Genomic DNA, 288,358 nt, shown 5'->3' with positions numbered 1-288,358 from the left:
AATGTATGCTACTTGAAAATTGGTACAGTTTCAAGCCACATAAATTTGCATGCAAAATTGCATACAAATATTTTTAGGCTGGTGCCACTAAAATCTCCCACCACCACTAGGTTGGGAGATGCAGGCCTACAGCTTTGGGGGCTTATGTGAACCTATTGTCTTGCCAAACAGCCACAGCTGTCAAATCCACTTTGGTTTTGGACACACTGATATCTATTAGACATTATGGATAGTCAATGAGATGTAAATATTGTAAAGTTGATGCTAGATTATGAAAATGGACCAATCACATTCTGCCTCAATCTGGATTTGACTGGTCCATTTTAAATCTGCATATATTTGCATACAATTTGTATAATCTTGCATTATTTGCATCTCATTTACCATCTGTGACGGTTTAGTGCCACAACTCAGATGTCTGATTATTGGTGATCTGCGGAATCACCAACAATGGAGACGCTATACCTGATTATGTGTGATCCGCAGAATCACCAATAATACCAGTATAGCAAGACCAAGAGCAGAGTGTGTAGTGTTTGGTGCAACCGTAACTTTGATGGTTATACAGGACCTCACCAGAGGAGTTGGTAAGGAACAATCTGTATACAAACAAGACAGACTAGACAAAAGGCTCCCCAGTGGGGCTGGGAAGGATACAGACAGAGAATACGGAGGTAGTATAGCTGGTCTCTGCCAGGGATGCCGACGAGAGACAAGAACCAATCCGACAGATACTAATAGACATTCACCAGATAGCAGGTTAGTCCTTTTAGAGGAGCTGGCAAGGAGCTAGCTTAACTGGCAGCCAGAAGGTACCCTAGGCCTTACTAAATACGGCCAGACCTCCGGGGCCCTCAGAGAACATACTAGCAGATATGATAACAGTATAATTTGGCAAGACCTCGCCAGAGATGCTGGTGAGGTACTAAAGATACACAGGCCGTCCGTATAAAAAAGTACAAACCCCAGCAAGCTGGGGAAACTGAACCTGGGATTGAATCTCCCGAGGAGCGGGTGATTCAGACTACACCGCAGCCTAGGAACAGGAGATACAAATACCGGTAATACTGCACTAGCAGGTGATTCAGACTGTACTGCAGCCTAAGCGTAGAAAACGCAAACAGTACTGCACTAAAGAACAACTTCACCAGCGGAGCTGGTGAAGCTAGCACCTCACCAGTGGTGAGGGCCCACTGGTGAGTAGAATGGTCTGACAGGCAAGGTTCGGCAACAGAGAGGTAAGTATCGGTACAGAATCGTGAGACAAGAGAGCAATCGGTAATCAGGCAGAGGTACAGCAACTAGCAAGGCAGATAGGCGAAAGTACAGGATCAGAAAGCAGGAACAGGGTCAGAGTATTAGCTAAGAGTCATACACAGAAGATCAATACAATAAGCAATATCCTAGTCTAGGTGTGAAGTCCTTGGCATCAACACCCGGGAACTAGTCTAACAAATAAACAGTAGCAATATCCTAGACTAGGTGTGAAATCCTTAGCATCAACACCTGGGAACTAGTCTAACAAATAAACAGTAGCAATGTAGCAATATCTTAGACTAGGTGTGAAATCCTTAGCATCAACACCTGGGAACTAGTCTAACAATTAAACAGTAACAATGTAGCAATATCCTAGACTAGGTGTGAAATCCTTAGCATCAACACCTGGGAACTAGTCTAAGGTCTGAGCGCTAACACGCAAGTATTCACGACAACAGACAAGGACAGAGTAACAACTCCAGGTTTAAATACTGAAGGCAGATTCAAGCAGCCCCGCCCGAGGGGCTGGACCAACCTGCAAGGTAGATTGACAGGTAGAAGTCAGCTGACCACAATGTCAGCTGATCTGTCTCCTACGCCCATAAAGGTCCTTTTGCTTCATGCGCAGGCATGTGAACCTAAGCTGCTGTGCAACAGAAACCCCTGTCCCACCTGAGTCGGGAAGCGACACCCGGGATGGCGTGGCCGCAGAGGTGACATCAGGTGTGAAAGCAGCTGCGCTGCTTTCCACCACAGAGGTAACATCTTTGATCGTTACACCATCCCTATTTGACATCCATGAAGAGATGGCAGACATGCAACGTGATACTTTTTCAGGGGTTGAAGTAGACAAGTTTATTGGTGATAATAAACTTCTTTTATATCAAATTACAGTGTATACTAATAATATTGTTTTGCAGTTTATTAACTGGCTTAGATTAGTTAGAGTATTGTGATAGAGGCATGTGGTCTGTAACATGCAAACCAAGTATGCAACAGGCAGTATAGTTGCTCCCCTGCTCTTTATCTGACCAGTCTTATACTCTTTGGGATATATCTCATTCTTTTGTGTAGTGTTGTAGTTATGCAGTAGTTATGCAGGGACCCTGGTCAAGAGTGCTCTGTGCTCTATAATCTGTTTGTTTTTTACTTTGTTTTGTTTTGGGTTTGTTTTTTTGTACATTTAATTAAATTAGAGGTTTTATAGTCCTTAGAAGTGTTCTTATTTATCATTTATTGGTGAAAGAACAAATTGAATATCTGTTGAGGTAGAGAGAGAGTGGCCCAGTGCTTTGTGCTAACAGTATTCTTGACATTAATATTATTTAGTATTTATATAGTACCGACATCTTCCACAGCGTTTTATATATAGTATATAGTCTTGTCACGAACTGTCCCTCAGAGGAGCTCACAATGTGAATGTGATCTGTGTAATTTGGGTCATGACAAGTATTTGGTGTTAACTGCAAGTTGGAGGAAGCCCTTATACAAGAGTGCTTTTACTCGCAATTCCGACTGTTCTTGAATAAATGGCTAATGGCAAACCTAAGTTATATTTGCATAACATTAACATCAAAGTTACATCAACTCAAAATGTATTAGCATCTCAATGACCACTTCTACTACCAAGATCTGAGATGTTAGTTTTGTGTATTTTTACTTATTTGTTGCAACCTAATTATCCTATGAATCACACCATGGAATGAGGATATTTTAAGATTTTACATTTCCTTTGTTGCTATTACTGTATATGAAGTTTCTATATAGATATCACAATTAGCGCTAGATGATATATCTAATAAGCTGCACGTTATGTGAGGGAATCCCTTTAACCCCCAAAAATTTTAAATCATAAACCGTAAAATCAATAACATGCGCTGAGGAGCAAAAAAAGTTTCACTATTTATTCAAATTATAAAATCTTTAAAATACAAAACACCAATTCTAGCTAGCTGTGCATATACAACACTCTTTCCATCCAAACATTCACACCATAGAAGGGCCCCTCTATCCGATCTTATTCCCCCAATACTGTAGCCTTCTTAAAAAATTCAAAAATCCCAAAAATGGGGACAAATGTTCCATAAATCCCGTCTCACTAAGTCTGATCAAAATAGTTTCCTTAAAAGTTCCTTTTACAATAAGCACCGTGGTATTCACTTAAGGATCCACTTTTTTATCACATAAAGACTCACGTGTCCCTTAATATCAATGGTCAGTGTCCGTCTCTCATGAGGGTGTAGTCCTCATGAGAGGAATCGGAATGATATTTCGGAATAGTTTTCGCGGTCAGCGCACAAGATGCGCACTGACACAGCGAAAACCCTCCACAAACGTATAATTGGGTGAATCCAGGCTAGGTGCAATGCACCAGCAGAGGGCAATTCCCACCGGCAGATGGCGCTGTGGAGTGCAGACGAGCACAGCCTCTGCAAGGCCACAAATGCCAGATGGGAATTGTACAGATCTAAGACAGTGCGGGGCTGAAAAGCCCTTAAAGAGAAGAATAGGCTAAATGTGTGTTCCCCAATCTAGTCGCCACCCAGCGACGGTGAACACACATTCGCAGAAACAAAGTATGAACGCTATCGCAAGAGTGACACAAGACTGACCAGAATAGAACACAAGAGTAGCAAAGGCACAGCAAACGACAATGAGAAAATAACGAAAATAACAAACGCTAACTAAACGCGAACACCGCACTCATTCGCAACAGCGAATGCCCTTGCAGCGCGATCTCCGCACGTTAAGCGCAACAGAGACAAGCACGCCTAACTAACCACCGACAGACAAACACGAAACAAAGAACGCGAGCACTTGCTTAACGGTTACCTCACCGAGCCTACAGCAAGCGTTCGTATCAGACAAGACAGACAAACGGAAAACAGGAATACGAGAGGAAAGATCCACTGCTCTTCCCGTCAGAGCGAGTGCGATCCGAGTTCAGGAACAGGCTAGGGAAGATCCACTGCTCTTTCCGCCAGAGCGAGTGCGATCCGGGTACAGGGACAAGAAAGCAGATCAGAAGGATCCACAGCCGCTACCGCTAGGGGCCAGTGCGATCCAAGCACGACAGACAGATGAGATAGCAGGGAGCAACCACTGCTCCAGCTATACTCCAAGAACAAAGATCAGAAGGATTCACAGCTGCTACCGCTAGAGGCTAGTGCAATCCAAACAAGACAGACAGATTAACAGAAAGGGCTACCAGTAACGACCGCTGCTCTGGTTAGTACCCCAGACAGGCAGAATGAGTTCCTGACAACCACCGTTGGTGACAGGACAATCGCAACAGAGAGGCAGTACAGACAACACAGATAACAATCTAACTGCACTAGGGAAACTGCCTAGTGCAGTCCCAAGAATTACTCTAAGATAACTTTGACAAGAAACAGCATGGCAGACACTGTAGGAGTGTTTCAACAAACCCTGAAGGGATGACCAGCAAAGGACTCTGGGACTCTGGGAAACATAGCTCTTTATACTGCCAGCCTACAAAGGAGTTAGCTGGGTGATTTGCATAACCAATGTATGCAAATTCCTCAGCAGCAGAGCAGATCAGAAACTTGCAAAGGAAAGACAGGTCTCTCTTCCAGAGACCTGCAGCTCACAGACTAGAGGAATGGTCAAACAGCTGTCTGCCTGTGCAGCCAGCTGAGCAGATCATTACAGATATGATTTTATTATCTAGCAAGTTAAAACAAAAGTACTAATAATTCAGTAGAAAAACTGAACTTCAGTAAACTTGGGGTAACCTGCTTGAGATCATCTTCATACAACTATGGGTAGTTAGGGTATGAGGTTAGGATTAGGCTTTAGGTGTGTGTGTGTGTGTGTGGGGGGGGGGGGGGGGGGCTGGGGTTAGGTACCTACAGGGGGAGGTTAGGCATTTGGTGGGGGTGTTGGGGTTAGACATTAGGTGAGGGTTAGGTTTAGAGTGGTATATAGTAAAATATTGGTACCTTCAATTTACCAATATTTTACTATTTGCGACTCTTCCCTCCCTGATGCAGTGCCTCCAGAATGCGTACTCCTAGCTAGCCAATATTTGGATGGAAGTCTTGGAATCTGTTATGACAAGCTCATTTTATCTTTTAAATCCTAGGAAGCTGACATATGAGGTTTAAGGCAAATAAAAAGTAAGCCAGTCAGTTTTCAGTTGTAATTTTCCAGTGCTGGCTATTGAGGTAAAAAATGCATGAGGGCCCGTTTCCACTTGCGCGGTTTCCGCGGCGAATCCGCAGAGTTTCCCTACAGGCAATGATACAACAAATGAGCCACCTAAATAACATTTGCCTAGGATGTATATAGAACTAATACATCAACGAAGAAAAGCCATCCATATAGCAAAGCAAATAATAAATAAATAAAGCAAAAAACTCAATATGAATATCAATGCATTTAATAATGAAGAACAACCATAAAAACAATTAAAACCAAAGTACAGCGCATGTGGACGTTATAAGTGAACCATAAGGGGTAAACAACAATCTCCTAGTACCCAATAAAAATAATAATAATAAATCCGGAGTCTGTCGGTAAGACAGGTATCACTATGACCATCTGTACCTCACCACCAAAATCTCACATAAGGACCTGCTGAGTTATGGTCATATAATGTATACATATATAAATGAAAAATACAAACACAGCGTGTGAGCAAGCGGAGTGGACACAGAAACCTCTATAAACAAGTGGAAAATAGAAAAATGTCTCACCAAGAGATGCCCCAGATGTAAGAACGTCTGCTGCGCTGTCCCTGTTATATAATATTGGTACCTTCAATTTACCAATATTTTACTATTTGCGACTCTTCCCTCCCTGATGCAGTGCCTCCAGAATGCGTACTCCTAGCTAGCCAATATTTGGATGGAAGTCTTGGAATCTGTTATGACAAGCTCATTTTATCTTTTAAATCCTAGGAAGCTGACATATGAGGTTTAAGGCAAATAAAAAGTAAGCCAGTCAGTTTTCAGTTGTAATTTTCCAGTGCTGGCTATTGAGGTAAAAAATGCATGAGGGCCCGTTTCCACTTGCGCGGTTTCCTGCGGCGAATCCGCAGAGTTTCCCTACAGGCAAATCGTGAGGTGAAACTCTGCCATAGGGAGTGATTGAGCCACCGGCCAAATCACTTGCGCTAACAATTAGGCTGACTTTTCCATCCAAAGTTGTGCGGGAGGCTGCGAATCCCACAGCCATGCATGGCACGGCTGATGGGATTCGTCTGCGTACCCGCAGACCCGGAAGTGCCACCGCGCGTCTTGCAGACGCGTGCGGCACAAGTGGAAACGGGCCCTTACTGTCCTTTTAGTCAGTAGCTTTAGTGCTATGAGACCCTGTCAGTTTTGTAGAGAGGCATGCAGCTGGTACCAGTACTGTATCTTGGGTAAGATATATCCATTTAACAGTTGTCAAGGTATAATGTCACTTATAGAATGGGACAATATTGTGTTTATAGGAGCCTGGCTGATATTCAGTAGCTTAAAAATAGAAATGGTTCATATATTGAAATTTTGATTACATTTTTGTATGTGTTCTCTCCTGTGTGACATGATTTGCTTCTATAGCAATCCACAAAACAAGTAATAGAAAAAAAGGTCAGAAATCGAGGTGGGGCAATAGCTGTGAAGTGGTTTAAAGAGGAACTCCAGTGAAAATAATTTAATATAAAAAGGTGCTTAATTTTTACAATAATTATGTATACATGATTTAGTCAGAGTTTGCTCATTGTAAAATCTTTCCTCTCCCAGATTCACATTCTGACATGTATTACATGGTGACATTGTTACTGTGGGCAGATTATGTAGCTGTTCTGGCTTTAACAGACAGCTATAAACAGCCATTTCCTGTGTGTGTCATTGTTACATTGTGGCAGTTTGCCCAGAGTACCGTACGGTACCAGAGCCTCTTGTGGGAGGGGTTTCAGCACAAAATCAGTCATACAGCGCCCCCTGATGGTCTGTTTGTGAAAATCATTATATTTTTCATGTAAAAGTGGGTATCAGCTACTGATTGGGATAAAGTTCAATTCTTGGTCGGAGTTTCTCTTTAAGTGCAATTTTCAGTATAATTGAGAGGTGAACTAAAAGCCAGTGAAATAGGTCTCCAATAATAACAAGAATATATCTACTTTATAACGAGGAACGTTACTGAATCTAAATTGATGAATACATTAGCTTATTCCTTACAATATTAACTTTAAAATTATTTAACCACTTCCCCTCCCCCGGGACGAGTAACTACGTCCCAGCAAATTCCCACTTCCCCTCGCAGGTACGTAGCTACTGCGTCCCTTGCCGACGCGCACTCCCGCTCGCTCCTCCCCTGCGCTCTCCCGCGCTCGTTATCACCGCTGATCGTTAGATGGGAGATGAATGCATTGGAACACAGATCCCATTAATTAACCTTTTCGGGACCGGCCACCTACCCCCCCTTAAGGACCAGGCATTTTGCGCGGGAAGGGGGTGCGCGCGTTTGGGGGGGTCAGGCGGCCGGATCCCATCTGTGGCTGCCTGGATTTGTGTCCCCCCATGGTGGCCTGGGCCCCACCTTCTGCCAGCAGCCTTCACTTACCTTCCAGGCTCCAGCGATGAGCCGCACGGGACCCTCTTCTCCAGCCGGCATCTCCGTTCTGTCTGACAATCAGTTCCGGGTCGCGGCTTGATGACATCATCAAGCCGGGACCCGGCGCTGACGTCAGGCGGAGCGGATATGCCGGCCAGAGCGGAGGGGGGCGCCGATCGTCGCTGGAACGGCAGGGAGGTGAGTGGATCCTCTTCTTTCCCCCCCTGCCGCCGCAGCTGTCAAACTGATCACTACGATCCGACGGCGATCGTAGTGATCATGTGATCAGCAGCCATACGCGATGGCTGCTGATCACTCGGGGGAGATGTCGGCTGTCATATGACAGCTTAATCTCCCCCTCCGGGTGCGCACGATCGCGTCGTGAGCTGAAACTGCGGGCCGGCGTAGATCCTACGCCGTATCAGGCTAGAACAGCCACAAGTGCGGCGTAGGATCTCATAGAGGCGGTCCCGAAAAGGTTAATCTCTGTCCTTGTGTAAATGATCGCAAGCATCAAAGAGATGCTGCTATCATTTTTTTTACTTCCAACGGAACCCATGTACGCATTACTTCCTATTTAGCATACTATAGTGACACAATAGGAAGTCATGTGCGAGGACATCTTGTGGCCAAATAGTAAACTTACACCTACACACATATTTTTTTAAAAACCGACAAATACATTTAAAATTAACACTTTACCTCCCATACTATCCCAAATTTTTTTTTTTTGCTATTTTTTTGTAATTACAAATTAAAAAAATATATAAATAGTTACCTGAACTTTTTAATATGTTTGTCAATAAATTATTATTACTGTTAATATTTAAACTACGGGCTTGTAAATAGTGAAGGATGAAAAACTGAAAAAATGCACCTTTATTTCCAAATAAAATATTGGCGCCCTACATTGTACTAGGGAAATATTTTAAATGTTGCAATAACTGGGACAAATGGCCAAATTAAATGTGTGGGATTTAATTATGGTAGCATGTATTATTTTAAAACTATAATGGCCGAAACCGGGAAATAATTATTTTTTCATTTTTTTCTTATTTTTCCTGTTAAAATGCAATTAGAGTAAAATATTTCTTAGCAAAAAGTACCCCCCAAAGAAAGGCTAATTGGTGGTGACAAAAACAAGTGGTGGTAAAGTTATAAGAGAATGAATGGAAGGAGCGCTGGCAGGTGAAAATTGCTCTGGTTTTTAAGGGGAAAAACCCTTGGAGGTGAAGTGGTTAAGCAGTATTTTTTCATTGTAAAATATTTCCTCTCCTAGATTTGCATTCTTAAATATATCACTGGTGGTGGCATATTTACTGCTGGCAGGAAGCATCACTGTGGAAAGTTTGTTTGTTTGTTGGATGTTCCGAAGTCATTAGAAACAACACCTGTTCCCCAGAGTGCAGTGGCAGGAGAAGGCTGCATAACTAAATAGCGTGGGCTAAACATCACTAAGATGGCAGCGTTACTTACCAATAAGCAGCAATATGTAGATATATGGGAATTAACATAAAGTGGGCATCCTGAGTAATTTACTACATTCTACTATGTTGATATGATGCTGCTTTAAGTTTTAAAACCTTTTCAATGTACAGTTTATCATAGTACAGTATACACTGCAGATAAATAAATTATGCCATTCAAATATTATTGTTTTTTTATTTATTTTTTTAAGGAAAATTGATGGAAGTAACATTGAAGAAGACAACATAGAGCTGAATGAGGATGGGCAGCCAGTACAAGCCCCTTCTCACACTCTACCCAAATTTGACTGCCATTGCTGTGGACTTCCCAAGCGATATATTATTGCCATCATGAGTGGCTTGGGTTTCTGTATTTCCTTTGGCATTAGGTGTAATCTAGGTGTGGCCATTGTAGAAATGGTGAATAACAACACTATTTATGTTGATGGGAAGCCAGAAATTCAGGTAAGTGTTGCATGATTTAAATGATAGTGAATATGTTGACAATTCTCCCACATCTACAGTTGTTTATGTAAGAAGAATAAGGTAATTTTGTCTTAAAATAATGCTCAGAAATGTCACTTACAGGCTAGGTTCACAGTGGTCACTTGCAGAACACACACTTTATAATGTGATATAATGAGTGTGAACTGCAATGGAGACTGGACATAGACTTTATTCGGCATGCTAATTTAGAATAATGCGACCAGTTACAACGCAGTACTGTGGACAGCCCCATAGAGTTATATGGGCAGTGAGTTGACATGCAGACTTATTCTGCAACATAACTGACCACTGTGAACAGGGCTTTAACATCTGTCACAGCCCTCATTTCCCCAAAATATTGGGATGCTATAAAAGGTGTAGATGAAGACAGAATGTGACAATTTGCAAGTCCCTTTCAAACAGTAAATTCAGCTAAAAATAGCACAAAGACAACAATTTTGATGTTGAAGTTGATAAATTGTATTGTTTTGTAAAAGATACCTGCTTATTTTTAATTTAATAGCAAGAACACATTTCAAAAAGTTAGGACAGACATCAAAAGACTAAAAAACCTGTTTTTGCTAAAAAAAAAAAAATAGTGCTAGAATTTAATAACATTATTTCTCAATTGAAAATCCCAAAGAATTTGGGGATTTCTGATGTAGGAAACAACTAAAAGTCACACATTCACCCCATACCTTTCTCTCCAGTGTATCTTGAACTCTGCCCTAAACAACACCTGAAGAGAGAGCGATATGGGAACTGCTTTCCCATTCATTGATCTCCCCTCTAACAGGCGCCAACGAGTACCCACATGGGAGCAAGCGACGGCTGTTCGTGGCAATAGACCTATATCTACACCCCTGAGCAGGAACTGAAGGGCGGAGATACACTGCTGCGAATGGCATAAGTGGTTAAACAATACTAGAAGCCTGGCATCCTGCTGATCTTTCATGCAACAGCAGTGTCTGAAACACACACCTGACACAAGCATGCGGAAATCATGACAGACTTCAGTCCAACATCTGATCTGCATGCTTGTTTAGGTTCTATGGCTTACCTTAAAGTATTAGAGACAGAGGATCAGCAGGACAGCCAGGCAATTTGCATTGTTGAAAAGGAAACAAATATGGCAGCCTCCATATCCCTCTCTCTTCAGATGTACTTTAATCTTTTATCTCTGTAAGTCTGTGCAGTGGTTGCCCATCAAACAAGGGATACAGTTGAATCATCTGAGTCTTACCTGCAAAGCCTTCTACAATCAGGCTGGGATGGTTAATGAGATGATAATTATCTGCATTTGCATGTAAAACTTATGGAATTTGTATGCAGCTTTTAATTAGGTCAATATAAATCTGCAGCTCATCCATTTGATTGGCCTAATGTGAAGCTTTATGCAATGTGCATTTAATTTGCATGCAAGTTGGTAAACACTATTGTCTTATTCATCAGCTCTGATCATCACTCTCAATTCCACATATCATCCTACGTGCAGCCTGCGTTCCGCTAATGGTAACCTTTCCTTACCTCACCCCATCTCTTCTTATTTCTGCATACAGAAGTCCTCCCGTATCCTCCCAGATACCTATTTATCTCTCTCCCCGAAGAAGTGCAAAACTTCACAATAATGGGAATGTATGTTTGCAACCTATAAAGTCAGATTATCTGATCTAGGCCATTTTACCTGGCTACTGAACTACCATTGCTTTTAACTAAGCTATGCATATGTAGTTTTAATCTTATAAACAGCTTGCTGCACACCCTTTCCAACCCCCCATCCACTTTTATGCACTCCTTATCTCTAAGGGCTCATTCATATTATGCATTTATAACTTGCACATTATTCACTGGATTACGGTGTGTGTGCATTCTTCTTCACACATTATGCCATAAGTACAACCTGTAATCCCCTGATTTTTTATAAACCCTTTAGCAGACAATATAGTAAGCGTGCTCCAGGCCAATTTATTGCAAGTGCTCCATCCCAATTTATTTTAGCACATTTTTTTTAATTAGTTATATTTCCCTACTTCTAATTATTATTGCTGTAATGTGTATTTATGGCCACTTATCACTAGGGGGCAGTGTGAGACATTCCAAGAATTTAAAGCGCAATGAGTACTGCCGACTGATGTCAAAAGCAGTGCACCTATCTCAAACGAGATAACTATTTTGAAGCTGCTACTGGGTTAAGAATTTTCCCCTTCTCGCCCCTCTGCGCCTACAGAGCTTTTCTTTTCCTCCTGCTACGAGCACAGTAGGCGGCATTTGTAATATGTGCGCGCAGCTCTGAGTCTACCCCATGCATATTACAACTGCCTTTTAGTTATAAAGATCACTTTTAGTATAATGCGTACAGTGCACAAAGCATGCACACAGCAGTGTATTAGAATTAAGCATACCACATACATAATGAGAATGGAAACACTCAAAGCTATGGAAAGTGTGCTGCTATGCATTAATATATGCATAAAAACAAAATCTTCTTTTGCAGAAGATAAGAGCTATCTCAGAAGACGGTTTGCCTAAATTTATGAAAACTTGGAAATATGGTGTTCACGCTTCTGGCCTGTAGATGGCACTGTGATATTACTATATACTGAGCACGCCCAAGCTGGGCTGCAGCTCTCTCAAGCTGCTCCACATCTTGTCTTTAAATTTGACTATTTAAATACATTTGGGCATGGACAGGACCCAAAATACAATGGAATCCTATTCATCACCTCTCTGGCAACAACTACAGCTCATCAGAAATTATGGATCACTTTGGATGGCTGAGATTTAAACTGGAATAAAATTGGACTTGGACTGAAAATGCCTAGCCTGCTAGAAGCTGACCTCAAACTTTGAAATTCTTCAACTTTCCTCAACCCTCAGCTCCTGACCCTTCTGTAAGTAACGGAAATGGCAAAAAACACCTTGTGAGCTTTCTATGTTATATGATTATCCCTATTTCTACATTTATTCCAAACTTTTTAAATTGAAACAAGGAACTGTTTTAATTTTTTTTCATCTGGAGCATCTTCTTTTTTCTGAGAAGTACAGCTTGCAAAATACCCCTTCCCTTTGATCTCAGCAGGATGTCTATCAGCTGTCCAAATGTCACCATTAAAATACTCAGCTGAGATGCCTATCTATATTGCAACCTCTGTTCCCAAGAAACTCTTATAAATAGATTCTGCTTTGATTACCCCTCTAAAATCCCTTGGGATTCTCAAGAAAACAAGGCGGGGGAAGAGGGGAAGACGTGCAGGCACCCATAAATCAAAGCCAAAGCAATCCTCACATATCTATAAATCAACTGTATCAGTAAAGGACCCAGATAACAGAGACAGCTGCCACACTCCTGATTACAACCCCAAGCCAGGAGCTAGGAACACAGGGCTCAAAGTTAAGGCAAACAACCTTAAAACAGTACTCTGCAATGCCAGGTCCATAAACAACAAAACAGCTGTTATTCATGATCTAATAGAGGCTTCAGATCTAGCTTTAATTACAGAGACATGGTTGGATCAGAACTCAGGACCCACTCCCGCGGCTGTGGTACCAGACAATTACTCAGTTTTACACTGTGAAAGGCAAAACCGCAAGGGAGGAGGATTAGCTCTGTGTTTCAAATCCAGTTTGAATATTAAACCCCTTGCTGTAGCCCCCACCCACTCTTTTGAATGTCTGGCAGCCCAGCTCTCAGCTGGAAAAAAAATAAACATACTGCTTGTCTACCGACCCCCTGATGCTGGCTCAGCTTTTCTCAAGGAAATAGCAGAACTTGTATCTTGCATAACACTGAAACACCCTAGGTGGATAATTCTGGGAGACTTTAATGCATGGGTCGATACACACTTTTCCCAATTTGGAACTGAGCTACTTCTCTCCATGAATGAACTGGGCTTCTCTCAAGCCGTCAACCTCCCTACCCACAAAAAAGGACACACTTTGGACCTCATTTTCCATTCAGAACTCCTAATATCCAATGTGGAAATTGATCCAGTAGTTTGGTCAGACCACCACACTGTCCACTTCTCCTTTACAGCACCGGCTACAAAACACCAAGTGAAAGAACTAATAAAGTATCGTTCCTTGAAAGGTTTGACACCCCAACACCTTCATAACAGCCTCAATCTAGGCGGACTGGCAGATCACAACTTAGGCCTTGAATCTATGGTCCTTAAATATAACCACGATGTCTCAGCCGCTTTTGACGCCATAGCTCCCCTAAAGATTAAACGTTCCGCACCATTACATCACGCTCGCTGGTTTGACAACTCTATAAAGGAACTAAAGAAACAGGGATGCAGACTGGAACGAAGGTGGCGCAAACATCAGTCTCCTGATGACAAACTTTCCCTAATTGCTCACTTGAAAAAATATCAAACGATGATTAACAAAAAGAAGTCCTTATTCCTGTCTCACGAAATTGCAAATGCAGCCAACAGACCTGCCCAACTCTTCCGCACGGTTGACAGTCTCTGCAATCCATCTTGCAGGAAATCCAGCATCAGACCTTTACAGGAACTGTGCGAGAAATTTGCCCACTTCTTCTCAGACAAAGTCTCCTCCATATGATCTGCCATTCAATTCACAGCCCCAGAAACCCATGCAGACTCATATAACAGGTGCAAAAATAGCCTACCACCATGGTCTGATTTTAAGATAATCACTGAAAAAGACATCTTGAATATCCTCTCAAACCTTCGCCAGACTACCTGCGATCTGGACCCTGGCCCCACTAAGTTCATGTTGAAATGCCCTGAACTATTTACACCGGCATTCCACAAAATATCAATGGCTCCTTACAAGAAGGGTGGTTTCCCTCTACTCTGAAAGAAGCAATCGTCAGGCCACTACTCAAGAAACCATCCTTAAACCCAGATGCTCTAAACAGCTACAGACCTGTCTCAAACCTCCCCTTTCTGGGAAAAGCTATTGAAAAGGCTGTCTACCTCCAACTTGAAGCCAGGCTCTCCAGAAACAACATCCTTGACCCTCTTCAATCTGGCTTCAGGAAATATCACAGCTGTGAAACAGCCCTTACCTAGATTCGCAATGATCTGCTCATTGCAAGAGACAAGGGGCAATGTTCCATCCTGATTTTGCTCGACCTCTCAGCGGCTTTTGACACAGTCGATCATGAAATCTTGCTCAACAGGCTACAAGAGTACTGTGGCATAGATGGCATTGTTCTCCGGTGGTTCAACTCCTTCCTGGCTGGCAGAACACAAAGGGTAGCCTTAGGGCCCTTCCTCTCCAACCCTGTACCACTAAAATACGGTGTACCTTAGGGCGCAATATTATCCCCTTTACTTTTTTCACCATATACATGCTGCTACTTTGAGAAATCATACAAAACATGGCCTGACATATTGCTATGCTGATAACACCCAGCTATATTTGTCATTCAAACCTGACGTCACAGACCCTACTCCACAAATAAAGGCATGCTTAGCTGAGCTTCATGAGTGGATGAATAATAATTGGCTAAAACTTAATGCTGACAAAACTGAGGTTTTTGTTATCGAGGGCCAGGGCTCAACAGCAAAGCAGTCCCAGTCTCAACCAACACCGCTAAGGATAGGGAGCTCAGACCTGAACAACTCAGACTGTGTGCGCAGCCTGGGAGTACTGATTGATGGGAAATTAAGCTTCAGGAATCAAATCTCAGCTGTTGTGAAACATTCCTTCTTTCACCTAAGAAATATTGCAAGGATTAAACACCTAATTCCTTCAGAGGATCTTCCAACCCTAGTTCATGCCTTCGTCACATCAAGGTTAGACTACTGCAACGTCCTCTACACCGGCCTGCATAAGAAAGACTTACGCCGCCTGCAATTAGTACAGAATGCCGCCGCAAGGCTGTTAATGAGCCAACCCCGCCATTGCCACATAACACCAACCCTGTGCTCACTCCACTGGCTACCGATAAAATGGAGAATTCTGTTTAAGATTGGCTTACTGACATTCAAATCCTTGCACAATCTGGGCCCTGGATACCTGAAGGACTTGTTGCAACTGCATCACACCCCCCACAATCTTAGATCAAAAGGACGTAACACCTTGGTCATCCCCAGAGTTCACCTCAAAACCTTTGGAGACAGAGCCTTTTGTCATGCTGCCCCTACACTTTGGAACTCCCTGCCACACCCAATCAGGACAGCTCCATCCCTGGAAGCATTTAAGTCTAAACTGAAAACCTACCTCTTCAGTCTGGCATTCAGGAACATCCGACTATCTCCTCTGTAACACAACCCAGCCTGCAACCCTGTATTGATCTGAGACACAACTATGCGCTTTGAGTCCTATGGGAGAAAAGCGCTTTACAAATGTTATTGTATTGTATTATTGTACTATGACACTGCTGGGATACTGCATAATTGCTTGGGATCGATCTATGCTGTTCAAGACTTGTTCATTCTGGTCCTGCTTGTCTGTGTAAGCTGGATATGAAAAGCAAAACATGGCTTGGTGTAATGAGGTGCAGTAACTTGTAAATAAACCTAGTTCCTGTTATCTTGCATCACTGAACACCATACAAAATAGTTAACTAAGCTCAGATGTGGCCACTGTTTTTGGTACAATATAGTAGGCAAGATTAGATCTGACATGAACCATGCAAGAGTTGTTCTGGCCTTGGCTTCAGCCCTCATGTGATTCCTCTACAGCAATACTGAGGAGAACCTCTTCCATATTTTGTTTGTGCCCATAATTCCTTCTTACTTATTCCATCTGTCCTGCTTTCTCTTCTACACCCTTGCACATTTGGGTCCCTATCCTATATTTTTAACATGAAACAATACTTCTTTACTGATCGCTTCCCCCCTCTCGGACCTCAGTCTGTCTGGCCCTAATGGAATGGACTCGAGGGAGGACAATTGCCAATATGATATAAACCCACTCTATTATTATTATTATTATTGATTTATGAAGTGCCAACATATTCCATAGATCCCTTTCTCCCTCCCCTCCTTTACCCTTCTTTTCCTTCCCTCTCCCTTATCCCTTATTCTCCCCCTTCTTTCCCCTTGTCTAAAAATTAAGGATGTGTTTAATTACTTTTATTTCTCTACTTCTATTCAATGTTGTCAAAATTGCATTGTAAATTATCTGTTATATTTTCTGTGTTAACTTTGATAAGCCCCTGAGTGGCGTACATGTTGGATTTATTTCTGTTCTAAGTTTTCTATGTGAACTTGTACATCTTTAATAAACACCCTTGAAACATATTCCATAGCGCTGTACTAAGTAGGAAAACTACCCCCCCCTCCCCCCCCCCCCATTCCCTTTAGATTGTAAGCTCGCAAGGGCAGGGCTCTTTCCCCCTTTTGTGTCTTGGTAACCATTATACATTTTATTCACCATGTTTATTTTATCACTGTCATTACCAATTCGATAATTTGTATTTTGTATCATTCTTTGTATTTTGTCACTAATTATGTATCTTGTATATTGGTGTACACCATTGTCTGTATTATTATGTACCCCATGTTTGTTTCTTACTTTGTACAGCGCCACGGAATATGTTGGCGCTTTATAAATCAATAATAATAATAATAATGCAGACTTTGCATTAAAGCCTACATCCAGTCTCCACTGCAGTGGTCACTCATTATAACGCATGCGCTATGCAACTGACCACTGTGAACCTATCCTGAGAGTGAAAACAAAATGTGCATAGTGTGAAGAATCTTGAATGAGCGTGGCTTTCTCTCCTATTGTGTATTGGTTTTGCTGAATTTGCAGATTGTCCCAATTACTGTATACATACTCAGGGCCCTTTTCCACTGGCTGCGACAAGCTTCAAAAAGCAGATCGCAGTCATTTTGCTGATCGGTAGAGCACCACGATTTACATGTAAATCGTGATGCTTATTTCCCACTAGTGCACATTGCTTTTTCACCGCGCGCGATCGCAAGCTTGGGTGATTTTCGCCATGATCCATTCATGACGCTATATGTCACAATCGCAGCTAGTGGAAATTACTGCTTGCGCGGTCTCACACTGTGTGATTGCGCGTAGCAGTGGAAAAGGACCCTGAGTGCAAGAGGTGCTATACAAATCCCTATTGCTCTTGTTTGTCCATGTAACTAGTTTGTCCAATACTTGGTTATGGAATATGTTGGCACTATATAACCCAACTATATACATAATAGTAATGAAATGTCATCCAGATAATGTGTTTTTGTTTTTTTTAGGTAAGGCCTTGTTTATGTTGACAAGTCAGTGCTGAACCTCATTCTACATGTTACAACAGTAATGCTTGGGCGCCACCATAGGCCATAATGCTAATTATGGCTATAGCGGAGCAGGGGGAATTTACCTGAAATCACTGTAATTCGGGTTCCGGTAACAGCCAAATTACATGTGCAAAAGGACAAATTAAGTAATTAGTAGGGGAATATATGTTATATTCCCCTAGATTACCTAGCACAGGAAGAGCCATCTTTGGTTTTTCCCTGCACCCAAACTACAGCTCATGGAACCAAAAGGACGTGATGTCACACAGGTAAAAATCCTCCTGTCCCAACATTTTAATATGTACAAGGGGAGCAGTAGGCTGGTCTTTTGAGGTAGTGAGGATGAAAAAAACAATATTCATCAGAGGATGAAGAGGCTGTATAAACCTTCTGTGCCACTCATAAACCTGAGACACACCGGATTCCCTATACAGCATCTTCATCTTTCAATGTATGCCTGTTGGTTTGTCACCGTCATAATCCAAAAACTACTTAACAGCTGGCTACTTTTTTCCCATCAAGCCATGGGGGCTGGTACTTAAAAACTAATAGTACATGTACTGTATATCTTATTCACTGTATGTATGATGTACAATGGACTACTAGATTATTCCGTTTTGGTTTTTCTTTGTTTTGTTTTGTTCAGATTTTTTTTAACTCTTACAAAACATACTTTTTGATTTGTATATTCTAAACTCAATGAATAAGTAAAAAAATAATCCAACTCGTTTTTTATGAAAGTTGCTGGGCTTCACCATATTTATATTCTTATACTGGCCCGTGGTCACAAATTGCCCCAAAACACCATTGTTTACAATATACGGTACTTAGACATTTTTTTTCTTTTTAACAGAAAGCTCAATTCAGCTGGGATCCAGAAACAGTTGGCTTGATTCATGGGTCATTTTTCTGGGGATATATTGTGACTCAGATTCCTGGAGGGTTTATTGCTAACAAGCTTTCTGCCAACAGGTAACTAAAGCAGGATTTTTATTTTGGAAAAATGTCTCAAGTGGAAACAATGTATTCATAATCTAGTGTGGATGACTGTGGTTGAGTTCTGAATACGTTTATACAGCAAGGTGTACATGTTAAGTCCAGTTCTGACAGCTCAGTCCTGTTGATTTTTAGCATCAAAGCTATTGTACTGAGCAATGCAGTCAATGCTAGTAAAAGCTGACAATGCATTTTACCCTCTCTAAAGTTTCCTCTCCTAATATAAAAATGACTAGTAGACCCAAGCCCGTTTAAAAGGTTTTTTTCTACCGCCAGTGCACATGCACTCGCTCGCCCGCACCCGCCCACCTCGCTCGCCCACACACCCCCACCTCGCTCTCCTGCGCCCGCCCACCTCGCTCGCCCGCACGCCCCCACCTCGCTCGTCCTCTCAGCTCCCTGGTCGCAGCTGTCCGTTACTGCGCACATGCACAGTAACAAAATACCTGGGACACAGAGACAGCTGGCTGCTGGACGCAGTGACAGTTAGGTAGGATTAGGTAGGATTCTGTTATTACCTCCCCTAAACTCAGCTTTACAGCTAAAGGTAAAACACTATAACCTCTTTAAGCTGAATATACACTCTGATTGGAACTTTGCCATTGTGGACAATAAAGACCACCTGGGCTGAGAAATGGGAGTCAAACCAGCATGTGTACAACTGCAGCACAACGTCTGCTAAAGATCTGGCATACCAGATAATTGGTAAACCCTGAAGCCTGAGCACCACTCAATCGCATTGTTCTTCTCTCCCCCCCCCCCCCCCCATGCCAGCTGGAATCCGCTCTATCGTACACTACTTGTTCTACCTGCATAGCATCAGACACATCGCTAGCCTGGAGGCTAACGACGTGTCTGCTCTCTGGACAGATTATATATGCCAGTCAGAGATCCCCTGGTGTTTACAGGTCTTTAAAATCTAGCCACCTTCCATAGTTGACTTTCCCAATAGAAAAACGATTTCCTTCCTTAAACTCAGCTTCACACCTAAAGGCAATACTGTATAATACAATTCATTTGCAATCTATTCACAACCTACCGGTATAGCCCTAATGTAAAATAATATACAAAATATCTCCCTTGGCTTTAACCTGCTCCTCCTCAGTTAAAATACCACTGTTTTGGTGTAAGTGTGGCTCGGGGTGGCTAGGGGGTGTAGTGGGTTCTTGGGTTAGTAGGGGATTCAGGGTTATTGTATGAAAAGGATTCATGTTCACATAAAATGTTTTTGATACAGGTTAACCTTACCATTTTTATTGTAGGCTAGAACTATTCTAGGGCAATTGGTTAAAGTTCTAAGACCATATTTGCTATGAGCCAAGTTCTTTGGATTAAAAAAATAGACACAAGCAACAAATTAATAACACAAACTGTGGGAACTTCACATAAGTTTAGATTTAGCACTGCCTAAATGTTGTTTTTGTTTTTTTCCACAGGGTATTTGGTGCTGCTATTTTCTTAACCTCTGTTCTAAATATGCTGATTCCATCTGCAGCTAACGTACATTATGGCTGTGTCATATCTGTACGGGTACTGCAAGGTCTAGTTGAGGTACGTTTAATGACTATTCCAACCCTCATTTATTTCTCAGTGTTGTCTGTTCCAAACAGTTTGATTTTTTATATATATATACAATACGGTGGAACCTTGGTTTGCAAACAATAATTTGTTCCAGAAACAAGCTTGTAATCCAAAGCACTCTTATACCAAAATAAATTTCACCAAAAGGATTAATGGAAACTCAGATGATTTGTTCCACAATCCAAAAACCTTTTTTAGAAAATATTTAATAAAATGTACTGTACTCTATACAGTAAAAATGTGAAAAAAAAAAACTTTTTGCTAAAACTGAATCTTTGCTGTCTGTTGGCTCACCCCTTTTTTTCTATTTGTCTGGCTTCAACAAGGAACTTATCCAATGACAGTTACTTTTGAGGACTCCACGGAAATGTGACTTTGTGCAGTTTCTTAAATCAGATGAAGTGCAATCCTGCAGCGTCAAAGAAAGAAGATCCATCCTTGTTATACACTGTTGCTTGTATATCAAGACATTGCTTGCATATTAAAGAGAACCTGAGGTGGGTTTTAAGAATGTTATTAGGACACAGAGGCTGGTTGTGCCTACTATCACCAGCCTCTGTTACTATACCGTGCCTCCCTCAGTCCCCCCCCCCGCGCTCTGCTGCCCCCCCCCCCCAATACAAACCGCCGTGCTAGTGACATGCAGGGTGTCGCTAGCAGGCTCTTTACATCCAGGATGTCACTCTCCACCGCTCCCCCGCCTCTTCTATAGCGCCACTCCCCGCCTGCGTCCCTTCCCTCCAATCAGCTTACAGAGGCGGGAAGGGAAGGAACTCAGGCGGGAAGCGGCGCTATAGAGGAGGTGGGGGAGTGGCGTAGAGTGACATCCTGGATGTAAACAGACTGCTAGTGACACGCTGCATGTCGCTGCCTGGGGGAGGCACGGTATAGTAACAGAGGCTGTGGATAGTATGCACAACCAGCCTCTGTGTCCTAATAGCATTCTTAAAACCCACCTCGGGTTCTCTTTAACCACTTGAGGACCGTCTACAGCCGATGGGCGGCGGCAAAGGCTGAGCCTTAACGACCGCAATACGCCCATCGGTGGCGAGTCCTCAAGTGGCTGCTGGCCAGGGATCGCGCGCTGTTATGCGCACACATCCTCCGGCAATAGACTCCGCCCACCCGCGTCGTCAACCCGCCGGCCAATCGGAAGCGCCGGCGGGTTGTTAACCTGACGATCGCTGCATAGGAAGCGTATAATACTCTTTGTAATGTATACAAAGTGTATTATACAGGCTGCCTCCTGCCCTGGTGGTCCCAGTGTCCGAGGGACCACCAGGGCAGGCAGCAGCCACCCTAGTCTGCACCCAAACACTCTGATTTCCTGCCCCCTGATCGCCCACAGCACCCCTCAGACCCCCCCCCTGCCCACCCCCCCAGACCACTGTTTGCACCCAATCACCCCCCTAATCACCCATCAATCACTCCCTGTCACTATCTGTCAACGCTATTTTTTTTTATTCCCTAAACTGCCCCCTGGGGACTCCTGATCACCCCCACCCCTCAGATTCTCCCCAGACCCCCCCCCCTGTGTACTGTATGCATCTATCCCCCCTGATCACCTATCAAATCACCTGTCAATCACCTGTCAATCACCCATCAATCACCCCGTCACTGCCACCCATCAATCAGCCCCTAACCTGCCCCTTGCGGGCAATCCGATCACCCACCCACACCATCAGATCGCCTGCAGACCCGCCGTCAGATCACCTCCCAAGTGCATTGTTTACATCTGTTCTCTCCTCTAAATCACCTCCTATCACCACCTGTCACTGTAACCCATCAGATTAGACCCTAATCTGCCCCTAGGGCACCCAATCACCCGCCCACATGCTCAGATTGCCCTCAAACCCCCCCTTATCAATTCGCCTGTGCATTATTTACATCTGTTCTTCCCTGTAATAACCCACTGATCACCTGTCAATCACCTATCAATCACCCATCAATCACCCCCTGTCACTGCCACCCATCAATCACCCCCTGTCACTGCCACCCATCAATCAGCCCTAACCTGCCCCTTGCGGGCAATCTGATCACCCACCCACACCATCAGATCGCCTGCAGACCTGCTGTCAGATCACCTCCCAAGTGCATTGTTTACATCTGTCCTCTCCTCTAAACACCCACTAATTACCCATCAATCACCCCCTGTCACCACCTGTCACTGCTACCCATCAGATTAGACCATAATCTGCCCCTTGCGGGCACCCAATCACCCGCCCACACTCTCAGATTGCCCTCAGACCCCCCCTTATCAATTCGCCAGTGCATTATTTACTTCTGTTCTTCCCTGTAATAACCCACTGAACACCTGTCAATCACCTGTCAATCACCCATCAATCACCCCCTGTCACTGCCACCCATCAATCAGCCCCTGTCACTGCCACCCATCAATCAGCCCCTAACCTGCCCCTTGCAGGCAATCTGATCACCCACCCACACCATCAGATCGCCTGCAGACCCACCGTCAGATCACCTCCCAAGTGCATTGTTTACTTCTGTTCTCTCCTCTAAACACCCACTAATTACCCATCAATCACCACCTGTCACTGCTACCCATCAGATTAGACCCTAATCTGCCCCTTGCGGGCACCCAATCACCCGCCCACACGCTCAGATTGCCCTCAGACCCCCCCCCTTATCAATTCGCCAGTGCATTATTTACATCTATTTACATCTGTTCTTCCCTGTAATAACCCACTGATCACCTGTCAATCACCCATCAATCACCCCCTGTCACTGCCACCCATCAATCAGCCCCTGTCACTGCCACGCATCAATCAGCCCCTAACCTGCCCCTTGCAGGCAATCTGATCCCCCACCCACACCATCAGATCGCCTGCAGACCCACCGTCAGATCACCTCCCAAGTGCATTGTTTACTTCTGTTCTCTCCTCTAAACACCCACTAATTACCCATCAATCACCCCCTGTCACCACCTGTCACTGCTACCCATCAGATTAGACCCTAATCTCCCCCTTGCGGGCACCCAATCACCCGCCCACACGCTCAGATTGCCCTCAGACCCCCCCCCCCTTATCAATTCGCCAGTGCATTATTTACATCTATTTACATCTGTTCTTCCCTGTAATAACCCACTGATCACCTGTCAATCACCCATCAATCACCCCCTGCCACTGCCACCCATCAATCAGCCCCTAACCTGCCCCTTGCGGGCAATCTGATCACCCACCCACACCATCAGATCGCCTGCAGACCCACCGTTAGATCACCTCCCAAGTGCATTGTTTACATGTGTTCTCTCCTCTAAATACCCACTAATTACCCATCAATCACCCCCTGTCGCCGCTACCCATCAGATTAGACCCCTGTCTGCCCCTAGGGCACCCAATCACCCGCCCACACCCTCAGAATGCCCTCCGACCCCAGCCCTGATCACCTCGCCAGTGCATTGCTTGCATCTATTCCCCCCTCTAATCGCACCTTGAGACACTCATCAATCACCTCCTGTCACCCCCTAGCACACCTACCCATCAGATCAGGCCCTAATTTGCCCTGTGTGGGCTCCTGATCACTCGGCCAAACCCTCATATCCCCCTCAGACCCCCTTCCGATCACCTCCCCAGTGCATTGATTGCATCTATTTTCTCCTCCAAACACCCCCTGAGACACCCATCAATCACCTCCTGTCACCCCCCTAGCACTCCTATCCATCAGATCAGGCTCAATACAACCTGTCATCTAAAAGGCCACCCTGCTTATGACCGGTTCCACAAAATTCGCCCCCTCATAGACCACCTGTCATCAAAATTTGCAGATGCTTATACCCCTGAACAGTCATTTTGAGACATTTGGTTTCCAGACTACTCACGGTTTTGGGCCCGTAAAATGCCAGGGCAGTATAGGAACCCCACAAGTGACCCCATTTTAGAAAAGACACCCCAAGGTATTGTGTTAGGTGTATGACGAGTTCATAGAAGAATTTATTTTTTCTTAAAAGTTAGCGGAAATGGATTTTTATTGTTTTTTTCACAAAGTGTCATTTTTCACTAACTCGTGACAAAAAATAAATTCTTCTATGAACTCACCATACACCTAACGGAATACCTTGGGGTGTCTTCTTTCTAAAATGGGGTCACTTGTGGGGTTCCTATACTGCCCTGGTATTTTAGGGGCCCTAAACCGTGAGGAGTAGTCTAGAAAACAAATGCCTCAAAATGACCTGTGAATAGGACGTTGGGCCCCTTAGCGCACCTAAGCTGCAAAAAAGTGTCACACATGTCGTATCGCCGTACTCAGGAGAAGTAGTATAATGTGTTTTGGGGTGTATCTTTACACATACCCATGCTGGGTGGTAGAAATATCTCTGTAAATGGACAATTGTGTGTAAAAGAAATCAAAAATTTGTCATTTACAGAGATATTTCTCCCACCCAGCATGGGTATATGTAAAAATACACCACAAAACACATTATACTACTTCTTCTGAGAACGGCAGTACCACATGTAGAGGCTCCCTTAGCTTACTATTTCAATTGGCCTGGCACTGCTATTGGCCTGAGGAAGTGGGCTCAGACCCGTGAAACGCGTTGCCTGTGCTACCAATAAAATCTTTTGTCCCTACAAAGATTTGTCATCCCTGAGGTAAGCAACCTCAAACCTTTATCGGTTTTAAAACTGCTTTTAAACGCTTTTATATACCACCAGGGCGCCTATTTTAACCATTTAGTGCATCCCCAACCCCCATACGATACCCGTGTGAGGGGTGAAGGCAGAACATTTGTGGTTTACACCACGGTGGACATCTGCCTCCCTTCTTTTTTCCAAGGAGAGCGACCGCATCCAGGTCCTTAGTGACCTCCCTGAGTGGAGTCGGGTTAATTGTCTCCACCTGCTTCCTGTGGTCGGTTGCCCCTCTGCAACCCACTCTTGTGAGTAGATTCCTATCTTCTACATTGGCAATTTTGACTAAACATATTACACTATTGGGCTCCCGTGTTTTTTGTTTCCTGTGTCTTTTCCCCAGAAGGTGTCCTGACACCAATCATCCACTACTATTCCGTTAGGAGTATGGTGAGTTCATAGAAGATTTTATTTTTTGTCACAAGTTAGCGGAAAATGACACTTTGTGAAAAAAAAACAATTAAAATCAATTTCCGCTTACTTGTGACAAAAAATAAAATCTTCTATGAACTCACCATACACCTAACGGAATACCTTGGGGTGTCTTCTTTCTAAAATGGGGTCATTTGTGGGGTTCCTATACTGCCCTGGCATTTTAGGGGCCCTAAACCGTGAGGAGTAGTCTTGAAACCAAATGTCGCAAAATGACCTGTGAAATCCTAAAGGTACTCATTGGACTTTGGGTCCCTTAGCGCAGTTAGGGTGCAAAAAAGTGCCACACATGTGGTATCACCGTACTCAGGAGAAGTAGTATAATGTGTTTTGAGGTGTATTTTTACACATACCCATGCTGAGTGGGAGAAATATCTCTGTAAATGGACAATTGTGTATAAAAAAATCAAAAAATTTTCATTTACAGAGATATTTCTCCCACCCGGCATGGGTATGTGTAAAAATACACCCCAAAACGCATCATACTACTTCTCCTGAGTACGGCAATACCACATTTTTGGCACTTTTTTGCAGCCTAACTGCACTAAGGGGCCCAAAGTCTAATGAGCACCTTTAGTCTTTACAGGGGTGCTTACAATTAGGCACCCCCCAAAATGCCAGGACAGTAAACACACCCCACAAATGACCCCATTTTGGAAAGTAGACACTTCAAGGTATTCAGAGAGGAGCATAGTGAGTCCATGGCAGATTTCATTTTTTTTGTCGCAAGTTAGAAGAAATGGAAACTTTTTTTTTTCTTTTGTCACAAAGTGTCATTTTCCGCTAACTTGTGACAAAAAATAAAATCTTCTATAAACTCACCATGCCTCTCAGTGAATACTTTGGGATGTCTTCTTTCCAAAATGGGGTCATTTGGGGGTATTTATACTATTCTGGAATTTTAGCACCTCATGAAACATGACAGGTGGTCAGAAAAGTCAGAGATGCTTGAAAATGGGAAAATTCACTTTTGGCACCATAGTTTGTAAACGCTATAACTTTTACCCAAACCAATAAATATACACTGAATGGATTTTTTTTTTATCAAAGACATGTAGCACAATAAATTTGTACAAAAATGTATACAGAAATTTTACTTTATTTGAAAAATGTCAGCACAGAAATTTTAAAAAATCATTTTTTTGACAAAATTCATGTCTTTTTTGATGAATATAATAAAAACTAAAACTCGCAGCTGCAATCAAATAGCACCAAAAGAAAGCTGTATTAGTGACAGAAAAAGGAAATAAAATTCATTTAGGTGGAAGGTTGTATGACCGAGCAATAAACCGTGAAAGCTGCAGTGGTCTGAATGGAGAAAAAGGCTCTGGTCCTTAACCTCCTCGGCGTTCTATTGAGATCGCCAGGGAGGCTGCGGGAGGGTTTTTTTTTAATTAAAAAAAAACTATTTCATGCAGCCAACTGAAAGTTGGCTGCATGAAAGCCCACTAGAGGGCGCTCCGGAGGCGTTCTTCCGATCGCCTCCGGCGCCCATAATAAACAAGGAAGGCCGCAATGAGCGGCCTTCCTTGTTTTGCTTAGATCGTCGCCATGGCGACGAGCGGAGTGACGTCATGGACGTCAGCCGACGTCCTGACGTCAGCCGCCTCCGATCCAGCCCTTAGCGCTGGCCGGAACTTTTTGTTCCGGCTGCGCAGGGCTCAGGCGGCTAGGGGGGCCCTCTTTCGCCGCTGCTCGCGGCGAATCGCCGCAGAGCGGCGGCGATCAGGCAGCACACGCGGCTGGCAAAGTGCCGGCTGCGTGTGCTGCACTTTATTTGATAAAAATCGGCCCAGCAGGGCCTGAGCGGCAGCCTCCGGCGGTGATGGACGAGCTGAGCTCGTCCATACCGCTCAGGAGGTTAAGGGGCGAAAAGACTGTGGTCCTCAAGTGGTTAAGTAAAAAATGTATAAAGATTTTGCTTGTCTTGCAAAGTACTCTTAAACCAAGTTACTTGCAAGCCAAGGTTTTACTGTATATACATTTACCTATTACAATCAAATTATCTGGGACTATTAATAATTAAGATATTTATTGGGATTATCCTTCATGCAAAACAAAGTCCTCATAAATTACATAAGGTTAATGTGCGGTGATCTATCACTGCACATAGACATCCTTCCTTTTTAGTGAAAATTAACCATTACAGCAAGCTAATGGCTTGTACTGTACATGTAACAAAATGAGGAGGAGAAACTGAACATAATATGAGAAAAAAAATCTAAATTAAATCTATATATAAAAGCAATCATGATGAAGGCTGCTGAGCCTAAGTTCAGTTTAACCCTCCTGGCGGTTTGCAAAAATCCGCCAGGGGGCAGCAAATGCGTTTAAAAAAAAAATTTTTTGTCATGTAGCGAGACGAGGTCTCGCTACATGATAGCCGCTGCTCAGCGGCATCCCCCCAGCCCCTCCGATCGCCTCCGGCGATCGGAGATCAGGAGATCCCGCTCAAAGAACGGGATCTCGTGGAGGGCTTCCCCTGTCGCCATGGCGACGGGGCGGGATGACGTCACCGACGTCATCGACGTCGTGACGTCAAGGGGGACTCCGATCCACCCCACAGCGCTGCCTGGCACTGGTGGGCCAGGCAGCGCACGGGGTCTGGGGGGCGGCTGCGGCGCGACGGTTAGCGGCGGATCGGCGGGTAGCGGCGGCGATCGGGCACTGCACGCAGCTAGCAAAGTGCTAGCTGCGTGCAGCAAAAAAAAAATTATGCAAATCGGCCCAGCGGGGCCTGAGCGGTGCCTCCCGGAGGTTAAAATGTGTATATATATATATATATATATATATATATATATATACACATTTAATAACTCTATATTTAAATTAATTATGTATTAAAACATTCTATACAAATGGTGGATGTTTCAAGTGGAAGAACTTCAAAGGTGGGCCCCCAGTCTGAAAGAAAAAAGAGAAAAGAAAAACACCATGAATGCCTATGTATTGCAGTAGTTAAAGAGAGTCTGAAGCCCAAAAAAATACCTTTTTTGACTGGCCAGTCCTCTTCAGCAATAGGATTATAGCTGAAACAGTGCATTCCCACGGCAGAACAATCTATTTCTATTCCCGAAATCCCCGGGACAAAATTCGGGGCTCATTCCGGCTAGAGGCAGATCTTTGTGCAGTAGCTCTGCCTCTGCTCTCGTCAATCTCCGTCGATCTCCACCTCTCCCCGCCCCTCTCAGTCTTCTTTCACTGAGAGGGGCGGGGAGAGGCAGAGATCGGCGGAGATTGACGCGAGCAGAGGCAGAGCTACAGCGCAAAGCTCTGCCTGCCCTGGGGAGCAAAGTCCACAACCTGGAAAGTCATGGAATTTTACCTCGGGATTTTGGTGGTATAAATAGATTGTTCTGCCGTGGGAATGCAGTGTTTCAGCTATGATTTTATTGCTGAAGAGGACTGTCAAAAGAGGTATTCTTTTTGGCTTCAGACTCTCTTTAAAGCACTGAGATATTGATTATAGAGAGTGCTACTTACAAAGGTGGGTTTGCTGGATAGCATATGCCATATACAGCATGTGGAGAATTATGTCTCTATGCAGATTCAATCAGGAATCATCCTCAGAGCATTGTCAGTTGCTCTCCAGAAAAAGTAAAGCAAAAATCAAGGCCACTGGATCTAAATTCCGGGGGGGACCCCTAATTATACGGGGAGACTAAGATGAGTGGGAGGATGCACTCCAGGGATGTAAATGTTAAATGGATAAAATAAACAATCTTACTGTAGAACAAGGAATAAGAGATACAAATAGTTATTGGACACAAAGATGATTCGTTTTGCGGGTCCTACTCACTTCCTCATGTCAAAAGTATAATGTCTTTGCAGACAATTTTCAAGAGTTGGAGCGCCTGTTTAAGAAAATCATCTGCAACGACACTATTCTTTACAAAGGTTACAGCTTTGCCAAAGGAAAAAAAATAACTTTATAGATACTTGTGTCCTCCTCAACAATCTTCAGCTGCCTACTCAGCTCCCCTCTCCAGTCAGACTGAAGCTATTCCTCCCCACCAGAGACTGGTGACTGGCCATGGTAGGCTATGAATCAGAAAGGAGGTGTGATCTCCACCAATAGAACAGACATGCCCCGTTCTTCAAACCTAGGTAATTAAAGGGGAATATTTCAGCCTGACTGGGAGTGAGCAGGAAGTAGCAGGTCGCTGGGGATCTATAAACTGGTAGAGTAGGTGTTTTTTTTTCTTTTCTTTTTTTTTAACTCGCTAAAAGTGTTTGTTTAAAAAAAAAAATCATACATAATGAAAGTTTAAGTGAATGGAACACTTCTACAATGATTATTGTTAAATTACTTTGTTAGACATACAGTATATGATTTCTTCTGCATCGTTATTTTTCAGGAAATACACAGCCACATTAACTTTCTGTCAAATATTTTCAGGGCGTGACATACCCAGCATGCCACGGCTTGTGGAGCAAGTGGGCGCCCCCACTAGAGAGAAGCAGACTAGTAACCACTTCTTTCTGTGGTAATTCAGCTCTATAAATCCTTTACCTTATCATTGTGAAAGTCATTGTCTACTGTATGTCTCATTTCTATTACCTGGATGCTTGTTCTTTTGCAAAACGCTGCTGAGGAATACTGTTGTCACATACTGTATACTCCTTTTGTTTTGCAAAGGGCAGACTGCATATGAGCAGTGGAAGGTAGCTTCCAATGTCTCATAGAAAATTAACCGATAAGCTGGTAAAGTACAGAGAACTTTCAGTTCAAGTACAGAGTATGAAACACATATAGGACTGGGGTCTGAGGTAAGAAAGGTGTGAATTATAAAGAGGATGAAGGAATAATACATGTAGGTCACACAGAGGACTCTGCTATGGAATGGACTGAGTGGCAATGACACATGAGTACAGAAAAGTATGAGGTATAATGAGCTGGGAGGTTCAAAGAATATAGAGGTATTATGAGGTATGATATTTAGTAAATACTGGGGTAAAAATGAAGACTGAGGTACATAGAGGACTAAGGTAGAATGAAGAATGAAGCACAAAGATGACTAAGGAATATTAAACATGTACAGCATAGAGAGGACTGAGAGATGAGGCACGAGGACCAGATGGGAATGAGGTATACGCTATACGTGTTTGAAATTTAAAGAAGACTGGGATCTTATGAGGTATGAGTCAGAGAAGAATAATGTATAATTAAGTGAGAGGTATAATAAGGCATGATGCACAAAAGAGGACTCATGTACAGGGTGGGCTATTTATATGGATACACCTAATATGGCCATTTATATGGATACACCATTTTATGTGAATGGTGAAATTAACAAACAAAACCACCGCTATTGGTCTGACACTAACCCACATTGGATAGATCCCTCCAAGACTGTTGGAACAAAAACATTGACGGTATGGTGTGGTATATGGGGTGTATCCATAGATAAGGTGTATCCATATAAATGGCCCACCCTGTATAATGACAAATGGAGCAAACAGAATAGGTGCAATGAGGTATAAAATACAGAGGGGACATAGAGCTTGATTAAAGGAATTCTATCAAAGATTACATTTTTGAGGAAACATCTTTAATCAATGTAAAATAAATGTAAATAAAGAAATCAGCATATATTTTTTCTGTGCTGTCATTTTTTTTCAACATGTGTGTGTAACAGTGTGCCCTGAGGACACACTGACGGCGACGGGGTACTGGAACAGTCCATGGTGACAGGTGACGCCAGGTGTATAACAGCATTGCAGGCTATTCCCTGGCTCCCCCACCCGTGGCCGCCGCAGTAACAGGCCATCCGTTCTGCTAAGTTATACCCGCACAATATTATTATGAGGTCGCACTTCCATATGCACACAGTGTCCCGGCGAGTCAGTGGATGATGTTTGCTATCGAGGCAAAGGAGGGCGGAAGTGTTCCGTTCTGACAGAGCGCTGTATTATGTCGCCGGGACACTGTGTGAGGGACCACCAGGGCAGGCTGCAGCCACCCTATCTTGCACCCAATCACACTGATCCCCCCCCCCTTGCCTCTGATCGCCCACAGCACCCCTCAGACCCCCTCCCTGCCCACCCCCAGACCCATGTTTACACCCAATCACCCCCCTAATCACCCATCAATCACCTCCTGTCACTATCTGTCAGCGCTATTTTTTTTATTAGGTCCCTAACTGCACCCTGGGGGCTCCTGATCACCCCCCCCCACACATCCTCAGATCCTCCCCAGACCTCCCCCCCCTGTGTACTGTATACATCTATTCTCCCCACCAATCACCTGTCAATCAACCGTCAATTACCTGTCAATCACCCGTCAATCACCCCCTGTCACTAATACTCCCCCCTGGGGGCTCCTGATCACCCCCCCACACTCTCAGATCCTCCCCAGACCCCCTCCCTGTGTACTGTATACATCTATTCTCCCCATTAATCACCTGTCAATCATCCATCAATCACCCCCTGTCACTAACACTGCCCCCTGGGGGCTCCTGATCACCCCCCCCCCACACTTTCAGATCCTCCGCAGACCCCCCCCAGACCCCCTCCCTGTGTACTGTATACATCTATTCTCCCCACTAATCACCAGTCAATCACCCCCTGTCACTAATACTGATCACCCCCCACACTCTCAGATCCTCCCCAGACACCCCCCCCCTGTGTACTGTATCCATCTATTCTCTCCACTAATCACCTGTCAATCACCCATCAATCACCTGTCAATCACCCATCAATCACCCCCTGTCACTAACACTGCCCCCTGGGGGCTTCTGATCACCCCCCCACACTTTTAGATCCTCCGAAGACCCCCCCCCCCCCCTGTGTACTGTATACATCTATTCTTCCCTCTAATCACCCGTCAATCACCAGTCAATCACCAGTCAATCACCCATCAATCACCCCCTGTCACTAACACTGCCCCCGGGGGCTCCTGATCACCCCCCCACACTCTCAGATCCTCCCCAGACCCCCCCCCCCCCCGTGTACTGTATACATCTATTCTCCCCACTAATCACCTGTCAATCACCTGTCAATCACCCATCAATCACCCCCTGTCACTAACACTGCCCCCGGGGGCTCCTGATCACCCCCCCACACTCTCAGATCCTCTGCAGACCCCCCCCCCCCTTCGCGTGTACTGTATACATCTATTCTCCCCACTAATCACCTGTCAATCACCCGCCAATCACCCCCTGTCACTAACACTGCCCCCTGGGGGCTCCTGATCACCCCCCCCACACTCTCAGATCCTCCGCAGACCCCCCCCTTCGCGTGTACTGTATACATCTATTCTCCCCACTAATCACCTGTCAATCACCCGCCAATCACCCCCTGTCACTAACACTGCCCCCTGGGGGCTCCTGATCACTCCCCCCCCCACACTCTCAGATCCTCCGCAGACCCCCCCTGTGTACTGTATACATCTATTCTCCCCACTAATCACCTGTCAATCACCCGTCAATCACCCATCAATCACCCCCTGTCACTAACACTGCCCCCGGGGGCTCCTGATCACCCCCCCCCCCCACACTCTCAGATACTCCCCAGACCCCCCCCCCCCCCGTGTACTGTATACATCTATCCTCCCCTGTAATCACCCGTCAATCACCCATCAATCACCCCCTGTCACTGCTACCCATCAGATCAGACCCCTATCTGCCCCTAGGACACCCAATCACCCGCCCACACCCTCAGAACGCACTCAGACCCCAGCCCTGATCACCTCGCCAGTGCATTGCTTGCATCTATTCCCCCTTCTAATCACACCTTGAGACACCCATCAATCACCTCCTGTCACCCCCTGTCACCCCCTAGCACACCTACCCATCAGATCAGGCCCTAATTTGCCCCGTGTGGGCTCCTGCTCACTCGGCCAAACCCTCAGATCCCCCTCAGACCCCCTTCCGATCACCTCCCCAGTGCACTGATTGCATTTATTTTCCCCTCTAATCACCCCCTGAGACACCCATCAATCACCTCCTGTCATTCCCCCAGCACTCCTATCCATCAGATCATGCCCAATACAATCTGTCATCTAAGAGGCCACCCTGCTTATGACTGGTTCCACAAAATTCGCCCCCTCATAGTCCACCTGTCATCAAAATTTGCAGATGCTTATACCCCTGAACAGTCATTTTGAGGCATTTGGTTTCCATAATACTCCTCACGGTTTTGGGCCCCTAAAATGCCAGGGCAGTATAGGAACCCCACAAGTGACCCCATTTTAGAAAAAAAAAACACCCTAAGGTATTCCATTAGGTGTATGACGAGTTCATAGAAGATTTTACTTTTTGTCAAAAGTTAGCAGAAATTGATTTTTATTGTTTTTTTCACAAAGTGTCACTTTTCACTAACTTGTGACAAAAAATAAAATCTTCTATGAACTCACCATACACCTAACGGAATATCTTGGGGTGTCTTCTTTCTAAAATGGGGTCACTTGTGGGGTTCCTATACTGCCCTGGCATTTTAGGGGCCCTAAACCGTGAGGAGTAGTCTAGATACCAAATGCCTCAAAATGACCTGTGAATAGGACGTTGGGCCCCTTAGCGCACCTAGGCTGCAAAAAAGTGTCACACATGTGGTATCGCCGTACTCAGGAGAAGTAGTATAATGTGTTTTGGGGTGTATTTTTACACATACTCATGCTGGGTGGGAGAAATATCTCTGTAATTGACAATTTTTTTGATTATCTTTTACACACAATTGTCCATTTACAGAGATATTTCTTCCACCCAGCATGGGTATGTGTAAAAATACACTCCAAAACACACTATACTACTTCTCCTGAGTACGGCAATACCACATGTGTGACACTTTTTTGCAGCCTAGGTGCGCTAAGGGGCCCAACGTCCTATTCACAGGTCATTTTGAGGCATTTGGTATCTAGACTACTCATCGCGGTTTAGGGCCCCTAAAATGCCAGGGCAGTATAGGAACCCCACAAGTGACCCCATTTTAGAAAGAAGACACCCCAAGGTATTCCGTTAGTAGTATGGCGATTTCATAGAAGTTTTTATTTTATTGTCACAAGTTAGTGGAAAATGACACTTTGTGAAAAAAAAAATCAATTTCCGCTAACTTGTGACAAAAAGTAAAATCTTCTATGAACTCACCATACTACTAACGGAATACCTTGGGGTGTCTTCTTTCTAAAATGGGGTCACTTGTGGGGTTCCTATACTGCCCTGGCATTTTAGGGGCCCTAAACCGTGAGGAGTAGTCTAGAAACCAAAAGCCTCAAAATGACCTGTGAAATCCTAAAGGTACTCATAGGAAGTTGGGCCCCTTAGCGCAGTTAGGGTGCAAAAAAGTGCCACACATGTGGTATCGCCGTACTCAGGAAAAGTAATATAATGTGTTTTGTGGTGTATTTTTACTCATACCCATGCTGGGTGGGAGAAATATCTCTGTAAATAGACAATTGTGTGTAAAAAAAAAATAAAATTGTCATTTACAGAGATATTTCTCCCACCCAGCATGGGTATGTGTAAAAATACACCACAAAACACATTATACTACTTCTCCTGAGTACGGGGATACCATGTGTGGCACTTTTTTGCACCCTAAGGGCGCTAAGAGGCCCAAAGTCCACTGAGTACCTTTAGGATTTCACAGGTCATTTTGCGACATTTGGTTTCAAGACTACTCCTCACAGTTTAGGGTTTCTAAAATGTCAGGGCAGTATAGGAACCCCACAAATGACCCCATTTTAGAAAGAAGACACCCAAAGGTATTCCGTTAGGAGTATGGTGAGTTCATAGAAGATTTTATTTTTTTGTCACAAGTTAGCGGAAAACGACACTTTGTCAAAAAAAAAAAAACCAATTAAAATCAATTTCTGCTAACTTGTGACAAAAAATAAAATCTTCTATGAACTTACCATACTCCTAACGGAATACCTTGGGGTGTCTTCTTTCTAAAATAGGGTCATTAGTGGGGTTCCTATACTGCCCTGGCATTTTACGGGCCCTAAACCATGAGGAGTAGTCTTGAAACCAAATGTCGCAAAATGACCTGACCTGTGAAATCCTAAAGGTACTCATTGGACTTTGGGACCCTTAGCGCAGTTAGGGTGCAAAAAAGTGCCACACATGTGGTATCGCCGTACTCAGGAGAAGTAGTATAATGTGTTTTGGGGTGTATTTTTACACATACCCATGCTGGGTGGGAGAAATATCTCTGTAAATGGACAATTGTGTGTAAAAGAAATAAAAAAATTGTCATTTACAGAGATATTTCTCCCACCCAGCATAGGTATGTGTAAAAATACACCCCAAAACACATTATACTACTTCTCCTAAGTACGGCAATACCATATGTGTGGCACTTTTTTGCAGCCTAACTGCGCTAAGGGGCCCAAAGTCCAATGAGCACCTTTAGTCTTTACAGGGGTGCTTACAATTAGGCACCCCCCAAAATGCCAGGACAGTAAACCCACTCCACAAATGACCCCATTTTGGAAAGTAGACACTTCAAGGTATTCAGAGAGGGGCATGGTGAGTCCATGGCAGATTTTCATTTTTTTTTTTTGTCACAAGTTAGCAGAAATGGAAACTTTTTTTTTTTGTCTCAAAGTGTCATTTTCCGCTAACTTGTGACAAAAAATAAAATCTTCTATGAACTCACCATGCCTCTCAGTGAATACTTTGGGATGTCTTCTTTCCAAAATGGGGTCATTTGGGGGGTATTTATACTATCCTGGAATTTTAGCACCTCATGAAACATGACAGGTGGTCAGAATAGTCAGAGATGCTTCTAAATGGGAAAATTCACTTTTTGCACCATAGTTGTAAACGTTATAACTTTTACCCAAACCAATAAATATACACTGAATTGGTTTTTTTTCATCAAAGACATGTAGCACAATAAATTTGGACAAAAATGTATACAGAAGTTTTACTTTATTTGAAAAATGTCAGCACAGAAAGTAAAAAAAATCATTTTTTTGACAAAATTCATGTCTTTTTTGATGAATATAATAAAAACTAAAAATCGCAGCAGCAATCAAATAGCACCAAAAGAAAGCTGTATTAGTGACAAGAAAAGGAGGGAAAATTCATTTAGATAGTAGGTTGTATGACCAAGCAATAAACCATGAAAGCTGCACTGGTCTGAATGGAAAAAAAGTCTCTAGTCCTTAAGGGGCGAAAAGACTGTGGTCCTCAAGTGGTTAAGGGTCATGCACCATCATAGCGAATTAAGTGTTAGGCACTACAAGGGGAAGGTTCTGTGTGAGAGTAGAGAAAAGTTAGGTAATGGTTTATGAGGAGCGCCTGCTATTTGCAGCCAGTTCACGTAGCGCACAGGACTCCGGAAACCACCTGCACCCTTTTCAACAGCTCTGCTGCATGTAGCTGCTATCAGCAATGGCTCGAGAGTGAGGCACCAAAGTTTTGTAGCACAGTGAGCAGTACAGAACTTTTTCTTCTGGAAAGGTGATATTAGATCGGATCTTTGCTGCTGAGACAGAGATGGGCACTATGGCAAGATGGCAAATCAACAATCCCAAGCTGTGATGCATAGCATATGCCCCTATTACTTAATACATAACATAATATTTTTCAGAAATAGTGGTAAAATAACTTTTTTAACTGGTTGCTGTGTTTTCTAAGACTGGAGGAGGGGCGTCATGTTTCAGGTTAAAGAAACAGCTCCTCTGTAACTTCTTTGCCCTGTGAGGGATAGTGTGTCTTGGTGCGGCCTGTCTCCTAAAATCGGGGACTGAATAGAATAGAGGCTTAGGGGTGTTTGTCAAGAACCGGCCCGCGGCACGCCTGCGTATACGGTTCCCGACTGCGGGTTTGACCAGATTAAGCGGGGAACAGCCTTATTTAAGCTACAAACAAGGCTGGAACCCCTCAAAACACCTCTCACTGCCACCACTAGCGTTGCTAGACACTTCCACTCTGCTGTCGAGTCCTCAGCGCGCACTCCGCGTTTTCGTATTTGGGTCAGCTTTGCGCTTAGGCCAAATACGGGAACGCCACGCACCCACACACACACACAGTTGCAATCTTACACTGTCGTGAAGCAAAGACCCACTGACAGTCGTTCCGAACGATACTGTTAGCTACTCGCACTGGCGTTGTTCGTACGTTGGGTCAGCTGCGCGCTTAGGCCAACGTATGACAAACGCCCCCACACACAATGCAATTACAATTTCCTACGGTAGTGTTGCTCAAGCGTACAATTAGGCATGAACTTATACACGGTTACACTTCAGTCTCTTCTAGGCTATGAGTGTTAGTTTAGTACGGCAGAAGTCAAACTTATTAAATAATAATTTAATATTCCAGAAAAAACATAGAACAGTGCAGAACTGAATATATACAAAAAGATTACAAAAAACAAAGTAAAAATAGTTACAAGATAAAAGTTACAAAGATAACACACAAAGCGATTTTGCTTACCAAAATAAACGGGAAATAAACGTGCCAGCGTATCGATCTGGTGTTGTTGCGGGGGGTTCGCACTTCTGGTCAGGAACCAGGTTAGTTCTAGCTGTGTGAGCTACCTCCAAGAACTACAAGTTGTGGCTATCCTAGCTGCGGTTTTATACTATGAAATACGCCTGGAGGCTGTAAGCGTGTGTGGACGGGAGGAAGCTAGATTTAATTACATCCTCAGTCATAATTGGATCTCCAGATATCTAACATCCACCTGCGAAAAATGTACAATAGCCCACATACATGAAAAGATTTCCCTAGTCCACGTTACAGGTGACAACCCCATTGTTGACAGTACTTCCTAGCTGATCAAAGATAAGGAGGTTGCACCTCCACCAATAATTCAATTTCCTCACAATGAAATAGTGTTTAACACACATGCAAACTTTTGGTGAAGCTACTCTTCCTGACTTAGCCTACAGTTCTTCACTTCCTCAACAGAAGTGTAAATGTTACAAGTGTCAAGGACTTCAACACTTCACTTCTGCCATTGTCTTATTACCCCAAGCATTATTCACTGAAGTCCTCTTTAGATGCAAATGTAGGTCTTTGAAGTTACCTGACTATGTCCTGATTGGTATAATGGGACAATAGGGCTTCTAATTAGCTCCCTGCTCTCCTAGGAACTGAGGGTAATTGTATTCCACACTGTCACACAGACAAGTACAGCTTCCCCCAAAGCCAGATGATGACCCATACATACGCATCTGAAGTACAGTACATAGCAGTCAGACAGGCAAATGAAAATATTATCCTTACGTCATAAGCACCCCAGTATTTTCCTGACACGCCCCCCTCTTCCAAATGGCGCCGGCAGATGATTCTAACGAATCGTCCTGCCAAAGCCGACACTGACGGCCGGGCCTGGGGGGGGGTAATTCCTTAGCTCCAAGCTACAGGACTGGAACGCTAGGTCAGGTTGCTGCAATGTGTCATTGCCCCTGACAACCTGACGTAAGCAACCAGGGGAATGAGGGTCAGTGACAACCGTGAAGTCGCGACCATAGAGACAGTGCTGCAGCTGGGGGAGGGTTCCAACCGTCGCTACACGCACTTTCTCTATAGTGGCAGGAGCTATCTCTCGGTCCCTTTGGGGAACGATTCCCTGCCGGGCTGCCTCCTCCACTTCGGACAGCTCCGAGGGAATAACTTCCCAGAACCCTCTCAGCCCGCCCCTCCCAGCTGGTGACCTGCTGGCTAGCCCCCTGAGCTCTTCCAGGGTGCTGTCAAATCGAACAGCCCCAGAGAGCTCAGTGCTGCCTGTCACACATTCCAGGAAGGCTGCAGACGGAGAGGCTCCTGGGCCCTCAGGGCCAGGTTCCGAAATGGATGTGGCTGACCCAGCAACATTTGTCACTTCAGTGGACAGTCCCTCTGCTGTAGACCCGCTAGCGCTGCGGGTTACCACGGCAGCCGAGGGAGCGCCCACCTTACACATATCATGAACCACCTCACCTTTGGTCTTGAAACCATCTGAAGGGGAAGGATCTGGCCTGGTGCCATCTGCCCCTTCAGTGGACAGTCCACCTGCTGCAGCCCAGCGAGCGCCGCGGGTTCCTCCTGCAGCTGACGGAGTGTCCACATGACACACAGCATTACGTAGCACAACACACATGACATCAGCATTATCAGCCCTACATATATTGTCATTTGGGACATCACATAAAACATCAACATTATCTGTATCTTTACACACATTGCTACTCAGCACTTCACAAGTATCATCAACAGTTCTTGCCTCGATCGCCTCCATAGTCCGTGCGTCATAAATGACATTATCCATTTCTGCATTCTTTGTATCAACATGTCCCACTTCAGGCCTAGGCACTGGAGACTCACTAGGGCTGGCTCCTAGCACACAGTCCATAGCCCCTGGGGCCTCACCAGCACTCCCCATTTGCACAGCATTATCAGACAGTACCTTGCAAGAGTCCTGAACTTCTGCTGGGGATGCAGGCTCCACGGGGTTTGGAGTAGGCTCATACCGGGCCACTAACCGTCCCAGGTCAGTACCCAGCAACACGTTGGTGGGGATTTTGTCGGTTACCCCAACTTCTTTCAATCCGCTGCCGGCCCCCCAGTCCAGGTGGACCAAGGCGGTGGGTATGGCGGGGGTGACACCCCCAATTCCTCTGACAGCAATCATTTTCCCAGGTATGTACTGCTCTGGGTTCACAAGCTGGGGATGTATGAGAGTCACTTCTGCTCCAGTGTCTCTCAGCCCAGTGGCAACTGTACCCCCAACCGAGACAAGCTGCAGATTCTCTGCATAGCCAGTGGCATTCCTGGTAGCACACAATGCCGTTGGGACTTCACTGGCGTTTGAGGCCTCACTGGATTTTGGGGCCTCCCTCTTCCTCTCTGGGCAAGTCGTGCTGATATGACCCACCCTGTCACATACAAAGCATTTCCGAGTGTCAGTGGTTGGTTGCCTGACTCCAGGAGACAGCGGTGCTTGCCTCCTCTGGGTGCTGGGTGACACCGGTTTAGCCATCTGTTCTCCTCTCCAGCTGGGTGTAGTAGTCCTCCGGGACTCAGGTGCTCTATGGGCGGTGTAGGCATCGGCCATTTCCGCAGCCTCATCCACTGTCTTTGGTTCTCGATCCAGCACAAACAGCCGGACCTCAACAGGACAGGTGTGTAGGAACTGGTCTTTTATCATCAGCTCCTTCAGGGCATCCAAGGTTTCAACTGACAGTCCTTTTAGCCACTGCTGGAAGGCAGTGCGCAGGTTGCACGCGTGATCCAGGTAACTGTCATTAGGACCTCGCTGCACTGTCCTGAAACGTTTTCGATACACCTCTGGCGTGAGGTGGTATCGTGCAATGATGGCTTTCTTAATTGCCTCAAAGTCTGTTTCTTCCTCCTGGGGGAGACTCACAAACGCCTCCAGGGCCTTGCCTCTCAGCCCTGGGGTGAGGTATCTTGCCCACTGCTCACGGGGCACCCCATACTGCCGACAAGTCCTTTCATACCCCTGTAGGAAAGTGTCTATGTCAGAGTCCTTGTCCATAGCGGGGAACTTATCCAGGGGGATTCTGTGGACTCGCTCACCTTCGCGTTCTGCGGGTCCAGCAGATCGGTTCTGTTGCTGAAGTTTAGCCAGCTCCAGCTGGTGTTGCCGTTCAGCTCTTCCCTCCTCTGCTCGGAGTCTGTCCCTTTCGGCCTGGAGTCGCTGGGCAGCTTGTTCCCTCTGGGCTTGTCGTATTTCCCTCTCTGCTTGCCGATGTTCCAGAATCAGCTTTAGGCGCAGTTCGGGCTCAGCCGAACCTAGTAGCTGTAGGTCGGCTTCCAGAGATGTCATCTCCAAGTTCGGTGGATCTTCCAGGACATCGTCTCCACTCGCATTCTGTGGCAGGAGCGATTCCTCCTCTGTCGTGTCGTGAGCTGCATCCGCTGACGTTGAAGCACGGGCTTGCTCTGCCGCATCATGCTCCTCGAGCGCACGAACTAACTGCTCCTTAGTCTGGCCGCTCACCGTCTCGATGCCTTTGTGCTCACACAGGTTGAGTAGTATCTCCTTGTTTTGCCTTGCATAGCTGGATGCTTTCTGAGCCATCGTGTTGCAAAAAATAAAAAGAAAAAAGGGGGGAAGGGAAAGCAAACACCAAGTGTGTATCTTTGAACCAAAAAAAAAAGTATATAGATTCTGCACTGAGTAGACTTCTGTAGGCTAGTTGCTTCTAGCAAGCTTCCAGCCTTTAGTACTCAGAATAGCGAGCTAAACTGCGTACTAATGTACTAAACGATCCCACCACTGCCAGCCAATTATGTCAAGAACCGGCCCGCGGCACGCCTGCGTATACGGTTCCCGACTGCGGGTTTGACCAGATTAAGCGGGGAACAGCCTTATTTAAGCTACAAACAAGGCTGGAACTCCTCAAAACACCTCTCACTGCCACCACTAGCGTTGCTAGACACTTCCACTCTGCTGTCGAGTCCTCAGCGCGCACTCCGCGTTTTCGTATTTGGGTCAGCTTTGCGCTTAGGCCAAATACGGGAACGCCACGCACCCACACACACACACAGTTGCAATCTTACACTGTCGTGAAGCAAAGACCCACTAACAGTCGTTCCGAACGATACTGTTAGCTACTCGCACTGGCGTTGTTCGTACGTTGGGTCAGCTGCGCGCTTAGGCCAACGTATGACAAACGCCCCCACACACAATGCAATTACAATTTCCTACGGTAGTGTTGCTCAAGCGTACAATTAGGCATGAACTTATACACGGTTACACTTCAGTCTCTTCTAGGCTATGAGTGTTAGTTTAGTACGGCAGAAGTCAAACTTATTAAATAATAATTTAATATTCCAGAAAAAACATAGAACAGTGCAGAACTGAATATATACAAAAAGATTACAAAAAACAAAGTAAAAATAGTTACAAGATAAAAGTTACAAAGATAACACACAAAGCGATTTTGCTTACCAAAATAAACGGGAAATAAACGTGCCAGCGTATCGATCTGGTGTTGTTGCGGGGGGTTCGCACTTCTGGTCAGGAACCAGGTTAGTTCTAGCTGTGTGAGCTACCTCCAAGAACTACAAGTTGTGGCTATCCTAGCTGCGGTTTTATACTATGAAATACGCCTGGAGGCTGTAAGCCTGTGTGGACGGGAGGAAGCTAGATTTAATTACATCCTCAGTCATAATTGGATCTCCAGATATCTAACATCCACCTGCGAAAAATGTACAATAGCCCACATACATGAAAAGATTTCCCTAGTCCACGTTACAGGTGACAACCCCATTGTTGACAGTACTTCCTAGCTGATCAAAGATAAGGAGGTTGCACCTCCACCAATAATTCAATTTCCTCACAATGAAATAGTGTTTAACACACATGCCAACTTTTGGTGAAGCTACTCTTCCTGACTTAGCCTACAGTTCTTCACTTCCTCAACAGAAGTGTAAATGTTACAAGTGTCAAGGACTTCAACACTTCACTTCTGCCATTGTCTTATTACCCCAAGCATTATTCACTGAAGTCCTCTTTAGATGCAAATGTAGGTCTTTGAAGTTACCTGACTATGTCCTGATTGGTATAATGGGACAATAGGGCTTCTAATTAGCTCCCTGCTCTCCTAGGAACTGAGGGTAATTGTATTCCACACTGTCACACAGACAAGTACAGCTTCCCCCAAAGCCAGATGATGACCCATACATACGCATCTGAAGTACAGTACATAGCAGTCAGACAGGCAAATGAAAATATTATCCTTACGTCATAAGCACCCCAGTATTTTCCTGACAGTGTTGACTTCCATTTTACAACCATAATTAACACATTTCAGGCATGATCAGGGGCGGCTCTAGGCTTGTGGTGGCCCTGGACAGAGAAAGAATCTGTGGCCACTTCGCCTGCCAATGTCAATATGGTATCTTATGCATGCTAAATGGCCACATGCGGTGTGGACACTGCATAGCCATGTTGTGCTCATGTCACAACAAATGTTTAACCTTTGCTGAAATTTGCCACTACATGCTGACTCCACACTCACTGTCTCAGCATGTGGGGTCCTTTCTATAGCTGCTGGGGCTGATGGGGAGAACCTTTCCGGTGATTAGGCTGCAGACGGTGCCTTTACTAGTGATGCACGCATGTGCTCGTGCTGTCACTGTGACCTGCTGTGCTGCAGTGAAATGAGGCACTGGCACTGAAGTGTGCAGTTAAAGTGACCAGGTCAATCACTTGGTGAGCATATGTGGTAGCCCCCCAGCAAAGGTGGCCCTGTGCACTTGCACAGGAGGCACATGACTTAAGCCGTCCCTAGCGTGATGCACGAATGGCTGATAAATTTACTGTGCGCAGGTAGCACTGGCCAGGAGAACAGAGCTGTTATATCCTAGCAATGTGCATGGAGCTAATAGTGTAACGGATGATGCTCACGTGGCCTTAGTACCGGTACAATTCCCATAAGCTCCCTGCACACAGCAAATTTACCAGCCTTTCATGCACCAGGCCCTTTGACTTTTTCATTTTTTTGTACCACTTTATGTTGTACAAGTATGTGTGTGCCACCAACTTTTAACCTGTTTTGCATTGTAGGATCCTATGCTGGTGCTGTTATTGCTATGCCATTAGCGGGGATACTAGTACAGTATATTGGCTGGCCATCTGTCTTTTATATTTACGGTAAGTTTTTTTTATTTTCTATTATTGTGCCATATCAAGTGCCATAAAGTTAGCTGTGGTGGTGGTTTGGCTGATTCTTGCAACAGTTTCTGCTAAAATCGGATAAAAATCTAGTGATGCAAGACAGTAACATGATCGCTATGTATTGTCGGAAATACGGATTTCTGATTCCAAGAAAATGCAGGCTACTAATACCGTAATATTTCACCAGATTTACAATTTTGAAAATACTCGGCAGTACCAATCAGTGAATACAAAATTAAACTTCAGAAATTGGAAAACCACTGAAATTTTACACCAATTAAAAGACTTGGAAAAACTTGGTAGTATCCGAGTCTTGTGATTGGTCTAAAATTAATGCAGCAATCTGAATTCCAGGGAGACATTCTGCATTCTCTGATCGGTCCAATGCTTCTGAGTTCTGTGATTGGCCTAAAATTTTCAAGTTGTGGTAATGTGGCATTCCGACATTTCTGAGTGCAGATCTCTGATTTCTCACGCCAAAGGCCAATTTCTGATCCGAAAATTCAGAAAATTTGCTGGAATATTCCAACCATCTCTAATGATCACTACTCTGCATTTGATTTCCGATCAAGATCAGGAAAATACAGTAATGATCACATAGTGTATGCCTGACATTAGCATCCTATTTTTGTCTGAGATTTTGAAGCAGAGAGAGCTGCTATTATACAAATTATATGTCCCTTTAAGTCATAAAACAGGGATTATTTTTGACTAGCACAGACCTTGTTTTAAAGTGTCCTCAGTTACATGGGAAAAATAAACAAATTGCACCGCCAAGATGTCAAGAAACATTCCTATGTGCATAATTGTCCTTTGCTCTGTGTCTCTCACATGACTTATACTTTTAGTGCAGGAAGTTGTAACTGGGTGTGGCAGCACATGACCTGTGATCAGATATTTAGAGCACTGACTACCTTGCAACTGTGATCAGTCCAGCACACGTGAACGAAAGGGGAAAGTAGATGCCAAAATTAAGATTTGGAGAGTTGTCCACCAAACAGTGAACTGTCACCGTGGCTGCAAAGAAGCATAATAGAGCAAACCTAAATGTAGGCATTTTTATAACTTACTAAATATAAAGTGCCAACATATTAATTATACATCTCTATGTACATTAAATAAGGGTGCATATGATAAACCTGCTCAGTAGGGGTGTTGGTCAGACCCCAAATGATCTGGGGTTGCCTTTGAACACCACTGGAGGTGTATTGTGTGGCATGCAAAAGTGGTCATGATCATGTGAACATAGTAGTAATAGTAGGGGTGTCACTAGGAAGCAGTGGCACCTTACTCTATAAAAACTTTGAACAAAGCCCCCTCTCCTCAAAGAGAATTAGGCCTTAAGTACTATAGAAACAGCCATATTAGACATAATAGACAATATAGGTAATGTTTTACACAATTACCACTTACTTGTTAGGACAATGAGAAAATAGAGGTATGTATGCTGTGATGTATGCTTGGCAATTTTGGTACTTGCTCATGGTATGCTGAGATGTGGCCTTGTATTGTATTTTTTATTTTTCATTTTTCTGAAAATAAGAATTTAGGATGTGAATAAACAATAAACACTTATTAAAAAGACTCAGCTAGAGAAGACATGTATTTTACATATTGTTTAGGAAGGAAGGATATGTAGGCATTTGTTGCCAGATTTTAAGTGTGATATTTCTGGTTTAAATATCCATATTTCTGGTTTAAATATCCAGTCTCAATATCCCTTAAAATTGCCTGCCCCAACGTATCTGCCCTAACCTTAAAAGGAACCTTTAACCTAAAAAAAAGTTAGATACTTCCCTCCGTAGGGGAAAACCTCTGAATGTTCCAGGGCCTTCCCAAAGTTCCCACGCACCTCCTGCACTGTACTGGGACCCTCTAACCAATCTTTGAGATTAAAGTAAAAGATTTGCAATTTCTGCATGCAGCATTTGGGGGGGGGGGGGGGGCGATTGGGGTTATATTCTCATTCTCTTGAACAGGAGTCAAATTCATGGCAAAATCTCAGAATTTTGTGCCACAAAACCACAAATGCGATTCGTGATTTTGTTCTCCAAGTGTGAACCAGCCCTGAAGGACAGTCAGTGACAACAAGACTATATATACTCTGTTAAAGAGACACTGAAGCGAAAAAAAAATATGATATAATGAATTGCTTGTGTACTATGAATAATTACTAGAAGATTAGCAGCAAAGAAAATATTCTCATATTTTTATTTTCAGGTATATAGTGAGTTTTCTAACATTGCATCATTCTCTGATATGTGCAGATTACACAACACTCAGCATTTAAAATGATTCTTTCAGAGCAGTCTGTGAACTAATGACCTCTCCTCTGGCAGAGAAAAAGACATTTGTTTACTTACAGTTGAGATAATAAAAGTCAGAAGACAGCCCTCTCCAGGACTTTGAAAGTCGTAGAGCTTAATGGCTTTTTTGCATCGAGATAACAACTGGAGTTTCTTAACTCTTCCTGTGCTGGAAACAATTAGACTAATGTATCTGATCTTAATGTTTTATTTCTTAGCTGTACTACACATACAAATCATAATATCATAATTTTTTTTAGCTTTAGTGTCTCTTTAAGCACTGAGGAAGATGTTGGCGCTATATAAATACTAAATAAATAAGTTCTAAATTGTCACTGTTTAAAGGACACCTGAGCTGACACTACATATATGCTAGTGTGTCTAGTATTGGGTCCTTCTACTTACCAATTCTCCACTTTGGATGAGCAGTGCATGCTCTGGCCACTCATGCTCCCTGTAATTTTTTGCTCCTGCCATACTTGACAAGTACTGCTCATACATGAGGGTCAGTTCTGAAGAATGCATGCACAGAACACTATTGGCTGCTTTGCACATCCAGGCAGAAGTGCAAAATTACAGGGAGCGTGATTGGACAGAGTATGCACTGCTTCTTTGTTGAATGGGAGGCAGAGCAGCAAAATTGAGGGGAGCCCAATCAAACCGGCCCTGGCGATGTTCACTTGAGGTAAGTGAATGAGAAAGTTTATAGATGTATTAGACTATTGCATAACCAAGGGTCAAAGCACTATCTGTCTAACTTGAATATGTTGATACTGTATGTGGATCATGAAGTATTTTTCTCTATACAGGGATGTTTGGCATGATCTGGTACGTGTTCTGGTTACTGCATGCCACTGAGAGCCCAGCTAAGCATCCCTTCATTACCCCCGAGGAAAGAGCATACATTGAGTCAAGCATAGGAGAAGGCACCTGTTTCGTAACAACTGGTGTAAGTGTCTTTGGGGTAAAATGACTTTTATGATTTACTGCAGACATCAGACCACCAAATGTTGATTTGGGTAATACCTTTAATGAGTAAATGTACATGGTTAATTGCAAGCATTCCAAAACTTTGTTTCTTCTTCAGGCATTATACAGAACTAAATCAGAACCATACAACAGTGAATGTAACATATAGAGACTTATGTATGATTTTGTAGGCTTAACCTCTTGAGGACTGCAGGGCTAAACCTCCCTAGTGACCAGGCCATTTTTAGTAAAATTGACCACTGCAGCTTTAAGGCCAAGCTGCAGGGCCGCACAACACAGCACACAAGTGAATTCCCCCCCCCCTTTTCTCCCCACCAACAGAGCTCTCTGTTGGTGGGGTCTGATTGCTCCCCCCCATGTTTATTTTTTTTTTAATAAATATTGTTGTTAGTGTTTTTAATGAAAAAAACACTGTTTCTTTAACTAACTTCCCTCCCTTCCTCCCCACAGCCAACCAATTACGGCGATCGGCTGTCATAGGCTTCTGCCTATGTGAGCCGATCGCTCTCTTGTCCCCCAGGGGGACAGCTGTGTGACACGGCTGTTCCCAGTACAGCGCTGCTGCCGATCGCATCGCTGTACGTGTAAATAGACGGCGATCACGCCATCTAACAGTCATTGCCGGAGACTGAAGGCTGGGCGGAGCTCCGCCCCCCAAGCAGGAGATGCACGCGCAGCCTGCGCGCAATCTCCTGCAAAACAGAGCCCAAGGACTTTACGCCAATCGGCGTTAGGCGGTCCTGGGGCTGCCGCCGCGGCCACGCCCGTCGGCGTGACGCGGTCGGCAAGAGGTTAATCTGACGTGTCACACAGTTTAACCTCCTTTGAAATGTAAAAAGAAACTTATCAGTGCTCAAATCTATTGAACCCTGGCAGCATTGGTCAATACAAGTAAACACAAACAATTAACTTCGTTCTCAGCCAGAGAACAGCACCAAAGCTAAAAGTAGCCACACACTGGTCGATAGCCACCTGATCGACCAAAAGATAGATCCTTCTCTAATTGAATCTGACCAGAGAGGGATCCATTGGCTGCCCATACACTGCACACAGATTTTGAATCGATTTCAGCAGGAAATCGATTCAAAACCTGTGGAGCCCCCACCCTCAGGCTTCCCCCTATTCGGGTTCCCCTGGCCAGCAGCAATAACGTTACCTGTCCGCTGGCAAGAGTCCGCGAGGTCCGTGCTGTCGCATGTTCCGCTGTTCTCTTCACTTTCCTGTGGCAAGCCAAAGTTTAAACAGTAGAGGGTGCTCTAAATCAGGATGTTTAAAACTGGAAATGGAAGGGTCTTCCTATCTTGTTTTATGAAACCATATCTTCAAATTTCAGTTAAAGCAAACCTGATCTGAAAACGTCAAAATAAACAAACTTGTCATACTTACCTCCGATGTAGTCTGCTTATCAATCTTTCTCTTCTCCTGCATCATGTTTGTCCGCTGTGATCAATGGAATTATCTGCGCTCCATTTTAAAAATGGTGATGACCCTGTAACAGCTTCCGGGTCAGCACTCCGTTAATCAGTAATATCGCTTGAGCTATAGGGAAAAATGGACATTACCCTGCACATGAAATGCTATAGTTAAAAGGGCTCTAAAGTTGGCCACACACCATACAATAAAAAATATCAAATTTTTCACCAATTCGATAATTTAGACCGGTTGTCCTGAAAAATCTAGAGCTTTTCTTTGTTTTCGATCGATAAATCCAATTGAATTTCCCTTTTTTCTTATTTTTGGAGATTTTATCACTTTATCAAGAATTGTATGGTTTGTGATGGATTGACTATTACTTGATGTACCATTCCAATCAGTTCCATAATTTCTGAGCTTTTAGTTATTTTATTTATGATTGGGGAAAAATTTAACATAGCTGTGGGGTACATTGGTCAGATTTTTGAATTGTTACAATCGGTCAGAAAATTGATTATTTTTGAACTGAACAGATATTTAAAAAAATTGGATACTTTTCCGTTAGGCGGGCGCATCCGATAGGTGGCGCTAATTACATTAGAAGTCACGTAACAAAAGTAAAATGTAACCGATTCTATTGTGTTTTTTACTGGCCGTCTCGCTGCGGACAAATGTATTATCAAAAGTGAGTTAATTAAATTCAATTAAGCCAGCGGCAATGTAACAGATGAAGCCGCTGGCTTTGGCTCTGCCTGCTCTCCTCCCCCTCCCTCTCTCCTATAGAACACTGGCAGCCGGGGGACACACGCATCTCCCCGAGAGTCATTCATCGCAAGAAAACAAGCAGAGCGGGGAGGCTGCAGACATTGCTTCTGCCAGCACCCGCTCTGCAAGAACGGACGACTCTGGGGGGACACGCATGTCCCCGCCGGCTGCCAGTATTGTATAGGAGAGAGGCAGGGGGAGGAGAGTGAGCCCAAAACGGCGGCTTCATCTGTTACATTGCAGCCAGCTTAATTGAATTTAATTAACTCACGTTTGATAATACATTTGGCCGCAGTGAGACAGCCAGTAAAAAACACAATAGAATCGGTTACATTACACTTTTCTTACGTGACTATTAATGTAATTAGCGCCACCTATCGGATGCGCCCGGCTAACGTAAAAGTACCAAAAATTCTATGGTGTGTGGCCACTTTAAGGCTTTCAGCTTTCTGAGAGAAAAGTCTGACAAGATCTTGTCAGACCTGAAAGGAATTGTTGCTAAAAGAAAATGATGAGCTTCTGAGAGGAACTGATGGCAAGGTAAGTATGTAATATTTGTTTACAGGTACATCAACTGTTTAGCCTCTATAATAAAACCCCTGTCCCTGCGTCCTACTGTGTCTGTGCGTCCGGTCCTGACCGTTTGCTGTTTGTCAGCTTTTTCCAACTGACAAGCAAGAAATCTGAAGCAACTGAAAATCAAGAAATCCCTCTGTGCATAAAAATGAACATTCCGTACAGATTGCATGGCAGAACTAAAGATGTCACTACCAGTGATAAATTTCAGAATGTAAATCAGGGAGAGGGAATATTTTACAAAGGGAAAACACCGAGGAAATGCTATATAATACAAACCCTGTCCCTGCATTGCCTTGTGTATGTGCGTCCGTTGTGCATGGTATGCGGGTGGATTTTAGACAGCGGTCAGGGACAGGTGCACGACGGTCACGTCCCTGTGTGTTGGGGGGGTTAGGGGGAGGTTGCAGCCGTGGCCTAGCACCTGCTTTTTAAAGGGCAGGGATTTTTACTAGTTTTAAATAATTGTGCTGGTTTAGGTTCACTTTAAATACTCCAATACTCCAAAAATAATGGCAATATTGCATAAGTCAGCTACTGGTTCTGTGTACAAGTCCATGTACCAGAAAGATGCAATAGCATAGAGGAGCGCTCCACACCTAGATCTGACTCTGCTAGTCTGACATACTGTGATAAACATGGCTTCTTTAGATGTTTCCTGGCCTTGGGTTTGGATGAGTCATCAGTAAAATACCTTCTTATGTGTTTTTCCTAGAAATTCAAGACCCCTTGGAGGAAGTTCTTTACCTCAATGCCAGTCTATGCAATCATAGTAGCTAATTTTTGCAGAAGTTGGACATTTTATTTATTGCTCATTAGCCAGCCTGCTTACTTTGAAGAAGTTTTTGGATTTCCCATCAGCAAGGTATTTAGACTTCATGTATAAGCCTATATTGTTCAGCTCTAGAAATAAGATCCACCTTTATCTATAACTCATATGCCACATACTGTGTGTCCATAGCACATACAAGATATAACCTACTCTAATATGCTTTCCAATCAGGTTGGTCTCCTTTCAGCAGTTCCTCACATGGTAATGACCATTATTGTACCCATCGGAGGGCAACTGGCCGATTTCTTAAGGAGCAGACAAATATTGACTACCACAACTGTAAGGAAAATCATGAACTGTGGAGGTACTGAATTGCTCTTACTCAGTGTTCTTGTGTCAGTACTTACAGGGCCTCATTTACCATTCTGGGCCAGTGCCGTAGAACCCCACTCTTTTGTTTATTTTGTTTCTCACCTACCTGCACTTGCTAGAGACCCTTTTAATGGGGAAGATTGTTTGTAGTCATGAAGTTCAAAAACATTTTAGGTGCCCTGAAATTTGTGCTAATTAGACCAGCTTCACAGAAAGGCCATGTATTCGCATTGCTGACGTCAGCATCTTGGCTATTTATAAGAACGGCTCCAGTGATCTCAGTTTTAAGGAGATATGAGAGACTGTCCAACTCTTTGTAAACTCTAATAATACATACTACTTACGATGATTTAAAATGCATCACATTCCAAAACAAACAAACACACACAGCTTACAAAACTCCATAGAACGTTATAAGCCTGTCAGTTTCCTATTTTACCTGCTGGGGGCACTATGTTTAAGTACTGTAATGCATGGCATTTCTCTGGCCACCAGCAGGTGTCTCACTACAGTTTCTGGCTTCTCCCTGTTTTGCATACTGTTAATTAGCTAGCATTTGTTTTCTATTGTGAAGTATATCAATTGCCAAGTAACACCCTTCCCAGATTGTTTCCGCATGAAACTCATTTCCAAGTCTGCTTGTTTGAATTACTTGTGGTTGGCCCTGGCCCCTTGGATTGTTGAATCATTGCTTTTACGTGCTCTGCCCTGCACTGACTTGATCTTGATGCATATATTGTGTATTATTTGAGGTACAGGGTTAATGTATGTTTTGTGTAAATTCTTGCATTATTTTCAAGACTGGTAATCTAAGTGATGTTGATGGCAAAGGTATATCATATCATATCACTAAACAGTTTATGCATGGCAGGTAGATGCTATTGTGTCTACATAGATTCAGCTCTAGTGGTGACTAGATATAATATGTCTCTTCACAAGAGAGCTATTGTCCTTTTCCTGGCCTTGTAACTTTGGGTTATTAACCATTTCCTAACAATTGTGTGTGTAGGTTTTGGGATGGAGGCCACACTTCTGCTGGTGGTTGGCTATTCTCACAGGAAGGCCATTGCAATTTCCTTCCTTGTTCTTGCTGTTGGCTTCAGCGGATTTGCTATATCAGGTAAGAAATCTGTGGAGAAAAAGTCACCAAATTATCTGCTTACCATTTTTATCCTTGGTAACAATTAAACTCTGACAGGATTTTGTTGCAATCTGTGTCATCAATTAGTACACAACCACGTGCTACCTGTTACACTGCTGAAGCAATAGGAAGCTCCGTTATTTATACCTGTCTGCTCCAGCGTCAACCATAAATGTCTGGCATTCATTCCATTTCCTGTTCCTGTATCAGCTGTCACGGGACAGAAGGTCAGATTAAATATCTCCTATTGCTGGCAGCTGAATATGACATGGCACCAGCTGTGTAATTATGGTGCACGGTACTTAGCGGCGGTAGTGGTGGATTTATCAGTGGACCGAATTAGCACTTTCAATTGGTGGCACTAAGGGGAATGTTAATGTCAACCATTGGTAGTGGGTTTAGTGTTATGCATAGGTAGGGGAGGGTTAATGTGATGAGAGTAGGGTCATGACAGGCGATAGTAGAATATACAAAATTATTGCGCTGATTGCACTTCCTGAATGAGAAATATATGTATAAATTTTTTTTTTATCATAATACTTTTATTTGAGTAAAAGCAGTTAAACATTAAAGAACAACAATTAAGCAATAGAGATGCATTAAAGTTTAGGCGGATAACAAGAAAGTACCATCATGTTATATCAAAACTAATACAAATGACACTCCTACTTAAGCAGTCTTTAACTGTTTGTTTTAACTAAACCTATACTGGGTAACAACTGGTATACAAGTCCCTAATGAAATGTATCAAAACAGTGGGCGACAGAGTGCCCTTGATACATCTAACTGAAAAGAGGTAATTTAGGAGTACTTTAAGAGAGTAAAGGCTGCATTATAACCTGAGAGCAATCTTTCAATAACATCCAAGAGGAACTGTCTATCCAGTACGTAGAGTAATCTATTAATTATAGAGTGAGCCGTTTATTATAATAAACCAGGTAACCCAGGATGAGAAAAATTCTAGCTAGAGAAATTAAACCAGGAGGTAGGAAGGGAAAAGGCCTTATGATCCCCTAAGGACCTAAGCCTGATCTTGTGTTCCAGGAAGAGGTTTCTGTTTACTATAGATAGTAATTGGTTAATAGAAAGTGCATCTGCCGATTTCCAGTTGCTTGTAATTAGTGAAAGAGCGGCCAATACAATATGCATTACCTGAGGCTGAATATTTATTGGTAGCTCATCCAACCCCACTAAAAGTAAAGCTAGTTTAGAGGAAATGCGGAAGTTTGATTAAAACAATCTTCTGATTAAATGTTCGACTTGGTGAAAAGTTGGGTGTGGGGAAAGTGGAATTCTTTAAGTTTAGAGCCTAGGAAGAGCTGATTAAGTGTATTAATGATAGCTTTAGACCAGGAGGTGAGCTTTAAATGAGGGGTAAGAATGGAGAGAGCAGTCAGAGGTATGAGAGGACTATGGGCAAGAGAGGAGTTAGGTGGACATTTAATAAAGTGCTCCCAAGCAAGAAGCAGGGCCCTTATAGTTAGATATTGGGAAGGAGGGATATTTGCCCCTAATAGAGTAGCTTCAAGCACTTGTCTGGGGTGTTTTTTTAAGAAAATATTGTTCAATTTTGACCCATGGTTCAATAATAGGGACAGACCACCAGTTTTTGACCATGTCCAGCAGTGTAGAAAAATAATACACCTCTAAAGATGGCAACACTGCCACTGCTGGACATATGTTGCACTACCAAGTAGACTCTTTATGTACACAGGTTTGCTTGCACTAACTGCATACTCATATAAACTGTTTAGGAGTTGGAAATTTCCTGCTGATAATCATTGACACTTACCATGTTTACTGCACTTTTTCTTATGTTCTGCCTGTCTGCAAACATCTACAAGTTGCATTGCAATATGCATCCTCACAGTGTACCTCACTCCATATTCATTTCATCTGCTCTGCTCTGCTCACCTTACTCAGCTTCTCGTGAACTGTTAGCTCTCCTGAAATCTCTCTCTCCCTCCAGCAGCTCAAAAACCTTTAAATCCCATTCACATTTGCTTACTCTCTCCCTCCTACTCTTACTTGCTGCTGGTGATATATATCGCCTAGCCCTGGGCCACAGCCTGCTGCCAGACAAGCATCCCCTGCTGACCCGCTTCACAGCTCTCTGTCCACAAATAACTTCAACACCCATCCTCGCCCCAACCTCATTTCCATCCATCCCACTCACAAGCACATGCTCCCCCTACCCTGCGGTCTCTGGAATGCCAGATCCGTCCGCAATAAACTTACAGAGGTCCACAACCTCTTCCTCTCCAAATCCCTCACCATCCTCGCACTCACTGAGACATGGCTCCCCCCTCTGACTCTGCCGCAGAGGCTGCCCTCTCATACGGGGGGCTTCACCTCAGTCACACCCCCAGACCAGACAACAGGACCGGGGGAGGGGTAGGTCTGCTCCTCTCCCCATCCTGCACATTCCGTGTCCTCACTCCACCTTCCTCCCTACAATTCACATCATTTGAGGCCCACACTATCCGCCTCTACAATCCCCTCCCAGCCATTGTTGCAGTCTTATACCGCCCTCCGGGCTCCACACGACAATTTCTCGACAACCTTGCCTCCTGGCTCCCACACATCCTCTCCTCTGACCTCCCCACCATCATCCTCGGGGATTTCAATATACCCATCAATAAACCCAAGAACTCTGTTGCGACCCGGCTACTCACCATAGCCAACTCACATGGCCTAGTACAACACACCAACGCCCCCACTCACACTGCACGTCACACTCTCGACCTTATATTCACTAAATCCACCACCATTGCAGACCTCTACATCGCACCATTTCCACCCTCAGACCATTACCTTCTCGCCTTCAACCTCCTCACGGAAGGCACCTCCAAACTACCCGCCCACCCACCTGGTCGATGGCAGCAAGACCTACGCAAGCTCAACCCTGGCGTCCTTGCTGACTCCCTCCATGGCCTATCCTCCACTCTCCCCAGCCTAACCTGTCCTAATCTTGCTGCAGCTCAGTATCACCAAATTCTCTCATCAGCCCTAGAGAAAGCTGCTCCACCAATATTCCGCCGCAACCGACCCCCTAACCCCCAGCCCTGGCGCACTACCCATACTCGCAACCTCCAGAGGGAAACGCGCCACTGAACGAAAATGGCGGAAAACTCGACTAAACCAGGATTTCCTACAGTACAAGACTAACCTGCAGCAGTTCCACACTGCCCTTGCTCATGCGAAGCAGGAATACTTTACCAAGCTCATCGGAGCACAAGCTTCCAATCCCCGGCGTCTTTTTAGCACCTTCAACTCCCTGCTTAAACCCACCCCCCCACCTTCTGTTTCCTCCCTCTCTGCCACAGATTTAGCCACCCACTTCACCAACAAAATAGTCTCCATCCGTCAGGAAATATCCAATCTTCAATCTTCACCTCCCACCTGCTCACAACCTACTCCTTCTCCACCCTATCCTCCCCTCACCTCCTTCACTCCTACTACCACTGAGGAGGTCAACCACCTACTGCAGACTTCCCATACCACTACCTCCCCCCTTGACCCTATCCCTTCTGATCTACTTCAGCCTCACTTCACGGATCTGGCCCCAGTCCTCACTACCATGTTTAACCTCTCCCTATCCACAGGCACCTTCCCCTCAGACTTCAAGCAGGCCACTGTACTGCCTCTGCTCAAGAAACCCTCCCTCGACCCCTCGCTACCCTCCAACTACCGCCCGATCTCCCTCCTCCCCTTCGCCTCAAAACTCCTTGAGGGTCTGGTTCACAAACGCCTGACCTAGTACCTCAATGCCAACTCACTACTAGACCCACTGCAATCTGGATTTCGGCCTGCCCACTCAACCGAAACGGCTCTCACCAAAGTGGTCAATGACCTTGCCTTAGCTAAAGCTGAAGGTAAATACACCATTCTCCTCCTCCTTGACCTTTCAGCAGCTTTTGATACAGTAGATCATCCCCTACTCCTCCAGTCCCTCCAATCCATGGGCATTCACGATCTCGCCCTGACCTGGCTTTCATCCTACCTCTCCAACCGCTCCTTCACGACCTCCTTCAATGAGTCCTCGTCCACCCCCAACCACCTCTCAGTGGGAGTCCCCCAAGGCTCGGTCCTTGGCCCCCTACTGTTCTCCCTATACATATCCTCCATTGGCAAGGTTATCTCCTCCATGGGTTTTAACTATCATCTGTATGCAGATGACACCCAAATCTATCTCCACACCCCTGACATATCCACCACTACCATGGACAAGGTCTCCTCCTGCCTATCTGCCATCTCCTCCTGGATGTCCGCTAGGTTCCTAAAACTAAATCTAGACAAAACGGAATTTATGATCTTCCCACCCCGGTCATCCCTGGACCTCCCAGATGTGCAGGTCACTGTTAACCACACTACTATTCACCCTACCTCTCAAGCCCGCTGTCTGGGTGTCACCCTGGACTCCGCACTCTCCTTCACTCCCCACATCCAAAACCTCACAAAGTCCTGCAACTTCCACCTTCGTAACATCTGTAAGATTCGCCCTTTCCTGACCCCTGCCACCACCAAACTCCTCATCCATTCCCTCATAATTTCCCGCCTCGACTACTGCAATGCCCTTCTGTCTGGACTCCCTAAGACCCGAATAGCCCCACTGCAGTCCATCATGAATGCGGCTGCCAGAATTATCCACTCCTCCCATCGCTCCACCAGGGCGGCTCCCCTCCGTGAATCCCTCCACTGGCTTCCTATCCAGTCCAGAATCAGATTCAAGATATTGTGTCTGACCTACAAATCCATCCACAAAACCTGTCCAACCTACATTTCTGATCTTACTCAGAGATACACACCAAGCCGCTCACTCCGCTCCTCCAATGAACTTCGCCTGACCGTCCCCCGCATCACCCAGTCCCATGCACGCCTCCAAGACTTCTCAAGAGCTGCTCCGACACTATGGAACTCCCTACCTCCACCCATTAGGGCAGCCCCCTCCTTCAACACCTTCAAGAAGGCCCTCAAAACTCACCTTTTCACTCTTGCCTACCACCCCTCACAATTGCTCTAAACCCACAGCCGAACTCTGGTCCCCTACCTCTCGTGTCCCTACCTCTCCCTCTAGATTGTAAGCCTTTGGGCAGGGTCCTCACTCCTTTTGTGTCCTACCTGATTATGCTCCTCTATTACTGTGCACCCATGCTATGCATTTGAGTGAACCTAACTTGCCTAACTCCATGCTCCCATCCAGTGACTGACTAAGCATTACCTTGTACTCATACTGTGCTGTGTGATCTGGTTTTCTTGTATTCCTGTATTGTCATATTGCTGTTTGTCACCCCTAAATATTGTCTGTAACCTAAATTAATGTCCAGCGCTGCGTAATATGTTGGCGCTTTATAAATACAACAAATAAATAAATAATAAATAAACACCATACCCCCATTTTTGGGGGGGAGAATCATAATGTTGTAAGGGACCCTTACCTTCTTTACCATGCACACAAAATGGTTGATACATTTCTTTAGGTCAATTATAAAAGCTCTGCGTAACGGAATATTCACAGTTCTAAAGATATACAACATCTTTGGTAAGGTAAAAATATTTGAAGGCCGCTATGCAGCCTGACCATGAGAGCCTGTCTTTAGACATTTCTTTACCTTCCTGTCTGATCGAATTTAACAGAGGAATATAGTTGCTATCAAATAATCTCTCCGATTTTGCTGTTAACTTAATACCCAGATAAGTCACTTCATTTTATATGTATACATATACAGCAGTTTTCAGAACTTACTGATTATATATTGCTGCCATCATTGTATGAATTATATTGAACTGGGCACATAGCATTTTTTACTTGTTTGTTTTCCCCTATAATCATGGTTGTAGGATTTATATTTGATTCAATCATGCTGTAATCAGTTGTATACAAATCAGCTGGCTTTTGGGTGGAGTCCCCCTGCTGGGGTATCCAACATCTTTTAATTGTTTTTAATTGTTTTTATTCATGTTATATTCTTAAAGTTTGATTCCGCATCGATATTAGTGGCAACTTTCTTTCTTTGAGAGGGGTTTTCTTGATAGGACCTTTTCTTGTTTTTCTTTAAAAAGTAACACAGAAGCTAGCGATATTTCTGTTACTGTGGAGGGTGAGAAGGGATGATGTGCAGCACAAAAAAGAACAGCTACTGGCAGGCAAAGGGAAGCATACGCTTGGGTTACGGGTGGTTTATCAGATCTTTAGGTAATGTCAGGGATGCGCCATACACTCAGATTCATGCCCAGGTGGTCCACCACCTTGGCCAAGTTTAATCCAGCATGTGTACTTAGTCTTAGACATAAAACTAACAGTACACACAATTACATATGATATTTTTGAACGGCAAAACAAATCAAACCAAGGATAAATTACCAATGTTAATCATAGTTTTCTGAAATATGTCTTTAAATGGCAACAGTGAAACACAGGCTTTCTGAGCAGAGGCTTAACTAGAGGGGAGCAGCCCCTGCAGGGGGTTCAGATCTTTGGGGGCCCGACTACTAACCTCCCCCACTCCTATACAGGGGGCTATACTTCAGATGTGGTGTTTTTGTGGCTTCACTTGTATTGCTGAGAATATCATGATGGCCACACTTGTTTTATGACCAGTGTGAGATGGGCCCCAAGGTCGTGAAGGGCACCAAAGAGAGGCGAGGGAAGGGGTGTGACCACTGGGGAGGCCCCATCAAAGGTTCTCTGGGGTGCCCCATGAGTTGTAGTTACGCTTCTGAGTGAGAGCGTACAATACAAATCTGTGTGTTCAGCAAACTGTAAAATATGGAACTCTTATAAAAATAAGTAGAGTAAACGCTATCGCTTTTTTTCACATTGAAAACTTCCTGTTCTTTCCTTTAAATATGTCTGCCACCAGCAGTGTTCCTGGTAGTATCACTCATGCTCCTCTTGATTTTGTAATGCTTCAAGAGTATCCTGTATCTCAGAAGAATATATGCCACATAATGGGCTAATATTCCAAAACATTATCATTTTTTTAATTAACCTTTGTCTCTAGTGCCGCTGATACTTAACTACGATCGATACTTGATTAAACATTTTTTTGTGCTTCCTCATTTTTTAATTTCATCAAACAACAATGCTAGTGTTTGAATGCTCCTCTAATTACTGCTGAGACTGCGGTCTGATACTATCTGGGTAAGCTCTGTTTGCCAGATGGAGCATTTGCTATATTAGAATGCAAATGATATTTGTGTTCCACTGTTTTCTTTTATTTTTGTTTTATTACTACTTCACAGTCTTCTAGAGCTAATTAGCTAATCACTGACAAGGATGCCAGAGGCTGCTGACTATGTGAATAACTAGATGACTCTATCTTATCATATAAAAATAAGTCATTGTGAAATAAAAAGTTACAATAAACAAATTCATGTAAAGTCCAAATCCTCCTTTATTTATTTACACGTTTCTCACTGTACAGCATAGCTGCCAGAGCCAGATGTGTACGTTTTTACTGCCCAAGGCCCACTATTATCAGCTGCCCCTCGACCATCAGTATCCTAACCTCCCCAACATGGCAGTGATTGGATTGTAAGCTCCTCTGTGAGTGGTGAATTCAGTGATTGACAGGCAGCTCTGAGATCACTGTAAGTGCCACTTCATTGCCAATTCATCTGCAAAGTATAAAAGTAGCCGGGTCTCCACCTGGATTTGCAATTTTAGCTTAGTTTATTGCATGATATAGCCACAACACAGCATAACGTTTCGGCATGCAGGCCTTTGCCTCCTGGAGTAAGCATTTGACAAAGGCCTGTGTGTCGATTCATTATGCTGTTTTGTGGCTATGATACCATGGAATAAATTAAGCTACAATTGCAAATTCAGGTGGAGACCCGGCTACCTTTATTCTTTGCAAGTGTGTTTGCACCCTTTGGGAATCAGAGTGTTTCTGGTTGACTCCCTGGTTTCTGTAATTGTTTTGTGTGGCTTGGCAGTGGACATCTCTTTCTATGTTGCCAATTCATCCTTAAAGTGCCAGATCTGGCTGTTGGTAGCCACCCACTGCCATATGTAAACTCTGTGAAGCAGTACAAAAAAGGACTGGGACTGGCTGCTAATGTGTGCAGAGTGCAGCACAGCCGGCACCAGGAATAGTGCGGTTGGGTGCTCACCCAACCACTGCAAATGTTTGGCAGGTTAACTGTTACTGCCAGCCTACTGCACCAACAGCCTGCCCCTCATTTTCAGGGTGCACTGGGCCATGGCCTTTGTGGCCTTGCCTGAAATCCGGCCATGATAGCTGCAAAAGAAGCCACCCCCCAAGAAAGTCACCATTGTAAACTTTTCATTATTTTGATGTAACTGCCCTGACAAAAAGTTGTTTTCTAAGAACTTGCGCTTGTTATTCAAATTGGCCAGTGCCAGTCTGAACAGTAAGTCCCCATTCATAACAAATTACTAATTAATCTGATATATTTTGGTGAAAAATCTATAGTGTGTAGAAGCACCCTTCAACATCCCATTAAAGAATGTCATTGATATGTGAAATAGTCTGTCTTGTGTGCAAATTTAGTTTCAAAGATTTTTTTTTATTGAAAGATTGCAGAGATAAAACATTATTGTGTTAAGAAGAGTATTTGTACAGTATCAACAATATAACAATCATTTATAAAATGCAGACAATAGCAGCTTTTACATGTCTAGTGTGCAAATTTAAGGCAAATAGTACCATGCTTGAAATCAGGCTAATCATATGCACTCCCTACTGATTTTGATTGGCCCAATTCCAAACTTCATACAATTTTTAATTTAATTTGCTTACAAGTCAAAATTGTTAGCATCTCATTGACCACCTGTACTGCGTAGAACAGACTGCTACTGTTCCTGTGGGACATGCACAGTTGATATCGTCACCTCCCACGTCGCTGTGCGTCCCTGCACACAGGATGATTCTCATTGGTCCACCTAGTGGATGAATGGGTAGCCTCAGCGGGAAATTAAAAGATGCTTCTGCTGGGGCTCTTCTGAAGATGGAGTAGAAGATGGCAATGGTGGCTTTCCCAGTGGGCCCCACTTGGCACACAGCCACCAAGAGGAGACTATGAAGTCAGACAAGTACTGGGCCCCTGTTGACTTTTTTGCGGTGGGTTGTCAGGTGACACTGACTATTGTGCACACATCTCCAGGGCAACGAGGCAGCAGTGCCGTGGTGCTGAAGCACAGCTCCATGGCACAAATTCTTTGCTCCACATTGCTCGGCATCACTTGGGATAGCTAGTATTCAGAGTTATGCTCCCAGTGCTTGGACATCGCTCAGGTGAAGAAGTCGGCAATTTAATTTTTCAGTAAATCCTGAGCGATGTGAGGTGATAAGAAACTCAGACGTTTTGAGCTTCTTATCACCACGAATTGCATATGGCCCTGAGTCTTTCATAGCAGTCACTCTTCTGCTTCAGGTAGGAGTCTCTTAGTTGGACTTGCAGAAAGTGGAATACCTGAGTAGAGCAGCAACTCAGTCTTGGCTGTAGGCAGATATTGTCCTGCTTCACTGTACCTGGCAGAAAGCACAGGAGTAGCCTGGATTTACCCAGCAGCCCACTTTCCTTATTTCCCCTTAGCTAGTACAGAAAGTTATGTGATATAAATTTAGAATATAAATGTAATTTCTGTGTATTTATTTTTCCTAGGGTTTAATGTGAATCACTTGGACATTGCTCCACGCTACGCCAGTATTCTTATGGGCATCTCAAATGGTGTTGGAACCTTATCTGGAATGGTGTGTCCACTCATTGTTGGTGCTATGACAAGGCACAAGGTAAGTTATGTAACTGGGCTCCTTATAACAAGTGATTGTTTTAAAATAAGTACTAAATCTAGCAGCATGTATGTGGTCATATAAACTGCTACCATATTGCACCACTTTGCTGGCTCCATACTGGAGATACAGTACCTAAACAATGTAAGGAAAACCCCTATTTCAATAGTTGGATTGGTAATTTAACTGATTTAATTCAGTAGTATTGTTACCAGTGTAGTATTGTTAAAAGAACGCTATCAAACCAAGTGTTCTAAAATTACAATGTACAAATAATGTCTAAGTAGCTGTGTAAACTTTTTCCTACTTTTCATGTTAAATATCAGAGGCAAAAGCTTTATGTCATTGTGTGCAGGATTTAGTTCTATTGGAACAAATCATTCTCAAATTGGTGTCTGCTTCAATGCACAGCCAGTGTTATTTTTTTGCATATCAGACTACAGAGTATTTATTTTTCTCTGAAAGCAAAAAAAGTATGAAAAGCTGTGGTATCACGGACAATTACAAATGTTTATAACAAGCTACATTGTCTCTGCTCTCTTCAGAGACACAGGCAGCTGCAGCTGCTGAGAGCTTTCTCTCACACACAGGGTTAACAGATACACTGTGAAGGAATACCCCCTCCCCTCATGGTTCACTCGGCCGTCAGATTTAAGCAGACTTGCCATCAATTAAGAGTGAAAAGAATTTGATACAGTAAACAAGAAATAAGCAAGTGAATTGTATACATTATTATTTACTAGAGATGGCCCGAACGGTTCGCCGGTGAACGGTTCCAGGCAAACTTTGGGTGGTTCGCGATCGCATGCGAACGCGAACTTTCCCGGAAGTTCGGTTCAGCCCCATAGTGCACCATTGGGGTCAACATTGACCCTCTACATCACAGTCAGCGGGCCCATTGTAGCCAATCAGGCTACACTATCTCCTGGAGCCACTCCACCCCTTATAACGTATAAGGCAGGCAGCGCCGGCCTACACTCACTCGTGTCGCTGCAGTAATTGGTGAAGGGAAAGCTGCTGGCAGACTCTCATAGGGAAAGATTAGTTAGGCTCTTGTAAGCTTGTTAGCTTGCTCCTCGCTGATTCTTATTCCTAAAATAGCACCCTCCACAGAGACTGTGCACACAGTTGTTGCTAAACGATTTTATGTGGATACATGTTTGTCTTGTGGAGGGAGGAAAAAAGTCTGCTCCAAGAAGTTTAACGCCACTTTAAACAAAACCTGTATATATCAAATTTCTACATATATTTCTATGATCCATTCATGATGACAAAGGCCAGAAAGAAGTAAGCAAAGGAGTGCCCATTTTTCCGTACGGCTAAGCGGTCTCACTCACTTTTTCCTACAACAAAGCATCTGCTGTACAGCAGCAGAGTGGCACAGCGGAAGCGTGCTGAGCCCATAACCCAGAGGTCGATGGATCGAAACCATCCTCTGCTAGATGTACTTTACTTTTTACACCTTGCTTTACCACATGGGCCAATCAGTGGCCATAGCCCCGTAAGAGAAAGTGTCATTAGGGCCTTGCTGTAACATAGATAGTAGTGTCACTTTTAGTAGCAAACCTAACGGTAGTGTAATTTTACATGTATCAAAGGAAAGAACAATGCATTTTCTGACGGGGCTTCCAGGGTGTCCATACGCAGCCACAGTGCTTTGGCCAGGGATTGCTATACAGCCGCAATATGGCTGTATGAAGATCCCTGGCATTTTTTCCTATTTTCCCAATTTTTTTTTTTTGGGGGGGGGGGGGGAGTGTGGGAATTTAAAAAAAAAATGATGTGGGGTCCCCCCTCCTGAAACTTTTTAACTCCTTGCCCCCCATGCAGGCTGGGATAACCAGAATGTGGAGCTCCGACTGATTGGGGCTTCATACCCTGACTATACCAGCTGCAAACAGGTCCCTTAATGCCGATTTTTGTTCCTGGGTATATGTTGGGGGGGGGGGGGGGCAGGTTTATTTTGCCCTGGGTCCCCATTGTTGCTAAAATCGGCCCTGAGGGTAGCTAAGAGTACTGGTGAGCCTTTCTTGTAGTTGAAGAGATGAGTGAACTGTGACACCACATTTAAAAAAAATTTAAAAAAAGCAAACAGCGAAGCTTCCCCATATTGGAGCATTGGATTTGGTAAAGTCTCAAGCCAATGTGTTGTAAGACACAAGTAAGCTTTAAGTTAGCAGGAATGGTTGCATGGCCACCTAGCTTTTCATCCTTCCCACACTTGCCCTGGAATCTTCCAGACTTCAAATTGCTGTCCTTTGCTGTGTGTGTTACACCAGCATCATCCAGGGGGGCACATGATCTTTCTGAAGTCTTGAATTGAAGCCTGTAAGTATCACCATGTGTCCCACTGCTTTCATCTAGTAAATTAGGCAAATAGGCAAGCTCATTTTTCTCTTGGGTATATCACAATGGTACATGCTAGGCTGGCTTCAGCATGTAGTGTTGGTGGTGTAGTGGTGAGCATAGCTGCCTTCCAAGCAGTTGACCTGAGTTCGATTCCTGGCCAATGTATGTAAGCTGGCTTTTGACATCCTACAAATCCCTGGAAGACAAGACAGGAGGAGGAGGGAGGAAGGAATTACACTCCCTGATTGATGTATACACATGCAAGATGTTATAAAGCTGTTTAGACCTGCAATTTAGCATTCAATGTGATTTCTGCCCTTAAAACGTATTAGACCCCTTGAAACCTCTTTTCCATCACTTTTCTGGCCAGCATAATTTTCTCAAATTTTCCAAGTTCGCCACCCCATTGAAGTCTATTGCGGTTCGCGAAAGTTCGCGCAAACCGAACTTTCCCGGTAGGTTTGCGAACCTAAAATCGGAGGTTCGGGCCATCGCTATTATTTACCAGCACTTCAGGAACTCTCTCAATCCCAGGTTAAAAAAACATGGTATATCTAAGCAATATATATTGGGTGAGGTATTATGGTGTACATTTTATTCTACGCATGCCTGTTTTGTAAAGAGAACCAATTTCTAATGGATTGATCCCCTTGCCAATATACAGATAAGCTCCAGTGGATCTATATGCAAGTACCTAGAAAGTTGTTTTTTATGTATAAGAAATTCTTTAATAATGTACATGTTGGAATCTCAAACACATCACCAGGGATTTTGATATTTTGATTTTACAGGTGAATGAAGCTCCTTTATTTAATATGTAAAAATATTCCATGAAATGAGATGTATAGCTCTGAGGCTGGCTGTAAGATAACTGTTATAATATGTATCACATGTAACAAAGACTCGGATATTTTCTTCTTCTTTTCTTCTTTCATCTCTGCTTCCTCTGGTGTCCTCACTTGAGGGGAGCCTCTACTCTCTTTCTACTCTTTCCTTCTTAGGAGTGTACTGACTTACCAATAAGTTTGTGTTTTGATATGTTGAAATGTTCGTTTTTATGTTGTATTTTGTATGCAAACAAAAAATACAATAAAATTTACCTGTTAAAAAAAACATGGTAATCGAAGTAAAATTGTCCAGTAATTGGCCACTAAAAATTGGATGTGAGTACTAGGCTTTACACTGGCTCACCTAGTAGCATTAGAAGCAGGGAGAGGTTTCTATTCCATTCCATTTGTGTCATTCCACTTTTATTGAAACAAACTCAGTTCTCAGCAATAAAGGTTTACACATTAGGCCTGACCCATAAAACAAAGTGACCAGTCTGCTTTTTGTCCTAGAATCAGACATACGGTATTTAGAGTGAAACCAGACAGAATGAAACCTGTTATTTCATGATTTTGACCTGCTTTAAGAATTTCAGCACACTTTGTTGCCGACAGTCAGCTGTTTCTGCCATACAGATGGAGAAGCAGGTGACTGCTGTAAGTTCTAGCAAATACTGAGGTTAGGTTCTTACTAGACCTTAAAGAGAACCTGAGGTGGCTTGTACGAATCCTATCAGCACACAGAGGCTGGGTCTGTATATAATGCCCAGCCTCTGTTGCTATACTGTTTCCCCCCGTGCTAGCGACATGCAGCTTGTCACCAGCAGGCTGTTTACAGCTGTACTGTCAGTCTCACTGCTCCCCTTCCCTCCCCACTGGAAGGGACACGGCGACATAGAGGAGGCGGGGGAGTGGTGAGACTGACAGTACAGCTGTAAACAGCCTGCTGGTGACAAGATGCATGTCGCTAGCATGGCTGTGTGATTTATGGGGCACAGCAGAGCGCAGGAGGGGGGGGGGCCTGGGGGGAAGCAGTATAGCAATAGAGGCTGGGCATTATATGCAGACCCAGCCTCTGTGTGCTATTAGGATTTGTACAAGCCGCCTTGGGTTCTCTTTAATCAGTGTTGACTGATTTAATGTCATTTATAGCATCTGTTCAGACTAAAGATTGATTAAGATGTAATGGGCCCTAGGCAAGGTAGTAGATTTGGGGCCCCCTTGTGGTCTTTTTGGTAATCTGAAGTGTAGAGAGGTCAGAGAAGGTGGCTGGCGGGCCCCTTGATACTCACTAGGCCCCAGGCACCTGCGTAGGTTGCCTGGTGGATGATCCTGCTCTGGTTCAGACATGTCCATTTTGAGCTTATCTGTCCCCATTGTGGAAAGAGGAATGCAAAGTCCCATCTTGTAGAACTTTTCCAGACACCACATATACTACGTTTTCGGACGGACACAATGAAAGTTTATAGACACAGACTACATCTATTATCTCTAGTGCTTTCAACGGAAGTTGGACATGAGAAATTTCCTGTTTGGGTGCTATAAACTCTTCCTGGTCCTCGCCATCATGAATATAAAATCCATTTAGGTGACAGAATAAAAAAAAATGTACAAAGGTATATTAACAGGTCAGAGATGGGTTCAGGTGTAATGGGTACTAGGCAAGGTAGTAGATTTGGGGCCACCTTTGGGTCCCTTTGATAAGCTGAAGTGGAGAAAGGTCAGAGAAGGTGGCAGGTGGGTCTCTTGACACCCACTAGGCCTAAAGCACCTGCCCTAGGTTACCTGGTAAATGCATCGGTCCTCTGTGACCAAACAGGTTGCCAATCTGAAATAGTGTGGGTCTAGCCTGACAACAAAGTGTTGCTTTGGGAAGTAGAACTTCGATTTATGGCTGGGCTGAAATGGAACGCAGGTCTCTTTTGAAACAAAAGCGCAGTTGTCTATTAAATTTTTCATATATTTATTCTAGACACGTGAAGAATGGCAGAATGTGTTTCTGATTGCCGCGATAGTGCATTACAGCGGCGTTCTCTTCTATGGCATCTTCGCTTCGGGTGAGCAGCAGGATTGGGCAGATCCGGAGAGCCTGAGTGAAGATAAGTGTGGCATTATTGAGAACGATGAGCTGGCAGAGGAAACCGAGCTGAACAATGAATTCACCAGTCCCAGTAAAAAGACGAGTTATGGCGCCACTATTCAGAGTAATGAGGTGCGCAGGACAGGATGGAGGAAGCAGAAGGGAACGACACAAGACTTGGATGAACAAACTTCCTATCAATATGAAAATGGCAACTTTCAGGACTCCTAATTGTGGGAGCCCAAAGAGTGGTGTTTACATGAGCACAATGTATGTGTCTGCAGATTGCTGCTTAACCCTGAGCATACAAGAGATAAGCGTCATTAGCAATGATATTGATTGGCCATTATTACATGTAAATGAGCTGGAAGAAATGTCGCATTAAGATAATCCACGGAACATATTGATTTCTTAGACCTGAATGTGCTATACAGGCATTCCCATTTTTCATGCTATGCAACATTAACATGCATGTGTCAGTGATGACTTGTTGACAAGTCGCTGTTGATTAATATACTTGCATTTTAATTAATACCGATTTGTTATAAGAACTTACATTCAACACTTTCTCCCTTAGGTTAAATGTCCTATGGTCTTTTTTTTTTTTTTTTTTTTAATACCCCAGTGCTTAGTGTTGTTGGTTTACATCCTTTCTTAAGAAAAGCAATTCTGAACACCTTCTGTTACATTCGTCTACAGTATATACTCATGCCAGGGTCACACTATGTATAGTGGTGCTGTATTTATCCTGACATATGTGCGGTACCATTGACAGGATCTGTTGCAGGATCCACAATCACTCTGGAGCAGTCTGCTCTTTCTCTTAAAAAAGGATGGAAAGAAATTGAGAGTTGCTCCTTGTTTCTCTGCGCACTTATAGTTGATACTCACTAATTTTTTCAAAGTAGACCTCAGACAGTCTTGTTTCAGGCTGTGGAAAAATTCCAGTTAAAGACAAGGGATGGTTGAGATGGTCATTCAGCAAAGCTCCAGACATTGGTGCATGTCGGTCAGCGTTGTGTATACACCGATGGCACCATGCCACATACATGGGGATGGAGCTGGGCACTGTGCCGACCTGCAGGTCTAGAGCTTTGCTGAATGTCCAATAAATGCACTTTGCTAACGGATGGTGCCCGCTTCCTCTTTCTTCCTGTGTCACTGGAATTGCAACTTCCATTTCCACTTCCTCCTTATATACAGCTGGAGCACATCGTTGTGGACAAATGGCATAGACAGAGCCTACACATGGCACGGTGAGATCCTTCAATTAATTTCCCACTGCATTTTAAGTGCTGCACACACCTAGCCTATTTGTATATTGATCCTGATGGTTACTGAGATGCTAATTTTTCCAACTTGGTGGAAACTTTATTGCTGGTTGAAATTGGACCAAAGTTAACCCAATTCTAATCTGCAGCTTTACAATCTAAGGGTGTAGTGCACAACTTCACCACTAGCTGACCCAAAAGGCACATGACTAGGCGACCTGTAGCTAGAAACAGCTCTACTCTTTCTCTTACTGAAGTCCACAATTGACAGCAAAGGAAGAGTGGCATTTTTATTATGTTTTCCCTATGTAACAAGAGGTCCACTTTAAATGTAAATATTCTAGCTACTTCTCAGGGCTGCATACGTTCTTCACAGCGGATATCTGCTGAAAGATATTGGACCTATGTTACTAAGGCATCTCAAGGGAGTCCTAAGAGATCCAGCAAATCTCTCCTACAGTTTATCTATTTATTGGCTATTATGTGGTAAAAGTTTGCATCAATTGCCTAGGTTATATTAAATTGTAGTTCTGTATTTGCAATCACCCAATGATGCTCACAATGGGAATATCCTGAATATATATAAGTTCTTGCAGTGGATGCAGCATGCACTAGTAATCAGTGGCATAGCTAAGGAGCTATGGGCCCCGGTACTAGTTTTGCATTGGGGTCCCCCAAGCATGCTAGACATGACAATTTATATGGTTCATCTAAACCAGTGCAGTTTCTAGGCTAAAATGCACCCAGGGCGAAGGTGTAAAAATTGCGCCCCCCCCCCCGGACCCCTCCCCCCGGAGCAAGGTATGGGTGCCCGCAGTATAGGTTTGCCAGGTCTAGTTGCATTTAGTATAGGTCCCCCCAGTATAGGTAGCCAAGAATAGGTACCCCAGTATAGGTAGCCAGCTATAGGTCCCCCCAGTATAGATAGCCAGGCATAGGTGAGCCAGTATAGTTGCCCCCGCTATAGGTTAGCCAGGTAGGTGCCTCCAGTATAGGTAGCCAGTATAGTTGCCCCAGTATAGGTTAGATAGGCAGGCGCCCTCGGTATAAGTTAGATAGGTAGGTTCCCCAGTACAGGTTAGCTAGGTGGGTGCCTCTAATATAGGTAGCCAGAATAGTTGCCCCCAGCATAGGTTAGATAGGTAGGTGCCCCCAGTATAGGTTATTTAGGTAGGTGTCTCCAATATAGGTAGCCAGTATAGTTGCCACCTGTATAGGCTAGCTAGGTAGGTATGTGCCCCCAATACAGGTTAGATAAGTGCCCCCAGTATAGGTTAGATAGGTAGCTGCCCCCCCAGTATAGGTTAGATAGGTAGGTGCCCCTCAGTATAGGTTAGATAGGTAGCTCCCCCCAGTATAGGCTAGATTGGACAGGTGCCCCCCAGTATAGGTTAGATAGGTAGCTGCCCCCCAGTATAGGTTAGATTAGGTAGCTGCCCCCCAGTATAGGTTAGATTAGGTAGGTAGCTGTCCCCCAGTGTAGGTTAGATAGGTAGCTGCCCCCCAGTGTAGGTTAGATAGGTAGGTGCCCCCCAGTATAGGTTAGATTAGGAAGCTCCCCCCCAGTATAGGCTAGATTAGACAGGTGCCCCCCAGTATAGGTTAGATAGGTAGCTGCCCCCCAGTATAGGTTAGATTAGGTAGCTGCCCCCCAGTATAGGTTAGATAGGTAGCTGCCCCCCAGTATAGGTTAGATTAGGTAGCTGCCCCCCAGTATAGGTTAGATAGGTAGCTGCCCCCCAGTATAGGTTAGATTAGGTAGCTGCCCCCCAGTATAGGTTAGATTAGGTAGATAGCTGCCCCCCCCCGTGTAGGTTAGATAGGTAGCTGCCCCCCAGTATAGGTTAGATAGGTAGCTGCCCCACAGTGTTGGTTAGATAGGTAGCTGCCCCCCAGTGTCGTTTAGATTAGGTAGGTGCCCCCCAGAGTAGGTTAGATTAGGTAGCTGCCCCCCAGTATAGGTTAGATTAGGTATCTGCCCCCCAGCGTAGGTTAGATTAGGTAGGTGCTCCCCCAGTATAGGTTAGATAGGTAGCTGCCCCCCAGTGTAGGTTAGATTAGGTAGGTGCCCCCCCAGTATAGGTTAGATTAGGTAGCTGCCCCCCAGCGTAGGTTAGATTAGGTAGGTGCCCCCCAGCGTAGGTTAGATAGGTAGCTGTCCCCCATAATGGAGGGGGGAGCCGGAGCCGCAGGGAGGGCAGCCCGACCTTTCCCTCCCTCTCCTGGGCCGCCCTCCGTGCTCCCCCCTCAGACGCATACTCAGGCAGGAAGCGCCGCTGTTTACAACTCACCTCCCTGGCTCCAAGCGCTGCTCGTCTCTCGCCGCCGGTCTTTTCCTCTCTGCCTACACGCTGATAAACACGCTGCTTCCGGCAGCGGGTGTATCAGCGTGTATACACAGAGGAGACCTGCGGCGAGAGAGCAGCGCTTGGAGCCAGGGAGGTGAGTTGTAAACAGCGGCACTTCCTGCCTGAGTATGCGTCTGAGGGGGGAGCATGGAGGGCGGCCCAGGAGAGGGAGGGAGAGGGAGGGCTGCCCTCCCCGCTGCTCTAGCGCCCCCCTCCCAACAGCGCCCCGGGCGGCCCAAGAAACAGGCATGATCTAAACCAATACAGGTCAACTACAGTGTCAGAGGTGCAAGAAGGGGATGGGGAACAGCTTGTTTATGATTATTACTATTCAAAGCATCTATAGAAGTGAATATTATCAGCACAGGAAAAATAAATAGCTAATACTGTGGTTAAGGGGTGGGCCCCACGGGGCCCCTCTAGGCCAAGGGTCCTCATGTGCTCGCTACCTCTGCACCCCCTATTGCTACACCACTGCTTGCAATCTTACAACCACAAATTTCAAAGCCTCTCAAAAACCCTCATTATGGTCTAATAGGTCCCTAGCAAGGGCTGCAGTTTTAACTTAACCTGCCTGGCGTTCTATTAAGATCGCCAGGGAGGCTGCGGGAGGGTTTTTTTTTAATAAAAAAAAAAATATTTCATGCAGCCAACTGAAAGTTGGCTGCATGAAAGCCCACTAGAGGGCGCTCCGGAGGCGTTCTTCTGATCGCCTCCGGCGGCCAGAAGTAACACGGAAGGCCGCAATGAGCGGCCTTCCGTGTTTCGCTTACCTCGTCGCCATGGCGACGAGCGGAGTAACGTCATGGACGTCAGCCGACGTCCTGACGTCAGCCGCCTCCGATCCAGCCCTTAGCGCTGGCCGGAACTTTTTGTTCTGGCTACGCTGGGCTCAGGCGGCTGGGGGGACCCTCTTTCGCCACTGCATGCGGCGGATCGCCGCACTGCAGCGGCGATCAGGCAGCACACGCGGCTGGCAAAGTGCCGGCTGTGTGTGCTGCTTTTTATTTGAGCCAAATCGGCCCAGCAGGGCCTGAGCGGCAGGCTCCGGCGGTACTGGACGAGCTGAGCTCGTCCAGACCGCTCAGCAGGTTAATAGCAGACAATGTTAATTAGTGCAGTTCAAGTATTGTGGATTATTTAGAGTCAGATCACACTGGTTCTGCTGCATTGTGGTATTCCACAGCAGACATGTGGAATGGAAATGATCCATGCTTACTCATGTGTCTATTAAAGAAATATAAAAAAAGTAAAAAAATTATTTTAACTGGCCTGGGGCTTTTTGCAGCCCCATGGAGTCATCCTATGCCCATGACGTCCTTCTGATTCCTTCCAGCCAGCAGCGGCGACCCCGCAAGGCTGTCGCTGGCTACTGGGCATGGGTGGCCCTGAGCTGCATGCACCCTGATTGTGCAGTTGTGAGTTCCATGTATTGTGCATGCGCAGAATGCTCCCGCTGTGGGATTGCCATCGGGGTGCGCACGGCTCGGGGCCAGGCATGCACAGTAGCTGGCGATTTGACTAGCTTTTCCAGGGTCGTCGCTGCTGGCTGGAGAGAATCGGGACGAGACCGTGGGCACAGGACAACTCCAGGGGCTGCAAGAAGCCCCAAGTAAGTTAAAATCTTTTTTTTTTTGCTTCAAGAGAATCTGTATTGTTAAAATCGCACAAAAGTAAACATACCAGTGTGTTAGATAAGAGAGCAGAGAAAAGCTGGCTAATATAAATAACACACACACACGGGAGTGTGCATAGAGGGTCCTGGAGGGGGCGTGCATAGCAGATCAACACTGAAGAGTTCGCAGCCTTCCAGACACAGGGCGACAAATCCGACAGGGGAAAGATAAGCTGATTTATTACAGAGACGGTGATAGTAGAAAGTGCTGCAGTAAGCCAGAGCACATTAGAATAGGTTTAGGAACTTGTAGGATGGTAGAAAACAGGATGACATTTTGGTTACAGGGTCTCTTTAAATATTCCTTTAAGGTTCTGTGACACAATGCAACCCAGAACATTTTTATGATCAGCAGAAAGCATTGCTGTGCATTGTGGTATGGCAGCTCTACACAGGTCCATAATGGAGTGAAGAACAGAGAGACCCATACATCGCGCTGACCCTAGATATGTGAGCTAACCTTTATGGTATCCCCACTTGAGATGCTTGGAGAATTTCAGAGTAAATCAGGTCCTTTGTGTGTTCACACCTCCAAGATATGTCTAGGTAGAGTATGTTTGTGTTTTAAAATTCTATTTTCATATGCTGTATGTATTAGTTATTACTTGTGGTCATTTTTAATAAACACTTCCTGTTTAATGTCTAAGTAGAATCAAGTATTGTGAGTATTATGTTGGCTATGTACAGGCTATTCTTTCATCTTATATAAAGAGGTCAGTAATGTCTGAACTCTTAACAGTCATTACATGAATAGTGTATTATTAAAAAGGAATACAGTTTACGTTGAGCATCACATCTCTGTAGTCATTCTTAATGTCTGGCAGAATTCTGTGAAATAATGGTTTGGTCACGAGATAATGGATTTGGGAGGAGATATGCTGGCCACATATGGTATTAGGAGGCGAAGATATGCTGGCCACATTTGTTATGGGGTAGGGGAATGGTGGCTGCACCGTTATTCAGTGTGTATGTGTGGTTGAGGAGAGACAAATTAATAATTGTTCCACTCCTAGGTCGACTTTGTTTTGGCTCCCATTCCATGTGCAGCCCACAACCCACTCTTCTGTGTATAACTTTTATCTACCCCTCCCTTGGGCAGCAGCTCCCTTCTTCCATGTGTTTCAATTAATTTACAGCCATCTTTGTTATATGCAGATACCCCTCTTCCATGTTTATCTGTCTGTAAGGGCTGCCTCAAACCTACCCCTGGGCCTCTATGGTCTTTCCAGAAATCCAGCCCTGGCCATATTTGCGGCAGGTTGAGGTTATGGTGGCCACACTTGTTATGGAGTGTGGTATAAGGTGAAAATGGTGGCTATTCTTGATATGGGGAGGGAAGGGAGGTGGTCAAGGTGGCCATATTTGTTATGGGAGGGGGAGGGGATGATGGCCACACTTGTCATAGTGAGAAGGGGAAATATAATGGCTGCAATTGTTGTATGACTCCAGTGGCCACCACTGTGGGGAAGGGGGAGGAGTTACTGGAATGTAGGGGCTCCATAATTTGTAGTTATGTCCCTGGAACAAGGTTAGTAGGGACATCATTTATTGGTTAAGGCTGGTATTAGACTTGGTTAAAGTAAACCTATGCTGGGAAATTATAAAAAAATGTACAGTTCACGTCAATGTACAGTTGACATCAATCCCAGAAAATGCTATTTCCTTGGCCATCTTTTGAGCTCAACACTTTATGAATCTGACATCAGCAGAGGCGGGACAAGGTCCTCCAGCACCCAAAGCTGAGACACCAAAGTGCGCCCCTCTATCCCTCCCACCCCAGCCGTCACACACTGATTGCTATTAGACTAAGAGGCCCCCCAGGGCCCACAACCTCCCCAACACCTTAGTATCTAGTTATCTGGCTTGCAGTCACTGCCATGTATCCCCTTTTCTTATTTCTTTCTGCTTCACACACAATTAGGAATGACAGCTGAATAAATTGTGCGCCCCCTCCTACACTGCGCCCTGAGGCTGGAGCCTCTCCAGCCTATGCCTCGGCCCGGCCCTGGGTGCTGCTGCTCCTCCTGCAGGGGACATAGTGCAACCTTGAAGGAAAGTTGACCGGTCATGGATTTTTTTTCCCGCAGCGACTGCGCAGTAACATAAGAACGCCACGTGCACCCGATGGAAAATATTTTTTTTTCTTTTCTTCCCCAAGTTCTCTGTTTTTTATATCCAGGAGAAATATGGACTCAATAAATGACACAGATACTGAAAAAAGAAAAAAAAAAAAAAAAAGCAGACAACTTGAAACAATGTTTTTCTTATATTGTCAGTTGGGAGAGGTTTACAACTCTATCCTGCACCCAGGAGTAGCAGCACCCTCCCTGTTCCAAAAATCCATTTAATATATGGTCCCCAGATAGGGGACGTATCAGATATTAAACTGATAAGAACAGATACTACACTCGATCTTAAAGCCAATGGGTACCGGTTTTAAAAACAAAAAGTCAGATACTCACCTAAGGAGAGGGAAGGCTCGGTCCTAATGAGCCTTCCCTCTTCTCTCCCGGTGCCCTCGGTGCTGCGCTGGCTCCCGGTTTGCGTCCGCCGCCGCAGGGACTTCGGAGGTCTTCGGGAGCACTCGGGCTTCCGAAGACGGGCCCCTCCATACTACGTATGCGCGAGCGCGTCATAGAGGGCGCTCGCGCATGCGTAGTATGGAGCGGCCGCGTCATCGGGAGCCCGAGTGCTCCCGAAGCCTTCCGAAAGCTCCCTTCGGCATGCGGAAGTGGCAGTATTTGACCGAACTGGTCGAATACTGCCACGGAGGATCCTGCGTGGGACCGGGAAGCGGGAGAGGAGAGGGAAGGCTCATTAGGACCGAGCCTTCCCTCTCCTTAGGTGAGTATCTGACTTTTTGTTTTTAAAACCGGTAAACATTTACTTTAAGGTGGCCATACACTGGTCGATTTGCCATCAGATTCAACTAACAGATAGATCCCTCTCTGCACGTATCTGATCAGAGAGGGATCGTATGGCTACCTTTACTGCAAACAGATTGTGAACCGATTTCAGCCTGAAACCGTTCACAATCTGTGGTGGTCACTGTGATCGAAACGGCTGTATATCGGCAGTAAAATCGTTAGGTGTATGGGCCCCCTTAGCCAAAAGGCCGAGAAGCGATAACCCATTTATTGTCCAAAGCGAAAGCACCCTCCAGTGGATTTCAGGCAAAATACCTTCTAAATGCAGCAGCTGCCGGATAACTAAAACCCCGGGGCTACCAGCTGCCGGGGGGGCCTCCCCCGCTACCTCTGCTGGCCTGCCGGGCCACCGGGATGGGCGCACCTGTGCTGCACGCAGAGGCGAAGGCCAGGCTCAGCTTCCGCCTGATTACATTTGCATGGCCCCGCCCACCACCGCAACCCCTCTGCTGCCATGCCTCCACGCCGCAAACAAAATTAAAGTAGGCTTACGGCACCCTGCATTCCGGCACCAGGCTAGGAGAGAGTGTGGAGGATAGAGGTAGTCAAGTCTCTAGCCTGGCAGGCTTGCTCTGGCTGTTTGAAAACACAGTGCGTCATCGTTCATCCTCTTTTTTTAATCGCTCTGTCTGGAGGACGGGTTGTGTGCCACAACAGGGAGCCACAGGCCGTGTAGTGGAAAGCCAAAACAGTAGATGCTTGCCTAGTTGCCTGGCCTGCTACACACAATCACAGCCCTGCACTGATGGAGGCACCTGACCTGTGCATGCGCTGTAGGGGTCACAGGCAGTCAACCGATGATGATGTCACAATGCCCTCCATCTGTGCATGCGGGCGCACCTGACCTGTGCATGCGGGCACACCTGACCTGTGCATGCGCGCACACCTGACCAGGGCCGGCCCGCCCATGAGGCGGGGTGAAACGTTTGCCTCAGGCGGCACTTCTGGGGGGGCGGCCGAGCTGGAGGGGATAGCGGGCAGGAAGGGGGTATTGGGCCTAGCGGCGGGGAGGGGGGTCGGACCCCCCCTCCCTCGCCTGGGTCCCCAGTCCTCCGCTCCCCTCCAGCTTGTTACGTTGCTGGCTGCAGCTATAAGAGGCAACGGGCGGGGATCACTCACCTCTTCCTCGTTCCAGCGTGCGCTCCACTGACGTCACTTCCTGCGGCGTAGCAGGAAGTGACGTCAGTGGAGCGCAGGCTGGAACAAGGAAGAGGTGAGTGATCCCCGTCCGTTGCCTCTGCCAGCCAGTGACGTAACAAGCTGGAGGGGAGCGGAGGACGGGGGACCCAGGCGAGGGAGGGGGGGGTCCGACCCCCCTCCCCGCCGCTAGGCCCAATACCCCCTTCCTGCCCGCTATCCCCTCCAGCTCGGGCGGCCCCCCCACACCCACGGCTTGGGGGGGGGGGGGGGCGCGGCGATTTCTTTAAAGTTTGCCTCAGGCGGCAAATGGTCTAGGGCCGGGCCTGCACCTGACCAATAAATGATGTCATAATGCCCTGGGCAGAGACTATATAAGCAGCTGCAGCCATGGCACTGCCTGCCAGTCCGCTGGCAGCTCTGGAGGGGGAAGGTCACATCAGCAACAAGCATGCAGCCAGCTGCGTTGACTTGCACACTTGTTATGTGTGAGAGACTAAGGTAAAACTGACCAAAGTTTAAAAGTAATAAAGTAGTATTTGCAGGGCCAGATTTGTGGCCTTGCCTCAAAGCCAGCCATGAGTATTTGGTTAGCAAAATGCATTTACTTTAGTGCTGAAAAAAACCCTTTAGACAATTACCTATCTGATTTCCATTGAGGTTAAGTTTATACCTACATTAATTTTTGGTGTATAAATTTTACTGTTTATATTATAACAAATACAGAATGTGAATTAAAACCTCATGTTAAGCAATGAACAATACAAGATTTGTACTACACAAAACCGTTATACAACATTGCGTTAGGAGCATTTGACATAAGATATGCATTTATTAGTGCAAGAAGTAAATAAACCCATGAGAAATGACGCTGAAAGTAGTGTACCCCCATTGACCTGGACACTCTCTGTTGGGTTGGTACTACATACATCTCAAATGTTATGACTACCTTTATGTGTGAATGGCAGACAATATAGACAGACAGACACAACATTTATTTAGCGCTTTTCTCCTGGCGGACTCAAAGCACCAATATAGACTTACACAAGTACAAAAAGAAGTGAGATATGAGACACTTAACTCATTTGTAAATGTTTATGCTATCTGGGTACAGATATATAAAAACTAGTTTCCAACTAAATGATGTGCACATTATCACCCTGTGAACATTAGTCCTCTTACTACACTAGGAAGGTGATTGAGGACAGTATTGAGAGCATGTATGACCACTTGATACTATGTTAAAAGTAACCACAGGATTGTTAGCTCCAGCTCCTCTTCTCTCACTTATAGCGCACCTGAACTCAGAACTCCTCTCTGCTCTAAAAGATACACAACAACATAATAACCTTTAAGCAAAGAACATTTCTTTGTTACAGCTGATACAAATCCTGCAATAAATCTGTAGTTTCTACATCCTGATGCATGGAAGCAGATATATTGTCTACAGCCTGTACTTTCAAATGGTCTAATCTGCCACAGGCAGTCATATGACATGGGGGGGAGGTCAAATTACAACTAGGGATTAGACACAAATGATGGGGAATTAAAGGCTAAACTCTTTAAATACATACAGTGTGCATTTCTGTTATGTTTTCCTTGTGTCCTGTGCAAGAGTTCAGGTAAACTTTGATGTTTCCTTTGAAAAGTACTGTATAGATGCACACAAGCTGCACTGCTGAATACAGGAGTAAATATGAAATGCATACAGCACCATCTAGTGACTAGTTGCAATTCTGTTAAAATAGTTAGTACATATGAATGCGGTGTAAGTGCAATATCAATAATCTCCTGGTGCCTCTCAGTGGAATTATAAATGTAGGTTTCACCTCTTAAGCTTTATTGGACCACTTAATATATAAAAGCTTAGTAGCCTAAGTGGTTGGATCCAGGTTCCACTGGACTCAGGAAGCCAAGGACCATTCGCTATGTAGGTAAAAATTAAGTACAACGGTAGGTAGTCAATGATGAATAGGTCTTAGAAATAGCAGTATTGCAAGAAAACGTCAAAAACATTAGGATGAAGGAAAACCAGACAAAAAGTTTAGGAGTAAGAAGAGATCCCATTTTGTGAAGAAGTTCCTACATGGAGGCCTGACCTTGTGAACTGCTTTAAGAGACTACTGCACCAGGGAATTAGCAACCCAGTGGATGCCCATTAAGCCACTGCCCAGAATGAGCATGCAGATCAGATGCTTCGACTCTGGTCTGACGCCACTGCTGCAATGTATGCGACCCAAAAACAACTGAAGCCAAATGGTCAGCATGGCGGCACACTGGCATAGTTTATAAGAGAATGAAGATGGCAGCCTCCGTATTCCTATCACTTCATGTTCACTTTAACCTCCCTGGCGGTAAGCCCGAGCTGAGGTCGGGCTATGCTGCCGGGAGGCACCGCTCAGGCCCCGCTGGGCCGATTTGCATAATTTTTTTTGTTACACGCAGCTAGCACTTTGCTAGCTGCGTGTAACCTCCGATCGCCGCCGCTACCCGCCGATCCGCCGTTATCCGTCGCGCCGCAGCCGCCCCCCCCAGACCCCGTGCGCTGCCTGGCCAATCAGTGCCAGGCAGCGCTGTGGGGTGGATCGGATTCCCCTTTGACGTCACGACATCGATGACGTCATCCCGCCCCATCGCCATGGCGACGGGGGAAGCCCTCCAAGAGATCCCGTTCTTTGAACGGGATCTCTTGATCTCCGATCGCTGAAGGCGATCGGAGGGGCTGGGGGGATGCCGCCGAGCAGCGGCTATCATGTAGCGAGACGTTGTCTCGCTACATGAAAAATTTTTTTTTTTTAAAAAACGTATTTGCTGCCCCCTGGCGGATTTTAATAAACCGCCAGGGAGGTTAAGAATGAATCTGGCCTAAAGGTATAAATGTTCCCTTTACCACTAGCTTACCTAGTTAACGGTCTGCCCAGTGGGATGGATCAGTCTATTTCCTGCCTGATCAGTACAATCCCTATAAGGCCTCTTGCACACTGCAAGCGATTCCGATTTCGCTTTTTAATCATTTTTTACATCCGAATCAGATTCCGATGTGTGCAGGGAGCAAACTGCAAATCGGAATCGGATGTAAAAACCGATTAAAAAGCGGAATCGGAATCGCTTGCAGCGTGCAAGAGGCCTAAGGGCTCTTTTCCACTATGAAATGCAATCGCAATTGAGATCGCAATCGTGTTTTAATTTCAACCATGCGATTGCAATTGAGTAGAGCTCAATTGCATCCAAAATGCGTGAGGACGACGATTGCACTTGGACCAACATCGCATCGCAATCGGATCGCACTAATGAAAATTGCTGCTGCTGTTTCCATTAGTTTAATGTACCTTGCTTTTTGCGATTGGAATCAAATCGCAGGGTAGTGGAAAAAGGCCCTAAAGGACCGACATACGTGTTGGGGATTCCCATAAACATGAGCCTGGTGCCGATTTCAACCTAATCCGGCGATTGCTATCTCATGATTATGGTTACCTTTACTCCAAAACCTACAACTAAAAATAAAGAACCACTTTTTGGGTTAGGGCCAATTATATCCACAATGTGCCGTCCTTGCTTATCGAAGACTGATAACCAGCTAATCCTGGCAGATGAAATGGATAAGATAAGATCTTGGTTTTGAAATCAGATTAGAAATATCTTTCCAGCACATATAATCAGGTAATTATCACTGATTTGGACTCTGACCACCTTCACATTTTACAGTTATGGTGCAATTTATGAATTCATGATAAAATATTTTCTAGATGTATTTATATGCACCTGAAGTTCTCAGTATTCACAGCATATTTATTGGAGGAATAGCATAGCAGAACCTACAGGAATAATCTAATTGCCCTCAGTCACAACTCTCATGACTAAATTAAGTTCCATGTAGTCCGTGGCACCAAGTATCACCGACAGGGAGTGTATCAGCAGGAAAGAAAGGAGATATGGCTGCTGGTGAATAACTCAGAAGGCTCAATGTACAAGTGAGAAACGAGTATCACATTACTAGGAGACAAGATTATTTCTATAGACACTAATATGTTTGGCATTAGTAGCCGATGGTATAATATCGGTGGTAATTTAAAATTACAGACATTAATACTATTAATAAAATAATGTTTGCGCTAAACTCGTCCCCCTTTGGGGGCAACTATACTATCTATACTGGGGGCAATTATTCTAGCTACCTATACTACCTCTACTGCAGCAACTATACTATCTACAGTGGGTTGCAAAAGTATTCGGCCCCCTTGAAGTTTTCCACATTTTGTCATATTACTGCCACAAACATGCATCAATTTTATTGGAATTCCACATGAAAGACCAATACAAAGTGGTGTACACATGAGAAGTAGAACGAAAATCATACATGATTCCAAACATTTTTTACAAATAAATAACTGCAAAGTGGTGTGTGCATAATTATTCGGCCCCCTTTGATCTGAGTGCAGTCAGTTGCCTATAGACATTGCCTGATGAGTGCTAATGACTAAATAGAGTGCACCTGTGTGTAATCTAATGTCAGTACAAATACAGCTGCTCTGTGAGGGCCTCAGAGGTTGGCTAAGAGAATATTGGGAGCAACAACACCGTGAAGTCCAAAGAACACACAAGACAGGTCCAAGATCTGCCATCTGGAGTCGGAAGGGAATTTTTCCCTTTTGGGGCTAATTGGACCATGCCTTGTAAGGGTTTTTTTGCCTTCCTCTGGATCAACAGGGATATGTGAGGGAGCAGGCTGGAGTTGTACTTTGTACTGGTTGAACTCGTTGGACGTATGTCTTATTTCAACCATAATAACTATGTAACTATGTAAGACAGGTCAGGGATCAAGTTATTGAGAAATTTAAAGCAGGCTTAGGCTACAAAAAGATTTCCAAAGCCTTGAACAACCCAAGGAGCACTGTTCAAGCGATCATTCAGAAATGGAAGGAGTATGGCACAACTGTAAACCTACCAAGACAAGGCCATCCACCTAAACTCACAGGCCGAACAAGGAGAGCGCTGATTAGAAATGCAGTCAAGAGGCCCATGGTGACTCTGGACGAGCTGCAGAGATCTACAGCTCAGGTGGGAGACTCTGTTTATGGGACAACTATTAGTCATGCACTGTACAAAGTTGGCCTTTATGGAAGAGTGGCAAGAAGCAAGGCATTGTTAACAGAAAGCGTAAGAAGTCCCGTTTGCAGTTTGCCACAAGCCATGTGGGGGACACAGCAACCATGTGGAAGAAGGTGCTCTGGTCAGATGAGACCAAAATGAAACTTTTTGGCCACTAGTGCAGTCTACACATTTCCCCGCCTCCTCCGGGTATTCTCTGATCAGCACCGACCGGCAGCGTCATGACGTTAATGACGTCATCAGCGTCATGACGCAGCCGCTCAGTCCCAATCAGAGGAGGGAACCCGGAAGGCCAGAAATGTATACAGCGGCGATCACTGCTGTACAATTGCACAGACCCTGGGGCCCTGTAGTAAATACGAAGGAGGCACTCAAGGAAGTATGTATTTATTCACTGTGTGCCATTCAATGTATGTACACCTGATGAAGGGGATATGCCCCGAAACATGTCGTGTATTACTGGGATTTGATAAAACGCAAGTTTGAAGCCAATTGAGTGCCTCCTTCGTATTTACTACATTGAACCGTGTGTGGAGTGGTGACCCACAGAGGGATTGTGCACCGGCAACATAGACCTGACTAGGCCTATTCCACAGGGACTCGCTGCAGTTTGCTTGTTGTGGACCCTGGGGCCCTTCCGGGATTTCAAGGTAGCTACACCTAGCAATGCCAGCACCTGCATCGGGGTGGTGGGAGTCATGGGTGGGAGACAATTGCTGGCTAGAAAATACTGTGGGGGGGACAGCAGCACAGTGCTAAGGCTCAGTCAGGAAGTTAATGCCTGGGGCCTCTGGGCTGCGGGCCCTCCGGCAGCCCCGGGCCCGTCACTGAAGTGACAGTTGCACCCCCCTGATGGCGGGGCTGACATCACCTAATATGCTTAATTGGCAGTAGGGGCTTTCGAGCCTATACAGCTTGGAGTAAGACAACATGCATAAAGAGGATGATGTGGTCAAAATACTAATTTGCCTAATAATTCTGCACTCCCTGTAGGTGTAGTGGGAGTAGGAGGGTTAATGTGAGAGCAGGGCCGGTTCTAGACTTTTTGCTGCCTGGGGCAAACTTGTGAGGATAACACCCCCCCCCCCCCCCAATTTGGATTGATTGCACTGCAACAGAACATTTTCACCCACAGTATAGGTAGGTAGCCAGGTATAGGTGCCCCCAGTATTTCTGCCTAAGTATATGTAGCTATTATAGTTATACAGTGGGTTGCAAAAGTATTTGGCCCCCTTGAAGTTTTCCACATTTTGTCACATTACTGCCACAAACATGCATCAATTTTATTGGAATTCCACATGAAAGACCAATACAAAGTGGTGTACATGTCAGAAGTGGAACGGAAATCATTCCAAACATTTTTTACAAATAAATAACTGCAAAGTGGGGTGTGCGTAACTATTCAGCCCCCTGAGTCAATACTTCGTAGAACCACCTTTTGCTGCAATTACAGCTGCCAGTCTTTTAGGGTATGTCTCTACCAGCTTTGCACATCTAGAGACTGAAATCCTTGCCCATTCTTCTTTGCAAAACAGCTCCAGCTCAGTCAGATTAGATGGACAGTGTTTGTGAACAGCAGTTTTCAGATCTTGCCACAGATTCTCGATTGGATTTAGATCTGGACTTTGACTGGGCCATTCTAACACATAGATATGTTTTGTTTTAAACCATTTCATTGTTGCCCTGACTTTATGTTTAGGGCAATTGTCCTGCTGGAAGGTGAACCTCCGCCCCAGTCTCAAGTCTTTTGCAGTCACCAAGAGGTTTTCTTCCAAGTTTGCCCTGTATTTGGCTCCATACATCTTCCCATCAACTCTGACCAACTTCCCTGTCCCTGCTGAAGAGATGCACCCCCCAAGCATGATGCTGCCACCACCATATTTGACAGTGGGGATGGTGTGTTCAGAGTGATGTGCAGTGTTAGTTTTCCGCCACACATAGCGTTTTGCATTTTGGCCCAAAAGTTCCATTTTGGTCTCATCTGACCAGAGCACCTTCTTCCACATGGTTGCTATGTCCCCCACATGGCTTGTGGCAAACTGCAAACGGGACTTCTTACGCTTTCTGTTAACAATGCCTTGCTTTTTGCCACTCTTCCATAAAGGCCAACCTTGTACAGTGCATGACTAATAGTTGTCCTATGGACAGAGTCTCCCACCTGAGGTGTAGATCTCTGCAGCTCTCGTCCAGAGTCACCATGGGCCTCTTGACTGCATTTCTGATCAGCGCTCTCCTTGTTCGGCCTGTGAGTTTAGGTGGATGGCCTTGTCTTGATAGGTTTACAGTTGTGCCATACTCCTTCCATTTCTGAATGATCGCTTGAACAGTGCTCCGTGGGATGTTCAAGGCTTTGGAAATCTTTTTGTAGCCTTTTCGGGTTGAGGATGGAGTCAAGCTCAACTCCCAGTCCTACTGCCAGTTTCTGGAAGACACCTTCTTCAAGCAGTGGTACAGGAAGAAGTCTGCATCCTTCAAGAAAAACATGATTTTCATGCAGGACAATGCTCCATCACACGCGTCCAAGTACCCCACAGCGTGGCTGGCAAGAAAGGGTATAAAAGAAGAAAAACTAATGGCATGGCCTCCTGGTCCATCATAAAATGTGAGATTTACAAGGAGGGAAAACAGTACACCTCTCTGAACAGTGTCTAAGAGGCTGTGGTTGCTGCTGCATGCAATGTTGATGGTGAACAGATCAAAACACTGACAGAATCCATGGCTTTTGAGTGCCCTTGCAAAGAAAGGTGGCTATATTGGTCACTGATTTGTTTTTGTTTTGTTTTTGAATGTCAGAAATGTATATTTGTGAATGTTGAGATGTTATATTGGTTTCACTGGTAAAAATAAATAATTGAAATGGGTATATATTTGTTTTTTGTTAAGTTGCCTAATAATTATGCACAGTAATAGTCACCTGCACACACAGATATCCCCCTAAAATAGCTAAAACTAAAAACAAACTAAATACTAAAAACTAACTAAATATTCAGCTTTGATATTAATGAGTATTTTGGGTTCATTGAGAACATGGTTGTTGTTCAATAATAAAATTATTCCTCAAAAATACAACTTGCCTAATAATTCTGCACTCCCTGTATCTCTCCTACTACCGATATGCCTAATACTTTCCCCCTTACTACCCCACCCTCTGCCACTACACAAACCTCACTGCCACTACTTCTAAATCTAGTCTTCCTCTTCCTACATCCTTACTTACTGATGAACTATGTCCGCTTGCTGATCAAATTGTCCTCACGTCCTAATCGTAAAACTGTTTTGCTGCATCTCGACAAATTTATTACCAACTGGGGCAAATGGCGCACCATAGCCACAATTAGGCCTCTTTTCCACGGATTGTTTATAGGCAGTGAAATGCCTCTCAAACTCTCACAACTGCTCACTGCTGCCTAGTTACTGCTTGCTGCTGCCTGGTAACTGCTCACTGTTGCCTGGCAACTGCTTGCTGAGCACACAGCTCAACAGTTCGTGGAAAAGAGGCCTTAAAGAGAAACTCCGAACAAAAATTAAACTTTATCCCAATCAGTAGCTGATACCCCCTTTTACATGAGAAATCTATTCCTTTTCACAAACAGACCATCAGGGGGCGCTGTATGACTGATATTGTGGTGAAACCCCTCCCACAAGTAACCCCTCCCACAAGAAAAGTTCGAACTTTTGTGGGGAATAGCTGTTTACAGCTGTGTCCAACTGCCAAAAACCATGCAGCAGCTACATCACCTGCCAACAGTAAAATCTTCACTGGAGTTCCTCTTTAACATTGCAGGCTATGGTACTGCTGAAGCCACCGCCTGAGCCAAAAGTAAGGCTTCTTTTCCTCGGACTGTTGAACTGAGTGCTCCGCAAGCAGTTGCCAGGCAGCAACAAGCAGTTACCAGGCAGCAGCAAGCAGTTGTGAGAGTTTGAGAGGCATTTCAATGCCTATCAACTGTCTGTGGAAAAGAGGCCTCAGTGTTTCATACTTTACCCCGAAACACCTGGAGCCATCATTGCCTCTGATGTATCTCTTCCTGTCTTTAGCAGTGGAGCCTTTAAAGTTTTATACACACCTTAAGTGACACTGCAGCACAAAAAAACCTTATGCTATAATAAATTGTATGTGTAGTACAGATAATTAATAGAACATTAGTAGCAAAGAAGTGTCTTCTTTTTATTTTCAGTCATATAGTTTTTTGATGACATTGCATCATTCTGTCATATTTGCATATTTCAAATTACACGCATTATACACACATTATAATGTGTTTTGGGGTGTATTTTTACACATACCCATGCTGGGTGGGAGAAATATCTCTGTAAATGGACAATTGTGTGTAAAAAAATAAAAAAATTGTAGTTTACAGAGAAATTTCTCCCACCCAGCATGGGTATGTGTAAAAATACACCACAAAAAAACATTATACTACTTCTACTGAGTACGACGATACCACATGTGTGGCACTTTTTTGCACCCTAACTGTGCTAAGGGGCCCGACGTCCTATGAGTACCTTTAGGATTTTACAGGCCATTTTGAGACATTTGATTTCAAGACTACTCCTCGCGGTTTAGGGCCCCTAAAATGCCAGGGCAGTATAGGAAGCCCACAAATGACCCCATTTTAGAAAGAAGACACCCCAAGGTATTCCGTTAGGGGTATGGTGAGCTCATAGAAGATTTTATTTTTTGTCACAAGCTAGCAGAAAATGACACTTTGTGAAAAAAAAACAGTAAAAATCTATTTCTGCTAACTTGTGACATGTAGAAGACATGTAGCAGAATAAATTTGGACAAAAATGTATATAGAAATTTTACTTTATTTGAAAACTGTCAGCACAGAAAGTTAAAAAAATCATTTTTTTTGACAAAATTCATATCTTTTTTGATGAATATAATAAAAACTAAAAATCACAGCAGCAATCAAATAGCACCAAAAGGAAGCTGTATTAGTGACAAGAAGAGGAGGGAAAATTCATTTAGATGGTAGGTTGTATGACCAAGCAATAAACCGTGAAACCGGCAGTGGTTGGAATGGAAAAAAAGGCTCTGGTCCTTAAGGGGTAGAAAGACCGTGGTCCTCAAGTAGTTAAGATTATTCTTATAGGGATGGTCAATGAGGTAAATAATTCTGAGTTGCTGCAGGATTATGCAAATACGATAGATCCGGTCTGCCAAATCATCTTTGCTGAGCACAGCTGACACTTTGGTTCTCATTCTCAGGGCCTGTTAAGGCTAAAATGGGTCTCGTCAGACCTTTTGATCTCAGAGGCACCCCGTATTCCAGATCAGCTTCTTCACTTTCAGGAAGTGACTTCCCGTGATAGGCAGTTGATGGAGTGGCCCGTTTCAGTGGAGAAAAAATGAGCAGCTGCATCAACAGCCTATCGTGGTAAGTGACTTTCTGATAGTGAATGAAGGAGCTGCTCCAGGATGCCGGATGCTGAGCTCAAAAGGTCTGACAAAAAGGCAATTACTGCTCACTAACTTTTCTCCTGGGTTAGCTGATGTTGGGTGGCAGCAGAGATGTAAGGTCTGTTGGGCCAGAATGCTGCAGGGACATTTTTTACCATGGAGACACCACACCTGGGGGCCCGGCAGCGCTTGCGGCCTTTGTCTCTGTGGTAGCGCTGGCTCTGCTCCTTCCTTACCACTTCCTTGCCATTGTGCATCATCCACTTTTCCATATAGTAACAGAACACATCGCTCGCCAGTAGGCCAGCGACGCGTCTGTACGGCATTAGACCCTGAACTGTTGTTAACCTCCTTGGCGGTAATCCCGAGCTAGGGTCGGGGCGGAAAACCGCAGCTAAGAGTGGTAATCCCGACCTCTGCTCAGGGTAGCTGCCGGAGGCTCTATGCAGAGAAATGCGCGCAGCAGGAGCGTTTCTGCATACCTCCCAGGGATCCCGACGTCGGCCGCCATTTTTCTTCCTTTCCCTCGGGGCTCTACTTCCTCCTGGTGAGATAACCGGCTGTCATCATAACGACAGCTGGCAATCTCACTTTAGAGTTGCAGCGCCACTCGGAGGATGGAGGCATAACTGCAGTGCAGGAGCCCAGGGAGGTGAGTGATTGCTGGGGCTGGCAGATGTCCCAGGCAGCACAATTTTTTCCAGGTTTTATGCTGCGTACACACTGGCGACTATGGTCGTTTGAAACAGCTCATTAACGATCGTTCCACCGACAATCGGGGAAAAAACTTTACCCAACGATCATTAACACGAACGACAAAAGAACGACATCGGGAAGATGGAAATATCCAACCTGACGGATCATATCTACCGACAATCGTTACAAAACTATAGTGTGTACAGACATCGGCCGAGAATGATCGTTACAAGGGCCAATGCGCAGCTTCAGTACTTCCTTTGTAGCGCGGCCGTAAAGATTGTTACATTGCTCATTTTAATTAAACTTTGTTTTCAAGTTAACAATCATATATTTGTATCTATTGTAACTCCATGTCAGTGGTTTTTTATTTTATTTTATATAAATATGTACGCAACATTTCCTTCTGATCGTTCTTTTCTGTGAGAACTATCGTTAAAATGTGTATGATGATCGCTGCATCCCATCGTTGCATACCAATATTTCCAATATCGTTCGTCTGGTAACTATCGTTCTTTGCAAACGATAGTTATCGCAAGTGTGTACGAAGCATTAGGGTCTGAAAGGGTGCAAAATTTTTTTACTGCTTTTAGACCCTAAAATCCGGAAAGAATCATACCGCCAAGGGGGTTAAAGAGATTGAGCCCCGATCCCTGCAGGCTTTATCTGAAATGTGTACTTAACTACAGTGTTAGTCCAAATCTTCTGCAGGTTGATATTAAAGCTGCACTCAGAACTTCCTGTCTGCTGCCAATTCATAGTGATAGCAATTTGCAAAATATGCACATTCCAGTTTCACAGGAATTGGAATTTGCACACCAGACCTTTGTTGCAGACTAATCCATTTTAGAAATAGGGATGTCAATGAGATGCAAATTGTTCCAAGTTCAGCGCTAGTCTAGTTTAGGGGACCCAGCAGGAAACCACATAGGGAAAAGTTCTCCAATCACAGCACCCTCAACAGCAGAGTTTCTCAACTCAGTCCTCAAGTACTCCCAACAGTGCAAAACCACAGAGGTAGTTGATGAGTTCTGCTGAAACACTAATTTTCTCACCTGTCAGGGCTCGCCCACAAAACGCTTGTGCAATGAATCTCTATGAGAAGGTTTATATCAGCGCGGTTCGTGCACTGTGCGTTCAGCAAAGCGGTGCCTGTACCATTCTTGGGGCATTTTTACTATAATGGCCTCTATTCATAAAACTTTTCCGCAAGTTTACCGCTCAAAACAGCTGACTTTCCCGACCATTTAGCAAAGTGTGCATTGATAAGGGCCTGTTTCCACTCTCGCGGAAACGGCCGCAAATCCGCAGGGTTTTCGCGCAGGGAAACTCTGCCATAGGGGATAACGGCGCCGCCGGCCGAATCACTTGCAGTAGCGATTCGGCCGGAACCCCCTACAGAATTCGTGGCGGAGGCTGCGATTCCCATAGCCGTGCATGGCACGGCTCTTGGGATTGGCCTGCGATCCCGCCCACACCGCACTAGTGGAAACGAGCCCTAAAAGCTGTTTCCGCATGAAAAGTTACAATTCCCCAGCAGCGTGATACATTTCCGCCTTGTGCTGTGATTTTCTAGCTTTATCTAGAAAAAGTAACAAAATGTCTATTCATAAAGATTAGAGGAAGCGGTATGCGGACGGGAAATACCGCTTCCTCGGATGTAGCGAGAAGCGTGCGGAATACATGCAAGTGAATGGGACAGACCTCCCAAGCAGCAGCAGAGAGAGCAGCGCACGGAGGGACTCTGCCAGCTTGTGTGTTTTCGCAAGCCTGCCGACAGCCTACCGCCAGCCTACAGCAGGAAATCTCCGCACTGCTATCGCAGCTGGAAACATTTTTATGAATGACCACCGAGAAGTCTAAAATACCGATGCGGTATTTTACCTACACTAATTTTTTCTCCCCAAATGTTTTATGAATAGAGGCCAATGGAAGGTATAGGAAGAGCGCTAAATGCTCACAAAACCACTTTATGCAGCGATTGTGTTAACGTTTTTTTTAGAATAAATACATTGTATTTTTTCTTTACTCTGGGTCAAAGAGTTCATTTCCTGATTTGGGTCAGGGAGTGAATGACAAAGGTGCTTAGAAAATCGTTTTTTACCAAAAACGCAGCGCACAGGGTAGCGCCAGGAGGGGGAAAAAAAAGCACACAAAAACGCAAAACACTTGCGTTTTTGTTTTTAGGTGTGAATGAGGCCTGAATGATTGTGTTTTTCTGCAAAACATGCACTGTTGGGGGTACTTGAGGACAGGGTTGAGAAACACTGCTCTACAGCAGAAAGTGTTGTAATTGGCCAAATAGTGTGGGATAGTTTACTACAACCTATGTGAAACCTAGCAGTTCAAGAGGGTGCTGTACAAACCAATTACGTTAGCAGAGTTTCCCTATGAGGTTTCTTGGTTGGTCCTCTCAACTAGTCTAGCACCCCAAATTCATACAGGATGATGCAAATTTTGGGTGCAAATATATGCAGCTTGAAAATGGACCAATCAAATCCCAGCAAGGGAAAATATATGCAGCTTGAAAATGGACCAATCAAATCCCAGCAAGGTAGCATTCAATCTCTCCATTTCAAGCTGCATATATTTGCATACAAAATTTGCATAATCCTGTATGAACGCTGATTTATTTGCATCTCATTGACCATCCCTATTTACGCCTCTTTTCCATGGACAGTTGAGCTGTGTGCTCAGCAAGCAGTTACCAGGCAGCAGTGAGCAGTTATCAGGCAGCAGTGAGCAGTTGCGAGACTTTGAGAGGCTTTTTACTGCCTATCAACAGTTCGTGGAAAAGAGGCCTTAGGAACTGCCCTGGCAGCTGCTAGTTCATTGATTTGCTGCTCCTAACTAGACATAATCAGTGTGATGCAAATAATGACTGCTTGTATGGAAATTTAATACAAATTGTAAGCTCAAATGCCCTTTCAGACAATTTTGATTGGACCAATTCCAAACTGCATAAAGTTTGAATTAAATTTGCTTGTAAACTGGAATTATTTCTATATTATATTATCTCATTGACCTTCTCTACTTCCATGGGCTCATTTCCACAGGCAGTTGAACTGTATGCTCAGCAAGCAGTAGCCAGGCAGCAGTGAGCAGTTGCCAGGCAGCAGTAAGCAGTTACCAGGCAGCAGCAAGCAGTTGTGAGTTTGAGAGGCATTTCACTGCCTATCAACTGCCTGCGGAGAAGGCCTGAATCTGATTATGAATCTGCAAAATGTTAGTTCTACCAATACAAATAATTCCTGTTTAACCATAATTGTTATATTTGTTGGACTTTTTGATCTTCACTGCTAATTGCCTTCATTTTAGTGATAAACTTGAATTCTGACTTTTTATGCTTAACAGGAAGCAGAATTATCTTCGGCTTAGACGGTACTTTATATGAGGCTTATCGGATTCAGACTCTAACAACTGATAAATTAATTAAGCTGCCAGGTATCAAACATTAACTTTCCAAATCTGTTCATTCCTGTATAAAGTTCAGGTTCAGCCCAGGTGAGTTTCTGCCTATTGAAGAGCAACATGAAATGCAGTGTCAGAATTCAGAGAGCATCTCTAATCCTTTGTAGGAGAGCTCAAAACACCTGGTAAACTAGACTCCCTCATCGTAGATCTCTAGCCAGAGTCTCTGTATGGCCTGGTGCACACCAGAGGAGTTTTTCAGAGCGTTTTGTGTTTCTAAATCTGCTGCTAATGTTATCCTATGTGTCTGTGCACACTGGAGCAATGAGGTTTTGTAAAAAGCCCATAGCATTACATTGGGAAGAGCTTTTAGAGGTTTCAAAAGCTCTTTCCAATGTAATGCTATGGGGTTTTTTACAAAACCTCATTGCTCCAGTGTGCATAGACACATAGGATAACATTAGCAGCAGATTTAGAAACACAAAACGCTCTGAAAAACTCCTCTGGTGTGCACCAGGCCTATGTATGTGAAACCTGCCAGTTCTGATCCTGTATGAGGCCTGAAACCTACTAGGTCCTTCTGCATGCCACCATTCCAGTACGGGGACCTTTTCCAGAGCTAATATGGTTGAGGTGTGGTGTAACTGCCACTTTGTAACACGGCTAACCACACTGCAATGCACCACCTATGCAACTTTCATAGTGCGGCGGTAGCGTTGCGGTATAACAAGTTTCTGCATGGTAATGCACTGCAGGCATTGTAACGCATACACATGTGTTAACGGTTACAGTGAAGCATAGTTTTCATTGACTGTATGCTTCACTGAAAGCAACACAATGCACGAGTAGTGTGCGGTGCAGCTTTCCTGATCTGTTGTGTTCCTGCTGTCACAGGGGATGCAACATTCACTGAACGTGGCCTTAGCAGCAAATAATGTCTGAAGGGCAAAAATTAATAAATAACACTACACTTACACTTGATCTTAGCCAGAAGCCATACATTAAAAATGACTAACCCAACAACACTGCACACTGTTCACCTAAAAATAAGTCCTATTTATTGTTAAAAAAAAAAAAAAAAGTCCTAAGATAAATTTGTTACTAAGTAGATAATGTGATTTTTATACAGTGCCCCCCAAAAATGTACTGCACAAAATGCCTGTAAAATCTGTATCCATTTACACATCTAAAAATACTTTTCAGAAATGTGAAATCTGATGCGCTTCTGTTGTGTTATCTGAGAAGAGGCGGCCAGAGTAAATCGTGTTTGATAAGATTGCACAGAGTCTGCAATAAATATGAAGATATGCAGAAGAGAATGCTGCTGAGATCAATACTACACCGGTTACATAATAGATAATCTGCAGATAATCTTCACAATTAATATTATCTGAATGAACTGAAAACAATAAGGCTCACTTCACACTCTGTACATGTTGTGCTGTGTTACCGCATGTGAACACACTGCCCATACAATTCTATGGTCATGTTCACATATCTGTGTTGTAACGGTTTACGCTATTGAGTGAATAAACTGAATGGATAATTTAGGCAGTTTTCTTATAGTACATACAAATGGTAAAATTGGATGAAAAAAATTGGATCAGCGGTGGCCACCATTAGGGCCCTTTTCCACTACCTGATCTGATTCTGATCACCGATGGATCGAAAAACGCAGGATACAGAAAAACTAATGGAAACGGCAGCTGGCATTTCCATTAGTGAGATCCGATTGCATTGCAATTTTGTCCTGAGCACAATCGTTGTCCTGCCGGGTTTTGGATGCGATTGAGCTCTCTATACTGAGTGCAGTAGCAAAATAGCAATCGCATTAGTGGAAATTGGTTTGAAGCACCATCGCATCGCGATGGTGATTGCAATCATGTTTCATAGTGGAAAAGAGCCCTAAGAATGAACCCGGGGTGAGAGTGATATGGAGGCTGCCATATTTATTTCCTTTTAAACAATACTAGTTGCCTGGCAGTCCTGCTGATCTATTTGGCTGCAGTAGTGAACTGAATTACACCAGAAACAAGCATGCAGCTAATCTTGTCAGTTCTGACAATATTGTCAGAAACCCCCAACCTGCTACATGCTTGTTCAGGTCTATAGTTGAAAGTATTAGAGGCAGAGGACCAGCAGGGACAACCAGGCAACTGGTATTGCTTAAAAGGAAATAAATATGGCAGCCTCCATATTATTCTCACCTCGGGTTCCCTTTAGGGCTGGAGGTCGGCTGATGCTAGGTATCACTTGTGTCATAATTGAGATGAATGTAAATGTTTGCACTTATTATTATTTAGTGTTTATATAGCACGACATCTTCCACAACATTGTACAGAGTATATTGTCTTGTCACTAACTGTCCCTCAGAGGGGCTCACAATCTAGTCCCTACCATAGTCATGTGTCTATATGTGTATCGTGTAGTATACAGTATGTATCGTAGTCTAGGGCAGGGGTCCCCAACCACCAGGCCGTGGCCCACTGCCAGTCCGTTGGCAGTTTTCCACCGGGCCGCGGCAGGTCTGGCCTCTCGCCCTTCCCCCCGCGGCCGCCGCTTCTGTTACCTTATGAGAGGGCAGCCACTTCCTTTCTTATATTCCCCCAGGCGCCGATCTCCTCGTATCAGCATCTCCTATTACAGCAGCACGTTTTGCGGCTGCTGTAAGGAGGGAAGGAAGCAGGGCAGCGGCTTCCTGTAGCGGCGATCGCTGTTACCATGGGAACCGCCGTCCTTCCTTCCCTCCTTACAGCAGCCGCAAGACGCGCTGCTGTAATAGGAGATGCTGATAAGAGGAGAGCGGCGCCTGGGGGAATATAAGAAAGGAAGCGCTCATAAGGTAACAGGAGCGGCGGCCACTTTGGGGGGGGGCACTTTACTAGCTATACTGGGCACTATACTAGCTATACTGGGCACTATACTAGCTATACTGGCCATACTGGGCACTATACTAGCCATACTGGGCACTTTACTAGCTATACTGGGCACTATACTAGCTATACTGGGCACTATACTAGCCATACTGGGCACTATACTAGCTATACTGGGCACTTTACTAGCTATACTGGGGCACTAACTACCCATACTGGGACTATACTAGCTATACTGTACTGGTCACTATACTAGCTATTCTGGGGTAACTATACTAGCCATACCGGGGCAACTAAACTCCCTATACTGGGGCAACTATGCTAGCTATGCCGCCGCACCCCAACCCCCCCTCCCACCCTGTAACCCGCTGCGCACGACACTGTCCACTAGGTCGCGTGGTCTAGGGCCAATTTTAAGGGAAAGCCAAGTAACTTATCTGTATGTTTTTGGGATGTGGGAGGAAACTGGAGTGCCCGAAGGAAACCCAGGCAGAAACGGGGAGAGCATACAAACTCTGTGCAGATAGTGCCCTGGCTGGGATTCGAACCAGGGACCCAGCGCTGCAAGGTGAGAGTGGTAACCACTGCGCCACCATGCTGCACTTGCACTTACATTCTATCCCCCTATGGCTCTAATTGCGATGAGAAACGACAACAAGCGATGTCAAATGGTTTTCTGACCAGTAGCAGGAAAGCGTTTGGCTGTGATGAAACGAGCCTCCGGGAACGTCATCTGTCTGAACCAGCCATTAAAGTACCTATGTTACATAGCAATTGCTCATTACATGAACATAACGTGTAGTTTGTGCTTCATTCAAAATGCAAGGCACATGGCACTTACTAATTTCACTTTGGCTAGGGTCACAGTAGAATATTGCATTGCATTCCCTGTGTTACAGGTACGCAACACAACGGAACAAAAAAGTAGTACCAGTAAGCCACGTTACACCGGACTGGAACGCATAACTGTGAATGAGGCCTTTTTCTCCTAGGGGATATTTTCACACCTTATCAATAAAATGCCTTTTTAGCCACCAGCAGCAAGCAAGTAAATACTCAGAATCAATTTTGACAACCTTAATGCTATAAAAGTGTATGCTCTATTTTTCATACTTACAATACTTTGTTCTGCTCACGCACAGCGTATAGAGTAACAAAATATGTAGGAAAGAAAAACTATGCTCTTATCTGTTTAAATATTAACTACCATTCTGGGTTTTTCCTAATAGAAAATAGCCAGTGATCAATAATATTTACCGCATTATTGATTTTTCAATAGCAGAAAGAAAAGCCAAACTACACATTGCTCCAATTCAAAACTGAGGAGTGTTGAAGTCAATCTAGCAGGAGAGAGACCACTCTGTCATATTGGCGAAGAACAGTCCAAACAATCACAGTCCATGACCTTGTTGCCTTATGAAAGAAACCAGAGGGTCTGCTTCTGCACTGAACAATCAGAGAAACTGTACCAAACAGCTGCTGTACCAGACATTGGCCCTTATTAAATTCAAGTTTTCTCCTAGATCATTTTTCATCTTCTGTTTAAAGTAACTTTTCCGCACTCTGCAATTGAGAAAGTACAAACAAGTAGATGAATAGGTACTGTCAAAAATTATCTTGAGTATTTTTCTATGATGGGGGTCAGGAGTAGGGATGATCAATGAGATGCAAATATTTCTGAGTTTATGCAAATGTATGTGCATTTTTATGCTAATATATGGAGATTGAAAATGGACCAATCAATTTAAACCTGGGTGGGACTTGATTGGTCCAGTTTCAAGCTGCATATATTTGCATAAAAATTTGCATAATTTTGTATAAACGCCAGAATATTTGCATCTCATTGATCATCCCTAGTCAGGAGTACCTGTGGTTCTTCCAAGGGGAGATAAAAGACACACAGAAGAGAACTTGGAGCCCCTTGTGGTGTAGTATGTAAAGTAATGCAGAAAGGCATGAAAACAAATGCAGTACTTACAAAACCAGGCTGCAAAGATGGATTTTCACTTGAAGGTGGTATCGCCGACCACCAAGAGAGGGTTGGCTACTCAAAAAAAGGGATGGTAGATGAAAGAATGTAAAAAAATAATTGGCCAAACTAAAAACCGCCCCCATAGGGGTTCAGAAGGAGGCACCTCAAAGAATGTGTGAAATGATTAAAAACTGTTTTAAAGGCAAGAAAAACTTACCTAAAGAGGATAAATTATGTAGGATACAAAAATAGTTTATTCAAAAACACCAGACAATGCATTTTGCCGGCATCCACCTATTTTCTCAGGTCAATAAAACAGTGTTTCAAGATAAGAGTGAATTAGCCCGGAGCACCTATCTTGCAAGTTTTGCCCCTTCCCAGTAATGCTGCCGCTTCAGTACTTCCTTCCTTCCCAGACTACTGTAAACCATAGCATTTTGGTCCATATCCTATTAACTTTACTTTATTTTCAACCCTTACCAATAAAACACCTTCAAAGCTCCCAACATGAAATGACCCACAATAAAATTAATATTACTTTTTTTTATTTTTTTTTCCAATGATTTAATGCTGAAAATGGATCATTATCTTCTTTGAGAAAACCTAGGGCAAAAGTTAAGTGGATAAGAGCCTATGTGTTCTTCAGAGAATGAGAATCATAAATAAAAGTGTAACCTGCTGCCCCACTGTAGTTGGATCTCGGCCAAAGTGGGCCAGAATCTAGCATGTGTACAGTGGCTCTGATACATTGCCAAGAGATCCAAAGTACTGGATCATCTCAGGTAAATGCAGGCTGAGAACATTGTTCTCCACCTTACCATTCCCACTCCAAGCTCTTCTTGTGTGGTTGTCTCTCCGCCCCCTTCCATAGCAACATGATGTGTTTCTAAGCAGTAGCACCATATAGACTGCTGACAAGCAATGACAATCTGTACTATTAATCACAAGCCATTCCCCCCTCCTCAATTTAAACAGTCGAATTAACCATTTGTCTGCTTATTGTGCAGTCAGAGAGGGTCCATGCTATTAAAAAAAATATGCATATCAAATGATCATTGATGCATGTTGGTTGACTCGGTTAATGTCACCCGAACAGGGCCGGAGCTACCATAGGAAAAATGGGCAATTGCCCCAGGGCCCCAGAGCCTGTAAGGGCCCCCAAGGTGTCCCTCCCCCATCTTAACTGTTGCTCCCCAGGGACTCTGCAGAGTCTGTTAAGTTTGGAGTTGATTGGGGGAGGGTCAGTAGCCAGCTCAGGGGCCCAGGAGGGAAATTTGGCTGCAACAAAGGGACGCTTTTTGGTCTGGGGGGTGTCTGTTAGGGGGCCCCCAGGCTAATTTTTCCCTAGGGCCCAATTGTTACTTGAACCGGCCCTGCACCCGAAGGTGAGAAAACTTCAATCTCTCACCCCAGACTCTTTCATACAAGCTTTTGGGGAATGAAGGTCGAATGATAAATTATTGTCTATGACGCTAGATAATATTGTGCACAGAATTAAAAGATCAGCCTATACCCTTATTACTAACAGCACAGTGGCAGCCAGGAATGCTGCTGCACAGAACAAGATGATGAAACCACACCATAGGTGGTAGAAGCCTGGAAGGAATTTAATTCAAATGCATGTATACTATGAGGCTCCTCCCCCTTTCAATAGACAAATAAATCAATTGTTTGATTGCACAAAAGCTGTGTTCCAGAGTCAAGAGGTTTATATAGAACTCTTCCCACTACAACATAGACATAGAGGATTTTTTGCATTCTTTTTCCTTTTTTGGCAACTCCCTCATTAAATCACTTAACATTTTTCAGAATAACTTAAAATCTCTCCTCTAATCTTACCTATCCCATTTTAACCAGTTAGAGACCTATCATTTTTTGCTTCTAACCTATTCAGTACATCACACAAAGCTTTATCTTCCATACCGATCACCAATTCGCGTCTATTTAATTTCGGCGCGGGTTAATTGGACACAGGTGAGCCGAATGAGGGAACATCCTGCTACCGCTAAAATTCCTGGGAGCATTACATACTCTTCCCCCTCTGATTCTTAGCAACTCAGATGGAGAAGGAATACAGTGGCCTCAATTCACTTAGCTTATCTCCTGTCTTTAATAATAATTTCTAGAGTTGTTACCATGGTGATAAGGCATGTAGTATTCAGGCAACATTTTACCTCAGGCAAACCTAGTTAACTCTTCTGTCCTTAAGTTAACTCTCCAATCCTTAAAATAACTCCAGAGTTAAAGACAGGCTGTTAATTAACTGCGTGTGAAAATAACTACAGAAGAGGTAAATTAACTACAAAGGAGGTAAATTAACTACAGAGGAGGTAACGTAAGGAATGAAGAGATAAGATAAGTCTCTCACTGTGTGGAGGTAAGTTTTCTCTTGCCTTATTATCTCCAGCATGATCTTAGTGAATTGAGGCCAGTGTCTGGCGATTGCCGGATCCCCAAATTACCCGTGCGGGGTCGCGTGTCATAGCATTGCTGCTATAGCCACACCAATCTCAAGCGCTACTCATCCGGCACTGTGCGCTGAGAACAGGCATCCCACAACAACTCACCTTACCCCTCGCATCAGTATTAAAGCCCTACAGAACGTATGCCCAAATGGGCAGGGTTCTCTTTCCTGTTGTGTCTTCCCATTGCTGTATTATCATGCATGTTCAGTATATAATACAAGAATGCACTGAATTATGATTAGCTTACTAATGGTTGGCTAAATTATATTATGAGAGTAGTGGTTATATAAGATAATGGCCTCAATTCACTAAGATCATGCTAGAGATAATAAGGCAAGAGAAAACTTACCTCCACACGTGAGAGAGTTATCTTACCTCTTCATTCCTTAAGTTACCTCTCCTGTAGTTAATTTACCTCCTCTGTAGTTAATTTACCTCCTCTGTAGTTATTTTCACATGCAGCTAATTAACAGCCTGTCTTTAACTCTGGAGTTATTTTAAGGATTGGAGAGTTAGAGAGTTAATTTAAAGACAGAAGAGTTAACTTTAGGCTTGCCTGAGGTAAAATGTTTCCTGAATACTACATGCCTTATCACCATGGTAACAACTCTAGAAGAGTTATTAAAGACAGGAGATAAGTTTAGTGAATTGAGGCCAATGTGATTTAATATAAAAATAATTATATTAATGACAAGAATATTTAAAGTTGAATGCTGAACTAATATACAAACTGCCCAGGCTGTAAGTGGTTAAACCATAACTGCGGACAATAAATTGTTTAGACGTTTGTTGGAGAACTGTTAAATATACAGATTTCACGTTGGCACCTGGCCCAGGACCGTATTCTTTCGGAGAATTCCAAATCTGTTTATACAAAGTAAAGACACCAGTTAATGAGTAATCCGTGTATCTGCGGGACACAACCAGTCTTATGTGGCTGTCGGCAAAGCTACAACCTCATTTCTACACACAGGATTCTCAACTTCACTGGCAAAACATTTATCCAGAAAATATTTGCGACAGCATGGAAAATATGAACATGTGCTGAAAACTACTAAAGGTAGATAACAGGATCTTTATCTGTTCTATTTCTGGAATGCCAATATATGCATACATGTATACACATACAGTATTTGAATGATATATTTTAATTTGCAGGAAAGACCAGACAAATATTTTCTCAAGATCAGCTCTTATACATTATTAATACATCTTAAACCAATCTTTGGTGTTTATTGCAGTTTAAATAAAGCATTGTTTTTTTTGTTCAGTTTTCTTGGTTAAGCCAAGACTTTATGCTGTTTATTCAGTATGCATTGTACAGGGAGCCTTCAGTTTATGCCAGAACTGTATTCTGGGATATTGTGTGAAATGCAAATTTGCATTACTACCTTAAAGGGAACCCGAGGTGAGAGGTATATGGAGGCTGGCATGTTTGATTCCTTTTAATAATGTACATTGCCTGGCTGTCCTGCTGATCCTCTGCCTCTAATACTTTAATCCATAGACCCTGAACAAGCATGCAGATCAGGTGAGAAATCTGACAAGATTAGCTGCATGCTTTTTTCAGGTGTGTAATTTAGACCCTACTGACCAGAAAGATCAGCAGGATAGCCAGACAACGGTATTGTTTAAAAGGAAATAATTATGGCAGCTTCCATAGATCTCACACCTCGGGCTCCTTTGAAGAGCAATCCCAAATGACCATGGGCACCATTTCTCCTTTCGATGTTAGCACCCCAAAGCTAAGTCTATCAAGAATGATATCTTCACTTTTCACGACCCCTACTGAGTAGTATGTTTATGGTTATATATGTTACCTGCATATTTTTTGATGATTTCTCTTTGTTGTTTGCAGCCATAACTGTTTGTATTATGCTAGGACATTTCAGCATGTCCTATTTGTTTATGCTTAAATAAATAAAAAAAAATAATTGTTACAAAAAAATTTCAAATTTGCAGAAAGGAAGGATGGGACCTGCAATAACAATTTCACCTGGTCCCATCACAGGTCAGATTGTTTTAAAAATCTTTAATAATGTGCTAAACTGGTGATATATTTGCAAAGTACTAAAAAAAATCTCTGTAGTGTCCCAATACTACATGTGTAGAATAAAGCAGAGTACTGGGGATGTGTTTGGGAGACAGAACCTTCACAACTTTCCCTTACTATGTCACCCCCACAATGTGGAATGCTCAGTTCACTTGCTTTTACCTATATCATTCTAAGCAGCTCATACATTTCAAGGAAAAGTTGCGTACATAGGCTTGAGGGCTCTCGGCCACAGTGGTCAGAGTCATCTTTGCCTAAATATCTAGCATGCATACGGAGCACCGGATGCATTGCTAAGAGATTCTGAGTGGCAGATCATCTCCACCGAGCACATTCTTGTGTTCCCAACCCCTCCCATTTGAAGCCTCTGCCATCGTTGCTCCTCCCCACTCCATAGTAACAGAACACGTCACTAGCCTGTAGGCTAGTGTTTGTATTACACTCAGCCTGAACTGTCACAGCCTAAGGGGTTAAGTACCCATCTATGCAGGTGACATTTTTGTGCATGTGCACCTCAGTAGCTGATCAGATTACTTTAAATTTGTGTAATACAAACACATGTAGTATGTGAACTCCCTGTAATATATATATTTGAATGCTATTTATTTTCAAGGCCTCTTTCATAGTGCGACGTTAAAGTCGCACATTAGAAAATGTTTCAACGCAGACTAACACACAGCAATACTAAGTATGTGCGACATTCACAGTGCACATGTTATTAGCTGCGTTGGACTGTTTGCACATGCTCAGTAATGACTTGGAAGCAAACTTTTTATTCCCTGTATGCTCTACTGTATATGACGATAATGGGTCATTAAGCTGCGTTGTGACTTTTTTGGTGAGTTGCATTGTAATTTGTGTTGTGACTTTAACGTCGCATCAAAAAGCAACTTCCTACTGTGAAAGAGGACTAAGAAATAGAAAGCTTGTTTTCACAGACTGAAAAATTTATATATTTACACATTTATTAATACTTTATCTAAAAGTTTGCTAAGGCTTTCTGTGGTAGCAGATCTGGTAAGTGATTGTGAAATCTGAAATTTCAGCCTGATTGCAATATGCTGAATACTCACTGTTACAGATCCTGTGATTTCTAGCTGGTACATGCTGAGTAAAGGATGACTAATATCCTTCTTAGAAGGAATAGTGATACATCACATGCACGGTTGTGCTGGTGCTACTGATGATGTCTTAGTTAATCCCAACATGACATTTTATTAACTGCAAGAGATTATAATTGGCTTTTTACTGTAAAATGTGATGTAAACCTAAAGTGAAAATAAAAGTATAAGAAGGCAAGGGCCTTGCTGAGCTGACAAACAAACAGAAGTAATATAACCCTTTGAACTTTCCAGAGAAAAACCTTATCAGAAGCCTTTTTATGAGACATACAACTGTTTGGCTTCTATTTACTTTGCTGGAAACAAACTTAATTTGACAAGATGTTGGACAAGCTCATTTTTCAGAAATTTCAACTGTAATTTTTAACTATTGATGCACTGGAAAACTGAAAGGGACTTCAAACATTGTTTTAGTAGGGCTAGTTCTATACAGTGCTATGTTTATCTCATCATGTCACATGCCACTTCAGGTGTGCTCTAAGAAAAAAGATTCCATTCTACCTTCTGCTGAGTTGTGGCCTACATTTTGTTTTCACCAAGACTTTTTCCCTAATGATTCATGTGCTGTTCAGAGATTGTGTCAGCCATCTGGCAAATAAAAATGCTTAGGGTGGGCAGTGGAAATAGAGGTAACTGAAGCAAACCCCAATATTAGGAATCCCACAGCGAGGCAGATTTCTGCTTCATGCAGATGTTCTGGTTTGGTTGAGGGAACATAAGAAGTGAGGAATACACTTCAAGATGTTTGGCTCAGTATTCCTCTCACTTGTTTAATTACTTTAAGTGAACGTATAATGATTATAAAAGCTGCCATTGTTGCACCCTAGCTGCCATGGTGACAGTTTGTCTAGTAGATTCTGGTGCAACATGTGTACATCTATCTTCTTGGGAAGATAAACATTCTTTGCAAAGTAAGTGGTTAAAGAGGGCTTCCAGAGTAAAAACAAAAATCCAGCAGCCTGCAAGTAAAAGAAAGTTATATTTACCCGAGAAGCCTTGTCCTGCGATGCCGTCCTGAAGTCCCAGCATCGCCCAACTTCCGGCGCCTGCCCCCGCCTCCTCTCTCTCCCTGGAGAAAAACGCCAATCTATTTACTGTAGTAAATAGTTTGACGTTTTTCTCTGTGGGTGATGCAGGGACTTCGGGACGGCATCGCGGGACAAGACTTCTCGGGTAAATATAACTTTCTTTTAATTGCAGGCTGCCAGATTTTCATTTTTACTCTGGAGGTCCTCTTTATTAAGGGACTTGGGGCTCTCAATCTCTGAGGAACAGTGGCAAAAGCATCCTAGATGTCAAAGGTTCATCGAATGTGAACATACAGGAAATGGGTACAAGAGAAGATTGGAGGAGGCAGTATTTTGACTGCTTATGACCGCACCGACTGCAGTACATCACAACTTAGGCTGTCTAAGCAGATTATAATTTTGCATGGAGTATGTACAGTAGATATAATAGGGTCCCTAGGTAGGTATATATATATATATATAATATATATATATTTGTTTAGGAATCGTCCTTTTTCTACTTGCCTCCGGCCCCTTCTCTTTTTCCATTCTACCTCTTTCCTTTTTACCATAACAGTTTGAAGGTTTTCAAATAGATTTGGCACAGATCTGGTTATTTTGTTAAATCCATTGTTTCATTGTATGGTCATACAATAATGATAATTTAAATCAACAATAGGTTACTGCCCTTTTTCTGCCTCACAATGCACGGTGAGCTGCTTACCTGGACCATAGGACTGATGAAAAGGGAAAGAAGCTACTTGCTTTATTTGTATTTTAAGTATTTTTAAAGTGAATGGGAGCCGCATTTAAAAAAAATAAAGCAAATACTTACCTAAGGAGAGGGAAGGCTCTGGTCGTATAGAGCCTTTCATATCCTCTCTCGGTGCTCTCTATCCTGTGCTGGCTCCCTCCCCCCTGTTTCGATCCCCCGCCGAATGGGTATTTGGAAGTCTTCCGGAGCTGTGTCCTCCTGAAGACGTGCGGCTCCATACTGCACAGGCGTGAGCCTGCAAGAGACCGTGCTTGCGCAGTGCAGGGCCGCCCTTCTTCAGGAGCACTCGGGCTCCCTGAAGACTTCTGAAGCTTCCTTCTGCCGGGAAAAGCAGTATTTGACTAATTTAGTCAAATACTGCTATCGGGCAAGCCAGCACCGGAACGAGGGGACCAGGAGAGGAACGGGAAGGCTCTATACGACCCAGAGCCTTCTGTGGTGATATATTGGGGTGCTGATGCTGTTAAGGATAATACAGTAATATATTTTCATTTTCCCATTTTTATATCTGCTGTGGTATGTCAAAGGTGTAGAGATGCAGGCTAGATTCATGGACTGTTCATGTATTTGTGTGGGTGGGTCACTAGACCTACATTTGCATCTAAAGAGGTCTTCAGTGAATATGACCAGTCACCTTCAATAGGCAAGGAAGCAGCTCATTAAGCCACTAGCAGTCACTTTTGATCTACTGTCCCAGGTGTGATTGTCTGCGTCTGTCTACAGGATTACAGGCAAACTGCTACCTGTAACCAAAATTCAATCTTTTCATGGATGTGCTAAAATACACTTTAACCAAGGAAATAATGTGGAGGAAGCTTTTTGATGTCTGCAGAGTTCAATGGGTGAGATTGTGTCCTGCCAAACTTCAAGAAGCTAAAACAGGAACCCCCTTTGAAGTTTGCATATCACAAGAAAGATTATGACAAGCGTTCGGTGATGTCACAAACGGGGAAACTGCATTAGTTCCTGGGGGCTGGACATTCAATGCCCCAGGGGACACTTCGGACTATTTAAGCTGGCCCAGGACAGCCACCGGTGTCTTCTCTCGGAGGTAGCGAATAGCTAGGGAGGATCACGACTCCTGGTCGAAACGGCGTCCTCCCGTCAAACAACGTTCTAACCTAAGCTGGTAACGTTCTTTTTTCCCCCGTTTATTTTTACGCAAATATCCGTGTGTGTTATCTTTGTAACTTTTATCTAGTAACTATTTTTATTTTGTTTTTTGTAATCTTTTTGTATATATTAAGTTCTGCACTGTTCTATGTTTTTCTGGAATATTAAATTATTATTTAATAAGCTTGACTTCTGCCGTACTAAACTAACACTCATAGCCTAGAAGAGACTGAAGTGTAACCGTGTATAAGTTTCATGCTTAATTGTACGCTTGAGCAACACTACCGTAGGAAATTGTAATTGCATTGTGTGTGGGGGCGTTTGTCATACGTTGGCCTAAGCGCGCAGCTGACCCAACGTACGAACAACGCCAGTGCGAGTAGCGACAGCAGAGTGGCTAACAGTATCGTTCGGAACGACTGTTAGTGGGTCTTTGCTTCACGACAGTGTAAGATTGCAACTGTGTGTGTGTGCGTGGCATTCCCGTATTTGGCCTAAGCGCAAAGCTGACCCAAATACGAAAACGCGGAGTGCGCGCTGAGGACTCGACAGCAGAGTGGAAGTGTCTAGCGAACCGCTAGTGGTGGCAGTGAGAGGTGTTCTGAGGGGTCCCAGCCTTGTTTTAGCTTGACTAAGGCTGCTTCCCCTCTCAGTCTGGTCAAACCCGCAGTCGGGAACCGTATACGCAGGCGTGCCGCGGGCCGGTTCCTGACACCTTCCCTCTCCTTGGGTAAGTATCTGTCTCATTTTTTTAAATGCGGTTCCCATTCACTTTAAGACCCTTGTGCGAGGGCACAAATATTCTACGTTCTGGTTAAATATCATTTTTTTCATACATCCAATTTTAAACTGATTCGATGTAATGCCCATTTTTATGTTGCGAGAAAAATGGCATCCCAGCCGTGAAGCATGGGGGTGAAAGAATTATATTGGCCTCAATTCACTAAGATCATGCTGGAGATAATAAGGCAAGAGAAAACTTGCCACCACACAGTGAGAGAGTTATCTTATCTCTTCATTCCTTAAATTACCTCCTCCGTAGTTAGGTTCCCTCCTCTGTAGTTAAGTTACCTCCTCTGTAGTTATTTTCACATGCAGTTAATTAACAGCCTGTTTTTCACTTTATAATTCTGGAGTTATTTTAAGGACTGAAGAGTTAACATTAGAGATCTCACCTTAACTTAAAGACAGAAGAGTTAACTTTAGGTTTGCCTGAGGTAAAATGTTTCCTGAATACTACATGCCTTATCACCATGGTGATAACTCTAGCAACGTTATTAAAGACAGGAGATAAGCTTAGTGAATTAAGTCCATTGTGGGGTGCTTTGTTGCAGGAGAGGAGGGAGAGGTACACTTCACAAAATAAATAGCATCATGAGGAAAACAGATGTAGATATACTGCTAACGTGTGACAGATACAGTATAATGGTGGGAATCTTAATACTACAACTAGAACAATGAATAACAGAAATAAAAGCAAAGGATAACAAATAGTTAATGTTTTTAATCCTACTCTTACAACAACAAAAAAACCCTTTTTTATGTGGTTACACCTCTTCAGTGAACTTTTAACCTATCACCTTGACATTCCTGTGCAGCTATGCCTTTGTGTTGTGTGGGTTGCAAAAACTTCCTCAGTGAAAATGACAACTGGACAGTTTGGAATGATTCACACCGTTTACCATGGCTCTTAAACAAAACAAAACAAAAAAATTAGATAAATACTACTGGACTCGTTTTTGTGTTTGACAGACCTTTTGTTGCTGCACAAGAAACATTTTCAGATCAGGAGAGATTAGAAATAATTATTCTAGACATTGGATACAATTGACAATCATTCTGTAAATGTAAAGTGTTTGCCTTTCACCTTTATAAATTCCATGATTTCTGTGTGAAACTTAAAAAAAAATGTGAGCCTCCTTCATAGATGTCTAAAAGCGCCTCAAGGATAAGGAAATACATTACTGGATAACATGCACCTCAAGGATAAGGAAATACAATACTGGATAACATGCCCTGCTCACCTCCAACAACAACAACAACAACAGCCAACAACATTTGTAAAGCAATTTTCTCCCGTGGATTTAAAGCTCATAAGCATGGCTCAGACCAGTAATTGGTTAATTTGGGAATTGTGGTACAGAGGAAGACTTCTACAAGTCCGCAGAAGCCAGGCTAACCAGGTGGCTTTTCAGTCTGGATTTGAATAACTCCAGGGATGGGGCTGTCTTTACTGGGTGTGGTAGGGAATTCCAAAGGGTAGGAGCAGCATGACAGAAAGCTGTCAAATAACATAGATGGGGAAGGAGGGAGTGCACTGGATTAAAACCCTGGTTGCAAGGGTCAGTAACAAGAAAGAATGGTGCAGGGTTTTAATCCAGTGCACACCGTTTCCCCGTCTGTGTTTTTTTGTCAGCATGCACACAGCTTATGCTGGTGTATGTGCATGGTGCGCATGGATACATTATGTTAGCTCCCTTGTGCGATTGGTATGATGCGCTATCTGTCCCAGGAGAGGACGTCAGGATGTGTGTTCCTAATCCCTAGATAGGTTTGATGCAATGAATGTTTGCATGTACATGTTACAGAGCCAGAGTTAGGACACCTACGTTTCCCTGGGTACTTCTGCGCAGTATAAGTGACTAAGCATAAGAATGCATTCTTCTGTGAACGAAGACCCTGGCTTTTAACTTAGCTGTAGGGATAACAGTGGTGCCTGGATGAGTGAATCTGTGAATGCATTTGTTTGAACATTTGCATGTGAGTGTGCAAGGGTTAACTGGTTTTTGATCCTTGTAAAGGCCTCTTGATAGCAACATGGCTCAATCGCGATACTTCACTAATGCTGCCGCTCCTATGTTAATTATAGTAGTAGTCGCTGGGCTAGTGAAGTATCATGGTCGCACTACAGCATTATTGCATGGCATTTACAAAGATTGGCTGTTGGTAAGGAATGCACGCTACACTCGCAGCGCTGTACAGTGTAAATAGACGGCGGTTGGGCGTGCAATCTCCTGCAAAACCCCTTCCCAGGACTTGACGCCAATTGGCGTTAGGGGTCGTTAAGTAGTTAATGCATGCAATAAGATTTAACTCACTTAATGAATCAAGGCCCTTGTATGGGAGGCCTGCATAGAGAGCATTGCAGTAGTCTAGCTACGATGTGATGAAAATGGGAATTAGGGTTGGAAAATCCTCTGGGGCAATGTTCCTCAGATGAAAGTAGGAATATTTGACTATAGCCGAGATTTGGTTTCTGAAGCTCAATTCCCCGTTGATTGGCCCACCAAGATTGTGCACAAGGTTGGAGCTGTTTATGTCTGAATTCCCTTTGTGATTAATGTTGATTTAGAATAAAGCTGTTTTGATGCTAAGCATTGGCCTTGGACAACAAGGACCTTAGTTTTGTCAGCTTAGCTAAGCAAGAACTTATTTTTGGAGTGGGGTCTGTTCCACCAAGTCTGTAGGACAAGTATAGCTGAGTGTCATCAGCATAGCAGTGGTACGTCAGGCCATGTTAATAGATAATTGTACTAAGTGGTAGCATGTAGATTGCAAATAGCAGAGGGGATAGGATTGAGCCCTGTGGCACTCGAACTTTTATCGGTGCAGGGTTGGACATGACAGGTCCTAAGGATACTCTCTGTCAGTCAAGAACGATCTGAACCCGTGGAAGATTAAGCCACTAATGCCACAGTACTCCTGCAATCTGTTGAGTGGGATTTTATGGTCAACTGTATCAAAAGCTGCTGAGAGATCTAACAGGATTAGGATGGAGCATTCCCCTCTTTCTCTTGCCATGAGCAAGCTCTGGTGTTTCTTGAAGCCAGATTGTAGAGGGTCCAAGCATCAGAGGGCTGTATCTGGATCCTTAGGTAAGTATCTGTTTACCGATAAGGGCTTGTCTTACTGATAAGGCCACAGCACATCCGGGCTGTGCTCTTGCCAGAAGAGGAGACTTGCACTGATATTACCTACTTACTGCACAGCGTGCAGTATACCTACGTCCTCGGAAACTTCATCTGAAGTCCCAGGGGCATAGATACTCATTTCCACCACGATCAGCACTGTGTGTGCTACCGCACGTGTTCTTGTCACCACCTGTTACTACACAGATCAGTGAATGGGAACACAATTCTGGCATCGGTGGTCCTTGATAAAAGTGAAAGTAAAATTTACAATCTAGTGGCCAAATAGTAAATTACAGCCTAACACATTAAATTCAATAAAAATACATAAATCTCCCAATAAAATTAACCCCTTATCTCCACCACTCTCCCATATTTACCAAAATAAAACATTTGTATATTTAAAAAAAATGTGAGAAGTAGTGATAAAGTTATTGGCAAATGAAAGGGAAGAGTGCTGAAATGTGAAAATTGATCTGGTCCATAAGGGGAAAACCCCCTCAGTGATTAACTAGTTGAGGAGGGTTCCGGGTAGTGGGGGAAGCCTGGAAGACATTGTGGGAAGCCTCTGGAGGATCTAGAGCAGGGGTCCCCAAGCGTTTTGGGTTGAGGGCCGGGTCAACATACTTCAGGCTGCTGGGGGGCCAGAGTATACATAAAATGATGTAGAAGTCTTTGCGGGCTAGACAATGAAGCATACCTAGGTGACAAACTGCAGTGGACAGCAGTGTCACCTGATGTGGAATTTGATTGGAAACCAGCGAATTACTGGCTTCAATGAGGATGGGTGGTGCCAGCACTGCTATTCTACAGTATATGCGGACCACCAATATTTAAAGATGTAGCTGCCCGCATCTATAAGTAATACAATTTGTGTGTGGAGGGCCGGTAAAAAAGCCTCAGGGGGCCACATTCGGCCCGCGGGCCTTAGTTTGAGGACCACTGATCTAGAGGCTTTCCTCATCCTAGGAAGGTTTTTACTTTTGGACATTTATAATGCCTCGGTTTCTCTTTAAAGGGAACCTAAAGTGAGAGGAATATGGAGGCTGCCATATTCATTCCCTTTTGAACAATACCAGGTGCCTGGAATTTGTGCTGGTCTTAGGCTACTTTCACACTGCCTAACATCTAAAGCATGATATCGTTAGTTCTATGACAAAATAAATATTAACTATTTTACTTAATTGACTATTGAAATGCATTATGTAAATAATCAAGCAAATTATTCACAAGGTGCCATTGCTGCCTGCTGTATGTTTGCAAGTACCTTCATAATTTAATTTTTTTTTTTTTCTTTAACCACTTGAGGACCCACCCTTTACCCCCCCTTAAGGACCAGCGCTGGTTTGAGTGATCTGTGCTGGGTGGGCTCTGCAGCCCCCAGCACAGATCAGGGTGCAGGCAGGGAGATCAGATTGCCCCCCTTTTTTCCCCCCTATGGGGATGATGTGCTGGGGGGGTCTGATCTCTCCTGCCTGCTGTGGGTGGCGGGGGGGGGCACCTCAAAGCCCCCCTCCGCGGCGAAATCCTCCCCCTCCCTCTCCTACCTGGCCCCCTCCTGGAGATCCGGCTGCACAGGACGCTATCCGTCCTGTGCAGCCAGTGACAGGCTGTCTCCTGTCACATGGCGGCGATCCCCGGCCGCTGATTGGCCGGGGATCACCGATCTGCCTTACGGCGCTGCTGCGCAGCAGCGCCGTACAAATGTAAACAAAGCGGATTATTTCCGCTTGTGTTTACATCTAGCCTGCGAGCCGCCATCGGCGGCCCGCAGGCTATTCACGGAGCCCCCCGCCGTGATTTGACAGGAAGCAGCCGCTCGTACGAGCGGCTGCTTCCTGATTAATTAGGCTGCAGCTGGCGACGCAGTACTGCGTCGCTGGTCCTGCAGCTGCCACTTTGCCGACGCACGTTATGAGTGTGCGGTCGGCAAGTGGTTAATGCTTTCACATTTCTACTCTTACGCACGCACTAGACAGTAGCCTTGATTTTGCTCTGTATTGGAGCTCTGAGACATTCTTGCACCATCTCACAAAGAAATGACAACATCCCGGTTGGCCAATCAGGCACACTGAGCACTGAAATAGAGCAGAAGTTAAGGCTTCTGTCCAATCTGCTCATAGGATTAGTTTCTCTGCCAGCATAGAAGAGTATTTGATTGCTCATAAGGCATTTACTAGCATCCTGTTGCTTGATAGCACTCTAAATTTCACCTGTCTCAAGGCAGGGAACTATGGGAGCAGCCATTGTTCATCTTTTAGTCATCTGACTGTAATAATGATAGCATGACAATTGCACTTTCACTCATTTGGAGAAAATCAACAGGAATTGAGTGCCAGAACACTCCACTTGCATATTTATTAAAGGTTTATGATTTAGAAAGGATTAAAGCTATATGATCCGCTATAAAGCTATATGAACTATAAAACCGCAATTTATTTGAACCACAAACATAAGAGACATCTGCCCTGGTGCATGAAACTTTTCTCAGGAGTTATCTTAACTCTTCATTTTTTTCCATCTTAACGGTACTTCCTCAGTTCATTAGTTGATACATTTAAGAATGTAAATCAGGACGAGGGTAATTTTACAATGGGCAAACATGAATTAAATGATTCATACAATAATATTGTAAAAGTAATCCCCTCAGCTTATTCTCATGACTTCATTTATTGGTTTATTGTATACTGTATGTTTGCTTTTTTCCATAAAGTATGTATATTTTTCTCCTTTTTCCAAGAGAAGCCACTTACTGATTTCTATAAAACATAGAGGTAGTTGTGTGTTTTACCTTTAGGAGACCATCATGCCCATCAGCTGTACTGCATGTTTCCATGTTGCAAGTGCTTACAAGAATCAGAAAAAAAAAACTTACCGTAAAAAGGGCACTACTATAGGCAAATTGCAGCATTACATAGCGGGTATTACCAATACCAGTTGCCACGCTGTCCTGCTGCTCCAGCTAATGTGTACAGGGGCCTTCTGAGACCACATATATACACATTTGCCCAATATGTGTAAAAACACTTATAACATTTTATCATGTGTAGCTTGCTAGCAGCCTTTGGGATTCCCCATCTTCATCAGCTGCTTTGATTGCAGTCTGCCTCCTTTATTGGTGGTTGCAGCCTTCCTCTCAAGTTGAATCTTTTTCAATTTAGAAATAAAGGGCAGTAAAATCCTTAGAAACGAAGGATAAAACAGACATCAATGGCTCCCAAACAATTTGAAGAATCAAGTCCTGAGAGAAACTAATGGTACCAAATGTAAGGACCAACATATCCACTGACTTATATCAGTCCCTATGCCCCAATCTACCTCCAAAATCTTCACTTTGTGTGGCACATCCCCACTTGAATGGGAGACACATATGGTCTGCCCGACTATGGTTACACCCAGGCTTTTTATGAGCAAGGTATAGGAACTGAAGGCCATAAGACAATGGTACTATCAATTCTCACTAAACAATGATTCAAGCTACCAATGTAGTTACACAGTTCTGAGTTGTAGACAGATATCAGATAATGTATGTAAATAAGTGATTTTGCGTCCACTGGGTCTAAAATCAATACGATTGGCTGCAACAAGTGATAAGTGGGGTTACTCACACCCCCACCGTTCAAGTAAAAAATATCTCAGAAAACACTTATGCGCCTATATGTACCATCACATATACATTCTTTTATTCAAAATCATAAATACAAAGGCATGAATCCCCTATAAAACCAGATAAAATTACCTATAAATGCAAAAAACACTAACCAACTTTCTCAGTGCCACCGCCCTATGGCACACCGCCTGGCACACACCACAACAGGTACCTATAGCTTGATTCGCTAAATTATGATTTTGAATAAAATAATGTATATGTGATGGTACATATAGCCGCATAAGTGTTTTCTGAGATAGATATCAGATAATGGTCAGTAACGATTGGAGTCAATCTCAATGTTAGCAAGCCAGGGATCGCAAACATATATCAGATGACTATCAATTACAATCATATGCAAACTCAAAGTCAGCAAGCCAGGGGTCATACACAGATATCAAGCAAAGTAGGAGTAGACAAGAGAGTGGTCAGGCAGGCAAGGGTCGGTCCAGGCAGGAGGCAATAGAATAGTCAAGGTACAGGCAAAGGTTCAGACAAGTATCAGGCAAGTAACAGGAGAGAACAGCAAGGGAAGTCCAGCAGCTAGCTCTAGCGACTTAACAATATCACAAGCAATGACTGAGTGCACCATCTATGCTACTAGCCACAGCCAATCAGGAAGTCTAACCACCGCAGCCAGCCAATAGGGACCAGACCTGTCTGAGTCAACCACTTCCTGGTTTTGAGATGGCGCCGGAGAGCGTATACCGAGCGTCACCATCTCCCGGAAACATTAGCAGAAGTCTATCCACAACCCACTGGAACGCTGAAGCCACATGGAGAGCCGTGCACCTGTCCGCACTGAGCCTCAGAGACCCCCCATTGCCAACCGGACCTAGACTAGGGTGAGATCGTGACAACGATAGTTTCTTTTAACATCTCTTACCTTGAAATAAAATTTGTGTTTATAATGAAAAGATTAGAAGTACTTTGTTGAATTCCTATGATCAATGTTTGACTATTTTTTTTTTCATTAAAAGGTACCCTCATTTCTATTTTAGTTATGGTGATGGGGTATGTGCAAACCTAAAGTAAACAGAATATTGGTTGGGAAAAGGCCCTTTTTGTGAATTGGGAAGTTTCGTCTTGATCTGGTATGGACAGCTTTTGCGTGTTTAACCTTCCTGGCGGTAACCCCGAACGTAGTTCGGGGTAAGCCGCGCAGGAGGTTTTCTCAGGCCCTGCTCGGCGGATTTGCGTAATTTTTTTTTGCTGGACGAAGCTAGCACTTTGCTAGCTGTGCCAGCACACCGATTGCCGCCGCCCCGCGCCCGAACGACGCTATCCGGCGCGGCGCGCGGCCCCCCCAGACCCGTGCGCTGCCTGGCCAATCAGTGCCAGGCAGCGCCGAGGGGTGGATCGGGACTCCCAATGACATCACGACGTCGGTGACGTCATCCCGCCCCGTCGCCATGGCGACGGGGAAGCCCTCCAGGAAATATCGTTCTTTGAACGGAATTTCCTGATCGCCTATCACCGGAGGCGATCGAAGCGGGCGGGGGGATGCCGCTGAGCAGCGGCTATCATGTAGCGAGCCCTGGGCTCGCTACATGATATAAGAAAAAAAAAAAACTGCTGCACTGCCTCCTGGCGGAATTTTTCATACCGCCAGGAGGGTTAAAGAGAACCTCAAATGACTGGGATATGGATTGTAATGATCGATGTTAGTAAGCAGAGAGAATCTGATTATTGGCGATCTGAAGTATCACCAATAATGCAGATATCACCTGATTATTGATGATCTGCAGAATCACCAATAATGCAAGTGTAACTAACCTCTGGATACTGTAGCAGAAATAATAACAATCAACAAGTACTAAATACAAGACTGTGGAAATATCCACCACACGGTGATTCCTCAGAGGTGTGGTTACCTCTGAATGGGAACCCCGTGTGTGAGATCCTCGGCCCAAGTGAAGATTGGGATCTCAGCACCTGGCAGTAATCGTCTGCTAGGGCAGGCGTCTCGGAGAGACAAGCCTCAGAGATATCCCAACAGTGGGAGACGTTCCACTGGGGAAAAGAGAAAGGTCAGACAGGCAGAGGTTCGGCAACAGAGAGACGGTAGCAGTACAAGAGCAGAAGGCTGATTCAGAGTCCATTAAACAGGCAGGGTCGGCAACTAAGAATCAGATAGGCAAAGGTACAAAATCGAGAAGAAGAGAGAGTAGTCAGGGATAGCCAAAGTCAAGACACAGATAAATATGCAATACGATCCTAGACTGAGGTGTGATGTCCTTGATATCAACACCAGGGAACTGAGCTAAGGTCTGAGCGTTTACACCTAAGTATTCACGACAGCAGACAGTGAGCAAATGACATCTGTGGTCTTAAATGCTGAAGCCCAGTTCCACCAGCCCGCCCAGGGGGCTGGAGCTAAAGTCAGCATGTGATTGGCTGGCTAAGGTCAGCTGATCGCCGGATCAGCTGACCTGTCTCCACAGAGAATAAAGATCGTGCCGCCTTGCGCGTGTGCGCATGACCCTCTGCCTCTGAATCTCTGAGAGGCCAGGTCCCCGGTCAGTGCACGCCCGCACACGGAGTCCGCCGGCTGAGCAGCGGGACCCGCCGCCATCCTATCAGCCACGGCGGCGCCCGCCCTGCTCTGCGCCGGCGGCTCCGTGTGAGTTTTGGAAACCGCCGGCTGGGGCGCGGAAGCCACCGCCACGCTGCCCTGCGCGGCGGCAGCTCCGCTATTGCTCACAGTACCCCCCCTTTGAGGAGTGGACTCCGGACACTTCCTACACGGTTTCTCAGGATGTAACTGATGAAATCTCTTCCTCAATCTCTCAGCATGCATGCGATCCTCTGGAACCCAGGACCTGTCCTCCACACCATACCCTTTCCAATGGACCAGATACTGCACTGAATTCTGCACTAGGCGAGAATCCAAGATCCTTTCAACTTCATATTCCGTCTGACCTTCTATTAACACAGGGGGGGGGGGGGGGGAGAGGAATCCACATACACTGCCGGCTTCAGTAGCGAGACGTGGAATGATCTCCCACATCTCATGCTGGCTGGAAGATCAATAACATAAGAGACATCATTGATCCTCTTGACCATCGGATAAGGCCCTATGAACCTGGGACCCAATTTGGTGGACGGTTGTCTGAGTGCCAAATGTCTGGTTGACACCCACACCTTGTCTCCTGGAGTAAAGTGCCACTCGACAGAGCGTCTCTTGTCGGCCTGTCTTTTTTGTCTCTGAAAGGCCACTCCCAAATTCCTCTTCACTTGTCCCCAAAGTTCCCTTAAAGTCTTCTGCCAATCCTCCAGGGCCGGGAAGGGAGAGGAACACACTGGAAATGGGGAAAACTTAGGGGATTTTCCTGATACAACCTGAAAAGGGGACAACCCTGTTGACAAACTTTTCAGGTTGTTGTGCGCAAACTCCGCGAAGGGTAAAAACCTAACCAATTCGGTTTGTGCATCCGCTACATAGCATCTCAGGAACTGCTCCAGAGCTTGATTAACCCTCTCGGTCTGCCCGTTGGTTTGTGGGTGATACCCTGATGAAAAAACAGGTTCATACCCAACATATGGCAAAAAGCCCTCCAAAATTTTGATACAAATTGGACTCCTCTATCAGAAACCACATCGTCCGGGATAACATGTAACCGGAAGATATGTTGTATGAAGAGGTCGGCCTATTCCTGGGCTGAGGGAAATCCTTTAAGCGGAACAAAGTGTGCCTTCTTACTGAATCTGTCTACGATTACCCAAATGACTGTCATGCCCTCGGACCTGGGGAGCTCGCCAATGAAGTCCATAGACAGATGGAATGCAGTGGGGGTGTCTCGGCACCTTGCTGAGAAAAAATATAGGAGACAAAAACGGGAGCCCAATGGTGTAGTATGTCTGTGTACAATAAAGAATGGAATTAAAAGGAATACTACTCACAAAGGGGGGTTGCAAAGGGCAACCGACCGTAAGAAGCAGGTGGAGACCATGAACCCGACTCCACTCGGGGTTGTCCCAGCTGGGACCTGGATGTGGTCGCTCTCCTTGGAAAAACAGGGACAGGTATCCACTGTGGTGGACCCACAGGTGATCTGTCACCACCCCTCAAACACTGAGTGTGTGGGGGTGAACTAAGCACAATTGGGGTAAAGAGGCGCCTTGGTTGAAATAAAAGCGTCTAAAAACAGCTTAAAAAAAGATAATATGAGGTGGCTTACCTCAATAACGAAATCTTTGTCTGTAACAAAAGATTTTTATTTAGCACGGGCAACGCGCGTTTTGCAGGTCTGAGCCCGCTTCATCAGGCCAATAAAAGTGCCAAATGACTGGGTAGATACAGCTCCCTATGCTGTATCTACCCAGTCATTTGGCACTTTTATTGGCCTGATGAAGCGGGCTCAGACCTGCGAAACGCGTTGCCCGTGCTAAATAAAAATCTTTTGTTACAGACAAAGATTTCGTTATTGAGGTAAGCCACCTCATATTATCTTTTTTTTAAGCTGTTTTTAGACGCTTTTATTTCAACCAGGGCGCCTCTTTACCCCAATTGTGCATAGACAGATGGGTCCACGGTTCATTTGGCACTGGCAAAGATTGTAGGGTGCCCACCGGAGCCAGGCGGGAAGGCTTACTCCTGGTGCAGACAACACACTCCCTCACAAACTCCTTACAATCTGAGGCCAATGAAGGCCACCACACACACCTAGTGAGCAGATCCAGAGTGCGAGCGACCCCAGGGTGACCTGCGTTCTTATGGGTATGGAACAACTGCATGATTTGTAATCGGAAAGGAAGCGGCACGAAGAGAACCCCTTCTGGTTTCCCTTCCGGGGTATCTAACTGGTAAGTAGCTAGTGTAGCTGCCCAATCCTCCCAGGTGTCAACGGCAGCTAACACCACCTTGGAGGGCAGGATACCCTCTGGAAATGTTGACTGAGTTGTCTCAGGCTCGAAACATCTAGAAAGAGCATCTGCCTTAACGTTTTTAGAACCTGGAGTGTACGTGATCACGAATCTGAAGCGAGAAAAGAATAAGGGCCAATGGGCCTGTCTGAGGGTAAGTCTCTTTGCCCCCTTAATGTACTCCAGGTTCTTATGGTCAGCATACACAACAACAGTATGCTCTGCACCCTCCATCCAATGACGCCACTCCTGAAAGGCCAACTTGATGGCAAGGAGCTCCCTGTTTCCCACATCGTAGTTTCTTTCAGCAAGGGAAAATCTACGTGAGAAGTAGGTACAGGGATGGGTCTTGCCCTGTAAACCAGAACGTTGAGACAGGACAGCCCCCACCCTAATTTCCGAGGCATCCACCTCCACTATGAAGGGAAGGGTGACATCGACATGTCTTAATATAGGTGCAGAGCAAAACAATTTCTTTAGGATGTCGAAGGCTGACTGAGCCTCTGGTAACCAATGGTATGGGTCAGCCCCTTTTTTTTGTAAGACTAGTCAGAGGTGCTACTACCGAAGAGAATCCCTTGATAAATCTCCGGTAGTAGTTAGCAAAACCAAGGAATCTTTGAAGTGCCTTCAAACCTACCGGTTGCGGCCACTCCAAGACAGCCGTAACCTTTTCTGGGTCCATAGAGAGACCCGAAGTAGAAATAATATACCCCAGAAAAGGAATCTGAGTGACCTCAAAGAGGCATTTCTCTAGTTTTGCATACAGTGAATTCTGTCTTAACTTCTTCAACACATACTTAACATGTTTACGATGCTCTACTAGGTTTGGAGAGAAAATCGGTATGTCATCAAGGTATACCAAGACAAACCTCCCCAACACCTCCCTGAATACCTCGTTTATTAACTCTTGGAAGATGGCCGGGGCATTACATAACCCAAAGGGCATAAGGAGGTACTCGTAATGCCCGTCGGGCGTATTGAAGGCCGTCTTACACTCGTCGCCATCCCTGATGCGCACCAGGTTGTATGCCCCACGTAAGTCTAATTTTGAAAAAATACTGGCATTGGTAATCTGGGCAAAGAGATCGTCTATCAAAGGCAACGGATAGTGATTCTTGATGGTGATCTTGTTCAGACCTCGGTAGTCAGTGCAAGGTCTAAGACCGCCATCTTTTTTTTGGACGAAGAAAAATCCTGCCCCGGCCGGTGACTGAGAAGGGCGGATTAATCCTTTTGCCAGGTTATCCTTAATGTATTCCTGCATTGCCAGCTTTTCTGGTCCTGACAAATTATAGAGATGACCTCTGGGGGGCATACAAGCAGATCTTAAGTCGATAGGGCAGTCAAAACTCTGATGTGGTGGGAGTTTATCGGCGGACCTAGGACAGAACACATCCGCAAACTCAACGTATTGTACTGGTACCCCTTCAACCTCTATCTTGGCAGCAACAGGCAATTTTCCCCAAACAATGATTGTGGCAGTACGGTGACCAACTGAGTAGCTGACCTGATGCCCAGTCTATCTGTGGGGAGTGGAGCTGTAACCAGGGCATACCGAGGATTACGGTGGAGGTTGCCATGCGCAAAACAAGAAACTGTAAACTCTCTTTGTGTAAAACCCCTATCGTGCATGATAACATGGGTGTCTGAGAGAGAGGTTGTCTGCACTGTAAAGGAGAATCATCCACTGCGGTAACGCCTACTTGTCGGTCTAAAAGTTGTAAAGGAACACCCAGCCCCTTCACAAACTCGTAGTCTTTAAAATTAGCCGCAGACCCAGAATCTATGAAAGCCTCAGTGCAAACAGTCAAATTCCCCCAAGAAATGGAACACGGGAGAAGTAACCGATTATTCTGTTTTAGAGGTAAGCTCTGTGCGTCTAGGGTACTACCTCTAACTACACCTAGACAGCAGCGTTTCCCGATTTCTTGGGGCAATTTTGAGCAATATGGCCTTCCTCTGCGCAATATAGACAAAGTATTTCAGCCCTTCTGCGCTCTTTCTCGGCCCGAGTCAACCGAGAATGTCCGATTTGCATCGGCTCATCAGTAGGAGGGGTTGGTGAGGAGGATGCAAAAGAGAGAGCTCTTACTGCATTCTTGCCCCTCGACTGACGCTGATAGCGTAACCTGCGGTCCGCTCGTATCGCCAAATAAAATGGCGTCATCGACGGACTTTGGTTCAGGGTGCCCTAACATTAGTTCAGAGAATGCGTCTGATAGGTCTGACAGAAAACAGTCTAATAAGGCGTAAGACCCCCACCTAGATGAAACAGACCACTTTCTGAACTCTGCCGCATAAACCTCAACCGTGTCTCGACCCTGCCTGAGAGTTTTGAGCTTCCTCTCGGCAGTGATCGAAGTATCCGGATCATCATAAATTATAGCCATTGCTTTGAAAAATTCCTCAACTGACGTCAGTGCCGTATCCTCGGGTGAAAGACCATATGCCCAGGTTTGTGAATCCCCGGACAATAAGGTCTTAATAAAGGTCACCCTTTGCTGCTCAGAACCTGACTGAGTAGGTCTTAACTCAAAATAAGACAACACCCGATTGCGGAAGTTCTGAAAGTCAGATCTTTGCCCTGAAAACTTTTCGGGCACTGGCATGCGGAGATCTGTGACCGGAGGGGATTGCACTGTGGCCACAGTCATCTGCAAGACCCGTACAGACCCAGCCAATTGGTTGATCTGAGTCTGTTGCGAATTAACCACCTCAATGAGGTTATTAAGTGAGATGGTTAGAGTCTCGATCTGACTGCGTAATGCATCCATACTAGTGGTCTGCTGTTCTGTAGTGATCGTTGTTAGTAAGCAGAGAGAATCTGATTATTGGCGATCTGCAGTATCACCAATAATGCAGATATCACCTGATTATTGATGATCTGCAGAATCACCAATAATGCAAGTGTAACTAACCTCTGGATACTGTAGCAGAAATAATAACAATCAACAAGTACAATATACAAGACTGTGGAAATATCCACCACACGGTGATTCCTCAGAGGTGTGGGTACCTCTGAATGGGAACCCCGTGTGTGAGATCCTCGGCCCAAGTGAAGATTGGGATCTCAGCACCTGGCAGTAATCGTCTGCTAGGGCAGGCGTCTTGGAGAGGCAAGCCTCAGAGATATCCCACCAGTGGGAGACGTTCCACTGGGGAAAAAGAGAAAGGTAAGACAGGCAGAGGTTCGGCAACAGAGAGACGGTAGCAGTACAAGAGCAGAAGGCTGATTCAGAGTCCGTTAAACAGGCAGGGTTGGCAACTAAGAATCAGATAGGCAAAGGTACAAAATCGAGAAGAAGAGAGAGTAGTCAGGGATAGCCAAAGTCAAGACACAGATAAATATGCAATACGATCCTAGACTGAGGTGTGATGTCCTTGATATCAACACCAGGGAACTGAGCTAAGGTCTGAGCGTTTACACCTAAGTATTCACGACAGCAGACAGTGAGCAAATGACAACTGTGGGCTTAAATGCTGAAGCCCAGTTCCACCAGCCCGCCCAGGGGGCTGGAGCTAAAGTCAGCATGTGATTGGCTGACTAAGGTCAGCTGATCGCCGGATCAACTGACCTGTCTCCTCAGAGAATAAAGATCCTGCCGCCTCGCGCGTGTGCGCATGACCCTCTGCCTCTGAATCTCTGAGAGGCAAGGTCCCCGGTCAGCGCAGGCCCGCACACAGAAGTCCGCTGGCTGAGCAGCGGGACCCGCCGCCATCCTGTCAGCCGCGGCGGCGCCCGCCCTGCTCTGCGCCGGCGGCTCGTGTGAGTTTCGGAAACCGTCGGCTGGGATGCGGAGGCCGCCGCCACGCTGACCTGCGCGGCGGCGGCTCCTCTATTGCTCACATGGATACTACCATCTTCATTTCCTTTTAAACAATACCAGTTGCCAGGCTGTCCTGCTGATCACTCCAGCACCAGTAGTTTCTCAATCACACACCTGAAACAAGCATGCAGCTAATTTTGTCTGATTTTTTTTGTCAGAATCATCTAATCTGCATGCTTGTTCAGGGTCTATGGCTGAAAGTATTAGAGGCAGATGATCAGCAGCACAGCCAGGCAACTGGTATATTGCTTAACAGGAAATAATTATATCAACCTCCATACCTCTCTCACTTTAAGTTCCTTTTAAAAAACTTCTTCAATACCATGTTCATTAAAATGCGTATTTAACCACTTGCCGACCGCGCACTCATACTGCGCGTCGGCAAAGTGGCAGCTGCAGGATCAGCGACGCAGTTCTGCGTCGCCGGCTGCAGGCTAATTAATCAGGAAGCAGCCGCTCGCGCGACCGGCTGCTTCCTGTCAATTCACGGCGGGGGGCTCCGTGAATAGCCTGCGGGCCGCCGATCGTGGAATAATCCGCTTTGTTTACATTGTACGGCGCTGCTACGCAGCAGCGCCGTAAGGCAGATCGGCGATCCCCGGCCAATCAGCGGTCGGGGATCGCCGTCATGTGACAGGGGACGTCCTGTCACAGGCTGCACAGGACGGATAGCGTCCTGTGCAGCCCCGATCACCAGGGGGCCAGGTAGGAGAGGGGGAAGCGGAATTTCGCCGCGGAGGGGGGCTTTGAGGTGCCCCCCCCCGCCAGCCACACGCAGGCAGGAGAGATCGGACCCCCCAGCACATCATCCCCCTAGTGGGGAAAAAAGGGGGGTGATCTGATCTCTCTGCCTGGTGTTTGATCTGTGCTGGGGCTGGGGGCTGTAGAGCCCACCCAGCACAGATCACAGAATTCAACGCTGGTCCTTAAGGGGGGGTAAAGGGTGGGTCCTCAAGTGGTTAATGGCAGCTATGCAGTTTGTGCAGCTTGTCAATAATAGTGTTGGATGTCTTCCTTCATGTACTCCTTCCTATCTTATTTCTGTATACCAGGTGACTATAGATATCAGCAGCACAGAGTACTGTGTCTCTGACACTCTTCCCTGCTACATACCAGGAGGAAATGATCTTAGCTGACCTTGAACTTTCTCTTACATTTTAATGCTGGAACTCTCCCTATATAGCAAGGCCGGGCAACAATGGAAGAATTCCAAGCTGTAAGAGTAATAGGAGATCCCAGGGCTTTTATGCTTGACAACAGCTACAGAGACATAATATAATGACAGTACAGTAGAGTTACAGTTATCTGAAACTCAAAACTCAACTAACCACTCTCAACCAACCAGCACAAATAACTGGCAGTACTCACAGTGATGAAGGCCAGCTTCTTAGCCTGTTTGTGGGCTCTGCTGTGCTTAAACACTGGGTCCCACAGCTCATCCATGGTTAATATACTTTCAGTTACTGTATTTTAACATTTAATACAGAGTTCAGGGTTTGTCTGTAGAGTGGGGTATACTTTAGTATTGTATTAGCTATGCCTACTTTTAACATGGAGTTTCAAGCAACCAGAAAGCACACTTAATTGGCATCAGCCAATCCCCCTGGGTGTCGGGTAACTGAGACTTTACTGTAATTGTATTGTTGAATAAACTATATTTTCTGTTTTACTATATGTTGAAATTAATTATTCTTAAATTAATGAATTGTGAACTTGTTTTAGTTTGCCTATTAACTTTTTCTCTGTATAACCACATTTGTATGCAGAAGTACAGTAGTTACTGCGTAGGACACAGTTTTAAGTGGACATGAAAAAGTACCAGAACAATTCTGGATAATGTAGACATTTCTCAAAAAGAACATGAACTACTGAGAGACAATCCTAGTGTAGTATGTAAAAACAATTGTAGTAATAAATATGTAAAAGCAATTGTAGTAATAAAGAATAAAGTAGTAATAAAGAAGAAAAAAAGAAGTGCTCGTAAACCAAAGTTCCCTGAAAGGCAACCAAACACACACACAGGGCTTCTGGGCAAAGGAGAGATCAAACCTCATTGACCTTGGATCGATGAGGTATATTAGAAGAACAATGTTGTACTTCAGAAAACAAGGGAAATGGTACCCAACCAAGAACAGAAACCCTGTAACAAGCACCACTCAACAACTATTAACTATGAAAAAATGTATGAGATCTTTATTTAAACAGTGATCTACCACATAATAATAAGTACAACAAGGGAAAAGTCCCAAATGAATAAAAACATTCAAATATCCTATAAAACGTCTCCATGCTAGATATCTTTGTTGCAACAATCAATAATTCACATAAATCTCATATATATGGATATATATTGTTAATGCAGTGTTGGGGGCTCTGAATAGAGCCCTCAACCTGTATGAACCTGGGTTCAGTATATGAATATAAAGTGCAATGCTTAGAGCTTAGTCAAAAAGAACACACAGAAATTGCATAAGTGTAAAACCAAAGGAAGAAGCATTCATACAACCTCAATATGACAAAAATGTCCACAGATGTGGAAAAAGTGCTAAATCAGTGAAAAAGTATATATATACATACAAGCAATAAGTAGCATCTAAACTAACAGTGGAATATGAGCAGTGCAGCAGCCCCCAAATAGAGTGCACAGAATATACTTAGCCCAGGAGTGAATGAATAAGCCGGCAACAGATGAGCAGGAGAGATGGAAATCCCCTCTAGCAACCCCACTAGTTACACGGGCGCTACCCCGCTTTGTCGAAGGAGAGGAGGGATACTCTTTCTCTCCGGCTCATCTGTTGCCAGCTTATTCATTCACTCCTGGGCTAAGTATACCTACTTTACCTCTGTGCACTGTATTTGTGGGCTGCTGCACTGCTCATATTCCACTGTTAGTTTAGATGTTACTTATTGCTCCTATATACGCGGTATATATATATACAGGATCTTCTAAAAAAATTAGCATATTGTGATAAAGTTCATTATTTTCTGTAATGTACTGATAAACATTAGACTTTCATATAATTTAGATTCATTACACACAACTGAAGTAGTTCAAGCCTTTTATTGTTTTTCTTATTGATGATTTTGGCATACAGCTCATGAAAACCCAAATTTCCTATCTCAAAAAATTAGCATTTTTCATCCGACCAATAAAAGAAAAGTGTTTTTAAAACAAAAAAAGTCAACCTTCAAATAATTATGTTCAGTTTTGCACTCAATACTTGGTCGGGAATCCTTTTGCAGAAATGACTGCTTCAATGCGGCGTGGCATGGAGGCAATCAGCCTGTGGCACTGCTCAGGTGTTATGGAGGCCCAGGATGCTTCGATAGCAGGCCTTAAAGAGGAGCTGTTAGGTATAAGGTCTCAGAGAAAAAAAACACATATATCAGTAGCTAAAGATTGGCTGTACTTACATTACATATGCATTTCACTGTCCACGTTTGGATTTCACAGAATTTTTATATAGTATTTGCAGAGAATGATGCTCCTGACAGCTCATGGCAGGTTCCATGTTTGTCTGTCTCCTATGAAGCCAAATGTGTAGTCATGTCCTCCCTGCTTCCTGATGATTTGACTCAGAAAAAAGACAACACTACTGTGCAGTGAATATTAATTAGCCATGTGGCTAGGAACAATAGTGGACTCATGCAGTATACTCTGCCCGGAGATTTTTCAGTGCTGTGAGCTGGACGGCGTTGTAACATGAGCCTGTAACTTCTCACTAGCAGCCGAGGGGAGGGCCCCAGAATGCTTTGCAGTATGTTATGCGGCCTCTCGGCCTCTTAAGAGCTTGGGTCTAACAGCCTTGCTGTTCAGCACACATCAAAAGTAAGAGAGATTTTTAACTTCAGTATTGCCTTTTTGGCTTCCTTCTAAACTGTTTAACACAGGAGAATAGAGGTTTAAATTAGCTTTTGCAGCCTGACAGTTACTCTTTAAGCTCATCCAGAGTGTTGGGTCTTGCGTCTCTCAACTTTCTCTTCACAATATCCCACAGATTCTCTATGGAGTTCAGGTCAGGAGAGTTGGCAGGCCAATTGAGCACAGTAATACCATGGTCAGTAAACCATTTACCAGTGGTTTTGGCACTGTGAGCAGGTGCAGGTCGTGCTGAAAAATGAAATCTTCATCTCCATAAAGTTTTAATGTCTACATATAATCCTCTATAATAAAACCCAAGTGTCTCTGCTTCCCTGTGTGTGTGTTTTGTTTTACTGCGCATGTGCAGGGAGGGACACAGAGACACTGAAGGGGAGGAAGGGGCGGGCGTGTGTGCGAGTGCGCGCATGTGGCGGATGTGCACAGCAGATGCGCGCTCGCGGTGTACGTGCGGATGCGTGCGATGGGCGGGTGCACGCATGCGCGCGGCAGGCACGCGGCCGGTGACAGACCTAGTCCGTTTTTAAATGAGCTAAGGTCACTAGTCTAATGTATAATCTGTTGAAATATTGATTGGGGAAGGTTTTTTTTGTAATCTATGTGTGTATTAGTGTGGGCATAAGCAGTACATAAATGATGGCTGCATTAGCTTTGTACTGCATTGGACAGTACAGAGCCACAGTGGTAGCAGTGGTGTGATCAATATAAGATCAGATCTCTGTTGAGATCTGAAGTAATAATGAGTGGTGTAAAAGTGCGTACACATGTCCAACTTTACCCCTGATTGTCCTTTAAACTGGTCATTTGAATGTCTTGAAGTGCAAACAACAAGTCGTTTAAACGTCATCTGCACACTGAACAACAAATGCTAATTTACATGTTGTTTAATCATCTTGATAATGAACAATTGACTAGGTTAAATGACTGATCAAACGACTTGTTGTTTGAACATCTATTAGTTGGACAACCGACTAAATGTCTTTTGTACACATGTACGGACTTAACAGTCGTTTGAATGCAGGGGCGGCGCCAGGGGGGTGCTTTGGGGTGCTCGAGCACCCCCTAGAATTGTCCAAGCACCCCCTGGCGTGAACTGACTTCAGGCGTCTAAGAGAAGCCGAGCCAGTTCAAAGCAGCAGCCCGAAGCAGCAGAGCAGGGCTACGATAAGATGGCTTTCGAAAGCCCTGCTCTGCAGACTTCGAGTCTGCAGTGCAGAGCTTCGGGCGGCCATTTTCCCGTAGCCCTGCTCTCAGCATGCAGGCAGGAAGTCACGTGACGTCGGGAAGGAAGAGGATCGTTGGGGCTACGCGCCACAAGGAGGTCGGGACAGGAGGAGGTCGGGACAAGAGGTCTTCTGACAGTAGCTGAGTAAATGTGTTTTTATTTTTCACCAGCTGACTGTGGTCAGAACTGCTGAGGATTGTGCATATTGTGGTCAGATCTGCTGAGGATTGTGCATATTGTGGTCAGATCTGCTGAGGATTGTGCATATTGTGGTCAGATCTGCTGAGGATTGTGCATATTGTGGTCAGATCTGCTGAGGATTGTGCATATTGTGGTCAGATCTGCTGAGGATTGTGCATATTGTGGTCAGATCTGCTGAGGATTGTGCATATTTGGGTCATATCTGCTAACGATTGTGCATATTGGGGTCATATCTGCTAACGATTGTGCATATTGGGGTCATATCTGCTAACTATTGTGCATATTGGGTCATATCTGCTAACGATTGTGCATATTGGGGTCATATCTGCTACTGATTGTGCATATTGGGGTCATATCTGCTACCGATTGTGCATATTGGGGTCATATCTGCTACCGAATGTGCATATTGGGGTCAGATCTGCTACTGATTGTGCATATTGGGGTCATATCTGCTACCGATTGTGCATATTGGGGTCAGATCTGCTACCGATTGTGCATATTGGGGTCAGATCTGCCAAATTATTGAACGTGTTTTTTGTTCAAATCTGCTCACATTACGTGTATTTTCTTGAGAAAACCTGCACAATTATGTGAATTTTCTCGGGAAAGGGTCACCACAACTTGGGCCCTCTGTCTTTGCGTTGCACTTTTAAAGGGAACCCGAGGTGAGAATAATATTGAGGCTGCCATATTTATCTCCCTTTAAGCAATATCAGCTGCCTGGCTGCCATGTTGGTCCTCTGCCTCTAATTCTTTCAACCACAGACCCTGAACAAGCATGCAGCAGGTCAGGGATTTCTGACAATATTGTCAGAACAGCTGCATGCTTGTTTCTGGTGTAATTCAGTTCACTACTGCAGCCAAATAGATCAGCAGGGCTGCCAGGCAACTAGAATTGTTTAAAAGGAAATAAATATGGCAGCCTCCATATCACTCTCACCCCGGGTTCACTTTAAATTACAGTTAGCCCCGCCCTCATCCGGTCATGATCACGCCCATTTTGTTGCCCCGCATGTTGTAGCCACACCCATTTTTTGCAGGTCACCAGCTACCCTGGAAATTGGTCCAGCACCTGCATAGCACCCCCTAAAAAAAATTCCTGGAGCCGCCACTGTTTGAATGACAGTTGGTCCAACGGATCCGCGAAGCGGATTGGGCAAACCGGCTAGTATCAATCGCTCCACAGTGCATACACACGTCTGACTTGTCGTTAGAACGAAAAGTCGGACAACAAGTTGTTCAAAAAAGTTTGACATGTGTACATACCTTAAGGCAGCAAGTAGGTAAACAATCAATATAAGGAAGATACCTTTAAGGTCCGTACACACGCCGGACTTTAGGCAACGACGGGTCCGTCGTTGCCTCCCGCTGGGTGGGCGTGCCAGCGACAGTCCGGCGTGTGTACGCTCTGTCGTCAGACTGATACGGCTGTTTCTGAGCGCCGGGCGGATCGCTCAGAAACAGCCGTATCAGTCTGACGACAGAGCGTACACACGCCGGACTGTCGCTGGCACGCCCACCCAGCGGGAGGCAACGACGGACCCGTCGTTGCCTAAAGTCCGGCGTGTGTACGGACCTTAACCCTGACTGGATGTATTACCCTGTAATCTTTAGCAATTAACAATCTGCCAGAAATTCCCCTGGCCTCTCATCAATGTAGAAGACTGCTGATGATTGAGGATTTCACTTAGGTACACACTATATAGTCTTATTAATAGATTATAATTTATTAGTTACATTTTATGTAAATATTGAAACAATTTTTTTTTTAAACTAGGGGACTCCCAATTGATATTTGCTCAAAATGTCATTTGGGTGAAGGGGGTCCTTGCTGCAGCACAACACAAGCAACTTTCTTATTGGCTTGAATCATTCATGTACAGGACATCGCTGAGTTACATACTTCCTGACTTACAAACAACCCGCTGATACAAGCGCCATGCCTGTCTCAGTGATGTCACTTTTACATTGAAGGATAAGAGAAATGAGAGCTTGTCAGAACTGCGTGGGACATTTTTGGTGGTGAATAAACAGAACAGGGGACACAGTAGAATCACAGGGGGGCAGGGAGGGACACTGGAGGCCCAGTGGAAGCACAGGGGGACGGAAGGGGACACTGGAGGCATAGGGTAGTATAGGGGGTCAAGGGGGACACTGGAGGCATAGTGGAAGCACAGGGGGCAGAGCGGGACAATTGGAGGCAGAGTGGGAGCAGAGGGAGACACTGGAGGCAGAGGGTTGCACACTGGAGGTACAGGGGGACAGAGGGAGGCACAAGGGGCACTGTTTTCCAACCTACATACAAATTAAATTTAAGAAAAAACCTATAGTCCCCATCTCATTCATGAAGACATTAACAGATGAAGGTATAGACATACACAAACATTTAAATGTTTATTTTGAATTGTTTATATTGTATTACATGTGCCGTATTCTTTGTTTTCATTTTTTTGTCAGCATTGTAAATCAAAAAAATTGCTTAAAATACACATTTCTTCTAAATATAGAACTATTCCCGTTAATAGCACTGATGACCGGCACTTAATCTCTCTGAATCATTTAAAATAATTTCCCAATTTCCCTTGTGCTCATTACATGACTAACAATGTTAAAGAATGTTTTAATTGTATGACTCATAGTGTGATGTTAACTGTAAGAATAAACATTTGATAGTAATGGTTACACGTGTTATCTACTTCCCGTGGGATTCACGATAAAATACTGTATAGGCTACTGAGCAAGTTCTGCTGATCACAGTCACTGAGACAGAAAGGCTTCAGCTGCTTATTAATTAAAGGCAAGCCATAAACATCAATTGACTGTAAGTGGATAACAAATGACATGCATTATTTCAGTGGTATCTGTACTAGGATGTGTTAATGGGCAGAGGCTGCTGCTTCCAGTTTATCGACTTTGCATAAGTTAGAGTGGCTGTATTTTGTTATTAATCAACAAACTGGCTTTTAAAACGGAGCATGAAATTTGGGCGCCCACAGCTAATGGATGATTTGAGCCCCCCATAGGAGCTAATGCAAATATTGGCTATAAGGCACCCAAAGCAGAAAATTGGGCACGTGATAATTACCTATGTAATTGAATCAGTGCAGGCCACAAGTATGTACTGCATATGATACAGTTCTACCGTGCTTCACATCTGAGGTATCAAGCCAATAAAAGTGAATCCCAGCACCCAAAAGGAAAAAGGGTTACCAGCTTTTTATTGGCCTGGTACCTCAGGTGTGAAGCACGGTGGAACGGTAACATATACAGTACCTACCTGTGGCATTATTACTTGAACATTGGACACTGTTTTTCTCTCAGCTGCTGTCTTTTGATGATAAACATTGGTGCTGTTCCTTTTTCTCTTTTTATCATGCGATAATTATTATATTAATTTTTTTTTGTTTTAAAAATTAGAACGATATCGTTTTTTGGACATTTTTAATGTTTAGTATTTAGAAATTGTTCTTTTTTAAGGGCCCATTCACACTAGAAACGCTTTTCTGAGCGTTTTGCGATTGAGTAGCGGTTTTTAAAATCGCTCCCATTCACTTTCATTAAAATCATGGTTAAAAGTGCGGAAAAATCACCACGATTTTGTACGCAAGAATTGCGGCGATTTTTCCAAGATTTTGACAGCAATTTTAATGAAAGCCCGCTAATCAATCGTAAAACGCTCTTAAAAGCGCTTCAAGTGTGAATGGGCCCTGAAAGTTATTGTTTTAAAATGTATCAGGGTTAGACCTCAGGAAGGGGGGGTTAGGGTTAGGCATCAGGACGGGGGGAGGGAGGATTTCAGGGTTAGGTATCAAGAAGGGAGGATTTTGTGTGAGAGTAGGGTTAGGTTAGGTTATAGAGGAGGGTTTAGGGTTAGGCGTCAGGAAGGGGGATTTTAGGGTTAGGCATCGGAGGGGGGAAGGGTTAAGTTGTTAGGTTGTAGTAAAATATTTTTTAAAATATATCAATATTTTATTACATTAATTTACACTATTTACACTTTAAAAACAAATAATATTGGTAGATATTAATGATAATTTTATTAATAAAAACAGGCGTCCATTTTTTGCTCCCTCCACCCCCCCCCCCATTTCTGCACATATTTAAAAGTGGTGCTCAGTGAACATTCCTGCAGTTCACAGAGCATCCCCCTCCACCTCACAGGTAAAAAAAATACATTGAGCTGAATCAGTCTTTAAATGACAGCAAATGGTCAGCAACTGTGAACCTCCCCGAATGTCTCATGGAAAGTTAGGTGGCCACTAAGGCCCTGTTCATATTATGTGCGTGTGGAAAACGTGCAGAACGCATGTAGTAAACGCACTGGAAAAACGCATGCGTTTGTACGCGTTTGTACGCGTTTTTGTAATGCGTTTGTATGCGTTTTTTCCTTATGCGTTTTTGATCATACCTGGAAGAGTCCTACACTTCCGACGAGAAACGCACCTCCGAATACGCATACAAAAACGCATGCCATGCGTTTTTAGTGCGCGCCCATTGACTTTCATTATAATGCGTTTCTGTGCGCGACGCACAGAAATGCATCCAACTATGCGTTTCTGCCACGCATACGTTTGCCACGCGTATATGTGAACGAGGGCCATACCTTTGCATTGATTTTTCTGGCCCTCGCAAAACGCACACAAAACGCGTACCTTAAAAACGGACACAAACGCGTGCAGTGTGAACGGGGCCTAAGTCATGATTGTCATTCCCTTTGCAGAGTGCTGGCCTTGCAGCCCCACCCCCCAACCCAGCATGCGCACACACACACACACACACACTGCATCACAACCCCCAGTTGCTCACAGGCCTATCATCTGTAGAGAAAAGGCCAAAGGTAGCTGATGTCTTGCAGCACCCTCCACCTATGTAAATTAAAGGCACCCTGAGCAGTGCCCTAAAAAGGAAATCTGGACTTAGCTGGGGCTTCCTCCAGCTCCTGTAGCCAGTGCCGGATTTGTACTTTTTACCGCCCAAGGCCAACTATCACCAGCTGCCCCTGGACCAACAGCACCCTATCATTCCCCCTCCCTCCCCATCCTTCCCTAACGTACACACACTTTTTCCCCAGCAAACATACAGTCTTAACTTTTGAATTCAAATGCACTACTGCAATATATAAAAAATGATTGCAATAACCCCCACATATGAAAAGCAGCAGTAGCCCCCCCCCCCTTATGAAATGCAGCATTGACCCCCACATGTTGTAACAAGCAATATGATATTCAGCAACCACCCCCACGGATAAACAGCAGCATTGAACCCCACATTTGACAATAAGCAATCACTTCCACATATGAAGTTCAGCATTTATCCCACTCCTCAGCCCCCCTCCGAGCCCCCCCCCCCCCTTCCCCATGTAAAAAGCTATATTTTTTTGTTTCCCCCCTCAAAGAGCAGCCAGGGGCTAAAGGCAAAATTGTACCCCCTTCCCCCTCGCCATGACAGCACATGAAGGCAGGGATTAGATTGTAAACTCCTCTGAGGAGAGAAAGTGATGTGATGGCAGGTTTTAGATTGTAAGCTCCTCTGAGGACATTAGTGACATGATTTCAGGTATTGTAAGCTCCTCTGAGGACTGAAACATGACAGCAGGGATTAGATTGTAAACTCCTCTGAGGACTGTTAACTGCAAGATAATAGAAGTTAGCAGTAGAGATGGCTTGAACGGAACAGAACGAATGGATTCACCCACCACCAACGCTTGGACCGGCAGGTACCCGACTACCTGGCCTTAAGTGTGGATGTAGACACTGGCAGGCTTGACCTGTGGCCAAAGCTGTCCCAATTTGCCATCCAACTTCTGTCTTGCCCTGCCTCAAGCATCCTGTCAGAAAGGACCTTCAGCGCAGCTGGAGGCATTGTCACTGAGAAGAGAAGTCGCCTAAGTCACAAAAGTGTTCAGTACCTCACCTTTATCAAAATGAATGAGGCATGAATCCCGGAGGGCTACTGCCCGCCCGAAGACTAAGTCAGTCCCCACACACAGCATCTCTGCCTGCAGGCCACTTGCCTTCTCCGCCACCACCAACAGGGTCCAGGACTCCAGGTGGATTCGTGAATTTTTAAGGCCGCTGCTAGCAGTGGCCGCTATACTAATTTTTCTGGTGCGTGTACATGCCTGCCTAATTTTTCTGGCTGCAAAGCAGCTGCAACAACAAAACAAAAGGCATGTACATGTGCCCATTCCCCTTCGTGATCATTACCTTGCTGCGGTGAAGGGGCTTGCGTATCACAATAAAGCAATGACCGCCGGCTATATGAGTGTCTCGGGGGGTGGCACACCAAAGATAATAAGGTCGTTGCTTCATTGTGGACAGACCAAATTTGATCAGCTGGATAGTCACTGTTGTTCTATCATTGAGCTACCACAGCCTGGCGACCATATGAGCTTGAAAACCGCACGGCCTGCACTCTCGCCATGGTGCGCACCAGTCCAGCACGGCCGTCACTCCGGAAACAGCTGTTTGCGGTGTGTTACACAGTGAGTGTGGTGTGTCAGTGTGAAGCAGTACTCTAATTACACTCCCTGATTGATGTATACACATGCAAGATGTAAAGCACTTTAGGCCTGCAATTTAGCATTCAATGTGATTTTTGCCCTTAAAAGCTGATTTGCGTCAAATCCAGATGGCCCCCTCCAGGTTTTAGACCCCTTGAAACATCTTTTCCATCACTTTTCTGGCCAGCATAAGTGTTTCTAGTTTTCAAATTTCGCCTCCCCATTTAAGTCTATTGCGGTTCGCAAAAGTTCGCTCGAACCGAACTTTCGCGGTAGGTTCGCAAACCGAAAATCGGAGGTTCGGGCCATCTCTAGTTAGCAGGTGACTGCAGAACTGTGACTGCGAAAGTGTCAGAAGTTGGAGCGCAGTGTGGAACATTTTGTAAGCGAGGTAGCCCCTTGCTGAGTTACCCCTGCTTGCATAATGACAGTCCGAGTCCCCTGAACACTCAGTTCCCCTTGCTTACCCCTGGTAGAGGGATGTGCACTTAAAATCATGTACCATGTACCATACATTTTCATGCATACCTCAAATGCCACACTCCCTCTCTCAACTCCTGGCATGCATCTCCAAGCCTTCCTTGCTTGCAACCTCACACTGTCTCCAGACACCTGCAGACAGTTATACAAATATTCCTAGACAAAAAAAAAATCACTTAAAGAGTAACTCCGACCAAGAATTGAACTTTATCCCAGTCAGTAGCTGATACCCCCTTTTACATGAGAAATCTTTTCCTTTTCACAAACAGACCATCAGGGGGCGCTGTATGGCTGATATTGTGGTGTAACCCCTCCCACAAGAAACAAGAAAAGTACGAACTCTTGGCAGTTTCCTGTCTGTGAACCTTGCTGCATTGTGGGAAATAGCTGTTTACAGCTGTTTTCAACTGCCAAAAACCATGCAGCAGCTACATCACCTGCCAACAGTAAAAATGTTCACTGGAGTTCCTCTTTAAATAGGATAATGCATTCGGTCGTTAACCCCTCCAGAATATTAGTCTGCTGCCTCAAGCCATGTAATTATAACAAACAAACCAGAATGCAAAATTATAAAGCACTGTTTCTCTGGCCAGAGAATTAGACAAATACAACAAACATTCACATATGCGAGGCTACTTGTTTGACCTTTGGAGAGTCCCCATAAAACATCCACTAGTGAAGTAAAGACATCAATTGAGCAGTCCGTTCAAAGAAAAAGCAGCACAGTTCCACCGGAATGACACAATAATTACAGGCAGCAGTCCTCAAGGAGTTAATCTCACCCATTCCATCTGGCAGCCCAGGATCAAAGCATCCTCGCAAGATAACAATCTTTGACCAGCTATTCAGATTCCCACTTCCAAGTCTTCCTTCAATCACAGTCAAACACGTGGGCACATCACGTGGTGGGAAGCCAGCCTCACACAGAGCATGGATCTACGGTGTTTGAGGAGAGAGACACTGCCCCTTTCATCCCAGAGAGCCAGACCGGCCACACTCTGCTATGTAAAAGCTAAGCAGGGTCGCCACAGACCAGTTTTGTTGCTGCTGCTGCTAAAGGCATGTGTCTATCTATGCCTGTTCAGTGTGCAGCAGCCAGCAGACACAGCATTGCCGCCACCCGAACCAATGTGACTGTTTGGCAGGTTAACTGCCGATACATCCTGCTGCCCACAGCCTGCCCCTTGCAACCTGTCGCCCTAGGCAATGGCCTAGGAGGCCTTCCCAGCATCCTCTTTGTCTCTTCCGTGGTCTTGCTAGTGATCTGGTGACTTCGGTTGAAGTTTCCTTTTTATGGCACTGCTCAGGGTCCCTTTAAAGCATATAGTGATTTGAAACACGGAGAGCTTGATGTATTCATAGAAGGATTACACATTGTGAGCCTTTGGCTTGGAGCAATAAGCAAGCATGACCACTTCTTCATTGGAATCATATCTTGCCCAGCTCATGATGCTGCCATGATATGCTGGTAAGTGGAGCCTCCTGCAGCTCTCTACTGTAATCAGTACTAAGTGCTGGTGTGTTTTGGGTGCAGAGAGTTAATTGTTTATATAAATAAGTGAACATAATCAGAGACAGCTGATGTTTTTCTTGAAAGACTAGCCTGCTTACAATGAATTTGGATCTTGCTCACATCGGCAGGACATTTTCTTTTTAGTTTATCAGTTATGAAGCACAGCCAATGTTTGTGTGCAAGGGTCATGCAGATATGCTGCAGCATTGCCTGTTCTGATCTGACTAAGGGAAATAGCCATATGCCACTGGAAGGGAAACCACACTAAAACAAACGTTTTACAGGGAAGTATAAGGCTAAAGTGATCGTCCATATACAGTATTATACAGTTACAGGGATGCTCGGATGTGCCTCATCCACGAATTCGGCAATCCGCGTGGTTACAAAAAAAAATCCGCATGCGGATTTTCGTTCGCGTCCACGCAACCACGCGGATTTTCTGCCGTGAATGGCGTAATCACGCGTGGATTCCCGCCCGGAGGCGGATTTTCTTTTAACGTTAATAACAAAGCCCCCATATATGCTACAATCCCCCAAATTGCATGGATTATCGAGGTGATAAGGGGCAACATAACTTCAACATAAAAAATTCCCCCAAATTTTTTTTTCCTAGAGAAAATGGATTTTAAAGTGAAATCAACACTTTAAATGGGGCTATTAATTGGTAATAAGTGGTTTTAAAAAGGGATATACGCGTTAAGCAGTCAAAGAGGTGAAGGCGAGTTCCAATGGCACTTGGCGGCGAAGGTACCGCTGGAGGAGGATGAGTGGCTGACGCCAAAAAGGCCCCAGAGAGGTTTTTGTAATTTTTTTTTTTGTTTGTTTTGCAGCAATTAGCAATGACATCGCAGCAGAGTTGTCAGTGGACACGGGCAGTGTGAACGCAGAGTGCAGTGGTGGTAGCGAGTGAGTCAGGAGGAGGAGGACAATGCCGGCGGTCAATTCAGCAGCACAGAAGGACCATGGCAACATACTGGTGGTAGTAGTAGCAGCACAGCGTCATAGTGCTGGCCAAAAAATTAAATGCACCCGGTGACCCGGGCAGTGTGAACGCAAACAGAGTACATTGGTGGAAGCGACTGAGTCAGGAGGAGGAGGACAATGCGGGCGGTCAGTTCAGCAGCAGCAGCACAGAAGGACCATGGCAACATACTGGTGGTAGTAGTAGTAGCACAGCGTCATAGTGCTGGCCAAAAAATTAAATGCACCCGGTGACCCGGGCAGTGATAACGCAGACAGAGTGCATTGGTGGTACCGTGGTAGCGACTGAGTCAGGAGGAGGAGGAGGACAAAGCGGGCGTTCAGTTCAGCAGCAGCAGCACAGAAGGACCATGGCAACATACTGGTGGTAGTAGTAGCAGCACAGCGTCATAGTGCTGGCCAAAAAATTAAATGCACCCGGTGAAGGATGCAGTGGGCACAGTACAAGGTGACTGAAGGATGCAGTGGGCACAGCAGTGGGCACTGGATATACAACTAGGTCACTGAAGGATGCAGTGGGCACAGTACAAGGTCACTGAAGGATGCAGTGGGCACAGCAGTGGGCACTGGATATACAACTAGGGCACTAAAGGATGCAGTGGGCACAGTACAAGGTCACTGGAGGTAGTGTTGGGCGAACATCTAGATGTTCGGGTTCGGGCCGAACAGGCCGAACATGGCCGCGATGTTCGGGTGTTCGACCCGAACTCCGAACATAATGGAAGTCAATGGGGACCCGAACTTTTGTGGTTTGTAAAGCCTCCTTGCATGCTACATACCCCAAATTTACAGGGTATGTGCACCTTGGGAGTGGGTACAAGAGGAAAAAAAAATTAGCAAAAAGAGCTTATAGTTTTTGAGAAAATCGATTTTAAAGTTTCAAAGGGAAAACTGTCTTTTAAATGCGGGAAATGTCTGTTTTCTTTGCACAGGTAACATGTTTTTTGTCGGCATGCAGTCATAAATGTAATACATATAAGAGGTTCCAGGAAAAGGGACCGGTAACGCTAACCCAGCAGCAGCACACGTGATGGAACAGGAGGAGGGTGGCGCAGGAGGAGAAGAAGGCCACGCTTTGTGAGACACAACAACCCCGGCCTTGCATGAGGGCAAGAAGCGTGCGGATAGCAGGCTTTGTACCGCCATGCAGTCATAAATGTAATAAAGATAAGTGGTTCAATAAACAGGGACCACGCGGCAACGCTAACCCAGCAGCAGCAGACGTGATGGAACAGGAGCAGGCGCAGGAGGAGAAGGCCACGCTTTGTGAGACACAACAACCCAGGCCTTGCATGAGGGCAAGAAGCGTGCGGATAGCATGCTTTGTACCGCCATGCAGTCATAAATGTAATAAAGATAAGTGGTTCAATAAACAGGGACCACGCGGCAACGCTAACCCAGCAGCAGCAGACGTGATGGAACAGGAGGAGGCGCAGGAGGAGAAGGCCACGCTTTGTGAGACACAACAACCCAGGCCTTGCATGAGGGCAAGAAGCGTGCGGATAGCATGCTTTGTACCGCCATGCAGTCATAAATGTAATAAAGATAAGTGGTTCAATAAACAGGGACCACGCGGCAACGCTAACCCAGCAGCAGCAGACGTGATGGAACAGGAGCAGGCGCAGGAGGAGAAGGCCACGCTTTGTGAGACACAACAACCCAGGCCTTGCATGAGGGCAAGAAGCGTGCGGATAGCATGCTTTGTACCGCCATGCAGTCATAAATGTAATAAAGATAAGTGGTTCAATAAACAGGGACCACGCGGCAACGCTAACCCAGCAGCAGCAGACGTGATGGAACAGGAGGAGGCGCAGGAGGAGAAGGCCACGCTTTGTGAGACACAACAACCCAGGCCTTGCATGAGGGCAAGAAGCGTGCGGATAGCATGCTTTGTACCGCCATGCAGTCATAAATGTAATAAAGATAAGTGGTTCAATAAACAGGGACCACGCGGCAACGCTAACCCAGCAGCAGCAGACGTGATGGAACAGGAGCAGGCGCAGGAGGAGAAGGCCACGCTTTGTGAGACACAACAACCCAGGCCTTGCATGAGGGCAAGAAGCGTGCGGATAGCATGCTTTGTACCGCCATGCAGTCATAAATGTAATAAAGATAAGTGGTTCAATAAACAGGGACCACGCGGCAACGCTAACCCAGCAGCAGCAGACGTGATGGAACAGGAGCAGGCGCAGGAGGAGAAGGCCACGCTTTGTGAGACACAACAACCCAGGCCTTGCATGTGGACAAAAAGCGTGCGGATATAGCAGCAATGCTTTTTGCCGCCATGCAGTCATAAATGTAATACAGATGAGAGGTTCAATAAACAGGGCCCGGAAACGCAACACCATCCCAGATGTTCATTGGTCATGTTACTTGGTTGGGGTCCTGGAGTGTTGCGTAGTCATTTCCAATCCAGGATTGATTCATTTTAATTTGAGTCAGACGGTCTGCATTTTCTGTAGAGAGGCGGATACGCCGATCTGTGACGATGCCTCCGGCAGCACTGAAACAGCGTTCCGACATAACGCTGGCTGCCGGGCAAGCCAGCACCTCTATTGCGTACATTGCCAGTTCGTGCCAGGTGTCTAGCTTCGATACCCAATAGTTGAAGGGTGCAGATGGATGGTTCGACACAGCTACGCCATCTGACATGTAGTCCTTGACCATCTTCTCCAGGCGATCGGTGTTGGAGGTGGATCTGCACGCTTGCTGTTCAGTGGGCTGCGGCTGCATGGGTGTCAGAAAATTTTCCCACTCCAAGGACACTGCCGATACCATTCCCTTTTGGGTACTAGCTGCGGCTTGCGTTGTTTGCTGCCCTCCTGGTCGTCCTGGGTTTGCGGAAGTCAGTCTGTCTGCGTACAACTGGCTAGAGGAGGGGGAGGATGTCAATCTCCTCTCTAAAGTCTCCACAAGGGCCTGCTGGTATTCTTCCATTTTGACCTGTCTGACTCTTTCTTCAAGCAGTTTTGGAACATTGTGTTTGTACCGTGGATCCAGAAGGGTATAAACCCAGTAATTGGTGTTGTCCAGAATGCGCACAATGCGTGGGTCACGTTCAATGCAGTCTAGCATGAATTGAGCCATGTGTGCCAGAGTCCTACCAGAATCCTCATCATCCTCTTGTGAGCGTTGTGATAGTTGTTGTGATGCATCATAGTCGTCACCTTCCTCCTGGTCTGCTTCTGCTGACCATTCGCGTTGAATTGTGGAAGTCCAACGTGCACCGCTCTGGCCCTCGTCAGTGGTGGCATGAAATTCCTGCTCCAACTCCAGCTGTTCCTCCTCCTCTTCTTCGTCATAGCTGCTGGGGCCAGCGTTCCCTGAGGCGGATGGCCTGATGTTGGTACCATCACGCTGATCGTTTTCTCCTTCAGATTCCCCCAGTTGCATCATGACAGCTGTTTCCTTGATTTTTAACATCGACCTCTTCAGTAAACACAGCAGTGGTATGGTAATGCTGACTGAAGAGTTGTCACTGCTCACAAGCAACGTGGATTGCTCAAAATTTTGGAGGACTTGGCAGAGGTCCAACATGTTGGCCCAATCGGATCCACAGAAGCTTGGCAGCTGGCCGGATGCGCCTCGGTACTGCGCCGTCATGTACTGGACCACTGCACTCTTCTGCTCGCAAAAGCGGGCTAGCATGTGCAGCGTAGAATTCCAGCGCGTAGGGACATCACACAGCAAGCGATGGTGGGGGAGATTGAAGCGCTCCTGCATCTTGGCGAGTGCCCCCGAAGCAGTACTGGAATTTCTACAATGTTTGGACACTCGACGCACCTTCAACAGCAGATCGGGCACGCCTGGGTATGTCCTCAGGAACCGCTGAACTACTAGGTTCATCACGTGCGCCAGGCAAGGGATGTGTGTCAGCTTAGCCAACCTTAAAGCGCGAATGAGATTACTCCCATTATCACACACAACCATGCCCGGTTTCAGGTCCAGCGGTGCCAGCCACAAATCCGTCTGTTCCTTTATTCCCCTCCAAATTTCCTCCCCTGTGTGCTGCTTATCCCCAAGGCAGATTAGCTTCAGCAACGCTTGCTGACGCATGCCAACAGCTGTGCTGCACTGCTTCCACGATCCTACTGCTGCTGGGTTAGCGTTTCCGGATGAGGTACAGCTTTGAGATGCGTTGGAGGAGAAGGAGTCAGAGAGGTAGGTGCTGCTGTTATCCAGTGGGAGGGACGGCGGTGCAGCTGTTTGTGGCGTGGGCAACACCCGTGCCGTAGCAGGTGAGGAATCGCTGCCAGGCTCCACAAGGTTCACCCAGTGCGCGGTAAGGGAGATGTATCGACCCTGGCCGAACGCACTCGTCCAGGTGTCAGTGGTGAGGTGAACCTTGCAGGCAACGGCATTCTTCAAGCTTCGGGTTATTTTGCTGACCACGTGCTCATGCAACTCAGGCACTGCAGAGCGTGCAAAGTGGTAGCGGCTGGGAACCACGTAACGTGGGATGGCCACTGACATCATGCCCTTGAAGCTGTTTGTCTCCACCAATCGATATGGCAGCATTTCGCAGGCCAGAAGCTTGGCTATGCTGGCTGTTACTGCCACGGCCCGGGGGTCATTTGCTGGCAATTTCCTCTTGCGCTCAAACATCTCCGACACAGACAACTGAACCGTAGCGCTGCACACGGAAGGGCTGTTGGTTGTTGTGTTTGATGAACACTGGGAGACCTCAAGAGCACTACTCCGGAAAGTGACAGTGTCAGCGTCGTCTGATGTTTGTGAATGTTGTGAACCACGCAATGGCTGGGCTACTGCTGCTGCTGAGGCGGGTCTGGTGGTGAGTCTGGTGAACCCAAGGGAGGCAGTGTTGTTTCTGGTACCCTGTCCTGACGCGTTTGCCCAAAGAGTGGGATGTTTGGATAGCATGTGACGGCTCATGCTGGTGGTGGAGAGGTTGTTAATATTTTTCCCCCTGCTCAGGCGGGTCTTGCACACCTTGCAAATCGCCATGGTAACATCCTCAGTGCAGTCTTCAAAGAAAGCCCAGACTTTGGAGCACCTGCCTCCTTGCTGGCGATTTCTGTTTGCTCCTCTTTTGCCTCTCACTTGAACTTCCACGCTTGTGGTGCCTGAAATTGCGCGCCGCCTACCTTGTGGCACAAGGCGAACTCGTGCAGCAGTGTGTTCTTCAACAGACTCATCTGTGCTGCTGCTACGACGGCGATGTTCTCGTTCACAAACAAAATCTGGGTCTCTGTCCACATTGTCCATACCCTCCTCTTCCATCTCCTCAAACTCGTCATATGTCATTGTGGGCCACCGCCGTGGAGTAGAGCTCCCCACAACAACCTCTGCGCAGCACACTCCAACGTCGTCTTCCAGATCTTGTCGGCCGACCTCCTGCAATTGCAACCCCTCCTGCCCAAATTGCTCTGGGATTTGGGTTTCCGAGTCCTCTTCGGACTCGCCTTGTATTTCAGTGCGCGGTGCATTTCCCACAGTTAACGGTTGTGAATCCAGGCACAACATTTCTGGCTGTTCCTCCATTGACCTTTGAAAGGTGGAAGTTTGTTGGGCTGGGAATAGCTCCTGCGAATACCCCATTGTGTCCTGAGGTAATTCATCGGACTGGTTATCTGGCAGTTGTGTGCGTGGTGTCGCTGCCGGTTGTGTCAGCTTTGTGCCCACTGGCTCCTTGTAACTGGCTGAGGACTCGGACCTCGTGCGTGATGTGCTGGTGCTGCTTAACCCACTGCTGGACGCTTGAGAGGTCATCCAAGTAATTATCTGGTCCTGTTCTTTTGGATTTGTGAGGGTTGTTGTCCTGGACAACATGGGCGGTATTGAGTGGGTTTTCTTGGGTGCTCCCCTGTGGCCTGTACGTGAACCGTCAGGGGAAACACCTCTTCCCTTGCCCCTCCCTCTTTCACCGGATTTCTTCCTCATTTCACTTATCCTTACAGTACACGCTGACTGGCAGCAGTACAGTGGCAGTACAGAAATGCTATACAGTACCACTATTCCCAGCAGCGACACAGAGCACAATGCTATACAGTGACGGGTGAGCGGTGTACCACTATTCCCAGCAGCGACACAGAGCACAATGCTATACAGTGACGGGTGAGCGGTGTACCACTATTCCCAGCAGCGACACAGAGCACAATGCTATACAGTGGCGAACGAGCGGTGTACCACTATTCCCAGCAGACACAGAACAGTACACAGAATGCTATATAGTGTGGCTGAACGAGCGGTGTACCACTGTTCCCAGCAGACACAGAACAGTACACAGAATGCTATATAGTGTGGCTGAACGAGCGGTGTACCACTATTCCCAGCAGACACAGAACAGTACACAGAATGCTATATAGTGTGGCTGAACGAGCGGTGTACTACTGTTCCCAGCAGACACAGAACAGTACACAGAATGCTATATAGTGTGGCTGAACGAGCGGTGTACTACTGTTCCCAGCAGACACAGAACAGTACACAGAATGCTATATAGTGTGGCTGAACGAGCGGTGTACCACTATTCCCAGCAGACACAGAACAGTACACAGAATGCTATATAGTGTGGCTGAACGAGCGGTGTACTACTGTTCCCAGCAGACACAGAACAGTACACAGAATGCTATATAGTGTGGCTGAACGAGCGGTGTACTACTGTTCCCAGCAGACACAGAACAGTACACAGAATGCTATATAGTGTGGCTGAACGAGCGGTGTACCACTGTTCCCAGCAGACACAGAACAGTACACAGAATGCTATATAGTGTGGCTGAACGAGCGGTGTACTACTGTTCCCAGCAGACACAGAACAGTACACAGAATGCTATATAGTGTGGCTGAACGAGCGGTGTACTACTGTTCCCAGCAGACACAGAACAGTACACAGAATGCTATATAGTGTGGCTGAACGAGCGGTGTACTACTGTTCCCAGCAGACACAGAACAGTACACAGAATGCTATATAGTGTGGCTGAACGAGCGGTGTACCACTGTTCCCAGCAGACACAGAACAGTACACAGAATGCTATATAGTGTGGCTGAACGAGCGGTGTACTACTGTTCCCAGCAGACACAGAACAGTACACAGAATGCTATATAGTGTGGCTGAACGAGCGGTGTACTACTGTTCCCAGCAGACACAGAACAGTACACAGAATGCTATATAGTGTGGCTGAACGAGCGGTGTACTACTGTTCCCAGCAGACACAGAACAGTACACAGAATGCTATATAGTGTGGCTGAACGAGCGGTGTACTACTGTTCCCAGCAGACACAGAACAGTACACAGAATGCTATATAGTGTGGCTGAACGAGCGGTGTACCACTGTTCCCAGCAGACACAGAACAGTACACAGAATGCTATATAGTGTGGCTGAACGAGCGGTGTACCACTGTTCCCAGCAGACACAGAACAGTACACAGAATGCTATATAGTGTGGCTGAACGAGCGGTGTACTACTGTTCCCAGCAGTGACACACAATGACTGGGGGGGACCCTGGCTAGCGTGGCTGGAGCGCGAACTACCCTGCCTGCCTACCCAAAGCTAAACCCACAGACAAATGGCGGAGATATGACGTGGTTCGGGTATTTATTTACCCGAACCACGTGACAGTTCGGCCAATCAGAGCGCGTTCGGGTCCGAACCACGTGACCCGTTCGGCCAATCACAGCGCTAGCCGAACGTTCGGGGAACGTTCGGCCATGCGCTCTTAGTTCGGCCATATGGCCGAACGGTTTGGCCGAGCACCGTCAGGTGTTCGGCCGAACTCGAACATCACCCGAACAGGGTGATGTTCTGCAGAACCCGAACAGTGGCGAACACTGTTCGCCCAACACTAACTGGAGGATGCAGTGGGCACAGTACAAGGTCACTGAAGGTCACTGAAGGATGCAGTGGGCACAGCAGTGGGCACTGGATATACAACTAGGTCACTGAAGGATGCAGTGGGCACAGTACAAGGTCACTGAAGGATGCAGTGGGCACAGCAGTGGGCACTGGATATACAACTAGGTCACTGAAGGATGCAGTGGGCACAGTACAAGGTCACTGAAGGATGCAGTGGGCACAGCAGTGGGCACTGGATATACAACTAGGTCACTGAAGGATGCAGTGGGCACACAAGGATGTCACACTGTGTAATGAGATGCTCATATGCCAGCGAGCGAGCAGTGGGCACTGGGCACGGCACAAGGTCACTGACAGAATGAATGAACAGCGCTGGCAGAGAGTGGCGGCGCCGTCGGTGTGACTGGCTGCCTGCAAATAGTACAAGTGTATAACTGTCACTGGAATATACAAGTGAACACTGCAGCTGCACTAACCTGCCTGCCTGCACTACACACAGATAATCCCCACTCCCACTACACTGACTACACTGCAGCACTGAACCTGCCTGCACTACACACAGTTAAATAATCACTAGACTCCCACACTCCCACTACACTACACTGACTACAACTAACTACAGCAATCACTCACTGACTAGCTAACTGTGTACAGTATAAGAGCAGTGTTAGCAAAAAAAAACGCATTGTTTTTAACACAATAAATGCACTTGCTCAAACAACAATGGCCTGGAGATAATCCTCTCAGCACCATAGTCTAGCAAGGACAGAGCTTTTCCATCATGGCCGCCGCTTTATATTCAGGAGGGGAGGGCATAGCTCCCCTCCTGTGATTGGTTGCTAGGGCCTGGCTGGGGCACTCTGATTGGCCTGCAATGTGTCACTTCCGCATAGTTTGACGCGTTTCCGCAAACCAGGACTTCAGCACCGGGTTTCACGAGCGTGAATGCGGATTTCTGTCCGCATTCACGCAAAGCCGAAGTAGATTTTCGTGGTTGAAAATCTATTCACGGCTAAGCGTGTCCGAGGCGGAATGCGTCAAAATGGTCGTGAATCCACGCGTAAGCGTGATCACGACCTGGCGGTGAGCAGTACAGTTAAATACTACATCTAATCAGAACACCTTATGTCATTCAAGTCTTGTTTATATAAGTAATCATGAATTAACACTACTGTATAAGTTCAAATCCAGCTTTGTAAATGTAAAAATGTATCATGAAGTCATTTCTCTGCTTCATTTCTGGGACTACTATTATCAAAATGAATTTGTCATGGCAGAAATGTTGCTGCAGTCAGTTGCTGACATTTTGGTATAATCAAGACTGTGTCCCCTTCTCTACGGACTTCACATTTACTTACAGTGTAACTGTCGGGCATAAAATCAAAAATCAATTCTTTATTTTTTATCTAGTAAACAAGTAATAAGGATGCTAACCAGGCAATCCAAAAATCACTAATAATTTTCTTGTTGATAAATGATCATTCCCCAGTTTACCTGACTCTTATTTGGTACGCACAAAACTTAGTACACAAAAAGGAAGTTGAAGGGAGTGCTGGGTTGTCCTTTTTTGCTTCTCTACTTTCCCCTCAGACTTCACTAATGCAGCCTGATTGGCTGAAGCCTCTTTCCCTCCTGTTTTCCCCTCCCACACTTCTGTTCCTCACTGATTGGCCAATATTTCTCTCTGTGACAATGCATTTTCTATAGTGAAGGGCAGGCAATGCATACACAATCAGGCAGAGTAGAGTAAGGGAGGAAATTACATCAGGATTGACTTCAAAATAGCCACACTTGAAATGGAAAATGCTAAAAAGGATTTTCTCTTCGTTTACTGTAGAAAAATCAACGTGGGCAGTGCAATACATATGTTATTTAAGTAGAGCAAGTATTTATCTACTTATATATGTGTTTTTTTTCTGAGATAGTATGGCTGACAGCTCTCTTTAAAGTATTGAGACCTAGTCAAATAGTGCATTATCATATTAACCCTTTGCACACTCAAACTCATAGAAACAGTAACTTCCCCTCTGCTAGCATTGTTTTAAAAGGCAAGAGTATTCAACTCGAGTCAGGAAAAAACGTCGCTGGAAATTTGGGTGCACTAGGTGTCACCATAGGCCGTAATGTGAATTCTGGTTATATTGACGCTCAGGCAGTAATTTGGGCGCCATCAAGAGTCGGAGCTCAAATTACCATTAAAAACAGCATACATCGGCCACGAGCAATAGCTGGCAGCCAAATTACCTCTTACCCCACGCACCACGGGGGCCTGAAGGGGGCATAGTAATTAAGGCCGCATGGACTTTTGCATAAGCAGAGTGAGCAATTTTTCACCCTGTGCCAAAATTTTCCAGTGACCTAATTACTTGTACAGATTCAATTAATTACTTGTACAGATTCAACTGTGCAATTAGCAGTAGATCAGGTAATAGATCAATATTTCCATGTACTGGTTTGTCTGATTTCAGACAAAGTTTTGGCAGAATCTTTTCTAATTGTAAATGCACCAATACAGTATTGGCTGATGTAGTTCCAAGCTATGCAGATGCTGATCTCCTAGTGCTCCAGCCTGTAGTTTCCGCCCTCCCCCCCCCCCCCCCCCATGTTCCCTCCCGCAGCCCCGCCATACTCTCACCCACAATGTTGTTTTGTTATATACTGATTAACCGCAGCAAGGCACTTCAGTCTTATCTTTCCACGTACTAACACTAGGAAAAAAAATAGAAAAAAAACCTGATGGAAATTGCACATACACACTATCGAGAGATGACGTTTCCTAGTATTTCCTCTTTAACCACTTGAGGACCTAGGGCTTTCTACCCCTTAAGGACCGGCCACTTTTTTTCCATTCAGACCACTGCAGCTTTCACGGTTTATTGCTCGCTCATACAACCTACCACCTAAATGAATTTTGGCTCCTTTTCTTGTCACTAATAAAGCTTTCTTTTGATGCTATTTGATTGCTCCTGCGATTTTTACTTTTTATTATATTCATCAAAAAAGACATGAATTTTGGCAAAAAAATGATTTTTTTAACTTTCTGTGCTGACATTTTTCAAATAAAGTAAAATTTCTGTATACATGCAGCGCGAAAAATGTGGACAAACATGTTTTTGATAAAAAAAAACCCATTCAGTGTATATTTATTGGTTTGGGTAAAAGTTATAGCGTTTACAAACTATGGTGCCAAAAGTGAATTTTCCCATTTTCAAGCATCTCTGACTTTTCTGACCCCCTGTCATGTTTCATGAGGGGCTAGAATTCCAGGATAGTATAAATACCCCCCAAATGACCCCATTTTGGAAAGAAGACATCCCAAAGTATTCACTGAGAGGCATAGTGAGTTCATAGAAGATATTATTTTTTGTCACAAGTAAGCGGAAAATGACACTTTGTGAGAAAAAAAAAAAAAAAAAAAGTTTCCATTTCTTCTAACTTGCGACAAAAAAAAATGAAATCTGCCACGGACTCACCATGCCCCTCTCTGAATACCTTGAAGGGTCTACTTTCCAAAATGGGATCATTTGTGGGGTGTGTTTACTGTCCTGACATTTTGGGGGGTGCTAAATTGTAAGCACCCCTGTAAAGCCTAAAGGTGCTCATTGGACTTTGGACCCCTTAGCGCAGTTAGGCTGCAAAAAAGTGCCACACATGTGGTATTGCCGTACTCAGGAGAAGTAGTATAATGTGTTTTGGGGTGTATTTTTACACATACCCATGCTGGGTGGGAGAAATATCTCTGTAAATGACAATTTGTTAATTTTTTTTACACACAATTGTCCATTTACAGAGATATTTCTCCCACTCAGCATGGGTATGTGTAAAAATACACCACAAAACACATTATACTACTTCTCCTGAGTACGGCGATACCACATGTGTGGCACTTTTTTGCACCCTAACTGCGCTAAAGGGCCCAAAGTCCAATGAGTACCTTTAGGATTTCACAGGTCATTTTGAGAAATTTCGTTTCAAGACTACTCCTCACGGTTTAGGGCCCCTAAAATGCCAGGGCAGTATAGGAACCCCACAAATGACCCCATTTTAGAAAGAAGACACCCCAAGGTATTCCGTTAGTAGTATGGCGAGTTCATAGAAGATTTTATTTTTTGTCACAAGTTAGCGGAAAATGACACTTTGTGAAAAAACACAATTAAAATCAATTTCCGCTAACTTTTGACAAAAAATAAAATCTTCTATGAACTCACCATACTCCTAACGGAATACCTTGGGGTGTCTTCTTTCTAAAATGGGGTCATTTGTGGGGTTCCTATACTGCCCTGGCATTTTAGGGGCCCTAAACCGTGAGGAGTAGTCTTGAAACGAAATTTCTCAAAATGACCTGTGAAATCCTAAAGGTACTCATTGGACTTTGGGCCCTTTAGCGCAGTTAGGGTGCAAAAAAGTGCCACACATGTGGTATCGCCATACTCGGGAGAAGTAGTACAATGTGTTTTGGGGTGTATTTTTACACATACCCATGCTGGGTGGGAGAAATACCTCTGTAAATGGACAATTGTGTGTAAAAAAATCAAAAGATTGTCATTTACAGAGGTATTTCTCCCACCCAGCATGGGTATGTGTAAAAATACACCCCAAAACACATTGTACTACTTCTCCCGAGTACGGCGATACCACATGTGTGGCACTTTTTTGCACCCTAACTGCACTAAGGGGCCCAAAGTCCAATGAGTACCTTTAGGATTTCACAGGTCATTTTTGTTTCAAGACTACTCCTCACGGTTTAGGGCCCCTAAAATGCCAGGGCAGTATAGGAACCCCACTAATGACCCCATTTTAGAAAGAAGACACCCCAAGGTATTCCGTTAGGAGTATGGTGAGTTCATAGAAGTTTTTATTTTTTTGTCACAAGTTAGCGGAAATTGATTTTAATAGTTTTTTTTCACAAAGTGTCATTTTCCGCTAACTTGTGACAAAAAATAAAATCTTCTATGAACTCACCATACTCCGTACGGAATACCTTTGGGTGTCTTCTTTCTAGAATGGGGTCATTTGTGGGGTTCCTATACTGCCCTGGCATTTTAGGGGCCCTAAACCGTGAGGAGTAGTCTTGAAACCAAATGTCGCAAAATGACCTGTGAAATCCTAAAGGTACTCATTGGACTTTGGGCCCCTTAGCGTACTTAGGGTGTAAAAAAGTGCCACACATGTGGTACCGCTGTACTCAGGAGAAGTAGTATAATGCGTTTTGGGGTGTATTTTTACACATACCCATGCTAAGTGGGAGAAATATCTCTGTAAATGACAATTGTTTGATTTTTTACACACAATTGTCCATTTACATAGAAATTTCTCCCACCCAGCATGGGTATGTGTAAAAATACACCCCAAAACACATTATACTACTTTTCCTGAGTACGGCGGTACCACATGTGTGACACTTTTTTGCAGCCTAGGTGCGCTAAGGGGCCCAACGTCCTATTCACAGGTCATTTTGAAGCATTTGTTTTCTAGACTACTCCTCGCGGTTTAGGGCCCCTAAAATGCCAGGGCAGTATAGGAACCCCACAAGTGACCCCATTTTAGAAAGAAGACACCCCAAGGTATTCCGTTAGGTGTATGGCGAGTTCATAGAAGATTTTATTTTTTGTCACAAGTTAGTGAAAAATGACACTTTGTGAAAAAAAACCAATAAAAATTAATTTCCGCTAACTTTTGACAAAAAATTAAATCTTCTATGAACTCGTCATACACCTAACATAATACCTTGGGGTGTCTTTTTTTTCTAAAATGGGGTCACTTGTGGGGTTCCTATACCGCCCTGGCATTTTACAGGCCCAAAACCGTGAGTAGTCTGGAAACCAAATGTCTCAAAATGACTGTTCAGGGGTATAAGCATCTGCAAATTTTGATGACAGGTGGTCTATGAGGGGGCGAATTTTGTGGAACCGGTCATAAGCAGGGTGGCCTTTTAGATGACAGGTTGTATTGGGCCTGATCTGATGGATAGGAGTGCTAGGGGGGTGACAGGAGGTGATTGATGGGTGTCTCAGGGGGTGGTTAGAGGGGAAAATAGATGCAATCCATGCACTGGGCAGGTGATCGGAAGGGGGTCTGAGGGTTTGGCCGAGTGATCAGGAGCCCACACGGGGCAAATTGGGGCCTGATCTGATGGGTAGGTGTGCTAGGGGGTGACAGGAGGTGATTGATGGGTGTCTCAAGGTGTGATTAGAGGGGGGAATGGATGCAAGCAATGCACTGGCGAGGTGATCAGGGCTGGGGTCTGAGGGCATTCTGAGGGTGTGGGCGGGTGATTGAGTGCCCTAGGGGCAGATAGGGGTCTAATCTGATAGGTAGCAGTGACAGGGGGTGATTGATGGGTAATTAGTGGGTGTTTAGGGTAGAGAATAGATGGAAACACTGCGCTTGGGTGGTGATCTGATGTCGGATCTGCGGGCGATCTATTGGTGTGGGTGGGTGATCAGTTTGCCCGCAAGGGGCAGGTTAGGGGCTGATTGATGGGTGGCAGTGACAGCGGGTGATTGATGGGTGGCAGTGACAGGGGGTGATTGATGGGTGGCAGTGACAGGGGGTGATTGATGGGTGATTGATAGGTGATTGACAGGTAATCAGTGGGTTATTACAGGGGAGAACAGATGTAAATATTGCACTGGCGAATTGATAAGGGGGGGTCTGAGGGCAATCTGAGCGTGTAGGCGGTCGATTGGGTGCCCGCAAGGGGCAGATTAGGGTCTGATCTGATAGGTAACAGTGACAGGTGGTGATAGGGAGTGATTGATGGGTGATTGATGGGTAATTAGTGGGTGTTTAGAGGAGAGAATAGATGGAAACACTGCGCTTGGGTGGTGATCTGATGTCGGATCTGCGGGCGATCTATTGGTGTGGGTGGGTAATCAGATTGCCCGCAAAGGGGCAGGTTAGGGGCTGATTGTTGGGTGGCAGTGACAGGGGGTGATTGATGGGTGATAGGTGATTGGCAGGTGATTGACAGGTGATCAGTGGGTTATTACAGGGAAGGACAGATGTAATTAATGCACTGGCGAATTGATAAGGGGGGGTCAGAGGGCAATCTGAGCGTGTGGGCGGGTGATTGGGTGCCCGCAAGGGGCAGATTAGGGTCTGATCTGATAGGTAAAAGTGACAAGTGGTGATAGGGGGTGATTGATGGGTGATTGATGGGTAATTAGTGGGTGTTTAGAGGAGAGAATAGATGTAAACAATGGATTTGGGAGGTGATCTGATGTCGGATCTGTGGGCGATCTATTGGTGTGGGGGGGTGATCAGATTGCCCGCAAGGGGCAGGTTAGGGGCTGATTGATGGGTGGCAGTGACAGGGGGTGATTGACGGGTGATTGATGGGTGATTGACGGGTGATTGACAGGTGATTGACAGGTGATTGACAGGTGATCAGGGGGATAGATGCATACAGTAAACAGGGGGGGGGGGTGGTCTGGGGGGGGGGTCTGGGGAGAATCTGAGGGGTGGGAGGTGATCAGGAGGGGGCAGGGAGCAGGGGGGGGGGATAAAAAAAAAAATAGCGTTGACAGATAGTGACAGGGAGTGATTGATGGGTGATTAGGGGGGTGATTGGGTGCAAACAGGGGTCTGGGGGGTGGGCAGGGGGGGGGTCTGATGGGTGCTGTGGGCGATCTGGGGCAGGGGGGGGAGAAATCAGTGTGCTTGGGTGCAGACTAGGGTGGCTGCAGCCTGCCCTGGTGGTCCCTCGGACACTGGGACCACCAGGGCAGGAGGCAGCCTGTATAATACACTTTGTAAACATTACAAAGTGTATTATACACTTTGTATGCGGCGATCGCGGGGTTAACATCCCGCCGGCGCTTCCGTATAGCCGGCGGGATGTTGCGGCGAGCGAGCGGTGACAGGCGCCGGCGGAGGATCGCGTCACGGATGACGCGATCGCTCCGCCCATGCCCTTAAATGGACCGCCGCCTCTGTGGGTGAGGCCGTCCTGCAGGGCTCCACTTCCCCGCCGCCCCTGTGTAGTGGGTGGTCGGGAAGTGGTTAAGTGTTCCCTCAAAACTAATTTTATTCCAACAAGCATATGATCTTACTTAAGCCATTCACCTTCAACCTCTGGCCAAGTTGTTCTCCTTTCTAAATATAGCTTAAAAACACACTGGCTTTTATTCAATTAATTTTCTCGTAGGAGATCATTTTTCATCTTCTTCTTAAAATAACTTTTTAGCACTCTGTAACTGAAAAAAATACTAAAAGTACGGTAAGTGAAAAATTACTGTCAAAAGTATTTTATTGCTTGTGGCTTAAAAGTTATTTTATTGATAAGATGTGAAAATATCACCTAGGCGATATAACTTAGGAGAAAAAGTAAATTGCATGTGCTCCATATAGTCTCTAGGTATACATATTGTATTACACCTCCACCTGTTCTTTCCTCCCCATTCCTTAACCACTTGCCAACCGCGTCCGGCCGATGGGTGTGGCCGTGGCGGCAGCCCCAGGACCACCTAACGGCGATCGGTGTAAAGTCCTGGGGCAGTGATTTGTAGGAGATCGCACACGCCGATGCACGCGCATCCCCACTTGGATGACGGAGATCCGCTCTGCCTTCAGTCTCCGCTCGGAGACTGTTAGGCAGCAAAATCACCATCTTTTAACAGGGTACAGCGCTGTAATCTATGACAGCGCTGTACAGGGGACAGCTGTGTAACACGGCTGTCCCCTTGGGTGGCACAAAAGTGATCCGCTGTCAGACCCCACCAACAGAGAGCTCTGTTGGTGGGGAGAAAAGGGGGGAGGATCACTTGTGTGCTGAGTTGTGCGGCCCTGCACCGAGGCCTTTAAAGCTGCAGTGGCCCTTTTTGTGACAAATGGCCTTGTTTTTAGGGGGGTTTAAGCCCGTGGTCCTTAAAAGGTTAATATTGTAAGCTTGCAAGGACATGGGTCTCTCATGCTTTTGTGTCTTGGAATTTGCTATACATTCATCATGTTGCATTTGTCACTGTAATTATTGTCTACCAATTCTGTATTATGTAACGATGTCTATATATTGTGTATATCATTTTCTGTGTTATTATGTACCCCATATTTGTTTCTTACTCTGCAAAGCACCACAAAATATGTTGGCGCTTTATAAATAAATAATAATAATAATAGTAGTAACAATAATAATCATAATAAATGAAAATTAGAATTAAAGTTTGTACTGTTGCAGCTGCATATGCCCACAGCTGGAAGACTCCAGAACTGCCTGAATCTATTATAAAAAAAAGTTGTTACTGTGGGTGAATGCTCATATCTACAACCACTTATTTAATAACCTTTCTGCAATTGTACAACTGTATGTCTTGATTTTAAGGGTTGGAATATTTTGGCGCCTTTTAAACAATTAAAAAATCCAGTGTAGATTTGCTGGGTTCCCAATCTTTATTAAATAATTTATTTACATCACCCCCACTAATGGTGCCACAAGCTGCTGGAGAGCTGACATGTCTCAAGATATAACGGCAATGTCAGACAACAGTTCATTCAAGTGAAACACCAGGCAAAACTTTTTAAAGAACAAGTGTAGTGAGAAAAATATGGAGGCTGCCATATTTATTTCCTTACCAGTTACCTGGCTATCCTGCTGAGCCTCTGACACATACTTTTAGCCAAAGACCCTGGACAAGCATGCAGATCAGGTGTTTCGGACATTACTGTCAGATCTGGCAAGATTTTCCGCATGCTTGTTTCTGGTATGATTCATATAGTAGTGTTGCAAAGAAAGGGTTAATCAGTTTTTTTGTTTGTTTTTTTTTTAAGGCTGAAATAGTCCTCCTCATTTGAAGGATACCCCTTACTTCCTGCTCACTTAAAACAGGAAATAAGAGAACATATTTTCAGTGGAGACACAGAAATAAATAAATACCTAGGCCAAGGGTCAGAATTTGCAGCTCTAGAGACATATGTGGCTTTGCTAGCAGCTGGGGCTAGCCTGCCATTATGCTCCCCCCCCCCCCTTGTGTAGTTGCCAGTTGGTGCAGCCCAGCCTACCAAGCCCTGCAAAACCTTCTATCTCCTCCCCTTTGGGCCTCTCCTCAGCAGTGCTATCTGACTGTGGCCCAGTGCACACCGAGCGGTTTTTGGAGCGATACGCCGGCCGCATCCGCCTGGAAAAATGCTTGGCTAATGTATTGCAATGGGATGGTGCACATCGGCGGTTTGAGGTTTTTGCCAAGCCGCAAACGCGCCTCCTGCTGCGCGTTTGCGGTTTGCTAAAAAACCTCAAACCGCCGGTGTGCACCACACATTGAAATACAATAGCCAAGCGTTTTCACTGGCTGATGCGGCTGGTGGATCGCATACAAAATCCGCTTGGTGTGCACCCGGCCAAATATCTGCTCTCTGCTCCCAAAACCGCTAGCGTTTTGACGATCTGCTAGCGGTTTTGGTGTGCACTGGGCCTGTGAGTGCATCGTCACGTGTGTTTAGCTGCTGGATTCCAACCCAAGCTGTACTGCACAGCACAGGCTTTGCAGTGCACAACCTTGCCCAGAGCCTCCTCCAGATTACTCCTGGTGTCTGCCAGCACAATCAGTAGCAGCAAGATGTAACGGTATGCTACCTGGGCTGCTGCTGCTGCCTGTAATTATAGCTCTTCATGTGTTGACTGTGAGCGGACGGGCCAGGCACTATTAGGCGAAGCAAGTAAATGCAGCGCCAGAGAATTTGGTGCAGGTAGCGCCACCACAGGAATTACGGCTAAAGCGGTGTTAAGACAGTAATTTGGGCACTGTTAAAAGACAGACCTCTCTTTACTACAAAAACAGCATAATTCGGCCACCAGCAATAGCTGGAAGCCGAATTACGTCTTTCCCCACTGTCATCGGCGACCTGGAGGGGGAATAATAATTAACGCCGCCAGGACTTTTGCAGGAGCAGGTGAGCCGTTTTTTGGCTTTACCCTGCGCCCAAATTTCAACTTATATAATAGGAACAGGTAGGACCTGTATAATAAACCTTGTAGATCCCTGATGGTTCTTTTAGTCCCATGCAGGCTGAATAATGTCAAATGGCTAACTTTAGACCTTTCAGCAGTGTATTAGTGCACTGCTGAGAGGTCTAAAGTCGGCCCAATGTCACCCTGTGAGTCAGCCCAGTGTCACCCACCATTATTTATTTATTTATTTTAAATCCTTTTTATTAAATTTCAAACACATAACTGCAACACAAAAACCCTGTCCATTGACCGAAAAAGAGGCAAAATCACCCACCATTATTAATGCAAGGATGTGTCAATGCGGGGGCTGTTCATTATTAGGCCTCTTTCACAGCCCTTCCTTTCTCCCCCCGCTAGCCAATGACAGCTATCGGTTGTCATAGGCATCTGCCTATGACATCGGATCGCCTTTGTGCCTCTGGAGGGGACAGCCGAGTGACACAGCTGTCCCCAGTACAGCGCTGCCTCAGATCACATCGCTGTACAGTCTTATTAGATGGCAGTTTCTCCGTCTAACAGTCTCCGAGCGGCAATCGCCGCTAGGAGCCTGATGGCGGAGCTCCGTCATTCCAGCGTTCTTCTGCAATACCCTGCAATCCCTGCCCCTAGCACTTCACGCCGATTGTCGTGGAGTGGTCCTGGGGCTGCTGCCGCGTTCATGCCAATTGGTGTGGACTGTGGAGCGGTCTGCACGGGGGTAAAAAGCAGAGTGTGGATTTTAAACTGCTACTTTGACTGTGTGATGATCCGCTCAGCTGGCTGCACTGCAAACAGCTGTTTTACCATTCCTCTAGTCTGTGGGCTGCAGGTCTCTGGAAGAGACCTGTCTTTCCATTGCAAGTTTCTGGTCTGTTCTGCTGCCAAATAATTTGCATACATTCGTTATGCAAATCCCCTACCTGCCTCCTTTGATGACTGGCAGTATAAAGGTTGGGGTTACCCACAGTCCTTTGCTGGTCATTCCTTCAGGGTTTGTAGTAAACACTCCTAGAGTGTCAGCCATGCTACTTCTTGTTAAAGTTAGCTTAGAGTAATTCATGGGACTGCACTAGGCAGTTTCCCTAGTGCAGTTAGAATTGCATATCTGTTTGTTTGTCTGTTGCGATTGTCCTGTCCCAGCGGTGGTCGACAGGAAATCGTTCTGTGTGTCTGGGTGCTAACCGGAACAGCGGTTGTTCCTGGTAGCCCCTTCTGATCTGTCTTGCCTGGATCGCACTCGCCTTGCGCTAGTGCTGTGGATCCTTCTGTTCTGTTTTCCTGGATCGCACTCGCCTTGTGCTAGTGCTGTGGATCCTTCTGATCTGTCTTGCCTGGATCGCACTCGCCTTGCGCTAGTGCTGTGGATCCTTCTGTTCTGTTATTCTGGATCGCACTCGCCTTGCGCTAGTGCTGTGGATCCTTCTGATCTGTCTTGCCTAGATCGCACTCGCCTTGCGCTAGTGCTGTGGATCCTTCTGATCTGTTTTCTAGTTCCTGAGTTTAGATCGCACAAAGCCGCTAGCGTTAGCGGCTGTGGATCTTTCTGATCTGTGTTCCTGCTTGGATCACACTTGCTCTGGCGGAAGAGCGGTGGATCCTTTCTGCCTAGTTCTTGTTTCTCGTTTGTCTGTCTTGTCTGATACGGGCGCTTGCTGTAGGCTCGGTGAGGTAACCGTTAAGCAAGCGTTCACGTTCTTTGTTTCGTGTTTGTCTGTCGGTGGTTAGTTAGGCGTGCTTGTCTCTGTTGTGCTTAACACGTGGAGACCGCGCATAAACGCGTTCGCTGTTGCGAATGAGTGCGGTGTTCGCGTTTAGTTAGCGTTTGTTATTTTCCTTATCATTCTCATTGTATTATTTGCTGTGCCTTTGCTCCTCTTGTGTTCTGTTCGAGTCTGTCTTGTGTCACTTCTGGCGATCGCCTTTCTCGCGGTCGCGTTCCTACTTTTTTTTCTGCTGATGTGTGTTCACCGTCGCAGGGTCGCGACTAGATTGGTGAACACACATTCGTCCTGTCCCTGTACTCTTTCTCTTTATGGGCTGTTCAGCCCCGCATTGTCTTGATCTGTACAATCCCCATCTGGCGTCTGTGGCCATGCAGCGATTGTACTCGTTTGCACTCCACAGCGCCATCTGCCGTTGGGAATTGCCCTCTGCTGGTGCATTGCACCTAGCCTGGGTTCACCCAATTATACGCTTGTGGAAGGTTTTCGCTGTGTCAGTGCGCATCTCGTGCGCTGACCACGAAAACGATTCCACAAACGTTACAGACTGATGCAATTTTATAAATCAAGCTATTTAACTGAAAAGTAACCGCTTCTGGACATTCGGGTTACATTCTGGTAATTGAAATCTATGCCGTGTTTGGGACCTGTTATCCCTGCCAGGGCATAGATTTGAATTACTGCACCGCACTCTACCACCATTTGCACCGCTCTCCCATCGCTGCAGCCCACTTGCTCTGCTGTTGGTATGACAGCAGAGCTCCGTAAGCTGTTCAGGAGCTGATTTTATTGTTATTACTGTAATTGGCTCACAGTATAAGGGAATAAGGCCCCTAAAGAGGTGTTAAACTTTTGCTACTCTAAAATTACTGGTTGAAACTACAATTTATTATACGGGAGCCACACCCCCTTTCCACTTAACCCCATGTATGCTAGCTTATACGGTAGGAATAAATATGACTTGCTGTTCCTGCTTGAGTGTAGCAGTGGATACATGAACCAGTGATCCAAAAGTCCACAGCCTGGCATAGAAAGCTGACTCAATAAAGTGATGAAAATTGTATTTCATTATAGCCACTAATGTTAGACACTGCTAACACCACCCTAATTTAACTTTTTTTATGCAAATCGTGGCTTTTCTAATGGCCGGATTGGCCGCGATATATGGCTAGGGAGGTAAATTTCGGCACCAGCAGGCACCTGATTAGTGGCAGACATAGTAAAGGAGCATATGGAAATGCAAATTGTGGCATACATAGCGGGCACAGACAGCACCAAAATGTAACTCCCTAGCTGCATATCGTGATTTTGCCTCAAGGGTTCATTAAGGTTGGGGGTGGGGGGTAGGGTTAGGCCACACGGGGTTAGGGTTAGGCACCATGGGGGATCTTAGGTTTAGGCACCACCAGGGGGGTTTAGGATTAAGAATCACCAGGGGGTGTTAGGGTTAGGCAACACAAGGGGGGTTCTAAGGTGTAGGCACCGGGGGAGTTCTTAGGTTTTGGGCACGGGGGGGTTCTTAGGGTTAGGCAGGCACCACCAAAGGGGTCTTAGGGTTAGGCACCACCAGGGAGGGTCTTGGGGTTAGACACCACCATGGGGAGGGTTCTGTGTGAGGATACAGTAAGTTTTAGCCACGGTAAAATATCGGTAATCATTGCTTGATATTTTACTATCGGAATCGTAGCAATATTCTTCAAACGGAAATCCCCTGCACCCTTTTTTCCAGTTGCCTTTTTCTATGTATGCAGTGATATTACCTTTTTAGTTCAGTTTTGGCATTTATAGGATCACATGTCAAATGTAGACATTCACTACCTTATCTCCCTAATGGGATCAGGGTTGGTACCAACTGAACCATTATATAATTTTTGTTAGTGCTGAGAAGTTTGGTCAATATGGATACCTGTGTTACACATGTCAAGGCTACAACTTTTTCTGCATCTAACCCTAGTGAACATCACTTGCACATAATTCCAGTGACTATATATACATTTGCTTGTGCTGCCTACAAAATAAACATTTATGGTATATTGCTTTACACTGGAAATAATAGCACTGCAATGACAGCAATAATAGTATTGTGTGAAGTGTAAAGAAAGTAAACATTATAACATATGATTTTTGAAAAAAAACAACACCACAGTAATAATACATCACTTTGTGTTGAAACAGGTCGAGTTCAACTTAAATTCAATTGAGGAGGCAGCTAAATAAAAGACAACAGCACCTGGATGGACTCTGAACTTGATATTTCGGGATATTGCCATCACCCAGTAGATACAGGGCTCTCTCTTATAGACAGTTCCCCGTTTGCTGGTAAGTCCAAAATTATACAATATGATTTTCAATTAAGAAAAGCAAAATTAAGGCAAACAATAATAATTTTCTAATTAGTCTTCATAAAGCGGAAATTGTATGTATTTTACAAAGAAATTAGCACTGAAGTACAGTATATGTATATGAATACTCCACCCAAAGTGTATATCCCTGTCTTGGATGAGGTAAGAAAATGCTCAGTCCACTGGTAGGTTTGCTATCTGGAACATTATTGGGAATATCGCCCCTGGGAAAGGATGTGACAATCTGGGCTACCATAATGACTAGTGTTATCACTGGTCTAGGTAATTATAATTACAAGGTTCAGTGGATCCTTTGCCGCATGATCTAGTGTTATCAGCAGGCAGTATTTACCTCCAAATAATGTTTCTTTCACTTCATACGCATCATTAGAGGCTTAAAGAAGAACTACAGTTGAACCTTGGTTTGAGAGCATAATTCATTCCAGAAGCATGCTTGTAATCCAAAGCACTCTTATATCAAAGCAAATTTTACCCTAAGAATTAAAGGAAACCCTGTTGATTCACTCCACACAGTAAAATATTAAAATAGTATTAAAAAAAAAGTAAACAAGACATTCACTATAACTAACAGACTCACTGCCATCTGTTGGTTCGCACCAACCATTTTTTTTGTGTGTGGCTTTACTAAGGAACTTATCTAGTGATAGTTACTTTTAAGGATTTCATAAAAAAGGTGACTTTGCACAGTCTCTACACTCAAATTAAGTACAATCCTGCAGTGCCAAAGGGAGAAGAACTATCGTCTCAGTTGTGATGACGTGACGCATATATATAAATGTTGTGGCTTGTATATCAAGACGTTGCTTCTGTAGATCAAGTCAAAATTTCACAAAAATGTTTGGTTGTATTGCAAAGCGCTCTTAAACCAAGTTACTCTCAATCCAAAGTTTTACTGTACATTCAAGAGAAGAAGTGCGGCATGTGGCAATGTCCTGTAGTAGCACCAATGCTTGAAGTCATAAGGTGAAATAGTTGTTTATTTAAAGTACAAGGCCATAACCACTAAACATCCACAATGTCCTTTTTTTAGGTTAGTGAGTTAGTTATAATCAGAATACAACAGTGTTTTTGCAGTAAGCTTGGTATTAACATTATGTTGGTGGAAGAGACTTGTGTGCAGGTTTCACACCCTCTCTGCAGGTCTGTTTCACACCCTCTCCGTCTCAGCACTGCTATAGCAGTAATTCACATTACAGCCTATGGCAGCACATGGTGCACCCCAGTTTCCCTGCACCATTTTGTGCAGTATGTTGACTTTGCCTGCAGATTCTCAGTTTATCTGCTGGTGGCTTTTTGCTTCAGTACTTTTAGTGTTCACCACCAGCAGGTAACCATTGAATCACTCCCCACATCCAAAACCTCACAAAGTCCTGCAACTTCCACCTTCGTAACATCTGTAAGATTCTCCCTTTCCTGACCTCTGCCACCACCAAACTCCTCATCCATGCCCTCATAATTTCCCACCTCGACTACTGCAATGCCCTTCTGTCTGGTCTCCCTATGACCTGAATAGCCCCACTGCAGTCCATCATGAATGCGGCAGCCAGAATTATCCACTCCTCCCATCGCTCCACCAGGGCGGCTCCCCTCCGTGAATCCCTCCACTGGCTTCCTATCCAGTCCAGAATCAGATTCAAGATATTGTGTTTGACCTACAAATCCGTCCACAAAACCTGTCCAACCTACATTTCTGATCTTACTCAGAGATATACACCAAGCCGCTCACTCCGCTCCTCCAATGAACTTCGCCTGACCGTCCCCCGCATCACCCAGTCCCATGCACGCCTCCAAGACTTCTCAAGAGCCGCTCCAACACTATGGAACTCCCTATCTCCACCCATTAGGGCAGCCGCCTCCTTCAACACCTTCAAGAAGGACCTCAAAACTCACCTTTTCACTCTGGCCTACCACCCCTCACAATTGCTCTAAACCCACAGCTGAACTCTGGTCCCCTACCTCTCGTGTCCCTACCTCTCCCTCTAGATTGTAAGCCTTTGGGCAGGGTCCTCCTCCTTTTGTGTCCTACCTGATCATGCACCTCCATTACTGTGCACCCATGCTATGCATTTAAATGAACCTAACTCGCCTAATCTCCATGCTCCGCTCCAGTGACTGACTAAGCATTACCTTGTACTCATACTGTGCTGCGTGATCTGGTTTTCTTGTATTCCTGTATTGTCATATTGCTGTTTGTCACCCCTAAATATTGTCTGTAATCTAAATTAATGTCCAGCGCTGCGTAATATGTTGGCGCTTTATAAATACAATAAATAATAATAATAATAATGTAACATATTCTGGGTGCTCATTCATTATGACTTCATCTGTTGTAATGGTATTTATGGACTTCACCCACCTCAGAACCTTGTTGGAACCTCAGTTCAGCTTGGCTGCCCTGTTGTTGTGTTCTGGGTTTCCTGCTCTGAAACCTCTGTTCTGATCTGCCCCCTTGGCTTTTGTCCCTGCTTGCTCTGACTCTGATTTGCCTTGCTCTTGTCTGCTGTTCCACCTTGTCTGTTTATATATTGTATATGCATAGTTAGTTAGGACTGCTGTGTCTTCTGTTGGTTTCATGGTGGGGGTTTGCCATCAGAGCCTCAGACTCAGAGCCTCCGTAGAAGCATATATCCGCGCACAACGGCCGAAAGGCTAACAGCGCCCAGCACCCACCGCCACCCACATCGCTTCCAGCACTGGTATGTTCCACAATAACCACTTTTATGTGTATCATGCACAGTGTATGATGTGCCTCACTATGGATTAAAAGGAATACTGCAGTGCCGATTTTTCTCTCTCCTTCTTCCTCCTATGCTTTTTTTATATTAGGTGGCTGTTGGTATGCCAGATGTGGAAGTTCAGGGAATATCTTTCTGTCTTTCATCCATATGTAAAAGCACTGCAAAATAACTAAAATCCATTTAACACAAGGATCCAAGATATCCACAGGATATTTACAGGGTGGGCCATGTATATGGATACACCTTAATAAAATGGAAATGGTTGGTGATATTAACTTCCTGTTTGTGGCACATTAGTATATGTGAGGGGGGACACTTTTCAAGATGGGTGGTGACCATGGCAGCCATTTTGAATCCAACTTTTGTTTTTTCAATAGGAAGAGGGTCATGTGACACATCAAACTTATTGGGAATTTCACAAGAAAAACAATGGTGTGCTTGGTTTTAAAGTAACTTTATTCTTTTATGAGTTATTACAAGCTTCTGACCACTTATCAAATGTGTTCAATGTACTGCCCATTGTGTTGAATAGTCAATGCAACCCTCTTCTCCCACTCTTCACACACTGATAGCAACACCGCAGGAGAAATGCTAGCACAGGCTTCCAGTATCTGTAGCTTCAGGTGCTGCACATCTCGTATCTTCACAGCATAGACAATTGCCTTCAGATGACCCCAAAGATAAAAGTCTAAGAGGGCCAGATCGGGAGACCTTGGGGTCCATTCAACTGGCCCACGACGACCAATTTACTTTCCAGGAAACTGTTCATCTAGAAATGCTCGGACCTGACACCCATAATGTGGTGGCGCACCATCTTGCTGCAAAAACTCAGGGAACGTGCCAGCTTCAGTGCATAAAGAGGGAAACACATCACATGTAGCAATTTGGCTGGCCCTCAAGGTCTCCCGATCTGACCCCCTTAGACTTTTATCTTTGGGGTCATCTGAAGGCAATTGTCTATGCTGTGAAGAAACGAGATGTGCAGCACCTGAAACTACGGATACTGGAAGCCTGTGCTAGCCTTTCTCCTGCGGTGTTGCTATCAGTGATTGAAGAGTGGGAGAAGAGGTTTGCATTGACAATCCAACACAATGGGCAGCACATTGAACACATTTTATAAGTGGTCAGAAACTTGTATATAACTCATGAAAGAATAAAGTTACTTTAAAACCAAGCACACCATTGTTTTTCTTGTGAAATTCCCAATAAGTTTGATGTGTCACATGACCCTCTTCCTATTGAAAAAAAAAAGTTGATTCAAAATGGCCAACTTCAAAATGGCTGCCGTGGTCACCACCCATCTTAAAAAGTTCCCCCTCTCACATATACTAATGTGCCACAAACAGGAAGTTAATATCACCAACCATTCCCATTTTATTAAGGTGTATCCAAATAAATGGCTCACCCTGTATATCAGGCTCTTTGCAATAGTACAGAATACAAGGTGGCACATTTTCCTGTGGATCAACCAAACAACTATTCCTGATGATATGTGCCAAAAACCTCAATGGACTTCATGTGGGGGAAACAGGCCAAACTCTGCATCAGTGGATGAACATGCCAATTTACTAATAAAAATAATCAAAATGATCTTCTAGTATCGGCAAAGTGTGGAAGGAGCCTAGAATATATTTGAGCTTACAAGAATTTGTTATGAAATTTCCTTGACATTATAGTCAGGGAAAATGTTTATAAAACACACCTGCATATTTTGCCATGATGAAAAGGCTGCTTTGCCTGCTATGATCAGAAGTTACTGACAGGAGGTTAGCACTGGTCAGAAATAACAGTGAGTTCCTCATGTGACATTGCAGGTGACAGGCACACCTGATCCACAACTGAGATTTTTACTGGTTGTTTATTTAGTCAGTCAAGCCCTTTACGTCTTGTGTACATATGCTAATTGATTGAGGAATTGCTGTATATAATTAATTAGGATATTACTGGAATACAGAATGGGCGAATTAATTCTATATTTATCTGCTATAGCGTATCCCCACTGGTGCAGAGTGGGGCTTAAAGGACAACTGACAAGAGAGGGATATGGAAGCTGACATATTTATTTGCTTTTAACCACTTAAGTACCAGTGGTCTCTGCCCCCTTAAGGACCAGAGATCACTGGTACAAGAAACGGCGGAACACTGACGAATCGCCGCAAATGCCCGCCGCACATACGTCCCTGTTGCACGTCGGGAACCTGGGCCACCCACTCTGCTGTCTCTATGAAGGCAGAGTTTCCTGTGAGCCAGTCAGGAGCCGCTTTCATTGGCTCCTGACCCTGTCTTTCAATGTAAGCCAATGGGAGTTGCTTACATTGAAAGACAGGGCCAGGAGCCAATTAAATCAGCTCCTGACCCGCTCACAGGGCTCTGCGGTCATAGAGACAGGCAGAGCAAGTGAGCTGTGGTGAGAGACGTCGGGATTCAGCGACGAGGTTGTCGGGAGCGACGGAAACAGTGGATGCGCGCAGCAGCGGCTGATTGGAATCTACGCCCTGCCAGCCAGGTAACCACCAAAACAGGGCATAGATTTCAATCAGCTTGGTCCTTAAGTAGTTAAACAATGCACATTGCCTGGCTATCCTGCTGATCATCTGCTACTTTCAGCCATAGACCCTGAACAAGCATGCAGATCAGATGTTTGACTACATTTGACACATGCTTGTTTCAGGTGAGTCATTCAGACACTACTGATGCTTGAAGGATGCCAGGCAACTGGCACTGTTTAAAAGAAAATAAATATGGCAGCCTCAATTTCTCTCTCAGGTTAGTTGTCCTTTAAGCAAATGGATTTATTACATTAGACAGCAAAAGTTTGCAAACCTTGCCTGGGTCATGTTGGTCAATTCCAAAGGTCAGTGAAATGGTGTTTGTGCTGTTGCAATCTGATGTGAGCAGAATCTAATGGGCATGTCGGGCTTTGCAAGGTCTGTAAACTGGCCCTACTAGTAATATACAGTAAGATTAATCTTAGTACATTTTTTATTTTATTTTACATAACAGATGATTGCAAACAAACATTACATTTTATTCAGGCTGCATTCAGTTTCCACGGCAAGTTTAGTTTACTCAGCTGTTCTTTCCGGTATCTTGTGTTTACCTTTTTTTTGAGTTTTGCTCTATTTGGGATACACCAGGTTTGCTGGAGTGCAAATAACAATGTGCAAAGTTTACAAAACTTCAGACATTATCAGGAATAACATATATATTTTTACTGACTACAGTAAACTAATGAAGGCAGAGTCAGACACTGATTGATTTGTGTCATTTATTTCTTGCCTTACTGAAAAGACAATTTTTTTACATCATTTAATACAGAAAAAAATCATAGGGTTCCCCTCCCTTGGTCATAGCCCATGCTCCATTGAAAAGTGCATCCAACTTCCACAAAATGAGTTTCAATCACAACTCACAACCCACCCCCACTACATACAATACCCCCCCTCCCCCCGAGAAAATAACAAGTGCTGAAACCATTCTCCCCTCCCCCCCACCAAACATAACTCTCCCCCCCCCCCCCATAACAAATGTGTTCATTATGAAAACTGCTTTCTGCCCTGTTCGATTTGTATATGTGGCTAGTGTATCATCCCTACAAGACCATCCCTCCTAGAAAGAGACCACCCAAGGTTTCTCTCCATGTTGCAGATTAGCACTGAAGAGCTTTACCTGCTCCAGTGTCAGGTGGGTTCCCTCTGCTGCTCATAGCAACCATATTGTACAGCATACTTCAGTTGAGCTCCTGATGTATGTCATGTGACATGCATCAGGAGCATAATGTAGAGAAATATCCCTCAATAGGTAAAGATCTCTAGCACTACTCTGTAAATTTAAGGAAGATCTGGAAGGGAGAAGATGAGCATGGAGGGAATAAAAGTGGGCCCCCATGGCTCCCAGGCCATGTAACAATGGTTGCGGGGGACCATTGTCTTTCTCCTGCTCACATTACAGAGGCTCGGGAGATGAGTACAGCAGCTGATCACAGTCTCTTTACTCGCTGTACACCAGGCTTACGTGGACCAGGAATCCCTGTGACCAACATGATTGGTGACATCATGTGATGTGGAGAACATAGACACAAGTAGACTAATGCCATCACAACTTTTGGCTCAGATTCTATGCAGGGTGGATTTTTGTTCTTTTTGAAAGGACCAAAGTTACCCTAAAGAAAGGCTTTGAACAATGATTAAGAAATCAAAAGGTTTTTTTTATAAGGCTAACAATAAATCTGCCCTATAGTGGGTCAATGAGATGTAAACAATTCTGTCTTGCAGGGTATTTTCTTGAAAATTCAGTTCAACAGAAAGTTAATTTGGTTGGCTGAATTCCAATCTGCATACAATATGCACACAAACCAAAATTACTTGCATCTCATTAACCATCTGTCGTGTTTAATATACATGTGGTTTGCAGCTCTAGCACTGCATTTTGTTATGGTATTCATTAAAACGATTCATCAATCGTATTCTGCCTTCTGAATAAAAGATCTCCTCCTTCCTCATCAGTATTTCCACTGGCTAGTCAGCTAATCATGTGACTCTCCTCCCAGCTACAGGAGACAGCAAGTTTCCTTCACTATAGAGCGTGTTGCAAGGTTTGCTGTAAACTTCACTGTGCTAAGGTGCAGAGTCAGCAATAAAGACTACTAACTCCTATCCACATGTGTGTCATAGGATAATGAGTCCAGGCCTACAAGTCACAGAGTGCATCTGATAAAACATCACCTTTATCTTTCCTTGCTGGGGAAGTAGCTCCTATTTTCCTTTATTGTAAGTGTAATGGTGAAGAAAGGGGACCAGAGGTGCCCAGTAGTGGATGGTGTAAAAATGATAATAAAAATAAGGTAAGGGTTAGCTTTACTAGAGATGGATGTCTAAACTGTATATTTTATTGTTGCACAATGAGGCAACGCATTTTTGTAGGATGCCCGCTTCCTCAGGTCAATTGTGTGCCAATATAGCGGTCTAACTGAGCTTAAAGGTGCTTTGAGCTCCATTGGCAGAGAACTACTGTACTGGCTTATGATTATGTGATGCAGAAAGCTGTCTGGTGGAGCTATAGATATAAGATTCGTCAGTAGAAAATCATAATCATATCCAGGGGCATGACAACTAACTGCCGGGCTCCAAACAAAATTATCATGGTTCCACCTAATTCCCCCTAGCACATGTGGCCAATCACATACACAGCTTGCCGCTTCCCATGCAGAGTAAGAACAGGAAGCAGTGTATATTTACCTGATTCAATGCTGCACCTGGTACCCACTCACCTTATACTGCACACCTGGCTACCGTTCACATGATATGGATCAGGAGCAGGTGGTAGGCAAGCATAGAGTGTGCAACTTCCAAGAAGAAGAGACCTCACGCAGCGCTAGAACAGGTATAAATATTCAGTAGGACCCTTTCGCTGGAGGTACCTCGTCATGGTGAAAGGATCTAATATGAAATGGCTTTGTATGCAAACCATTTTGGAAGCAAACATCTTCCATTAGTTCAACTAAAATTTCATGCAGATTAGTGCAACTTAGTGCAAATTTCGTGCAAGTTGTTATTATCATTACTATAAAGCAGAGGGACACCAAGAGCCCCAATAGTGTAATTCGTCTTGGGGACAACAAAATAAATGAGAAGTTAAAATTATACTCACAAACCAGGGTTACCAATAGGCAACCACTGTATAGGCAGGTGGGGAGAACAATCCTGACCCCACTCAGGAATAAAAGTCGCTCTCTGTAGACAGGAAAATAGGGTAACAACCCTCCACCCAGGGTGGACTCAATGTAGTGTACAAGATACAGAGGCGCCAAAAGAATAAAAGGTAATTAAATGAACTTAAAAAACCAACTGGTTAAACAGAGGAGGCAGTGGTGGTCTTACCCCCTCCAAACAGACACAGGCAAGGACTGCGATTCAGACAGTCAACAATTTATTCGGAACTCCAAAAAATTAATTAAATAAATTGTTGACTGTCTGAATCGCAGTCCTTGCCTGTGTCTGTTTGGAGGGGGTAAGACCACCGCTGCCTCCTCTGTTTAACCAGTTGGTTTTTTAAGTTCATTTAATTATCTTTTATTCTTTTGGCGCCTCTGTATCTTGTACACTACATTATCATTACTATGATCATTACAGTTCCAACTTGATGTGAGAGGGTTAATCATTATTTGTATGAATACTCATTGTATGTATACTCCCCTGTTCATAGCCTTATTGTTACTCCCCTGTTCATAGCCTCTTGCAGCTCAGAGCTATCGCCTAAGACCTAGTCCATGTTTTGCTCATATACTACACATGCTGGATCCTGTTACCTGTGCACACTAGTCATCAGTTATGATGAGTAAAAGATTCTCCTAACGGGGGCTAGCAAATCACTGATTAAGTAACACAGCCGCTAGTTAGTTGGATGTGTGGATAGAAGTTTTGATTGCTAATCTTAGCTTCTGCTCCTAGGTGCAGCTAATAATAGGCTTGTTAGGATATTTTTTTTTATTTGCCTCAACAGGATACCTAGAAAACAGTGAAAAGCCATTGTGCACACCGTGACAGTTGCTAAAACAACATATTATAAGTAATGAACATTCTACCGCTTTAAATCAGTTGAGATCACTCACATCAGCATTTACAATTTGCTGTGCGGCAGACAAGTTAATCAGTAATGAGCCTATAACCTCTGTTCTGTCACACCTTAGCATTCAAGATATAGAAGGAAACTCTCATTTTCAGCTTCGTACAGAATGCAAAGGCAACAGTCACCGTGTTTAAATGAGCTATACAGTAAATAATAAGACATTTGTTTCAAAGGAAGACACTAGGGTTACCATGGAAATGGTGAGAACGAGCAAGACAAAAGGTAGGTATCTTTTTATGTGCATTCTGTAGCGCAGACACATTGGACTTTACTTACATAGAACATTTTGTCTAGCAGAGACAGTTAAAGCAGCTTTTGGCAAACTCCTGTAAAACATGCAAATAAAATTCCAGCTGTCTTGTATAATTCAGCAGTTTAAATACATTTCATTTCTAGAAGGTAAATGAATATTTACTTTAGAACAGGTACAGGGCAAATAATTTAGTATTTTATATGGCAAGTGTCAAGAGCAGAAGCCTGTGTCTGATTGACTAAGATATGTGAGCACTGGAGCAAAAGTAATAGTAGTTGCCCAGTTTGATCACTCATAATCCTTGTTTTATTTCTAACAGGAAACTTAATCTGGTGCTTCTAAGGAAGCCTCAAGTTTAGCTGAAGTTTTTTGCTTTTGCAAAGTATGCCCTCTGTTACAGATCACCATTCCTAGACAGTTATGAAAACATTGGCTACTTATAATGTATATTAACAGTTTTTCCAATATGATTGCTTTGCATCTTATCTAAGCACTATGCATTGTATTCTATGTGCATTTATGATATTTAATTTACAAGCATTCATCCATTTTTTACAGCTGATATGTAAAGTCTTATGTAGTAGGCTCAGTGCCGTATAAGAAACTGGAAGCATAATCCCATGAAGAACCTACAGTATGTGTTATGTATTGCTGTATGTTGGTAAAGACAAATATATGCAGTAAGATGTGGTAGAACAGTCAAAATCACATTGGAATCTGATGTTCTGCATGTGAGAAAATAGGCGCCTTGTATTGTCTTCCTGGTTATTGTGATGTCATACCCACGAGTCCTCCATCCTTTCAAGGTCTTAGGCCTCCTTCACACTGGCAATCGCAAACCACCATTGTGATCACTAGGCAATCACAATTTCACATTGTGGTAAATTGCACTTTGTGATTCTCATTCCAGTGAATGAGAAGTGCAACGGAATCGCTGGGAAAATGCTACATGCAGCATGTTTCCAATCGTTGGAAATTGCAAACATGCCACAATCATTGCAGTGAGAGTAATCCCATAGAATTAGTCATGCAGCAGCGCTTTGCTGATGACCGCGAATCGCCAGCAAAAAAGCGCTTCAGTGTGAAGGAGGCCTCAAAGTATAGCATTCTATGATTAAAAAAAGGTTTCTGTTTTATTTACAGTTTCTCTGGCACAAATTCTGTTTGAGTGTTGTACTGGGTATGCATTTGAAGCTTCAGCTAAATAGCAGTGATAAGCCATTTAAAGCTCAAATAAGCCTGCTAGTAGTATTTAGTAAACAGCACAAAATCTGCCCTGCCATACTCGTATTCATTTTAATAGATATTTAGCAATTTTTGTAATGAGAGTTGAATCGCTGGTGCAATATTCATTGAACAACATGTATTCTTTTGCTTTAAATAACAACAAACTAGTATGGAGGTCTTTTGGAAATATAGGTTTTCCGCTCACTGGTGTCTTCAGCTCCTCTGGCAACCTATGGCAGTAAATGGCAGTGGATTGTGTGTCCTTCTATGAGGTGTCAGTCATGTGATGTAAATGTTTAGGAACATGACAGACGTTTCTCCGTGACAAGGCACGTCAGCTAACCAGTGGCGTAGCTATAGACCTCTGGGCCCCGATGCGGAATCTGGATGTGTGCCCCCCTGACCCCCCCCCCCTCACCTCCCCCGGTGCAGGCAGGGCCTATTTTTAATTTCTTTCACTCGTAGTTACATTAAGTGCACAACATTAGTGTGCGCAGGGCCGGATTTACAGCTCAGGAGCCCATAGGCATATAAGTCTTGGTGCTCTAAATCCCAGCCACACCTATCAAGTCATGCCCCTTTTCTTAAGGGGTCTGGGTGCAGGCTTGGTCTAGGTGGAGGGTGGCTGGGGCTGAGTCTGGTTGCAGGGTGGCTGAGGCAGGGTGCAGGCTGTGTCTGGGTGGAGGAAGGCTGAGGCAGGGTGCAGGCTAGGTTGAGGGTGGCTAGGGCAAGGTCTGGGTGCAGGCTGGGTCTGGTTGCGAGTGGCTGGGGCAGGGTGCAGGCTGGGTCTGGGTAGAGGGTGGCTGTGGCAGGGTCTCGGTGCAGTGTGGCTGAAGCAGGGTGCAGGCTGGGTCTTGGTAGAGGGTGGCTGGGGCAGGGTCTCGGTGCAGGGTGGCTGGGGCAGGGTGGAGGGAGGCTGGGGCAGGGTGCAGGCTGGGTCTGGGTGGAGGGAGGCTGGAGCAGGGTGCAGGCTGAGTCTGGTGGAGGGAGGCTGAGGCAGGGTGCAGGCAGGGTTGAGGGTGGCTAGGGCAGGGTCTGGGTGCATGGTGGCTGGTTCTGGGTGCATGCTGGGTCTGGGTGCAGGGTGGCTGGGTCTGGGTGCATGCTGGATCTGGGTGCAGGGTGGCTGGGTATGGGTGCAGGCTGGCTGAGGCAGGATGCAGACTGGATCTGGGTGCAGGGTGCAGGCTGGGTCTGGGTGCAGAGTGGCTGGGTCTGAGTGCAGGGCGGCAGAGGCAGGGTGCAAACTGGATCTGGGTGCTGTGTCAGGGTGCAGGCAGGGTCTGGGTGGAGGGAGGCTGAGGCAGTGTGCAGTCTGGGTTGAGGGTGGCTAGAGCAGGGTCTGGGTGTATGGTGGCTGCGGCAGGGTGCAGGCTGGGGCAGGATGCAGGCTGGGCCTAGGTGGAGGTTAGCTGAGTATGGTTGCAGGCTGGCTGAGGCGGTGCAGACTGGATCTGGGTGCTGGGTGGCTGGAGAAGGGTGCAAGGTGGTTGGGTCAAGGTGCAGGCTGGGTCTGGGTGCAAGGTGGCTGAGACAGGGTGCTTGGAACTTGGTGCAGGGTGGCTGGAGATGGGTGCAGCATGGCTGGGACAGTGTGCAGACTGGGACTTGGTGTAGGGTGGCTGGGGATGGGTGCAGCGTGGCTGGGGATGGGTGCAGACTGCAGAGTTACTGGGGCAGGGTGGCTCTCTGACAGTCAGCACTTACCATGTGATCCTGGAGTCAGCAGCCTGCTGGGATGATGCTGGCACACACACACACACACACACACACAGGGATGGATCAAGACCAAGTTGCGCCTAGGGCAAGTTCAGGTTTTGGCGCCTAAAGGTCAGGTTTTGGCGCCTAAACTGCCATTCATTTTGCCGCCTTTTTAAGAATTCAACAAACTGCTCCTGGGGCAAAATACCCGCTTGCCCCCCCCTAGATCCGTCCCTGCACACACACACACACACACACACACGCACACACGCACGCACGCACGCACGCACGCACGCACACACACACACACACACACACACACACACTCTCTGTCACCACCACCATGGATTTCAGCACTTGCAGCTCCTCCTCTCAGGGTAACTTTGGTCCTCCGTGCGATCACGCTGCCAGTGTAAACATACACTTGGCAGGGAGAAGGTGGGCGGAAGCATCCAGCCACTGGCTGCAGGGGCTGGCATCTGTGCGGTCATGGGGACTTGAATGGGAGGGCGGAGCCACATCGAGGCGGCAGGCTTTAGACGTTGCCTTATTGATGATTGGGCAGCTCCATGGAAACATGCTGGCGCTAGGTCCCCTGCACTGCCGCGCAGAAAAGCAGCAACGTGATAGATGCGCAACGGGACTCTGGCGTGCGGTCTCGCCCCCTGGTGTGAGCATCTACCAGGACCTGGAACACGCACAGCCTGGGCCCCTCCCACCCGTGGACCCAGTCGCCATGGCGACTCCTGCGACCGCGGGCCCTACGCCAGTGCAGCTAACATATCTCCTGTCCCTTCATTGTATCTCTTCTATTTACATGATTATCACAGGACTGGATTCCTGCAAATATTGCAAAAGCCATGGCCAAGAAGAGCTGCTGCTGAGGGGACAGGAGTGGAAGGTCGATGGGGGGGGGTAGTTGAGCCTGGAGAGGCTTTTTTAAATGAGAGATCAGGTTATAAATTGGATGCACGTGTGCGGAATGCTCCCAGCTATGGGAGCACAATCAAGGAGGTGCACAGCTGGGGCCATGCATGCGCAGTAGCCCGCAACAGGGCCAGTCGGTCAGCTTTCAGAGGGGCACAGCGGCTGGAGGGAGAAGAGTGGAATGACGGAGAAGGACCAGGAGGACTGCAGGAGGCTGGAAGAAGCCCCAGCCCTCAGTGTGTTGGTGGGTTAATCCACTTGCTACATTGATTCTGCTGATCACATGTTCAAGGGCATTGTTCTCCTACTAACCTCACCTGCTCCAATGAGCCTACAGGGCCCACACGAGTCCCGATCCCTGCCAGGCAACAGTCCTTGTATGTGTGCAGGGGCGTTCCTAGCGCTGTTGGTTCGTGGCCCCTGCCACGAACCTGGCGTAGGGTGCCCCTGATTTGTCTTATGGGGGTGCCCAACACAGGTGCCCCGAATGTATGGGCACAGCCGCACTGCCCGCACAAGTTAAGAGTCAACGCGGCCGCCGTTCGCTTGATACGGCGGCCGCTCACATTTCCAGCTCCCGACCCGACATCAATTTGACAGGCAGCATACGCTGCCTTGAACCGCCCCCCTGCCGCCCCGTGCTCCAATCAGAAGCGGAGGAGCACCTGGCAGGGGGCGTGGCGTTCCATCGAAAGGCAGGGGGCTGGAGCCATGGAGCGTGACTAGCTCCCCCCCCTGCACGGAGACTGACCCTGGCAAGGCAGCGCACATGGCGTCATATTGGCGGCGCTGGCTTTCGCACCCGCCGCCAAAGGAAAGCATCCGCTTGCCGCTCTATCTGGTCGGGTCGCCCGCTGATCCTGAGGTCTGACGCGGCCAGCAAGGTAGGTGGGGTGGGGAGCGCGCCTGGCACTCGCTACCTAAACGGGGTCCCTGCTTTCACTCGCTACCTAACGGGGGTCCCTGTCACTCACTCGCTACCTAAACGGGGGTCCCTGCTGTCACTCACTACCTAACTGGGGGTCCCTGCTGTCACTCACTACCTAACTGGGGGTCCCTGCTGTCACTCACTGCCTAACTGGGGGGTCCCTGCTGTCACTCACTGCCTAACTGGGGGGTCCCTGCTGTCACTCACTGCCTAACTGGGGGGTCCCTGCTGTCACTCACTGCCTAACTGGGGGGTCCCTGCTGTCACTCACTGCCTAACTGGGGGGTCCCTGCTGTCACTCACTGCCTAACTGGGGGGTCTCTGCTGTCACTCACTGCCTAACTGGGGGGTCCCTGCTGTCACTCACTGCCTAACTGGGGGGGTCCCTGCTTTCACTCACTGCCTAACTGGGGGGCACCTGCCGTCACTCACTGCCCTAACTGACCCCCTAATTGGGGGGTCCCTGCTGTCACTCACTGCCTAACTGGGGGGTCCCTGCCGTCACTCACTTAACTGGGGGGCACCTGCCGTCACTCACTTAACTGGGTGGCACCTGTCGCTACCTTAAATATCCAGGCCAGCCAGCCCAGCATCACCACCAGCCAACCAGCCCAGAATCACTGTCAAAAAGGCCACAGCATCACCACCAGTCAGGCCAGCATTTACTTCAACCAGCCAAGCACAGCGCAGCATCACTGCCAGCCAACCCAGCCACAACATCGGCCACAGCATCACCGCCAGCCAGGCCACAGCATCACTGCCAGGCCTTTAAGCTCACACATCATCCCTAATCCAGCCAAAGACAGTATTGCCAGGCACAGCAGCCAGTAGAGGAGAATTCAGAAGCCAGGTGAGAGTTGTCTACCATATTAAGGGGGCATTCTGCCTATTTATGTGAAATGCTGTCTATTTATGTGCCTCATGATTGCTGAATTTGTCTTGTTGGGGGCCTCATGATTTGTTCGGGGCCTCAAGATTGCTGAATTTGTCTTGTTGGGTGCCTCATGATTTGTTGGGGGCCTCATGATTGCTGAATTTGTCTTGTTGGGGGCCTCACGCTTGCTGACTTTGTCATGTTGGGGCCTCATGATTGCTGAATTTGTCTTGTTGGGGGCCTCATGATTGCTGAATTTGTCTTGATAGGGGCCTCATGATTGCTTAATTTGACTTGTTTGGGGTCACATGATTGCTAACTGCGAGACTATGGGAAAAGCTGAATCATCATCATATGAGACAATAGCATTAAACCTACTTTTTTTGCTTTTTAAAACAGAAAATAAAACTAGGAGGTTCTAAAAAAATGAATATTTTTTTTTCAGCAGTAGGATGGATGAAATTGTTTATCTTCACAGTTTTTCAACTTGGGTTTTCCATAATGTTCATGTATGTGTTAAAACGTTTGTATAGTATTTAGTTTAAATTGCTGTTGCCACTTTGCTATAGATAAGTGACTTGTGGGTTGCAGTTTGGGGCTCCAAAAAGTTCGCCACCGCTGTCCTAATCTAATGTACGATTGGCGCCACCCATGACCACACCCACTCACTGCATGGCCACGCCCATTTTTGCCGTGGCGCGCTGCGCGCGCCGCATGTCCCCCCCCCACCTAGTGCCCCAGGTGCCACCAATCTCCAAGGACCCTAGGAACGCCCCTGTTTGTGTGTATAAATCCTCAGGGTTGATGTCATTTAAATAGCTAAGTTAATCATTCCTATAATAAACTGTATTTTTCTTCTTTTAAATATGGATATCTACTCTAAAATATGTTATCTGTGGATGCAACTGAATTGTTTTATTTTCTTATACTTAGGACTACATTCAGTTAATGACCATTCTCCAGACCATGATTCACAAGGACCATCTTTTTCCACCAGCTACAACCACATACAGTATCCTACAATCCACCAGCCTCACACGTCATCACAGTATCACGTCAATTCTGGGTATTACTCACAACAAGCGGAGGAATGGTGTTCCAGTGGAATATACGACCTAAAGCGGATTCCATCTGACAGCCTATTTTCTATTGACACTGAAATATTGGACTTGCCTCCAGCTAAGAAGCTTAGGGTTAGCCCTGGTGCTGGAAGGATTAAAGGAGATGAGCTGTGTGTTGTTTGTGGAGACAAAGCCTCTGGCTACCATTACAATGCTTTAACATGTGAAGGATGCAAAGGTAAGCTGGTCTACATTATTGTATGCACTATATAAATATAGCCGATAACAGCAGTTTCAACTCGACAGTTTATATTTTGAGTCCTCTTAACATTTAGCAAATTGCCTTTATCAGTCAAATGAGGTGAAGAGATACCTAAAAAGTTATATGTATGAACAGTATTTATTTCAGACACCAAAAAATCTGGCTAAAGCTACGTATGCACTTTAGATGTTCCTTGGCCAAAATTATTGATTATGATTGTTTCGGTCACAACTTTTTGATGTGTACAGTTGTCACCTACGCTGGCCTCCTAAGTGTTCATCAACCCAGTTTGGATAAATTTCCCCAAGTGCCTATTGTTCCTTGTGGGTACTTCAAAGTAAATGAAAAACTGATTGCACACGTTGGGCTAGATTCCTGTTTTTATTGATCTGAGTAGGTGATAGGCCTCCATACTTCACTTCCATAGAGTAGGATTGGGGTAATAATGTTGTCAAAAACTTTCAGACAGACATTTACCAGTGGTTTGAGGTGGTATAGTTCTTTCCTGATGGCATAGAACACTTGGCATGCTTTGGCTTTTAGGGCCTCTATGGCTGACTTAAGGCTTTCTGATTGGTTGATTTCCAGACTAGGTGGGTATATTTGTCAGTTATGCTGATTTCACAGTCATTGAGTGTAAAGGATGGGCTTTGGGCTGACCTTTTGTTTTTCCTCTAGAACACCAAGGTTTTGGTTTTCTTTAGAATAATGGAGAGTACCCATGTTGCGCTAACTTTATCCAGTATTTTCAGGCTGACTTGTAGACCACTCTCTGTTGGCGATAGCAATAAGAGGTCATCTGCATACAATAGGAACTTCACTCTTGTGTCATGTAGGGTGAGTCCTGGTGCTGGTGAAGCATCTAGAGCAGAGGACAATTTATTGATGTATACGTTGAAAAGAGTCGGACTCAGGCTGCATCCCTGTCTTACCCTTCAACCCTAGGGGAAAAAAGCTATTCACATTCACTCTGCTCTTATCCCCAGTGTAAAAGCTCTTGATGACATTGTATGTTTTTTTTAGCTCTGTGAAGCCCCTCCCCCTTTCCTCCTACAATCAGCAAAATAAAAAATTCCATCATGTATGGTTAGTGCTGAGTTTGTGCTGCAAAAATTAAGACTTGTGCTGCTTTCGTTTTGAAGATAATAGCACTTATTTTTTTCCCAGACAATAACATCACCCAGCCCCCGAACAACAGCCTTCAGACATGAAACTGGTATAGGTGGGTAGTGCTGTGTCTGTGCACCTTTGTGCTGCAAAAAAAAAAAAAATCATCATTCTATCTTTTAGAGTTTTTGAGATAACTTCAATAACTTGAAAAGCAGCACAAATCTCTCATTTTTGCAGCACAAATGGGAACAAGTGCAGCACTAACCAAATATGATGAATCTTTATTTGTGCTGATTGTATCGGGGCCAACTTGACGAGGTTTGTGTTTTTCCTCCTATTCCACTCTCTAGCGGATTGATTCACTAAGCAGCATTAAAATGGTCATGCTACATCACAATGTGCAGCAATTACAAGCGACACGTGTAACGTAAGAGCACGCGTTACGCAACAAGACCACGTGTAGCGCGCACCCGCTGTTTTTATCCCACACTGCTTGCGCATGGTAGCTTAAATGCTGCTTAGTGAATCAACCGTAGAAGTCTCAGGAACAAACCTGGGGCCCACACTGAGTCAAAAGCCTTTTTAAAATCCACAAAACAGGCAAATATTTTTCCATTCTTTGGCCTGTGTACATGGTGCTTAAAGGAAACATCAGGCTAAAAAAACGTAAAATCAGCTTTACTCACCGGGGGCTTTCTCCAGCCCCTTTCAGCCGACTGTCCCACACTGATCGCTCCGCTCTCCTCCGCCGTCCCGGACGCCCTGCACGCTGTTCGGCCGACCGCGCAGTAGTTCTGTGCAGTTTGCCGCAGACAATGTGGCCATGATTGACAGCGGCATTTCATGCAGGCGCAGTAAAGATTACCTCAAGGTCCGCCTGAACAGCGTGCTCCCCGCCTAGGACGGCGGCGGAGAGTGGAGCGATCAGCGTGGGACAGTCGGCTGCAAGGGGCTGAAGAAAGCCCCAGGTGAGTAAAGCTGATTTTACTTTGTTTAGCCTGATGTTTCCTTTAATAAGGTTGTGCAGGGTGTAGATGTGGTTGGTGGTGCGATGGTTTGGTACAAATCCTTCTTGGCTTTTATTGAGAACATTGTGCTGTGTAAGAATGGTGAGAAGTTTTCCCAGCGTGCTGCTCACACAGATGCCTCTGTAGTTCGCTGGGTCATAGCAATCTCCACTCTTGTAAATTGGAATTGGTACAGACTAACCAGCAAGCTCATGGTGAACCAGAACTCATTGGAGTGTGTGAGGGGCTACAATGGTCCTAAAAGGCCCCTTACTAAAATACTAAGAAAAACAAGAGTTTGCTTTCTTAAAACAGAAAGAATTTGCGATAATTCAGGTTGGAGAGAGCTTGAGATGTCTCCCAGTGCATCACTGCTGAATATATGCAAATTAACCATTATTGCCCTTAGAAGCTAAACACACCTCCAGAACCGCTGGCATGCAATGATGTGTCAGCTTGTTAATTTGTACAGAGCCATAATAATCCAACATGCATACAGACTGTTTTGGATTGTTTGATCCTCATCACTGCATGGCATGGATTAATTTGGCTCTATGGAGTAGGGCTTGTAACACCGAGAGGTACATGCGATATTTCAAATTGGAATTGGTAATTAAATTGTAAATAGGTAAATTGGAATTATAAATCCTTAATTCTAGACTTCATAAAATTGACCAAAGAACAGGTCCAGATTGAATAGTTTCCATATTGCAGCATGTATTTCTTGGGAGCCAGATCTGATCACTTCTGATAGGATTCCATCTCTGCCACTAGCTGTTTTGCCTTTCATGATGATTATGGAATGGATTTTGAAAATCTTTCACATTCTCTTCCATGTTCATTACATTTCTGATTATCCGGTTCAGCACCGCAGTCTGAAAATCTCATGCATCCGAGCAACGTTCACATCCCATTCATTCGCCTATAACTTTATTGCTACTTATCACAATGAATTGATCTATATCTTGTTTTTTCCGCCACTAATTAGGCTTTCTTTGGGTGCTACATTTTGCTAAGAATTATTTTTTTCTAAATCTATTTTAACAGGAAGATTAAGAAAGAAATGAAAAAAATTCATTATTTCTCAGTTTTTGGCCATTATAGTTTGAAATTAATATACGCTAGCGTAATTAAAACTCATGTATTTTATTTGCCCATCTGTCCCGCTTATTACACCATCTAAACGATGTCCCTATCACAATTTATGGTGCCGATATTTCATTTAGAAATAAAGGTGCATTTTTTCAATTTGCGTCCATCACTATTTATAAGCTTATAATTTTAAATAATATAATAACATATTCTCTTGACATGCATATTTAAAAAGTTCAGACCCTTGGGTAACTATTTATGTTGTTTTTGTTTTTTTTAAATGTATTTTTTGTTTTTATTTTTAATAGAAAAAGTGTATGTGGGTAATTTTTGGTGTGGGAGGGAAACTGTTAATTTTAAGTGTAAAAAATATTTTTTTTTAATTAAAAATGAATTGTGGTGCAGTTTACTATTCGGCCACAAGATGGCCACAGTGAAAAAAGTCCTAGATGCGAACGATTTCGCATCTAGGAACTTAAAAGCAGGGGAAATGTTTCCTGGGGGCAGAAATACCGCGCTCTCTGGAGAGAAAGCGTCGGTATTTCTGCGGGGAAGATAGATCGGTGAATGGGAATTATATTCCCATTCACTGAACGGGGGGCTAGCGGCGGGCAGCGGGAGCGCGCGCGGGGGCGCGCCCGATCGCGAGCACGAGGCGGTGGCAGCAGCAGTGCCTATCTGGACGAGGAAGCTCGTCCAGATAGGCCGAACTGGTTATTTATGCTTGTTCTGAGCTGAGTTCTTTTATAGGGACATCTTTGTATAGGTCTTTGAAGTAGTGTAGTCAGAGACTTGACCATTTTGGTGTGCTGATTATTTTGTTTGGGATTTTTGCCAATTTGTTTCCAGGTCTGTTTCTTGAATGTGGTTTTCTTTTTTGTTGAGTTGCCCTCAATTTTATACTATTTGGATATCTGTGTTTTTTGTTTGGTATTGTCCATAGGTTGTTTCTTAGTGACCTGCATTCACTGTCAAACCATTTATTAAAGTTGTTCTTTGATGGTCTCTTTTGGATGATCCTTCTTATGTCGGTCACTCTAACCAATACAGTTTTCTTCCACATGGCATGCTGATAAGCTAATTGCCCCCCTTCCCCCCCAAATGTATATATTGGAAGTAGACTATTATTATTATTGTTGTTTTATAAAGCGCCAACATATTATGTGGCTCTGTACAGAGTAAAAAATTCAGATGTTAATTTATAATACAGAATTGATAGACATAACAATTACAGTGGCAAATGTAACTTCCAAGACACAAAAGGGAGAGGGAGACTATAGTGACATTATGGTGGAGGGCTGTTTCACTTCACTTCACTGCTGGGAATTGTGAGCTCTGATTATATCATACTGCTGTTGTTTGTAAATAGTTTTTTGCTACTTTGATATCTGGTGGCTTGTGCATTGCGGTTCATCAGATATCTAGCAGCGAGTGTTAGGTTTTTTTTTTCTCTAGTGTGCTTGCAGCAAAGTGTTAGTTTTTAAAAGTACATTTTTTTCTCTAGTGTGCTAGGTAATTAGCTAGGGGGAGGGATTAGCTGTAACAGGAGGTATTTGGTCAGCTTAAGGACTCAGTACTGAGCTTGCTCAGTCTGTGGCTTGCTCACTAAGTGGCTTCGACACAAGTGGCATAGGCATTAAAAACAGGCGTTACAATACAGGCACAAAGAGAGAGGTGAGAGGAAGCAGGTAAGGACTAAAATAAAAAAAATAAAAAAACCTTCAACCAATATTGCGTTTTTTTGCATTGGATAGAATGTGCTAACACGTTGTGGTGTAGTCTTTAAGTTTTGAGGACTCCACCCCAGCTTTACTCACTCCCCCTCCTCCCCTCTCCCTCCTCCACCCAAACTTTACTCACTCCCCTCCTCCATCCCAACTTCACTCACTCCCCCACCTCCCCTCCTCCACCCCTCCCCCTCTTCCACCCCAGCTGCACTCACTCCCGAACTTCACTCCTTCTCCCGTTTCATCTTTTACTGCCACAGTTTAATTTAAATAATTTTTCCGCACACAATAGTCATCATGTTGGACAATGCAGTACAGTGTACATCCTGCAACATGTATGCATGCCTTGATCAGCGGATTAAGGGGGTTTACTATTGCCCTGGGTGTGTGCGTGTGGCTCAGTTAGAGGCGGAAGTCGCAGAGCTAAATAAGCATCTTGCAACACTGAGACGCATACACAACATGGAGTTGAGCTTGGATCTCACGATCCAGACACTGGATGGAACCGGTGACGATGAGGTGGGTGGAGTAAAGCCGGAACAAGAAGCAGAGGTAGCCGCTAGTTGGGTCACAGTTAGAAGGGGTAGGGGGAAAAGTGGCAGGGAGGCTAGTCCCGAGTTGTCCCTCACTAATAAGTATGCATGTTTGCGTAATATTGGGGAGGATGATTCTGGAGTAGCAATGCTGCAGCAGGATGTGCTCCTTAGCAACCAAGGGGCAGACTGCTGTAACGAGAAAGAGAATAGGAGTGCAGCTAAGGGCAGGCTAGACAGGTACTGGTGGTAGGGGATTCAATTATTAGGCGCACAGATAGGGTAATCTGTCGAAGAAACCGTGAATGCCGTACAGTCTGTTGCCTCCCGGGTGCTCGGGTTCGGCATGTAGCGGAAAGAATTGACAGATTATTGGGTGGGGCTGGGGAAGACCCAGCTGTCATGGTACACATTGGCACCAATGACAAAGTTAGTGGGAGATGGAAGGTCCTCAAAAATGATTTTCAGGTACTTGGAGAAAAACTTAAAGCAAGGACCTCCAAGGTGGTGTTCTCTGAAATACTGCCAGTGCCACGTGCTACATCTGAGAGAGGGAGCTTAGGGAGTTAAATAAGTGGCTGAGAGATTGGTGTAGGAAGGAAGGGTTTGGGTTCCTGGAGAACTGGGCAGACTTTGCAGTCGGCTACAGGTTCTACAGCAGGGATGGGCTGCACCTTAATGGGGAGGGTGCAGCTGCATTGGGGGAGAAGATGGCTAAACGGTTGGAGGAGGTTTTAAACTTGGATCTAGGGGGAGGCGGGAGGATAAAGTCTCAATATGTAGACAAGATAAGGTAAAAAGACAGTGGGAGCCTAACATTATGGGGGGTGACAGTGTAAAGATTAAGGAGGTTGGTAAAACTTCAAGTAGCCCATTTCATGTAAACAAAATTGGTAAATGTGTTGGTAAAAATATAAAGTGCATGGTAACCAATGCTCAGAGCCTTGCAAATAAAATTGATGAACTAGAGTTCATTCTGAATGACAAAGGCTATGACATTGTGGGAATAACCGAGACATGGATGGATGAAAGCCATGACTGGATAGCTAATTTAAAAGGATACAATGTGTTTAGAACAGGGAAAAAAGGTGGAGGGGTTTGTCTCTTTGTTAAGAATTCTTTTACAGCTGTCCTCAACGATGAGATGGAGGAAGATTGCGAAGATGTGGAGTCCGTTTGGGTAAATATTCATGGTGGAAATAAAAGTTGCCAATTGCTTATTGGGGTATGCTACAGACCACCTCATATTAATGAACCTGCAGAACTGTGATTACTACAGCAGATTGAAAAAGCTGCAAGTAAAAATGAGGTCATAGTTATGGGCGACTTCAACTTTCCAGACATTGACTGGGGTATTGAGGCTACCCATTCTGGTAAAAGCAGCAGATTTCTGGCAGCACTACAGGACAATTACTTCACTCAAATGGTAACGGAACCAACTAGGGGGAATGCATTACTGGATCTGATCATTTCTAATAGACCAGATAATGTATCAAATGTGCAGGTTCAAGAACATTTGGGAAATAGTGATCACAACATGATAACGTTTGATCTGGTGACTGATAGGCCATGGGGCAGCGGGACAACTAAAACTATGAATTTTAGAAAAGCAAAGTTCAATCAAATTAGGCAGGCACTAAGTTTGGTAAACTGGGATAATGTACTACAAGGGGAGGACACTGAAGGGAAATGTCAAGCTTTTTAACTTATTCTCAATCAATATTGTAGTATGTATATGCCATATGGAAACAAAATGTCTAGGAATAAAAAAAGGCCTCTATGGATGAATAGAAAGGTTAGGGAAAAAATGAAGAGGAAAAAGAATGCCTATAAGGTCCTAAAACAGGAGGGGACCGAGGCTGCACTAAGCAATTATAAGGAGTGCAATAAAAATTGTAAAAAAGAAATTAGGCTGGCAAAGATCGAAGCTGAAAATCAAATCGCTAAGGATATCAAATCTAACCCAAAAAAGTTTTACAAGTACATCAACTCTAAAAAAAGAAAGGTTGACTGTATAGGACTCCTAAAGGATGAGGGTGGGAACTCAATGGTGGATGACCAAGGTAAGGCAGAGTTATTAAATGTTTTCTTTGCTTCTGTCTTCACAAAGGAAACAGCACTGTTGCAAATTACAGAGGCAGAAGAGTCTCAATCTTCTAACTGTAATATTAAATACTTAACGCAGGAAGAAGTGAAGGCAAGACTAAATAAATTAAAAATAGACAAGGCACCTGGCCCGAAAGGCATGCATCCTCGGGTCCTAAGGGAATTAAGTTCAGTTATAAATAAACCCCTTTATCTTATCTTTTGTGACTCTCTTTCAACTTGCAGAGTCCCAGTGGATTGGCGTACAGCCCATGTTTTCCCATTATTTAAGAAGGGCAAAAAATCAGATCCAGGAAATTATAGACCTGTGAGCTTAACATCAGTTGTATGCAAACTATTTAAGGGGTTACTAAGAGATACTATACATTACTTCATAGTTGAAAATAATCTTATTTCTCAGCATCAACATGGGTTTACTAAAGACAGGTCCTGTTTGACTAATATGCTCAGCTTTTATGAGGTAGTGAATGCTAATATGGATATTGGGAATGCTGTAGATGTGATATACTTGGACTTTGCAAAGGCCTTCCACACTGTTCCCCACAAAAGTCTGGTGCAAAAGTTGAGGATGCAAGGACTGGGGAAGAGTCTGTGTGCATGGATAGGGAACTGACTAATGGACAGAAAACAAAGAGTTGTGGTCAATGGATCGTACTCAAAATGGGAGACTGTTAGCAGTGGGGTCCCACAGGGGTCTGTACTGGGTCCAGTGCTCTTCAATTTATTTATTAATGTCACGATCTGTTCCTGCTGGTGACATTTGTGAACTGTATGGTCTTCCTCTGTTCACCAGCAGATGTCCCCTCTCATTTCAAGAACATTTTACATTCCTCCTGAAGTTCCCTCTGCCCACCAGCAGAGGTCTCTGTATTCAAGAACTGTGTCTCTGCAGCCTTAGAGGAGGTCACATGACCATCCTGCAGAGTATACAAGTCCAGCTCCAACAGAACACTGTTGCTAGTTCATTGGTGATGATAGCCCTAGAGCCTGTGTTCTGGTCCTTTTCCTGTTACCTAGTACCTGATTCCTGTTACCTGATTCCTGCTACCTGTAACCTGTCTGCCTGTTACCTGATTGTTTGACTCCCTGGTGTATGATATTGGCTTTGTCTGACTATTCTTCTGCTCACCGATTGTATTGCTTGATGTCCTGGTATCTGATCTCGGCTTGTTAACTAACCTATTGCCTGCTGCATATGTCCTGCGCTTGAATGTATATTTGTGAGGAAACGCGGAAAAGCCGTCGCAAGGGCTCAGAGTGAGGCGGCTGTTTCCGCGTCTAACATGGCGGCACAACGCGAAGAAACCGCCGCATGGGCAGAGCGGTGGAGTCCGCGTTGGATGCAGCGAATTGCACGCATGGCAAAGCAGCTGACATTGCGTCTGGACGCGGGGAAACCGCCGCTTGCTTAGAGAGCGGGGCGGCGGTCCCCGCGCCTGAATCAGTGGTTACATTACAAGACATGTCTGGTGTGGCTGGGACTGCTAGTCCACACAGGTTCAGAAGGACGCGCGCGCGCGCGCGCTGAAAGGCAGAGCTTATATGACAGCCAGAAAAGGGTCAGCTGACCAGGCGGGTCAGCTGACATTTTCACCACCTGCCATTGGTCCAGCACTTAGGGGAGGCGCTGGAGAGCGCCTTGATATATATACTGGGTGCTGGTCATTCTCTGGTTGTCTGCCGTTGCGATCACTACGTGGTAGCACTCAGACCTTGTCTGTATCTGTGTTCTAGCATAGTTTCCAAAGGTGTTGATGATCAAGGAACTCACACCTTAGCATTAGGAATATTGAACTGTATTATTTGTTATGACCTTTTGCCTGTCTGACTATTCCTCTGAACTCTGATTCTGTACCTTGCTATTTCTATTACCCTGTTGCCAAACTCTGCTCGTTCCTGGACTCTGTATTTGCCTCCTGATTCTGTACTGTGCTATTCTGATACTCCGTTGCCAAACCCTGTCTGTTTATTGGATTCCGTATCTGCCTCCTGAATCTGTACCTTATCTGTCTGTGTGTTAACGACCTGGCTTGTCCGACCTCGAGAACTGGCCTTACTGTTAGAGGCAGTTCCCAGACCTGTTAGTGACACCCTCCCTCTCGGGTGTCACTCACGCTCTGTCCTTCCTACCCTCAGCCTAGCTCCTCCCCCCTGGAGAGTCTAGGCCATAGGAAGGAACATACTTCTGGATAAGTACTCAAAGTATACTGTTGCATTTAACACTCACTTGTTCTATCTGGTGTCCAGAGGTTAGTAGATATATCTGATTATCGGTGATACTGCAGATCACCAATAATCGGGTATATTCTGTATCCCTGGTGAGACTGCAGTTCACCGGTAATCAGACCCTCTCTGTGTTACATCGATCGTTACAATATTATCCTGTGTATATATATATATATATATATATATATAATAGTTAGTTAGCTTAGTTAGACAGGGTCTGGGGTTCACTGTGTGCACACTGTATATACTGTAGATTTGGTTTGTGTATGTCTGACCGTAAGACATTTGCCTGCAATCGTATTGCCAGTTTGCAATCATTTTGCTACTTGTACAGTTCACTTGTATTTATGTTCATGCACCAATTGCAGCATCACTTGTGTATGTATCCTGCCCTTGTAAATAAACCATTACTTTATTTCACCTTTACTCTGGTTTTGGTCTTCAGTATTTCCACATTAAGTGACATTCTGCATTCAGTGCAAATCTGCGTGCACTGCACATTACAATTAATGACCCAGTAGATGCAGTAGTGAGCAATGTTGCTATTTTTGCAGATGATACAAAATTGTGCAGAATCATCAACTCTCAGGAAGATAGTGTCATATTGCAACAGGATCTGGAGAGGATGGCTATATAAGCACATACATGGCAGATGAAATTCAATGTTGAAAAATGTAAAGTCATGCATTTTGGTCATACCAATGGTCTAGCACCATACAAAGTAAATGGGATACAGTTGGGGACATCAAACTTGGAGAAGGACTTAGGAGTACTCATCGACAACAAGTTAAATAATCGTACTCAATGCCAAGCCGCTGCAGCTAAAGCTAACAAAATTTTGGGATGCATTAAAAGGGAAATAAAAACTCGAGATGCTAGCATAATATTGCCCCTGTTTAACTCTCTAGTAAGGCCACATCTGGAATATGGAATTCAGTTCTGGGCACCACATTACAAAAAAGATATTGCAGTTTTAGAGCAGGTGCAGAGACAAGCAACAAAATTTATACGTGGGATGGAAGGTCTTGCTTACCAAGAAAGGTTAGATAAACTGGGTTTATTTAGTCTAGAGAAAAGACACCTTAGAGGAGATCTAATTAACATGTATAAATACGTCAGAGGGCAATATATTAGCTTGGCGGATGAGCTTTTTGTACCTAGGCCTTCTCAAAGGACTAGAGGACATGATCTGCGCATGGAGGAAAAACGTTTTAGCCATTTATTTAGGAAATGGTTCTTTACAGTAAGAGTGATTAAGATGTGGAATGCATTGCCACAGGAAGTCGTTATGGCAAACTCTATACCTGCATTTAAAGGGGGCTTAGATGCTTTCCTTGCGTTGAAAGACATCCATGGCTACAATTTCTAGGTAATGCCTAATGATGTTGATCCAGGGATTTTATCTGATTGCCATCTGGAGTCGGGAAGGAATTTTTCCCTTTTGGGGCTAATTGGACCATGCCTTGTAAAGGTTTTTTCGCCTTCCTCTGGATCAACAGGGATATGTCAGGGAGCAGGCTGGAGTTGTACTTTGTACTGGTTGAACTCGATGGACGTATGTCTTTTTTCAACCAAAATAACTATGTAACTATGTATGTTATGTTAGTAATTACACTTTGAGCACTTCAGAAGAATAGTTAGTGACATGACTTGTTCAATATACCCTGCAATGCACCTCATCATTCATGTACTGACCTCCGCTTGCCCACCATCTTTCCTTAGTTCAGCCTGCCCTGATCTGGGCTTGTCCACCACATTGCTTGACATGATCTCAGCTGTCCTTTGCATTGCCTAAATGCTGTTTGACCCAACCCTAAATTGCCTACAGTGCTTTTCATTCGCTCATCTCCTTGAAGTCTCCCACAGCCATCTTTCTTGTGCTTGTCAGCTGACAGAGGGGAAACAACCTGGATCCCTCAACATAAAAAATTCTGGTGCCAAAAGAGGTCCTCTACCACCATCATTCCTTATATGGTGCTCTGGTGTAGAACGAAAGGCTCTTTAGACTCTGTGTACAGTGAGAGCCCACATCAACCACTGTCTAGTGTCCCATAACATAACAAAATAGTCAAATACTTTTATACCAGTGAACACTTTTAAAGGACCACTATCACAAAAAATTGTGAAATGTAAAATACATACAAATAAAAAGTATGTTTGTTCCAGAGTAAAATGAGCCGCAAATTACTTTTCTCCTATGTTGCTGTCACCTACAGTAGGTAGTAAAAATAAGACAGAATCGACAAGTTTTGGACTAGTCTATATCCTTATGGGGAATTCTCAGCATGGCGTTTATTCTTTATAAAGACAGTCCCTGAAAAGAATTTATACAAATATTCTGGCCAGCATCCCTGTTTGCGGCACACTTTTTTGGCAGTTGGACGGAGCTACTATCATTACCTAAGTGCTTTTGAAAATAAAGAAAACCCAGAGAACTCCCCATGAGGTGATGGACTAGTTCAATATCTTGGTTCTGTCACATTTCTACTCCCTACTGTAAGTGACAGCAAGATAGGAGAAAAGTAATTTATGGCTCATTTTACTCTGGAAGGAACATACGTCTTATTTGTATGTGTTTACAGGTATTTGAAATTTTATGATTTTGGCGATAGCGGTCCTTTAATAGTTTAATGGAGGTTAGTACAGTATATTAACCTCATAAAACTGATTGGCCATCAGTCCGAAGGTAGATCAAAGTTACAATAGTAAAATACCTCCTATGGTCGACCTGATTCTCATGGCATCTAGAAGTAACATTCTAAAAAATGGAGCAGTAAAGTTCTAGGTAATATAGAAGAGGTAATCCAATCTTTACAATGATTCTGTTTTTTAAAAGCCATAAAAAAAATACTTCTTAAAAATGTCTAAAATTAAATTCAGACTTAAATGGACTACATGCGACCCTTTTTAAAGAACTTGAATATAGACTAGATGGATTCTTTGGCCAAATCTAAATAATTTACCTTTCTTCTATTGTTTTACTTTCTCTTTCTTTTCTTCTACTTCTTCCTTCCCCTTTGTACTGTCTCTGCACTATTCTCTTTTGCTATTTTATTACTTCTTTATAGACCACCTTTGCCCACTTCTAATGAAGCTCCCTTTATAATGACAACCTAGGCATGCTTTCACTGTTGTTTTTTCTGCTCTGTTTTTGTCTTTTTATATCTCCTTCCTTTTCACATAAATTATAAACTGAGCAATGATAACCTAAGACAGAGTTAACCAGTGAGCTCCTGGCAGGTCAAAGCGCTTCTGAGCTCAAAGAAAAAATGAATTAATCTCATACATGAATGAATGACAAATGTCCATATTCATCACACAAAAATATGTCAGACATTATGACACTATTAATAAAGAATTACAGTATAAATTGCTTTAATTTTATAGTGAATAAATAAAGAAGGAAAGAACAAGTACACAAGATAAGACAAGACCAAGTCAGTAAAATCAGGCAGTCAGTAAGTCATAAAAACATGGTCAGTAAGTGTGTCATAAAAACATGGTAACATGGAAACAGTGTAAGGAGTAAAGATGGTCTTCCACAGTAAAGTTCTATCACATGTCATATTAATATTTTATCCATTCACACCATATAATTATAGTGTATGATTATAATAGTTGGGCAAGACCTCACTAGGAAGGGTGAGGCAGAGAATCATTCCATATCCAGTGGAAGATTGTGCGATATGGTGTTAGGCTTCTTGCACACCAAGACGTTGCATTAGGTGCCACGTTAAGGTCGCATAACGTGCACCTAACACAACGTATGGTGCTGCAAGAGCCGACGGTAGAGTGAGCCGCGTTAGGCGGCTCGAGTCCTATAATGTCTCCCAGAGTGGCGCTGATTGGCCAGCGGGACCACGTGATGCGGAGCGAGACACTCCGCATCACGTGGTCCCGCCGGCCAATCAGCGCCCGCCAGTGCAGTGAATATTAAGTAGCCATGTGCGCGGCTACTGTAGCTGGCTCTCCCCGCCTCCTCTCCGCCCCCCACTGCGCATGTGCAAACAGTCTAACGCGGCTATAGCCGCTCCAACGCCGTAGCATGCTGCACTTTGCACAGAACGTGCAGCGTTACATGTAACGCAACGTGGGCTGTGTGAACAGCCCACTTGTGTTACATTGCTGTGCGTTGGGGGAGCGTTACAGGCGCACTAACGTGCGCCTGTAACGTCTTGGTGTGTAAGCAGCCTTAGTGTGCACAGGATATTGTGCTTCTCTTGTGTTTTTATTTCACACAAAATAAGCATTGTAAATATTCAGTATAATGATAATGAATGCCCACTGTATGGGAGCTATGGGTGGGGGGCACTCCAGGTTTCATTCCAAAAATAGGTTGATTAACTAATTGTTTCTTTCTAAGGACTATTAAAGACATTACAGTGTGATCCCCTATGAGAGATGGTTAGTGATATGGCTATGTACTCTGTAAAGTACTGCGGAAGATCTCAGCATTATATAATATACTAAAAAGTTACACACAACAGTTTTGATATTACGTACAATTCAGAATTAAATGCTACAATCCCAGTTCAGTACTTGTGTCTGGACGAGTCCCAAATTGAATGAATCCTACAATAAAAAAGGATGTGAGAGTCAAAGGGGAGCCAATATGGTGTAGTATTTTTAAGGGGCCCATACACCTAAAGATTTTCCCGCCAAAAGACAGCAGATTCGATCACTGTGATCGAATCTGTTGTAAAATCGTTGCGCAAATGCAAATACAAACTATTGATTTCTGTCCGAAATCAATCATTCCCATCGTTTCCCGTCGAGCCGTCCGTGCGGAAGATTTTGCTCAATCGCCGGCGGGTCGGGAGTGCGTTGATAGCGGCGTTCGAATGCCCGACGCAATACAGCAGCACTACATTACCTGTTCCGCCGCCGCGAGTCCCCTGGTCACTGCTGCTCCGAGTCCAGCAGGCTTCACTTCTTCCTGTCCCGGCAGGAAGTTTAAACAGTAGAGCGCCCTCTACTGTTTAAACTTCCCCAGACAGAAAGAAGTGAAGCCAGCTGGAACCTGGAGCCCAGCGGAGAAGAAGACAGTGGTGACAGCGAGACACACGCTGGCCGGAGCAGGTATTGTATGCTGGGGGGGGGGGGGAAGGCAGCGACAGCATCACCACAGATTGTGATCGGTTTCAGGCTGAAATCTGATAGCAAATCGACCAGTGTATGGCTACCTTTAGTTGTTCTTGTGATGCCTTTTAGGCAACTCACCTTTTGTGAGGACCATCCTACTGTATTTTCTATCACATTCTACCAAGGTAATTAACTTATCACTGTTGTGCTTGGGTAATCACTATCCCAAAAAAAGTTCACAATTCCATAAAAAAAATAATGACCTTATCCAGAACTGGTATTTTACAAGTGTAATATATAGGAACAAAGAGATACAATATTAACATAATATTAAGTAAAGAGTATCAGAAATAGCTTACCTCCTGCTGCTATCACACAGGTTGATTAGAAAATATGGTAATTTATATAGCAAAAAAAGTTTTATTGTTAAAATCCGCTTATTTAGGTATATTTTGTACAAAAAGCAGTATTAAGACAACAGCAGACAATTAACATTACGATTGACTGACCAAAAAGTTTTCCACATTTGGAACCGGACCCTACTTTTAACAGTTTTAACAGGGCCTTCTTATCCCTTGGTATTGACGATGAATTGGATTCTTTGTGTATGACCCCTGGCTTGTCAGGACTATACCTTGCTTATTCTTTGGTTGATGGATCATGTCATTAACGTGTAAGAACTTGAACTGCCTGTTTAATATGCAGATCCGGTGTTTCTGACATTATTGTCAAATCTGACAAGATTAGCTGCATGCTTGTTTCTTGTGTGATTCAGGTAATACTGCAGCCAAATAGATCAGAAGCACTGCCAGGCAACTGTTGTTGCTTAAAAGGAAATAAATATTTCCGCTTCCGTATACCTCTTATTTCTGTTTAAGAATGACGTTGTGTAGATATGCTAGGGCTGTTCAGTTTGAAGGCTGTTCACTTTTTTCCTGGCAATTATGCTTTTTTGGGTGGAGGAGACAAGTATACATTTTGACCCATTTACATGGCAATTAAACTGTAGTGAAAATAACATAATTAATAAAATTCCTTATTTTTTCAATATTAATTTCTACATTATTTAGTCAGTACAATCTAAAAAGAGGAAGACGGACTCCGGCACTCCAATGCAGAGGTAGTTTATTCAAGCACGGAAAAAACAAGCAACAGGTTACAGAAAGCCTTATTTAGTCAGTGTTTGCCTGTTGTAACATTTTTCTTCGCCTGGATTTACATTCTTCAATTTAACACAGGTGGTGACATCTCTAGTCCTGGCTGGTACTGCTCTGCAGAATGTTCATTTACTGAAAGATCCGAAGCCAGTACACAATATACCTGCTCTCCCAGAATGCTCTGGGAGGAGAATTCTGCATATATAAATAGCCTAGTCTGAGTATCACTGGCAAGGTGGGGTTGGTCACTGGGTGGGAATTAGGCCAATACCTCAAATGAGCATATAGTTGAAATGACTGGGGGCCATCCAGTCGTGGATTGCTATGTAGTAGCTCGTCTTTGTGTCTGGCATGGCTGGCTGGAGTACTCCAGCCACCCAGTGACCAATTTTGGTCTAGGATTTATCTGTCTGTGCTGTGGCCAGATGAAAAAGGATGCTTGATGCATATCTAACTGAGGGTGTACAATTGATCATTCATACTGTTTCAAAAACCTGTTGTCACAACTATTAGAACCTCAACGCTTTGCTGAAGCTGGTTGACTGGTTTGAAGGCTGCAAAACATGTGTCAGGCACAATTTTGATATCAATTATGTTGACATGTGAACTTTTATGATACTTGTTATATCCACTGGCTAATTTTAAGTTTATAATTAATAGCTACATTTAACAAATCCTGCTGTGTTGGATTTGCTATGGACCGGTAAAACCCTCACCTTATGTGTTTTTTCTTGTTATATGTCTGGTAGGAGCATTGAATTGAGGTGTGAGGTGGGAAGATTTCCATTTCAGAATTGGTCCATATATAAGTTTCAGAAAACGTAAGGACATGAAGGAGGAAATTACATTGAGACAGTCAGGGGCACAAGTTGCTAGCGTATCCAAATCATGAGCTGAAAAACAGGAAAATGAACATAAATGTGGGTATCCTGAATGATTGACTGCATTCTACTATATGTCACTATGATGCCTCTATGTCACTATGATGTATCTAGTCTTTCAGTTTTCCAGCTTATGTCAAAAGTAACTTTTTGTGATGCAATACTGGTGTGTAATTTCCTCCGCCTACCTTGTTTGCTTATGTTGCTCAATAGAAGAACAAAAAAACTATTCATTTGATTTATGTGTTTGCTCAGTATTTGTATGTACTACAGTATGTACCTTGATTGTAGATTACAGCAGCTTGGCTGTTCTTCCTCTGCTTATGAGTGGGCTGCAGAACTAACAAGAAGTGACTAACAACTAACTTTCAAGAATAACTCTTGCAGTGATGACGCACACACTGACATGAACTTATCCTTTTCTTATATTTACAGTGAAAAGCTGGCTATGCACAGGGTGCTATGATCATGTGTAAATAACTGAGTTTTCCATAAGATCTACTGGCCAGTAGGGTGGTGCTGACAGGCGCTAGCTGTGGTAGCTCAGCTCTGATTGGAGAAAACTATAATTACAATAATGAGCTAATTTTTACTTTATGGTGGTGCTGACCATTTTGCCTACATTAAACAACTGATTATACTCTAAATCAATCCCTTGGTCACTAAACATGCACAATCTGTATTCTAAGGTCTTCCTGTACATGGTGGGCCAAATGCAGTTTGCCAAGTAACGTGCTCTGCATATATTTATTTGCACTTTGCCACATCACCAAGGTCTTCAGGGAGTGCTGCAAATCATGTAGGAGGTTCGGCATTCTGGCAGAGTGAAATGAGTCATACTGCGGCATGCGGCTGGAAAGTATGGTTCCTTTTGCAGGAACCACTGAACACCAAAGATTGGGGAGGGACTCTGCCTTTTATTTGTGGGGGGCACTCTACCTATTATTAGTCGAGTACATTCTGCATATAAATTGTGGGGGCAGCATGCCTATAGTTAGTTGTGTGGGGCATTCTGTCAATAGCTGCTTTGGGAGGACCTCTGCCTATAGTTATTTGTGGGTGCGTTTTTTTGGCAGTGGGATTTTTTGAGGGTGGGAACTCTACTCTGCTTGTAGTTTATATTGTGCAAATGTGTGTGTGTGTGTGTGTGGGGGGGGCACTGTACATATTGTTATTTGACGGGGGCAGTCTGCATATTATTTCTAGAGGGGCACTTTGTATATTGTTATTTTGGGAGGCACTCTGCGTATTATTATTTTGAGAGGCACTCTGCATATTGTTATTTTGGGAGGCACTCTGCATATTGTTGTTTTTGGGTGCACTTATCGTGGGAAACACTCTGCATAATTTTATTGTGGGAAACGCTCTGCATATTTTTATCTGCATATTCTTATTTTGGGAAACACTCAGAATATTGTAATTTTTGGGACACTGAGTATTATTTAGAGGGCACTTTGTTTAATTATGTTTCCATGTATGCCTAATTATGAAGTATGGGTGGATATGCTGCCTAATTATACTGTTTGAGGGTCACACGCCTAATAATGATGTTAATTGTTTTGAGCTTGGTCTTCCTTTGACATCTTCCTGGCATTTGTTTTTGTTGTTGAATTTGAAATACTTTGAACCACTTGTAATGTTGTGGTGTTTGGTGTATACACTTCAGAGTTTTCTGATTATTAGTGATCCGCAGTATCACTAGTAATACAGATATATTTGATTATATGGTGATCTGCGGCATCACCAATAATACAAATATTTATGCGTACTCTGGAAAACAAGGTACAGATAACTTGTGGAAAACCCACCACACTGACGTTAACTCAGAGGGATGGAGACCTCTGGAAGGAAGGGCAGTGTGTGCGATTCTGCGACTAGGATAAGAACGCAGAATTGCGTTCCTCAACAGTAATGATATGCTGAGGAGTTACTGAGTTCCCCGCAAGAAGAACTCAGCAGAGTTAACCCTTTAGTGGAAAACCCACTAAAGGGGGCAAAGTCAAACAGAAAAACGGTTCGGTATCAGAACTGGCAAAGAAGTACCGAATCGACAGACAGAAATCAAGATTAGAGGTCAAGCCAAGGTCAGCAACGGGAAATCAGATGAGCAGAGGTACAGAATCGAGAAACACAAGGGTAGTCAGAAGCCAAGCCAATAGTCGGTAACGGTACGGGCTGGCGAAGTACAAAATCAGGAGGCAAGAGGATAAAGAGATAACAGGCAAAAGGTCATACACAATATAATGCAATAGTACTTTAGGCTATCAACAGAATCTGGCTAAGTGTGGATCCCCAGCTCCAGCTGGTTCTAGCACACTTTGGGATCTGACTAGGGTCTGAGTGCTAACACACAAGTATTCGCTGACTGCAGACAACTTGCAACTGACAGAATGCCTGCTTTTATACTGTGCTGGACTCAAACAGCCCACCCAGCCATTCAACCAATCACAACGTGGCTCAAGGACCTTGCAGTACAGCTCAAGGACCTTGCTGAGGTCAGCTGACCAGCTGGTCAGCTGACTCTCTTTCTAAGAGTATAAAAGGCTCTACTGCACACGCGCGCGGCCCCTACGGGGTCCAGACTGTCATGAGAGGTGTCTCGGCGAGCAGCATGCCATGAGGCCTGTGAAGGTGTTCCAGGAGTGCAGCCTCGACGTGGAGTACGCTGAGAGGTCTGCGACTGAACGGTGGATCGTGCTACCGCTGCGGACGTGGACGTTTCTCCGCGTTCCGCATGCGGCCATGCGGGCGGTTGCGCTGCTGATGCGGACGCGGACACACGTCCGCGTTCAGCCTGCTGTTGCCTCATTACAGTACCCCCCCTTTCAGGCATGACCTCCGGGCATGCCTCACCCGGTTTCCCAGGATACAACTCATGAAATCTCCTCCTTTTCTCCTCAGCATGAAGATCTCGAAGGGGAACCCATGACCTCTCTTCTGGCCCGTACCCCTTCCAGTGCACCAGATACTGGAGCTTGTTGCGTGAGAAACGGGAATCTAAAATGTCCTGGACTTCATATTCCAATTCCCCATCCACTACCACAGGAGCAGGGGGAGTAGAATCTACCCTTACCGCAGGCTTCAATAAAGAAACATGATAAGTCCTGCCACATCTCATATTAGTAGGTAATTTTACCTTGTAAGTGACCTCATTGATCTTACTCTCTATAGGGAAAGGCCCGATAAAGCGAGGACCTAATTTTGCTGATGGTTGCCTGAGAGGAATGTGTCTAGTAGAGACCCAAACATAATCCCCTGGAATAAAGTTCCACTCCGTGGAACGTCTTCTATCAGCAAATTTCTTTTGAACAGAAAAAGCTTTGTCCAAATTATCTCTGACCTTCCCCCAGATCTCTCTGAAAGTCCCCTGCCATTCCTGGAGAGCTGGAAGAGGTGACTCCTTGACTGGAAGTGACGTAAACTTGGGACACTTCCCATTGACAATCTGAAAGGGAGAATAACCAGAGGATGCGTTTTTCAAGTTATTGTGGGCAAATTCAGCAAATGGGAGGAATCTTGTCCAGAGATGTTGTGCATCTGCTATGTAACATCTAAGAAACTGCTCCATGGACTGATTGATCCTCTCTGTCTGCCCATTAGTCTGGGGATGGTAACCTGAAGAGAATGATAAAGAAATCCCCAGATCTTTACAAAAGGCCCTCCAGAACTTTGACACAAATTGTACCCCCCTATCAGATACAATATCCACCGGAATTCCATGTAACTTAAAGATGTTATTAATAAATAAATCTGCCAATTTACGGGCAGATGGAAACCCAGACAGAGCAACGAAATGTGCCATTTTACTAAATCTGTCCGTAACAACCCAGATGACAGTGTTACCTTCAGATTCAGGCAGCTCCCCCACAAAATCCATGGAAATGTGGGACCATGGAACCTGTGGAGAAGGCAGGGGCTGAAGAGAGCCTGCTGGAGCTTTTCTGGAGGACTTACTCCTGGCACAGACAGAGCAGGACTTAACAAATTCCTCACAATCAGACATGTAAGAAGGCCACCAGACTGCCCTATTCAAGAGTTCCTGGGTTCTGGCAATACCTGGATGTCCCACATTCTTATGTTCATGAAACATCTGGAGCACCCGTTCCCGAAAACGAATAGGGACGTACAGAAGTCCCTCAGGTTTTCCATTGGGAACATTGGACTGGCATGCAATAAGCGATTTTGACAAGTCTTCGGAGATCTCAGTGGCTGCCAGAAAATACCTCTCAGGTAGAATATTGACAGGAGTGGCTGGTGGGGCAGATTCAGATTCAAAACACCTGGATAAGGCGTCAGCCTTAACATTCTTATCCCCAGGCTTATAGGTTATGATAAAATCAAACCGGGAAAAAAAAAGTGCCCATCTCGCCTGCCTGGGTGTTAACCTCTTGGCCTTCTCAATGTATTCGAGGTTCTTATGGTCAGTATAAACAGTAAAGGGAAATTCTGCCCCCTCTAACCAATGACGCCACTCCTCTAGAGCTAACTTAACAGCCAACAATTCCCGGTTCCCCACATCATAATTCCTCTCTGCCGGTGCAAACTTTCTTGAAAAAAATGCACAAGGATGAACCTTATTATCAGGTCCAAAAGCTTGCGAGAGGACTGCCCCAACCCCAACCTCCGATGCATCTACCTCTACTATGAAGGGGCGGGTGACGTCAACATGACGCAATATGGGGGCGGAACAAAAAGATTTTTTTAATGATTGAAAGGCCTCAATGGCTTCTGGTGACCAGTTAGTCGCATCAGCGCCTTTCTTGGTCAACTGGGTCATGGGGGCAACAACTGAAGAGTACCCCCTAATAAACCGCCTATAATAGTTAGCAAAGCCTAAAAATCTCTGCAGGGCTTTGAGGCCTGAAGGTTGCGGCCAATCCAACACTGCTGAGACTTTGCTTGGATCCATTGCCAGTCCAGAGGTGGATATAATATACCCTAAAAATGCCACCTCTTTCACCTCGAAGAGGCATTTCTCCAGCTTAGCATATAACTGGTTCTCCCTGAGCTTCTGTAACACAAATTTTACATGCTTCCTGTGTTCCTGTAAATTTTTTGAAAAAATTAAAATATCATCAAGATAGACCACTGTAAACCTGCCAGACACATCTCTGAAAATATCGTTTACAAACTCCTGAAAGACAGCTGGGGCATTGCACAATCCAAAGGGCATAACTAAATACTCATAGTGACCGTCAGGAGTGTTAAATGCGGTCTTCCACTCGTCGCCCTCTCTGATCCGAATAAGATTGTATGCCCCCCTCAAGTCTAACTTTGAAAAAACACAGGCCTCAGTAATCTGAGTAAACAGGTCATCAATGAGTGGAAGAGGGTATCGATTTTTTATGGTGATTTTGTTTAGCTGCCTGTAGTCTATGCAGGGGCGAAGACCACCATCCTTCTTTTTAACAAAAAAGAAACCTGCACCAGCAGGAGACTTGGAGGCACGGATAAATCCCTTCTCCAAGTTCTCCTTGATGTAATCTTTCATTGCCACCTTTTCAGGGCTGGAGAGGTTGTACAAACGACCCCTAGGAGGCAGTGTACCCGGTCTCAATTCAATGGGGCAGTCATAGGGTCTATGTGGAGGCAACCTGTCAGCAGATCGAGGACAAAATACGTCGGAAAAATCAGTGTACTGAGGTGGGACCCCCTGGACCTGGACCTCTGAAGCACACACAGAAATGGATTTAAGACAATTCTCCTGACAATAGGAGGACCAGGCAGATAATTGGCCCTCTTTCCAGTCTATTTGAGGGGAATGCTTCTTCAACCATGGTAGCCCCAATATGACGGATGAGGTGGCCATCTTTAAAACATAGAACTGGATGACCTCAGTGTGCAATACTCCAACCTGAAGTGTGAGCGGCGGAGTTTGACAAAGAGGTGTCTTGTTCTGTAAAGGAGAGTCATCGATTGCTGTAACATAAATGTGTCTTTGTATGGGAAGAATGGGAATGTTAAAGTTTAAAGCCAGGTCTCTGTCAATGAAGTTGGCAGCTGACCCAGAGTCAACAAATGCAGAGGTTAGGAAGTCACTGTTCTCCCAATGAAGAGAACAGGGCAGCAAGATTTTATTCTGACATGGAGGTAGAACTGGCTCGCTTAGGGTGGTACCTCCAACCATCCCTAAGCGGACAAGTTTTCCGCCTTCTTACTGCAGTTCTGCACTCGATGACCCTTTTCCCCACAATATAGACACAGACCCTCCTTCCTTCTCCTAGCTTTCTCAGCGACTGAGAGTCGTCCGTGCCCCAACTGCATTGGCTCCTCCTCTGGAACCTCAGGGGAACCAACAGTAGAGGGCGTTCTAACTAGCACAGATGACCTGCCCTTTTTATGATAGCGAATGCGTCTATCGATCTTAACCGATAAGGCAATAGCTGCATCTACATCTTTGGGCTCAGGGTGGCTTATCATGACATCAATAATGGACTCGGAGAGACCGGTCATGTATGTGTCTAGAAGAGTGAACTGATCCTACCTCACTGAGACCGCCCACCTTCTAAACTCGGCAGCGTACTCCTCAACCATACGATTGCCTTGCTTTAGGCATCGGAGTTTACGCTCAGCAGTGCCGGCTAAATCAGGATCCTCATATATGATGGCCATGTTCTTGAAAAACTCGGACACTGAAGATAAGGCAGAGTGACCCTCAGGTAAGCTGAACGCCCATGTCTGAGAATCCCCTTGTAACAAAGTTTTAATAAAAATTACTCTCTGTACCTCAGAACCAGATGATATGGGCCTCATCTGAAAATAGGCTAAACAACGATTTTTGAAATTACTGAAGTCGGACCGAGAACCAGAAAATCTTTCAGGAAGAGCCATCTTAGGCTCGCTACTGGCTGGGGAGGGTAGAACATTAAGTGGTGCCGGCAGTTTCTGAAAGGCCTCAGTCAGCTGGTTGATCTGGACCTGCTGAGCAGCAACGGTGTTTCTAAGCTCATCGACTGCCGCAGTTAAAGTCTGCAACTGCTCGGCAACTCCCTCCATGTTACTTTTACTGGTCTGCAGTACTGTAATGTTGTGGTGTTTGGTGTATACACTTCAGAGTTTTCTGATTATTAGTGATCCGCAGTATCACTAGTAATACAGATATATTTGATTATATGGTGATCTGCGGCATCACCAATAATACAAATATTTATGCGTACTCTGGAAAACAAGGTACAGATAACTTGTGGAAAACCCACCACACTGACGTTAACTCAGAGGGATGGAGACCTCTGGAAGGAAGGGCAGTGTGTGCGATTCTGCGACTAGGATAAGAACGCAGAATTGCGTTCCTCAACAGTAATGATATGCTGAGGAGTTACTGAGTTCCCCGCAAGAAGAACTCAGCAGAGTTAACCCTTTAGTGGAAAACCCACTAAAGGGGGCAAAGTCAAACGGAAAAACGGTTCGGTATCAGAACTGGCAAAGAAGTACCGAATCGACAGACAGAAATCAAGATTAGAGGTCAAGCCAAGGTCAGCAACGGGAAATCAGATGAGCAGAGGTACAGAATCGAGAAACACAAGGGTAGTCAGAAGCCAAGCCAATAGTCGGTAACGGTACGGGCTGGCGAAGTACAAAATCAGGAGGCAAGAGGATAAAGAGATAACAGGCAAAAGGTCATACACAATATAATGCAATAGTACTTTAGGCTATCAACAGAATCTGGCTAAGTGTGGATCCCCAGCTCCAGCTGGTTCTAGCACACTTTGGGATCTGACTAGGGTCTGAGTGCTAACACACAAGTATTCGCTGACTGCAGACAACTTGCAACTGACAGAATGCCTGCTTTTATACTGTGCTGGACTCAAACAGCCCACCCAGCCATTCAACCAATCACAACGTGGCTCAAGGACCTTGCAGTACAGCTCAAGGACCTTGCTGAGGTCAGCTGACCAGCTGGTCAGCTGACTCTCTTTCTAAGAGTATAAAAGGCTCTACTGCACACGCGCGCGGCCCCTACGGGGTCCAGACTGTCATGAGAGGTGTCTCGGCGAGCAGCATGCCATGAGGCCTGTGAAGGTGTTCCAGGAGTGCAGCCTCGACGTGGAGTACGCTGAGAGGTCTGCGACTGAACGGTGGATCGTGCTACCGCTGCGGACGTGGACGTTTCTCCGCGTTCCGCATGCGGCCATGCGGGCGGTTGCGCTGCTGATGCGGACGCGGACACACGTCCGCGTTCAGCCTGCTGTTGCCTCATTACACCACTTCACCTCTAAGGGTTTTTCCCCCTTAAAAACTGAGCAATTTTCACATTTCAGCTCTGCTTCCATTAATTCGGCAATAACTTTATCAGTACTTATCACACCTATCTATATCTTGTTTTTTCTACACAAACTAGGGTATCTTTGAGGAGTACCTTTTTTTGCTAAGAATTATTTTATTGTATGTGCAATTTAACAGGAATGATAGGAAGAATAATAGGAAAAAATTCATTATTTCTCAGTTTTCATGCATTATAGTTTTAAAATATAAAAGTGTAGATAAAACCCACACATTTTATTTGCCCATTTGCCCTGGTTATTACAGCATTTGAATTATGTCCCTAGTTCAATTTATGGTGACAATATTTTATTTGGAAATAAATATATGGAAATGGTATTTTTCCATTTTGTGTTTTTGTTTTTTTCGTTGTACTCTATCATTAAATACAAGTCCTTAGTTGCAAAAAATAACAGTATTACACCCTCATGGCATACATATTTGAAAAATGGAGTCCCTAAGATAACAATTTATGCATTCTCTTTCCAATTCATTCTTTCTTGTTTTGATTTTTTTATTTTGGTACAGAAGGAAAATAACAATTTTATTGCTTTTGATTCAGTTTGTCACTAAAAATAATTCAAACGACATAAGCCTTCTGGCTGGAAATGGAGAGACATTTGGGGCCTCCATATTTGAAGGCGACCACTCTGGGGTGACTGAGTCTCTGTTGTAGCTTTTGCCTCTGCCTTGATGGCCTGCTCGGCCCTGGCCTGGCTGCCCTCTCTGATTGCCATTGCCACTGTTAATAGCAACACTGCCTGCTGTACTATAATCTGGTGAGGCATTGGCCCTTCCCTTCAAAGGGTTATATATATGTAATGTTACAGCAGGTATAGCGGGGGAAAAAAATCTATGTGGAAAGAGAGGAGAACTAAAGTGGAAGGAGAGGGGTTGGCACAGGGAGACAAGGGGTTAACTGGGCTTGCTATGGGCAAATACAGTAATGTATTTGTAGCATGTAGCTAAAACCAAATTTGTGAGTCTCTATTATCTTCAGATCATGGAGGCAGAGTGGTCTGAAGGTATAGTAACAGTTATATGAAACTTTGTAATATTTACTAACTTTAAATGAATGGTGACTGTTCACTGCCTGGAACAGTCATCAATCATTCCATTTAACACTTTGACTGGTTTTGGCACCAATCACAGGCTTGCCGCATACACGCCTGCGCGCAGTGATCGTATACAAGGACGACTAATGCGCTTTGAGTCCTATGGGAGAAAAGCGCTTTACAAATGTTATTGTATTGTATTGTATTGTATTGTATTGATTATCTACGCCCCTGTGAGCAGAAATGTGGTTTTGAAGGGACATAGATACTCGTCCTGTGGGAGGGTAAGTGTTTACGTTATACCTGACATTTTGTCCCACATGCAAGTTATTTTGACCACACCCTCAATTTGCTGGAGTGCTCATAGTGTGCGACATATTTTTTTTTTTTGTTACCTGCACACTGAAGGGGACATGCTGCTGCACCCATGGTATATGGTTTATTTCCTGAGGACATGTTTTATATGACAAAACATAATAGGCATAGTGTACCTAGGGGTCATCCACAAAAATTGTGTTTAATTTCACTTATTCAACCCCCTAGCAATCTCAAGAAAAGTGATACTGCCCTTGTTTATTTTTTACTAATGTGTGTTCCCAAAACATGCTGAGCAGTGGACAATTAAAGCTCATCAGAACTTTGGATAAATCACAGTTCTCACAACACATTTGTTTCTGCTCCTTAAATATGTGGTAAATAAATATTTAAATATATATAACTGTAATTTCTATAAAACTATTGTTATTTTGTGTGGGATTCACATTTTCTTGTCCCAAACGCAGTCCAACATTCAGTTTGCTATCATAGGAAATAAAGAAGTTATTCATAGTCAAACCAGCACAGTGCAAACATAGGAAAAAATCAGTTCTTCAATCACTTGCATACCAGCAGTCTCTGGCCCTTTAAGGACCAGAGACTGTTGGTACCAAAAACAGAGCTTACTGAGCTCTCGCCACATGGAATCGCTGCTGTTGCCGTTCATGCTGCTCACCAAAGCCCACTCACTCTGCCGTCACTATGACAACAGAACTCTGTGAGCCTGTCAGGAACCAATTTCATTGGCTCCTGATTCTGTGATCAATGTGAGACAATGAGATTGGCGTATAGTGATCACAGGGTCAGGAGCCAATGAAATCGGTGCCTGACTGGCTCACGGAGCTCTGGTGTCATACCAACAGCAGGGCAAGTGGGCTTTAGCAATGGGATAGCATCATAATCGGCAGCAGCAACGGGAGCGTGCGGTGGAGAAGTTGAAATCTATGTCCTGGCAGGGATAACAGGTCCCAAACATGGCGCAGATTTCAACTAGTGTCATCCGAAAGCGGTTATGCTTAAAAACTTAAAAGTAGATTTCATGTTTTATTGTTTGTACTCAATGACAATGTCTTTTAAGTGTCCCAAAGCTAAAATATATGAACTATTGACCTTTTTAGCTATCCCTGCACTCAGATGCTGTTCTCTTCCAGGAAAGAGTTCTATGGTTGTAATTTTTTTTTATCAGTGAGGGTAATGCTATAGTCCAGCTGGGACCTAACTGAAGAGAAACTTGCACACCTGAATGGTTAATTCTTTTAGTTAGAAAAAGAAGGAAAAGAAACAAAGAACTATTTACCTGTTTCTACATACAAAGAATGTTGAACAATTAAAGGAGTACTGTAGGGGGGTATGGGGAAAAAGAGTTGAACTTACCTGGGGCTTCTAACGGTCCACTTCAGACATCCTGTGCACCCGGTCCCCGCCTCCGGTTCACTTCCGGAATTTGCGACTTTAAAGTCGGAAAACCACTTCACCTGCGCAGCTGCGCCTTCCCTGCCGCTGACGTCACCAGGAGTGTATTGCACAGGCCCAGTACGGTCTGCGCCTGCACAGTATGCTCCTGTTGATGTCAGCGGGAGCAAGGACATGGCCGCGCAGGCACAGTGGTTTTCTGACTTTAAAGTCGGAAATTCCAGAAGTGAACCAGAGGCGAGGACCGGAGCATCAGTGAGTTGCTGCGCAGGCACAGGACATCTGCAGATGACCATTAGAAGCCCCAGGTAAGTTCAATTCTTTTTTCCCCCTTACCCCTCCTATAGTAGACCTTTAAAGTCACTAACTTTCCCTCAACATTGCTCCCGATCTAATGATCCATCCACAGTCTAGAGCTAAATTTAGAAGATAGGCAATTAACTAATAGTATCTGTTTTTGGGACGTGGAAGGAAAATTCCCACACAGGAGAAAATGCTAACTCCTTGAAGATTGAGTCATTGCTGGTAAAAAAAAAAGCTGGAGTTTTTATGCTGCAAGACCACCAAGCTACTTCACATAAATACTTACCACTCTGTTTTTAACCTGCAGGGTTTTTCAGACGAAGTATTACTAAAAATGCTATTTACAAATGTAAGAATGGAGGTAACTGTGAAATGGACATGTACATGAGGAGGAAATGTCAGGAGTGTCGACTAAGGAAGTGTAAACAGATGGGCATGCTGGCTGAATGTAAGTAAATGGAATTGTGCTGCTTGGCAGACTGTATTCCTTTGCCAAATTGCTGCCTAGTGATTAATCAAGGTCATGTGTTTACATTAGACACCATGGTGTCACTAAGGTGATAAGTGATTACATGATAACATTTATGGAATGTGATATTGTTATCATTAATAAGATTTTCGTATCTGAAGATACACTGAGTACTGATCTAAACTTTCTGATAATACTGTTTTATAATTAACAGCTCTGTAAAACTAAATGTGTGTACACACCTTTAACCACTTGCCGACCGCGCACTCATAACGCGCGTCGGCAAAGTGGCAGCTGCAGGACCAGCGACGCAGATCTGCGTCGCCGGCTGCAGGCTAATTAATCAGGAAGCAGCCGCTCGCGCGAGCGGCTGCTTTCTGTCAATTCACGGCGGGGGGCTCCGTGAATAGCCTGCGGCCCGCCGATCGCGGCTCGCGGGCTAAATGTAAACACAAGCGGAAATAATCTGCTTTGTTTACATTTGTACAACGCTGCTAACAGTAGCAGCGTTGTACCAGATCAGCGATCCCCGGCCAATCAGCGGCCGGGGATCGCTGTCACATGACAGGCAGGAGCCTGTTAGAGGCTGCACAGGACAGATCCGTTCCTGTGCAGCCTCCGATCTCCGGGGAAGGGAGGGAGGAGAGGGAGAGGGGGAATCCTGCGGTGGAGGGGGCTTTGAGGTGCCCCCCCCCCCGCCAGCCACACACAGGCAGGAGCGATCAGACCCCCCCCAGCACAACATCCCCCTAGTGGGGAAAAAAGGGGGGCGATCTGTTCACTCTGCCTGGTGTTTGATCTGTGCTGGGGGCTGTAGAGCCCACCCAGCACAGATCAGCGAAAACAACGCTGGTTCTTAAGGGGGGGGGTAAAGGCTGGGTCATCAAGTGGTTAAAGGGTACCTTAACTCTTAAGATAAAAATGTTTTTCACATACCTGAGGCATCTACCAGCCCCCTGCAGCCATCCTGTGCCCTCGCAGTCACTCACAGCTCCTCCGCTTCCCCGCTGCCAGCTAGTTTTGTTTTTGCCGACTTGGAGTCAGCGGGCGGCAACAAGTACCTTTGCACGCATTTCCGCTGGTGCAGGAAGCTATCGCGGACATTAAAACGTACATTTTTATGTGCTAATGTCCGCGATAGCGGGGGACATCTGCGGGGAACCATTAGAAACTCCAAGTAAGTTCAAATCTGTCAGCCATACTATCTCAGAAAAAAAACCCACATATATAGGTAGATAAATACTTGCTCTACTTATTTAACACATGTATTGTACTGTCCATGTTTTGATTTTAATGATTTTACTACAAAAAAATAGAGAAAATCCTTCTTAGCATTTCCCATTTTAACTGTGGCTATTTTGAAGCCAATCCTGGTGTCATTTCTTGCCTTACTCTCCTCTGCCTGATTGTGTATGCATTGCCTGTCCTCCACTATAGAAAGTGCATTGTCTCAAGAAATATGAGAATATGAGAAATATTGCCCAATCAGAGAGGAACAGAGGTGTGGGACGGGAAAACAGGAGGGAAAGAGGCTTCAGCCAATCAGGCTGCATTAGTTAAGTCTGGGGGAAAGTAGAGAAGCGAAAAAGGACAACCCAACATGCTCTGCAACTTCCTTTGTGCGTACCAAATTTTGTACCAAATAAGAGTCAGGTAAACTGGGGAATGATTGATTATTTATCAACAAGAAAAGTAATAGTGATTTTAACTTTTGGATTACCTAGTTAACATCCTTATTACTTGTTTACCAGATAAAAATAAAGAATTGATTTTTGATTTTATGCCCAACAGGTACACTTTAACCACTTAAAGAGACACTGAAGCGAGAATAAATCTCGCTTCAGTGCTTATATTCAGCAGGGGCATGTGTGCCCGTGCTAAAACGCTGCTATCCCGCGGCTACACGGGGGTCCCTTACCCCCCAACCCCCCCCCTGCAAAATCTACGACCAACTTGGTCGTAGATTTTGCTGCTGTTGAGGCAGGGCTAACGGCTGCAGCCCTGCCTCTCAGCGCCGTCTATCAGTGGCGCATCGCCGCCTCTCCCCTGCCCCTCTGAGCAAAGGAAGACTGAGAGGGGCAGGGGAGAGGCGGAGATACGCACTGACAGATGCGCGTGAGGCAGGGCTGCGGCAGTTAGCCCTGCCTCTATGTGGAAGAGATCCCCGGGAACAACGGAGAGGATTTGGGAGGTAAGGGACCGCCGTTTAGCCGCCTAATGGCGGCGTTTTAGCAGGGGCACATATGCCCCTGCTGAATATGAGCTCTGAAGCGAGATTTATTCTCGCTTCAGACTCTCTTTAAGGACTGCAGCCTTAAACCCCCTTAAAGCGGACCCAAACCAAACATTTTTTTTTATTAAAAATATTTAGTTGCACCACTCTGACACATACAAAGATAAATAAACACTCCTTCAAACCCATGATCATTTCAGTGCATGCTTTTCACCCTTTTCTTTTTATATCTAGGGTTATACTGGGGGCAGCCATTAGCAATTCCTCCATTGCTGGACACCATCTACTCCACCAGTTTGCCGGAAAAATCCCGGCAATTTGAAAAGAAGGGAGGGGTTCCTCCAATAAATGTAAAATATTTTATACTTGTCATCATGCAGCTGAAAAAAGGCTGCTATTTATTATTATAATTTAAAAAATAGATTTTATTTCTGAAATCTTGTATTTTTAATTTGGGTCCACTTTAAAGGGACTCCGAGCTCAGCAAAAAAAGTAAAGTTGTACTCACCAGGGTCTTTCTCCAGCCCAGTGCTGGTCGGGAGGTCCCACGCCGGCGTCCTGGCTCCTCTCCTTCACCCCGCTCCGGTATGGCTGACAGGCCGCAGCCCGGGCGACACTCGGTGGAGTGTCGGGCTGCAGCTTCCGCGTATGACGCGGATTACGTCACACGCCGGCCGCCTCGCGTCATCACGGCGGCCGGCGTGAAAGTACTGCGCATGCGCGCTTTAATCGCGCATGCGCAGTACTTTCACGCCGGCTGCCGTGATGACGCGAGGCGGCCGGCGTGTGACGTAATCCGCGTCATACGCGGAAGCTGCAGCCCGACACTCCACCGAGTGTCGCCCGGGCTGCGGCCTGTCAGCCATACCGGAGCGGGGTGAAGGAGAGGAGCCAGGACGCCGGCGTGGGACCTCCCGACCAGCACTGGGCTGGAGAAAGACCCTGGTGAGTACAACTTTACTTTTTTCGCTGAGCTCGGAGTCCCTTTAAGGACCAGACACTTTTTTTTTCCCATTCAGACCACTGCAGCTTTAACGGTGTATTGCTCGGTCATACAACCTACTATCTAAAATGAATTTTACTTCCTTTTCTTGTCACTAATACAGCTTTCTTTTGGTGCTATTTGATTGCTGCTGTGATTTTTAGTTTTTAATATATTCATCAAAAAAGACATGAATTTTCTCAAAAAAATGATTTTTTAACTATCTGTGCTGACATTTTTCAAATAAAGTAAAATGTCTATATACATTTTTGTCTAAATTTATTGTGCTACATGTCTTTGATCAATAAATAGACACTTATTGGATTTTTTGGGGGGGTAAAAGTTATAGACTTTACAAACTATGGTGCAAAAAGTGAATTCCAGGATAGTATAAATACCCTAAATGACCCCATTTTGGAAAGAAGACATCCCAAAGTATTCACTAAGAGGCATGGTGAGTTCATAGAAGATTTTAGTTTTTGTCACAAGTTAGCGGAAAAGGACACTTTGTGACAAAAAATAAAAATAAAAAAAGGTTTCCATTTCTGCTAACTTGTGACAAAAAAAATGAAATCTGCCACAGACTCACCATGCCCCTCTCTGAATACTTTGGGGTGTCTACTTTCCAAAATGGGGTTATTTGTGGGGTGTGTTTACTGTCCTGGCATTTTGGGGGTGCTAAATTGTAAGCACCCCTGTAAAGCCTAAAGGTGCTCATAGGACTTGCGCCCGCATCCCTGCACATGATCCCTGGCTAATCAGTCCCCCAGGTGCCGCCTCCAATCGGCGTTGCGCAGTCCTGGGGGTGCCACCTTGCTGCCGCCAATAGGTAGTGGGCGGTTGGCAAGTGGTTAAGGACCACAGACTACTGGTACAACAAATGGGGCCTACCGACGTTATGTAGCACGGATTTGCTGCTACTGCTGAAATTGAAACTCACTTACTCTTCCATCGCTAGGACGATAGAGCTCTGTTCAGGAGCCTATTTCATTGGCTCCTGACCCTGTGATCAATGTGAGCCAATGAGATTGGCTCACAGTGATCTCAGGGTCAGTGCTGTCATACCAACTGCAGGGCGAGTGAGCTGTGGCGGCGGGCAGTTGAAATCTATGCCCTGGCAGGGATAACAGCTTCCAAATAGGGCGTAGCTTTCAACTAACACAGTCCAGAAGAGGTTAAAAGGAACATCTACATTATTTCTGATTTCAAAAACTTTATAACTGTGTCACCTTCAAAACAAAAGTTTAAAATTATTGTATTTTATTTTGAATTAATTATGGCTGATACCTACAAAATAGATAAGTGCAAGACAAAATGGCAGGCAGATATTCCACTATTGACAGATGAAGACTGGGTGGAGGTGTACAAACAGCATTTTCTTCTAAGGATCATCTAAATTAACTTAAATGTATCAACAGAATATACTATACACCCCAGAGGCTAGCTATAATAGACCCTGCCAAAGACCCTCTCTGTTTCCAAATGTAGAAGAGAAGCAGGCTCCTTTCTGCACATGTTTTGGAATTGCTATTTTGCCACTAATCTCTGGACACAGGTAGAGAAAGTTCCCACCACTCTACTCAAAAAAACAATAACATTAAACCTCAAAATGGTACTACTTGGCATCACAGAGGAAACAATTAAAAACAAACACAATAAAATTCTCTTCCGACTGCTCTATTTCTATGCCAGACATGAAAATTCTTTTAAAGTGGTCAGGTTCAGCTCCTCCAACCACAAACAACTGGATCACTGAGATCAATAAATCACTACCACTCTATAAACAAACATACGCTAGCTGAGGATGTCAAGTTTGACAAAATATGGTCTGGCTGGATGGACTGCAAAGAACTGGTGGGTGGTGGTGATTAATAGGATGAGGTTGGGTAGTGGGGGCAACGGACCCTAAATCTTTCCATTTTTCTTCTTTCTTCTTCTGACTTTCTTACCTTTTATTCCTAACTCCTCTTTTCTTCCTTCCTTTCAGCACAATTAATAGCCCTTAAAGAGACACTGAAGCGAAAAAAAAATTATGATATTATGATTTGTATGTGTAGTACAGCTAAGAAATAAAACATTAAGATCAGATACATCAGTCTAATTGTTTCCAGTGCAGGAAGAGTTAAGAAACTCCAGTTGTTATCTCTATGCTAAAAAGCAATTACGCTCTGCTACTTTCAAAGTCGTGGAGAGAACTGTTATCTGACTTTTATTATCTCAAGTGTTATTGAACTATTTACTTTTTCTCTGCCAGAGGAGAGGTCATTAGTTCATAGACTGCTCTGAAAGAATCATTTTGACTGCTAAGTGTTGTGTAATCTGCACATATTATAGAATGATGCAATGTTAGAAAAAACACTATATACCTGAAAATAAAAATATGAGAATATTTTCTTTGCTGCTAAACTTCTAGTAATTATTCATAGTACACAACCAATTCATTATATCATATTTTTTTTTCGCTTCAGTGTCTCTTTAACGCAGGGGTCTCAAACTCAATTTACCTGGGGGCCGCAGGAGGCAAAGTCAGGATGAGGCTGGGCCGCATAAGGAATTTCACAACCGCGGCGCATCGCCGCCTCTGCCCGCCCCTCTCACTCTTCCTTCACAGAGAGGGGCGGGGAGAGGCGGGATCCGTGCGGCGATTGACATCAGGAGGGGCAGAGCTGAAGCTGAAAGCTCTGCCCCTCCCAGGAAATGCCAGCGGATTGCCCCCCGGGCAATTTGGGGGCTCTGCAGCCCTCGTTTAGCGGCGGGGATGCGGCGGATTACTTGGGAGCACTGAAGCGAACTATAAGGAAGCTTTTGCCGGCGAGGGCCACAAAATATTGTATCGAGGGCCGCAAATGGCCCGCGGGCCGCGAGTTTGAGACCCCTGCCTTAACGGGAAGCTTAAATTTATAGGCTGGTGGGTCATACTAGACATATCTGAGGCCTGGTGCACACCAAAAACCGCTAGCAGATCCGCAAAATGCTAGCAGATTTTGCAACGCTTTTTGTTATTTTTCTGTAGCGTTTAAGCTAGCATTTTGCGGTTTTGTGAAGCGTTTTTGGTGTAGCAGATTTTATGTATTGTTACAGTAAAGCTGTTACTGAACAGCAACTGTAACAAAAACGCCTGCAAAACCGCTCTGAACTGGCGTTTTTCAGAGCGGTTTGCGTTTTTCCTATACTTAACATTGAGGCAGAAATGCATCCACAATCCAAAAAATGCCTCACCCAGGGAGTATGCGTTTCTGCAAAACGCCTCCCGCTCTGGTGTAAACCACCCCATTGAGATACATTGACCAAGCGGATCCGCAGCCGCAAGCGGCTGCAGAAACGCTGAAAAAGCCGCTCGGTGTGCACCAGCCCTTAGGCCTGGTGCACACCAAAAACCGCTAGCAGATCCGCCAAATGCTAGCAGATTTTGAAACGCTTTTTCTTCTTTTTCTGTAGCGTTTCAGCTAGCATTTTGCGGTTTTGTGAAGCGTTTTTGGTGTAGTAGATTTCATGTATTGTTACAGTAAAGCTGTTACTGAACAGCTACTGTAACAAAAAACACCTGGCAAACCGCTCTGAAGTGCCGTTTTTCAGAGCGGTTTGCGTTTTTCCTATACTTAACATTGAGGCAGAAACGCATCCGCAATCCAAAATCTGAAGCAGCCCGGGAGTATGCGTTTCTGCAAAACGCCTCCCGCTCTGGTGTGCACCAGCCCATTGAAATACATTACCCTAGCGGATCCGCACCCGCAAGTGGATCGCAAACCGCAGCAGAACCGCTCTGGTGTGCACTAGGCCATAGTGTCCTTTCTTCACAGAGGGACACTGTTCTACATATACAATGTTGTCCCCCAGGGGCCATTCTATAATTACAGCAAGATGTGCGGTCCCTTCTCTCAGTTGGCTTCATTGGTCACGGGAAGCACTATCTCCGATGCACAGATGTACCACCTATCAAATATCATTGAATGTAAAGTATACCGCAATGGTTGGTAAAGTCATGATTATGTACTGGTTTATACTTCGTGGACCAATAGGTCGACTTTTTCAGAATTTTGTTTAATCTCAAGGAATGCCTGAATTTGTGCGCATCCCTCAATGTTTGTATTTTTTTTATGTCAAAATCAATAAAAAGATTTGTTAAAAAATAAATATATATACTGTATATTGTATGTAATTACAGTTACCTTGCTACATGCTAGGTATACTTCTAACTTAAAATGATGTACTTTTCATATAACCGTATGCCTAATCAGCAAAGAGCATAACATATTTTACACATAAGAGGCCCCAAAATTGAGTTCTGATTGCAGTAACTTGATATTTTTTGTAGGTTTGCTGACAGAAATTCAGTGTAAGTCTAAAAGACTACGAAAACATGTAAAGACCCCCTCTGAAAAATCCTTTAGTGAAGAAAATGATGTGTTAGAAGCAAAACAGGTGACGTCTACCACAAAAACAAATAGCGTAAGTACAGTCCTTTCTTTGTACTAACATACATACACTGGTACTGGCACGCAGAATGTCAGATAGATTTTAATACAATTTAAGCCTTTAGGCACATCCCCTGCCCAACATTCTCTAAAGAGGAGAGTTTTTCCCCAGTTCCATCAATATAAATTGATCAATTTATATTCCCCAGTTCCCCTGTATTATCGAATTGGATGAAAATCGGTGCCGCCAAGTGCATGCCCGACCGACAAAGCAACCAATTTCGGAAGGAAATTGGTCACATTGTTGACCACGCATGCTGCAAGATGTCGGGCCGAAGTTGATTGGTCGGGTGTGCGGCAGTAAGGCGGCCGATTTCAGAATGAGCGACGAAACTACAAAACCCTCGCTGCAATGTATAAATGTGCCCCCCATGTGTGCATTTATACATTACCTGTCCGCCTGTCCAGTGTCTGCCTCCATGCGGTGTCCGTCCATCTCGCCGAGTTCTGCATACACGCATTAACGGTAGCAGCGCATAGCGTCTGACGTCAGAAGCTATGCGCCGCTAGAGTGTACACGTGTATGTGGCTGTTAGAACCCCGCAAGTTGGATGGAAATCACGTGGAGGCTGACACCAGACAGGTAATGTATAAATGCACATATGGGGGGCACATTTATACATTGGGGGGCATCGGCGGTGTGGACGCGGTGGGCTCAGCCTATTCCCTGAAGATTTTATGCTGAAATCAGATGGCAATCGGCCTATAGTATATGGGCAGCTTCGACAAAGAGACAAATTTATCTCTAATCGGATAGAGATAAATTTCTCTCTTTGTCGAATCTGTCCATAATCGTCAGGTCTATGGCTACCTTTAGAGGAGACTTAATTAACATGTAAAAATACATACAGGGACAACATAACAGCTTGGCAGATGAGCTTTTTGTCCCTAAGCTTGTGCAAAGGACTAGGGGACATTATCTGGGCACGGAGGAAAAAAGTTTTAGCAATTTATTTAGGAAAGAGTTCTTTACAGGAAGAATGATTAAAATGTGGAATCTATTTCCATAGGAAGTAGTTATGGCAAATTCTATATCTGCATTTAATGGGGCTTAGATGCTTTCCTTGTGTTGAAAGACAACCATGTTTATGATTACAGTATAATCTCGTTATAATAAACTCTGGTATAGTAAACATTTGGGTATTTGAGTACTATGGGAGAAAAGCGCTATAGAAATGTTATTGTTATTGTTGTGTAGTTAACTTCCTCTCCAGGAAAAAAGGAACTGAATATGGCAGCCTCCATAGCCCTTTTGCTTCAGTTGTCCTTTAAGTGACAAAAATGAATGCTGACCAACTCAGCCTGTAGCTAGCGGCCACAGACAGCGCCTCCTTGACCGTGCTCCCATCGCTGGGACCATTTGCTGCTTGCGTGGCATCAATTTTTATGAACTGTGCAAACCTATAACACTCCCGGGTACAGGAGCATGTACGAGGAGGCGCGCAGCCCTGGGCTGCACAAGCAGCTTCCGGAGGAGCACTGTGGCTGCAGGAATCGGAGCAAAATGATGGCTAGTGATGCTTGGATACCCCTTTTTATAATTCGAGTTTGGTCGAATTCAAATAGTAAATTATTCGAATTCGGTCGAATATTCAAGTCGAATATTTTTTACTATTCGATTCGACCTCGGACTTCGACCTCACTATTCGAGTCGGTATTCGAGCTCATTATTCGAGCTGACTATTCGAATTGGCCTTAAATAGCTTCCAACACTTGTTTTGAGGGTGAATGATGCAAGAAACATCTTTTTTTCCAAGTAACAACAGCAAGTGATTTTGTGGGGATGTTCCTTTAAAAAAAAAAAAGGTGGAAAGAGAAGTTGTGTCCAAAATGTTGTTCAGTACTGTATATACTTCTTCTTCTTTATCTTCTATATCTTCTTCTTCTTCTTCTATATCTTTTTCTTCTATATCTTCTTCTTCTATATTTTCTTCTATATCTTCTTCTTCTTCTTCTATATCATCTTCTTCTTCTTCTTCTTCTTCTTCTTCATCTTCTTCATCATCATCTTCTTCTTCATCTTCTTCTTCTTCCTCATCATCTTCTTCTTCATCATCTTCTTCATCTTCATCTTCTTCATCTTCTTCTTCTTCATCTTCTTCTTCTTCTTCTTCTTCCTCATCTTCATCTTCTTCATCTTCTTCATCTTCTTCTTCTTCATCTTCTTCATCTTCTGCATCTTCTTCTTCTTCATCTTCTTCTTCTTCTTCTTCTTCATCTTCTTCATTTTCTTCATCTTCTTCTTCTTCATCTTCTTCTTCTTCATCTTCTTCATCTTCTTCATCTTCTTCATCTTCTTCTCCTTCTTCTTCTTCTCCTTCTTCTTCTTCTTCTTCTTTTTCTATATCGTCTTCTTCTTCTTCACTTATTTCTCTTTTATATTTTTTTTTTAAGAAATGCAGCTATTTTTGAGCGTAATAAATAGCTGGTTGCGCACGCATGTTGGAAGCGCCATTGTATGTGCTCCCTGGCAGTGGAAACACACAGACAGCAGGAGGTAAATTCAGCAGCAGCAGGAGGAGGATGATTGTGTGGCAGCAGGCAGTCAATGAGGCAGGCAGCGTGACATAATAGCCCTGGTACCTAGCGGTGATACCAGGGCTGTAAATAAACACAGCAGGAGGTCCCAGACAGCGGTCGTGCAGCCCACATCGTGTCCAATACACAACTGGGACAACACAGTTTTCAACCCGGGCACCTCAGAAAAATTAAACCTTTTTTTTTTTTTGTTTATTTGTTTTGTTTTTTTATAGAAAATTACACAGACAGATATAGCTATTGTTTGACGTAATAGCTGGTGGCAGAGTGGCAGCAGAAGGTAAATCTGTGTACCCTGGCAGTGGGAAACACAGACAGACAGCAGAAGGGCAGTAAACAGCAGCCCACTGTAGGTGTAAAATGTGTGGCTGCAGGCGACGTAATAGTCAAAGTGAACCAGGCTGGCTTAGTGAGCAGGAGCCAGGAGGTGGTAAAGGGTGGTAAGGCACATTAACGATGGTTCTTCAGTTCATGTCCCCCTCTCGCCGACAACAGGGGCCAGGAACTCGCCTTCCACCCACGCCTGGTTCATCTTGAGAAACGTCAGTCTGTTCACAGACTTGTGAGACAGACGTGAGCGTTTCTCGGTGACCACGCCACCAGCTGCACTGAAGCAGCACTCGGACAGCACGCTGGAAGGGGGACAGGACAGCACTTCCAGGGCGTACTGCGCCAGCTCGCTCCAGATCTCCAGGCGCTTGACCCAATACTCCATGGGATCAACAGGGGCATCGCTGTCAAGCCCGCTGTAGGACCCCATGTAGTCAGCCACCATTCGGGTCAGGCGCTGGCTGTGACCGGAGGAGGATGCTGCTGCATGCACCTTCTCTCTAGTCACTGCTGCCGGAGCCTCTACAGTCCTGTAGAGCTCGTTGCTGAGAGACAGCAGGTCTGTGGGGCGCTTGCTGCTGGATGCAGGCACCTGCTGCTGCCTCTGTGCTGGCTGGACAGTGGGGGTGGAAGGCTGGGGGAAGGCTTCCTCCAAGCGCTCAACAAGGGCCTGCTGCAAGCTCCTTATTTGTTGCGCTGGGTCTCCTCCTGCAGGCGGCAGGAACTGGCTCAACTTCCCCTTGAGGCGTGGGTCCAACATCATGCTGATCCAGATGTCCTCCCTCTGCTTCATCTGGATCACCCTGGGGTCCTTGCGCAGGCACGTCAGCATGTGCGCTGCCATTGGGAAGAGGCGGGCCACGTGTGCTGGCACATGGGCGGCAGTGCTGTCCTCATCCTCCTCCTCTCCCTCCTCAGCCTCATCCTCTCTCCACCCCCGCACCAACTCAGCTGCACTGTGCTGATCCCCCTCATCAGCAGCAAGGTCAGGGACCTCCACCAAGTCCTCCTCCTCCTCCCCCTCAGAGGTGGACTGTGCAGCTGCATGATGCTCCTGCTGGTCCAAGGCTGCCGCTCCCTGTTCCAGCAAAGCATCGAGGGCCCTGTTCAGCAGACAAACCAGGGGCACCCACTCGCAGACCATAGCATGGTCCCTGCTCACCATGTTAGTGGCCTGCAGAAAGGGAGCCAGCACTAAGCACACCTGCTGCATGTGCCTCCAGTCATCATCGGGGACGATGGACGGGATGTTGCTGGTCCTGTCCCTTCTCTGAGCGGCGGACACAGTGGCCAGGGCAAGGTACTGGTTGACAGCGTGATTCTGTTCAACCAGACGCTCCAACATCGCCAGGGTGGAGTTCCAGCGAGTCGGAACGTCAAGGATCAGCCGATGGCGTGGCAGCTCCAGCTCCTTTTGCACGTCTTTCAGGCTCGCACAGGCTGCAGCCGAGCGCCGGAAGTGACGCACAACGTTCCTTGCCATTTCCAGCAGTTCGCCCATCCCCTGGTAGGTGCGCAAGAACTTCTGCACCACCAGGTTCAGCACGTGGGCAAGACAGGGGATGTGGGTCAGGTTTCCCCTGTCTATTGCGGCAACCAGATTGGCCCCATTGTCGGCCACCACCTCTCCGACTCTGAGGCCTCTGGGGGTCAGCCAAATCCTCTCCTGCTCCTGGAGTTTGGCCAACACATGGGTTGCCGTCAGTTTGGTGTTCCCAAGGCTGACCAAGTGCAGCAGCGCTTGGCAGTGGCGGGCCTTCACGCTGCTGCTGAGGCGGGGGGTTTGGCCAGGTGTGCCGGAGGATGGCAGAGGATCGGAGGAACCTGCTGCAGTTCCCCTGACCCTGCGGGGTGGCACCACCCACTGTGTTGCTGCTGCTGCTGTGCCCGCTGCTGCTCTCCCATCCTCACCCCCTTCCACCAAGCTGACCCAGTGGACAGTGAAGGACAGGTAGCGGCCTGTCCCGAAGCGGCTGCTCCAGGAGTCCATGGTGACGTGGACCCTTTCACCAACCGCGTGCTCCAGCCCTCGCTCCACATTGGCCATCACAAAGCGGTGCAGTGCAGGAATGGCCTTGCGGGCGAAGAAGTGTCTGCTGGGGAGCTGCCAGTCTGGGGCTGCACAAGCAAGCAGCGCACGCATGTCGCTCCCCTCCTGCACGAGCGTGTACGGCAGGAGTTGGGAGCACATGGCCCGTGCCAGCAAGCCGTTCAGCTGCCGCACGCGATGGCTGCTGGGAGGCAGAGCCCTAACCACCCCCTGGAAGGACTCGCTCAAAAGGCTCTGGCGTGGCCTTTTGCTGGCACGGGAATCAGCAGACACAGCAGAGGAGGCCACTGAGGACTGGCTGCCAGAACAGGCCTCAGTGTCGGCGGCAGGAGTTGCAGAGGGGGGAGGAGCAGTGTGTTTCCGCACTCCTGCTGGTGCTGCTGGAGGAGCAGGAGGGCGGGTGGCTGCTGTTGCTGCTGCTGCTGAAGGCTGTGCAGTGATGGGTGTGGTGCCACTGCCAGCACCAGATGCCTTCAGCCTCTGGAACTCCTCATGCTGGTGGAAATGTTTCGCAGCAAGGTGGTTGATGAGCGAGCTGGTGCTGAACTTTAAGGGGTCTGCACCCCTGCTCAACTTCCGCTGACAGTGGTTGCAAGTGGCGTACTTGCTGTACACTGTGGGCATGGTGAAAAACCGCCAGATTGGTGACAAAAACAACCCCCTACGGCCTGGAGCCGCTGCTGCCTGTCTCCATGTGGTGGTTGGGGCGGGGGCTTGGGTGCAGCTGGTGGTGGTACTGGCAGATGCTGCTGCTGCTGCTGCTGAGCCTGAGACACCAGCAGGCTGTGGGACCTGCCTACTGCTGCCAATGCTTGCAATGATGCGCCTCCTTGCAAGGCCCACAAGCGCATCCTCCTCCTCCTCAGAGCTGCTGATGACGACATCCCCTGGAGCTGGTGGCACCCAGTCTTTGTCTGTCACCGTGTCATCATCATCCTCCCCCTCCTGAAACATGTCCTGCTGGGATGATGACCCCCCAAACTCCTCTCCTGATGCATGGATGGGCTGCTTGACTGTCGCCACAGTCTTGCTGTCCAATCCCTCCTCCCCCAAAGTGCCCATCAGCATCTCCTCCTCAAGATCGCCAACAACAGCAGACAATTTACTCATGATGCCTGGGGTCAAAAGACTGCTGAATTACAGGTCGGCGAGTGACGGTGAACTGGCCTCCTCCCCAGGCCCTGCTGGGCGGCTGCTGCGAACAGGGGTGGTGGTGGTGGTGAGGGTGGAGGCCTCGGATGCAGAGCTGATGGCGGGCTGCTCATCCTCCGTCATCAGTTGCACCACAGTGTCTGCATCCTTTTCCTCAATGGGACGTTTCCGACCCGGCTGGAGGAAAATCGGAGCAGGTGCTACACGCTGCTGCTGCTGTGTCTCTGCAGCGTGAGTTGCAGATGCTCCTGCTGGGCGGCGCCCAAGGCGTCCACGGCCAGTGGCTATAGGAGGAATGTTAGCCACTGACGCTGCTGCTGCTGCTGTGGAACTGTGCATGGTGGCGCGGCCGCGGCTTGCCACAATGCTGCTCCCTCTCCTCCTGATTCCCTTGCTGCCCTTCCCCTTGCCCAAACCGCGCTGGCTGCCACTTCCAGACATCTTAGATGTTTTGGGCGTAAACACAAAAGTTTTTTAAAAGGGTGGGTGAAAAGTGGGGTACTTTAATGGAGTGGGTTGGTGGGTGAGGTGACACTAATCACTAAGTGATTAGATCGCTAACTGATTAGTACAGTACAAATACAAAATACAATAATCGGTAATCAGTAAGTGCGAACAGTGAACAGTGAGTGTGTCCCCTAGTACACTAACTAGAAATTACAATAATCAGTAGTAATCACAAGGAAATAGAGTGTGTGTACACTACAGACAGTGAGTGCACGCACGCGCACACACGCGCAGGAGCTAGCCTATGAACAGTGACTGAGTGAGTGTCCCTAGTACAGTAAGTAAGTAGTAACAGTCAGGAAGTACAACTAGAAATTACAACTTAATCAGATTCAGTAATCAGTAGTAATCACAAGGAAATAGAGTGTGTGTACACTACAGACAGTGCACGCGCACACACACGCAGGAGCTAGCCTATGAACAGTGACTGAGTGAGTGTCCCTAGTACAGTATGTAAGTAGTAACAGTCAGTAAGTACAACTAGAAATTACAATAATCAGTAGTAATCACAAGGAAATAGAGTGTGTGTACACTACAGACAGTGAGTGCACGCACGCGCACACACGCGCAGGAGCTAGCCTATGAACAGTGACTGAGTGAGTGTCCCTAGTACAGTAAGTAAGTAGTAACAGTCAGGAAGTACAACTAGAAATTACAACTTAATCAGATTCAGTAATCAGTAGTAATCACAAGGAAATAGAGTGTGTGTACACTACAGACAGTGCACGCGCACACACACGCAGGAGCTAGCCTATGAACAGTGACTGAGTGAGTGTCCCTAGTACAGTAAGTAAGTAGTAACAGTCAGGAAGTACAACTAGAAATTACAATAATCAATAGTAATCACAAGGAAATAGAGTGTGTGTACACTACAGACAGTGAGTGCACGCACGCGCACACACGCGCAGGAGCTAGCCTATGAACAGTGACTGAGTGAGTGTCCCTAGTACAGTAAGTAAGTAGTAACAGTCAGGAAGTACAACTAGAAATTACAACTTAATCAGATTCAGTAATCAGTAGTAATCACAAGGAAATAGAGTGTGTGTACACTACAGACAGTGCACGCACACACACACGCAGGAGCTAGCCTATGAACAGTGACTGAGTGAGTGTCCCTAGTACAGTAAGTAAGTAGTAACAGTCAGGAAGTACAACTAGAAATTACAACTTAATCAGATTCAGTAATCAGTAGTAATCACAAGGAAATAGAGTGTGTGTACACTACAGACAGTGCACGCGCACACACACGCAGGAGCTAGCCTATGAACAGTGACTGAGTGAGTGTCCCTAGTACAGTAAGTAAGTAGTAACAGTCAGGAAGTACAACTAGAAATTACAACTTAATCAGATTCAGTAATCAGTAGTAATCACAAGGAAATAGAGTGTGTGTACACTACAGACAGTGCACGCGCACACACACGCAGGAGCTAGCCTATGAACAGTGACTGAGTGAGTGTCCCTAGTACAGTAAGTAAGTAGTAACAGTCAGGAAGTACAACTAGAAATTACAATAATCAGTAGTATTCACAAGGAAATAGAGTGTGTGTACACTACAGACAGTGAGTGCACGCACGCGCACACACGCGCAGGAGCTAGCCTATGAACAGTGACTGAGTGAGTGTCCCTAGTACAGTAAGTAAGTAGTAACAGTCAGGAAGTACAACTAGAAATTACAACTTAATCAGATTCAGTAATCAGTAGTAATCACAAGGAAATAGAGTGTGTGTACACTACAGACAGTGAGTGCACGCACGCGCACTCACGCGCAGGAGCTAGCCTATGAACAGTGACTGAGTGAGTGTCCCTAGTACAGTAAGTAAGTAGTAACAGTCAGGAAGTACAACTAGAAATTACAACTTAATCAGATTCAGTAATCAGTAGTAATCACAAGGAAATAGAGTGTGTGTACACTACAGACAGTGCACGCGCACACACACGCAGGAGCTAGCCTATAAACAGTGACTGAGTGAGTGTCCCTAGTACAGTAAGTAAGTAGTAACAGTCAGGAAGTACAACTAGAAATTACAACTTAATCAGATTCAGTAATCAGTAGTAATCACAAGGAAATAGAGTGTGTGTACACTACAGACAGTGCACGCGCACACACACGCAGGAGCTAGCCTATGAACAGTGACTGAGTGAGTGTCCCTAGTACAGTAAGTAAGTAGTAACAGTCAGGAAGTACAACTAGAAATTACAATAATTAATCAGTGATCAGAAGGAAATAGAGTGTGTGTACACTACAGACAGTGCACGCACACACACACGGTCACACGCAGGAGCTATGAACAAACAGTGACAGTGAGTGTCCTAGTTAGTCCTAGTACAGTTATATAACTACAGTACAAAATACAATCACTCAGTAGTACTAGTAAAGGACAGCAGAAATACTGGTATAGATGAGAAGAAATAAACTAACAGAGGACAGGAGAGAACAGCTGAGCTGCCCACACAGGCAGGCCCTGAGGCCTAAAGTTGTGTAAGCTTGCCTGCAGCAGCTGGCTCTCTAGTAACACACAAGCTACTAACTAAAATACAATGTCTTTCTAACTAACAACAATATAGGTGTATATAGGAGGTGTATGTGAGCAAAAACGCTAGGTGAATGACCACAATAAAGCTCTTGCTAAGCCAAAGCACAAAGGAGCAGATCTCTCTCTGTACAAAGTCAGGCAAGGACGGAAAAACCGAACATGGCGGCCGCTATTTATAGGGTAGGGGCTGGCCAGGGTCCCCCTCAGTGATTGGCTGCCGTCAGAGGGCCTGGGAGCCCTCTGATTGGCTCTGAGGACATCAATCTGGGCTATGACGCTATTCGAGCTCAGTATTCGAGCTCGAATAGCGCTGTTAGCTCGAATAGCGCGAATAGTGAATGGGCTATTCGAGTTCACTCGAATAGCCCATTCGAATATCTCCAGCTATTCGGAGCTTGAATACCGAGCTCGAATAGCTGAAAAAGAGCTCGAATATTCGAGCTACTCGAATATTCGAGCTCTGTTGAGCACCACTGATGATGGCAAGGGACCATAAAAACTACAGGAGGCTAGAAAAAGCCCAAGGTATGTTAAACTGGGGACAGTTTTTCACTTTGGATTTCCTTTAAGGATGTTCAAGGTATAAGAAGGTATAAAAGAGCCAGTTGTTACAGATTTCTATTGAAAATACTCAGTAGCAGAATTTTTTTTAGCATTATGTCCAATATACTTCCTCTATAATAAAACACTCCATGGGGTACATTTTAATCTCAGTCATACTTTTAAATGATTATGATTGATTTATAAAGGGTCAACCTATTCTGTGGCGCTGTACACAGTAAGAAAAAAAGATGGGGTATAGAAAAAAACAAATAATGGTGTACATCAAATATAGAAACTGGTACAAAATACAAAATTGGTAAATACAGTGACAAATGTAACGTGATGAATAAAATGTATAACAAATTGCAAGACACAAAATGAATAACAAATTCCAAAAGGGTGAGAGCCCTGCCCTTGTGAGCTTACAGTCTAAATGAATTGGGGGGAACAAGAGGTGGGGTAGAAGTCAAAATATAATACCATCATATAAATAAAAAAGCCCCATAAAAAAAAAATATTTGCACACGGGTGGTTACTTGGAGTGATAAATAATGTATATATTAAACAATAGATGTGCAAGCCAAATAAAGTAATTTTTTTATTTTTATAGTGTGTGATTGTTTTCGCTGCAGGTCAAGGAAGAATTTACACAAGAAGAGTTGGAAATGTTGCGGTTCATAATGGACTCCTATAATCAACAAAAACTTCCACAGGACTTGGTTGCAAACCTACTCGTGAGTACAGTTAATTTTACATTTTTTGCTTCATGGATGGTGGAAAAGTGTGTGAGTTCAAAGTACGTCAACTCTAAAAATGATCAAAAAAAGGAATAGGGGAGGGGGACAATGAGGAGCAAAGTACAATAATAACTGTATCATTGACTGGTACCTAGACCAAAATGGCACATATATGTCTATCAACATTTAAAGAGGAATTTCAGCCTAAACAAACATACTGTCATTAAGTTACATTAGTTATGTTTATTAAAATAGATAAGTAATTAGAGATGTCGGCGAACGGTTCCCGAACTGTTCGCCGGGGAACACCTCACCCTGTACTACTTCCGGGTCGCTATGACCCGGAGTAGTACGCCTGCGCTGGCCCGGCAGTGCGCGTCCTAGATCGCGCTCCTGTTGCCGGGCACTTTCTGCGCATGTGTGTGACATCATGAGTGACGTCACGCTCATGCGCAGAGAGTGCCCGGCAACAGGCGCGCGATCAAGGATGTGCACTGCCGGGCCAGTGCAGCCGTTCTACTCCAGGTCATAGCGACCCGGAAGTAGTACTGGCCTTAGGGGTTCGCCACCATCTCTATAGGTAATATAATCTCTTACCCACTCTGTTTTAAAAGAACAGGCAAATGTTTGTGATTTTATGAGGGCAGCCATCTTTTTGGTTAAAGTAGTAGACAGGGAGCATGAGACACAGTTTCAACTGTCCTGTGTCCTGATCAACCCTCCCAGTTGCTAGGCATTGAAAACAACAACATCAGGAATCCCATCATGCTTTGCACAGCATTAGGGGAAAAATGCCAGGGCAGTTTTCTTTGATGGGGCGGAGCTTAGCTTCTGTACAGCTAAAAATAAGGCTTTGGTAAGAAAAACAAAGGTCTGATGCTAAGAAACACCAGTGATCAGCAAATCAGAGCCTTACAAATATATCACCTGATCAAAGTGATTGCACACATCTCCATGAGTTCTGCTACACACGAGCAACTCTTTATTAGATCAATTTATGTTGCATGTTTTTACCAAATATACTGTTTCCACACACCACAAAACTGGGTGTCACATGCCCCCTAGTGGCTGGACTGCACAATGCCATCCAATTGGTTTCAGCCCACAGACCATCCAATCTCATGGACACAATCGATGAGTTGAAACCGTTGGAATTTTGGCAACAGACAGACTAGAAGAAGGCGTGCAAACTATAAAAGCAAAATACTAGGCTGCCACCATCTCTGTTTAATGGGAAAGAGAAGCTCACTGACTGACTCTAAGACCTGCGGATAAAAACGGTTAACAGGCTATTCTAGCTAATAACAACACTTCTCGGTTGCGAATCTTTAGAAAGCTAGGATTCATTCTGTGTAACTCAATAGTAGGTGTAGCCGAAAAATAAATTACTTTTAGAAGTCTTTATTTATAAATGCAATATAAATAATTAATATATACAGAAAATCATTACAATCAACCATTAAAGAGACAAGAGTAGCTCAATATAAAAATAAAAGGAAGAGAAGAAATAAACAAATACTTAAGTTCAGATGAGAATGTCCGCTACGGAAAAGAAATGGCTAAGTCCTTGATTTCAGAGTCAGGGGACTCAGCTTCTAAGGCTGCATTTCCACTTGTGCGGTGCGAATCGCCGCTGTAAAAATTCGTATGCGGATGCGAATTTCGCATGCGGGTGTATGCGAATTTTCATACGAAGTCGCATGCGAATTCGCATGGATGACGATGTATGCGAATTTAACCATGGCAGTGCTGGTGTGCTTTTTCCATTGTTTCTATGCGAATTCGCATGAAAATTCGCATGAAAATTCGCATACCCAAACCGCATGCGAATTTCCTATTAAATGCATTGTATGCGATTCGCATAGCGGTATGCGGTATGCGAATTCTGATGGCTCTGCCATCCGAATTTTTTCTGCACAGAAAAACGCACAGGAATCCTGACAAGTGGAAACAGTCCCATTCACTTGTATTGCTATGCGAATTTGCATGCGAAAAACGCATGCGAATTCGCGATAGTGGAAATGAGCCCTCAGTCCAAACAAGACGGATGCCAGCATGTCCTCAAGCTGGCAAGGATATAATCAGGATGATGTTTCAAAATGAAGGACCTCGATTTGTGGGTCCTCTGCCCTGGTTATATTGCTGACACAGTAAGGAGGAGTGTGACCACACACCCCCTGGAACCAGAGATGAACCATCCCCATTCTCTTGGAGAGGGAACCATATCTAAACTATATATGGGCTCCATCTCCCATAACCATACAGGTCAGGGCAAATTTAATAACATTTTCAGGTCAGTCAGGATTTATCCATCACAATAATACTAAACATGAAGGGTAGGACCCCTGTGGTATTAGCAGGTTACTTTGGACTTGTCTCACTGACAGTCCATAACTCGGAATGTTCTGGAATCTTCAAAGTACCACTGCCAGGCAAGGTCCGACACACTCTGCGAGTTTGAAGGTCCTGGCAGCTTTGCAACACAGGAAATATGACAAATATAGCAGTTTATGAATTATCTTATAAATAAACAGTTCACCAGGAGTTTACAATTTCCAGCTTCTGAGATTGCTGGTCCTTTGAACTCCTCAGCTCAGAACTCCTGCTGGGAAATGGTGCCATATCGGCTCTGCTAAGAACCGCTTTATGAGCTTCTGTCAGCCCAGAGGTGTGGAAACCTGTTTTATGGGGGTCCTTAACACAGCTGAGTCCCTGGGAAACTTCTCTGAGAAGGTGTCTTAACGGCTCTGACCATTTGGTGTTATACGGTGGGCATACACGGACTGCTGGGAGGCTTATCAATCGAGCCTGATGGCTCGATTGATAATATCCGACGTGTCCGATACCGCGCCGGATCGATACTGTGCTCAATACCGGTGGGGAGAACAATTGTAAGAAACGAGCGGCTAATCAGCCGCTCCCGCGGGGACAAGCAGCAATCGATCCGCGCGCACGCGCAGACGAGCGGGGATGCGCGGGCATCGAGCTGCTGGCTCGATCCGGCGCATGATTGCATTGAGAAACGTGCCGCGTATCCCCGGCATTAGGGGAGCAAAGTGGTCTTTTAAAAGAAAATAAAATGTCATTCTGATTGCTGCAATCACAGCGCAATCTAACCAGGAAGCGATCGGAAAAATGACTGCGTGGTTCTTTCCAAATCACCTGCATTTCTCACGGCTGCTCGTGACACCTCCCCTTACTGAGGGCTGCTCAGGGAGGCATATCCAGGACGTTTCCCGTAGCAGCTATCTGTGCTGCCAGGTCTCGTCTTGCTGTTATGGCGGGATAACTCCTTGGAACCTGCGGCTCGGTTCACCTGGACAGGTCGCAGTCCTTTACCCTCAGGACTGACTCGACATGGACCTTTCCGGGCAAGGCGGTTGTGCCACTGCATTCTGATGTGAGGTCTGTCAGGACTGCTGACAACTAGTGTTGGGCGAACAGTGTTCGCCACTGTTCGGGTTCTGCAGAACATCACCCTGTTCGGGTGATGTTCGAGTTCGGCCGAACACCTAATGGTGTTCGGCCAAACTGTTCGGGTTCGCCCGAACTGCTCAATGGCCGGCCGAACAGGGCCCTGTTCGGCCGAATACGGCCCCCCTATGGGGTCGCAGGCATAAGGGGGGAGCATGCCCCGATCGCGGGGGGGGTCGGAAATTCCCCCCACCCCCTCCGCTAGCGCTCCCCCCTCTGCCCACTTCCCCATAAAAAAAAGTTTAATGCAAGTTAAATAGTACCGGTGGCTGGCAGTGGAGTGAGGAGGAGGAGTCCGAGTAGGAGAGTGACGCGTTGAGGCCGGGCAGCGGGCGGTTCAGTGGTAGTACTCTTGTGGTACTTCCGCCCTTTCTCTGACCTCACGTCCTCTACGTGATGACGCATACGAGGGTACGCGTGACGCGTACCCTCGTATGCAGAGGACGTGAGGTCAGAGAAAGGGTGGAAGTACCACAAGGGTACTACCGCTGAACCGCCCGCTGCCCGGCCTCAACGCGTCACTCTCCTACTCGGACTCCTCCTCCTCACTCCACTGCCAGCCACCGGTACTATTTAACTTGCATTAAACTTTTTTTTATGGGGAAGCGGGCAGAGGGGGGAGCGCTAGCGGAGGGGGTGGGGGGAATTTCCGCCCCCCCCCGCGATCGGGGCATGCTCCCCCCTTATGCCTGCGACCCCATAGGGCCCCCAAAATGGGCATGTTCGGGGGTCCCATAGACTTCCATTGAGTTCGGGGTTCGGGCCAAACATGCCGAACATCTGGCCCATGTTCGGCCTGTTCGGCCCGAACCCGAAAATCCAGGTGTTCGCCCAACACTACTGACAACGGGCAGTGGGTCAGATATGTCAACAGCCATCCCACACAAGGGTTTCTTGCTAAGTGGCGGTGGACATAAGGGAACCCTGCAGGAATCCCTGGACCTTCCTAGCTCCTGACAGACAGCACATGACCTGCAATATTTGGCTAGATCCATGTTCACCCTGGGCCAATAAAACTGTTTTCAAATACAGGCAAGTGTCTTGCGGACCCCCAAGTGCCTGGCTAGAGGGCTGTCATGTGTAGAGTTGGGCCGAACCTCCGATTTTCGGTTCGCGAACCGGGTTCGCGAACTTTCGCGAAAGGTTCGGTTCGCGTTAAAGTTCGCGAACCGCAATAGACTTCAATGGGGATGCGAACTTTGAAAAAAAAAATTAATTATGCTGGCCACAAAAGTGATGGAAAAGATGTTTCAAGGGGTCTAACACCTGGAGGGGGGGATGGCGGAGTGGGATACATGCCAAAAGTCCCCGGGAAAAATCTGGATTTGACGCAAAGCAGCGTTTTAAGGGCAGAAATCACATTGAATGTTAAATGACAGGCCTAAAGTGCTTTCAAACATCTTGCATGTGTATACATCAATCAGGTAGTGTAATTAAGGTACTGCTTCACACTGACGCACCAAACTCATCGTGTAACGCACCGCAAACAGCTGTTTGTGTAGTGACGGCCGTGCTGGACTGGTGCGCACCATGGCGAGAGTGCAGGTTTTGGTGGCTTTACAGCCCATATGGTCAGTCACCTGGCTGATGTAGCTGAATGACAGAACAGTGACTGTCCAGCTGATCAAATTTGGTCTGACCACAATGAGGCAACGACCTTATTATCGTGGGTGTGCCCCCCGAGACACTCATCTAGGCGCCGGTCATTGCTCCATTGTGATACGCAAGCCCCTTCACCACGGCAAGGTAATGATCACGAAGGGGAATGGGCGCATGTTCATGCCTTTTCTTTTGTTGTTGCAGCTGCCCGCAGTGCAGCCAGAAAAATTAGGCAGTCATGTACACGCACCCGAAAAATTATTACAGCGGCCGCTGCTAGCAGCGGCCTAAAAAATTCAGCAATCCGCCTGGAGTCCCGGACCCTGTTGGTGGTGGCGGAGAAGGTAGTGAAGCGGCCTGCAGGCAGACATGCTGTGTGGAGGGACTGGGAGCGACTTAGTCTTCTTGGGGCAGGCCAGGCAGCCAGTCACACGGCGTGCAGGCAGAGATGCTGTATGTGCGGGGACTGACTTAGTCTTGGGGCGGGCAGCAGCCCTCCGGGATCCATGCCTCATTCATTTTTATAAAGGTGAGGTACTTAACACTTTTGTGACTTAGGCGACTTCTCTTCTCTGTGACAATGCCTCCAGCTGCGCTGAAGGTCCTTTCTGAGAGGACGCTTGCGGCAGGGCAGGAGAGAAGTTGGATGGCAAATTGGGACAGCTCTGGCCACAGGTCAAGCCTGCGCACCCAGTAGTTCAAGGGTTCCTCATCGCTGTTCACAGCAGTGTCTACATCCACACTTAAGGCCAGGTAGTCGGCTACCTGCCGTTCCAGGCGTTGGTGGAGGGTGGATCCGGAAGGGCTACGGCGAGGCGTTGGACTAAAGAACGTCCGCATGTCCGACATCACCATGAGATCGCTGGAGCGTCCTGTCTTTGACTGCGTGGACACGGGAGGAGGATTAGTGGCAGTGGTACCTTGCTGGCGTTGTGCCGTCACATCACCCTTAAAGGCATTGTAAAGCATAGTTGACAGCTGGTTCTGCATGTGCTGCATCCTTTCCACCTTCCGGTGAGTTGGTAACAGGTCCGCCACTTTGTGCCTGTACCGAGGGTCTAGTAGTGTGGCCACCCAGTACAGCTCATTCCCCTTGAGGTTTTTTATACGGGGGTCCCTCAACAGGCAGGACAGCATAAAAGACGACATCTGCACAAAGTCGGATCCAGTACCCTCCATCTCCTCTTGCTCTTCCTCAGTGACGTCAGGTAAGTCAACCTCCTCCCCCCAGCCGCGAACAATACCACGGGAAGGTTGCGCAGCACAAGCCCCCTGCGACGCCTGCTGCGGTTGTTCTCCTGCCGCTGTCCCCTCCTCCTCCTCCTCCTCCCCCAAAGAAACACCTTGCTCATCATCCTCTGAGTCTGACTCATCTTCTGCACATGACCTCTCTTCTTCCTCCTCCTCCCCCCTCTGTGCTGCCGCAGGTGTTGAGGAAACAGCTGGGTCTGATGAAAATTGGTCCCATGCCTGTTCCTGCCGTAACGGTTCCTGGTCACGCTCATTCGCAGCTTCATCCGCCACTCTACGCACAGCACGCTCCAAGAAGTACGCGTAGGGAATTAAGTCGCTGATGGTGCCCTCACTGCGGCTCACCAGGTTGGTCACCTCCTCAAACGGCCGCATGAGCCTGCATGCATTTTTCATCATTGTCCAGTTGTCGGGCCAGAACATCCCCATCTTCCCAGACTGTTTCGTTCTACTCCAGTTGTAGAGGTACTGGGTGACGGCTTTCTTCTGTTCTAGCAGGCGGGAGAACATGAGGAGGGTCGAGTTCCAGCGAGTGGGGCTATCGCAAATGAGGCGTCTCACCGGCATGTTGTTTTTACGCTGAATTTCTGCAAATCGTGCCATGGCTGTGTAAGAGCGCCTCAAATGCCCACAGAACTTCCTGGCCTGCTTCAGGACATCCGCTAAGCCAGGGTACTTTGCCACAAATCTTTGAACCACCAGATTCATGACATGTGCCATGCAGGGTATGTGTGTCAGCTTCCCCATATGCAAAGCGGCAAGCAGATTGCTGCCGTTGTCGCACACCACGTTGCCTATCTCCAGGTGGTGCGGGGTCAGCCACTCATCCACCTGTTTCTTAAGAGCAGCCAGGAGAGCTGCTCCAGTGTGACTCTCCGCTTTGAGACAAGCCATGTCTAAGATGGCGTGACACCGTCGTACCTGGCATGCAGCATAGGCCCTGCGGAGCTGGGGCTGTGTAGCTGGAGAGGAGAACTGCCACTCAGCCAAGGAGGAGGAGGAGGACAGCGAAGAGCATGTAGCAGGAGGAGAGGAGGTGGCAGGAGGCCTGCCTGCAAGCCGTGGAGGTGTCACAATTTGGTCCGCCGCTTTCTGCTTGCCATCGTTCACCACCAGGTTCACCCAATGGGCTGTGTAGGTAATGTAGCGGCCCTGCCCGTGCTTGGCAGACCAGGCATCCGTGGTCAGGTGTACCCTTGACCCAACGCTCTTCGCAAGAGATGACACCACTTGCCTCTCAACTTCACGGTGCAGTTGGGGTATGGCCTTTCTGGAAAAATAAGTGCGGCCTGGCATCTTCCACTGCGGTGTTCCGATGGCCACAAATTTACGGAAGGCCTCAGAGTCCACCAGCCGGTATGGTAACAGCTGGCGAGCTAACAGTTCCGCCACGCCAGCTGTCAGACGCCGGGCAAGGGGGTGACTGGCCAAAAGTGGCTTCTTCCGCTCAAACATTTCCTTCACGGACACCTGACTGCTGCTGTGGGCAGAGGAGCAGGAACCGCTCAAGGGCAGAGGCGGAGTGGAGGAGGGTGCCTGTGAAGGTGCAAGGGAGAGAGCGGCATAAGCAGATGATGCACCTGAAGGAGGAAGAGGAGAAGGAGGGTGACTTTGCTTTTGTGTGCTGCTGCTGCTTTTGCTCAGGTGGCCATCCCATTGCTGTTTGTGCCTTTTCTGCAGGTGCCTTCGTAAGGCACTTGTCCCTACGTGAGTGTTGGCCTTTCCACGGCTCAATTTTTGTTGGCAGAGCGAACAGATGGCTTTGGTCCGATCTGAGGCACACACATTAAAAAATTTCCACACCGCTGAGCCACCCTGGGATGTGGGCACCTCAGCAGCTGATGCTGAAGGGCAAGTTGGCTGGCTGTACATAGGTGGCGAATCTGGCGATACATGGTGCCGGACTCTGCCACCAGCTGTTTCTGACGAAGAGCTGCCCCAGCTTCTTTCAGCAACTTCTATCCTCCTACTACTCTCTGACTCCCCCTCTGAACTGTCCCCCTCTTCATCTCCTCTATTGGGAACATACAGAGGATCCCTATCATCGTCATCATCGTAATCATCCTGCCCAGCTTCGCTTGCCTCAGAAAAATCCAAATGTGTAGGTCCTTCATCCTCCTTACACGTTACATCCATAGTGTTGTCGCGTAACGCAGACATATGAGCTGGTGAAAATTCATCTGGCTGTAACAATGGCTGTGCATCAGTGATTTCACCACCACTAAATAATTCTTGCGAAGTGTCAAATGCAGCGGAAGTGGTGCTAGTAGTAGCGCTGGTGGCTGAGCAAGATGAGGTGTTCTGTGTCGCTAAATACTCAACCACGTCCTGACAATCTTGGGAGGTGATGGGACGTGCCTTCTTCCGAGCACTGTACTGTGGGCCAGGTCCACACGAAATTACATTTACACGACCTCGCGCAGACCTGCCGGGTGGCCTTCCTCTGCCTCTGCCACTACCTCTTCCTCTTCCTCTACCTGTTTTGTCCATATCGGGTATGCACGGAGTGGTATATCACACTGCGTGCACTCACGTAGGTAGGTGGGTTCACTTAACTGCACAGGTATGCGCACTGATGCGGTGGGTTCACTGAACAGTACAGGTATACAGTGGCGGGTTCACTGAACACAACAGGTATGCAGTGGCGTGTTCACTAAACAGGTATACAGTGGCAGGTCCACTGAACAGAACAGGTATACAGTGGCAGGTCCACTGAACAGAACAGGTATACAGTGGCGGGTCCACTGAACAGAACAGGTATACAGTGGCGGGTTCACAGAACAGGTATGCAGTGGCAGGTTCACTGAACACAACAGGTATGCAGTGGCGTGTTCACTAAACAGGTATACAGTGGCAGGTCCACTGAACAGAACAGGTATACAGTGGCGGGTTCACAGAACAGGTATACAGTGGCGGGTCCACTGAACAGAACAGGTATACAGTGGCGGGTTCACAGAACAGGTATGCAGTGGCAGGTTCACTGAACACAACAGGTATGCAGTGGCGTGTTCACTAAACAGGTATACAGTGGCAGGTCCACTGAACAGAACAGGTATACAGTGGCGGGTTCACAGAACAGGTATACAGTGGCGGGTCCACTGAACAGAACAGGTATACAGTGGCGGGTTCACAGAACAGGTATACAGTGGCGGGTCCACTGAACAGAACAGGTATACAGTGGCGGGTTCACAGAACAGGTATACAGTGGCGGGTCCACTGAACAGAACAGGTATACAGTGGCGGGTTCACAGAACAGGTATACAGTGGCAGGATCACTGAACAGGTATGCAGTGGCAGGATCACAGTACAGGTATGCAGTGGGCTGAGGGCTCACTGAACAGAACAGGTATGCTGTGGCAGGATCACTGAACAGCTATGCAGTGGCAGGATCACAGTACAGGTATGCAGTGGGCTGAGGGCTCACTGAACAGAACAGGTATGCTGTGGCAGGATCACTGAACAGGTATGCAGTGGCAGGATCACAGTACAGGTATGCAGTGGGCTGAGGGCTCACTGAACAGAACAGGTATGCTGTGGCAGGATCACTGAACAGGTATGCAGTGGCAGGATCACAGTACAGGTATGCAGTGGGCTGGGGGCTCACTGAACAGAACAGGTATGCTGTGGCAGGATCACTGAACAGCTATGCAGTGGCAGGATCACAGTACAGGTATGCAGTGGGCTGAGGGCTCACTGAACAGAACAGGTATGCTGTGGCAGGATCACTGAACAGGTATGCAGTGGCAGGATCACAGTACAGGTATGCAGTGGGCTGAGGGCTCACTGAACAGAACAGGTATGCTGTGGCAGGATCACTGAACAGCTATGCAGTGGCAGGATCACAGTACAGGTATGCAGTGGCAGTATCACAGTACAGGTATGCAGTGGGCTGAGGGCTCACTGAACAGAACAGGTATGCTGTGGCAGGATCACTGAACAGGTATGCAGTGGCAGGATCACAGTACAGGTATGCAGTGGGCTGGGGGCTCACTGAACAGAACAGGTATGCTGTGGCAGGATCACTGAACAGCTATGCAGTGGCAGGATCACAGTACAGGTATGCAGTGGGCTGAGGGCTCACTGAACAGAACAGGTATGCTGTGGCAGGATCACTGAACAGGTATGCAGTGGCAGGATCACAGTACAGGTATGCAGTGGGCTGAGGGCTCACTGAACAGAACAGGTATGCTGTGGCAGGATCACTGAACAGCTATGCAGTGGCAGGATCACAGTACAGGTATGCAGTGGGCTGAGGGCTCACTGAACAGAACAGGTATGCTGTGGCAGGATCACTGAACAGGTATGCAGTGGCAGTATCACAGTACAGGTATGCAGTGGGCTGAGGGCTCACTGAACAGAACAGGTATGCTGTGGCAGGATCACTGAACAGGTATGCAGTGGCAGGATCACAGTACAGGTATGCAGTGGGCTGAGGGCTCACTGAACAGAACAGGTATGCTGTGGCAGGATCACTGAACAGCTATGCAGTGGCAGGATCACAGTACAGGTATGCAGTGGGCTGAGGGCTCACTGAACAGAACAGGTATGCTGTGGCAGGATCACTGTACAGGTATGCAGTGGCAGGATCACAGTACAGGTATGCAGTGGGCTGAGGGCTCACTGAACAGAACAGGTATGCTGTGGCAGGATCACTGAACAGGTATGCAGTGGCAGGATCACAGTACAGGTATGCAGTGGGCTGGGGGCTCACTGAACAGAACAGGTATGCTGTGGCAGGATCACTGAACAGCTATGCAGTGGCAGGATCACAGTACAGGTATGCAGTGGGCTGAGGGCTCACTGAACAGAACAGGTATGCTGTGGCAGGATCACTGAACAGGTATGCAGTGGCAGGATCACAGTACAGGTATGCAGTGGGCTGAGGGCTCACTGAACAGAACAGGTATGCTGTGGCAGGATCACTGAACAGCTATGCAGTGGCAGGATCACAGTACAGGTATGCAGTGGCAGTATCACAGTACAGGTATGCAGTGGGCTGAGGGCTCACTGAACAGAACAGGTATGCTGTGGCAGGATCACTGAACAGGTATGCAGTGGCAGGATCACAGTACAGGTATGCAGTGGGCTGGGGGCTCACTGAACAGAACAGGTATGCTGTGGCAGGATCACTGAACAGCTATGCAGTGGCAGTATCACAGTACAGGTATGCAGTGGGCTGAGGGCTCACTGAACAGAACAGGTATGCTGTGGCAGGATCACTGAACAGGTATGCAGTGGCAGGATCACAGTACAGGTATGCAGTGGGCTGAGGGCTCACTGAACAGAACAGGTATGCTGTGGCAGGATCACTGAACAGCTATGCAGTGGCAGGATCACAGTACAGGTATGCAGTGGGCTGAGGGCTCACTGAACAGAACAGGTATGCTGTGGCAGGATCACTGAACAGCTATGCAGTGGCAGGATCACAGTACAGGTATGCAGTGGGCTGAGGGCTCACTGAACAGAACAGGTATGCAGCCAGGAAGAAGTTAAGCCTAACTAATCTTTCCCTGAGAGACAGTCTGCAGCAGCTCGCCCTACTCTGACTAATGCAGGCACACGAGTGGCCGTAATGGCCGCCGCTGCCTGCCTTATATAAGGGGGGGTGGGGCTCCAGGGGCTAGTGTAGCCTAATTGGCTACACTGGGCCTGCTGACTGTGATGTAGAGGGTCAAAGTTGACCCTCAGGTGCATTATGGGGCGAACCGAACTTCTTCCGCAAAAGGTTCGCGTGCGGTACCCGCACGCGAACCACCTAAGTTCGCGCGAACCCCGTTCGCCGGCGAACCGTTCGGCCCAACTCTAGTCATGTGCGGGGTGCAGCACATGCCCCCTGAATGCACTCGGTACCACGAGCCACTTGGTATGGGCTGCACAGCCTCACTGTACAGTCTCCCACCTTTCTAATACACCTTGAAAGCAGCCCCGTCGGCAAGGGGCTCAGATGCTTGCTGCCGGAGCGCCTCCAGGCTTGGGTCACTTTGTAGTGCTGCTGTGAATGCAGCACTGTCAGTTTCAGTCGGCTGGCTTATGTCACGGAGGCAATGTTGTTGTGTCGAGAAGCCATGTGGATGTACCGACTGAGGTCGAGACATCCACATGGCTTGAATGTGAATTTTCCCCTTAGGAGCTATCTTTGAGAGGTAGCTATGTTTGGAGAAATTATGATAGTCCCGTCATATGGAGTAAATAATCAGGGTCTGGATCATACTGGAGAATTAAAATGAATGCAAGACTTAATGCATGTTTTGGGACGAGCAACTTGGGCAATGAAATGTGGTGTGAGATTGTGGTAGATCTGCCTGGTTGCAAGGTATACATATATAATTTGAATAAAATATCCAAGAATATGTCGAAAGAAAGCATCTTAAATTAATTGAACTCTTTATTGCTATTGTGAGTTTGAAGAGGTCTTACTTTGGGCTGCCATTTGAGGAAGTATATGTAATTTGTGTCGCTCCAAGTCACTGTCGATCAAGGAAAGGTTTTTCCATTTGAAATCTATTTGAATGCTGGGGGAACTAAAACGGAGGCGGAGCAGACTTGCCTGTAAGTGTTTCCTACCCGGACGAGAATAACAGGAACGCATAATCATCTGCTTGTAGAGGGTGGAGCTGAGGGAAGTCCATTAAGGCTCAGCCTCCCTGACAGGAAGCCACGCCCTGATGAAGACCGGAAGTACCGGTCAAAACTAGTCGGCTCGCTGCACCGCTCCACCGACTCGGCCTGCCATCCAGCCCGTCTCTCTCTATGGGCATCTTGGAAGACATCTTGATTGATAGTGTCTCGGTAGCTCACGGCTGGGCATCCACCCCGTGAGAAGTGGTAACTGTAGTCCGGAGGAGCTAGTGCAGAGATGGGACTCCCACTAATGTGCACTGGATAATCAACAGGACAAGAAGTGCAAGCAATCCGCGGGGTATGGAAATTACATTGTATGCCACAGAAACAGCACGAATACAGGAGATTATGAAAGCCGCAAGAGAAGAGAGATGATGCATGCATATTCAAATTAAAAGGGGCCCCTGCATAGAGGGAACCTTCATCTGTTTTCTTCAATGGAGTGAAGCAGCCGAGAGACGTGAGTATAAGCAAGTTTGACATATATGCCTTGGACAGCTTTTTGCTTTGCACTGCTATGCAGACAGCTTCTCACATCGGTTGCTGGACTTGCTGACAAATATAGGTGCCTTAGCTTTTGGGATTTTAATCAATTAATTTTAATCAATTAGTTTTGGGATTATAATCAGTTTACCTACAGTTGAAGAATTATAGAATTGATGGACTCTTTTGCTTTGGGCCCGTGTGCATGCTAATGACTGGATGGTGTATTTGGGTATGACGGAGTGCTGCAGCTATTTACAACAGCGCTGTTGTTTTTAATGATGTGTCTAGGCACACTTTTAGGATTTGCTATGCCACAGAGAAACCATTAAACAAATCCTTTTTTCACGATAACCATGTCACGTATCAATTGATTGTAGGACAATTGTGGCAGTTGGGTTATATAAACCAAGTGGAATATAAGGTGAATTAGTGGGTGTCAAAACCTTTTCCCTCCCCCTATACCCTAATTGTACTCATGTCACATGAGATCAGCGGCTGAAAGCTTTTACTTCTGGGGTCAGCACAGGACGAGGAGTCCGGCACTGAGTCCATAACCCTTGCAGCACTCTGATGACTGCTAGCACAGGCACAGCATTAGCATTACAATCAGCAACATTTTCCACTACTAATGCCAGAAATATCAGCAGGACTGCCAGACATTATTTAAAGAGAAACCATAACCAACCGTAACCAATCAGTAGCTGATACCCTCTTTCCCATGAGAAATCTATTCCTTCTTTCAAACATCGGGGGGGGGGGGGGGGGAGAGGGGGGGGTTCTGTATGGCTGATATAGTGATGAAACCCCTCCCACAGTGTGACGTCATGACCATGGTCCTGACAGTTTCCTGTCTGTAAACCTTGCCGCATTGTGGGAAGTAACAGCTGTTTCCAACTGCCAAAAATGCATCATCTCCTTCCATAGACATCACCTGCCAGCAGTAAAAATGTCACCATATGATAAATGTCAGAATGTAAATCAGGGAGAGGAAAGATTTTACAATGGGAAAACACTGACTAAATCATTTATAAATAATTATTGTACAAATTACACACTTTAGATCCTTTTTTTAAAAAGAAATACATTTGACAGCCACCATAACCATCTCATGTAAATTATGCTTAAAAACAAGAAGAGAATCGAGAGCCCAATATGGTGCAGTATTGTCAGGTAAAATGAAGAGTTCAATACAATTTTATGTATATATACTCACAAACACGGGTTACCCATAGGCAACCACTTTAAATGCAGTTGGGAAGCATTAGGACCTGACAGAGCCGGATTAAGGCCAAATGGGGCCCTAAGCAAAGTGGCAGATTTGGGCCCCCCTCTCTCACGCTCTCCCCCCCCCCCCACACACACACACACACAGTCACACGCATACACGACTAGTCTGGTTCCCTTTAAAAAAGCAGAAAAGTTGTTGCATATGCATGAACTCAAGTGATTAAAACTGGTAAAAGGGTTGCAGAAAAATATCTATACATATACATCTATATCAACAAGATTGGAGTCCTAAATGGTAGTCACGTTAGCCTGAAACACTCACACTGCGGTGTGCGGATCCCGCAGCACGGACAACACGGATAGGAATGTACTTGTCCCTCCGAGTGTTTCAGGCTAACGTGACTACCATTTAGGACTCCAATCTTGTTGATATAGATGTATATGTATAGATATTTTTCTACAACCCTTTTACCAGTTCTAATCACTCGAGTTCATGCATATGCAACAACTTTTCTGCTTTTTTAAAGGGAACCAGACCACTGGTGTATGCTTGTGAGTGTGGAGGAGTGGTGTGGCTTGTGATTGATATAGGGAATAGTCTTTAAATTGTGATATACCACAGATTCAGTTTATCCTGTAATTGTGTACAATAAAAATATTTAATCCGTAAAGGGAACTGTAGTAGGTGTTAATATTCATGCACTATCAGTGCCAGCGCACCTTATATTCTATATATATATATATATATATATATATATACAGAGAGAGAGAGAGAGAGAGAGAGAGAGAGAGAGAGAGAGAGAGAGAGAGAGAGAGAGAGAGAGAGAGAGAGAATATAAGGTGCGCTGGCACTGATAGTGCATGAATATTAACACCTACTACAGTTCCCTTTACAGATTAAATATTTTTATTGTACACAATTACAGGATAAAATATATATACATATATATATACATATACATATATATATATATATATATATATATATATATATATATATACATGTAAATAATGATCTATATTAATTTCCACATGATCTCCAGAGTCCAGGCTCTTCTCACTGACCTGGAGGCTGGACCTGCCTCAGCCTGCACTTAGCCGCTCTGACTTAGCGAGGAGGGAGGGGGAGAGCGAGGTGCAATGACGTCAGGACAGAGGACGTAACAACAGGGGACGCCGGCGCACGCTGATTCGCTCTCTCTCGCTGAGGACTGGACTGGAGAGCGTCTGATTGCCATGGTAACGGCGACGCTCAGCCAGCCAGCCTCAGTGTTTGTAGGCACAGCAGAGAGCGAACGGGAGGGCACGGGAGTCGGGACACCGGTAATTGTATCAGGCAGCAGCGCAGGGGGACGGACATCATGGGGACATTCATGCACTGATGCACACATTACACAGCGCGCAGCCAGCCAGCCCACAGCATATGAGGCTCAGAGAGGGGCCCTTTAGACACCGATGGGGCCCCAATCGGCTGCTTTAGGTGCCTGGTTGATGGTCCGGCCCTGGGACCTGACCCCACTCAGCTTAAGAAGTCGCTCTCTGTAGATAGTAGATGGGGATGCACCCCTCCACCCAGGGTGGACTAGAAGATCAGCAAAAGCTTGGTATACAGAGGCGCCAGACTAGAGTAAAATGCTTTAAAAACCGTGTAAAAGCAGAGGGGGATGTTAGGGTGGACTTACCTCCCTCTTACAAAAAAGAAAACTCACTCAAGTCTCGATAAAACAGAATTGACAAATAATTTTTTCAACTCCACAAATGCAACGCGTTTCGCGGGCGTGACCCCGCTTACTAAGGCAAAAATGGGAGCACAACTCAATGGGTCAAGCAGTAGGTTTGAGCGCCTCTGTGAGTTTTCTTTTTTGTAAAGCTGGCCACTAACGGTCCAATTTCTAGCGAAAAATCGTTCGAGCGATCAGAAATTCTGATCGGACGAAAAATCGTTCACTACACCATCAACTAACCAATCATTACTTCCTATCTATCACGACCACCAAGAAAATCCAAATTTTCGTTCGACGAAAATTCATTCGGGCGACATTTTTTTCACTCGTTCATAATTGATTGTGTCCACCAATGGAGATTATTTACAACCAATCCGATCAGAATTTCTGATCGCTCGAACGATTTTTCGCTAGAAATTGGACCATTAGTGGCCAGCTTAAGAGGGAGGTAAGTCCACCCTAACATCCCCCTCTGGTTTTACACGTTTTTTAAAGCATTTTACTCTACTCTGGCGCCTCTGTATACCGAGCTTTTGCTGATCTCATGTCAGGTGTCCTTAACACTGTTGAAATGCATAAACAAATAATAAATTACTGAAAAAATGATATCATAATGTAGAGCATGTTTCTCTATGTTTACCAGCCTCATTTTAACTTCTTAGATCTAGGATTGTAAACTATTCTCCATCAATTTATAACAGGCAATCAAGGAGGGATACCTAATGGAAGAAAAACTATGTGCAAATATTTTCCTTAAACACTTTCAAGGTCAATTGTTGCCAAGTGTTTTGGGTGAAACTTAAAGTGAACCTCTGGACTAAAAATCGACTCAGCAGCACTGAAAAGGCTTTGTGTTTCTTTAACAGTTTCACAGCATCAGAACTTTGTTTCTCTTATACAAGCCTCATTTTTAGCTGCACAGAAGAAAACTGCCCGGGCTTTTTTCCCCTGATGCTGTGCAAAGCATGATGGGATTGCTGATATTGCTGTTCTGGTTCTGCTGTTTTGGTGCAATTTATTTTTTTTTACATTTTGAATTTGACATTTGAAGCCTAGCGTGTGCAGCTGGGAGTGGTAATCAGGACACAGGACAGTTGGAACTGTGTCTCCTGGCTCTTGTCACCTCCTTTCAACCAAAAAGATGGCTGCCCCCATGACAAAGATGGCAGCCCCCATGAATCACAAACATTTGCCTGTTCTTGTAAAACAGGGTGGGTAAGAGATTATATTACCTATCTATTCTAATTAACATAACTAATGTAACTTGATGACAGTATGTTTGTTTAGGCTGAAGTTCCCCTTTAAGCAACAGTACAGGCCTCATGTCATCTTTTAGCAGCCTGTCATGCCAGATCACTAAACTGTATTGCTTACTGCTTCCTGCTTGTTCACTGCTTGTCATCCTTCTACAGGGGTCGAGACCTGCATGAACGCGGGTGGACGACGTCCACTTACTTTTATTGGAGAGTGGACGTCGTCCACCCCAGCACCCTGGAGGGGAGCAGCACAGTGGAGAGTAGCGTTGGGCAGAGCAGCGAGGAAGGGCGGATATCTCCCCCCCTTCCCTCACCTTGGGGCTCCTCTTCCTGGCTCTCCCCTCCAGAACGATTGCGGCGGTGGCTGTCAGCGGGCATCAGTGGGCGGGACTTACCTCCTCCTGTTCCGGCGAGTTGACGCTGTGCGTGCCACTAGTCTGGTCTAGTCAAGACTCTTGACTAGACCAGACTAGTGGCACGCACAGCGTCAACTCGCCGGAACGAGGAAGAGGTAAGTCCCGCCCACTGATGCCTGCTGCCAGCCACCGCCGTTGCAAATGTTCTGGAATCTGGAGGGGAGAGCCAGGAAGAGGAGCCCCAAGGTGAGGGAAGGGAGGGGGAGACGTCCGCCCTTCCCCGCTGCTCTGCCCAATGCTCCTTTCCACTGCGCTGCTCCCCTCCTGCTGGGGGGACACCTGGCTACCTATTCTGCAGATGCCTATAGACTGGCTATACACCTGTACACCTGGCTACATATACTGGGGACACCTATACACCTGGCTACAGATACTGGGCTCATATACACCTGGCTACATATACTGGGGACACCTATAAACCTAGCTACATATACTGGGGACACCTATGCACCTGGCTACATATACTGGGCACATATACACCTGGCTACATATACTGGGGACACCTATACACCTGGCTATACTGGGGACACCTATACACCTAGCTACATATACTGGGGCATCTATACATCTGGCTACATATACTGGGGGCACCTATACAACTGGCTACATATACTGGGGACACCTATACACCTGGTTACATATACAGGGGACACCTATACACCTTGCTGCATATACTGGGCACATATACACCTGGTTATACTGGGGGCACCTATACACCTGGCTATATATATTGGGGACACCTATACACCTGGCTACATATACTGGGGACACCTATACACCTAGCTACATATACTGCGGGCATCTATACACCTGGCTACATATACTGGGGCACCTATACACCTGGCTACATATACTGGGGACACATATACACCTGGCTACATATACTGGGGACACCTATACACCTGGCTATACTGGGGATACCTATACACCTAGCTACATATACTGGGGGCACCTATACACCTGGCTACATATACTGGGGGCACCTATACATCTGGCTACATATACTGGGTACACCTATACACCTTGCTACATATACTGGGCACATATACACCTGGTTATACTGGGGACACCTATACACCTGGCTATATATACTGGGGACACCTATACCCCTGGCTACATGTACTGGGGACACCTATACACATAGCTACATATACTGGGGGCATCTATACATCTGGCTACATATACTGGGGGCACCTATACACCTGGCTACATATACTGGGGACACCTATACACCTGGCTACATATACTGGGCACATATACACCTGGCTATACTGGGGGCACCTATACACCTGGCTACATATACTGGGGACACCTATACACCTGGCTACATATACTGGGGACACCTATATACCTGGTTACATATACTGGGGACACCTGGCTATACTGGGGACACCTATAGACCTAGCTACCTATTCTGGGGACCTCTATACACCTGGCCACCTATTCTGGGAATATCTATACACCTGGCCACCTATTGTGGGAATATCTATACACCTGGCCACCTATTGTGGGAATATCTATACACCTGGCCACCTATTGTGGGAATATCTATACACCTGGCCACCTATTCTGGGAATATCTATACACCTGGCCACCTATTCTGAGGACATCTCTACACCTGGCCACCTATCCTGGGGACAACTATACACATGACTACTTATACTGGGGACACCTATAGACCTGGCTAACTATACTGGGGGTACCTATTTTGGGGGAACTGCTGTCAGATCTGTATTTTTGGGGAACCGCTGATGCTAGATTATGTGTATCTTGGGGAACCGCTGCCAGATTGTGTATGTTGGGGGACCACTGCTGCCAGATTACATGTATTTTGGGTGTTAAGTGTATTTTGGGTGATCCACTGCCAGGTTTCGCGTATTTTGGGGAACTGCTTCCAGATTATGTGTATGTTGGGGGAACTGCTGCTGCCAGATTGTCTATTTTGGGGGAACCACTGCCATATTATCTGTATTTTGGAGGAACCTCTGCCAGATTGTGTATTTTTGGTCAAATGCTGTCAGATTACATCTACTTGTTGGGAATACACTACGACATAGCTCAAACTTCCCCTGGCAGACCTTTTATACCACTGCTAAGGCCATGTATATTTGGCCCAACCCATGACCACGCCCACGCTATGCTTAACCACGCCCATTTTGGGGCGGCACAGAGGTTTTTAGGGTGAGTCCACTCACTTCTTATTCCAGGACTAGACCCCTGTCCTTCTACTTCTTATCATGGAAGACAAACGCTACTCAGTCTTTGCAGAGCAACCTGTGTGTACAGCGAGACAACCTTTCATCAAAAATATTCACCAGCAATTGTTCTGAGTGACAACAACTGAGTTTCTGTACGAGTCGTAAAACAGGAAAGGAAACTCCGTGTGCCCCCCTTATCCTGCCATCCTTGACATTATTTCTATTGCTTCTTTGCTTGTTTCTTTGCTTCGTTTGGGAATTCTTAGGTTAGGGAAATGGGACCGTCTATGTTCCCAGATGGATTGGAGGGCAAAGGTTCTGAGAGCAGTTTTTGTGAACTGGAGTGGGGTCCTTTGAATCCCTTTACTAATTCATTTAATAGATCAGTTAGTGGCAATGTTGGAAGTTGCGGTATCTCCATTGTTTCATGCATCCAAGGTAAACAGACATTTTTCCTTTCCTGTACCAAGTATGGTGTCCGAAAATTATTTTGGAAATTGTCTTTTTCTTTCAGGGAATAATTCATATTTCCAATTCATGAGCACCTTAGATAAAAATAATTTCATATGGAAAAAGAATGACAATATTCAGTGTAGATTGAATGATTATGGTATGCAAATCTTTTTTCTTCTGGTAAACCTCCAGTTGCTGGCCCATGTTCTTTTAATGTTTGTTACAACATTTCATGGAGGTCATGAAGATAACGATCAAAGATAAGTCAATAAAATAGATGCCTATCAGATTTGGTGTACACAGGGCAGGGACACTATAAAAGTGTCATTGCTAAGTAAGGCATGTATTGTAAGTCAATCAGTGATAAGATTTGCAATCTCTGTGTGATCTGCAGATAAAGAGATGGTTTATTGGTCTCAATTTCAAGGTTTCTAAATGCTGTGAGATTGGTAAAGACACAGGAATTTTTTTTTATTTTTACTATTTTTTAATGAAATGCGTACTTGAGTTTCTTAGGTACACTACCCCACCCAGAAGCTAGTTGCCGAATTGTAATGCTGATTTGTTGATTATAATATGTTTGGGGCTTGATTAATTAAATTAACTTAAAGGGGCACTATGACAAAATTATATATATATATATTTACACAGTAAAATCACATGTTCCCAAGATAAATATACAGCTTTATTAAAGTAAAATAAAATCATCATTTACTTTTAATTCTGTAACCTTATTCATTGGGAAATTCACTTTCCGATGGAGTTTGTTAGAGTCCAGTCTCCTGCACAGGGGAAAACATGCAGCCGTTTATTGAAGAAGAAGAATTGCTCCTGTGGGGTTATTGGATCATGTTCATGATTTCTACAGCTTTCATGGGAGCTCCAGTTCAAATTCCACCCGTTGTAGTTAACTACACAGTCCCTACAGCAGCGTAGCACCTATAGGACCCCCTCAGGAGACTACATCTAGGCCCAGCCTCACATCTCCTAGAACCTGGTGATGCATGTTGTGCATGACAGACAGTGGCACATGTGCAATATGATTTCTGAGAAGGTGTATACCGAGTTGTGATATATGAAGTCTGTCCATGGCTTGGCCTGTAAGTCTCCTGATGGGGTTCTGTAGGTACTATGCTGCCATATGGACAGTATAGCTAACTACAATGTGTGGCATTTGAACTGGTGCTCCTCTGGGAGCTGTAGAAATTAATGACACACTTTTATACTGTTTCTGTTTCAAAATTTTTATTAGTAGCAAAAAAGTTTCTGTACCGTGTTAGCCAAACAAATTATATAGGTAGAAAAAAAACAACGTTTTGTAAGAAATAAACTATTCTTCAGCCTACATCTGGAAATATGCCTGAAGAAGGGGACTAGATCCCAGAAAGCTTGCATCATTTAACTCTATTAGTTAGCCATTAAAAGGTATTATTTCTTACAAAACGTTGTTTTTTTTCTACCTATAAAATTTTTATTAAAAGTTTTTCATTTAACATTGTATAAAGTTGGTGCAAGAAAAACCTGCTTATCACAACAGTTAAGTCAGGATACAACATTGAGTAGCTTATAATACAGCTGAGTTCACAACGTGTCTATCTTCTGCTAAACTCATTTATTCTGTTGATATTGTCCTGACTCTATTCTGAAGAATGGGCCAAGGCCCTAACATGAAGCACACAAAGCACATACAGGAGTGGGTGTGAAAGGAAAGAGCTAGAGGTGGGAAGAGTAGTGGAGGGGGAGGAGGGGGGGGAGGGGATAGATAAGGGGGTTCGAGGGCCCTGCTCCAATTCGCAGGACAGTAAACATTACGGGTAAAACAATTTTCCTAGACACTAGGTAGAGGCCGAGGTAATGTAATGATTCCATGTGTCCCATATTTTATGATATTTTGCTACTTTGTCTTCCAAAACCCCGGCCATCTGTTCCTGTACCATATAGGCTGATACTCTGTTTTTCAGTTCTTCAAAAGAAACAAATTGGGTTTTTCAGGCTTTTGCTATTGTTTGCGAGGCTGCCACAAAGATAAAATGGGCTAGTGCATTTTGATGTTTCGTAAGGGATTCCACTTTATAATGCAAAAGAGCAGACCATGGGTCTCTGGTAACTGCTTTGTTGAATAAGGCTTGTAGCATCCTGTATATACGGGACCAAAATCTGGATATCATTGGGCATGTCCAAAAGATATGGCAGCCCCGAAAACAAAATCCTGGATTTGTTTCGGAGACATGTCGGAGTCTGGCTGGAACCCAATACCATCTTTGCATTACTTTGTAAGATGATTCTACTAAAGCTAAGTTTAGAGATAGTTTGGACGTGGTGGCCCAGATCAACTCCCATTCCTCCTTCGATTTTGTCCCTCTGAGATCAGTCTCCCATTTTTTTAACATACTTGTGCTGAAATGACCTTGGTGGGTCATTTAGTATAGCATATAGAGTTGAGATGCCCCCCCTAGCAAAGGGTTCTAGGGCACAGAGTCTCTCAAATCTGGTGAGAACAATCGGTAATTGGGTTTGTGATGGGAAAAGAGATTTCAACCAATGTTTTAATTGAAGATAACTGAATTTTTCTTGAGGTGGAATTTGGTATTTGTCTCTTAAATCTTCCCATGATAATAATCCAGTACTATTAGTGAGTGACTTTATCTGCTCTAGACCCTGGTCTCTCCACCACTTAAAACCTCTTGGGTTTTTGTAGGCTGGAAGGAACAGGGGGTTGTCTATGAAGGATAAGAGTGGTAAAGTTGGAGACATTAAATTTTGGGAGTACCTGACCGTATCCCACACCGAGAGACAGTGGCGCATCACTGCACTTAGGCCTGCAGGGCGGAACTGCTTAGGCAGCCATATGGGTGTTTGAATTGATTGAGGAGCGGCTGCAGGTATATCAAACAGGGTCCATGCTGGCATGCTGGATCCTTTATACAGATTAAGAAAATGATTTAGTTGGGCCGCCTTATAGTAGTTGGAGAGATTAAGAGCTCCCAATCCCCCTTCCCTTTTGTGTACATATAGCGTGCTCTTACACACTCTCGGAGAGGCGTTATCCCAAATAAATCTATTGAGTTTGTTCTGCAACATTCTGAGGAAGTGAGGGGGGATTCGGACAGGCAACAATCTAAAATAATATAAAAGTTTAGGGAGGAGCGTCATTTTAATGGAGTTTATCCGACCCAACCAAGACAGACCATAGGAGGACCATTGAGTCAGGGAGCGAGTGATTAATTTGGCCAATGGATAGTAGTTATGTTGGAACAGTGTGTCATATGAAGAGGTAAGATTAATTCCCAAATACTCCAGGCTAGGATCTGCCCTCTCAAAGTGGTTTTGGGATTTTAGTGTTTGGCAAATTTCTGGCGGTAAAGTAATGTTAAGCATTTTGGACTTGCTGGCGTTTATCTGCAGTCCCGAGATTGAGGAAAATTTGGATATAAGGGACATTAGTGCTGGGATTGTGGATTGTGGCTGTGTGATAAAGAGTAACAGATCATCTGCGAAGAGGTTCAGTTTATGCTGTACCTCTGCTAATTCTACCCCTTTTATATCCTCTTGCTGACGGAGGGCAGCTGCCAGGGGTTCTATGGCCATAATAAAAATAATGGGCGATAGGGGGCAGCCCTGACGGGTGCCTCTATGGATTTGAATCGGGGAAGACGCAGAGCCTGCATAATGAATGTTAGCAGATGGGTTAGAGTATAAGGTTTTAATCCAGGTGGTGAAGGAACCCCCTAGACCTCATTTGCCCAGCACCGCATATAAATAGTCCCAAGAAAGTTGATCAAAAGCCTTATAGATATCAAGCGACAAATAAAGGCCAGGGATTTTTCGCGTTTGTATTAGTTCGGTTATCTGAATTGCACGTAAGGTAGCGTCTGATGCTTGACGCCCAGGCACAAAGCCTGATTGGTCCTTATGTATTATATCGGCAAGAAATCTGTTAACTCGAGTGGCCAAGAGTTTCCCCAGTAGTTTATGATCTATGTTCAGTAAAGATATGGGTCTGAACTGTTGCCGCTCTAGAGGCTCCTGATCTGTCTTTGGGATCATAACTATGTCTGCTTGTAGTGAGCAGGGGTGCTGGGTTTGGCCTGTTTTATAGGCGTTAAAGAGAGGGGCAAGAAGCGGGCTCAAAGCCGACGCAATTTTTTTATAAAACAGGCCTGAAAACCCATCTGGTCCCGGGGTTTTGGAAGTCTTAAGGGTTTTGATTGCCAAATTTACTTCTTCTGGTGTTATGTCACTGTTTAATTGGTCTATAAAGTCTGCAGGGACCTGGGGGAGAACTATGGAATCTAAAAAGGATCTAGTTTCCCCTGTGGGAGGAGGGTTTGGGGAGGAGTACAGGTTGCTTAAGAAATTTTGAAAGCCTTGCGTAATCTTTTGCAGATCTAAAGTAGTTTGCCCTGTGGGTAGGCGGACTGACAACGTGGGAGGTTTATACATTCTATGCTTTAATTTGTTGGCTAGTAAAGTGCTACATTTGTTAGCCTATCTATAATATCGATTTTTCTGCCATCGCAGCTGCTTTTCCGCATTGTCAGTGAGCCTAAGATCGAGCTGAGTGCGTAGGAGATCCCTATCTCTCTTCTGAGAAGCAGTGGGGTTTTTCTTCCAAGCTGCCTCAGCTTTCTCCAAGCTAGTAGTGAGGTCAAGTATCTCTTTCTGTCTTTGCTTTTTCTTAAATGAGGCTAGACCTATAATTCGTCCTCTCACTGTCACTTTTAGGGCCTCCCAGAGCGTAATGGGGGACGTAACTGACCCGCCATTCTCCTTCATGTATTCCTCTAGATAGGTTCGGATTTTATCTAGGGAGTCTGGGTCCGAAAGCAACGAGTCGTTCATGCGCCATCTATAAAATGATTTCCGTGGGGCCAAAGATGAAAGGTTAATTAGAAGGGAACTGTGATCAGACCAGGTAACTGTAAGGATTTTAGCTCTGGTTATGTTGGGGAGAAGTTGCTGATGCAGGAAAAAGTGGTCTATTCGGCAAAAGCTATTGTGTGAATTGGAATAGAATGTAAAATCTTTGGCAGTGGGGTTAAACTCTCTCCAAGCGTCTAAAAGGTTTTGTGAACGGAATAAGACATTAATTGCTGAAGGGTTTGGAGCTCCGACAGGTTTGGGTAAAGTAGGTTGACTAGTAGGCTTTGATCTATCTAGGGTCTCATCCAATACTGCGTTAGTGTCGCCACAGAGTATGAGAGTACCTGTGCTATGTTGGTTTATTACTTGTACTAGGTGGGAGAGGAAACGCTCCTGGAAGTTAGCTCGAAACATGTTAGCATTTTGATGCATGTGCCTACTTTTATACTGGATACGTCCTAAGTAAAGATATACACCTGGAATCCTGGACTGGTGCGGACCTCTTTGAAGTATACTGTACATACTGTAGGCAGCAGAATTCAGCACACTGCAGCTAGCGTGCCAAAAATATGAGGATCACGTTGTGCGGCGTGCTTATCGCGCCGCACCGAAAAATGGGTGGGCCATGGACCAGAATATAGGTGTGGTAACGGGTGGAGACAAATTTACATGAACCTAGCAATGGTGGGACATTAGATTATGACGGTGGTGGCGAACCTTTTGGAGGCCGAGTGCCCAAACTGCAACCCAAAAGTCACTTATCTATCGCAAAGTGGCAACAGCAATTTAAACTAAATACTGTACAAAAGTTTTAACTCATACATGAACATTATGGAAAATCCAAGTTGAAAATAAACTGTGAAGATAAACAATTTCATCCATCCTACGCCTGAAAAATGTATTCAATTTTTTAGAACCTCCCAGTTTTATTTTCTGTTTTAAAAAGCCAAAAAAGTAGGTTTAACCACTTAACATCTCAGTCGTTTTCAGCTTATGCATCCGAGCAATGTTCACCTCCCATTCATTAGCCTATAACTTTATCACTACTTATCACAATGAACTGATCTATATCTTGTTTTTTCCGCCACCAATTCGGCTTTCTTTGGGGGGTACATTTTGCTAAGAGCCACTTTACTGTAAATGCATTTTAACAGGAAGAATAAGAAAAAAAAATGAAAAAATTCATTATTTGTCAGTTTTCGGCCATTATAGTTTTAAAAAAATACATGCCTCCATAATTAAAACCCACGTATTGTTATTGCCCATTTGTCACGGTTATTTCACCATTTAAATTATGTCCCTATCACAATGTATCGCGACAATATTTTATTTGGAAATAAAAGAGCATTTTTTCCGTTTTGCATACATCACTATTTACAAGCTTATAAAAAAAAATAGAGAGAAATATTTCATCTTTACATAGATATTTAAAAAGTTTAGACCCTTAGGTAAATATTTATGTTTTTTTTTTTTTTTATAGTAATGTTTTTTTTGTTTTTTTTTTATTAAACATTTTATGTGGGCATTTTTGGGAGGGTGGGATATAAAAGTGTTTTATTTGGGGAAATATTGGTGTATTGTAATGTTTTTGGGAATTTACTTGTAGTTTTACTTTTTGGCCACAAGATCTCGATATTTTTTTACATGACGTCACTCTAAGCGTACAATGTACGCTTAGAGAGACACAGCTTCAGAAAGAGCGAAGCTTCCGAGAGAAGCTGTCGCTTTTTCAGCGGGGGAGAGGAATCAATGATCGGGCTCCATAGCCCGATAAATTGATTCCGTGGCTACCGACTCCGCGGCCGGGAGTGCGCGTGCACGCGCGCGATCGGCCGCGGGAGCGCGCGGGAGCGCGCCTGTCCTCCTTGACGTTTTTATACGTCAAGGAGGACAAAGTGGTTAATGCTATTGTCTCATATGATAAGGATTCAGCTTTTCCCATAGTCTCGCAGTTAGCAATCATGTGACCCCCAACAAGACAAATTCAGCAATCATGAGGCCCCCAACAAATCATGAGGCTCTCAACAAGACAAATTCAGCAATCATGAGGCCTCCAACAAATCATGAGGCCCCCAACAAGACAAATTCAGCAATCATGAGGCCTCCAACAAATCATGAGGCCCCCAACAAGACAAATTCAGTAATCTTGAGCCCCCCAACAAATCATAAGGCTCCCAACAAGACAAATTCAGCAGTCATGAGGCACATAAATAGACAGCATTTCACATAAATAGGCAGAATGCCCCCTTAATATGGTAGCCCCCCAAGTTAGGTAGTGAGTGACAGGGACCCCCAGGTTAGCTAGTGAGTGACAGGCGCCTCCAGTTAGGTAGTGAGTGACAGGGACCCCGATAGTGAGTGACAGGGAGCCCCTTTAGGTAGTGAGTGAGTCACAGGGAGCCCCTTTAGGAAGTGAGTGAGTCACAGGGAGCCCCATTAGACAGTGTGTGAGTGCCAGGGAGCCCCATTAGGCAGTGAGTGAGCGCCAGGGAGGCCCTTTAGGCAGTGAGTGAGTGACAGGGAGGCCCTTTAGGCAGTGAGTGAGTGACAGGGAGGCCCTTTAGGTAGTGAGTGAGTGCCAGGGAGCCCCTTTAGGTAGTGAGTGACAGGGAGACCCTTTAGGCAGTGAGTTAGTGACAGGGAGTCCCTTTAGGTAGTGAGTGAGTCACAGGGAGCCCCTTTAGGAAGTGAGTGAGTGACAGGGAGCCCCATTAGGCAGTGAGTGAGTGACAGGATGCCCCATTAGGTAGTGAGTGAGTGCCAGGGAGCCCCTTTAGGTAGTGAGTGAGTGACAGGGAGCCCCATTAGGGAGTGAGTGAGTGAGTGACAGGGAGCCCCATTAGGTAGTGAGTGAGTGCCAGGGAGCCCTTTAGGTAGTGAGTGAGTGCCAGGGAGCCCCTTTAGGCAGTGAGTGAGTGACAGGGAGCCCCTTTAGGTAGTGAGTGAGTGCCAGGGAGCCCCTTTAGGTAGTGAGTGAGTGACAGGGAGTCCCTTTAGGTACAATACAATACAATACAATAACATTTGTAAAGCGCTTTTCTCCCATAGGACTCAAAGCGCATTGAGTGAGTCACAGGGAGCCCCTTTAGGAAGTGAGTGAGTGACAGGGAGCCCCATTAGGCAGTGAGTGAGTACCAGGGAGCCCCTTTAGGTAGTGAGTGCCAGGGAGCCCCTTTAGGTAGTGAGTGCCAGGGAGCCCCTTTAGGTAGTGAGTGAGTGCCAGGGAGCCCCTTTAGGTAGTGAGTGAGTGCCAGGGAGCCCCTTTAGGTAGTGAGTGAGTGACAGGGAGGCCTCCCCTCTAGCCGCCGCCGCTCCCCCCTTACCTTGCACTGCAGACAGTGTGTCACTCAGACCTCAGGATCAGCGGCGACCCGACCAGTAGTACGAGCGGGCGCCGGACGCACCCGCTCTATATGCGGAAGTGATGCACGATTTGTCGCCAGCTCGCCGCCTGATCGAGGTCTGAGTGACGCGGCGGCGGCGGCGGCTGGAGGGAGCCGCTGACAGAGGGGGTAGCGGCCAGGCGGAGATCCGTGGCACCCCAGGACAGATTGGGGGCACGTGCCCCCCCAAAATAGGACTAGCGACGCCCCTGCTTTTGACTAAACAACATAATAAACAATTCTTCTGAACAACAGAGGTTCTACTGCCTTAAAAAGGATCAATAGCATGCACAACCTATTTACAGTTTTAAAGCAGTAGTTGCTATATCTAGGACAAAAAGGTGCCTAAGAAGATAAAAGGATCCATAAGATAAAAACTAAGTAATAACAGGCCTTTATCTTGCAGGTAAGTATGGCTTCTTGTCTGGTGCCAGTTAGCGTTCCATTTAGTGTAGAATAAAGTACTAGAAACTCAAGACCTAAAACAAAAGCAAAAAGGCCCTGACCATTTTAAACACAAAATCTGGCGATACCCCATTTTCACCCTGGGTCTGACATTCTCAAAGGAGAGCATGAAGGATCACGTCGTCTCGAGGTGGTGCGGCGAGCCTTAACCGTTTCCCATAAAGGTGCTGAGCGTGCAGATGTTGTGCTGCGAGCAGGGGACCCGGCTGGTAGGCATAGGTGCAGTGCTTCAAGTTTTTGTTGGGCCTCTTCAAGAGATGCTACAGACACTTGCTTATCACGATAAGTGAAAAACAGTTTGAAGGGGAACCCCCATTTGTATTTAATTTTGTGTGCCATCAGGATCTGCAAAATTGGCTTCATTGCTCTTCTTCTCTGAATTGTGGCTGGGGCCAAGTCAGTAAAGATCTGATAAGAGTGTCCTTGAAAGGTTAAATTATCCTTATCTCTTGCTGCACGCAGTAGGGCCTCTTTAGTGTTGTAAAAGGTAGGTTTTACTAGTATGTCCCGGGGTGGGCCGTTAGGTTTCAGCTGAGTGAGGGCTCTGTGAATCCGGTCAAATTCCAACCGTTCTATCGGGATGGTGGGATCTAATTCCTGAAACAGGGCTGTGATGGTAGAAGTTAGATCAGTTACCGATTCAGGGATCCCACGGATCCGGAGGTTGACCCGCCTGGCCCTGTTCTCAAAGTCCTCCAGTTTAAGTTGGTTCAACTGCGTGTCTGATTGCACTGTCTCTATATCCTTTTCGTGTGCGTCCAGGACCACTGTAACGTTGTCCATTCTCTGCTCTAGTGCATTCGTTCTGGCCCCGAGCTCTCTTATCTCCCTTTTGAGCTGGTGGGTTATACGGGCCGAGGCCTCGTCTAGCTTCCGTTGTAAAATCAGCTCAAATTGCTCTAACAGGATCTTATCCCTGTCCGCTATACCCCCAGTACCTTGTACGATTGTCGCAGTTTGCTGCTGCTGTTCCTGTGCTGTCAGCGACGTGGATGCTGAGCACTTTTATACTGTTTAAACAAGATTTAAAACTCAACTTTTATTAAAATTCCAATAAAATGATAGACTTTTACTAACACTTGCTATAATAGCATTCTGAGAGAAGACCAAGGATCTGAAATCCCTTATATTCATTTCTAATATTGGGGATTCATACTCCTGCCCAGACTAGATTAACCTCCTCGGCGTTCTATTGAGATCGCCAGGGAGGCTGCGGGAGGGTTTTTTTTTAATTAAAAAAAACTATTTCATGCAGCCAACTGAAAGTTGGCTGCATGAAAGCCCACTAGAGGGCGCTCCGGAGGCGTTCTTCCGATCGCCTCCGGCGCCCATAATAAACAAGGAAGGCCGCAATGAGCGGCCTTCCTTGTTTTGCTTAGATCGTCGCCATGGCGACGAGCGGAGTGACGTCATGGACGTCAGCCGACGTCCTGACGTCAGCCGCCTCCGATCCAGCCCTTAGCGCTGGCCGGAACTTTTTGTTCCGGCTGCGCAGGGCTCAGGCGGCTAGGGGGGCCCTCTTTCGCCGCTGCTCGCGGCGAATCGCCGCAGAGCGGCGGCGATCAGGCAGCACACGCGGCTGGCAAAGTGCCGGCTGCGTGTGCTGCACTTTATTTGATAAAAATCGGCCCAGCAGGGCCTGAGCGGCAGCCTCCGGCGGTGATGGACGAGCTGAGCTCGTCCATACCGCTCAGGAGGTTAACCACTTCAGCCTTCATTCGTTTTCACTTTATGCATCCGAGCAATGTTCACCTCCCATTCATTAGCCTATAACTTTATCACTACTTATCACAAAGAACTGATCTATATCTTGTTTTTTCCACCACCAATTAGGCTTTCTTTGGGGGGTACATTTTGGTAAGAGCCACTTTACTATAAATGCATTTTAACAGGAAGAATAAGAAAAAAACTGAAAAAAATCATTATTTCTCAGTATTCGGCCATTATAGTTTTAAAATAATACATGCCTCCATAATTAAAACCCACGTATTGTATTTGCCCATTGATCCCGGTTATAACACCATTTAAATTATGTCCCTATCACAATGTATGGCGACAATATTTTATTTGGAAATAAAAGTGCATTTTTTCCGTTTTGCATCCATCACTATTTACAAGCTTATAATAAAAAAAATTGAAATATTTCATCTTTACATAGATATTTAAAAAGTTAAGTAAGGTAAATATTTATGTGTTTGTTTGTTTTTTATTATTGTAATTTTTTTTTTATTATTATACATTTTATTTGGGTATTTTAGGAGGGTGGGATGTAAAAAGTATTTTTTTTAAATGTAAATATATGTTTTTTTTTTGTTTTTTTTTTTGTATGTAGCTGTAGTTTTACTTTTTGGCCACAAGATGGCAGCCATGAGTTTATTTACATGACGTCACTTCTAAGCGGAACACGTACGCTTAGAGGGACGTTGGGAGACATAAGAGTCAGAAAAAGCGAAGCTTCCGAGAGAAGCTGTCGCTTTTTCTGCGGGGGAGAGGAATCAGTAATCGGGCACCATAGCCCGATTCACTGATTGTCTGGCTAATGAACCGCGGGTCGGGAGCACGCGTGCACGCACGTGATCAGCCACGGGAGCGCACGCACACGCACATGGCCTCCTGGACGTAGCTAGTACGTCCAGGAGGCGAAAGTAGTTAATGATTATATGTGCTACAACATCACCTCACCACAATCCAACATGTTTCACCCCATAACAGTAGGGGCTTCATCATGGGTACATAAAAAGGTGCATAAGTGATTAGTGCTGTACAATAAAGTGCATCATCAATCAAAGAAAACTAAAAATCAGAGGAGTGTCATAGCCTCAAAGCTATATTGACAGGCTAACCTTTCCTGTGCCTCTGCTTCTCCTCTATAAACCATGTATTGGGTGGGTACGGCTTCTAGCATCACCTGCCGCATGCAGATCACCAAGAGGGTCCTTAAATCTGGTCCAAATTATATTACCCCCTTCCATATTATTATCGGGGGTTCATCCAGTTCACCACTAAGGGGTTTTACCCTTATGGACCCGAGCAATTTTCACCTTTCAGTGTTTCTCCAATTTATTTGCCAATAACTTATTTTCACACATAAATGATCTATATCTTGTTTTTTTTTCACCACAAATTGGACTTTCTTTGGGTGGTACATTTTACATAAGAATTAATTTCATATGCATTTTAACCACTTTACATCTTGCATACAGTATATTCACATCATTGCAAGTGACTCCTGAAAGCCACCCGACATGAATATAAGTTGCTTTAATTTAATGAGCACAGCAGGCGTGCTAGCATGCTCCTGGGCTCATTAACCCCCCACCCCCTAACTACACTACATAGGCATCCCTTCCCGGGGCTCTGATCCCAAATCGCCTATAATAACCCCCCTCCATGCTGCGATCGGGCAGCATGGAGCAGTACAAAGTAACAATCTTTACCTGACCTTGTTCCTGCGGCAATTGTGATCCTCTCCCTGCAGTCCTGCTGTCAGCCTCACTATGCTGAATGATTAGGGTCCCGGCTTGATGACGTCATCAAGCCGGGACCCGATCTGTTCAGCATAGTGAGGCTGACAGCGGTAGTGCAGGGAGGAGTTTGTGATTGCCGATGCAACAAGGCCAGGTGAGAAATTGTTACTTCCCTGTGCAAGGGGGGGGGGGGGGGGACACCTGGCATTTGGGGGTAAGAAGGGCATCTTAAAGGGCCAACACCTGGCTATCCATGGGGAGGTTTGAATGAAAGGGCACACATTTGACTATCAATGGGGGAGGGATAAAGGGGCACACACCTGGCAATGAACAGGGGTAGGGGGGTAATAAAAAAACCCACATCTGGCTGACTATGGGGGAGCGGGGGATAAACATGCACGTCTGGCTTATTGAGCCGGGGGGGGGGGGGGGGGGTTTACAGAGGCTAACTGGGGGTGGGAAGGAATGCACCTTTATTTCAAAATAATATATTGTTGCCATACATTGTACTAGGATCATACTTTAATCACTGTAATAACCAGGACAAGCGGGCAAGTCAAATGTGTGGGGTTACAGTAGCACTTATTATTTTCAAACTAGTATGGCTGAAAACTGAGAAATAATTACTTTTTTCATTTTTTCCCCTTATTACCTTTAAATCCATACAAAATGAAATATTTCTTAGCAAAAAGTACCACCCAAAGAAAGCCTAATTGGTGGCGAAAAAAAACAAGGTTTAGATCATTTATGTGTGATAAGTTGTGATAAAGTTATTGGCTAATGAATGGGAGGAGTGTGAAATGTAGAAAATTGCACTGATTTTTACTGATTTTTAAGGGGGAAAACCCCAGAGTAGGGAAGTGGTTAATAGGAATGATAGGGAAAAAAAATAAAACATTCATTATTTATCAGATTTCAGCTATTACAGTTTTAAAATAAAATGTGCAATTGTTGATAAAACCCACACATTTTATTTGCCCATTTGTCTCAGTTATTACAACATTTAAATGATGTTCCTAGTACAATTTATGATGAAAATATTTTATTTAGAAGTAAAGGTGTATTTTTTTTTTTTAGTTTCGTGTTTCTTTATACCATATCACTAATTACAAGCCCTTATTTGAAAAATAACAGTAATATACCCTCATGACATACATATTAAAAAAATTACATCCCTAAGGTAACTATTTTTGTTTTGTTCTTTTTATTTTTGTTTTTTTTACACCACCCCCTTTCCCATAGTTATTTTGGTAACTATGGGAAGGGGGGTGGTGATAGGGAGGTAATAACTTATGGGGGATTTTGTATTATTATTTATTTAGAGTGGACCTGAACTCTTGCACAGGACAGACAGAAGGAAAACATAGAGAAATGCACCTTGCATGTATTTAGAGAGTTTAGCCTGTTTAATTCCCCCTCATTTGTGTCTAATCACAAGTTGTAATTTGATCTCTCCCCTGTGTCACATGACTGCCACGGCAGAGATGGCAGATAAGCTCATTTGAAAGCACAGGCTGTTAACAATATGTCTGCTTCCAGGAATCAGGAAGTAGAAACTGTGCCGATTTATTTTAGGATTTCAGATGTAACAAATAATTATTTTTTTTGTCTAAGGGCCCGTTCACATCTAAAGTGGCAAAACGCCGTTTTGCGGGAGTTATTTTCCCGCGATTAACGCAGGAAAATCACTGGACACTGCGGCAGTTTTGGGGCGATCGCGATTAGCGTGCTATGCAAATCGCGAATCGTCGGCAAACCACTGCATGTAACACGTTTGCGGTTAACGCTAACTGCAAACGCGGCAGTGAGAACACTGCCATGTGTTACATGCTAGCGGTTTGCCTTGATCGGGAATCGCGCGATTCCCGCTCAAGTGAGAACAGGCCCTAAAGGTTATTATGCTGTTTATATTTTAGAGCTGAGAGGACATTCTGAGTTTAGGTTCGCTTCTTAAATATATATACGTGTAATTTTATTTTTTGACCACTAGATGTCTCCCCAATTATTCCTGTGTACTGTGAACAGTGTTTTTACTTTCACTTTCAGAATGACCTCCGGCATCTCTCTGATGCTGTTGATCATTTATTACAGGCATTGTAATTGGCTTTTGGAATACCTGTTCCCATTCACAGATCAATGTCCTATCATGTGGCAAGAATGTGCACAGGAGCGCATGACTGGCGATTGCGGCAGAGTACATACGCCCCTGGAGCTAAGATTAAGTCTCAAGAGGTGTAGATATACTGAACCTGGTACGGTAACAGATTAAACTGAATCCATTATCCAGTTTCTTGGGCTATGTATTCAGCCTATCATAATGTGCCACATAAGGCCAGCCTCATCACCTAGCAACCTATCAAAGGCAGGGGCGGTGAATGAAAGAGGCGGAATCACTCTGTGGTTGACCGGGATCCACCACCGCCAACCACCCTTGAATATAGGTCCACCGCCAGTTTAACTTTTGCTCTTCTTTAGAAGTAGTTAATTGTTTGTTAGTTATAATATATTTAAAAAAAATTGTGAGCATCCCTATTGTACCTTTTATTATAGTTCCTTTGCCATCTATGATATCCCCCTGTGCGGGGTGTAACATGATGTTCTTCTGGTTGACACTTTAAAAAAAAACTTTTGAAAACTAAAAGTGAGCAAATAACCAACAGGTTGCAAAGATTGTGTAGAAGCTGAACACGAGCTCCAAACCAGGGGTAAACTACAATCCCACAAATAAAAGGAAGGAATAGCTGTGTCTCACTGCATATCCATATACTCACATTGCACTGTGGCATCAATGTCAGTTCTCACAGTTAGGGCACCACTGGGCTATCTAACTTTTGTTAAATAAGTTCTGTATCTGTCATTTGCTATAGAGTCTATAGAGCTGCCATATGTATATTTTGTGTTATTTTAATTGTAAAATACGGTATAGCTTGTACTTTCATTTAGTTTTTTTCATTATATTTTTACAGGAAAACCTCAGTTCGAATGATGACTTTGTCTACCTGACAACTCTGGCCACAAGTCACGTTCAGATATTGGTGGAATTTACAAAGAAAATTCCAGGTATCAATTTTTACTTTAAAACAATCAATACATCATATTTACCTAGCCCTATGCACATGCTAAATACATAACAACCCAAATGTATCCTTTGCTTGGATATTTTTAGTTGAATTTTAACATAGACACTAGTAACACGGTAACACTAACACGGTACAGAAACATTTTTTACTACTAACATAGACACTAGTAAATAACAATAACTAAATAACACAACCGATTTGGAATTTTATGATATTTGTCATTCCATAGGTCATATTTAGAGTTGTCATTGTGTGAACCATTCATGCCCATGTAGCTATTGTCATGCTGCTATATAGGACGAATTTCTACTCGGGTAACGTTAAAAGTATGTTCTAAAAGGGAAACTAATTTAATTTTCATTTGATTTAATGAGGAATAGTTTGAATTTAAAGGGATTTTTTGTACAAACAAAAATGTATTACGCAATGCAACCATATTACTTTTGCAAAGCAATCAATGTTCAAAATACATACTGTATTTTCAAAAGTTTCCCCAAAACAACCCTTTCCCCAGTAATTGCAAGACCTGCAAATTATCCACCCCTACACACACCTTCACACATACTGCTTTTATATTACCTCTAACAAACCAACACCCCCCGCCCACCACCACAACTACCACAATGTTTTTGAGCACCAGACAGTGAAGCATAACCAGGTGACAACCTGCCATACAATTGGACAGCAGTGCAACCTAATGCAGAAATGGATTGGAAGCCAGCGAATTACTTCTTGCTGGCTTCCATGTGGAAACATGGTGCCAGCACTGCTGCCTCATCTAATGCATTTTGTGTGTGGAGGGCCGGGAAAAAAGCCTCAGGGGGCAGCATTCGGCCCACGGGCCTTAGTTTGAGGACCACTAGTTTATACGTTTACAAGCTGATGTTTTAGGCTTTTATTTGTATTAAATATATATTATCAAATATTATATTTTTGGTACTTTTTCAATTGTAAAATGCTAAAAAGTTATTTTAAAGAGAAAAATTACAACATTTGTAAACCTACCCCATATGACTCAAAGAAAGTAAACTTTTACCATATAACTTTTTAAGGCTTGCCAGTATTTTATAACATAGGCTTAGGCCCGGTTCACATTAGCGGTTGTTTGCCAAACGGACCGGATGACCTGACCGGATCCGGACCGGATCCGGATCGGAACCGTACGGTTCTGATCCGGATCCGATCCGGATCCGGTCAGGTTGCATCAGGTGGTAATCAGGATGCGATCCGGATCCGTTTGGCAAAGTTAACGTAAAAAAAAAAAAAAATGTTGGGGTCTGGGAGGTCAGCAGAAGGGGGACCTGTGGAATCAGGCCCTCTGCTGTTTAGCACTCACCTCCACCTCCAACATGCTGCCAACATCCTGCCAACACCTCCAGCTTGTGCTGCTCCACTCCAAAATGCTTGCCCATGTGTCCCCAGCCAATATCGCCGCAAAAATCCGCATAGGAAGTGGGGTAGAACATCCGGATTTCTCAGCCAGTGTGTTGTGCGGCCTCCGGTTCCCATTTGTTTGTATTGGCCGGATGGTGCAGTCCGGCTCCGCCCCGGATACGGCTGCCGGAGGGGCCGGATGAAAAAATAGCGCATGTTGGAACGGAGGCCGGAGTCCGGATCCGGCCCGGATCCGGTCCGGCTCCGGTTCTGCAGAACGGACCCATGTGAACGGACGCATAGGCTTTAATTGCTATGCCGTGCGTCCGTTCCGTCCGTTCTGCAGGCGGTGCGGCTCCGGCACGGCGATTCCGGAGGGCCACCGCAAGTGTGAACCGGGCCTTAATGGCCTATATGCATTAACGTTTTCACCTGAGATTTCTCCTAGTAGATAATTTTTTGTCTTCTCTTTCAAATAACTTTTCAACATTTTGCAATTGAAAATGTACCAAAAAGAAGTTGAAAAAGTACTATAAAAATTATTTGCGTATTTTCTTGCTCTCTGAGGGTTTAAAGGGCATTTTATTCACAAGCGTTGTGACAATATAAACCCAGGAGAAAAAGTTAATTACAAATAGCCCCATTGTATGAAGTGTCTGAGTGTAAACAGTTTCTGAACCACTCTTATCAACCAGATTATTTCTTGTTATTAGGACAAATTTGAAAAACACGTAAGGGGAGTGCTGATTAGCTAAGAGAGGAACAGAAAATGTTGTACAGTAATTTTAAATGTACAATAGCATCTGTGTTTGTTGTAAACATCCAGTCTTGTGCAGGAATTCTTCCTCTTTGTTTTAATTCTTCTGCAGTTTATTAAGACAACCTAATGATAGTTCCTTTAGTAAATCAACACCGAAATGTTGACAAATGTCCATCTTTTATTTAGGCTTTCAGACATTAGATCATGAAGATCAGATTGCCTTGCTGAAAGGCTCTGCAGTTGAAGCCATGTTTCTGCGCTCTGCTGAACTCTTTAACAAGAAGCTGCTTGATAGCTATACGGACATCCTTGAGGAGCGAATTCGCAATTCTGGTAAAGACAGACTTCTCTATTCCTCATTCAATATTAAAGCGGACCTGAACTCAGAACTTTCTCTCTGCTCTAAAAGATAAGCAACAGCATAACATTTAAAGAAAAACATTTCCTTGTTACAGCTGATATAAATGCTGCAATAACTCTGCAATGTGTCCACTTCCTGATTTCATGGAAGCAGACATAGGGTTAACATCCTGTGTTTACAAATTAGCTGCTCTGCCAGGGCAGTCAGCTGACACAGTGGAGAGATAAAATTACAGCTGTGATTAGTCAGAGATGAAGGCCCTGGGGGGGATCCACAAATGTGCCACAGGCAGTCATCAGGTATTCTTTCTCTTTCCTTATTCACTCTATCCTCTCATCTCTTGTACACTCTTTTCTTCAAAGGCGCTAACCGTGCAGCAACCATAGATCAAGTGCATATTCTAAAAGAGGTCTTGATATCGTATTTATTATGTTGCTTGCTACTCAGCCATTTATATTTCTAACATTTGATGAGAATTATATATGATTTAGATTGAGAGTGCAGTTTAATCAATTGTTGTATTAGATAAAAGCCTGTTTCATGATTAGCACTATACAGCTGCTGTGGACGATTGTGTTTTGATATGTAATTCTTAGTTGGACCCCCTTGTTGCTATGCTATGGGAGTTTTAATTGTTCTTAATTAATTTTTTTCTGTATGTCTTCAATAATTGTGTAGCTTTATTTGGTCGTAAAGTATTTTATCCTCTATACAGAGTCCTCTATACAGATGCTCTTTTCTTTGTTCATGGATGCTCTCATGCATCATCTGTTGAGGCACTTATTATGGTGTTGTTGTAAAGACTCATTCAGTTTTAGTTCTCTAGTCAGAGATAAAGGGGAATTAAACAGGCTAAACTCTCTAAATACATACAGGGTGCATTTCTCTATGTTTTCCTTCTGTCCTGTGCAAAAGTTCAGGTCCACTTTGAGATCCAGCAGGTCTGTTTGATCATGCCTCAACTACTACATCAAGGAATCTGTTTTGTCTCCCAGCTTATGTAATATCATTGTCTTCTGTGTTGGTTTGCTTGTATTATATAGATTGTCATCTGTGATGCGCGCACCTCATTTTGCATATTAATAAACTTGCATCTGCATCTCAGATGTTTTCAAATTAAAATGTTTTAATATGCTGCAAATTAATCTAATTACAGATTGAAAGATAGAACACTGAATAACAATTAATTACGTTCATTTTAAAAATGAAATTATTATTTTCAGTTAACTACAACCACATTTACAAAAAGCTGGTATCTGTTGTAAAATGTGTTTAAAAACAAAAATGTGACGATTGGCAGATCATGTATACCCCTATATCTAACTAAAAATAGAGCAAAGAAAACAGCACCTTTTAAAACTGAGAAATATTATTATATCTAGAAAAACATATGCTTATTTATGGCAAGTTTCTGGGATATGTTTTTTTTTTTGCTTTCAAAGATTTTATTGAGGCAGTGAAAGAAACATTCCAGAACAATGGAACACAATTTGAAAATTACATCATGGCATGAGACAGCGTTATCTTGATAATTCAATATTGTAATAGTACAAGGTATCTTATACCACAAGGAAAATAGGAAAACATCATGAAGTAACTGAGAGGTCTAGAGGTTGTGAGGTTAAAGGGATTAGAGTTGGGCCGAACCTCCGATTTTAGGTTCGCGAACCGGGTTCGCGAACTTTCGCGGAAGGTTCGGTTCGCGTTAAAGTTCGCGAACCGCAATAGACTTCAATGGGGATGCGAACTTTGAAAAAAAAAAAAAATTATGCTGGCCACAAAAGTGATGGAAAAGATGTTTCAAGGGGTCTAACACCTGGAGGGGGGCATGGCGGAGTGGGATACACGCCAAAAGTCACCGGGAAAAATCTGGATTTGACGCAAAGCAGCGTTTTAAGGGCAGAAATCACATTGAATGCTAAATGACAGGCCTAAAGTGCTTTAAAACATCTTGCATGTGTATACATCAATCAGGGAGTGTAATTAAGGTACTGCTTCACACTGACACACCAAACTCCACTGAACAGAACAGGTATGCAGTGGCGGGTTCACTGAACAGAACAGGTATGCAGTGGCGGGTCCACTGAACAGGTATACAGTGGCGGGTCCACTGAACAGAACAGGTATGCAGTGGTGGGTTCACAGAACAGGTATGCAGTGGCAGGATCAATGAACAGGTATGCAGTGGCAGGATCACTGAACAGGTATGCAGTGGCAGGATCAATGAACAGGTATGCAGTGGCAGGATCAATGAACAGGTATGCAGTGGCAGGATCAATGAACAGGTATGCAGTGGCAGGATCAATGAACAGGTATGCAGTGGCAGGATCAATGAACAGGTATGCAGTGGCAGGATCAATGAACAGGTATGCAGTGGCAGGATCACTGAACAGGTATGCAGTGGCAGGATCAATGAACAGGTATGCAGTGGCAGGATCAATGAACAGGTATGCAGTGGCAGGATCAATGAACAGGTATGCAGTGGCAGGATCAATGAACAGGTATGCAGCCAGGGACAAGTTAAGCCTAACTAATCTTTCCCTATGAGAGACTGCAGCAGCTCGCCCTACTCTAACTAATGCAGGCACACGAGTGGCCACGGCCGCCGCTGCCTGCCTATATAAGGGGGGGTGGGGCTCCAGGGGCTAGTGTAGCCTAATTGGCTACACTGGGCCTGCTGACTGTGATGTAGAGGGTCAAAGTTGACCCTCAGTGCATTATGGGGCGAACCGCAATGGGGCGAACTTTTCCGCAATAAAGTTCGCGTGCGGTACCCGCACGCGAACCACCTAGGTTCGCGCGAACCAGGTTCGCCGGCGAACCGTTCGGCCCAACTCTAAAAGGGATATGTTTTTTTTACTGCATCCCAACTTCTGTACATAAATGTCTGGAAAATAGCTGCTGTTTTGAAAGTGAAATGTTGTGACCTGCTTGCCTGACATACAGTCTCAGTTGCTCAATAGTATAGGGTCTCCTGTGTGGTATTTTTTATTTTTTTTAAAAATGTAAATTTTAGTTAAATGTATGCCCTGATAAAAGGTTTTACAAAAACAAGAAAAAAGTTGCTATTTTTTTTAGATGTGAACATTTTTGATCAATGAGGTGTGGAATTTCACAGACATTGATAAAATGCTACAAAGTACCTGAAACAGGAACCCACGTCACAAGATTGCGGAAATGATCGCTCGTTGCTGAAAAAAAAAAATCGCCGGTCATCGGAAAAAAATTGTCACAGAAATCATCATTGAAATCGCGTAGTAGGTTTGGGCCTATAGATTAAAGGTGCCCATACACTGGCAAATGGTAAGTAGATTCAGACATCAGATCCCTCTCTGATCGAAAATGATCATAGAGGAATATATTGCTGTCAGTGTAGTGCACACAGATTACCAATAGATTTCTACCTGCCAGGTCTCCCCATGTATTGTGAATCCCCTCCCCATACATTGTGATCCCCCTCCCCCATGTATTGTGTACTTGCCACAGGCCCGGGGAGTACATATTTTACATAGCCCTTCATTCATTGAGAAATTGAACGCCTGCTGCTGCTGCTCACCCGATCGAGCCCTTTCAAGCGAGATATTTCCACCATGGCAGATCTATCAAAATAACGATCTGGCATACACGTTGTGGCATCAATCTCTGCCAGATTGGTCATTATGGTTGAATCGGCCAGTTATTTATTACACAAATCGAGTGATGCATGGATACCCTAAAGCTCTGTAAGGCAAAAACAAACACATATCCTAATTTCTTGTGTATTATTGTTTCCCCCCATATACCATCACCCTCAGCCCATCAAACTATCTCAAACAAAATCACTGATCTGCCATACAGTATTTCAAATTTGTGTAAGTTAAGTTCAAAAGAGTTGAACTTACCTGGGGCTTCTAATGGTCCCCCGTAGAGGTCCTGTGCCCGCGCAGCCACTCATTGATGCTCCAGTCCCCGCCTCCGGTTCATTTCTGGAATTTGCAACTTTAAAGTCGAAAAGCCACTATGCAGCCACGCCCTCACTCCCGCTGACATCACCGGGAGTGTACTGCACGGGCCCAGTACTGTCTGCGCAGTACGCTCCCGGTGACATCAGCTGGAGCAAGGACGCAGCCACACAGGTGCAGTGGTTTTTCCAGCTTTAAGTAGAAAATTCCGGAAGTGACCCAGAGGCGGGGACCAAAGCATCGGTGACTGGCTGCGCGGGCACAGGATATCTGCGTAGGACTGTTAGAAATCCTAGGTAAGTTCAACTATTTTTCCCCCCTAGCCCCCTACAATAGTCTTTTAAGCATGTACAATGCTCCCTTAGCATTCTCCCACCCACTACCTGTGCCTTACCACCGACACAGTAGCGGACTGGAATTAAATACGCTTCTCGAAGCAACCTGCCATCACCCCTAACTGATTGTACTTTGTCCCTGCACCCTGGCCAGACTCCAGCAGCACACTGGAAAAATGCATACGGCCGCTTAATGTATACTTCCGAATGTATATTTGTGTACATACATTTCCTCTTTTCTTGAGTGCAATATGTTTTTGAGTACGATGTTTTTTACTGCCATGTCCCTACTGTATTGTAATGCTCTTCCCTGCTTTCTGCCTATGCACCTCTTGGAGCTATGTATTGTGCCAAACCCAATTCTGAGCACGACCCAGTCATGCTTGGCGAAATAAAACTATTCTGATTCTGATTCTGATGCAAACTATCAGTATTACATGATCTAAATGAAAGAGAAATACTACTCTATGAAACATTTCTGTTGAATGATCTGGTGAGGTGATGACAGTTTGTGACAAGACTATATACTATGTACAGAGCTGCTGAAGATGTCAGCGCTATAAAAATAATAATATTAATAGTGCAGTAGAATCCCTTTATAGTTAATTCCAAGGGAACAGGAAATGTAGTGTACTTTATCAGAAGTTTACTATATCAGAATAGGTCATACAATGTATATTTATATAGGTGCAGTTGCTGGGACCTGAGGCCAGAGTTTACTATTTCTAGATGTTTATTATATCAGAGTTTACTGTAACAAAATTCTACTGGTAATAAATATTATTTTTACAACACTTTGCGCTCTCTTTGAACTTTACAAGAAAAACACTATCAAAGCATGAACATGCTGCCATCTTGTGGGAGAAAGCTGTACTTCACTAACTCTGAAACATACAGTGCTGCCCATAATTATTCATACCCCTGGCAAATTTTGACTTAAAGTCATTACTTCTATTCAACCAGAAAGTAATTGTTTGATAGGAAATTACATAGGTGTCTCCCAAAATATAATAATAGAATGTACAAGAGGCATTATTGTGGAAAAAAAAAATTCACAGTTTTTGTTTACATTTGAGCAAAAAGTGTCCAGTTCAAAATGATTCATACCCTTCACAAACTGTCACAGTCTGTGGGGAAATCCAAAGTTCTATACCATTCCAAATAGTTCAAGCTGTTCTAAAGCATTCTAATTACCCTGATTAATAGGAAACAGCTGTTTTAATCAACTCAAATGGTGAAAAACAGCAGCTCTCTGCAGTTGGTTTGTTGACAGTCATGGCTAAGACAAAGGAGCTCAGTGAGGACCTGGGGCTGCACATTGTGGCTGCTCACAAGTCAGGAAAGAGCTACAAGGCCATTTCTAAATGTTTTCAAGTTCCAGTGGCTACAGTGCAAAGTATTATTAAAAATACAAGATGTTCTGCACTGTGGAAAATCTCAGAGGCCGTGGTCAGAAGCCAAAAGTCACACCTGTGCTGGCCAGGAGGATAGTGAGAGAGGTGATAAAGAATCCAAGGATCACCACCAAGGCCATCCTGGTGAATCTGGTTGTGATTCTGCTGGTGGCAATGTCTCAAGGCAGGCAATTCAACGTACACTGCACATTGCTGGGTTCCACTGATGCAGAACAAGGTCGACACTATTTCTCCAGATAAGGCACACAAAAGTTCGCTTGGCCTTTGCAAATGCTCATCTGGACAAAGAAGAAGACTTCTGATCTTCTGTGAAACAAAAATTGAATTGTTTGGTCACATTGATGTTTGGCGTAACAAAGGAGAAGCCTTCAACCCAAAGAACACCATCCCCACTGTCAAACCTGGTGGTAGGAAACTAATGCTTTGGGGTTGTTTTTTCAGCCAATTGACCAGGGAACCTAATCACAGTAAATGGCACCATGAAAAAAGAGTAATACATGAGGATTCTCAACGACAATATCAGGCAGACTGCAGAGAAACTTGGCCTTGGGCACCAGTGGACATTTCAGCATGACTATGACCAAAAACACACAGCAAAAGTGGTGAAGAAATGGTTAGCAGACAACAACATTAACGTTTTGGAGTGGCCCAGCCAGACCCCTGACTTGAATCCAATTGAGAATCTGTTGAGGGTGTGATGGCAGGAAGACCCTCCTAACTGAAAGGAGCTCATTGCTAAAGATGAATGGACATGCAAAAAGCTGGACTGCAATTATAGGAAGCATTTAATTGCTGTAATAGCTAATAAAGGCTTTTCTATTGATTATTGAGAAGGGTATGAATAATTTTGGACTGGAGATTTTTTGCTCAAATGTAAATAAAAGCTGAGAAATGTTATTTTCCACAATAATTCCTCTTGTCCATCGCCTTATTATCTTTTGGGAGACACTATGTCCCGTCAAAAAATTACTTGCTGGTTGAATAAAAGTAACTTTAAGTCAAAATTTGCTTGGTGTATGAATAATTATGGGCAGAACTGTATCTGACCTGAAGCTGATCTTAAAAAAAAAAAATAATAACTGTTACAGCAAGAGAGCCCCCATTAGCTTTATCCACAAATATTATTTAAATACTTATTTTTATTCTTAATATTCCTCCATTCTCCCTCCAATCAATTGCTTGAGAAAAAAATGCATGCTATGGAAAAGAGCACATTGACTATCATTACCATGCATTTCAATGTGTGAGAAAAATGCACAGATTTGTATCATGTGGAAGGTGGCCCTAAAGGGCCTATTCACACTTAAAAAGCGCAAAACGTCTTGTGTGTGAGATTTAACCCGCGATTAGCGTAGTAAAAAACATGTACGGCAATTGGATCGGTCTTTGAGAACCTATCACAGTTCCTGGACTACAAATTGAGACCGATAGTAGAGGCCTTACCATCTTTTTTGCTTGACACAACACATGTATTGAATAGATTACAAGAAGTGGAGTGGGAAGACAGGTTCCAATTGGCAAGTGTGGATGTAACCTCCCTATATAGTAGGATTCATCATACAGATGGTCTAGCAGCAGTGAGATCTTTTCTGCCAGTATTACAAGAAAGCCCCGAGGTGGTTGGATTCATCATGGCTGGCCTGGAGGCGGTCCTGACCGGGAACTCCTTCCTCTTCGACGGCCAGTGGTACCATCAGGAGGTGGGTACTGCGATGGGGACCCCTGTGGCCCCCACGTTTGCAAACCTCTTCATGGGGCGCTGGGAGTTGGATCAGGTTTTTTCCGGGAGGGGAGGAGTCGCCGCTCGGGTCCGCCTCTGGGCCAGATATATTGATGATATCCTGATCATCTGGGAGGGGGAACAGACAGATTTTGAGAACTGGGTCTCAACACTCAACCGAAATGATGTCAACCTCCACCTAACTTCAACGTGGGGGGGGGCACCAGTTGGATTTTCTAGATTTAAGAATTGAGATAGTGGATAACAAGATTACCACAAGAACATTTAGAAAAAACACAGCCTCTGAGATGGTCCTACATGACGAAAGTTTCCATCCGGAAAAACTTAAGAATAGCCTACCGTATAGCCAGATGTTGCGGATGAAACGTAACAACTCTGAGGAACGAGAGGGAATTAGACAAATTACTGAGGTGAGGGGCCGGTTTGCACAGAGAGGGTATAAAGAACAGACATTGAGATCTGCAGTGAATCGTGTACATGAAGTGCAAAGATCAACTCTCTTGCAACCGAGTATAAAAAAGAGAAGGAACTGTTTTTTCATGCATTTTTCACATTCACCACTGGGTGATCTGATAGCGAACTCGGTGAAGAAGAATTGGAGTATATTGCAAACAGACCCCCTACTACAGGATAAATGTGGGGAGTTACCTTGCATTTCCTTTAAAAGATGTAAAAACATTAAGGATGATCTGGTTAGGAGTGAATTCCACACACCGCAAGAGAGAACCTGGCTAAATAGGTCCAAAGTGGTGGGCATGTACCCCTGCACAAAATGTTTTTTCTGTAAATTTGTGAAGCGTGGGGACAGCTTCACACATATGGGTAAAATGTACAGAAGTAAATATTTTTTCAACTGCTCCACTGAAATGACTGTTTATGCAGTAGTGTGTCCATGCAATTTCATCTATGTAGGAAAAACTACAAGGGCCATGAAGGAAAGATTTTCGGAGCATCATAAATCAATTAGGAATGGGAGGGGGGTCAAAAGGCTAATCAACCATGTTAGGGAACAGCACAACTCAGATGCGGACTGCTTGAGGTTCTTTGGGATTGACAAGATAGTACCAAGTGTCAGAGGAGGTGTAGACTTGGAACGATTGCTCCTCCAAATTGAAAGTAGATGGATCATGAGATTGCAAACAGAGGGGCCGATGGGCTTCAATGATAAATTAGATATGGCAGTGTTTCTGTAAATTGTTGGAGGTTGCATAATGATAATTGAGACTCGGAGTGGTGTCACCACTCTAGTAGGTCTCACCTTGAGGCAACCCATTGTGGATAAACGTTTGTGAATCATTATGTATATATTGTGTCTCTAATGTATGTGGCAAATTTGTTGTACGTAGCACAATGATAAGGGTGGATCTGAGGGTACAGTGTGATCTGACCCGGGTTATCTACCAAGTTTGAGTCTACAACTGGCGGACTTTATCAATCCTACTATACTGGGGCCTCCCACCTGTTTTCTTTCCTCAATGTAGTGATTAACGGGTAGTGCAATGAAAAGCAGTGACATAATCTTGGTGGGGTACCACTCCCAGATTGGTCACGTTTTGAGACTACCTGAGAATTAACTTTTATATGGACAGATGTATTGTTATAGAGTGTTAGATGAACTGTTTAGCTGCATAGTTTCACACAATGATTCTTTCTATGACTATGATTGTTTTAACAGTAATTCAGTGGAATAATTGTAAATTGTTCCAATGTTATTGGCATATGTATGTCTCTAGTGGAGAGTGTGGCTGTATCGTGGTGCTAGCTTCATTTATTTCCCCATATTTTCCCCTGACCAAGCAGCCACTGTCTTTCCGAAATGTTGTGTGTAATTCCAACACTAGATGGCAGCAGCCCTCACTAACTCCCCACTCCCAGAGGTAACGTGATGCACGTCTTCACATATGGAGTCATTGGGGCACGCCGCTGGAGCGCAATGCGCACCAACGCTGAAGGCAGCCGGATTTCCGGCCTGACACGGATGCGGCCACGTCATAGGGTATGTGGGCTGGCGGCGCCGCGTATCCACTCAGGATTGGCCAGGCCAGTGATAGTAATTTAGGACAGGTGAGTCCGCAATGTACGGGTGAGTGGGGGACAGGTGATTGGAGGACAGGGCATATGGGGCGGGCGCAGGAGAAGCGCACCTGGGGGGTGTGGGGCTGGCATGATAGTATATAGCCTGACTCTCCACGAGAAGGGGGTGTTCGGTCTCGAGAAAGCCCTAAGTGGGGGCGAAACGGCCGTCGACTCATCCTCTGCACCTCTATATCCACCCTTGTGTCTGATAAGTATATTTTTATACTATGTGTACAGTTTTTTCAATTTTTTAATGATGTTGGATTAAATGGTATTTTTTTTTTTTTCAACAATAAACTTTTATTGAAAAACTCATACATACAACGTGTTACAGTAAGCAAAAGTTTTCATTTCCTGATTTTGGTATCAGTCATTTATCAACTACATAGGTGAAGTCCATTCTACAAGTAGTTATATGTCATTGTCATAACTGTGATTGCTATGGTGCATATATATATAAATGAGCCAAAAACGTCCAACAATTTCCAGTTCCGGTGGTCAATAATGCTCACATAGGCCCTCAGGGGGAGAGAAAGTAGTTAGTGCCATAATTTACTTATATAAGGCGTTCTTACACTACTCTTACAAGAATCTATCCACCCAGGGCGACCATATCTTGTCAAACCGATCCTCCTCATCATATAACGAGGCTGTTATCTTCTCCATCCAGTAGTATTCATTAATTTTGTGCATAAGGGCAGTTTTTGATAGGGAATTAAATGGTATTTTTTAAAGTGATGGTGAGCTGCTCCTGGAATCTTTACCTCTCTTTTTTTGAAAAACAATGAATGATCTATGCAATTACATCTGGTTGATGCACCACCAGCGTTGAAGTTATTACAGTGGACTTTATCGTGTGCACTCGCCACGCTCTGATCTTACCTAAAGAAGTAGTAAAATCACTGTACACTTCTGTGATTCAGAGCAATCGCGATCATCGCTTTATTACGCACTGTACCATGATCGCTCCAGATTTGCGGCAAAAATGCTGCTGGTAGCGCGTTTTGCGACGGTAATTTCAGCAGTGAGACCACTGCCATAGGTTAGGATTGCACTAGCGCTTTAAAAAGTGCTAGCGCTTCAGTGATTAGTGGGAATCACCTGCTAATTGCCCTATTGTGAATGAGCCCTAAGGCTGAATTCACACTGTATGGATTCACACTTTTAAATGGATAAGTTTGTTATGTTTGGTATCAGTTTTTCATCTGGTTCCCGCTTGTTACCTGCCCCAGTCCATTTGGATCCTCTGTGCCCTCGGCCCCATCAGAAGCATCAGGCTCCTATTGGTTTGCAGAAGATCAATGGGAGTCCTCCTTGATCACCAGGGAGGGACAATTCCCATTGGTCTACTGCAACCCAAAGGGAGCCTGATGCTTTAGCTGGGGCTCTGGGAAATACCGGCATTTCTTCCATGGCAGTGGACTTGAATGGACATTGCTGCGGAGGACCTGAATGGGCAGTGGCAGGTGAGTATCTAGTGAAATGTATGTGGCAAGCAGCCTAGTGAGAAAGGACACTGTCCTTTGTCATAGGCTAGCGTTGCCTTTGTTGCAATCCATCATTATCTGCTTTGCTTGCTTTGCACAAGATCTGTTTGCATCCATTTGGATCCGTTCAATTTTGATAAACGGAGCGTTTTTATGTGCAGTGTGAAAAAAAAATGATACTAAATGTGTGAAAAAAAATGATACTAAATGTTTATTTATTATAATACAAAAGGCTTGTGTGTACATACTGTTATTGAATCAGTCATTCTATGACTTACATATGGACTCATGTTTTCCGTGATATAACTCAGTGTGACTAAGTAAAGGAGGCCGGATCCAGTGCCCCGGACCTGACAATGTTTCCAGCAGACAAGAAGGAGTTTAGTTTTTCAAAATATTTCATTCAACTGCAAGGCAATGAGAGATGGTTTAGTGTTAATTCTTGCACATTTAAGTAGCAGTAACACCTGCTGTAATTAGCACTAAGTTCATCAAATTAAATAATTAATGACATTAGTAGTTTATCTCATCTTGACTGGATACTATCATTACTCCTGTAAATGATTCTCCAGGATAAAATGAACAAATACTAATGCCTGGTACACACTTTCACTTATGATTGGCCAATCACTGACCAACTTTACTACCTCTATGTAGTATGAGGGCAACAAGTTTTGGACTCATAATTACATTGTGGGAGTGCTGAAGGCATACTCATAATACAATGAGAAATTTCACCACTTTTTTTTCTGTGAATGTAGGATATTGCACCCACGGACTGACGTTTCAGGGCCCGTTTCCACTGTTGCGACGCGATTTCGCCGGCATTCCGACGCTTGTAAAAACGCATGCGGATGCGCTTCCGCATGCGTTTTTACCCGCGATTTCGCGTGCGATTTCGCATGGCAGGGTGCCATGCGAAATTAACCATGACACTGCCAGGGCAAAATCACATTGAAAAAGGTGCGAAATCGCGGGTAAAAACGCATGTAACAAACGCATGCGTTTTTACTATTAAATACATTAGCGGCGATTCGCACGGATTCCCGACGCAGGCGAATTCTGTGGGTCCCGGCGTGCAGATTTGGCCCGCCGCCAAATCGCTCCCGCATGACGCACATGTGGAAACAGCCCCGGCCACTTCAGTGTAACAAGCGAATCCGCATCTCGTCGCCGCATGCGGATTCGCTATGGTGGAAACGAGCCCTGAATCTTTCGTAAAGCTGGACTTAATCTCCTTGGCGGTTATCATGAGTCAGGCTCGGGGTAGAAAAAACAAGCCAGAAGCCGTAACCCCGAGCGTGGTAGCCGCCAGCAGGACTGTGCAGAGCATAGCAAGCAGTGGGCATTTTCACTCACCTCCCAGGGGATCCAGACGCCGGTAGCCATTCTCCTTCCTGTCCTCTGAGCCTCTGCATCCCTCGGATGAGATCGCTGTTTGTCGTCATGACGACAATCTCATTACAGGGTCACAGCGCCACCCGGAGAACGGAGGGAGACCTGCTGCACTGGATCTCAGGGGGGTGAGTCTCTGCTGAGGCTGATGCAGATCTTTTTTCCAAGTTTTAGGGTCTAAAAGCCTGCACAAAAATTGCACCACTTTTAGACCATAAAATCTGGAAAGAATCATAACGCCAGGGGGGGCTAAACCAAATAAAAATTTCAAACCCAAGTAATAGCCAGCTTCCCATGAGAGCCCCCTGTAACAGACATAAACCCACGACAGACCCCAGCAACAGACATCCCACCACAACTGAAAACACCCCATAACAGACCCCAAAAAGACAACAACACACGACAGTCCCCTGAAACACACTCAGACACAAAAACAAACACACACACTCCCTCTCCCTAATCTCCATCTCTATCCAGCACACCTAAACTCCATACCTCCCAACTTTTTGAGATGAGAAAGAGGGACACTTAAGCCACGCCCCTGCCACACCCCACATCATGCCCCCGTCACGCCCCTAGTCACGCTTACCATAAAGATTTCATAAGAAAAATTATGTTGTTTTATAATTCAAACCACACTGGTCCTTTCTATCCTGGTTAATTTTCCTTCATATTAACATTTTAAAATGAGTAATATATCAATTTAGAGTCAAACACATTTTTTTAGTAGAGAATATATATATTTACATAGAAAGAGGGACAAAGTCCTGAAAGAGGGACAAATGGGGAGGAAAGAGGGACAGGGCTACCAAAGAGGTACTGTCCCTCCGAAAGAGGGACAGTTGGGAGCTATGAAACTCTGTTTCACCCAAACTGCACTTCCAGCAAATCATAGATCAGGAAGAGCGGTGTTTTCTCTGAGGCCCATGTCACTGATGAAGGAGAGAAGTGAACGGGTACATCATACCAGTAACCAGTGACTTCCTCTTTCCTGTCTAGTCAGGCTGGTTCTGGCATTTTCTGCATGTAAGGGCAATGTGCAGCACCACATGCTACATATGAAGCTTCCCCTGCAGCCAGGTGGAATCGACTGAACTCCTCTAGAGAGCCTGCAATAAAGCTGAAAATTGGGAGCTTCCATGTATGGTCCTAGAGTATAGCAAGCATGGCATGTGTTCTGTGCCCCCAACTATCTGCGGTACAGGGCACATGCCATCAGTGACATGCCCTTCACATGACTGTTTGTATGTACTCCATGGCAGAGATGGGATCAGGTGGAGAAATGTTTGGTTCAGGTTTGCTTTGATTTAAACAAATCCTCTCTATGACGACTATAGAAAACTGAGAGATAGAGTTTTTGGATTAATAAATTAATAATGCTTTATGCCTTATTCCAGGTATACCACAAGACTATGTTAACCCAATGTTCAATTTCTACAAAAGTCTTGGGGAAATGAACATGACTGAACATGAGTATGCTCTTCTAACTGCAGTTGTGATTCTTACACCAGGTAAGTTATCAGAAAATATACTTTTAGTGGCAGTATTAGAATGGGTACAGGCTGCACCGAATATCACCATCAGGGGGGTTACAACATAATGTCTGTCAGTAAATTAATAATCAACAACAGGGCTATTTCTGATTTGTTCAGTACTGCCCTGCATGTGATACTACCTCTGCTGCTATTTTGCATAACGTATGGAAGGTTCAGCCCCAGCCCTCCTAGGTGCTTGTCCTAAGTGAGCTTGGACCACATATCTTCCTCCACTTCTGCTGGTTCTTACACCTATTTGCTAGGCAGCGTGTTTACAACACCAATTTTGGAGAACTAGGACTGGCAGAAAAGCCATTATCCCAACTCTCCAACATATAGAGAGAAGACATCTTCTGCACTTTTTAGAGTACACAGCCGTGCCATGAGCTGTCCCTCAGTTCAAAGTTAAATCTCTACCATAGTCACAGTCTAATGTCCATAGCCAAGGTTGGTGGCAGTGAATTACCTTATCAGCATGGTTTCAGGATGTGCTAGAAAACCAGTGTGCCCAAGGTATACCCTCATAAACACATAGAGACAATACAAATTCATGCAGATAGTTCCAGATTAGTTCCATGGAAAGGGACATGAGTTACCACAACGGGGGACACCAGCCCAACTCATGTCACTGTATTCTCTTATCCTGGTAAAGTATCTATCAAAAGTATTGCCTCAAATGGCAGTATTAACCCTTTCCACTCTGAGTTCTTTCCTAAAGGGAGTCGTTTCTGCTCGGAGTTTTTTTTTACAGAAATGCGCTCTCCCTCTTACTCTCTCTCCCATTTTAACATGGAATGTAACACAGTAACATGGTATATCTTATTTTAAAGAACACATTATAACGTTTAATTTGATACCGTATTTGGACAGTTTGGCATCTTCTATTGGCTGGTACTGGTAGCAGAGGAGAAAGCCAAGGTATGGTAAATTGAAAAACCGTTTCCTGGGTGTAATCCTGGCCTGCGTGAGCAAGTTTCGCAATAATAGGTGGTTTTATGTCTGCCACCCGGTGTATTACTGTCTCTACACACAACGCAATCTTTAGTATTTCGATTGGGCATATTATCAATAAATTACTGGCTACTATTTACACTCTCCCCCAGTCCATTCCATACGATGCCATTGCATTTCTAAAGAAAGGAATCTGCAGAAAGGATTCATGAATTAATAAAAATTAAGAAAAATAAATAAATTGCAAACATTTTAAAAGACAGATGCAATGAAATTTCATGGCATCTGTCACTTCCTGGTGCGCCGATCGCGCACTTCCGGTTTTCGGCTAGGGGAGTACGGAGAGCGTGGGCATGTAGTTTTACATGCCCACTAAGGTAGGGAGAGAGATCAGGCATTGCGGGGTGTCCTGGTGCGCCGCAAACCGCCGCTGCGCTTATGTCCTGCCTAGCGGGACGTACGAGTGCAACGCAGAATTCGCGATGTCCCGCTATGCAAAGGGTTAAATGAGGTTGTCTGTTTGCATTTTGGTTATCATCTGTCTTCTATACCTATAAAAAGCTTCTGGATTAGAAACCACCTGAAGCGTTAATCAGCATTACGTTATCCGTTGGTATCCGTTGTTTGCTGATGTCCACTGGCATCCAGTTGAGGGCCACAAGAGGGACAGGTGCTGTTACCAATCAAACATATGAGAGCTACATTAAAGATAATAATCAAGTGTTGTCTCCACTTCACATATCCTAGTCCAGTGTTTCTCAACATTTTATTGGTATGTACCCATTTTAAAAACCTGTACCCACCAAGTACCCCCTAGAATAGTAAACATTATTACAAGTACCCCTTGACAAATATATATTTAAACGTAGTACATGATAATTGGTTCTAAACCATTTCCAAGCATTTGCTATTGTTTTTAATTAGCTAAAACACTAATTTGGTATTGTTTTAAATAAGATTTATCATTTTCTAAAACTATACATTTGTTATTCTTGGTTAAGTATATCAAGCCCGAGTACCCCCTGAAACCATCAGAAGTACCCCTTGGGGTACGCGTACCACACGTTGTCTACTGGTATCAGCACCTATTCCTGGCCCTCCACTGAATTTCAATAGACATTAATGGACAACAAACAGCAACCAACCACAGAGAATTTAACGAGATGCCAATCCATGCGCCAGCTGTTCTTATATGCCTGGGCCCTGCTGTAACATGAAGGGACCATGCCTTTCTCATAGACAGCTTTTAAAAATACCATCTAAATCTTTCAAGTGAAAATATTGTTTTTTATGCACATACATATCAAGTAATACGCACTATTGTGTGTGCCTTTCTCTGTAGAGCCTTACCTTATAGTGAAGGTGTCAAACTCAATCACCCAAAGGGCCAAAATGTAAAGCACAGACAAAGTTGTGGGCCAAATTGTTTATTAAGATTTAATATTTATTGAAAAGTCTCAAAATGAAAATATTTCAACCATAAGCACTGCCATTGGTGTGCTCCTTTGAATGGAAAGACAAAGTGCTCCCATCTGCAGTAAAATAAAGGAGCAAAGCTACATTTCAATTGTAGGATGTATAGGCCGGTGGGTGATAGGGGTGGCAGCCCCAAAAAGCTTATAGCTGTTTTGCGTAAAAAGAACGCTTGCTCGCAGACATGGTCAAAAGGCAAAGACGCTGTGCTTTTAAACACTTGTCAAGTGTACAGTCTGTAGACCCTTCCCCTACCTTTACACAACCAATCACAGGAAATTAGAAGATAAGGCAAAAAAATACTTGTATGTACACAGGTCAACTATGGCCTGCCATCTCCATGGAAATGCAATACAGCGCCAGTACAATTCCCAGGGAAGGGGAGGGGGTGGAGAGAGTTGGTGCTCTCCACTGCCTCCTTTCTTTTACTGCTTACAGTCATGCTCATCTGACACTCTTGAGGGCCACATCACTGAAAATGCAGGCCAACGTTTCTTGAGTTTGACACCTGTGCTCCATAGTCATACACAATACACATACTGTATATCTTTTTATCTACTGAACTAATTTTCTTACATCATCATTCCTTACAGATAGACAGTACCTTAAAGACAGAGAATCTGTGGAAAAACTCCAGGAGGTATTACTACATATTCTTGAAAAACTCTGCAAGCAACATCACCCCAACAACCCCCAACAATTTGCCCGGCTGCTAGGACGCCTCACTGAACTGCGGACATTTAGCCATCACCATAACGACATGGTAATGTCATGGAAGGTCAGCGACCACAAATTTACACCGCTCCTGTGTGAAATATGGGATGTACAATGACAGAAGGATGATTCGTCGTAGAGGAAAAAAACTGCATATCTGGAACTTCCACTTCATGTACATATAACGTTTCTTAATAGATATGATTACTGTTTAAATACTTATATTATTTTAAAAATAAATAATTTGCTTTTTCCCCTGGTATACATGTGTATATAATGTACGGTAAATGTTTTTTTTCAGAAACCGTTTTAAAATTTTCTGATTAAAAAAAAAAAAAAAAACAAGATCTGGACTTAATGGAGCACTTGACCACATGGTAATCTGTCCCGGAGTGCAGGCATAACTCCAAACGATTTGAGATAGGAAGATGGACCCTTTTAAGATATGACCTGTAATACCTCAAGCCACCCCCTGAGTCAAATATCACAAAAAAACATTACTTGCAAAAAACGTATTGTTATCACTCAAATCACACGAGACCTTTCTATTATCACTGCTTTCCCATCGTATTAGCATCTCATCAGTTTAAAGGGCGGGTATAAGGTTTAAAGTCAAAAAAGCATTTTTAGCAGAGGGATCCATATATTTACACAGATGTGAATATTGGGCCTTAAAAAGGGACATTTGAGGAAGAAAGCAAAGAGTGACTGTCCTGAAAAAGGGACAACTGGAAGCTTTGGTGTAGTTCGGATAGCTATACTCACCTGATACAAAAGCGTTGCTGGATCCACACTGCTGAACTGACAGTGTCCTGGCCTCTAGCAGCCATTAGAGGTAGCCTGAAGTGTGGGGAATATGGAGGCTGCCATCTTCGTTTTCAGATAATATAGATTGCAAATTTGCAATATGATTTACAACGCACTTGTCAGGATATTTTGATTGGCAAGTTCCATAGGGATGTTGTTACACTGGAACCTGAGGTTTTGTGTATATGGCTTTCTAAACACTTAAATACATGTTTCAGACATAGATAGTGCATTTTGCTGATCATCTATTACTAAAAATGAAGAATAAATGACATGCTGCACAAAGAGCTGATCCAGTAGAACATAGCTTACATTTAGGGAGAAGGTTCAAAAACAAGTTTGTCATTTTATGTCTCAGTTACAGGAGAATACTGACATATTTAAAAAGTTCACACTACTAAAAAAAGTGTGTTCACTTCTTTAATATAGTAGTGTATTTATAACTAAGTGTGCATAAAATAACATACAGTAAAATGAGGCTCTGATTAATACTGAAATATCCCTCAATTATGGATTTTGCTTCTATGCCAACATTTACATTATCTACTGCTTCTGATTACGGATGGCCGAACATGTTCGCTGGGCAAAAGTTCCCGGCTAATAATGTCCATTGGCGTTTACCGCAAAGTTTTGTGTAAAAAAATTGTGCTTACATTTAACATTAGTCCATGACCGCAGACTTTAGTGGTTAATAGCAAGGCCCCCATACATGCTAGGCTACCAGGGCGTCGATGCCCCCCACCTCCTCCTGGGCACCGGAGAGGTGGAGAAGAGCCCTTTGTCCATGCATTGGACAATGACTCTGGAGGAGAGGTGGAGGCTTGGCCGCACCTCTCTTCCAAAGCCCCCCCCCCCATATCATGTACCATGCGTGCTAGTACAGCTGAGAGTGTTGCCCCATGCGGTCTGGGCTCCACATTCTGGCTATTCCAGCCTGCATGGCTGACAAGCGGTTAAAGAGGTTGATATGTTATCTGTCATTTAACGGCATTCAAATTTTTTTTATTTCACTATCATAACTAAAATCAATTTTCTCAAAAACTACATGGTCTTTTTGAATAAAAAACATACACTGCAAAGTTATTCTAGCATGTATGGGGACTTTTCTATTAACCTCTATATTCGTCGGCCATTTAACGGCATTCAAATTTTTTTTATTTCACTATCATAACTAAAATCAATTTTCTCAAAAACTACATGGTCTTTTTGAATAAAAAACATACACTGCAAAGTTATTCTAGCATGTATGGGGACTTTTCTATTAACCTCTATATTCGTCGGCCATTGACATTTCTTAAAAAAAAAAAATTAATAGGTGTTTACGTAAAATATGTATTTTATTGGTGACTGTTTTGCCATTGATCCCCCTCCGCCATGCACCTTTTCAAGTTTTTGGACACTTTATACACCTTTTTTAAAGAAATTGTGGCGGCAGAAATGCCTTGAAGGTTTTAGAAGTTTGTCTGCCATTAAAGTCAATAGAGCTCGCTGCGAACGATCGCTTCGCAAATTTTTGCAGTGAAATTCATAAACACGTTCGAGAAATTATGATGTTCGACCATCCTTACATCTGTTGAGATTGGCAAACTTGCTGCTGAGTCGTTTTTTCAAACACAGCATTTCTGAATGTTGTCAGAGTTTAAAGAGAAACTCTGACCAAGAATTGAACTTTATCCCAATCAGTAGCTGATACCCCATTTTACATGAGAAATATATTCCTTTTCACAAACAGACCATCAGGGGGCGCTGTATGACTGATATTGTGGTGAAACCCCTCCCACAAGAAACTCTGAGGACCGTGGTACTCCTGGCAGTTTCCTGTCTGTGAATCTTGTTGCATTGTGGGAAATACCTGTTTACTGCTGTTTCCAACTGCCAAAAAAAGCAAGCAGCAGCTACATCACCTGCCAACAGTAAAAATGTCACCATGTAATAAATGTCAGAATGTAAATCAGGGATTTAAAATATTTTACAATGGGCAAACACTGACTAAATTATTTATACTTAATTATTGTAAAAATGAAGCACTTTTTTTATTACATTATTTTTACTGGAGTACCTCTTTAAGACCCAATAGGCTGTCTGTCACTTGACAGGAAACTTGACAGGCAGTCTATTGGGCCAATCAAAGTGTGGGAAAAATGTCCTTTAAAGTGACTGGACCCGCAGGGGCTCAGGGCAGGACAAATGGAGCTCTCATCATTGCCAGTTAGCAGGCATAAGTTTGTAGCGCTCGCTATGCTACTCTGATAAGGCATGTTAACTCAGACGAGGCATGTTAAGTCTGATAAGGCATGTTAACTCTGATAAGGCACGCTATTTGTTATAGGTAATCAACCCCCTTATAGCTAAAAAAAGGCATAAAATAAATAATGTGAGTATCCTGTGTTATTTCTGGGCTCTCATTCAATTTATTTTAAGCACACCTAATTTTAGCTCATGGCGATGGTAGTGCTAAAATGTGCTTATATTCTTTTTTTTTTTTTTTTTTTGGTAGTCCATTACTATAATGTATTCTAATTTTTTTAAAAAAATGTACAAAGTATACGTAGCTGCTCATATTTTGGCCAACTCCAAATTGGGCTAGAAGACAAATACTGAACCAGAAATGTTCCTGAAGCATGACCTTTTTGGACTAATATTTAAAACAGTGTGATTTTCAAAGGTAGGAATTGAAAACAGTGCCTCTGTTATAAACTACACTGCTTTTTTGTGACTTAAAGGGGCACTATGGCGAAAAATTGTAAAATTTTAAATATGTGCAAACACAGACAAATAAGAAATACGTTTTTTCCAGAGTAAAATGAGCCATAAATTGTTTTTCTCCTATGTTGCTGTCACTTAAAGCAGGTAGTAGAAATCTGACAGAAGTGACAGGTTTTGGACTAGTCCATCTCTTCATAGGGGATTCTCAGCAAGGCTTTTATTCCTTATAAAGATATTCCCTAAAAAGGATTTAAACAATGATGCTGCTGGCCAGCTTCCCTGCTCACTACACAGTTTTTTGGCAGTTGGACAGAGCAACTGCCATTCACTAAGTGCTTTTAAAAATAAATAAATCCCTGAAAATCCCCTATGAAGAGATGGACTAGTCCAAAACCTGTCACTTCTGTTAGATTTCTACTACCTACTGTAAGTGACAGCAACATAGGAGAAAAGTAATTTATGGCTCATTTTACTCTGAAAAAACTTACTTCTTATTTGTATATGTTTGCACATTTTAAATTTTAAAATGTTTCGCCATAATGCCCCTTTAAAGGAAGTCTGATTGTCTGAAGCCTAAATTCAAGTCTGATTGTCTGAAGTCCTGCCGTTTCTGTACCGGCTCCCCGGTTGGTCGGAGACTGTTCTCTTCCGCTGTGGGTGGGCTTCGGAAGTCTTTGGGAGCACGCCGTCTCGCGCACTTGCACGTGCGTAGTACAGAGTAGTCCGTTTTGGGAGCACCTGAAATTTTAATGAAGGAGCCTGCGGGGGAACAAGAGGATGAGGAGAGGAATGGAAAAGCTCTGCAGTGTTCCCCAACCATGTCCTCAAGGCCCACCAACACTGCATGTTTTGTAGAAATTCTCAGAGGTAGTTAATCAGCTCTGCTGAGACACTAATTACCTCACCTGAGAAGGTTTGTGGTTTCCTGCAAAACATCTACTGTTGGTGGGACTTGAGGATTGGGTTGGGGAAATCTGCTCTATAGGACCCAGAGCCTTCACTCTCCTTAGGCATCTGTTGTGTTTTTTTTTTTTGTTTTATTTACGATTCAGATTTACTTTAAAGTTTTCAGTACTTACCTACAAGACCCTGAGACATCCCATGTTATGTGTACAGCTGCAGTAGAGCTGCACTGGTGTACTGACACTTTAAATGGGAACTGTAGTGAAAATAACATAATGAATAAATTGCTTATTTTTTTTTACAAGATTCATTTATAAATTATTTTGTCAGTGTTTGCCTATTTTAACCACTTTACCTCCACGGGTACGCATTTCTCCGTCCCTTTTTCCATCCTTTCACCACCAGGGACGGAGAAATGCGTACTTTCCGTGCTCCCGCCGCTGCCCGCGCTCCCGCTCGCTCTAGCGCGCACTCCCACTCGTAAACACGCCGCCGGCCACTCGCCCGGAGATCAATGAACGGGAAAATCCATTCCCGTTCGTTGATCTAAGCCCCGCAATGATCCGCTGCTTCTCCGATAAGCAGCGCGATCATTGTGAAAAAAAAAAAGTTCCCAGCCTCTTTGTACTTCCTGCAAGCGTCCTTCCGGACGCTTGAAGGTCGCATCAACAAAATGTTACTGTGGCCATCTTGTGGCCAAATAGTAAAACTACACCCTAAAGCATTTTTCACTTACAAATAAATTAGTTTTACACACAAAATTAACTCCTTACCTCCCACACTCCCCAATTTATTTATTTTTTGTAATAAAAAAAAAAATTACAATTAAAAAAAAATACATAAATAGTTACCTTGGGGACTGAACTTTGTAAATATTTATGTCAAGAGGGTATAACACTGTTAATTTTATAAACTATGGGCTTGTAATTAGGGATGGACGCAAAACTGAAAAAAATGCACCTTTATTTCCAATTAAAATATTGGCGCCAAACATTGTGATAGGGACATAATTTAAACGGTTTTATAACCGGGACACATGGGCAAATACATTTCATGGGTTTTAATTACAGTAGCATGCATTATTTAAAAACTATAAAGGCCAAAAACTGAAAAATAATAAATTTTTTCCCACATTTTTTCCTATTTTCCCATTAAAACACATTTAGAATAAAATAATTATTGGCATAATGTCCCACCTAAAGAAAGCCTAATTGGTGGCAAAAAAACAAGATATAGTTCATTTAATTGTGATAAGTAATGATAAAGTTATAGACGAATGAATGGAAGGAGCGCTGAAAGGTGAAAATTGCTCTGGTGCTCAAGGGGTAAAACCCCTCAGTTGTGAAACGGTTAACATCTTTCTCTTATTTACGTTCTGAAATGTATCACTGGTGGCAATATCTTTAGTCCTGTCAGGTGCAGCTCTGCAGAATGTTTGTTTACTCAGAGTTCCAAAACTAGTGGGAGGGCGGGGCTGCACACTAACATACAGCAATTTTTAGATATAGTAAGTGTTTCTAGTGCTGAAAACAGGATAATTACTGTAAAAGTAGGTATACTGAATAATTTACTATCTTCTATTGTCAATACAGTGCCTCATTAAAGACTAACTATACTTTGGCAGCAAGGTTCCTGAGCAGTGGGCACCCTCCCCCAACCTGTGCCTAAGCTGTGTGTATCAAAGCAGGCATTACCTACCGGTAATACATATTTCTCATTAGCAATGGAAGCCATTCTGCCTGGCTTAGCCACGCTCCCATTTACTTGCATTAGGATGCACACATAATTTTTCGCTGCTGAGGCTTTGACTTGGTTTTAACTGAAGAACTGACAATAGCACATCAAGTGCACAGCTGCTGCTGGCTCAGTTGGAAGCAGAGTGCCATAGGATCTTTTTCAGACAGCTGTAAGCTAAACGCCTAGTTTCTAAAGGCTGCAGAGCACTGGAAACATTGGAGAATGTAAGTGACTCTGAAAGCCTAGATAAAATTGCCAACTTGTTTTAACTAACTTCAGCAGGCAGTCAGGGAATTTTGCAAGTCATTATTTATGAGTTTTAATGCAACTTTAACCACTTCACCTCAAAGGGGTTTTTACCCTAATGGATAAGAGCAATTTTCACCTGTCAGTGCTCCTCCCTATTATTTGCCACTAACTTTATTACTACTTATCGCAACAAAATTATTTATACCTTGTTAATCGCCACTAATTAGGCTTGTTGTGGATAGTATATTTTGCTATGAATTATTTTATTCTAAATGCATTTTAATGGGAAATATAAGAAAAAAATAGAAAAAAAAAATCATTATTTCTTAGTTTTCGGCCATTACAGTTTTAAAATAAAGGAACTCGTCTCCACCTATTCCTCTCTGACTCCCCCTCTGAACTGTCCCCTTGGTCATCTTGTCTCTTAGGATCCCACGTGGCATCCGTATCATTGTCATCATCATAATCATCCTCCCCAGCTTCGCTTGCCTCAGACACCTAATAAACTGCACCAACAGCAGGTACTTCATCATCATCCTCCTCACACGTTACGTCCATAGTGTCGCCTAACTCAGACATATGAGGTGGTGTAACTTGCTTCGTGCCTTCATCTTGTTGTAACAGTAGTGGCTGTGAATCAGTTAATTCCCCACCAAATAACTCCTGCGAAGTGTCAAATGCAGAGGATGTGGTGCTTGTAGTAGCGCTGGTGGCTGCGGAAGATCAGGTGTTCTGTGTTAAATAGTCAACCATGTCCTGACAATCTTGGGAGTTGATGGGACGTGCCTTCTTCTGAGTACTGTACATTGGTCCAGGGCCGCACAAAATCACATCAGCACGATCTTGAACAGACCTGCTGGATGGCCTTCCTCTGGGTCTGCCTCTGCCTGTTGTTTTGTCCATATCGGGGGGGGGGGGGGGGGGGGGTGAAGTGAAAGGTATGCACTGACTTGACTAATACAATGTGCAGTCACACAGGTGCAGTGAAAGGTATGCAGTGACTGGTATTACAATACAATGTGCAGCTGTCACACAGGTGCAGTTAACAGGTATGCTCGGAGTGGTATATTACACAGCGTGTGGTCACACAGGTACTGTGAACAATTATGCAATGACTGGTATTAAACATTTGCAGCTGTCACACACACAGGTACCATGAACAGGTGCAGTGACACTGCGTCCAGTCACGTAGGTAGGTAGGTGCACTGAACAACAACAGGTGGGTATGCAGTGATTGGTATTACAAATGTGCAGCTGTCACACACACACACACACACACACACACACAGGTACCATGAACAAGTGCAGTGACACTGCGTGCGGTCACGTAGGTAGGTGGGTGCACTGAACAACCGGTAGGAATGCAGTGATGGGTATCACAAATGTGCAGCTTTCACACACACACACACAGGTGCAGTTAACAGGTATGTAAGGAGTGGTATATTACACAGCGTCCGGTCTCACAGGTACTGTGAACAATTATGCAATGACTGGTAATAAAAATTTGCAGCTGTCACACACACAGGTACCGTGAACAGGTGCAGTGACACTGCGTGCGGTCACGTAGGTAGGTGCACTGAACAACAACAGGTGGGTATGCAGTGATTGGTATTACAAATGTGCAGCTGTCTCACACACACACACACACACACACACACACACGCACACACACGCACACACACAGGTACCATGAACAGGTGCAGTGACACTGCGTGCGGTCACGTAGGTAGGTGCACTGAACAACAACAGGTGGGTATGCAGTGATTGGTATTACAAATGTGCAGCTGTCACACACACACACACACACACATAGGTACCGTGAACAGGTGCAGTGATACTGCATGCGGTCACTTAGGTAGGTAGGTAGGTGCACTGAACAACAACAGGTGGTTATGCAGTGATTGGTACTACAAATGTGCAGCTGTCAGACACACACACACACACAGGTACCGTGAACAGGTGCAGTGATACTGCATGCGGTCACTTAGGTAGGTAGGTGCACTGAACAACAACAGGTGGTTATGCAGTGATTGGTACTACAAATGTGCAGCTGTCAGACACACACACACAGGTACCGTGAACAGGTGCAGTGATACTGCATGCGGTCACTTAGGTAGGTAGGTAGGTGCACTGAACAACAACAGGTGGTTATGCAGTGATGGGTATTACAAATGTGCAGCTTTCACACACACACACACACACACACACACACACACACACACACACACACACACACACACACACACACACACACACACACACACACACACACACAGGTGCAGTGACACTGCGTGTGGTCATGTAGGTAGGTGGGTGCATTGAACAACAGGTAGGTATGCAATGACTAGTATTTCAAATGTGCACCTGTCACTCACACACACACAGGTGCCATGAACAAGTGCAGTGACACTGCGTGCGGTCACGTAGGTAGGTGGGTGCACTGAAAAACAGGTAGGTATATGCAGTGATGAGTATTACAAATGTGCAGCTGCCTGTCACACACACAGGTACCGTGAACAGGTACAGTGACTGGTGGTATTAAATATCACACAGGTAGGTGGGTGCACTGAACAACAGGTAGGTATATGCAGTGATGGGTATTACAAATGTGCACCTTTCACACACACATGCACCGTGAACAGGTACAGTGACACTGCGTGCGGTCACGTAGGTAGGTGGGTGCACTGAACAACCGGTAGGTATGCAGTGATGGGTATTACAAATGTGCAGCTGCCTGTCACACACACAGGTAGTCAATGAATGTGCTGGACCTGGCAGTGGCACAGTAGGAAACAGTAGGAATTACCAAGGAGCCAAGGTCCAGCAGGTGAGACTGACTGACAGGGCTGTATATGCAACACAAGTGTCTGTGGGACACACACACACACACACACACACAAAATAGATCACAAGAACAACATTAGCTCTCAAAAGAGCTGTTGAGGATGAGGAGTGCTTTTTAGCAATAAGGATCAGCAAGAAAGAGCAACCTAACAAGCCTAACTAAGCTTTCCCTAATGTCTCTGCAGCACCTCTCCCTTCTCTAATTAGTGCAGCCACAGGAGTGAGTGAAATGGCTGACGCTGCCTGCCTTTTATAAGGGGGGGGGGGAGGGGAGGCTCCAGGAGGGAGTGTAGCCTGATTGGCTACCCTGTGCCTGCTGACTGTGATGTATAGGGTCAAAGTTGACCCTAATGATGTAGTATAGGAGGCGGTTCGAACCGCCATAAAGTTCGCGTTCGTTCGCGATTGCGAACCACCGAAGTTCACGTGAATAAGTTTGCGGTCGAACCGTTCGGGCCATCTCTACTCATAAAATACAGATGAAGAAAATCAATAAGGCAACTATTTATGTATTTTTTTTTAACTGATTTTTTTTTACGAGTGTTTGGGGGGTGGGGGAGGGTCTTTGGAAGTAGAAGGGATTAATGTAATTAATTTTTAATTATAAGTGTATGTGTAAATGTATAATGTGTGTGTGTGTAATATTGGTTTTTGGCCACTAGATGGCACTGCAAACATTCCTGTTTTAAAAGAAGTGTTCACTTTTCTTTTTTTTTTACATTTTACAAGCTTCTAACTTCAGTTTTTTTTTTTTATGGACATAGCCCCTGATCGGGTCACGTCCATTCATTCCAGGCATTGCGATTGAGTAGGGGAGCGCTCGTTCTCCTTCCCCAATCGCAAATCGATGTGTCCCGGAGAAAAACAGCGGTGAGGGAGGCGCGCACGCATGCACAGCGGCGGCGGGAGAGTGCAATGCATTAAAACGTCCTGGAGCCGTTAACAGGCTCTAACAGGATGTTTTAAAGCGGCGGCTGTGTGTCGGTAAGTGGTTAATGGGGGATATTTTTTTCCTGATTGCTGTTGTTTTTAAAGTTAGAAATGTGTAAGTACAATGACTAAGATAAAAAAATAACAGCATATATCTGATTTATGTTGTGTGATAATTTAACTTTTTTGTACAACAGGAGAAGATGGCAGCACTTCCAAATGCAGGCTGTGCCCCAATTGACTAGCTGCATAGATGTGCAGAGCCCAGAACATAGGCAGATTACACAACTTGCATTGAAAACAGATGTTCCAAATGGGGGACATTAGCTTCCAAAAACAGTTTGCGCAAATAATTTTGCTTACTCATTATTCATATTTATAACCACTGGTGGAAATGGCTGGCAGGAAACTAAGAAAATCCACTGCAGGCACATGGAATAACCTTA

The 288,358-nt window shown here is 44.8% G+C and overlaps 2 protein-coding genes and 1 pseudogene across 2 annotated transcripts in view; 2 read left to right on the top strand and 1 right to left on the bottom strand.

Moving 5' to 3' along the window:
- Window positions 1-68,259, top strand: part of SLC17A8 (solute carrier family 17 member 8) — a 77,049-nt gene extending 8,790 nt beyond the window's left edge. Inside the window, exons 2-12 of the mRNA XM_068272808.1 lie at window positions 9,500-9,752; window positions 18,858-18,976; window positions 20,437-20,551; window positions 30,059-30,146; window positions 44,128-44,214; window positions 47,354-47,493; window positions 51,004-51,153; window positions 51,292-51,424; window positions 52,442-52,552; window positions 62,207-62,334; window positions 67,483-68,259. Coding sequence (XP_068128909.1) covers window positions 9,500-9,752; window positions 18,858-18,976; window positions 20,437-20,551; window positions 30,059-30,146; window positions 44,128-44,214; window positions 47,354-47,493; window positions 51,004-51,153; window positions 51,292-51,424; window positions 52,442-52,552; window positions 62,207-62,334; window positions 67,483-67,821 — 1,663 coding nt within the window. The 3' untranslated portion in view covers window positions 67,822-68,259. The remainder of the gene's footprint in view (window positions 1-9,499; window positions 9,753-18,857; window positions 18,977-20,436; window positions 20,552-30,058; window positions 30,147-44,127; window positions 44,215-47,353; window positions 47,494-51,003; window positions 51,154-51,291; window positions 51,425-52,441; window positions 52,553-62,206; window positions 62,335-67,482) is intronic.
- Window positions 68,260-75,120: 6,861 nt separating this feature from the next.
- Window positions 75,121-75,331, bottom strand: LOC137564508 (U2 spliceosomal RNA; annotated as a pseudogene).
- A 24,496-nt stretch (window positions 75,332-99,827) lies between these two features.
- Window positions 99,828-277,998, top strand: NR1H4 (nuclear receptor subfamily 1 group H member 4). The gene is made up of 10 exons (XM_068276980.1): window positions 99,828-99,941; window positions 158,614-158,757; window positions 175,010-175,375; window positions 203,973-204,113; window positions 211,665-211,798; window positions 222,111-222,212; window positions 258,065-258,158; window positions 260,499-260,645; window positions 274,461-274,574; window positions 277,616-277,998. The coding sequence occupies exons 2-10, from the start codon at window positions 158,673-158,675 to the stop codon at window positions 277,852-277,854; spliced, it is 1,422 nt and encodes a 473-aa protein (XP_068133081.1). The 5' UTR covers window positions 99,828-99,941; window positions 158,614-158,672; the 3' UTR covers window positions 277,855-277,998.
- Window positions 277,999-288,358: the final 10,360 nt, after the last annotated feature.

The sequence above is a fragment of the Hyperolius riggenbachi genome, chromosome 3, assembly GCF_040937935.1.
Source record: "Hyperolius riggenbachi isolate aHypRig1 chromosome 3, aHypRig1.pri, whole genome shotgun sequence".
Lineage (NCBI taxonomy): Eukaryota > Metazoa > Chordata > Amphibia > Anura > Hyperoliidae > Hyperolius > Hyperolius riggenbachi.
This window is presented reverse-complemented; position numbering and strand designations above follow the sequence as displayed.

What these genes read in the sequence shown, in the direction of transcription:
- NR1H4 (XM_068276980.1), top strand. Translation starts at nt 158,673, where the DNA reads ATGGACTCTGAACTTGATATTTCGGGATATTGCCATCACCCAGTAGAT. An exon ending in AGACAGTTCCCCGTTTGCTG is followed by an intron (nt 158,758 to 175,009) that starts GTAAGTCCAAAA and finishes TCTTATACTTAG; the next exon opens with GACTACATTCAGTTAATGAC. An exon ending in GATGGGCATGCTGGCTGAAT is followed by an intron (nt 204,114 to 211,664) that starts GTAAGTAAATGG and finishes TATTTTTTGTAG; the next exon opens with GTTTGCTGACAGAAATTCAG.